Consider the following 222,245-nt stretch of genomic DNA (forward strand, 5'->3'; position numbering starts at 1 on the left):
GAGTCTGGGCAGTGAACGCCTCGTGTGCCTGATGACCTGCTGTTAGATCTTTAAAGCTGGAGGTGGTGGAGACCAAACCCAGAGCTGAAACAGAGGGAATCCTGGACCTTGATTGATCAGATAGGACTCTACATGAACGATCATGTTGCTGATTAAGCTGATAATACCTCGTTGTTGTGTTGTAAGGGAGAGGGGGGGTGTGGTGCTCTCTGTGGGAGATTTCAAAGTTCACCTCTCTAATGCTGATTATCCAAAACAAGTGATTAGTCATGGTGAATCCTGCGGCCCGAACACGTAAGGGTCGGGACGTCCTGGTGATAGAACAATGCAGAATCAGAGGGTGAACTGGTGTCTTATTTTTTAGGGACAAGGTTATCTACAAGATGGAGGTTATTCAGAGATCACATGCTGTGGAAGCTAAAACATTTCCACCCATTGTCTCCCCTGTCTGATAAAGAGACAGAACACACACACAGATTCATCCCTAACATCCCTAAAACATTAAACAATAACAGTGAATTCTGAATCTCACTGGATCACGAACAGACACCGAGTCACGTCTGTGCATTTGAAGCTTTTCGCGTGTCATTTAACACTGTTTTGGTTGAGGTTAGGGGTCAAAAAAATGGAGCGTGAAATGACACACAAAGAGAAAAAAAATGTGCTCTGATATCATGTGAAATGACTTGGTGTGTTATTCACTCATGACACAGTGAGACCAGGCTGACAAGTTTGGGAACGAGGGAACTGAGCTGGATTTACAGAAATAAGGTGTGAAATCAGTGAAGTTAGAGGTACTATAAGGTCACTGCTTCCCCCTGTCTTTGTGCTAAGCTAAGCTAAGCTAAGCTAAGCTACCAGAAAGTGAACAACTTTGCGCCATAACCTGGTTTATTACAGTGACACAGTCAGTCGAAGCAGACTCAGTAAAAGCTGAAGGTGAAGAGGAAGAGGGCGGAGCTAAAGAAGCTGAGACGCCGTTCAAGGTTTTTTGAGGTCAGCTCCAGATCGGCCGTGTTAAATCCAGGTGAAGGAAACAGGCCTGGGTGTTGTTTACGGTTACGTTTCCGAAGTAAGAGATTTGTGTCTGTGTGATCGTGGTGTAAAGGAAAACGAGGCCACTCCTGATGGCACCGGTCAAGCTGCTTCTTCTTCTTCTTTTTAGTTGTTACTAAAGGAGCTCAGCTTTGTTCAAGGATTCTCTGCAGTACTCTCTTCCTGTGGGGCATCCTGTGTTTGTACAGAGTGATCTGATGAGAGCAGGTCGCAGGGTTACACATTCAGACACCACATTAAAAACATTAAACCTTACAGGACTGAAAATAAAGGATGCAGATGAGGGTAAAGCAGCTTTAAATAAGAATTCTGATAATAATCTTAGTTGGTTCATGTCTGAGCCCTGAGCTGTGACGCCCCCTGGAGGAGACTGATCAACAGGCTGACAGGGGGGTCCTCAACCTGGCAACCAGGAAGTGTTCAAATTAATGGATTACAATCGATAGATCGATAGAGAGAGATCGAGAGACAGACGGACAGTGTTCCTGGTGGCAGCTGGAAGGACAGACCTCGTGCAGCGTTCAGGGACCAGGGATCAGCCTGCGAGTATCAAAACTCCTGCAGAGATGAAGTGTGTGTGATTGTTGATCACTGAGGTGAGTGTGAGCGCCTCGGACACCTGCTGAATCCTGTTCAGACCTGACGGGACGCTCAGTTAAAGGATCAGAGTTAGTGCAGGTTCACTGGTGTCTCTGAAGTCTCTGAATCCCACAGGCTGTCAACGTCGGCCTTGTGATGGCCTGGCGACTTGTCCAGGATGGAGGCGAACCCCGATTGGCTCCAGCTCACCATCAAAGGACACGTGGTAAAACTGAGTTATTACAACTCATCCTGAAGGGGGACATGGACGTGTGTCATGGAAATCCATCTCATAGATGTGGAGATATTTCACTCAGAACCTCAAACATCACATGGAAACTCAGGGGGAGTCATCGCTGCATATACATCATCTGGTCCACTTGATAGTTGTTGAGATATTGGACTAAAAACCATCACTTCACGAGGAGCCTGGGTTTCGCCTCCGGGTGCTGATGACATTGAAGGGCTGTTACCTAATCACAGGCCTCAGTCATGCCAGGCGTTTTCCGGCTGGTGGAAACATATAAAGATGTCTCTGTAAGACGATTAAAACTGAGGAACGTTCCCATCAAATGAAGCAGATGAATGGAGCTGGACCAGGCTCCTCATAACCACTGCTGATATTTAGCACCTCACACAGCTTTATTCATGGATTTGGTGAATTTGGGCGATGAAGAGGTCCTCTCTTACTCGGCCCACACATGATCGCTTCATCCATATTATGGGGCTGCGAGGCCGCGGAGCAGCGGCCCACCACAGCTCCTCATCTGACTGAGCTGTGAAATCTCTCGTCCTCGGGCCTTAAAAGTGAGACTTGTGCTCCTGCGTCGGCGGAGATCTTCCTCACATGTTTTCCTTCCTAAATGCTGATGGTGGCATTTCATAAAAAAGGAAGTATGATGCATGAGGCCTAAAGCTTCCCCATGGCATCATGTGTCTCCAGCGTGGTGTATGTATATGTGGCACTGGACTAAAATAATATGTCCACCTTTAACCTCTCCCTTTGTGTGGATTACACACTGATCCATATATGACAAACACCTCCTCTGTTTCTGAGGAGGAAAACACAGGCAGTGTTTTAGCTTTACTGAAACTAAAGGGCTATTTACACAGTTTAAAATGTCAGGAATCAGTTTGGGATCATTACACTTAAAGCTGAATGATCGTATTTGTTACCAAACGTCCATTAAACTGATCAATAAACACTGACAGCTCTCTGGGAAAGCAGCACACGCTGCACCCAGGGCGGAAAATCTCCAAACACTTTCTACTCAGGGAATTTTGGAAATATTCCAGGTTGGAAACTAGGAGTAAAATATTGTAGGACTGATGCTGGATAGATGAATAGAAAGCTGCTGAATCAGACTCTAACCTACAGTCTGTACGAACACCACGACAGCTAGCCTGAGAGATGGTGTTAGCATGCTAACATTTAGCATCTCTGATTTAGCAGCTAGCTAGCTACACATTTAGATGTTTTTTCTTGTTAAACTTTCATACCACAGATCAAATATATATATAAATGATCTGTGCAGTGATGGAGGGGAGAAATCCAACTGAATTTACATTAAACCTGGCTGTTTTAAACATTTTGCTGCAACATGTTTTTTTTTTTTTCAGCTACTGTTACAGGCTAACCTGCAACTCTGCAGTTTTCCAGTTTATTCCTGTTAATTCATGTTTATTCCCATGAAGAGTTTCCAGCTTTGAAAAGTCCCAGTATTTTGTAACCATTGCTTTACTCTGCAAATAACAGAAACTGGAGTTTTCAGAGACACTGGGCTGTGTGTTTGTTTTATCGTCATATAGACTGATGATGTATTAATGAACCAACACCTGAATAAAACCTGAACCTTCATGAAGGACGGTTCACTGCAGGACTGTTCCTAATAAATGAGGATCTGATGAGTTTCCTCCTCAGGTTTAGACTCAGACTCTGCAGCTGATCAAACAACAACAGGGTTTGATCACAGTTAAAAATCATATGTATCATGTTTTACTTAATTAAAGGATTTTAAATGAAATCACATCTACTTGTTTTTCTCTTTTATCCCTTTAATCTTCTAACAAACGCCTGGTTTGAGCACGCCCTCAGTTTAATGTAGAAACACCAGCTGTAAACTGCCTGAGGTAAAAAGAAAACAAAAGTGTGTGTTTCTTAAACTTTTAATACTTTTGTAAAAATCCACAGCTCCGCTTTCAGCTGAGGATAAAAAGACGTTTGAGTTCACTGTGTGAGGAAGTTGTTTCAAGACATTAATCAGATGGATCAGTGCTTTTACTCAATTAATGGATTTAAAAAGAAACAATATCCACTCATCACCTGATTCAGACCTGAAGAGTTTTAAAAAGTGAGAGGATTCGATATTTCACAAGAAAAAAAGATACTCGCTCGTAGAACAGCCTCATCTTTCCAGTTTTCATTGAAATCTAAGCAGTTTAACGTTTGTTTAAACCTTCACTCACATGACTTTTAATTTGAAAGAGTCTCAACTCACTTGATTTGTAAAATTCACAGTTCAGTTTCCAGCTGGAGATAAAAGATGTTATTGTTCAGAGAGGAGATGTGGTCTGACTCACACAGTAACGATACATCAGGGACAGTCTGAGGTTCAGGGTTTTGCCCGAGGGCACTCTGGCAGGCAGACTGAGGAGCCAGGATCGAACCGCCACACCCACATGTCCTTTACATTACATCTAATCATGTTACACACGTGTATACACTCTACACTTATCCAACATCTGGTATTCTCTCACTCATGCAGTTCTTTTGATCTGTAACACTGACCACTCTGTCCAGACGATGTAATCAGACGCACATGCGCTCTCTGAACAGCATGAAGCGTTAGTGATCTTGATGGCGTCTGCCTGCTCTCACCTCAATAATAATAAACAAGCAGCTTTCCTGGACACACTGCCACAGATCAGCCACTAAAACCAAGCAGAGTGAAGTTACCTTGACCTGGAGGAGGTCAGAGGAGGAGGAGTTTGTTCTGCCACCGTGTACACCAGCTCTCCATTCCTGCATGAGATAACAAAGAGAAAAAGCATGTACAGATACAAACAGCAGCTCCACAGCTGCGTGAACTCATGTCTTAGTGTTTGGACTCACAAACTGTAATGGCGCCATCTGTCCACTAGGTGTCAGTGTTTACGCTCTTAGTAGAAGAGAATCAGCGACACAGGTGGAAAACTAACATCTGGATGACAGAAAAACTGAACCATGAACTCATTAAAGTCGAGTTTTAAATCTGATTCACACTGAATTTAAGCTTTAATTTGTCGTCAAAAATGACCTCTGCAGGTTTTTGTAGCAGGTTGCACGTCTCATGTGCGGTAAACAAATGCTGCTCTGTACAGTCAGTTTTCACACTTGTATTTTTAATATATTATATTTATTTTTATCTTTATTTTTAGATATTTATTCATCATTTAAAAGGAACCAGGTGCACTGTCCGGTGTGGTTTTAAATGACAATAAAGTCTGAGTTTTAGATGTCTGCTTGTTAAAATTACAATCAATCAATCTGAGAGGTTGGTGCTTTTTCAGATAGAAGTCAAAATAAAAGATACACACATCTCTTCTCTCTGAAGAGAACTAACTCTGATAAACAGAACAAATTAAACAAAAGATCACGTCAAACATCCTATATTGACTTTTCTGTGTTTGAGCTGAGCTGAGAAAATCTGGTCAGTTTCTCACTGATCATCACAAATACATGTTCCTTTGTCTGTCCTCATTTAAAAGCAGTTAAACTACACACCAGGCTCTGTAAAAGGCACCTGTCCCGCCTCAGTGATGTGGGAGGAGCGTCCTGCAGTTGGAGCACGCTGTCGTACACAAAGTGCCAAACACCTGCATCTCCATTCATCAGTGAGTGGGTGAGAGCGGCACGCCTTCCTCCCTGCAACTCAACCAACTGGACTGCTGCTGTTTTCTGAGTCTGTCACAGCCGGTGCATGAAGACTGGACGAGCTGCTGAGTCTGGGGAGAAAACAGACTTTTAGAACGACATGGAGATTGAAAGCATGGTGGCAAACAGTGCTCTGATCAGAGCCAGGGAAGGTGAGAGCAGAGTTTTTTATGTTTTACTACAGAATTTCTGTCAGAAACTTAATGTCTGAGAGGCCGGAGGGAGAAAATGACATGTAACAGGATGTCAGAGGACACTTTAACATGGTGCATGTTGTTTTAGACCAAGAACAGGCTGAGATTTAGACTTTCATTTGCAGGTTTCCCTCACACACTTTCAGCACATAAGGCTCAGAGGTGTGGACGGTGTTTGTCTGGTTGTGGACGGTGATGAGGGCGCTGAAGGTTGAGGAATGATTAAACACTGATTCCTCTGCTCCTCTTGTTTCACTTTCCCTCTCATAGTCAATCATTTCTGCTTCAGTCAGTCGTGTTTATTCTGTGTGAATGTGCAGAAAGCTGCTCAGAGACACATCATTTCTCATTAAAGAGAAACCCTAAAACGTCCCTGAAGGCATCACACAGAAGGAATTTAGATGTAATCTTCAAAAGGCAGCGTGGACATTTCGAGTTTGAAAGTAAGTTGCAGAGTAATGTGGTCCCACAGGCTTTGCTTACCTGCTCCCAGAGCTATTAATAGTTCATTCACTGTAGTCGAGCAAACTATTGTCTGAAACCTGACGGGCCGGGCGCGCACGAACGCGTGCATGTTTGTGACACATCGCTGACAGACGTGTCAGTCTGAGGTACTGTCATCACTGAGGACACCAGTTTTAACAACATTACAACATAGAATAGTTTGGGTGATAATGTCCCGTCTGTCTGTCTGTCTGTCTGTCTGTCTGTCTGTCTGTCTGCAGGTGGAGGGGGTAAAGGCAGGAGCTGGAAGTGGAGAGAGATGCTCCGCTTCCCTCACATCAGTCAGTGTGAGGACCTGGCCATGAGCATAGGTGTGTGCACAGGTGTACGTCACACGTCATCACATTCTGTGTTTTGTTGTGTGATTTCTCACTGTGTGTGTGTGTGTGTGTGTGTGTGTTGTTGTTTTTCTCTCTGTCAGAGAGAGATTACTACAGTCTGTGTGTGAAGCAGCCCATTGGAAAGAAGCTGTTTCAGCTCTTCTGTCAGAGTCGTCCTGATCTGCAGAACTACATCTCCCTCCAGGACGCTTTGGTACAGTTGATTTAAAGGATTACAGTGACTTCAAAGGCAAAATGTGAAGAGTTTCAGGTCGACTATAAAGTCAAGATGCAGCAAACTGTAAAAAAACACACTGACTGTATCATATTAACCAAAGAAAGATGAATACAGGGCATCAAACGCTGCTAAAAGCTCAGTCAGACTGTAACACGATATGAGCAGGGCCCAACTTTTCTGACACCAAACGCACCATCCAGCACATTTCTGGAGTAACGAGGGAGGAAGAAGTAGAAGGAAACATTCTGTAAAATGGAATTTGCACGCAGTTTTCAAAACTCTGAATTTGACACTGCATAACAGCTGAGACAGACCTGTGCATTTCACAAGGTGTAGTCGAATCAACAACAAAGTACAAACTGTGTGGACGGAGGAAGGAAAACGTTAGAGAGCAGACTTAAGGAGGAGGTAGCGCTCGCTGAATGTTTGGCATAGTGACTAAATTCACGATTAACACGGCTCAGTGGTGGTGATGCAACGATCCTGAGATCAGGATGAAAACACTGATGCAGTCTCGTGCCGACACAGCACCACCCACACTACACAACTATTTTATTTTTATTTATTTAATAACAACCGTGGGTCAAAACCCGAGGTCAGACCTGAACCGTGGACCTGAAGAATCGTCGCCTTTACTCAGGAAGTGGTCGCTGCAGGACAACCTGTTTCTGTGCATGTGTATTTATTCCGTCTTTGTCTCCTTTAGGACACTTTTGAGACAAAGTGCGACGAGGAGAGGAGAGATTTTGGCATCCGCATCATTCAGAAATACCTCATGAGTCAGGTCTGACAGCCACAAAGTCTTTACCGCTTCCAGATGATCGTCGTGTGTGTGTGTGTGTGCGGATCTGTCTCCACACTTCTTTAACTTCATCCTCTTTGTGTCCTCAGTCCAATCAGTGCGTCCCCGTTGTGCTGCCACACGAACAGAGCTGCATCCAGAGTCTGGAGTTCGATCCCTGCGGGGACGTCTTCCATGACTGCAGGGAGTAAGTCCACACATCCATGTGCACATGTTGTCAGGGATTGATTCATGACTAACCTGTGTGTTTAATGGATTAGAGACCTGCATGAGTACCTGAGTGGAGAGCCCTTCCTGCAGTACCAGGACAGCATGTTTTTTGACCGTTTCCTGCAGTGGAAGATGGTGGAGAGGTCAGTAACAGTGGAGACTAAACACATACAGTAAAGCCTGACAGACGAGCGGCTGGTTTGTCTGCTTTTACTCGATACACTACATTTACATTCACTGCAGCTCCTATACAAAGATGAACTGAGAATGAAAACAAACTGTCTTTCTCTTCAAGGCAGCCCATCACCAAGCACGTGTTCAGACAGTACAGACTGCTGGGGAAAGGAGGGTTTGGAGAGGTAAGACTTCAAGGGTCACTTTCCTGGTATTTGTGGAGAGCAGAGGAATTTAATCATCACGTCTCACCACTGACATTTTACTGTCAACACCTTTTATAGCAGCGATTTCTTCATGAGGAAGTTGGTCCAGTTACAGATCGATATCTAAAAACCAGAGCAAATAAAACCAAAACCACCCACAGGGCCACATACCTGCAGCCTGATAATCATTTCATTTTACTCATTTTCCTGGTGTTTGGCCAAAACCGAGACAGACAGAAGGATATGAAGGAGTGACGACTTAGCTACCTGTACACCTGCATCAGCCTCATCAATGCTTCATGTCTTATCTGATTCATTTAGCTGCGAAACGAGCTGCAGGAAGCAGGAGAATATTTCTTACCAGACTCTCGTTAAACTGCTAAACAGATCAGTGAAAATTACTCTCAGCTTCTTTAACAGACGTCGCAAAACTCAGATATTTTGCTCAGGATCCACAAAATCCAAAGAATTATTTCAGCTTTTTCTTGCAACTGTCTAATAAAATGCCAAAAAATAACCTTAAAGGGTCATTCCACCAAATCCACAGGTCAAATTCAGTTTAATTGTAATAGTAAAGAGTCTGGATATCTTGTCCTCTGCTGCTTCGAATTTAATGTAAATAATAATTTCTCGTCCTCCAGGTGTGGGCCTGTCAGGTGCGAGCCACAGGGATGATGTACGCCTGCAAGAAGCTGGAGAAAACCCACGTGAAGAAGAGGCGAGGAGAGTCCATGGCTCTCAATGAGAAACAGATACTGGAGGGACTGGACAGTCGATTCGTGGTGAGATTATAACTGTTGTCCTTTAGTTTTCTGACTCTGTATGTAACTATAATATCCTTAGATCATACAGCTGCATTATAGTGTGATATATGAGCAAGTTATTGATGTTTATTTACATTTAATGTGCTCATAAATACAGACTCCAAATGTTTGTTAACCAGCTGCTAAAAATAGTCCCTAACAAACCATTTCCTCATATTTGAGTGGCATTTGTTAAACACATTAGTGCCCAGATCTTTAGGGAAGTTATTGAGCTATTTCTTTCTAAAGGATAAAAGAGTAAGATCCTTTTTGTTTGAGCAGAAACATCACTATATTTCAATACCAGACTCCATTGAGAAAAACAGGGATTTAACACAGGAGCTGCTGGAGTACCACTACCTCCATCTGTTAGTTTGTTTGTGTTACTGTGTGGTACTTTTACTTAAGAGAAGGATCTGAATGCTTCTTCTGCCAGTGAAAGTCACACAGTAAACACAAACACTCTAACAGATGGAGGCAGTGGTATTCCAGCAGCTCCTGTGTTCTGCTTGGTTAAATTCCTATTTTTCTCAATGGAGTCTGGTACTGATATACAGCAATGTTTTTGGTTAAAACTGAACTTAAACTGCACTCTCTCGTTCTCCATGAAGGTGAATCTTGCGTACGCTTACGAGACCAAGCACGCCCTCTGTATGGTCCTGACCATGATGAACGGCGGGGACTTGAGGTTTCACATTTATAACATCGGCGCGCCCGGCCTGGAGGAAGACCGAGTCCGTTTCTACGCCGCAGAGGTCTGCTGCGGTTTAATGCACCTGCACCAGGAGTCAATAGTATACAGGTCAGAGTATTCTCACATGAGCAGCGCATTAAGTCACATCTTTACTGTCCTGGTGAAGCTGAATCACATGCTGTGTTTGACTTTACAGGGACCTGAAACCTGAAAACATTCTGCTGGATGACAACGGTAAACACAGCCGCATCAACACTGTTTGTTTTAGTGATATAAATAGCTCTAAGGCAACAACTAATGCACTGGAATAACCTCATAACAGAGAACATTCCTCGCTGTGCAGTCAGAAAATGATGAAACATTTGACGTGTCTATTTTTAGCTCTGAATTCAGGCTGAATGATTGCCAGACAGATTGCACTCAGCCAATCAGATTCATTCTTCAAATGCATCTACCTGTTCTTGAGAAGGAAGCAGCGTTGATGGTATTTTGACATGGGTACAAACAAAGGCAGGTTGAGGAAGGGAGAGCCTGTGGGAATCAGGTGTGGTGTTATCTATTTTAAGAAACCTCTGCACCTGTTCTTTCGTTCTTGGTGGGGCATTTGGATACCTTAAACCACCTTTAATTTACATTCCTCTGTAATTACAAATTACTTGAATGTAACACAAACTTTTGTGTTTGTTCTAAGAACCGGCACCGACTCCTGCTTCACAGCCAGGAGGGAGGGATGTAGGGAGGTGATAGGGCAAAAGGGAAAGTGCGTCACAAGAGCAAAAAAAATCTCAACCATGAAACCTGTTCAGCTCAGTGGATTCTTTTCTATTTGTTCCCTCAAGGACACATCCGCATCTCTGACCTGGGCCTGGCCGTGAGGCTGTCTGAGAGCAGGATGGTGCGAGGCAGGGTGGGCACGCTGGGATACATGGGTACGTACAGCACAGAGGGTGACACCAGAACAGGAAATTCAAATCCTTCTGATAGTAGTGGAGATATTAAAGGATAACTCCATGTTTTTGGGTGTAAATGACTGATAGGGACAAAAATCTTTGGAGCTGCTGCAATGTAAACAAACAGGAGTCAGACTGTTATTATAACATTATGAGAGGATTCCTACAGAGACAGAGAGAGTAAGATCCTGTTCCTCGTTTAACTAGAAACATCTCTATATATCACTACCAGACTCCATTGACAAAAACAGACATTTTACTGGGAGCTGCTGGAATACCACTGCCTCCATCTGTTAGTGTGTCTGTGTTACTGTGTGGTACTTTTACTTATGTAAAGGATTTTAATGCTTCTTCCACCACTGAAAGTCACACAGTAACACAAACAACCTAACTAAGAGAGGCAACATTATTCCAGCAGCTCCTGTGTCCTGCTTGATAAAATTCCCGTTTTTGTCAATGGAGTCTGGTACTGACATACAGAGATGTTTCTGGTTAAACTAAAAGGATCTTACTCTTTCATAAGAAGCTCTAACTCCTCTCCACAACAGGCACACAGTCCTTATCGATCATTTACACCCAGAAACTCAAACCTCAACAGCAAATCATTAAAAAAATCACTACAGGCACCAGCTGCATCTGCCGATCATCCCTTCATCGTTCATTCACTCACTGACCCTGATTTCAGCTCCTGAGGTGATCAGCCACGAGCATTATGGGAAGACCGTGGACTGGTGGGGCCTCGGCTGTCTGATTTATGAAATGACTGCAGGGCAGCCCCCGTTCAGGTCCCGAGGAGAGCATCCCAGCACCTCCGACATGGAGAGACGGATCCTCACACAGCAGGAGGAGTATAATGACAAGTTTTGCCAGGAGGTGAAAGACCTCTGCTCCTTGGTGAGTTCTTCAGATCCACTCAGCAGACAGATTTAACGTCTCAAACCTCATTGAAGTACAAATGCATCTTTCTTTCCTTTGTAGCTGCTGACCAAGGAGCCGAGACAGAGGCTGGGCTGCTGGGGCGCCAACGGGAAAGAAGTTCAGTCTCACGCTTTCTTCAAAAAAATCAACTTCAGGATGCTGGAGGCCGGACTTGTTGAGCCGCCATTTAAACCTGATGCAAGTACCTAAATGATTTACCAGACTATGACACAAAATACTAAATAAAGTACACAAGTATTATTAGTGAGATGTACTTAAAATAAATGCATTCATCTGGTTCATTATTTTCTAATCATTTCTTTAAGTTTCTAAACAGGAAAAAAAACTAATTTGATGCTAATTACACAGAAATTAGAGACAAAGTTCTGGTTTTTCAGCAGAGAAACATCCTGTGGGAACTGTTTTATTTCAGCTTTAAACCTTGTTAATTAATAGTCAGAGATTAATTTGATAATTTCTCATGGATCAGGCAGGATAAGTAAGTAATAAAGAGTTTTTGGGTTTGAAAGAAATCTGTTTTTGCTGGTCTACATCCTCCAACCTGACTTGGTTTGTCTTTTTAGTTTTTTTTAACCGCTTTAGAAACTGTAAATTTGATGTGTGCTTCATGTCCAGCATTTTAATGTTGTAGCTGTTTGAGGAGGAGCTAATTTAAACTTTATACCGGCCTGTTTAGTCTACAATAATGTGTTGTAGTTTCAACATATCATGCAGAAGCTGCAGCTCTAAAATATGTGAAGTACCAGTGTGAGGTTGGTGATAAATGGTAGAAAAGAAGGTATAAAAACTGGATTTAGATTCTGTGTTGACTGTATGTTGTGGTTTGTTTTTCCTCCTCCAGCCCAGACAGGTGTACTGCAGCGATGTGCAGGACATCGAGGAGTTCTCTACGGTGAAGGGGGTCATTCTGGACCAAAAAGACAACAACTTCTACTCCAAGTTCAACACAGGCAGCGTCCCTATAACCTGGCAAAATGAGGTACGTTCATGTCCTGGTTTCATCTCGTTATCTGTCTGACACCGGCTCAAACTGCGTCTTCCTGTCTCCCCCTGCAGATTATAGAGATGGGATGTTTCAGGGAGCTAAATATTTTTGGCCCTTCTGGTTCCCGATCCCCGGACCTGGACTGGTCCCAGGCCCCCGACCCCCCCAGGCACCCAAAACGCAACCTGCTGCACCGAATTTTCCGCCAGACATGTAAGAACACGCTGCTGCTGCTGCTGCTGTTTCTCAAACCGTGTGCATTAGTTCTGTAAAAGCTGAATGTTTCTCTCCTCCGACAGCAAACTCCAGATCCGTCAGACGAAAGCAGACAGAGTTTGGTGTCCAACGACGGCTACCTGAAGCCAGGACTACTCAACGGTGCCCTCTGAGGACTGACGCAGCTCAGAGACGACTCTAAAGACTCTAAAAAAACAACCAGCATCCATCCACTGTAGCAACAAAGAACAATGGAAGCACCTCCACAAATCACAGCATAGCAGACGTCTCTTTGTTCTCCTGTCACTCAATGCTCCTGTATATACGCACTGGTTTCTTCATCGGTTGTCAAGTTGTTTAGTTTTACTGCTCTGTCAGTGACGCACATGCACCAACACTCAACTCCATCCATTTTAAAAACAACTTATATTAGCAGCTTTTTGTTAAGTACTTGAATTTTGATACAAACAGCACAGAAAATGAAGCTACTTCTTAGTTTCATTCATGAAACGTAAATAAGCCGCATTTTTAATGCAGTGGTTCCCTGTCAGGGTTTTATCCTGATTACAATATGTTACAAAATATTAAAGGAGCTATTTCTAAGTTTTGCTATCACTACATAGCTAATGTTAGCATTATCAGGGGTTTACTTACCAGTCTAGAAGAACAAACTTTCACATTCAGCATCAAACTTCATTCCTTTCATCGCCAGGAGCTGCATCCAGAGGTGGAGAGCAACGCCAATGTTTTTCTTCTTTTACTTCTACTGAAGTTAGCATGCTAACCAGCTAGCCCTGGCCTGTCTCATTACTTTCCGATAGCAACTCACTGCAGCGCCCAGTCTGCCCTGAAGAAGTAACTCTGCTCAGAAGACGTATTCCAACCTCTTGGGAAGCCACCATCAGCACCACCACCTGCTCCCGGCAAGAAACCAGATCTGGCGGTTGGGAAAACTTACAAATTGCCCCTTTAATACTGTCTTTTCTGACTGTTTTTGCTTTTTTCTTGTAAAAAAAAAAAAAAAACTGGATACTTTTACTCATCTGAAAATCCTTCAAATTAAACTTAACTTTTTTGTCTTGTATGAGAGTAAACTAAATATATTTGGGTTTTGGATTGTTGGGGGGACAAAACAAGACATTCAGAGATGCTACTTTGACAGATATGTTTCAATATTTTCTGACATTTTATACAGCAAACAATTTACAGATTAATTGGGAAAATAAATGAGAGATTAATCAATAATCAAAGTAACTGTTAGTTGCAGGCCTGCTTCACTTTAAAAGGTACACAAGCCAAAAGGGGAACATTTTACTTGAAGGATAACTCCATATTTCTTTTTTACTTTGGCCTTATTTTCCCATATATCAGTACCAGACTCCATTGACAAAATCAGTCATTTTACCGAGCAGACACACACAACAACACAAACAAACTAACAGATGGAGGCAGTGGTATTCCAGCAGCTCCTGTGTTCTGCTCAGTAAAATTCATGTTTTTGCCAATGGAGTCTGGTAGTGACATTTAACGATGTTTCTGGTTAAATTCTTTAATGTCAAACGTGTGAATCTGTCTTTGAATTCAAGATTTCATTAACGAGTTCAACTTTGTCCATGTAGCATTTTTTTTATTTAACCCAGAGTATAAAACAGTAAATAACTGACACACGTAAAACAAATAAAATTAGCAAAAAGACAGAATCAACTGTTGTCTACAGAACGACTGTGAGAAATGTTGACGTGGGTCTGTTTGGCCGCAGCTATACGCAGATGACACCCAAAAAAAATGTGTTATAACATCCAGGTAGGTCCAGTATACAGTATAACGGTTACTTCAAAATAAACATATTTCAGAGCAGAGCACCAGAAATAAGCTGATTCAGTTGTTAAATGTTCAGGGTGGAATGTCTGCTGACGGCAAATGATGATATGCAGCCATCCATTAAAAGCTTGGAGTAATCAGCTCGGGATAAATTTATTTTGTTTTTCACTTCCTGTTCTGGAAATGTTAAAATCGCAAGAGTTGAAATCAGCCGCGATTTCACGGTTTAACTTCAGCGTGTGGTGATTTAATTTTACTGTCTGAAGGAGGAGTAATGTTTTGACCGTGGGAGTGTGCGTACTGAATTCACGCCGCGCTCATCCCTCCCACGGAGGGCTGCGTCGTCCGTCCACCTCCGTCTCCACGTGGTACAGCATGTCGGCCAGGGTGTGTTCGGTCACGGCTAACCAGCCCATGTCGCTCATCTAAAGAGAGAGGAAACAAAAAAAACAACCACAGACGATTAGACAACAGCTCGGTGGATGTTAGCATCAGGTTTGTAAAGTCGTCTGGGAGAGGGGGTGAATCTCTCACCGGCTGGTACTTGATGTCCTTCGGCGGGTATTTGAAATGAGGCCCAAAATTGACTGAAACCTGAAAAGAGGCAGAGAAACTAGAGAATTAAAAAGGCTCAAAGGTCAGGAGCGTTAAAGAGAAACAAAAACAAACATGTACTGACCGTGCAGCTCTTGTAGAGCGAGATGGCCGGGAAGTATATGCCTTCAAACAGGTTTTCAAACGCAACACCATGGCTCACTCCGTTTTTATAGAATATCATCTGAAAAACAGGATCCACAAGTTAACAGCAGCCGACGGTGCCAGGTTTTCTACCTGGATTTTATTCTAGAGCGGTTTTCTAACCCTGCTGGGGCTCGTCGACTTCAGGCTCTTCTCTGCTTTGTCCACATAGTCCTTTCTCCTCAAAGTACAGGTAGCTCTTGAACTTAATCAGCGCCTGAAAACAGAGAAGATTGGAGCAAAGATGTGAGGATAGCCATCTGTGTGCAGCCAGTGCAGACAGCTCTCGTTATCTCCTGGGTGTTACCTTGTCCTTGTACGTATCAGGCAGAGCCTTGGCCGTCTCTGTGCCGTCAGGCAGCTCGATGAAGAAGCCCAGCGTGTCTCCCTGACCGTAGCCTGAGGAGTAATGCTTTCCTATGGACTGGTGGAAGCGTGTGCCCTTCTTGCTGCGCCACGAGTAGCTGAACTTGTCGTAACCCAGAGGTGCCTGCAGGTTTCCTGTGATAAAGAAAGGTGGAATTTATTCTAACAAAAGAAAGAATGAGCCTCTGCTGTTTGACACGCTGTTTGTTTGCAAAGCCTTCTTTATCCTTTCGAGTAAATAAACAAGTGTCTCAAGTTCAGGCAGCTGAATGTTTACAACAAACATCCAGGATTTGTATGAGAAAGAGCAGATGATAGTGTGTCTTCAGACAGGCTGCAGTCAGTTCATCACAAGTATCGAACATCTTAGATCAGATATTTTGATTTCTTGATCTAAATCAGGAAGAATTTTAGAGTGGATTTTATTTTGGGGAAAAGTATTTGAAAAAGTTAAACCTACATAAAGTCATTTGTTTCTTTTTGGCCACTTGGGAGCAGCAGCAATATCTAACGTTAACATGCTGAGGAAATGTCCCTTTATTTGGTATTCAGTGCAGAAATTCAGGATTTGTTTTGGCTCCAGTATCAAAAAGATTCAAACGTGCTTGGGTTAGTTCAGGGACCAGGATGTTACAGCAGGTTATAAAACGGGAAATGGGCAAAGCAGGAAGGAAATCTGACCCTGTGTCCTTTAATATTCAAATGATTTAATGCTGAATATAAACACGATCTCGCTCTACTCTTTGTAAACAGCCTGGTGATCGTGACTGGAGCTTATTATTCCTCAATATGAAGAGGTTTGTGTGAGTATGAAGCAGCACTGACCGAGAGGTTGAGACCAGCCGAGCCTGGCCGCGGTCTCTGGAGGCATGTCATCGACAGAAACCTCAAAGTACCAGGAGCCTTTGCGAATGCCGTGGGAGGCTCTGACCATGGAGTAACCCTTCTCCCCAGTCACTGTCAGGCGGTCGTCGGAGATCTTCAGCTGAGGCGCTGCAACGGGAACACGCAGCGGATATTTAAGACCTTTCCAGACTTTTTAAGGATTCCCTGTGCACGGTTAAAGCACTCTGTCGTACCTCTGTCGTGTAAGGCCAGCAGCACCCGCTCATACAGACAGGCCCGGTACAGATCACCAGGTATGGGTTTGCCAGCCCAGCAGTCCAGCTCCAGCTTTTCCGGGTCTGGGGCGTGGGGGTCTGGTTCTGCCAGGATGTAACGGTACCCGTCTTTATTAAAGGGGTGCTCCAGCGGGTAACCGTGAGGAGGGAGGCGCTGGGCTGAGAACAGGGGGTCACTGTGACGAGGGAGGAAGAGAAGCGCGAGTTTATTTTACATATTCATCAATTTAATCTTTTAAAATCCACCATCACACCCACATCGTTTGAAAGCTCCTGATTTTATCTGTGCAAAGCATTTTAAGGACGTCATATCACTGCACCAGATACATCGACACAAAGAACAAAGACGTCCATCTTTAGTCCAATAAACTTATCAAGGAGAAAAAATCCAAAAACTTCTCATCAATCAATCAGGGTTTTTATTTTTGTTCACAAACATGGTCACAGGTTACAGGATGACTGGTGATGCTCTACATACAAACAAATAAATAAAAATCTAAAATAAACTGATCCTGCTTTGTATCCAAAGACCAATCCTGTGTGAAGGCCTGCAAACTTAAAAAGGGATGAAAAAGTTGTCTCTCCCTTCGCTAGAAAAACTTCTCTCTTTCTATTTGCTGGCACTAAAACTACTCTGGCAACATTTAACGGCGCCTGCAGCCACAGAGAGGAGATTCCTCACATGCACCACTTTCACTGGGTCAAACAGAGTCTGTCAGTTCATTTAGGACGAGGTGATGCTGCTGTGGTTTAACATTCAAGTAATAACAACTGAAAACAGGGAGACTGCACAGGAGGACGAGCACAACAGAGTAGCTTTACAGGGCCCTAGTGCATAAAGTATAATACTGACTGACTGAGAGTGTGTGTGTGTGTGTGTGTGTGTGTGTGTGTGTGTGTGTGTGGACTGACGGCTGCTGTACCTGCGGGTTCTCTTCGTGGCGCCTGCAGCCGTTCCCTCCTGCTGCTGCTGCTGTTTACGTTTGGCTCCTCTTCCTTTTCCTGGACCAGGGGCCAAAGCACCTTCAAAGACACACACCACAGATTACACTGCTGAACACACACAAATACAGACACACACTCACACACAGGCAGTCAATGGCAAAGATAATATCCTGTACACTCAGTTTACTACCAGTTTATTAGGTACAGGTAGTTTTAACTTACGCAGTCTGATACACTCGTCCTGCAGGAAATCTTCCCTTCATGAAGGTTATTAAAGTTTTGTTGAGGAGTTAATTCAACTTGTGTTATAACCAGAAGTGTTTCTAATATTTTGTCCATCATATTTTTGTCAATAAAACTAGACTTAATATTAAAAATCACCTCTCACCTCTGACTGAAGTTTTTATATCTTATCTATAAGGTGCTAAAAAACCTGTCTCACACTTTACGTCTCACTCACAGGTTGTTTTTAACTAAAAATATGCTTCTATATCCTCACCAATAATGCCAAGACTGCCACTGAACACACACACATACACACAGAGACTTAAACACACACACAGTGAAAGCAGGTTATTAGGCGTTTGGTATACACAGGGAGACAGCAGGCACAAAAAAGGCAGGAATTAGTTCGCGTGGCGTTTTCCAAACACCATCAGCCTCTCATGATTCCTCTTCAGTGTGAAGCTGCTACACTGTTCTGCCAGTAAGAAAAACCAGAGCCAGACGCTGGCAGGTTTTCTTTCTTTCCTCCAGGAATTACACTGGTTAGACGGGAAATTAAATTGTGTATAAAGCACGAAAGAAGAGTCTGAAAACCATTTCTGTAGACCTTTGTTCAAGAAAGAAGTTTCAGACCTCAAAACAAAGCCCTGACGTCCAATAGCCACAAAATAACATAATTATTATATTTATTTTATTTGTAAACGCATATATATATATTATTTATTTATTTTTTAAGAAAGGCAGCTAGTTTAGATTCTTCAGATTCCACAAAACATTATGTTCATGTTACATATCCACTGAGACAGTCTTTGGTTATTAAACACTGACGAGCACAACTTCGTTAACGTCTGCACATGATAAAGATCCATTTAAGTCCTTACCAACTGCAACATCTACACCAGTGAAGTCTCAGGGATAATTTTACTTTAGTTTGGATCCTACATCCACCGAGGTTTGATTAAATTTGAACAAGAATTAAATAACAAAGACGTGAAACACACAGATGGAGGAAGAGGATGAGGCTAATGAGCATTGGATGAAAGCCAACGGCAAATCAAAAATGGCCCTCTGCCCTCTGTACCGCAGCGTAATGCATGTGAGAGCAGAGTGTCATTTCAGTGAGGAGCTTTTTAAAGGGATTTCAGAGCCCATTAGCAGCAAGCCAGAGACGAGGAAGATATGTTCACTGATCAAAAAAGGAGGGGGAGGGGGCAAAGCTTTTGGGAGGGAGGCACCAAACAGATGCAGAGAGCAGACAGGGAGGTTACAACTGGACGTGGATGAAGTTGCCCACAAGATGCTTATTGAGGATCAGTTTAGCTGGAGTTTGGTTTGTGGGTGGGGTGGGGGGGGGCTGAAGTCTGATTGGAACCTCAGGGCCAACTTCTATCCAGAGGGTTACAAGACACAAAAACACACTGATCGGCTCCAGATGCCAAAATACCACATAGTCACCTGAGAAAGCAGATCCACCTGGAACACAATGCACAGAGTCACCATGGTCATCACATTTAACAAGCTCTCACTGGTCTTTGTTTATGTGAGGGTGATTTCACACATTCACTGTCTGACTCAGTTCTATCAGACTGTGAGGTTTTGGTTTTTTGGACTGTTGTGAAGCTGTCAATCAAACTCAAAGAGTAAGATCCTTTTAGTTTAACCAGAAACATCTCTGTATATCACTACCAGACTCCACTGACGAAAACAGGAATTTTACGGAGCAGAACACAGGAGCTGCAGGAACACCACTGCCTCCATCTGTTAGAGTGTTTGTGTTAATGTGTGACTTTCACCGCGTTGAAGTAAAAGTACCACATAATAACACAAACTAACTAACAGATGGAGGCAGGAGTACTCCAGCAGCTTCAACGTACTGCGAGGTAAAAATACTGGTTTTGTCAATGGAGTCTGGTAGCAGTATATTGTGATGTTTCTGGTTAAAGAAAACGTCCCCTGACTCCCTGAAAAGAAGAGTTTTGGTCTGTTGCTAAGCAGACTCAAATCAAAGCAGTCCCACCACAGGATTTTATAAGAGCAGCTTGAAATCAAGTCAAACTACCACTAAATCCTTCTGCTGATCCTGAACTGATAAACAATGGACCTGATAAGAAGTTCAAACTGAAATGTGTTGCTGTCTCTGTCCTAGTCCTTATTTCTCCAGGAGAAAAAGGAACACATAAGAACACAAGGTACAGTAACTGTCAGTCACCAGAGTTGTATTTGTAATAATCCAGCGTGAACTTGAACCAGACCAGAAGTAAAAAGCAAAACAGAATATTTTTTTTTAATCTTTGGTCCAGACCTGATGAACCAAACTACAGGTGTAAAAGCACCCTCACACTTCTCTTCCCCTTGTCCTTTGTTGAAACAGAATGTGAAATAGTGCAACTCTAATCTGTGTTACAAGCAGAAACTATCATTTCTCTCTACTTTAGATTTGTATTGTGTTATATTCTGACCGTTGAGCCCACCGGCTGTGGGAGTAGCAGTGGTCTGTTTCTGTGTGTCATATGAGGGTCCAATGTTTCCCAGGTCCTACAGAGGAGGAACAGGAGATGAAGTTATACATTAGCTCATTCTTTGTATTGTGTATAAACAGCTGAGCAGTAAATACCTGGTCCAACAGGCCAAACTTGGGGTACTCCTCCTCTGGGTCTTTACTGCCGGGGTCAGGATGTTCCTTCACCAGAAAAACATCTCGCTCTTTACTCTGCAAAATAAACAAAACACAAAAATACTATTATAAAACTATCATTATACTGTAACAGATTTAATGCCAGGTTATTTCTGATCCTCTATCCCTTATCCCACTACACAGAGAAGTCCAACTACACTGGAGGAGGGCAACTTGCAAAGAATATTACCATTGTTTTCACAATGTTGTTGGGCCAGGTGAGCTTCCCCGGTCGCTGACGAGTTGTCATGCACTCCCAGTACTTGTCGATGAAGGGTATGATATCCTGCAACAAAGAGACAAATATTTTCATAAATGAAGAAGTATTTAATAATCATCACACTCAAAGTGTTTACAGTTTTTTAGAAGTTAGTATCTGCATGATTCCACCTGGTTCACTTTAAAAAAATAATCATTTTGATAAATATATCAAATAAATGTCCATCACTATGCAAGTGACATTCTGTTTACTGGGAAATTATTCACATTTTTAAGCTTAGAACCAAAACATTTTCAGCATTTCTTCTTAGAATATTCAAATTCTCAAAACTGTTATCGGTTCATTTCCTGTCAGGCAAATAACCAATTAATTAATCAATCATGTCAGTTTATTTGAAAAGCACCAGATCACATCCAGTGTGCACCAACACATCTGTGAACATGTAGTGCACCCACCTTGTCTTTGGAGAACATGGTCTTCGGGTGCTCTTCCTGTGTTCTGGATCTCCACGTCAGGTTTGCCAGGGCTGTGAGACACATCTCCTTCAGGTCTGAACACAAAAGGCAACATCAGTGTGTGAATGACTGAGAACAGTAAGGCTGATAATGCTAACTGTCAGCTGGAGCTTGTAGCACACAGAACACCTACTTGCTTGCTTCCTGAGGAAGTATGTGTTACCGCTGTGATGGCACACGTTGCAGTGAAACACATAATTGGTCATGAAGGGAAGACAGGTCCTGTAGGGAAAGAGAAGTCATGACAGCTGCTGATACAGACACACAAGCTGCTGATGTTTCACAGCATAACAAAGTTACTTGATGGAGAACACATACGCCGTGTCGATGCCAAATGTGTCTGCAGTGAACCACTTCATACACAGGGCACACTGCAGCTCCACCTCCCCCAGCTGCCTCCCACTCTCCTCATCTCCTGATCCAGTCAGAGCATCAGCAGCCTCGGAGCCTTCACCGGCCGTCTCCTGTCACACAGGAAAACAGCTGATTATTTCTACCAAAACCATGGAGTGTGTGAAGTGAAAAAAACAGGTCAGCTACACGCAAAAACAAAGACATGTAATAATGTCAAACTATGTTACCATTCCCTCTTTGCCATTTGAAGATTCAGTATCCATGCTGATGGGTAGCTCCCCAAATGCAGCATCCCTGAAAGTCCACAGAAAGATTATTCAGATGCTTAAATATTTAACCACATATATATCACAGTGTCCGAGGTGTCACACTTCTTGTCAAAGAGAACAATGAACACGGATTATCAAACTACACTGATCTTATATCATTTAAGAAATCACAAACTTCTTTAAGCAATTTTTCATTTTCTCAATTAATTGTTTGGTGTATAAAACAAAGGTAAAATAAGGAAAAATTTGGCATTTTAGCTTTTAAAAAATAACTATTATTTGATCATTTGAATAGCTGCAAATGAATCACTGAAGCTCTGAACCTGTTAATCTGTTCTCCCTAAACAAAAAGAGGTCATCTAATAGTATCCTTTCTAAACCAATCTCCATTTTAAAAATCGCCGTTTTTCCAGTTAATTAGTAGCTAACAACTGTAAAAACAGTTACGGTCAGCTGAGGTTGGTTTGTTTGGTTCTTTTTTCTTATCGTGAAATGCCAAACCTTAAATGCCAGAAAGAGACATATCTAATGCCAACTTGTTTGTGCTCTCCTGCCTTCCCGTTACTATTTCTTTGTGTCAAAAATACAACCTTGTTTGCTAAAACTGACATTTTTCAAACGGAGTCTGGCGTGAGGAGGTTGATGTAGAGGAGCGTATCAACACATAAAAGGTCTTAAGTCCTGTACAGACGTTATATGTTTGGCTGCAGACTGGATAACATTAAAATGTCAGATATGCTGGTGTAAAGATGTTTTCTCTGTACAAAGAGCAGCTAAACTGTAACGCTTGAGTCGGTGAGTCTGTGCATTGCTAACGTTAGCTAGCTAGCCAGTCTGCTTCTAACGGCTTTTATGGCTAAACTGAGCGTTTCAGCGGTTTATATTTTCACAGATAATCAGAGTCATTGCCTACACATTTGTGACGGTAAAACTGTCTTGCATGAATCAGACATACCCCTCTCCGGTCTCCGGTTCGGTTGTAGCAGCACTACCCGCCTCTCCTTCAGACGCCATGTTTTAAATCAATGAAAACAAAAAACATCGCGAGACAGGACCGGGCTGACACAACAGCTTCCGGTCGTGGTTCCACTGAGCAGCGACACCTCAGGTTGACAGGAGAACTGCACTTACTCTGTTATTTACAGTCAGCTGTGTGGCCAAGACTGAACATTAACATTTGACTAATATATACAAGCCTGAAGGTGAAAAATAAAATAAAATAAAATAAAATAAAATAAAATAAAATAAAATAAAATAAAATAAATACATGTATATATAGTTATGAAAAACACATGTTATGCACAAGCCAATAAATCTCAGGTTAATTCTCTACTGCCTCTACTGCTTTATAAAATGGAGGTAAACATATAATGCCATACAATATTAAAGGAAATAAAACAACATGTTGTCAGTAGAATATTATTAGAGGATGGACGTGAAGCTTTTAAGAAAATTTAATGTGTTCAGTCTCTTCAAAGTGACAGCTTACTGTGTGTGAAGAAGATATTCCTTTATGTTGGTAAATGTTAACAGTTGTGGAGTTTTCTGTGGTTGAATGAAGCTGAAGTGGAGATGAGGCTTGTGCTGGGGTTAGAGAAAATGATAATGTTTAGGTGTAATGGTGGAAGCCGGGTGCTGTGTGTGTGTGTGTGTGTGTGGATTTGTAGGAAAATCCTCTGGTAGTTTCCTCACAGAATGATGGATCTGTGGTTGGGATTTCGGAAGCTTCCAGAAAAAGAGCCTCCAGCGGTTCAGTTCTGGCTGAAACCTGCAAATGTAGACGAGTCCAGAGAATGAAAATCCACCTCAGACCGTGAATTTATCAAACTGCACGCTGTGTCACTGAGGTATGACTGCAGCTCAGAGCGCAGTGAGGTTTTAGTGTCAACAAATCCTCTGCCTGAGGATCTGATAACAGCTCATAGATATCTTTAAACTCACATTTAAAAGATTTAAAAGTGGATATTGTTACAATATTTTTTCATACAATCAGTTTTCAACATTCAGTCTCATTATTTAGAGCTCTCTGCTCACTGTGGACTCAACATGTGGATTTTGTTTTAATCAAATGATCCAGTCAAGTCTCAGTCTACAGGGGTTCAGCATTCTCCAGATGCTCTCTGCTCTGAATGTGGCCAGTTTATCTTTGATAGAACAGGAGGGAATAACGAAAACACGATGGGAGACGATATCTGGAGGCTGTGAATGTACAGATGGAGAAGGAGAGAGGAGCTCAGTGCATCATGGGAAGTCTCATTGAGATTGAGATCAGTTTAGCTTCTTTTTGCAGCATGTTCCTCGCTGCAGGTGCAGAATACACAAAGGACCTGTCCAATTTCTGTTAAGACATTTGAGACAGAAAGCAAAAAAAAAATTCAGTTTTAAATTCTATTTGTGGGTGACTGTAGAGAAGTGGCTGCAGAATTAGCTCCTGTTTGTTAAAATTAAAGTGTTGAAACTTCAACCCTAAACACCGAATTTGCTTGAAAAGGAACTAAATATAGATATAAATATAGACCGTTTTCAAATCCAGAGCGTCCATCATCATCCTCCTGACATTTACATCCAGCACCTGATGAGGTTTTTGGACGTGCAAATGTCTCCTTTACACTTTCCAGAGTGAGGGGACGTATAAAAAGCTTTGTGACGACGTGAGACCACCCCTCGTACTTCTCTGAAAGTCAAACGTTGTTCAGGCGTTTGTGGGGCCTTTTCAGGAGCAGTAAAGACGAGCCAAGCACAAAGACAAGTGTGCCGGCAGACGTCTCACAACAGAGCACAGGAATGTTCAGAGCCCCCCCGGCTGCTGCAATAAATGCCTTAAAGTTTTTGTCAGGGAGATAATAGTCGTGTTTTCTCCTCCTCTTTCCTCCTGCTGTGGAGACACATCTGTGACGTCAGGACACTGAATCACACCTTTGTTTCTGACTTCAGGAAACTTATTCTTCATTTTCTCTTCTTCTCTTCTCTTCATTTGTTTTTCCGGTTTGTGTTTGTCTGATCTTCCTCCTCATCCTCGCCCTCACTCTGTCTCATTTTCAAGACGTTCTTATCATTCTGCGTCTCATGCAACTTTATTAAATGGTCTTTAGGTTTTTCTCTGGTTTTGTCAACGACTGAGTCTCTGTCAGAACCAAATAAGTGCAAATTAACTACACTTTAGTCGAGCACTTAAACACAACTTTGAGCTACTTGTACTTTACTCGAGTATTTCCAGTTTATGCCACTTCATATTTCTACGTGTTGTTCTTTCTTCTCCACTACATTTATCTGACAGCTTTAGTTTCAGTGGAGATTTGACACAGTGGAGAAAATACCAAGCTTTAAAATACAACACTTTGTTAAAGGTTAAACCATTGGTTTCCAACTTTTCTGGCGTCAGATGTCTGAGTTGTTTAAATCTCCACTAAACTCTGATTTTTATTGTCCTGGTTTCCTTCCAATAAAAGTTCAAATGATCCAGTGTCTCAGCAGAAACCAAAGATTAGAGGAAAAGTCCAGTAATGTTCATCAGCCACATGTTGCAGTGGCTGAATCAAGTAGAAACAAAGCTGCTGCACGAGTCTCATGTCATGTTCAGATCTGACAGGCGGCTGCAGGATGTTTCCACTCAACACAGAAAACCAGGAAGATTCGGAGAACGTTCAGACATTTTTCCTCCTCAGTGATATCTCCAAACTTTCCCTCCTCATCTTCTTCTTCCTCCACCAGCCTCCCCTCCTGAGTCCTATCCATTTCCCCCCGTCCTGCTGAACAAAGCCCAGGGTCAGAGAGGGTCAGGCTCACTGGTGACATCTGCTAATTGTCCTGATGGGCCGGCCTCTCTGCTCCTGTTCAATACCACTGTCTCTGTAGGAGTCTGTAGCTGAGAGCACACCAGGCAGCTGCCACCTTTATGACTTACTGCACCTCCGTCAGATCATTTACCCCCCGAGCCCGGCCCCCTCCACCCTCCTTTACTGTGTGAGGGACGGTCATTGTGTGTAATAGGAAACTATAACCAGTAATGTGGATTTAAAGATGGGACGGTTACCTGTGTCATAGAGTCAATGAGGCTGTGGAGAAACGAGCAGAAACCGTTTAAAGACGTGTGTTTTATACGTGTATGATTTCAAGGTTGATGCCTGACAGTTTCACAGATGTCCTGTGTTCTTTATCAAAGCCATAAAACGACTGAGAGATGTTCTAGATTCAGTCTGACAGGTTTTAGAACTTTCTTAAAATATTTTGGCTGCTAGGCCGAGGTTTGTCCAGTGTGAGTGAAGAGGCCGATCGTCCAGATGCATCAGTAACATTAGTTTTCTTGAAGAAAAAGGTGCACGAGGGTGAAAAAAGTCAGATATCTCCTTTTTAAACTTTAGTTTTATTATTTTTCTTCACACCTGCTCCATGAACACCTCACAGTCCTCTGCTTCTCTTAGCTTTATCTCTGCTACAACTGCCTCAATGCAAACACCTACATATCAATTACACTTTGGACTGATTAGTTGTTATAAATGTAAGAAAGCAGAGCTTCCAGAGTTTCACCTTTTAACAGTTTAAAATCTCATATTCAGTTTCCAACAGAAAATTCTCACATTAGAAGAGTTGTCACTGATGAACAAACTCTAATTGTCTTTCCATTAATTAATAAACTAAATGACTCGTTCTGCACAGAATGAAAGTTTCTGTGTAACAGTGGCAGACAACTTTATCTGATTTTCCTTCTGTGACGTGAACGCAGCAGGACTGAGGCCTCCTCAGGGATCAGATGGTCAATAGCTCTCATAAAGTTGTTAGTGGCTTCTAATTAAACCTGAGTGCTTTGTGGAGACGCTGCGCTCAACAGCACAAATGGCGCTATGGAAACTGAGACACAGGAGAAAAGGCGCAAACTTTCCCTTTGATGAGTCCATCAATTAGCATCACAAGCGGCGTTCACGTGTCCTACCAGCGTAAAATCTGCACATTGGCAAATACTGACAAGTCAAAGCACAAAGAGGAACACGGAGGCAAAGAAAGGAGGCACATTTTAACCAGATGCCCGGCAATAAATAACAGACTCGGTGCCCCCACCAACCCCACCCCAGCTGAGAGGAGGGCATTTGCATATTGAAGTGGCGGCACGGGGGTCCAGCGGGGCCGGAGCGTGTCCGCGCAGGAAACACCGAGGCTCCAATTGTTCCAGCAAGACGCATGGCTTCGTTTGGGTAACGTTTTGAATGAAATGTAAATGTCATTTAAAGCGCCCCGGCGGCGTGTGCAGAGGCTGTGGGACGTATATAAACCCCCGGAGAGGACGGGCACCGACACACCGCCGCCTGCGTCCTGACCGGTCCACACACACACACTGACATGCAGCCAGGTGCAGCCAAGTTACCGCTGATCCACAGGACAGCTTTCTCTGTGGAGGACATTCTGGACCCGAGGAAATTTACAAGGAAAATTATCAGTGCTGATGCAGCAGCAACAGGTGAGGCCTCAGGAACCGCCCACACCTGATTGTGGATCCAAAGTTTCCGGATTCTTTATGAATTTAACTGATCTTCTCACTTTGTTTTATTTCAGAAGCTTCTACTAAAAGAGATGGGCCCGGAGAGAAGCAGCATCCTCCCGCAGGTGAGAGCTGCAGCCCGGAGGAGGCGGCTCCGTGTCCGGAGAAGCTCCGGGGGTCAAAGGCGAAGAGCCGGCGGATCCGCACCGCCTTCACCGCGGAGCAGCTGCAGATCCTGGAGCGCAGCTTCCGGAGGTGCCACTACCTGTCGGTGCTGGAGCGGCACACCATCGCCACGGCCCTGCGCCTCTCCGAGACCCAGGTCAAGATCTGGTTCCAGAACAGACGCACCAAGTGGAAGAAGGAGCGTGTGCAGGGGAGCGGGCCGGAGGAAGAAGCCGGCTTCAGCTCACACCCCGCCGCTGTCTGCTCCTCTCTGTGCTGCCCGCAGAGACCTCCGCTGCAGCTGTCTGCGCCGCTGCCGCTGCCGCTGCTTCCCTATCATCTGTACTACAGACTGCACTGACGACTGAGCACATGATGGACTCACATGGAGCATCTCCAGACGGAGCTGCTGCAAAATATGGCACTATACTAACAACACTGAGGAGAGCTGTGAAAGTGCCGAGTGTAGAAATGACAACAGATAAGAAATGTTAAATATTTTCTAATGTAATTATACAATAACTTATTTTGATAAACATTTTTTATTGAAGTTGGCTCCTTGTTTCGTTGTTTTCTGATAAAGTCTGTAGTAGGATTCCTACAGAGAGAGGAAGATCCTTTAGTTTAACCAGAAACATCACTGTATATCAATACCAGACTCCATTGAGAAAAACAGCAATTTAACCAAGCAGAACACAGGAGCTGCTGGAATACCACTGCCTCCATCTGTTAGTGTGTTTGCGTTGTTGTGCTTATGTAAAGGACTGATTAGTTCCTCCACCTCTGAAAGACACACAACAACACAAACACACTAACAGATGGAGGCAGTGGTATTCCAGCAGCTCCTGTGTTCTGCTTAGTTAAATTGCTGTTTTTCTCAATGGAGTCTGGTACTGATAAACAGTGATAGGATCTTGGGTAATAGGCACTATTTGGTTGTGTTTCAGGTCAGTGAGTGGGTCGACAGCTGGCTGCAGGGGGCGCTGCTGCTCAGCACAGTTACATTTTGTTGCTTTAACTGGTCAAAGATCAAGATTAGTGTCTGTGTGTGGTGTGTGGTGTGTGGTGTGTGTGTGTGGTGTGTGGACAGATGGTCTGCAGCGAACATCCTAACTGGTAAACTCCATCCAACACTTTCTTCGCCAAGTGAAACTCATTCTGTTCTCGAAGTATTTCAAACACACACTCACATGAAAGAGCTACTCTCTGCTTTAACCTTTGTTCTCGAAATCTTCTCTACACACAAACACACACTCCTGAGCACATCTGTATGTAATTTAGCACGCACTCTTATCCTCAGATGTCAGGAGAATGAGACAGATGAAGTGAAGTATTTAGTTTCGATAAATCATTTAAATAAAAAAAACCTGTCATTTGGAAAAACAAGGAAGGATTAACGTCAGGGGAAAATTCTTCATTTTGCATGAACTTTTTGCAAGGTGTTACAAAGTCTGAGGTTTCTTTACTCACTGAATAAATCTTCAAATATCTAAATTAAAGTTTAATAAGATGAAATATCGTGTTAGCACCAGCTGTTGATGGGATGTTTTTTTTCCTGGCGGGACGGTCAGAGGGAAACAGATCTGAAACCACCTCCATCAATGACGTATTAGAAACAGATGGAGGCAAAATAAAACAAAGTAGACGACCGGGAGATAGAGAAGGCTATTGTTACACACACACCACACACACTCACAGTTCAAGTCAATGAGTCATTAAGTAATGAGTCAATATCTGCTGGAAACCAATGATTTTTTCCATGTGCAGGATGAAACATGACTGATCTGGCCGACACACAGCGAAAGCTTTTCTGTCCTTTTCTGCAGGAATTAAGATACTAACAAGAGCTTCAATGGCTCCTTCACTACACAGTGAAAAGATCTTTAAGGTGCTTCTTTAAGACACACAGCGAAGCGTTCGTTAGTCTGGGAATCTAAATGTGCAAAACAAAAGTCAACTAGTCAACAGGACTGATCCCAGAACCAGGAAGTAAGTTAGCATGTTAGCATGTTAGCAGTTCCTGTTCCCTCGTCCCAAAGTCAGTGTGTTTCTGGTTAAATGTCTGAAATAAGGTCTGTGGTTTTAACACAAGCTCAGACATTTCAGTTTATCTCCGACATAAAACCCATCAATAAATCCCCCACTCCTGATGTTTGAAGCTTTTAGCGTGTCTTAAAAAAGGCAGTTGCTAACGAGTGGCTAACGGCTAACGAAAACCCATCTACTCACCAGTCCACCTTTACAGCCTCGTTGTGTTTCTACTGACGCTCTTTCAAACTCTCACTAACTTTCTAAGAAGAAAGGCTTTTGTAGAAGAGCTCAGAGCTAAATGAAATGACCAGTTGGAAGCTTAGTGGTGGAGACGTTGACGTCATGTGACCGTGGTGTAGTTGGTTTATAGCCTAACATTAGCTTCTTACTTCTGGAGGTTGGATTCAGGCTTCAAACATCAGGTCGACCAGTTTGGTTCAGAGTGAAATATCTCAACAACTACAAAATGCACTGGTGCAAAATTTGGTGCAAATATTCACAGATCCCAGATGATGAATCCTACAGACTTTGGTGATCTCCTGACTTTTCCTGTAGCGCCACCATGAGGTTGATATTTCTGCTTTTGGGCGAAACATTGGCCACTAGCATTTTAAAAATGTGTGGGAATCGAGTGTGTTTGAGGTGCTCTTTGGATAAAAATCCAAGAAAGTTTAGAACCAGCACTTTAAATGTTGGCATTGTATTTGTTATATATGTGTTATATCTTCATGTTCTTATTGAACTGAGTCGATTTTAAGACTCTATCATCTGCTGAAGGCCGATGATCAGGCAGAACAGAATGTCTCTGTGTTGACTTTATAATGTGACCCAGTTTGTTCACTCAGGAATAAATACTTCAACCCTCACATCTGCTAACAGTTTTTCAGACTGAGGTAATGCTTTGTGACCCCATTAGTGACCGCAATGTAGACCACAATCAGAAAGTGTTATATAATACAATTTCCTCATCTAGGTGCAGCAATGCTTTATAACATCACTCCAGACAGTTGAAGCCAAATCTTTTTGTTCAGATCAGATTGTTTAAACTTTTCCTTGCATGTTTTTCCGGCCCATTAGAGTGCGTTAAAGTCTAGTTAGAATCCAGATCTGACTACAGTGTTTGAGTTGTACTGTACCAGCATGTTATCAGAAAGGAAGTGAAGGAGCCAGGGTTTACATCTTTTCACTTTGGCCCGAACATCAGACCAGTCGGAGCCGTCACGATCTGGAAAAACTGTACAAATCTAGAGTATTAAAATGTTTACTATTGACATGCTAAAGCTGCACTGATCAATGTTAAATTCAATGATGATGTGGAATATGAAAGAAGCTCCTCATAGTGACAAACCCAGAGATACTTCTCTGATACTTCAGCCCTCAGCTCCACCATCATCAACCTCATCCCCAGCTGCAGCAGGCAGATGTTTTCACTCTAAAACCCTGTGCATACTACCTGCTCAGCACCAAACACAGTAGCTTGTTTTACACAGCTAAACAGCAGATAAACAGCCAGATATCTCCTCAGGAGGTGGCAGAGATGGAAACAAACATAACTCCAACTGAACGCTGATGCTGCTCTGTGTCGACTGGATGTTAACTTTCACCATAAAAACTTTTATGGCAGTGTTTCAGCTTCCTGAAGAGACCAAAAAACCCAACTAATGCAGCTTTAAATGATAGTGTCATCAGCTACTGGTCACACCAGGCCAAGTAAGGTTGCAGCTGCAAAACATTTGAATTGAGCAATGATGGGTTTTATTGCTTATGAATTTAACTTTTCACTCGTAGGAAAAAGACTGTTATTTCTTGTCACTTTAAGCTACTAAAATTTTGGCTGAGAGAACAGCAGCATTCATCTCTTTATTGCCTCATTCTCACTCCTCTTTTTCATTAGTGTCCAGTTTTTTCTATCCAGAAGAAATGTGGAGGCTCAGCTCTTTTTAAAAGCCTTTCTCTTTCCAAGTTATGTTTCCCGTCATTTAATTTCCTGACTGATTCCACATGAACTTCTCTGTGGCTGAACAGTCATTCTCTGCTCGTCTGGACCTTGTTCTGCAGACCAGAGTAAAATGTCTTTCTTTAATTCTCTTTCTTTCTTTCCTCCCTCCCGTGTAGGAATGTCACATGTGGCAGATGCTCCTCCCCTCTGCTCAGAGATGGGTGAGGGGAAAAGGGGGTGAAGGGCCATGAGGGAGAGATGTGACTGAGGAGTGTGTGGGAGAGGAGGAGGAGGGAGCAGAGGACGAAGCAGGGAGGTGTGTAGCTCTAGCTCTGCTGCTGAAAATCCACTCCAGACAGATGCATTTCCTCTGCTGCAGCACGGCTTTGAAACGTCCAGCTTCCTCAGCATTTTCCTCCTTTTCCACGCTGACTCTCCATCAGAGAGGAGGAAGCTTTCCAGACCTCCACCAGCTCATCCTTTTGTTCTCTCCAAGACGCAACCCCTTTCATGTCCTCTGAGACTTCTTAAGGAACTCAAAGCCTGGTGGCCCGAGACAGCTGAAGCTCTGCATCTGCAAGTCAGATGTTGGTTATTGTGAGTCCAAAGTTATTTTTACAGATAGTTTGAGATTCAGGGGGATTCCTTGAGTACGTCTGGTCTGCTTGAATCAAGTCAGCGTTGTGCTTTCATTGGAGAAATGAGGGCTGAGGTGCTGGTCGTCTGGGTCAGTTTGACCCTGTGCTGCGTCCTGGTCTGCGCTGGAGAAGATGTAAAGGAAGACAAAGTGTCCACTGGTCGGGTTCAGGTGAGAGAAACCCGAGGACTGGTCAAACACAGGAGACAGGAGGAGGCAGTGGGAGATGTTGAAATGGCAGACGAGCCTGCTGAGGTGGTGGAAGCAGAGAAGACAAAGCCAAAGAAGAAGAAAACACCTGAGGAAATTGAGGCAGGTAAGTAGGAACTTCTGCAAACACAAACACAGACAGCCAGTCACTGAGTCTGCTGTTAAACTGTCACTGAATTAAGCATTTACAAGCATGAATGTACGAGCCTGACTAAGATATTTCATGACCTTTCCTGGCTTCTGTTGCTCTCTGAGCTTTCAGCCACAGCTTGCAGCCAAGACACTGATGATACATAGACAGGAAAGGCTGCAATCAATCTCTGAGGAAGGAAAACACTTGGTGTGAACTCAAAAAACTTCTGTTATCTAGTGCACTGTGTCCAGCTTTCTCCCTGAACTCCTCTCAGACAATTTGCTTACCTCCATACAGTCACAAAAACTTGCACTTTCATTCCCAAACCAGATAGAAGACGAGTATAGAAAGGCAGAGGAGTTGGGGAGGTTTAGTTTTGTTGGAAATATCTCAGTGATTCAGGGATGACAGGGCAGAAACTCTGAGGTCTGACAGTTTCTTGGCCGACACCGTCCCTTAACATGACCCGCTTTCTCTGCCAGGAATACAACTTGTGTACACAACCGTAAAACTTTTAGGACCTTGTTTTGCCAAGCACGATGATCAGAAAATGAGCTTTCGCCATGAGAGTGGCGTCTGTGCCTCAATTATGTCTACAAGAAAGACACAGACAAGAGTCTGAGCAAACAGCAGAAATATTTCCACTACGATTTTCCATAAGCCAGCAGACGGGATTTACGAGAGGCCCACTTTCAGTAGCATTGAATGGAAATGGCACTGATGTTCTGAATGTTAACTTTCCGCTGCATGAAGCAAAACCACAAACCCAGATCTGGGTTGCATAAAAGGCCATAATTAACAAAACCTGAGACCCCAAACAATTTTTCATCTGTTTCAAGCTTTGTTTATCCAGGGGAGGCTTCGCTGAGTGTGCAAAAATCTTTATCAGCCCTATTGTACCATCATGTTTTTACATCCACACTCACAGTTTTTGGAGCCTATGAATGCTGCTATCTTCTGCTTACTTTGGTGTCTAGCCAAGGAATTTGGTATTGATCAACCCTGTGCATGGCCGGATTAACCTGTTAAGGGGCCCTGGGGGAAACTTTGCTCTTGGGCCCCTTAACCCCCCAAAACCCAATGTTCCCAGTAAGTGCAATGCACACAACAGATTGTGTACGGCAGCTTCATCTCATAACCAGAGCCCCAACAATCACAACAAGTTCTTCAACCTAAATAACACATTCAAACTTCCAACTTGGTCCTGACCCTTTTGCATCACTTTCTAGCACACTGGGTAGCCCGTTAGTGTCTCCAAGACGTTTGTTAAGGTGGATGGCAGGCATAAACAACACATAACTGTCACACCAGAGATCAGGTTTCACTCCAGAATCCTGTCTGTGGTCAGGCCCAGGCAACAAGCTCTTTGGTAAAAGGTTAGGGACAGATTGTGGTTTGGTTTGATACCAGAAAAGTTCACTTCAAAACCTCCATCATGAATTGGAAGTCTATTGGACTACTCTGCACGTTGAAAAAAGACACTAAAGGGGTATCTTGTATGTTCAAAAGAGACACCAGCTGGGTTCCAGCTATGTCTACTTTTTACCATCACATTTGGAGAAAAACTATTTGCAATAAAACCATAATTGTGTCTGAGAAAACAAAACAGGAAAAGCTTTGAGGTCAGAATTCAAAAGCCTTCTTTCACACTCACATTGTTGTATGATGTGATTGTAAGGGTAGAAAACAAGTCGAAAATGCCAGAAAAGGTTTCCAGCAGTAATGAAAAGTGGCCTCCCAGCACTCCCAGTGAGTGATGGATTGGCTGCGAGGGACTGTTGTGTTTAAGGACCGGTGGAACATCAGGAAATATGTCTGGGAGAGGAAAACAAGCAGCCCTCTGTGTCTGCATTGGAGTCTGATGATGGTTGTATAACAAGGGAGGATTAAAAACCAAACTCTGAAGCCCCTTTGAACATGTCCTCTCTGTAATATTCCATGTAGCTCGACGTGAAACCACCTATTTTATGCTTTAAAGTTTAGAAGCAGTTTCTCATCAGACACTTGAGAGGGTGTAATGCAACACCTCTGCATCACCTCATGTCTGGAAACAGTTTGACTCTGGAGGTCCAGAGGTTGACCTCATCCATCTGTTTATTTGTCTTCGTCCTTCATATCTTGAAAACTAAAAGCTGGATTTGAGCAACATTTGCTGTGCACATGTAAAAAAAGAGAGAGAGAGAGGTTGTTTCCAGAGTCTTTGGCAGACAAAGTTTTAGTTAACTGAACAACCGATAAATAGTTTGCTCTGGATGTTACTTAGAGATGTACCACCCACCTAATCATTAATGCAGACCAAGCAAAGAGGCCAAGGTGTTGACGTGACCTCCAAATGTCCCAGATCCCAATTTGACCAAGCTTGGTTAAGATGTTGCCAGGTTTAGCATGATCATGCCTTTGCAAAACCAAAACCTGTACTTATCGTCTGTATCTGGCAACCTGTGCTATAAGCCAGAGACGGTGCATAGAACCACTCAGCAGATGGATGGATGATAATACTCACATTTCTGTTTGTGCACAGATTTAAAAAAGTAGATGCAACTTGTTTTTGAACGTTGGCCCCAACAGGTTTTCTGTTTCCAGCCTTTATGCTAAGCTAGACCTAACAACTTTCCTCCTACTTCACCGTCCAATCGAACTCTATCTATTCTTACATAATGATTCTGTGATATTTACTGGAGAGTACTGTCAAAGGAGGAACTAGCTGAAGAGATTATTAGTCCCTGTGGCAAAGCTCTTCACTCTGACTGTTTTCTTGTTTGGTCTCAGACCAAAACAAACCTATGAGTTGGCTGAATCCTCCGTCAGGTCCAGGTCCTGCTGACTTTATGTGTCTAAGTTTCAGTTTTAAGTTGTTTTATTGCCATGATGTTTGCTGTAAATACATCTGCGCTGACAAACAGACAATAAAGAAAGACTGAAGAGAAACATTTGGCAGTAAAAGTTCATATAACTCAATGCAATAAAATGTTTAAAGAAGCTGCTTTATGTGCCATTCTCCCTTTCATTCATGTACACAAGCTATATACCGGTTTCAAATAACTGACTGTTTTCCCCATCTCTCCGAAGCCAAAGCAAAGAAAGCAGCAGAGAAGGAAGCCAAAGCAAAGAAGCAGAAGGCTCCTAAGCCCACCAAAAAGCCCAAACCCACCAAGAAACCCAAACCACCAAAACCCACAAAGAAGCCAAAGGCACCAAAAGCAACCAAGAAGCCAAAGACAACGACAACCACAATGCAGCCAGTCACCACACGTCCTTCTCTGGACGAGGAGGAGAAAAGACTGCTGATTGAACTGGGCTGGGACACAAGTACGTACACTTTAGATTCACAGTTTTAGGCAGGAAGGAAATCAGAGGTATTTTCCTCAGAAGAGGAAATCTTTTGACATTGATTTATGAATATTACACAACCTTTCTCTATCTGTTTTGGACTGATGGGACAGTGGGATTCCAGCCTTTTAACTCCTCCACTTCATCTTTACAGTGATTCGACCTGTGACCCCAATGGGGCCTGGAAGGGAAGAGCCTGTTGAGCCAGACCTGGGTAAGACTTTCAGGGGTCGCTCAACTGGTGTTTAGTGCTTGCTCGCAAAATAAACTTACAGTCATAAATGCTAGAAAAACAGAGACTCATGACATTAACATGCTAACAATCAAACAAATCCTGCAACAAATGCAGGCTCAAACTACAATTTAGCATTTACCACCGTTGCTGAATTTTTATTTGTGGCTGCTGTTCAGCAAAAGTTACATAAGCTCCCTTTAAATCCACAACATGCAGTAAATCAGGAAACATGCATCTTGTTAATATTTCATCGATCTACAGGTAAAGGTATAAAACAAATCCCGCCTCCTTGTCTCTTTCATGCCTGTAGACATTTCCAAGAAGCCGAAATCTCCAACAAAACCTCTCACTGACCTCGACGCTGACTACTGGGATGCCAGACGTAGGTTTCATCAACATCCTCTCGATCAGAGCCAAAAGGTTTATGAAGCTTTTTATGATGGAGCTTAGAGGTTCCAGTGGGTAACAAGGGCTGTGAATGATGGAGGATTTTATGTGGAGAAGAAAATGGAGTATCAATCGAAGCAAGATGCTGTTCTCCATTAAATAGATTTATTATTTAAATGCTTTCAACAAGCAAATAAAGACAGACTAAAAAATAAATACAGAAGTAAAGGAAGGGAATTTGCTTTTTCCTTCTATAATGACAACAAACCTCTCTGCTGCTGTGGAGTTTTTACTTTTTGCTTGATGGCAGAGATTTTTCTCATATGACAATTTCTGCAAGTTATTTGTAATCCAGATTTTAAAATACACAAAAACATGTGCTGTGCTTTTCACAGATGATGTGCCCGGTGGTTATCCAAATAAGAAACAAACCACAACTACTGAGGTCATCATGTACATACCAGGTAATCCTAATATTTCATTTTCTCATTCAGCGAGTTGGGAAGATAAACATAAGATGGAATTGTAAAGATGTATATGATGAATGTTTGGCTTCTTTTGAAGAGATGTGTCCAGAATATGAGTTAAATGGATTTGTAAGGTTTGGAAAGAATCTAATGAATGTGGGTGATTTTATGATTTATGCTACGATCATAGATCCAGACTGCATCCTCAGGATTGGAAGTGACTATTTAATACTGATTTTGTTTTTGAAAAATTGTATTTACTGTATATTTAAGAAATAATAAGAAATAATTTTGTCAGTTTCAAAGAAGAGATACTGAGGTACTTGATGTTTAATGGGAGATCACTCTTATGTGGATCATTATGTAATAGTGACCCACTTTTTACTCAGGGTTGGTGGATTGATGCCCAAAGTGTTCCTGTTCAGTATCGATACTTAATGTCAATAGGATCAATACCAAAGAAAATGGATCCATAACATTAGACCATTCAGGCCACATTAATACTCTTCTACACAGTGATTTATTTGAATTTTTATTTACCATTAAAACTGTCCTGAGTTTAAAAGCATGTGATTAAGTCGTTGTCAGAGAACAGTAAAAAGAAACGCTTCATGTTTGGCAAATTAATCAATAATAATTCAAATATTTTCAGCAGTTAATAATCAATATCAGTACTGATACCTAGATTAGTTGAACGATTCTGCAGAATTAATCCAAACTCCGAGATGAGGTTTGTTAAAATTAAAAAGCTGCTTTTAAGTAGCCTAACTGTTAAATACTTAAGAGGAGGATACATTTGTTCATTTATTTACTTCAAGTGTCTGTTTACTTTATTTCTAATTCTTTAGTTTTTATTGTGTAACTGTGTCCATACACCATCTGTACACCATCTGTCCATCATCTCATCTGTTTGCTTCTGTTTCAGAGGAAACCACCACCGTCCCATACATCGGTCCCTGGTATGAAGAATATGATTACGCTGACTGTACGTCTGCCACTGGGACTACTTCTTAACGATTTATCTTTATATTTTATTACATACAGTCTAATGCAGGTATTGATCATTGATGTGAAGTGTTTTCTGTGTCTGATTCTCCACAGTGGCCGCTAAGAAACAAGAAGAAGAGGAGGAGAGAGCTCGAAAGGAAAAGGCAGAAAAAGGTTTTTTATTCTCCTTTTTTCTCACCGTCAACAAATCCCATGAAAAGACCAAAACCAACAAGGAATGTCTTCTGCTAACGAATATCGAGTGTGTTGAATCCAAAGCCTGATATATCTTATTCCCCTGAGCCACAGAGCTCTATTGTTGCTCAAAAACCATGCTGACTCAATCCCACAAACACACTCAGCAGAAAACCAATGCTGTATCAGTCCGCAGCTGAAAATAGTCCCAAACTTTTTTTAGTGATACAGCATCATGACTCAGTCGATCGGTTGGTCGTTCTACCACAGACTGAAATGTTCCAACCACTATTTATTGGATGGTCTTGAAATAAAGTTCAGACATTCATGTTCCCCTCAGGATGTGCTGCAGTAACCTTGACTTCTCATCAGGTAAAATCTGAATTTGTGACCAAATGAAAGCTGCACAAAGAGTAAGAAACTAACATGTTGTTGGTTTTGGTCTTTGACTTTTCCTTTAGACAGAGGTTGAGGTAGGTAAAAAAAATTTCAAACAGCTGCTCTGTTCAGTGTCCTGTTGTGTCTTGTTATATAAAGCTCAGACACCAGCTGGGTGATGTTGTGATGATATCAAGCGGCAGGGGATGGAGGTTACACAGCAGATCAGCTTAATAACTGAGTCTTCTGCAACATCCTGGTCTCTGTATTTTCAGCTAAAATCTAACGAAATGATACAAAAATCTACTCCAGACATTTCCCCGTACGACCGACCTTGAAGGCATTAACTCAAACAGACTAAACTGACCCATATTTCAAACAGGAAACACATGGGGAATGTATGACTGTACGTTAAGGTGCACTGTACGAGCACATATGGAAATGTTTTGTGCTGGCTGCAGAGCGAGGTCCATGTGAAAACACGTTTTGACACATATTGTTTTCTCATTACGCGTCGAAAGCCGAGCGTCTGAGGAAGAAGTGGGAAGAAGAGGAAGAGGAGAGGCTGAGGCAGGTTTCAGTGCCTGCGGAACCAAAGAGTAAGAGGATTCTCATTTTCTTTACTTTTTAAAACAGGAAGAGTTAGATAAATATTGATGTCTTCATCTGTTAATCCACCAGGCCTTTTTAAAACACCAACATTGTCTTTCCGGACGTTTTTACAGCGTCTGTTTTCATTGAAATCAAAGAATGCTTTTGACAGACTCTTTAACGGCTGCAGTGCCAGATGTTTTGAATTAGTGTCTTTCTGGAACATTTGTCGAACAGATCCTGTTTATGTGCCTCTGTGTGTTTTGCTTTTCCTCTCAGAGTGTCCTCCGCTGGGCCTGGAGTCTCACCGGGTGGAGGACGACCAGCTGCTGGCTTCCTCTCAGTCTCACCATGGCTTCGCAGCTCAGAGGGGACGACTCAACATGCAGGTATATAGTACAGCTCGTCTTGAGGAAAAAAAATCGCGAGTTTTGGCTTGAAGCTTAGGTTTGTGGTCGTCCGCAGGGCTCTGATAATGAGGAGGATCTGTACGGCGGAGCGTGGTGCGCTGAGCCGGAGGAGACTTCCCACTGGTTCGAGGTCGATGCCCGAAGAGAGGTGGAGTTCACCGGAGTCATCACTCAGGGAAGGAACTCAGAGCAAAAGTGAGTCCTGCTAAAACTTCATCTCAACATTCATGTTCCCCAGAGGATAAAACCCACGGACAAATGATCCCGACTTTTTGTTTTTTGTAAAATGTCTCCACAACTGTTGGATGGATTTCCTCAAAACTTGGTGCAGGCGCTCATTTTGCCCTCAGGATAAATCGGCAAATAGTTTCGTTCATGCCTGATAACTTGTAAAAGTATATTAGTAAGCGATCAGATATATCAATGCTTTCAGAAAACTTTGACTTCGACAGAGTTTAGTTTGTCTGTTCTAGGCTACTGTAGAAACATGGCAAGTCACTATATAGATATGAAGGGCTCGTTCTCAACTAATGAAAACACATTTTTAGTTTCAATGTGACGGAGAACAACAAAACAAAGCTCTGTGATAAGTATCTGTGGGATATAGAGATATTAAAAAGTGCAGATTTTAACCATGAGTATTTTATTTTTTTGTTCACTTCCTAGTGAGGATTTTGTGTCCTCGTACCACGTGGCGTTCAGTAACGACAGCCGTGACTGGACCGTGCTTCACGACGGCTACGCTGAGTGGGTGAGTGGAAATTAAACAGTATGAATAATAACCACTGTTTGAGTCGTTACAGCTTTTCCATCACAGTTTATCCTCTCCTGCAGTTGTTCTATGGGAATGTGGACAAAGACACGCCGGTGATGAGTCAGTTTGCTGTACCCGTGGTGGCTCGTTACATCCGCATCCTGCCTCAGAGCTGGAACGGCAGCCTGTGTCTCCAGAGCCGAGGTCCTGGCCTGTCAACTGCCGAGTCAGTACCACACCTGAGCACACCTGTTCTCAGCAGTAAATCACACCTTTAAGATGCTTTGTAGCTAAGACGATTTGTTTTTTTGCTTGGTCACTGTCCAGTTTTGGTGTTTTTTTTTTTTTTTAAAGTTTAATGGACCTGAATGAGTCACAGAACTTTTCTCATTCCTTCTTCCACTGGAAGAAAAAACACAGCTTTCGCCAAACTTAGCTGGTTTCACCCAAGAATGATGACATACAATAGTCTGTTTCACAACCTGAACCTCATAACCTCAGAGTTAAAAAAAACATTCCCCAGCTTATTTAACAGCAGTAACACTAACATCATCTTTCAGGCAGCTATCGCAGCGAGAACGAAGTGAACCCATCAGATGACCTGGACTTCAGACACCACAACTACAAGGAGATGAGACAGGTTTGGTTTTTTACATCTGATAAACAGAAAACCAAAGCTAATGATCTGATAATATTACAGATGTGTTTACTGCTCCTGTCTCTCTCTCTCCTCCAGATGATGAAGGTGATAAACGAGGAGTGTCCCAACATCACCAGGATTTACAACATTGGTAAAAGCTCTCAGGGCCTGAAGATGTACGCCATGGAGATCTCTGACAACCCAGGGGAGCATGAGACAGGTACAAAGCTACTCAATCAACCAGAACAATGTTTCCTAATCAGTTATAATCTCACACACAGGCTTACAGGTTTGATCTCCTGCACATTTTCTGTCACAACAACCAATAAACCACCAGCTACTAAAAACCCACTGCATGGGATGCAGCTCCCACAAAAAGGAAGCTAATAAAATATTGCAGGAACGCGACAAAGTCTGGTTGAAGAGGAAGAAGGTTTGTCATTTTTAAGATAAAGAAACGCTCCACAGTCTCAACCAGGCTGTAAAATCTTACAGAATCTTCCAGACTAAACACAGAACATAGTCTGAACAGTGAGAGCTGCTGTGTTTGATGGACTTTGTGAAAATCTGGATTTTGTTTTGGCTCTCCTTTTACAAAAGAGGCCTGACAAAACTGCTTCTAGAAGGCACTTAAAATATCTGCATTATTTTTATTTTGTTGTATCTCTCTCTGAGCAGTGGACCTACTTTAAAATTGGTGGAATATCCCTTAAATCCTTCAAACATGTAGATTTTCATTAAATAAATTTGCCTGTGTCGTCGCTAGGTGAACCAGAATTTCGTTACACGGCTGGTCTCCACGGTAACGAGGCGCTGGGCCGAGAGCTCCTCCTCCTGCTGATGCAGTTCTTGTGCAAAGAGTACAACGACGAAAACCCCAGAGTGCGCCGCCTGGTGGACGGAGTGAGGATACACCTGGTGCCCTCGCTCAACCCCGACGCTTACGAACTGGCCTATGAGATGGTACGGAGAGCCTGGGTGTCACCACACAGTCGTTACTTTGACTGGAACATGAATTTCACAACTCCTCTATAGTATTCTTACCTCAGTTTTTTAATATTGAAATCTTAAATTAACCCCACACCAGTTGTTTAAGGAGCACTCAGTGAATTTACTACAAATATAAAACTAAGGGCATGGAGTTTGTAAGATGTGGGTCTTTACAAAGAAGGGATAACAAAACAAACCAAACCACTTCCTGAAGTGATCTTAAATCTTTAGTAACTGATGCTAAAATGCAAGAAGAGATCAAACATGGACCCTGTTTCTGTCTATCAGGGCTCAGAGATGGGGAACTGGGCACTGGGCCACTGGACTGAAGAAGGTTACGACATCTTTGAGAACTTCCCGGACCTCAACAGCATCTTGTGGGGAGCTGAGGAGAGAGGCTGGGTCCCCCGTATAATGCCCAATCATCACATTCCCCTCCCAGACAACTTCCTCAATGGCTCTGTGAGTTTGTTTACTTTCATCAAGGGCCAATTTATTACACTTTTAATCCTGAACAAAGTACTGACTTTCAAGCATTTCCCTGCTTCTTGCTGCCACAGCTTGCGGTTGAGACAAAAGCCATCATTGCCTGGATGGAGCGCAACCCATTCGTGCTGGGAGCTAATCTGCAAGGAGGAGAAAAACTGGTTGCATACCCTTTTGACATGCAACGACCACCAGTTTCAGTAAGCCTAATACTATCAGAACGATTACATTGCCTCAGAAACAGTATACCCATTTAATAATCCTGTATTCCCTTGTTTACATAAAGGTAACCGACAGCCGGCGTTGGAGGATTAATTCTGAAATGAACGAGGAGACGTGGGCCCGTATTCAGCGGCAGAACGAGGGAGCTCTGAGAGAGACGCCGGACGACGCCATGTTTCGATGGTTGGCGATGTCATATGCCCACAGCCATCTGACCATGACCGAGACCTACCGAGGCTCCTGCCATGGTGACGATATCACTGCAGGACAGGGCATCACCAACAGAGCCAGCTGGAAGCCGGTGGTGGGCAGTAAGTGTTGACAGAGCGGGAATCAAGGAAAGAGTAAAATAGATATGAAAAATTAACCTAGAATAATTAAATAAGAATAATAAAGGTTGACAGGACCACAAAGCGATGTAATGATGCATTCATCCATCCATTTTCTTCTGCTTATCCGGGGTTGAGTTGCAGTCACAGTCCAGATCTTATACGTCAGCAGTGCAAAGTCTAAAACAAATTTGCAAGCAATCAAATCATCTAAAAGCATCTGAGATCATTACTCTGGGCCCCTAGATATTTGGCATCCCAAGGTAGTCTACTTTGCCCAGTGGCATCCAGGGTGTATTTAACCACACAAGGTATCTTCAGAATCAACTACCAAGGTGTTCACGACTCCCATCGCCAAGACTTCTGTAGCCAGTCCAATTCAGTGGAAGTGAATGAATCCTTTAACAAACCTTTGCTTTAAAGCTCTCTTTTCCCCTTTCCAATAGGTATGAATGACTTCAGCTACCTGCACACCAACTGCTTCGAACTCTCCATCTTCTTGGGCTGTGACAAGTTTCCCCATGAAAGTGAGCTGCCTCTTGAGTGGGAGAACAACCGTGAGGCTCTGTTGTCCTTCATTGAACAAGTGAGAACCGGACAGATGAGTATGAGCGAAAAGCAAAAAGTTTGCAGTTTCCATCCCTGCAGTTAAAGATGCTGTGGTCCAACGGAGCCTATCAGGCTAAATTCTTGTTAAAGATACTGGAGCTTTTGATTGGAGTAGGATTTGATTTCTGACTCTGGCGCCATCTGGTGGAATGGCCTGAAAGCAGAACATTATTTTATGTCTCCAATCTGCTCTGATGTTTAAGACGTAATCTACTGTTTCCTGTGCAGGTAAATCGAGGAGTAAAGGGTGTAGTTAGAGATGTGGAGGGAAATCCACTGTCTAATGCCACCATATCTGTGGAGGGAATACGGCACGATGTCAGAACGGGTACGTTGGGCACGTGATTCAGCTTCCAGTTTTTTAATTTTAAAGGAAATCCAGAACCTAATCTAAAATTTGCGTCTCTCATTTCAGCTGTAGGTGGTGATTACTGGCGGCTGTTGAATCCCGGAGAGTACAGGGTAACGGCCAAAGCCGACGGCTACACCCCCCAGACCAGACTCTGCATGGTGGGCTACGACACGGGAGCCACTCCCTGCAGCTTCACCTTGGCAAAATCCAACTGGGACCGCATCAAACAAATCATGGCGCTGAACGGCAAGAGGCCCATCCGACTGGTCACCAAACCGAAAACGACCACGCCGAGCACGGTGGAGGTCAGCACCGTCCCAGAGATGGACGAGCACGCCAGAGCTCAGAGGATAGAGCGACTAAGGCGGCTCCGCATCATGCGACTACGCAGGTTGCGCCAGCAGAAATTAAGAGGTAGTCTTAGTACCACTCCTACTACTACTACAACGACAACAACCACCACCACGACAACAACAACCACAACAACGCCACCTGAAACCGAGAGGACAACCTCCTGGTACGACTCCTGGTTTCCTGTGGACAGTTGGTCAACCGAGAACCCGTTCGATAGCGTCATCTTCGACTCAGTGCCCACACAGGACTATCCTTTTGAATACACTATTGATTGATCACCACACAGTCTGAGCCCAAATTTATGCTAAACAAAGATCTTATTAACCACTTCATGATGCTGAAACATCACAGCTTAAAAAACACAAATTACACAGGTTGTTAATTATTTAGTTTTCTGAAAGAAACCTGGCGTTAAAGGCACGTCCAGAAGATAGATTTGTTTTTTGGGGGAAATTCTTTATAGAGAATTGATCTGGAATAGAAAGCCTCTGCTGAGCAGAGACTAGAGAGGCACAAGTTTAATTGGGTTTCTGTTCAGTACGTCACAACACAAACAGGACGTGTTTAGGTACTTTTCCATAAGAAATCTGTGTATATCTTTATATTTCTTTTATAGCTTTAAAGTGTGATTGCTGGCCTCACTTAAACTGATTTAATGTACTGCTGAATGCATTTAATTAAAATGAAGTTATTTTCTAAAAAACTGTAGTTCATCTTTTATTTCGTGTCTCAAATTATTTTTATTACGCGATGATTACAGCTCAAGGGCTTTACAATCTGTGCAGCATGTGAATCTTTCTCTCAACAAAAAACTTAAAAAACTAAGTGATTAATAATGGAAAATTGTAATAAAAAACAGGACAAAATAGAAGCAGGATTTTCAGAAAAGTAAAATAATAATGAGATGGAAAATATGTGGCTTTATCTCTGTCCAACAAGACCAAACACTTTTCTTTTTGTCCTTCAAAAACAGCTGCTAACAAAACAATCTCAAGTTATGGAATAAGTAAGGTCTGCTTAAATTCTTGTATAACATTAAAGCAATGTCACCTTGTACTGACACACCCTACAGTACACTATTACATCACTGCAGCAAGATTAGAGGTCTATAAAAACCAGATTTTCAGCTGCTGTTCAGGTTCCTTGTGAGTTTTTGACCTCTAGTGGTGTGATGGAGCAGTTTTTTAAATGAATGGGTTCCTGTTTTGTTTGTGTCCTGGTGGAGGATGCACTTCACAAGGGCAACAATCTGCCTGCAAAGAAAGTTGAAGAAGAAAACTGGAAGCAAGTAAACATGGAGGTAAATTGGTTGTCATCAGCAGGAAGCTCAAGCTTTGCTCAAAAGCTCCGGAACAAGCAGGTTAGGGGACCAAGTCAAGAGATGCTTCCATGATCAGGGATGAACTGTAAAGCTCAACATTTCAGCTAATGTGGATCAGAAAGTTTAGTTTAGACTGAATTATCAGCTGCTTTATCTTGTTTGAAGACGGAGCAACACACGAGTCCTGAATGCAAATCTGCAACTCTGCAGGTTAATCCATCTGAGTGGTTAAGGAGCTTTATTCAAATTGCATTCAGACCAGTTCTCCTAAATGAACTGCACTCAGTAAAATGTAATCTGAACTTAACAGGAAATAACTCAGACACACAGCTGACATCTTAAAGCCGACAGTTCCTCGTACCCGAAGAGCCTCAAATAGCAAAATGAGCTGAGGGCGAATACAGTTTCAACCCGACGGTTTCCTCGAGTGTTTTCTTTCCTGCTCTGACAATCAAAGAACGTATCGTGTATCATTTCACTTCATGAACAGCAACAAGTGCAGCCGTGTTCCTCATGCTCAGCTGCAGGAAGTGGACACAAATATCGCTGAGCTCCGTTCTACTGAGGGGAGCTATTGCATGGAAACATTTTAGAAAACTGTTGCTGCTGGGGCGAGCCGATAGCCGAATGGTTGGGCCTAAGTGCCCTGAGCAGCTGGTCCCCGGTTCGACTCCAGATCTAGCTTTACAGCGTGTCTCTTAAAGACCCTTGGAGGTGTTACGTATCTACATTTTAATTATTTTGACGGTGTAAACGCTCGGTCACACCAGACAGCTGCAGACTTTTCTCCAGTTCCATTCATAAACCATTCAGTCTGTGCATTCAGTGAAGGCTTGTGTTGCTCTGCACAACTTCCTGACAAGAAACAAATTCAGCAACTGCAAGATACTACACAGACACAATCCCATCTGAACACACAGAAAATATCTGTGACACAACACTGCTCTAAAAATAAAACTTACCCATCATGCAACAGGCTACTAAACCTCTGGAACAGCAACATGTCTTTTGCCAAGCAAAACACCCCTGCCTCCGTCTGTTCCTTCCATCGTTTACTTTGCTTATCACAAGGAATTCAATGAGGAAAAAGTGTCATCAATTTTCTTAACTCGCTCATCTTGTGGTTTTTCTCACACTCTGGTTTGTGTTTGAGGCGGTGGAACAGATTGGATGTGTTACCATCCTTTGTACGAACTGTGTTTTTTACAAACTTTCCATATTAAACTTGTTTAAACGTCTGATTTTCTGTAACCAAACAGGGAACTATGAAGTGGCTTTATATGTATTTTTCTTTAATTTGATTCTTGTGATAAATAGAAACTGTTTTTCTGCTGTGCTCAAAGATCAGTGATCCATTACAACTACAATATAAATACTCTTTTTTTTTTAAACAGAGAAATAGTTTTATTTTAATAAACAATGTTTCCAGAACAGATGATTTAGAAATTAGATAACAGGGATTCTGTGTTGCTCTTACAATCTCAGAGATAAACTGTAGGTTCGCTCTGATGTTCCTTGTATTTTCTTCTGTCCATGTAAGTCAGAGTGAATCCATTTTGTCCGCGTCCCGTTTAGCTCCTCCACCGAGTCCATACAGTTTATATTTGTCTCACCTGGTCTGACATGGAGACCAAACCGTCCTCCTGGTCAATGTCTCTGCACAGTTTAAACATCCAGGACCGATTCACGTTCATGAGTCCTGCAGCTGCAGCTACGACTGACCTGCTTTACCTTTTCTGTTTCTCCCCCCGGTGTATTTGAAGCTCTTCAGTGGGTTCCTCCCCTGGTCGTTCTTCTGCAAAGACAAAATGTATTATTATTATTATTTCATTGAAACCTGAGCTTTAAAGACTGAAACTAACGAACATTTCCGTCACCTTTTTATCTACTAATCATTTTCTCAATTATTCGATTAATCATGTGGCCTACAAACAGTCAACAAAGTAGTTCCCAGAGCCCATGATGATGTCTTCAAAAGTCTGTTTATCTGAATAAATCCCACAGACTGTGTCTTTCTGTCGGTCTGAACCGAGTCTCACCTTGAAACTGGTCTTGACAAGTCCTTGTGGTTTTGTTTTTTCCTTCCTCTTCCTCCTCCTCCTGCTGGACAGTGGGTTCACCACGCCCCTCAGCATCTCAGGAACTGGAGGAAATGATCATAGTTACTGACGATGGACGTCTTTGTGACCAGGATGTAATGTGTGTGTGTGTGTGTGTGTGTGTGTGTGTCTTACTGAGGTACTCTGGTACGTTCTTCAGGTGTGGTTTGACGACAGCAGGATGAAGGTCTTTGTCGTGTCGGAGCAGCTGCAGATCTCTGGGATTATCATCGAAATACGTCTGAGCGAGAGCAGAAACATCCAATCAGAAAACCTCCACACCTCCATCTTTATATTTACATATTTATATTCATGTATATTTGCAGCACTCACCTTGAGTTTCTCTGAATTGAGCAGCTCCTGTTTGACCTCTTTCAGTCTGGCCTCCCTCACCGCCTGCTTCGTCACTGAACGCATGGCGTCCTACACACAAAAACCATCGTCCTAAACTTTAGCATCCGCAGCGCTCTCTTCTTCCTTTTTTTGTTATTATTGCTCCATGTGTGGTGAGGACACTTACCCTGCACCTGTACCTGAAGCCTTCAATCTCTTCCATCTTAAACTCATACGGTTTCAGAACAGAATCTGAATTATCTAAAAACAAATGGAAACACAATCTTATTAAAAACAGATTCAAACGTGATTATTTCTGACAAAATCAGCAGGAAAGAAATGTGTTAATCTTTAAGGTATGGTCTGATAGTTTGGCACATAACTCCTCATTAATCCATGTTTCATTTTCACACTGAACATTTAACATTCAATTTAATGTTCAGAGCCATGCTAGCTGTTTCCCCTTGTTTCCAGTCTTTATGCTAAGCTAAGCTAACCAGCTACTGGCGGCAGCTTAAAACACAAACATGAGACTGAAACAATGATTTTCTCATTTAACTCTGCATGAAAGTAAATAAATATATTTATCCTTTACTGTTGGTACACTAAGAAGCAGAGCAGAGACACTTCTATCCCATTGTAAACAAAATAAAAACATGAAATAATGTTACATGAAACCAGTCATTTGACAGTTTTCCATTAAGAAGATGATTCAAATGTTACTAACATTCATGTGCATGATAAAAACAATAAACAATAAACCTCCTAAACAATAATAAATCAGAATAAGTCTGTGTTACCTCCAGTAAGAGCCTCCTCCACCTCTGACAGTAAAGCGAGCTCAGTGTGGGAGATGAAGGACAGAGCGGTGCCTGGGTTGTCTGCTCTCGCCGTTCTACAAAAACAAACAAAGTGAGCGTCTGGGTTTGTTGTGTTTTTATCATCAGCGCAGGAGAACAGAAACTCTTTACCTTCCAACTCGATGAATGTACGACTCCACAGTCGTGGGGAAATCAAAGTTGATGACATTGGCCACGTTTTGGAAGTCGACTCCTCTGGAGACTCCGTACTCTTTGTCCTTCGCCCTTTAAACACATCATTCAGAAACACGTAAACTTTGCTGATCTGCTGATGGGTCTTTTCATGTATATTTGCTTTTAAATTCCTAAAAGTTGAAAGGAAACAGTCACAAACTGAGGATTATAGTGTTTAATACATCAGCAGAGCACTTCTTGTAAAATCAAACTGGTCTGACTCACTTTCCTCCTCTCTCCATCGTCTTCTTCCCTTTGCCTGCAGTCGTCTGTGGCGCTGCAGTGGGATCAGCCAAACTGTGTTCGTCTGAGGCGATGATGTAGTCGTAGAACCCCTGGTTAAACTGGGTGATGATGTGACACCTGCGGCAGAGCGTGAAACGTGAACACGAGCAGGAAGAAAGGAAACCTGACGTGTTGAAAGCGTCGGTTTCAGTCTTCTCTCACCTGGACTGGACGGGCAGCTCAGAGTTGAGGACACAGGCGGGGATACCAAACTGTTCCAGGAACAGTTTGAGTCTGTAGCATCTGTCCACCGCTGCCACGAACACCAGCGTCTTCCCCTGAACCAGCCGCAGCTTCAGCAGCGTGTAGATGAGCAGGAACTTGTCCTCCTCCTCACACTTGATGCTGTACTGCTGCAGCTGGCTGCTGTCTGGGAGCTGAGAGCCCTGCAGCTTCAGGATCACCTGACACAACACACACAGGCGTTCAGACAGAAACCAGACAGACAGCGTACGGATGTTTCTTTCAGGCTGTGAGTGTGGAGGTGATCTTACAGGGTTGTGCAGCAGCAGCTCCTTTAAGGCCTGAACGTCCTCGGTGAGAGTCGCAGACATCAGGAACGACTGGTAGATCTTCGGCAAATGACTGGGACACAAAAAACACGACAGATTCATTTCAAAACAAACTCAGTCTCTACAAGCTCATTTACAGCCTCAGCTGAGGTCCACAGTGTTTGTTACCGCTGCTCTGTTTTATCTGTGTGTTCTCACCACAGCAGGTTCTTCAGATCCGCCTCAAACCCGAACGAGAAGAGCAGGTCGGCCTCGTCGACCACCAGCATCTCCAGGGACGAATGCAGCACCAGGTTCTGGGCGTTGAGGTGGGCCAGCACACGGGACGGCGTCCCCACAACCACGTCAGGCTTCTCCATTAAGATAGGTCTGTCCACACACGATATAACACGTCATCAGACAGTTTCACAGAGCGAAACCGAACTTTAACATCAACCACAGCCCCCGAGCAGACCGACCTCTGCGCAGACAGATCAGCCTTTCCAGAGATGTCGGCCACTCGGACATCCCTCGAGCAGAACGCCGTCAGCTGTCTCATCATGGCCTGAACCTGATGACCCAGCTCTTTGGTTGGAACCAGGATCAGAGCTCTCACATCCTGCTCACGAACGCTCTGAGGAAAAACACCAAACACAGAGGAGACGAGTAAGAGGAGGAACAGGACCGACGAAGAACAGCTCTGTGACGTGGTAAAAACCTGAGCTAAAGTCATTTCTGTTTCCTCACCTGTTTGGAGGCCAGGATGCGTTGTACGACAGGTACGGCGTAAGCAGCCGTCTTCCCTGATCCAGTCCGGGCCCGAGCCAGAAGGTCTTTCCCCTCCAGAGCCAAAGGGATGGCCTTCTCCTGGATCAAGGTGGGCTGGGACCAACCCAGATCTGCGACCGCCTGGATTGTGAAAATGCCAGGGAATGATTTCACAGAACAAAAACACAAAACAAACAGATACTACTGTCCACAAACTCTAAGAGTCTTCTAACCATCTGAAACACGATAAAACGACTTTTAACATCAAGTTTTTCCTCAACCAAACAAAGATGGCGGCCGGTTTTTATCCTTAAATCACAAGTTTGTTACATTAAATCCAAACTGTCTAACTGGCAGTTTAACCTACACGCTGGTGTATACATAAAATCAAAGAACTTTAGTTTCAGCATGTGTAGACGGAGTTTACCAAACAGCAGCCTGCTGACAAGTCACCGCAGCTGCGACTTGTTTCTGTTTTTACGTCGAGTTTTCTTTCGCTTCTCTTCGGTTTTTTTTCTTCACATTTTCTCCTGTCGTTTATTAAACATCTCTTCTTCGTGTCAGTCGCTTTCTTACCTTTAAAAGACGGTCGTCTAAGCCCATTTCATGAAACTGCAGCCTCTCAGCAGCCATCGCTCCACCGCACCACACTCACACGTGCGTCGCACGGTTTAGACGTCACGTTGCCTTCACGTACCTCCTCCCAGGCTCCGTCTTTTCCCCACCGACACGTTTCTCTTTCATGAGTTTAGATGTTTAATAAACACCTGTTATCCAGTTATATTGTTTAAAACTCAGACTATGACGATATATAAATTTATTTTGATTAATAAAGTCTTTTGGAAACAAACAAACAAACAAACAAATTAGTCTGATTTTAGGTTAATTTCCAACATTATTAACACAATTTTAAAGTTTTAAGTTAAAGATGTCACATTATACTTCAATGGTTGATTTTATTTACTAAGATATAACCAATATTTTTGCCTTTTCCTTCGTGATTTTACTTCATTTATAACCTCAGAGAAGAAATAATAATAAAAAGAATAAAGTCACATTTTAATATTTGTTACATTTTTTAGATAATTCCTCAGTTGACCTGCAGATGGCGACAAACACCTGCAGTAACCGACACACCAACGTCACATTCACCATCAGTAACTAATAAATATAAAAATAACCAGCCTCATCTGAGCAGAGCCAGACTGAAACAGGAGCTACAGAGGCTCTTTCTGCTGCAGGAGTGAACATCAGAATAAGTGTCGCTTTAAAACGGGAGCCATGTTAGTGTGGTCGTGAATGCGTCTTCCTGAGGACTTGTTGAGAAGATGGTGAGGCGGTGGATGGAGGTGAAGGTGTCTGGTGGATGCTCAGCAGCAGCAGCTGTCTCATCATCCCAACCATCCTCCCACAGCAAATAAATGAGTCAACATGGCCGCGGAGCAGCTCGTCCTGTAGCAGCACAGAACCACGGAATAAAACAATACACAGGTAAATAAAGAAATACACATGGAGGGAGGACAGAAACACAGGGTTTTAATGATGCTTGTAGCCTCAGACACAGACACAGACCCAGCCCTGTGTTCACCACAGTAAAGCTACAGGTAAATATTTGTTATGTAATCTTAACATTCAAATGATAAATCATCTTTTATTCTGTTTTATTTTATCCTAACCTTGTGTGTTGTTATTGTTCATTGCTTCATGGGACAAACTGGTCTGTTTGGTTTTTTATCCCTTCTCCAGATTAAATGGCGTTCATGTCCCGGTTCTCCCGGTCCCGGAGCAGCTCCAGGTCTCCGAGCCGGAAGGACTCAGAGCGGGCGTCCCCGAACCTGACCGTGTCCGAGCTGGAGAGGCTCCTGTGCACGGGGAAAACCGCCTGTAACCACGCAGACGAAGTGTGGCCGCGACTTTATATCGGAGATCAGTGAGTTTACACAACCTCCAACAACTGTCTGCTCCTGTTGTTACTGATGCATGACTCATGATGGTTTAATACAGACTGTACATTAATGTGCATTAGCGCGGATTGTTTTTTTCCATTTGACTTCCTGGAATCGGTGAATCTTTTATCCTAATAGGTTTCCACAGCAGCACTCAACACTCATCCTAATGTGCTTTACCACCCACTTGTACCTCATGTAGCACCACAGAGTCAGTCAGAGTTTCCTCTGGAGAGGTCGAAAAGAACCAAACTCTGAAGAGGTTCGAGCTACAGAATGTGTTGTCTGCACATCCACAAACTATCAGGGGATTATTTTAGATGCACTTTTTCTGACCACGATTAAACATCATAATAAACCTGTGTACAGCTTCATACCTGCAGAAAAAAACTGAACAAGATTAGAATTTCTGTGCAACCACAAAGTGAGAACTGAGAGTAGAAGTAAAAGGCAAGTACAAGGAACATAAAGTATAACACGAATAAATTAGTTTAGAAATATTGACAATAATAGAACAATATGTTGAGTATATAAAGAATATGTACTGACTGTTGTAAGAATAAGAAGCTGTGCAGATCGGGCCTGGTGCTGACTCATTATGGTTTTAAGTAAATAGAGAGAAAAAACGGTTATTGTAGCTCAGATTGAAGCTGAAAATAAGAAAACATAATGTTATTGTTTGGTTTATTTTAGTGGAAAGCAGATTATGAGCACGGCCTCGTGTTTACATGAAGGTGTGGGACCATAGTTTAGGTACAGTGGGACCTTGTACGTCTGTGTCTGTAGCATATTAATCACCCTGACACAGAGCAGTGAGAGTCACTTTGATGACGAGCTGTGAAAACCTCCTCTCTTCTGCAGAGATATCGCATCAGATCGGCGTGAGCTGGCCAAACTTGGCATCACGCACATCCTCAACTGTGCACAGAGTAAGTGGCGCGGTGGGGCCGAGTATTACGCCGGCATGAACATCACCTATCACGGCATCGAGGCTCACGACTCGCCGACCTTCGACATGAGCGTCAACTTCTACCCTGCTGCTGAGTTCATCCACAAAGCGCTGACAAGCGGAGGTCGGTCTGCGAACACATCAAGTATAATCCTTTAAAAGCCCCGAGCAGCAGAGGTGGTTTAAGTTCATGTTGTTCTCTATGTGCAGGTAAGGTGCTGGTCCACTGCACTGTGGGAGTGAGCCGCTCAGCCACTCTGGTTCTGGCCTACCTGATGATCAGACAGAACCTGACCCTGGTGGAGGCCATCAAGACGGTCAAAGACCACCGAGGCGTCATCCCCAACCGAGGCTTCCTCCGCCAGCTCAACGGCCTGGACGGCATCCTGAGGGAGAGCCGTAAGACGTCGCTACAGAGCTGAAAACACCCTCGACACACACACACAAACACACACAACCTAAGGTAGCAGCTAGTCTGGTTACAGTGAGGGAGGTAATGGGACCAAGTTAGGAGCAACCTGTGGGTTTCTGACACTGTGGCAGCAGGTGATTGGAGGGTTTGAGTCAGTATCTTCAGATTCATTCATTTTTATCACATCTGTTTAGTCCTGTAGCCTCTCCCAGTGAAGCTCACACAGAGGGTGGCCAGAGAACACCCTTAGCCCAATGAGTGGTTCATTAAAACCAGTGTTACTAATCACAAATTTGCCTTAAAGGACTTTACAATCTTTAGCAGTGAGCTCTGTCCTCAAGGTGCGGTCACACCAGCTTTTAAAACAGCAGCATTTCACAGCAAAATTAATTCATGTCAGTGGTTAAGACAGCCATGTTGACAGAGCTGATCTTTGAGGGAACAGAGAATCAGTGAGTCCAAAATGGAGGAAGCGATCGTAGCTTATTAGCAAGGTCACACAACACTGATTGAGCTTCTCAGCTCCAAATGAGTCTCTGTATTTTGTAGTATACCTGAGTTTTAAATCTGGTGTCTGTGACGACGTTCCTGCACTGGTGCATTGGTAGCGATGCATTTACATCAAACAGCAGCGATTGGTTTGTCAGAGCAGAAAAGGAATAATCGTAGCAACGCAGACAGAGAAGACTGCAGCAACTAGGAATAAAGAAACTCTGAGTTCAGAGGAAGGATTATAGTCTCAAGTCAGTGTTTGTGTAATTACTCTCATTGCCAGAAGGGGGAGACAAAGGTCCCACACTGCAGATTTAAGTTACGAACAATCCTACGAACACAATACCAAACAGAAAATTAAAGAGAACCTGAAAGAAGCTCAGGCAACTATTGTGATTGACGAGCATGTTCCCGACTGGCTAGCATGTTAGCCATTACCAGCGACTAGCTCTGCAAATTCCTGCTACGTCACCAAGCCTCTATGAGTTTTTGCAAAGACGTGATGATGAATTCAGCTGTACTGCTTTCTGGTGTGACCAGGCCTCCAATCACATGAGGAAAACTCCCCCAAAAAATGTTGTAAATGGGAAAATCTGAGAGGAGAAAAACAGAGGAGGGCTCACTCTTCCAGGACAGACATGTAAGATTTAAATGTCACATTTAGGGGTCATCAGTTTAGAAAAGTGGTTCCCAGCCTAGAGGTCGAGCCAGGTCTAAATTCCCACAAAAATAAAGCAACCAGGTCTTTGCTCACAGTTCAAAGACTCTTTGCAAGAAATTAGCTGTAAACGAAGAAGGTTGGGAACCATTTGTTTACAAGATAATTATTTATTCCCTCCACTTTTTAATCAAACTTCAGACCATTCCACTGAAAAGTATGTGGACGCAAAGCCTGAATGTCCAGAAAAGTTGAAAAATTAAAGCTTCCTGGACAACTTTTAACGTAATCAGAGATCACTGATACACTATAAAAAACATTAACAAGTCTTTTAGTCTCATCTCTGGTGCAGTTTTTCTAGAAATCCTCAGTACGTCTCAGATCCCTGCACTAGGATCAAAGTGATTCCAGTCTTGAAAGTATTACCACTGCTCCCTGGTGCCACCAGTAAAATCCAGTTAGTATTACTGAAGCTGAAACTATTGATGACTATCCCTTTGATTAATCGATTAATTATTTAATCAACAAATTAGATTACATTAGATCACATTAGAAGTTGGAACCACCAATTTCTATCAGTCGACTAATCAATTAATCAACTGTTTCAGCCCTAGCATTATTGCAGTGTTCTTAGCAGCCAGTCTGGATCAGTCAGTCAAGGACTGATGTGGCTCAGGGTTTGGGATTTGAAGGGGCCCTGTGCTTGTTTTTATATGGGGCCCTGAGGTGACCACACCTGGCCCTGACTGAACATGGGCTCTGCTGTCTTTTGTAATCAACATGGAGGTTAAACCCATGATATCGGCCCTCAGAAAGAAGACTCTCGCTCAGTGATTCTTCCCCGTAGTTTCAGTCTTTGCAGGTCTTCCCTCGACTTGCTTCTTTACATTCAGCAAGTGTCATTAAGTGCCCTGAACAACTCACAATCTAGTTGTAGCCCAGGTCTAAAACCAGCACAGTTATGTAGCCTGTTGATTATAGTATTACAGTATTGTCACAAGCTGTACACATATATTATCTGTGGTGAGTTACAGTATACAGTATAATGTGGTTTTTGTTTTCAATTGGGTGTTGAATAAGTTCAATGTACTGCTTCAATCCAGTGTATTTCAAATAACTGCAGTCCTTCTTGACTTTTTTATTGGATATCTTGTGTGTGATGATCTGAAATTCATCCAGTAGACTATAGAGTTGAGTCCATTCGGACAGGATTGAAGGGGGAGGACTTGTTCTACATAACATCATAACTTACTCAAATCTGAACACACTCACATCAAACACATATCAAATCATCCAGCGAGACATATACTTCATGAGGATGAAATCATCTCTGGTGTCCATCAAGAGTAAACGTCCATAAATCTGCTTAAAAATCATAGAAAAAAGACGCTTCAGAACTTGCCCGAGAATTGTCACATTTTTAAGTGACAAAAAAATCCAGTGATAGTTGTCTGTTCATCCATGGGTACATTGGAAACACGAGCTGCTAATAGCTAATTCAGCGTACTTTTAATGGGGACAACTTTCCAAATTGTAGACAATTGTAGGCTAGGCGAAAGCGAATTGTAGGCTGTAAGCGAATGCCAGTGCCTACCTGTAGCTGAGATAACAGAACATTTGATCTTTTGAGCTTTTTGTTAGTTTGTTCTGTTTTGTCTCCATCTGTCAGGTTAGCAAAAAGATTAGAGTACATTTTCACACCAAAGTCTTTTCCCACTCTCTGGATGGGATTAAAATCACCCCACCTCCCCTGAATAAATCCAGTCCGAATGGAGCTTTAGACTCAACATCGTACTCTTAACGAAGCTATTAAACTTCCAGTCTGGTGTATCACTTCAACCTTACAGTGACTGTTAGCTGTCCAGAGTAGTACTCTAAGTGATAGTCTAATATGCCAGCACATGAAGTATTTAGAGTAGACGTGCAGTGGGAGACAACACCACAAATGTGCCATTCGCAAAAAGCTACCAACTGCCCGGATGACAGGAGAGTGCACAGTGTTCAGTGCTGTATTGCAAAGTCTGCTCTTTGTCTTGGTGTTAAGTGAGGCTTGTGTTCTCATGCTAGTGAAAAACAATAGAAGATCCGATGCTGAATTTTAAACCAGCTTTTCAGAAAATCCTTGTGTGTGTTATTAATGATTACCTCAAGTATCATGTTAGAAACATATCTGTTGTGACTCGTGGTCTTTGTCTGTGCTGCTTCAACTCCACCATGATGAGGTGCAGGTGAGCGACTTCGCTCAAATGCAGAAAAAATGTACATAAAAAAGCTGAATTTGTGAATTTGTACAGTCTGTGGAGATTTAAAGGTATAGTTTGAAATCTTTGGATATAGTTACACGCTTTCCTGCCAAGAGTTAGATGACAAGATCAATACCCCTCTCATGTCTGCGCTGTAAGTATGGAGCTGGGAGGCAGTTAGCTTAGCTTAGCATAATAACTGGAAGCAGGGTTAAACAGCTAGCCTCACCCTGTCCTGCATCTTGTTTGTTTGATCTGTACACAAACAGAAATGTAAAGACATCAAGTTGTGGATTCATGGGGAATTACATGCACACGTTTTAAGTAATTTTTTGCAACATAAAAGCAGCTTCTCACTCTCAGCAATTGTCAGTTTTGTTGGCTGAAACTAATCTAGCAGATTTTATCAACTGTAGCTAATTAGCTAATTCATGCTAACTCTGTGAGTTTTCAGTGTTTCAGCTGAAATGTTTTAAAAACAATGAAGAAGCCTTTAAAAATGTTGAAAATGCATCTTATAGCTACATACATCAAATGTCAGAGACTACATTTGTATGTTCCAAGCAAAAAGTCAACATTTGAAGACAAAGGAACAGTATTTTCACTTACACTGCAGAATAGTCAGCTATAGTAAAGCATTATTGTGTAAACCATCACTCCCTGCTTCCAGTCTTGATGCTAAGCTAAGCGAAGCTAAGCTAATTACCTCCTGGCTCAATCCACAGGCATGAAAGTCATATATCAGCCATTTCGACTATCTTGGCTGGAAGGCAAACATTTCCCAAATTGTCAAACTGTTTCTTTTAAGTGTGTTTTGCCTTAGAAAGCAAAGCAGAGCAACAAACAATCCAGAAACGGTTATTGTGAGTTTAGGGGACAATTTGTTAGCATTGTGTGTTAAATTAATACCCATTTGTATCATAGCTGGCTACTTGGGGACCAAAAGATGACCCAAAGGGCCAAACCAGAACCCAACATCCACTATTTTCTTGAAATCCTGGATATTTCAAATTGGAACATTTTGTATAATATTTGAGTGAATTGTGAGGGTGTCAAGTCCAGAATCAGCCTGTCAAAAATCATCTTGTTACATTTTGTGTTAGGAAAACAGAGACTTCCTTTACTACAACTCTGTTAGACGATACCAAGATGTCCTGTTGACAGCAGATTCTGCCTTTCTTATAGCCTCCCTCAGTTCACTCAGTTAAAACACTGAAGAAACACTGAAAAACAAAGAAGTATCCGTGGAATATTTCTGGTCGGGGCCTCTCTACCCATTTTGATCTTTACCTTTGCTGTATTGGATCTGTATGTTTTGTATTTGTGGTTCTACTGTGCTGTGATTGGTCGTACGTTGGTCTCAATTCCTGTTTATATTCTCGTAATATCTTCGTTTTCTTAAAGAGACCTTTCTATAGGAAAACTTGAATTCTTTTGAATTTATTTACTATCACTCTCTTTGAAGGAGAAACTGGCAAAGGAGATGTTGATGCCTTAATCTGTGTACTTCAAGTTGGTTTTTAGACTTTTGTTTCTATGTTTTTATTGTGAATAACACTGAGCATTGATACATTTGTTTTGATAAATTCTGTACGGAGTCAGAAATAAAGAAAAAAACTCCTCTCAGAGCTATTGCACTGTGTTTTGTATTTAACAGGTATGTGAATCATCTATTAAACTTATTATATATTTCAACACTAGAGGGCATTACAGGCCAATTACATACAAATGATCACCATTTTAGTTATTACCTATGATGACCTCTAGTGGTGAAATGTATGAACTACAATAATAAAAAAATTAAACAATGTTGTTAGAACACATAAGAAATATTCACTTGTTTTGATTCCACTGGGGTTTATCAAATTCTATTGTCACTGAGAAAACAGATTAAAACTGATTTACATACAAAAATTAAGTAAATTAAAATAGTTTTTCTCTGAGAAAGACAGAATGAGAGGACACACACAAAGCCAGGCTTTCAAGTTGCTTTATTTACACCATCATCGTTATTTTATTCAGATTTTGTTAACAAATGGGGTCCTTAAAGGACAGATTAGAAGGTACAAAATATAACACAACAAATAAACACAGTAGACAAACACTTTTAGAGGAGAGTTTGGATTCATTGGGTTTTTTTCTACTGATTTTCCGCAGATATGCACCATCTTACAGATTAACTGGGATGTGGATGATAAAGGAGAACAGACTGAACTGAGTTATTTTAGTTCACCACACTCAGCAATAACAACCTTGGCTTTTGGAGTGCCGCTCTTTGTGCCGTGCTTCTCTATCGCCTTGACAACTTCAATGCCCTCCACAACGCTGCCAAACACCACGTGCTTCCCGTTCAGCCTGGAGGAGGTGAGGAGCCAATTAGTATGTGAGACCTGAAACCAGCCCAAACTGCCGACTACACCTGAATACATGAGATAAAGAGGACCTTACCAGTCAGTTGAGGCTGTGCAGATGAAGAACTGGGATCCGTTGGTGTTGGGCCCGGCGTTCGCCATGGACAGGGTCCCCATGCCGATGTGCTTCAGCTGGAAGTTCTCATCAGGAAACTTCTCTCCGTAGATGGATTTGCCTCCAGTTCCATTGTGGTTGGTGAAGTCTCCACCCTGTAAAACCAAGCTGACTCAGTCAAACCTGTTAGGTGAGGTTAAAGCAACATTATGTCAGTGTTTTATTTTAAAATAACAGCTTCAAACTCAGTTACGATATCCCTCTAACTGCGTGATAGTCAGCAGGTTCAACTGCTGGAATCAGACCCAGAGAGTTCAGAGTGATGCTGAACTGTAGATCAGTTAAACAGCCTTTAAAAACCAGTGTTCAGATGTTGCTGTTGTTCAGCAAAAGTTCCATAGTGTTGCTTTAAGTCTGAACTTGTGAAAACAAGAAGCATCCCTTTAACTGTACCTGGCACATGAACTTGGGGATGATGCGGTGAAAGGTGGAACCCTTGTAGCCGAAACCTTTCTCTCCGGTGCACAAAGCACGGAAGTTTTCTGAAAACAAAGAAACTGTCATTCCTCAAATATACTTAGACAAACCAAAACAGAAATAAATTAGCAGAGGTCTCAAACGCAAACCACCTGGGCTTGAATACTTTATTGCTTAATTTAAATCAATAAATTTAATCTTCTTCTGAAGCTGAACAGCTGATCTTTCTAAGATTACTTTGCATAAGCAGAGTAACAGTATTGAGGCTGTATTACACCTGTTTCCTTTTCTCCCTGCAGGTGAGGCAGGGTGCAGTCGTACTAAACCTTCTCTAAGGTTCAGAAAGAGACATTTTGGTGTCACTTACAGTGCAGGAAATCAGAGTTTTGTTTTGTTGTAGGAAAAGTCTTCATATTGACAAGTTACTGGTGTCCAAAATAAAAAGAGCCTGGATTTAAAGGCCTGGAGACGTCAAAGTATTTTTTATCAGAAAATCAAATATTCTTGATTAAATAAGCAACAATAAAAGTTAATGTTGATAAAACACATCAATGTATATTATCTATTAAAAGTTTAACATTCAAAAACTGAAGCTGGGAGCAAGAACAGCCCACAACTGTCACCAGATCCTGACTGAAATAATGCTAAACCCAGATACACACATGTGAAATAACCAAATCTGGCTGAAACGTTTTACACGACTTTTAACAAATTCTATATTCTATTAAAAGTGGGTGGAGATCATGGCTGGATCGTTTGAAACCTCTGCTTTAAACAAAATGCTAACCCAAGTGTCTTTTCACAGCTCTTGCTACAGAAACAGCAAACGTCTGTACACAAAGTCAGAATAACAACAACACCCGAACAAGGCAGCAAGTTAAAATCAACTAATTAAAAAATTAAATTCCAGAAATCTGAGATAAATCAAATAAAAAGACAATCTGAGCACAATCAGGACGTCCTCTCTGCTAACAGAGAAGATGTTACTGGCAACCTCATTTCCTTAGAAGCATCCTCCATAGACCTTTTTTTCTGCACCCACTGAGTATAAATGAGGTCAGAAGACTAACAATGGATATGTGGGACAGAATCTCAGGCAGCCAGTGATGCATCATGCAGGTTTTCTTGGCGGGAGTTACTGTCACTAACAAAATAAGGTGGAAATGACCAAATGCCAGGAGATTTCTCCTCCTTTTTCTTCCTCTTTTCCTTCTTATTATTATTCATAGCAGCAGTAGCACATCTCCTTGTATCCCTGTTTACACTGTTTAGCTCTTGGACCGGCTACTCAGGCTCTTTTGATCGATGCTTCTCCCGCTGCCTCACCCCATATTTAGAACACATTCTCAGCTGAGGATTAATGGAGACGCATAGTTTCCTCAACCAAACATAAATCCATGTTGGGCCCGAGCTGCAGCTCTGTGGTTAATGCTGCATGCAGTCAACTTTGAAGGATTTTCTCTCTCTTTTTTTTCTAGCTTACCTACCTGCAGTCTTTGGGACCACATCAGCCCTGAGCTGCAAAACACAGAGATTTACATGAGTGAACAATGCAACAGCAGAGGCAGGTGGTGCTTTAATGAACAGGCAGGGATGAAAGGGGAGATACACTGTGAGGTAAACCTTTGGAAACAGTGACAACAGCACAGCGTTGTGCGTCTTATCCTGATGTAACTCTATGTTTATGTTTGGCCTTGTAGCTCAGTGACAGAAAGAGCCAGCACAACAGATTTACCTGACGTCAAGTTTGGCTTTTTCCTGATGGCTCTATACACATCATCTATACACAGTGGCACTTAACGGCAACACTTCTTCCAGTTTATCTCTGCTCTGGGGAGGGTGGGGGGGTGGAAGGTCATTTTTATCTCAGCTGATATAACAATAAGCATGACTTCAGACCTGAAGCCCAAAAATTAGTACTAGTCTGTATCATCATGTATCATATATTTTAATAGTTATATGTTTATTGTATTTTATATATAGCTGTTCTCTCTTGTATACCTGTTTATTTATTTTTTTGCAACACTGCTGCTGATTTATTTCTGCACTATTCAAGCCAAGGCAATAGAATTTCATTCTGATAAAGTCTGTCTAAGTATCAATAGAAATATAATGTAGTATACAATTCTCAAATCATCTAAATTCAAGGTTCAGTTCACATCTCGTTTATTTATATTTTTTTGTTTTGATTTTGTGGCAATGGATGTGGAACTGTAGTCTCAGGGTTTTTATTCATCCTGAGCTAGTTAAACTAGCTTAGCTTTTTAGCACAGGTGTGACAAAGCACTGACCTCTGCTACATTTTATTGTATTTTGCATTTAATTTTTTGAATCCCACTCTTATTTGCACTAGATCGTACTTTATTTAATTCTATTCTGTATTTCATTGTATTTCAAAGCAGACATTTACCTATTTATTAATTTTATTCTTATTCTGCCCTTTCTCTTCCTGTTTTTATATCTTACTGCATATCAAAATATCAGACATTTTATTTTTGCATTTGATTTTTACATCCACAGATGTATGTAATGTTTTTTGGGGGTTGAGGGTCATGTGTTTCTATTTCTTCTTATGTGTCAGGGTGTGACTGTGTGTTGTTCTGTCACGAGCACACTGAGGCAAACTAAGTTGTATGGCAATAAAGAATCGAATCTTGAATCTGGATCATGATTGGACTGAAACAATCACGTGACACGTGATTAAAAAATTGTTACATTGTTAATACAGTGACAGTTGGTTGGGGGCGTATCGCGGTTCTGTCTTCCTGTATCGTGTTACAAGATTGTTTAGCAGTTTCTGTCTCAGTTTCAGAATCATTACATCACTACTTCATCACAATATATAACATTTCATATGTTTTTATAGTGGATGGTATCATATATCACTATACTTTGCTGACTTTCCAACAACAGAACTGCACTAATTTTCAACACTGGTTGTAGGTCCTGTATCATTATTACTGCAAAACCTTAGTTTCCCTCTAGAGATCAGTAAAGCATCGTCTCATCTTATCTTAAATGAAATGTGAGATCATAGTTAATATTGTCTATTATAATTTTTTCAAAGCTCAACATGAAAATCTCATTCCTAAAACACAAATATATTGAGTTTATGATGATATATGACGACGAGAAGCAAGAAATCCTCACATTTAAGAAGCTGAAATCAGATAAACCTGATCTTAAAATGATGAAAACAGTTGGTGATTAAGTTTCTATTCACGGATTAATCGATTATCGGACTAATCACCTCAACTCTAACTGTCTTCATCTGAGAAGATATATGAGATAAGCTGCATCTCTACTGATTTACAGCCCGACCTGCCCATTATAACTGCATTTGCTCTAACTAGCTGTAGTGGTGGTGGAGGTGCAGCTGCTGCTGCTGCTGCTGGGCGTTCCCATCAGAGCAGGAGCATTTCACAGGATCTGTGCAGGATTCATCTCCTCTTATCTGTATTTATGCAATTATCATCACACTCTATCAAGATGAAACAAAGATTCAGGTGTTAAGGAGCCAAAATGGAGCCTTAAAGCCGCATAAGAGAACTTGATGCTGTGCAACATGTCTGTTACAGCTCCAGCTCTTTTAATAATTCGTACAAATAGATGCAAAAGCCGAATTTACACCATTAATTAAGCATATTTGAAATAAAGTGAAGTGATGAATGTTAAAGTAAACAGTGAGAGATTTGTCTTACCTCCATTATAATCCTGCCAGCGTTGGCGCCATCAACAGTGATGTCAAAGAAAACTCTGGGGTTTCCCATGTTTATAAACGCGCTTGTGATCTGCTTATGATGTAAAAACCCGCACTTGAATGAATTCCTGACAACGCGTCAGATACACTGGAGCTATTTAGGTCTGTTTATATGGCTCTGAGCACTGCTGATGTCAAAGCCACCGACAGCCAATCAGAGCGCCGTCCTTCTAAAAAAAGGCTCGAGAATGGGCCAATAAGAACGGAGGTGGGCGGGGTTACGTGTGATGAGGTGTTGGTTGGTGGGAAGTTTCCAGGGCAACCTGCACGGGCGGAGCGGATCGGTTTCTGTACAGCACAGAGCAACAGAATTAAAGCACTCGGGTATTACGGTGTAAGAATTAAACTCACCCAAACCGAGGGGTGAGGCTCAACTGGATTCCAGTGGGAAAAAAGTGAGGTAGTTTATTTTAAATGGAAATATCAGATAAAATGCTCCACAGCAGTTAGAGGTTTGCTTTAAAGTTTATAGGACATTTACCAAATAAAATTCTAATACTTGACAGATGTGGTAACAATAAATAAGTATATTTACTTAGTGATGATGGAAGTACTTAGAAGTAAAAGTACTAACATTACAATATAAAAACACAAATGATCCCTGTGAGTGTTACATTATTAGAAAATAGATTATTATCATAATCATTAGTGCCAAAGTAGCATTTACTTTCACAGTTTTTCAGCTCATTTTAACTAGACTATAACATTTCAGGGGGGAAATACTGTAATCAAATGATTAGTTTGTGGTGGTGTTTGACTTTCAGTAGTGTAAGAAGTATTCAGATACTTTATATAAGTAAAGTACAGTACTAACAGATGGAGGCAGTGGTATTCCAGCAGCTCCTGTGTTCTGCTTGGTAAAATTCCTGTTTTTATCAATGGAGTCTGGTACTGATGTATAGTGAAGTTTCTGGTTAAACTAAAAGGATCTTACTCTTTAATAAAAAGGCTTAACTCTATAGGAATTCTATCAATAATGTTGTCAGACACTTACAGTAACAATTTGAGCCTGTCAGTGGCATAAACACTTTAGCAGATGTACTTTGACATGGACAACTGGCCACTGGATTAAATTAGAGCAGCTGTGGTTGGCTACATCGTTCTTGATCAATTCTGCACCGATTACAAAGTTTTTGTCTCTATCAATCATTTAAACCAAAAACATTGGAAAAGGGGTTAAAAAAAAAAAGCCAGAGTTATCTTTTAAAGCCACAATGACAGTAGCACTAAACTCAAAGTTTGTTGGTATTAGCCACCATTAGTATTAGCCACCATTAGCGGCTATAAGCTAATGGCGACACCAGACCAAGTAAGATTGAACTGAACTTAATAATTTCAATTTTTAATTTGTAAGTGGAAGATTCTTATTTCTTTTTCCACAAGCATACAGTCTCAATTTAATATCTCTTCGTCTCAGGAGCAAATAACATTAATTACAAATTGCTGGATCTGTGTTAACACTACAAATAATGTGCCATCTATAGCGGATATTTTTTAATCAGCCAGTTTCTGTTCATTAAATGTCACAGTTTCTATAAATATCTAAAGCTGGGTGAACAATCTGATGTCGTATCATGGTGTACAACATCTGCAGAGTCTTCCAAACAAACTCTTTTTGTCAAATAAAGTGATTTTTAATTCTGATTTTAACTTCCAGGAAAGGGACAACTTAACTGTCGGTACAATGATGATTATGATTAAAAAATAAATAGAAAATAATGGCAATTACAATGTGTTACAAAATATGTGGAATAGTTTACATATTAAAAAAACTTTTTTTCTAGAAATTTGCAGTTAAATAGTCTATAATTTCCAAATATAACATTATTGTGTTGCTCAAATTGGCAAATAACATTATTTGTCGTTGCCTTGTCGAGGCAATGTCGGACCGCGAAGAGTTCAGTCGGAAAATCATCCATAGAAAAAAACGTCAGCTTTTAAAAAGTGGTAGTAAGAATAATTTCAAACTTTAACTGCATTACTCAGCTGACTGTCTGATTTCTCTCATACATGCGTCATGTATGTATGTATGACCTCAAATTTTTACAATTGGTTTATAATTTTCTAACATACAGTATGTATACAGTGCCAACAATGATCCATTATCCAACTAATAACATTAAAATTACCATGATTAACAGTTCATTTGGTACACACACGTTCTCTAATGAAAACAGCTGATTATACAGTACATAAACCCGCGTGGTGATGGGTTATACATGTCAAACGATTTAAAAACATACAAATATCTTCCGAATGGCAGAAAATGCCACGACAACACAGCATTTACAGTATGCTTGAAACCCACAACCCCCTCCCAAAAGAGGCTAAAATCAACGGAGGAGAACGTGGGAGTTTGTATATATTTCACAGTGCTGAAGGATGTCGGAGACACAATGAACCTCAGCGTTCTCCCAACTTCATGTTTTAAAAATGTCTATTATACATCTAGGCCTGGCCTTTAAAGGCTGGGCTTGCTTTTTGTTTCCTGTGTGAGGCAGAGGACTCACTTGGATCTTTTTTTAAATTCCTTCATCTGTCTTTTTACTGCCCTTATCCTACATCAGTATTACATATTAAAGGATAAATCTGGTGATATTCTAGATTTGTCTTATCGAACAATAAATGGAGGAATCTCTGTCTGTCTTTCAATTTTCTCGACAACTATTCATCCAATCAAAGTGAAATTTAGCGGGTGTGTTGCTCAGGTCCCGAGTAAGTGCTGTGCTGACTGTGAAGTTTTGTGGAGGAGCGGTTCTCGAGAAATCCTCCAACATCACTTTTCTACGTTACTTGACGTAAACAGCGGAATTTCCTTCAAGGCTTTATCGTGTCTGTTTACTATGTGAGGAGCAGATCTCACTTAAATCTTTTGTATTCCTTCATCAGTCTTTTACTGCCCTTATCCTACATCATTATTATGTATTAGAGGATAAACCTGGTGACATTCTAGATATGTCTTACCAAGCTATAAATGGAGGAGTCTCTGTCTGTCTGTCTTTCGATTTTCTCGACAACCGCTCATCTGATTGCAGTCAAACTTGGTGGGTGTATTACTCAGGACCCGAGTAAGTGCTGTGTCAACTGTGAAGTTTTGTGGAGGAGCGGTTCTCGAGAAATCTTCAAACATTGTATTTCTACGTGTTTCTTGACATGAGCAAAAAGTTGGAACTACACTATTAGGGCAGTGTAGCACCTGGAGAATTTACAGCATCAACCCGCCGTCATTCAGACACTATTGGAGCAGAGCAGCCAACTCCAGCAGTAACAACTGAATGAGGACTACACTAGTTTTGCCCCAAATACTCATTGGAGCACCAAATGTGGATTAATCCACTGCTGAAAATAGTCCTCAACCAATGCACTATTTCCACCTCTTTGATAAAAATTACAGTTACTAGTTGTTTACTGAGCCTTTAAAAGAAACTAAATATTTGTGAGTTGTTTTTGAAGATTTACATCTTCAGAAGGAACCAACAGGCTTGCAGAGTCAGGAAGTGTTGTTGTTGTTGATTTTAGTCTTGTCATGCAATTTGTTGACAATAATAAAAACACAGAATATCATAAGCCTCATCCTTTAGTGCAGTGGTTCCCAAACTGGGGATTTTTATCAGGTAGGTGAGAGTACAGCACAGAAAGAAGGGCTGTTGAGTAATGAACCTAAAGAACTTAAAGAAGATCTCTAATGTGAATTACTATTTAAAAGAAACGAGAGAACCTGGCTAGCTGTTTCCCAGTTTATCTGCTAAGCTAAGCTAACTAGTGACTGGCTGTAGAGGACAGATAGAACTCTTGGCAGGAAATACCAAACAGCAGTTGTCACAGAGAAAGAGCCTGTAGTCTCCAAGGTCAAAGAGGGAGCGTCATGCTTGTCGTTTTCTTCAATATTCGCTGGGTTGTGCAACGTGAATTTGTCCCCGGGGTCAGACTGTCAACACTGAGTTCTACTGCATCGTTCGGAGGACATCCAGAGCAAACAACCTGAATTGTGGACCAGAGGGTGCACCATTAAGTTTCGTCGCTCCCCACCCGCCCTACTCCCGCGATTCGGCTCCTTGTGACTTCTTCCTCTTCTCCAAAATTAAATTCAAGCTGAAAGGTTGCTGTTTTGACAAAGTGATTAAGATGAATCACAAGTTGCAGATGTCGCTTGACGCACTGGGAGCTGTGTATCGCTGCGTTTCAAAGGCGATTGCTGCCAAATTTAAATCAGATCCAGTTTTTACTTATGGACGTAGTCTCTCGTATGTTTGGGTGTTTGAAACAGTAAAAGTTTGGGAACCACTGTATTAATGCGTCCACTAACTCCTCATAAACACATGCCAGGTTCCATCATCCTCCACTTCAATTATTATAATCTATAGATACAGATCCTTCAGCCTGTGATTTGTGCTATAGTTAAAATGCTGGTCTGCAGTCAGTGCCTACTGTTATAGTCTTCACATGTGGAGTGTTTTCCTCCTGTTTCCTCTGTGTTGAAAGAATCTCAAAGTAGAGCAGGACACTTCAAAATGACAAAGACACACAAAAACACAATCATACACACTCTCACACCTTAATACACACACACACACACACACAAATACGAGTAGTGGGTGCCAACGGAGACGGTGCAGTCTTCAACCGATGTGGGCCGGGCTACAGCAAACAGAGAAGCAGACGCTGGACTGGAAGATGATCCCAGAGGGTCATCAGTTGTTCTCAAACAGAGACAGCAGGTCATCACTGCTGTTGCTGGGAAGGTCGGGGGGGCCCAGGTAGGACAGCAGCTCGTCCGGGTTGGTCAGTTCGGGAAGAAGCTTGAGAACAGGCACAGACGGAAAAAAAGGAATGAATTTAACCAAACATTTTGAGTTGTAAAATTCTTGTTTTTCTTTGCTGTAATCTGAAGGTCAGAGCCTCTCATTACTGTAAAGAGACATAACTAACATATATAACGTATAAACAAATGAGAGGGCAGATATTTAAAGTTTTATCAGCAGATATTTCACCTCACTGGCTCAACGTATACGAACAAAATGAAACCAGGAACATTTAAAGGAGCATTCACAGGGTACGAGTTATGGGTATGTTCAGAGGAGGAACAGCCAATCAGAGATGAGGATTTCCCCGACATCTGCCAAATAGAGCTGTGAATTCTCTATTATTTCACATTTTTACCAACCCTGTAGGTTCATATTATGACACACACTTCGTAATTATTTTTATTTTGTGAGAAATAAGTCAGTTTGGTGGATGGCTTCTAAATACTACAATACCCATGAGCCTCTGCAGCCATTGCGATGGAGAGGACGTCAGTCAGATGACAAACGCAGCACCATAGTTGCTGAATTCATCCAAAATTGACCCAGTTTTCTCAACACTCGAAGTTAGCAGTAAATAAAACTGATTATTAAGCTCAGTGATTGGATGTTTCTTGTTGAAATGCACCATGGGAGTCATAGTAACTTTAAACACACAGGCTTTGACTTTTTATCAACAAACAAAATATTTTCTAACACAGCTGCTCTTTATACTGATGATTAAAACCAGGAGCTTTTTCATGCTGATGCAAAACATCCTGTCAGTCACACAGTAACTCTGCCTGTGGAAAAAAAATATGGAAATTTTACTCCTGGAACCAGCGGAGCCTGAAATAGCTCCTTCCACTTCACAACTCTATTGCTCATCCTTTAAAAATACTCAGTGTGTTATTTTGCAAAAAGCATGTGATTAAATCTGAGATATATTCAGTAGCAATTAATTAAGGAGACTGACTGAATTAGAAACAAAAAGACAAAGTGGGTAAAAAATCTGCAGCAGGAAGACGAGGAACATCAGAGAAGACATGAGCCTCAACATGAGAGAGGCTTCAGCAGAGAGAGGCCGTTTTTACGGTGTAACACGTTTGATAATTTGCTTTTATTCCTGAGTTTGTGAGGAGGAGTTTGGTCGTGATTCCTGAAGTCCTGTGTTCTCTCATCTAACCGAACACATGATCAACAGGTTTGCACTCACATCTAGTGCGTGATCGGCTCCCTCTCCTCCGGGTGCTCCCGGGCCTCCCAGACCGAAGGAGCCGTCGCTCTGCAGCCGGGAGTTCTGGGTATTGGAGTTCCGCTGCGGCAGCGGACTGCCGGCGTCACCAAGACTCTGGTTACCATGAACGCCTGAACCGTGCTGGTGCTGCTGCTGCAGGATGTTCTGGGAGTGTTCGATCCGTCCAGAGTGAGGCGGCTGACGGTGACGGAGCAGAGAAAGACACAGAGAAGAAGAAACACACAAAAACAACAGAGGAATCTTTATTTTAAGGCAACACTGGCTGCATTTCCACACTGTTTCACACCACATTCACCACAAGTAACACTGTGTGAATCCTCTTGGCTTTCTCTGAAGAGGCCGAGCACCAGAAGTGTGTGACATTAGAGGACGGGCACTTTGTTCCTTCTCTACAAACAGCTGTGTGCGACAGGTGGTATGTGGTTTAGTGGCTCGGTGCTGTTTGTGTGTGAGAGAATATCTTCTCCGTCAGTGCTGTCTACTTCAGGTTCAGATAAAGGCTCTCAACTTGAACTCACAAACCAGAAGGAAGAGACAGTCAGTGTTGCTTCACGCTGACACAGCAGGAGGCGTTTGGTGCATTTACAGGTTTTCTGCAGGCGTCGTATTTACCAGTTTTCACTTCAGAAATCATCGGTGGTGATTTTACCGACATGTGAAAGACATCATGTGCAGGACAACAGATTCAACAAAAATCTGTAATGATAAAAATGTTTTTATAGACTAAAGAAAGGCAGCGTTACTTCATGCTGACGTCACCTCACAGACGTATATTTTCATTTATTAAAAAGTAATTTTGTAAAACAGCTGCTCGCTGCAGTTGTAGAGGAAACAGTGTGTTTGCTGGGGACTATCTTCAGCGGCGGATTGATTGTGGCACAGGAAGCATGTCAGCCAGTGCAACAGTGTGTGTGTTTTTAATAGTTTTGGGACCTGACGGAGCTGTATGGCTCAGAGGAATCAGATAAATCAGGTGTTGGATACCTGCTGGGACACTCTGTCTGTTGTCGGTTTTCATGGGATTTGTTGACAATAAGAAAAATCCTTCAGTATTACCTTGTCTTTCCATCTCATTCAGGAAAATATGTGCCTCACTTTCAGTTACATAACAGACATTTTTAACGCTGGGGTTTGTATGTGAAGCGAGCTCACAGTGCCGAGCCCTCTGGCTGCGGTCTGTTCATACTCTACATGTCATTGATGCCTACTCAACCATTAAGGAAAACGTCCTGAGTGAAGAGAAGAGAAAAGACACCGAGGCCAGAGACTGCGTCAAGAAAAGAACAGGGATACGTCGCTGTGTGTTTGTTATGTAACATAAGGGAGGAGGGAGTGTGGTCTAATGTGTCCGACCTGGTCAGGCTGATAGGGGAGCGGAGGTGGAGGTCCAGGGGCGTACTCTCCTAGTGTCGGGGTGCCGGGGGTGTTGGGGAAGTCTGTGAATCCCGTTTGGCTGGAGAATCCCTGACTCCCTGCAGGAACACAACAACACACACATCACCTCCGGTCAGAGAATCAAACGGGTCAGTCAGTGTATACTGTTGTTTTTCCTCTTGTGTAACAGTGACCAGTGCATCCTGGGAGAGAGAGAGAGAGAGAGAGAGAGAGCGCCTCCAGCTGTGGAGTATCAGAGGACAAACAGTGGGGGAAGTGCTGGTTGACATATTATTCTGGGTCACCTCACGTCTAAGAGCAGGAGTGACTGTGTACAGAGGACAGATTATAGATGTTCAGTCAGTGCACAAGCTTTAGAAACATCTTCTATCATTAAAGCTCCTGCAAATCAAACATTTTCCTCTCTTACGTTAAATATTCATTACATAATAAATAATAATCTGAAGCACTTTAACTTCAGCGTTTGTGTGAACAAATCTCTTTTTTACAACTTGAACTTGAACCTAACACAAACTGAATGTCTGCACATTGTGACCTGAGGAGAAAATACAATCTAAAGTGGCACCTGGCTTCCTGCTCAGGTGTTTGAAATAAATCCTGTTTTATAAAAGGGAAGGTACTCAGCTTTTTAAACACGTGTCCACGATTTTATGAATTTCATCATGAAACAGACGTCTGAGCACTCCAGGCCTGAACAATTTAAAGCAAATATTTCTGACAATCGTTCAGAAGAGTTTAGACTGTTAATATTTAGGTGATGCTTTTTGTGTAAGTCACAGTGTGCACTTTTCTATGACGGTGTATCGAACAGAATTTACAAGAATAAAGAATAAAAACACCTGAACATTCTCTGAGGTTATAAAGTCAGAAATATTCTGAGGTTAAAGTTTACTTTAATAGTTTTTTCTTGGAATGTTTGGAAGAGAGTCAAGTGTCCATTCCTAAAAACTAAAGACCTCTGACCTCCTCAGTCCTGAATCTACCTGGTCTGTTGTAGTCGGGGGTGTTCCTGCCTCCTGCCGTCAGACTCTGGTAGGGCGAGGACGCCGGGCCCAGGGCAGCGATCATCTCCATGACGTTGGGCAGGACCATGTGACTCGGGCTGACGGTGCGGCAGCGTTTCAGGACCGGACCGTCGGGCTCCTCCTTTATGTGCAGGTCCGGTTTGACGGGCACCGGCCTCCACCCACACACCGGGTCTATGGTGATCTCCTCGTAGTCAGAACTGAGGACGGAGGAGACAGATGGGTTCTCCAATCAGATCAAGAAGTTACTGAGTGCTTCACTGGCATCAAAACTCCAACATGAACACTTACTTCTGGATGTAGACGAGAATACCGAGCATGTACTGATCGACCTCCAGCCCCTCCAGCAAAGCTGTTTTACTGCGAACAAGAAGAACAAGCTGCAGGTTAAACTTATTCTGAGACGAGAGGATCTGACTCTGAGAGGTGAATTCAGTCCTTGTTGAAGCACCTACTTGCACACAGGACATCTCCACGTCCCTCTTTCACAATTAAGTTGCAGATAGGACTCCAGGTCAAAACACTGCAGAGTAAAGACACAGGAGACGTTTGATTTTTTTAGGTGAGTGCAGGTGCAGGTGTTTGTGTTTGTGTGTGAGAGGCCTCACCTGTATGTGCCTGCAGTCGTGACCTCTGGCTGGCAGCTGGATTCGTCTGAACGTGATCGGGCATTTGAGAGAGACTTTGATCGCCGTCTGCTCCACGCCGTCCTCGCCGTTCAGGCCGGGAGTCCCGGGGATGGTGCCACTGCTGAAATTTCTCTTGACTGAAACAAAGAGACGATGAGAAGGAGAAACAGTTAGAGAGGTTTGAGTCGATACCTCGTTACCTTGTTAACAGCTCTTTCTGTTTGAGGTGGTTGTTGAGCTTTCTCTGCTAATTCATGACGTCCTCCTCTAACTGCAGTTTGACTGAGCAGCAGCGCCCTCTGCAGGCAGGAGCAGTAATTCATTCTGTTTGGCTCTGAGTCTGAGCAGTTCAGTGGTTTTCATGTGCAGAAAACAAAACCAAACAAGTGTGTATTACCCATAATCCCCTTCTGTTTCTGGAGCAGGAAGTAACAAACACACCAAACTCTATAATTCTAAATATTTAGATGACTCCAGCAGTTTAAGCTGCTGACTCTCACTCAGTTAGAAGGAGATTGTACCTGAGAAACCAGAGTTACACAGAGACACAACAGGTGTTCAGAGGAGCAGAGAGGGAATGAAGCTGAGATTTTAAGGTTAAATTATATTTACATAATGCTGCTTTAAGTCTCAGTTTAACACTGGGATGTATGAGTTTGGAGCCAGTCGTGGTCTGATGATAAATATTTACATGTTATTATATTTTTTCGTGGAAAAACACACAAATTATTTCTCAAAGCAGATCATTTCTTTATGTCTTCAAACATGATCATGAGACATCTTTAAGAGACGCCTCTGGTTTATTAGAGCACGTAGAGTTTTGAGAGAAACAGCAGAGGCTCCGTTCTCCCTGTTCAGTGGATGTAAACTAAGAAATGTGCTGGTATTTTAACTCACTCTTGGTGATGCAGTGCTCGGCCGGCAGCAGCCTCTTCTTCATCAAGCCCTGCAGGACGGACCTGACAGACGGCCGGTGGACCAGCTGCAACACGAACAGGTGGGACTGGGAGAAGGAGAAAAGAGGAGGAGGGGAAAATGTGTTTAACACGGCATTCGTTCAGTTTAATGGATCGTAGCGAAACCCGGAGATTCCAGGCTACTTACGCAACAGCAGGCTGTGACGGTGATCTGTACAGTGTTGCGTCCCGGCTGACACACCTGCTTCAGGTACAGGGGCTTGTGGGAGGTTTTATTGTCCCCTCTTTCAATGCACAGAGGAGTCGCATTGACACTCACCTGATACAGAGGAAAAAAGGGACGGCGTTAATTAACCAGCTGGAAAAGACCAAAGAAAACCACAGACAAGCTGGTGATGCTCACTTGTACAGACGCAGGCCAGTTAGTGTTCATCTGTCTGTCCTCATGGTGGTAACACTTAAACTGCAGCTCCAGGTCCGGCCTGCAGGGGGAGACGCAACACAACCATCAGGGAGAGACTGGGTGGGGTTATCAAACATTCCTCATTTGTTTTTCCTCATCTGGTGGTTTAAATGACTCAGGAAGAGAAACAGAGAGAGAGGTCCACACTGTTACAGAGAGGTGACGGCTGAAGTCTGGACTCTGGACTGAGGAAAATCCTGTTATTAAAGATCTTTTCTGAAGAACTGCTGTACTGTTGACTCCTTTGTGTCTCCCATCTAACTTAAAATGTGAGAGTATCCAGTTGTTGTGTTTAGGAAAAATCTGCCAAAACTGTGCTTCTGTTGGTGGATAAAAACTTTAAACTGGAAAAATGAACATCTGTGATAAAAGGAAAACACAAAGCTTTAGGTGTGAGGTTAATTTATGTTCAAAGTAACGACTTAAAGACGAACTAATGTGACGGGGCATCAGGGCCATTGTAGGTATAGAAAAGGGAGAATTTCTGAGATTGAAGTGGTAAATTTAGAAGAAAAACTTGAATATTCTCTGAGATTATAACGTTATAAATGTGTGAGAGGTAACTTAGAAATTCTCTGAGATGAAAGTCACAACTTTATGTGAAAGAAACTTAGAAAACTAGTGTTGAAGAAGAAAGAAGAGGAAAGCTTTTATTGTGTGCTACTCCCACACAGTGCCACAAAGACTTATAAAGTAAAATTTAAAAAATAATCTCACATTTAAATAATCAAAATAAACAGATAAATATGAAGGTGGACAAAAATCATTATTTTTAAAATCGATATTTTATTTTTTTGTCCATGTTTTGAATCTCTGACGTCGGCCTTGTCCACACAGGTATTTTTTAAGCTGGGGAAAATTCAGTATTTGTCTTCAATGCACTGCTGTTGTTGGTGTATGGGAACTGGTAATAACTTTGTTCAGGCTTCTAATTGACCAACGTGGCTTTACAGTTCGGGTTATAGCACCACCTTGGTCGTGCACCTGACAGAGCCTGACGTCGTGTTTTTGCAGTTTCATGTAGAAAGTTTTAATAAAAACACGTGCAGACGAGGCCATAGAAACAAAACAATCTAAATATAATGGCTGAACAAAGTGCTCCTACCTCATCATGAGTGTTTTATAGACGGAGTCTCGGAGCTGGAAGGCGTGGTTACTGACGGCCAGGTTGTGCTCCAGTCTGAACGGCTCTAACACGACGCCGTCTCGTACAGGGAACGTCAGGCGCAGGTCGTCACTGGGGTTTCCTTTAACAGCAAACACAGGTGTTATCTTCTTTACCCTCCTCTGCAGTTTAGAGGGTGCTCCCTGCAGGGCTGGGTCTCACCTGTGGAGGCCTGCTGGGCGTTGATGTTGGGCTTGGTGTCTGGTGGAAGGTAGGGGGGTTTTGTGTCCTGGCCTGGGGACAGGTAGGGAGGCATGGAGGTGCCAGGTGTCATCGGAGGGGTGGGATTCCCTCCCATCGGCGAGGTGGGATACCCGGGCATCACTCCGCCCCGACCTGGCTGAGATACGAGGAAGAGGACGAGTGTTTCGAGCGTCAACGCTCATTAAATGTTTAAGAATTTCTGTGCGTTCGGGGGGAGTTCATACATGACTTACCCCGTTGACTGCCGCCTGTGTGAAGGCATTGTATCCTCCTGCTCCTCCTGATGGCAGGCTGCCCTGACTGTTGAAAGGCTCTGACTGGAGACAGGAAACATGACACTCAGTGAATGATCTGTTTACCTGGACCCAAAAGAGCTCGACGGTGCTGCAGAAACTAGATCTGTTCGACCACAAAACACTCAGATATTAATATTGGTTAATATTGGTTATTGGCTCTGATCTGTGAGGAACTCATTACTTTATAATACTGTGGAGGGTTGGGCTGGCCTGCTCCAGGAGGGAACTGCCCTGGGTTGTGTGATCCAGATGTGTACTGTCCCATGAGGGGCATCCGGCTGGAGGGGTAAGAGGGCGAGGGGGCACATCTCTGCTGTGGACCGGGGGGGTACTGCAGAGGCTGGTTCGGGTACCCCGACATCCCGCCAGAGCCGTACTGCTGCACCGGGAAACCCTGGGGGGAAAAAACACATCATGTCACCCCCTCTTACCCCGCCAAAAAACAGGAAGTGACATCACAGCTGATGCGGACTGAAGATTGGACAGTACTAAACAGAACGACTTCTTCATTCGCAGAAACAGGAAACGTGTGTTTGAATTCGTCCGTCACGTGGCCGTGAGCAGGAACTGACGGAGGAGATGTGTTTTAGGAGGAAGTGAGGAAGTGTGACCTATGACATCATCAGCGGCTGTGAGTTATTCCTTTATTTTATCAGGTCGAATCGCCGCCTCGTGGTCGTTCGCCTCCAACAACCAGGTCACAATCTCTCCTCCTTTTCCTGAGTTATGGCGCCGAAAAATGAATGTTATGATGTCACAGTGAAGCTGACCTTTGACCTTTTGGATATAAATTGTTCTCATCACGTTTATCCTGTTAGAACAGAACAGAATAGAATAGAATAGAACAGAATAGAATAGAATAGAATAGGCTTTGTTGTCATTGTATAGTAGAATACAACAACGTTTGTGTAATAATTAGTGAGTTATGACCTAAAAAGGAGTTTTAAGAGGTCACAGTGACCTTTGACCTTTGACCTACGACCACCACTTAATGTTGAGACATAAACGATGATCCATTTATTTTCTGTTGACTGACTAATCGATTCATTAACAAATGTTTTAGCTTAAATCCTAACTGCTTGAGTAGTTAAAGCTACAAACTGAACAGAAATGTATGTAAAATCAGGAAGAAACAGACAAAGACAGAATAAAATTAACACCTTTATTTTTGTATTTTAGAATTATAAATGATATATTTCCATCACTAACCTCTGAATGAAAAGGCCGTTTGAGCCCCTGCTGTCCTCCGGGGTAGCCCCCGTGCTGCCCCATCTTCTGCGTCTGTGCGGGGTGAGAGGGATACAGGCTCCCGGCGGAGGGTGGAGGTCCAGGTCTGGAAGGGACCATCCCACCAGGGTTCATCCCCGGAGGGCCACGGGGCCCCGAGTGAGACAGGAACTGGGTGCTGTAAGAGGATGCTCCACCCATCTGGGAGGGAAAGGGAAGTACGACAGCGAGAAAACAAAGTGAGTAAAGGAGGGAGGCAAAGAGCAAACGGCGACTGAGAGAAAATGAGTTTACATTTAGTTTTATGAAGGAGGAGGCTACAGGAGTAAATATAAACAAAAAACTGCAGAAAACAAACATGTACATTGAGAGGTTTGGTGCCGTGTTGTGCAGCCTGTTTTCATCGGAGCTCTTTAATAAGAACAAACAGAGACGATGACAGATTTAGTTCTCAGCTTCCACATCATGTAAATATGAAGTCTATAGAGTAAATAGTCTGGTGTGAGACAGCAGTGTCAAATTATGTGACATCTCTGCTGTTAATTAGAAACATGTGTCATGAGAAAACTGCACCTCCTCCCACCGCCCTGCGACCAAACATCACAGCTCTGAGAGCAGAGATGGCGTGGAGTAAACTTCAAACACAGGGTTTTAAAAATGGTCTTAAAGAATATTAGATGACTTAAAGAATGCTTTAATAACTATTATATGAAATGTTTGTATGTGATCAGATCACATTTAATTATTTCTGAAACCTCATCTCTCCTCAGCTAATATAATAAATGTGTTTGATGTGAACTTTAGGAAGAAGAACAACGTACTGAACCCATAAACTTTTCCATGTGGTGTGTAAGTGTTGGGCCAGACTGTTGATCTTTTAGTTTCCATTGTAGAATAAGACTTTGGAGGTCTCTTAAATAATTTAGGAGCTGAGAACAAGTCCTAATTCTTTGCAATTTGGACATTCAAGACTCAAGTTTAAAAACACGATGTTAAACAAACAAATAAAAATGTGTTTTTAAAAACTTAATCTGCTGGAAAACTGTTGGACAGACTGCATCTGGACTGGATCCATTTTTTAGCCAAAAATAAGTAAATAAAAAGACTCTGCTGATTCAAAGACCACTGCCCTGTTTATATTTAAGTTAAATAAAGGAATTCATTCTGAAGGCACGAACCTGTGGATCCATCACTGCTCTGATGTGAAACACCTGCTCTAGTTCATCAGTTTACTGAATCATCTTTATCAGATGAAATAAATGATTCCACTGGAAGCTTTCCCAGTGTGCATCTCCCTCCCTCCTGTTTCACCACGTTTACCTGCCCATAGCTCAGCTCCTGGTTCTGCTTCTCCTGTATTGCTGCAACAGTTGCCGTGGCAGTGGCAGTTGCTGTGGCAGCGGCGGCGGCAACAGCGGCAGCAGCGGCCTGAGTAAAGTCTGAGGGAGGACGAACGCCGAGACCGGCGCCTCCGCTGTTACCAGAGTAACTGCAGGGAGAGGGGAAGACGAAGGAGATGAGTGGGCAGCGAACTTGATGAACTGAGAGTACGAGTGTGTGTGTGTGTGTGTGTGTGTGTGTGTGTGAGGGCTGTGTTCGTCACGAGCGTGAGTCAGAGCGGTGGGTGAGAGCAGCCACGCTGACATACGATGATGCAAAGTCCCACAGCGGCATCACGCATGATACAGCGCGAACACAAGACTGATCGATTATTTCTCACACATCAGTGTTCATTATTTTAACTGTATCATCTTTAACCTGCTGAGACCTGAGCATGTTTAACTTCTCCTGCTGTTTGGGATCAGTAAGACCTGATTAGAGTAAAAACTAAACCACGTCCTGGAGCAGGAAGGAGTGAAAATGAAGATAATGGGTTTATTTTACTGCAAAACAAGATAAAGTCATGAGTTTAAAACTGTTTATTTCAAAGCCTAAACATGGCTGTGAACAACACAACACATCTCACACTGTTGTGACTGTGATTTTGTTAACTCTAGTGTCAGGCTAACGCAGAGTCTCAGGAGGTTAAGTCAGAGTTCAGACGCTGTTTAAACCGTTTCTCCTGGACTACTACACTGCAGGTTATACATGTGGCAGATTTTTCACAATAAAACTTCCACTGAACTTCTTCCAAGCGACTAAGAACAAAGATAACTGTGTGCAGAGTGAGCTTCAGCAGAACTGGACACACAAACAAAGTGTAAACGGTTCAGTTCTGGAGCAGTGTTGGCCAACATGTTATTTCTGTTTTCAGTGACCCAGTCTACAGGTGGACTGATCGTCGGAGCGTACCTTCCACCGTAGGCTGAGGGGGGGTTGTAGGCGGCGCTGGGACGTCCGTACATGACCGGATGTCCGTAGCCTTTAGACACGGCGTCTCCATACGACTGTTGGCCCATGAACTGGGAGCCCATGCCGGCGCCCATCCCGGGGCTGCCGCCGGGCATCATGTGACTGCCAGAGCTCTCACCTGGACCCATGGGTGCACCGAACACCTACATGTGTGGAAAACAAGAGAGGAGGTGTTATCACAGTCACATATTATAATATTTCAGACATTTAATAAATACAGAAACGTCACTGCTGCAGTCCTGTTTCCTTATCCATAACTTCCTCGAACTTCCTTGGCACAGTTCGACTCTAATCAATATCTTTGAAGAAGATCGACGAGTATCTCAAATCTAATGTTCGGGTTTTATATTTCCAAACATCTCCAGAGACTTGCATATGTTTGCCCTTCACCTGGAAAGCTCTGCAGCAGATATTTCCAGATAAAAAAACAAAAGGTCGATAGATTGCTTTTACTCCTACACTCGAGTGTATCTCACGCTTCACTCAAAGTTGTGAGAATTACACTTAAAAATAAAGAAAAATGTATCGAGCAGCTCACTCCTACAAACAGAGAAGTGTAGCAGCGACCTTTCAGAGCAGATCTCAAGAGTTTATTTACGACTGCGTAACATCAGTCACCTCAAAGCCCTGAGAGATCTAACCAACGTCTGCCCCATTCATGATTCTCTCTTTAAAATAAATTCCATCTCCTGTAGCATATAACACATGAGGAATGACGTGGCATTCAACAGTAAAACAGGGATTAAATAACTGGAATCTGGCCAGAGAGAAACAAAAAAAAGAGAAACTGGAGCTTGGAGGAAAGTCTCCTGCTGATAGATGGGGTGCATCAGAGAAAACAAATAATCAAAGGGTGATTTACTACGACACTGGCAAGCTCAGACATAAAAAAAAGAAAAGATGAACGGATTTAAAACATATTTAATGCCAGCTTTCCTCTTCTTCTTCTTGTTCTTTGACCAGAAACATCACGATATATCAGTACCAGACTCCATTGACAAAAACAGTGATTTTACCGAGCAGAACACAGGAGCTGCATGGAATACCACTGCCTCCATCTGTTAGAGTGTGTTGTGTTAACTGTGTGACTTTCAGTGGTGGAAGAAGTACTCAGATACTTTACACAAGTAGAAGTATCACACAGTAACACAGACACAGTAACAGATGGAGGCAGCGGTATTCCATGCAGCTCCTGTGTTCTGCTCAGTAAAATTCCTGTTTTTGTCAATGGAGTCTGGTACTGACGGCAGTGAGTGAAATGAAGGGCCTTGATTTCATCCTCTGAAATAAAAACAAGCTTTTTATCTGCTGGTTTTGTTTAGTTACAGCAGGGGGAGGAGGAAGGAGAAAAAACAAATGTCCCAGAGTACGGTGAGTCATGTGTTACCTGGCTGTGTGTGGGATTGGTCACGCCCCACACTGTGGTTACTACAGAGAGAGATCCTGGGTGCTGATTGGTGCCTGGTTGCCAGGAGACTGGGTCATTTAGGAAGGGGCTGTCGCTGCTGCAGGAGGATACGAAGCTGAGTTACTGGGATGGTTGTGGAGAGGTTTGGTTAGAGAGAGAGCATTCATTCACATATCAGCAGCAATGTGGAGACAGAGTCGAGCACAAGGCTGTCAATTCATCATTTACCTTGGCGAGCTAAAGATTAACCTGAGCGTGGTTTATTAATCTGACAGCCGAGGTTACCCTCTGCTTCCTCCTTCTAAACCATTTCCTCAACAGGAAACTACCACACCAGCTTTACTGTACCACATTATTCGCAGGGTTACTGAAGCTGAAACCTTCACCACCACTGCCCCTTCTTTTAAACTCTCTGTGTAAAAGACTCTCAAGCTTCTGCCGCTGATGCTGGCAACACGTCCTCCTGCTTTCATGGCTTTGTGGAGGGAAACCGATCAGTCAACAGGCTTTGTGGCTGCACTCAATTAAAGGCTGTTTTGGCTCGAGTGAACCTAATCAAGATGCTTCCAAAAAAGGAACACTCGACAGCCGATCGCCTTGACAGTTTGTAATTAAGGATCTGAAGCCGACTGATCCCGTCTGATGGAATTCAATCATTGATTTTCTTTCTTTATTTGTAGATCAGTGTGAAGGGTCACTCATTGAATTAACTGATGTATTTCTTTCTCTGTCGAGTCAATGTGCCAACAGATTAAAACCTTAAATAAAACTGAACTCACAGAAAAACCCTTCTTCACTGTAAATAAGTTAAACAGACTTTACTTCTTGTGCATTTAAGGGTCACACATTTTAATTAAATTCCATTGGTTCAGTTCAATTTGAACATATTTTCTTAGCATGTGTGTTTTTGACTTTTAAATCTTGATCATTTCTCAGCGTTGCTGTGTGATCATCAGGTTTTTTCAGAATAAATAAAGCATAAAGCCAACAGCTAGCAGAACACAGACGACTGTCAGAGCACGTAATCATTTTCTCATTTTCTTTTCAGACAAAAATCTATAAGATATTACCTTCATCTCTCTACAGGCTGTTTAGGCTGAAATTAACGACCAGTGTCTACAGATGACAGGAGGCAGAAATTAGGTTGGATCACCCTCCGAGTCGATCAATATATACACACCTGAACATCGAGTCACAGCAGCAGGTCGTCTCTAACTTTCTCTGTCGTCGTTCGTTATAAATGTTGATACCTCAGATCACACAGCTGCAGTTGTTAACCTGTATTTACACTGATTTTGTCACATGACAATGTCGCGACCGTAACATAATGATTTTGTCGACTGTAATCAGAGCTGTGTTGATGTTTCGCCTCCTGTAACAACCTGCATGAGTCTCATGTTTCACCTGTAAGACTCATGTTTTCTGTCTTTATTTGTCATCTCTCTTCCACAGAGAAATCAAATCGACCTGGTGCTAGTTTAGTTAGAAACTCCTGGAGCTGCTGGAGAAGTGACGGGTTAAACCAGCATCTGGATTTAAAGTAAGTTTAAAAAAACCACCTTAAAAAAGCTGCGTGAAACATTTTTACATTCGTTCAGGTTTCACTGTATAAAGACGTCAATGAAAACGACCCCACACGAAACAGGAAACACAAGTGCGCAAATAGCCGGACAAGAGGTCGTGTTACATGAACTGAGCTCAACGCCGTGTGACGTCGATGCTAGCCCGCATTCCTGACACGTTACCTCGCAATGCAAACACGGTGTTTCTGCTGTTTACTGTGAGATCGTCCTGACAAAAGATGAAATAGTTGCAGCAGCGTTTTGGTTTAAACACGTCATCTGTCGCTCACGCTGGACTTCCTGGATCGCGTTTCACCTCCCCTCTCCGCCGGGGGCGTCTACAAAACCGTGATAGATGCACTGCTGGGCAGGTGAGGTGTCACCTGAGGACACTGAGCTTAATGTCACCACCGGCGTGAGTGTGTACCTTTGTGGCGTGGGAGGCAGGGAGGGTTTCATGGAGTTGAGGGGGTTCATCGGATGAACGGGGGGATCATTAGAGAGCCCCCACTGTCCTCAAGTGGCAGCCCTGAGAGAGAGAGGGAGGGGGGGAGGGAGGGAGGAAGACGCACACATAAGACGACAGTTACTCAAAGCTCATTTGCTGCACAGCAACAATTTATCATCACTATAGCCCACACTGTGTGCACAAAGACACAGTGCCCTCCCACTCAGAGCCACTCACTTTAATCTGTGTCTGTGAGTGTGTGTGTGTGGACTGTGCACATCAAAATGTTAGCCTATCACTGACGGCTGTAGCTCTGATACCTCTCAGAGGAGGGTGGGGGGTGGGGGGGTGCTGGGAGCTAAATTTAGCTTGCTGATTTCAAAAGGAATTTAAGAGAACAGAGATGTGAAGAGGCAGCCTCTCCTCTCAGCACACCGACGTACAGTCGCTCGCAAACGCTCGTCTTGTTCTTCGATTTGATTCATTTAATAATAACCTCCCCCCTCCTCCTCCTCCCCCCCTCCCCTCCCTGCATGTTTATCTGCCACTTTCCCTCCTTTCGATATACCAGATGTTTTCTCTATTTGCTACACATTCCTCATCGCCACTCCACCGCTGACTCTCCTCCCGCCTCCCCTCTAATGATTTTTCTTTATCTGACTGTTACCAACTGACATGCTAATTTTCCAACATCAGAGCCGTGCTTCAACATCCCCCCCTCCCCCCTTCCTCCTTCCTCATTTCTTCTCTCTTGGTTTCCTTTTTGCACTTTGCAGATTTGGGTCAGACACCCCACATCTTGTATGAAAGGAGGAGGATGAGGAGGAGGAGGGGGTTTGCTCAGATCACATGACTGCAATACCTGTGTTCCCTCCTATCAAAAGGCATCGTCAGCCTCCATGTAACTTCCATCACAGCTGAGCAGCTAAACCACACAAAAGGGGGAGGTGGATGGTGCTGGTGTCTGTCTCTAGCACAGTTTGTACCTGCAGAGGAATGATTGAGACACACTGTTCTCTCTTTGACCCCACAACTCTTCCTCTCCTCTCGTCGCTCCTGTTCTTCTTCCTCGTACCTCTCAGCCACGCTGCCATCACACATCAACTGAAACACCGCGGGCGTTCAATCAACCCTCAAGCTGACCCTCAACCCACGACTCCTACAGATACTATGCTGATTCTTTTTTTCTTTTGGTTCAGACTGATTTCAGCTCCGTGTGCAAAAGCAGACGAAACAGAAACAGAGAGGACGCTGCTTAAAGATTAAACATCGCCCACATTTAACTCTAATCTTCACAGTTAATTGTTTGATCAGCTCTAAATAATATAATGAAACTGTGAAGTTTAATGTGAAGAGGATGCAGTCAGATCAATATCTGCAGTAAGGCTGCGACTGATAAATATTTTCAGTAATGATTAATCTGCAAAAGTTTTCTCCACTCATTGAAATGTGAAATAATATCTAAGTGTTGTTTTGTTTTGTTTGACTCCAATAATTTATTATAATATCACACAAAGAAAAGGAGCAAATTTCACATTTGAGAACAATGTGATTCCTAAAACAGAGCTGCAGAGCTAAATAACACCATTAAACGTTTGTTTGCACTTAATGTGTATCAACCATTTTAGACTCAATTTGAAGAGGCTGCATCCAGTACAGATGCAACTAACAATTATTTTCTTGATTCTATGAAATGTGAAAAAAACAATCTAATAACAAAAACCTAATCTAATCAATCAATATAATAATCAATTTAATGTAATATAAGAAAAGGAGAAAAGTCTCAATTCTCCTCAAATGTTCTGTCAGCTTTTTTTAGTGCTTTGTACTTCAAAGTATCTGATTACTTCTTCCACCACTGAAAGTCACACAGTAACAGATGGAGGCAGTGGTATTCCAGCAGCTCCCAGTAAAATCCCTGTTTTTGTCAGTGGAGTCTGGTAGAGATATATAGAGATGTTTCTGGATCTTCCTCTTTAATAAAAAGCTCTGTCTCTGTAGGAATCCTGTCATAATGTTGTCTGACACTGAGAACAACAATCTGACTTTAGTGGACATGAGTTCTCTATAGTTTAAAGCAGCTGAGCGACATGTGGAGCCAAAAAAGCACCAATCAAATTCAATTAAACTGCTCATCAATTCAGCTCAAGACTAACAAGCTATCAGTGTTCAAGTATGGATAAATTGCTTGATGGAAAGAGAGGCTGGCAGCAAAGATGATTGAACACTCCCTCTGCTACTTAATCAAATAAAAAAAAAAACACCCTTTACATAATTTATTAACAGCCAGTCAGTCGCTCTCTTTTCCAACTCGAGCCGTCACATAGATGAATCGAGGTCCCTACTTCAGTGCCTCTTTTGTTTTGACAGCCACTTATCAATACTCAAGATCTCGAGCTTTAATCTTTTGTGGCATAATTCATTAGTCAATTAATTGATTAAATGATCTGACAGAAAATTAATCTGCAATAACTTTGATAATTCATTAATCGTTTAGGTTTTTGTATGAAGGAAAAAACATGACAAACTGCCACCATCTGCAGCTTGTTCACTGTGAGGATTTGCTGTTGCAAAGCCTGACAGTGGCGGTGTGAACAGTAAATGTCCGATATCGCCACTGGACACAGGGAATTATCGCAGATTGCTCGAATAACAGCTTTTTGCCTGCACATGTAAACAGCTGTGTTATAAAATGCTGGATTTAGCTGCACAACAGCTGTTAGCAAAGACACCAAGGTCAACAACGTTTATAATTTGTTATCCATGATGCATTCACCATTCATGGTCGAGGTAGTCGATAGTTGAGGCCGTTTGTCACATGATGACTGATAAGAACCAATCAGAAAGCAAGCATCATCGTTTCTGTCCGTCCAGACTAAAACACAACCCTGAAGTTTTCAAACTAAAACGGGGAGCAGTGTTTCTAAAAGTCTCCGTTTTAGAAGCTTGAAAACTCAAGCTGGACCTGAACACAAAAACTCAAAGATGGCTTCAGGCGTTTCGATCTCAGGTTCTACATAAAGCTACAGCGCATCCATCCAAGACCAACGAGTACGTCAGGCAGCAAATCAACAAAGGTTCGGCCATCGACCATCATTCAGGAGAAGTCAAAGGCAAGAACCTAAGAGGCCAGAAACACAAAGCCTGGTTTGACAACATTATAGAGCGGACCGGCCAAACCCTTAACGCACTGCTGCGAACTTCAGAGGACAGTGAACGGAGGAGATCCCTGACTGCCCTGTCCAAAACCTCTTTGGGTTTTGGACTGTTGATCGGACAAAACTCAACACTGGAACCTCAGGTTCTGGGATCTCTGGTGTTTAGATACTTTGTGGACCAATGCTTAATGAGTTAATCAAGAAAACGACTGGCAAACAAACCAATACTGGCAATTAATTACCCTAATATTTACAGTGGATATTAATGATCAGTCAATTATTGGAAAATGTGAGATTTACTTCTTACTTCTTTAGATTTTTCAGCAGAAATTACTTTCAAAAAGCCCATATTGGATAGTTTTGGCCTGAAAAATGGCTGAAACCATCAGTCAATTATCAAAATAGTTGCCAATTAAATTTCTGTCAATCGATTAATTGACCAATCATTAGCTGCTGAGGATTAATACTAGTACAACTTCTGGTCACAGTCATTGACCCTGCTCACTCTAATCAGACACCTGTAGCACACAGCATCCTCCACGCTGTTATTTACCAGAGTTTCTAGACATCTTCTGTTACTATGAAACAATCTCTCATTCCTCAGAATAATCGTATCTTGTCCTCCATTGTTGTGAAACGACATTTGCCGCTCGTGGCGACAACAACCGCTGCTCCGCTGTATTCAAGAGGCTATTAACTGGTAATCTCTCAGATCCCACTGAGACTCTTAATTAGAGCTTTACTGAAGACAGGTGCACGGCAGGTCACCAGTCAAGCTTGTGTATTGTGAGTAGCAGTGGCCTTCTCTGCTCATTTACTTATTCACTTTTCCAGACAGAGTTATGAACAGATATTAGCAGTTAAGCACTTAACTAACAATTAGTAATGAATGTCAAGAGGCGTATTCTTTCTGCAGCAGGAGAAGTGTTTAGTTCTTTGTCAAACACAGGCCAAGCTCTTTTCACTGATCGATTCAAGTCTGACTTTGGACTAATTACAGACATCACAGTGAGATCTAATTAACCATTAATGACAGTTTTTCACATCTTTAAAAACTTTGAATAAAACAATCAACTAGGAAAAGAATAGATTGACTATTAGCTGCAGCCCAACCGAATAAATAACAAGGTGAAAACATCCTACAGCCAAAAAACACTAAAAACATCTGGAGGCTTCAAACAGCAGCAGCTTCAACACTTCATCCTGCAGGTTCCAGTCTTTTTTTCTTATTAAAACAGACTTCTCATGTAAACACTGACCCACACTGACTCAGCCTGGCTTCAAGCCAAGACAACATGTTATTGTACCCATGATATATTCAGGAAGTCATGGCCAAAAGGGAAAAACATGCACCTCAGAAACACATTGCAACACACCAACAGTAACAACAACAAGAGCCTGTGCATGGTTTAAAAAAATAAAATAAAAAAACAAAAAAACATGCAACCTGCTCCAATCTGCACGCTCTCCCTTCCTGACAGGATTTTCTGTCATGATGTGATTATTGATCTGCTAATAGATGATAATCAGAACATACAGGAGTCATCTCTACCTGCTCCTTCCTCCTCCTGCAAACAAAACATGCTGCTCACATTTTGCAGCAGATCAGAACAAAGCATTTCAGCAGTGTGCTTTCTTTCTCTACATGACTCCAGCCTTCCTTTCTTTATCTCCCTCTCACCCTGGCACCAAAAAAAAAAAGAAAAAAGAAAATGCGAATAGCAGATGTTTTGTTTCACCTACCTGCCTCAAGCTGCTTCACAAACGCAGATGATAATGCTGAAGGCTGCGGCTCAACGGTCAAAAGCGAGGAATAATTGAGGAAGTTGTAATAAAAAAATACTCCTGTTTGTGGTGTGTGACAGCGTTAAGTTTGTATAACGTGTCGCTGTCTTGTTAGAGGCTGGTTAGACTGGAGACTGAGCTGTGGAGGGTCTTTAACACGCTGCTGCTGCTGCTGCGCCGCTGGCACCGTTAGCCACCAACGGCTACTTAGCTCACGTTAACTTTGTGTAACGTTAGCTCGCTTCGCGTTACATTAACTGACTAGTTACTTATCTACGCTGTAACGAGGGTGCCTAAGTAGGGAGTCGACAGCTGTAGCTCGGCGATAGCGACGGTTGTCGAGCGGTAGCTTACCTTTTTCCCCGCTGCCAGACGATGGAGCCGCTTGATTGTAGACAGTTAAGTTAGCTTAGCGACATTAGCTCGCTAGTGTCGCAGTCGGGCTAACGAGAAGACGAGGCTGCTTGATGACCGTGTTATCGAGCGGAGTTTGACCATTAATAGGATCTTTTATCCCGTTTTCTCTCTTATTTTCACATCCCAGACACATGAGGAGCAAATGCAGCATTTAACACGTTAGATTTACAGGCTTATTTATTGCAAGCGTCGGCGTATAGAACACAATTTAACTTATTATGAGGGTTAACTAAGAAAACCAGGCGAGTTAATTAGATTTAAATGCGCTTGTTGCAGTCTGTGCTTGAGCAGGCCATAACCTGGCAGCTCTGTACACCTCCCTCATTGCACAATGACCCGCTATAATATATTCATGAGATCACAGGGCTGATGTCTCCCACTGAGAAAGGCATTTTCCTGTCCCTCCTCCTGCAAGTCAGGCGGCTGACTGACTGACTGACTGACTGCAGACCAGAGCAGCAGATCACTTCAGAGGAGGAGGAGGAAGGAGGGGTAATCGGGCAATGACATCACCTGTGAATGATCACATGCGTGTGATCCGTGCATCCTGCAACACTGGAGTCATGCACCTGCAGCCACAGACGGATTATCAGACCATGATGGGCCCCTGGGCACAAATATGTGAAGGGCCCCCCCTGCATCATAAGAGCAACACACCCAGACTGAGACACAGAGTGCATCTTACTGTTGTTGTTTTGTGTTCCTCTGTACGTGTTTTGCATCTCTTTGTAGTTGTTTGTGTGTTTTTGCAGAACCAGTAAAGTGTTGTTGTTGTTTTGTGGCTCTGTTTGTTTAACGTCTCTCTATAGTTGTTTTGCATCTATTTGTGCTCGTTTTGCATTTCAAATAATCAGTCAGGTCTTAATAAAACAGCCTTTGTCCTGTGGATTTTTCTTCTGCGATCTTTGTGTGTATTAAAATTAAAGATACTGTGCTTGTTATCATGATTTCATTAGATTTAAGGCTTCGGTTCCTCTCTCTCTCTCTCTTCAGGATGGTTTGAACAATCAGGATTTTACTCATTTCTCCAACTTCAACATTATATTGAGTGATTATATGATCATATAGGTCATGTGTTTAGAAATCACTGTACTCCAAACAAAAACAGGAAAATATACTAAAATATGGAGCTCCTCTTCACTGCTGTGGGTCGTGTTAAGTCCACTGGCAGGAAAGTTTTGTAAAAGTTTTTCCATTTAAATTTGAGACGGTCTGTTTGGGAGCTGGACTTCAGGAAATGTGACCTCTGAGGTCAGATCCTGATTCTCAGAGAAAACCTGGTTGGATTTCTCTCCTCCTCCTCCTCTCTCTATCTGCTGATTAACTTCTGTTTCTATACCTGGATTAGATCTGATTTATCTGTGAAGCTCACGCTGCACCTAAAGGCACGGACAGTCGCGGCCTCGCAGCTCTGATACAGCGATTACATTGTGTGTAAGTGTGTTGGCATACAGCAACAAAAAGAGAAAATCTGTGGGTGGTGCAAGAAAACCCTAAAAATATCTCAGCGATCTGCAGGAAGAGTGGGTGAAAACTCCTAAATCAGGAACAGAAAGAGTCTGAGCTGCTAAAATAAATGTTTGCGAGCTGTCAGAGGGAGGGAGGGGGTTGCCCAAACTTTTGCATCCGACTGCGTAGCATCCATCAGACGTACAGAGAGGTGGTGTCTGTGTCACTTGAAGCCGGGCAGAGCTCCAGCAGCAGGGCCGCTGAGTGTTTTGGAGTCATTAGAGGTGTCTGCAGTATCTTGCCAGAGGGCAGTGCAGCGTGGAGAAAAAAAAAAGTCCAACCAGCTCTGTGTTTTTCAGACCTCTGTTGCCCTGGAAACAGGTGCTGAGATTTCCCATTTCTTCATTTTTCTCTACACTATCCATATCACTCCACCCCCCACACCACCACCACCACCTCTACACTCCACACACTGCTGCTGCTGCTGCTGCTTCCTCCCCCACGACCTGCCGCAGAGTACAATCACACACACATACACACAATTCCAATCTACTGCAGTCATTTCACAATGTCACAGGACGGAGAGGAGCTGACTGACTCCATCCTCCTCCACCACCTCCACAAAGCTGCACGCCGAACCCGGCTGAAGCGTTGACCCTGCTCCGAGTCTGAGCGCTGCAACCATCTGACCTCCAGAAAGACAGACAGACAGAGGAGGAGGAGGAGGAGGAGGAGGAGGAGGGTGGAGGAGACAAAGAGGGAAAGCTGCAACGCTACTGCTGCTTCAGACGGAGGCAAGGTTAAAGAGCGTGGACAGGAAAAAGTGCCATCGTCTCTAAAATTGTTCCTCTCGTCAGGTTAATTGTGTTGGTGGAGATGTGAGGTGGAGCAGATGGTTCGCCTCTTTCATAACTGTGACTCTTATCTTGAATATTCATGCCTCAAAGTGCAGAGAAGAGGAGGCACATGTGTCATACGTGAGAGGAAACATGGGTACACACAGGACACACACACTCACACACACACTTGTTTTTCTTTTCTTTAACACCGGCCTCCGTCTCCTCGCTCTTCACTTTCAGGCCTTTTTAAGTCATCCTTTTGTTTCTGCGGTGTTGTGTGTGCATTCCTTTGTAGTGACTTCTCTTTGGCAAGAGGCAGAACATTCCAGGGAAATGGCTGACCCAGAATAACACACACTCACACACACACACACACACACACACACAAACAGCCACACACACAGACAGACGCAGGATGACTGAGGTCCCTCCACCCTTTCGTTGCCCAAGCACAGGCACTTAAACGCTGCCGTTTCCCAACAGACACATGACCACGGTTTGTGCGGCAGGCACACACACGTACACACACAGCTGGAACACACACACACACACACACACACACACACGACCGTCATCGCAGGAACACATGACAGTGTTCGCCCTCCAGCTGCTCCACAACTCCACCATCAGGTCCTCCAACCAAACAATCCACTGACCTTCCTCTGCCTCGTGTACAGGGCTGCAAATCACCACTGATTAATGTGATTATTGATAGATTAACTGACTAATTGTTCCCAAGAACATGGCTGTAACAATTATCAGAGCTGCTTCCTGTTAATTTTCTGTCCATTAACTCATTATTTCAGCTTCATTTAAAAGCTGTAAGTAGAAATTCAAACTCGTTAAATTCGATTATTTCATCTAAAGCTTCTTTCTCCTTCTGCTTCGCTGCAGCTCAGAGGGAAATGGACCAGATTTTATCCCTGTGCACTTATTAAACAGCTGTATTTACTCTGCAGATTACAGATAGAGCACTGGGAGAGACAGTAGAATCAGTAGAGCTCATTCCTCCACCAAGGACAAACAGTCCTCCTCAGGTCTGTGTGGCTCTCACAGCAGACAAATAAAAGGAAGTAAGTCTGATAACATTAATGATTTACTCGTCATATCTGCCTCTTTAACTCTTTTACGAAGGTTAAAACACAACAACGTCGCACAAATTCAGAACAGAAACACCCGGACTGAACATGAGACAGTGAGAAATCTGCTGTGTGGTTTCTCAGGTGATCACTGCACCAGGTGTGGAGACCAGACAGAGTAAAAGTACCAATAAAACAGAGTAAAAATACTCCATTACACATAAAGGTCCTGCATTCAAAACCTTTAAAAGGTAAAGGAGTATTTTCATTATCTTCAGTACTTTTTACTTCTCTACTTTTAAGGTGAGGATTTGAATGCAGGTCTTTTACTTGTAATAGAGTATTAGCACAGAGTAGTACTCTTACTGAGTACTCTGTTTGCAGCTCCAGTTTCTGAGTCTCCTCCGACCGTCTGCTGCCTTCACCCTCACTCTGATCTCTGCAGAGTCTACACGTCGAGGTGCGCTGATCCGAACATCTGGAACAGCTGCTCTGCTGCTCCTCAGACAGAGAGAGTTACTCCAGTACTGTACTCGAGTATTTTCAGTTTGCGATGACTTTAGACTTCAACACATCAGAGGAATGAAACTTTAACTTCACTCATGTTAAAGTAAAAAGTCGAATATGATTTCCCTCTGAAGTTAGGTAGAGTACAAGTACAAATACTTAAATAAGTACCTCAAACTTGTATTTAAGTACAGTACTTGTGATGTAGAAGTAGCACTTAGTAGTGGGTGTAGAGGTGTACAATAGTGTGCACTCATTTTAGAGTTATTATCATTATTATTACAGGCAGCTATCATATTAGTAAAATGATATCAACACTAGATTTCTGGTGGTTTGGAGGAAACCAGGTGCAAACTAATCATCTGTGGCTCACTGCTGCCACCCTGTGTCCACACAGTGTGTGTGGATTCTGTGATTGCTAATTTTTATTGTTGTAAAAAAAATATATATATTATACTTACTATACTTATTTATTTTATATTGTTTAGTGGGAATTCACAGACTGAAAAGAGTTGAATTTTTTTATTTATTTTTTTTACTTTTCTCGCTCCACTTTATTAAAATTATTATTTATTATTATTATGTTTTTATCTTTATTATCAGAGCTCTCAGTGTTATTAACTGCACCTGCAGGAAACTGTAAAAACACGATGAGCTGGTTTAATGGAGCCTGTGATGATTCAATTAAAGAAATAAAGTGTAAAGGAAATAAGAAGAAGAATAAATAAAGTTTTGAAGCTCAGTGTAAACTCAGTAGAATCTCTTTAAGGCTGAATTACTGTGATGAAGCAGAAACTGAAGCTGGACGTTGTTTCCTGTGTGAATCAGTACTTTGTGAGTTCATGTGTAATGAGAGTTACTGCTGCTCCAACACGTTCACTTTCGTTTTCGCCTCAAAGTGAAAGTAAACTTCAGCGTCTGAGTCTCAGAGCTGCGTTTTCATCGATGAGCCCTGAAACCGACGATAAATCCATTAAACCTGAGGTGAAAGGTGAGTGAGTTACACCTCTGTGTGTGTGTGTGTGTGTGTGTGTGTGTGTGCTGATTTGATCTGTAATCACAGGAGTTACAGTGAGGGTGAGAGTCACTGTGGTTCAACACGCTGCTGTTTAATAATGTCAGAACAAACTGGTTCTCAGATCCTTTAGTGACAACACAGCGCGCAGTACTCTGCTTTAATTTGTATATAAATCCTTCACTAAAGTAAAAGTACCGCTACAGTAAAGTAAAAGTACTCTATTACAAGTAAAAGTCCTGCATGAAACATTCTACTGCAGCTTGCTGTTGTAGCTGCTGCAGGTGGAGCAGGGTTATTACAGAGTTCAGATTTTCACTTTCTGTTAAAACGTCAGAAACTAAAACGGTTGGAAACCACTGCTTTATCTTTAACACTGTGTTGTATCTTTAACAAATCTTTACCTTAAAAGTAACTAGTAACTAAAGCTGTCAGATAAATGTAGTGGAGTAGAAAGTAGAATATGGAACAACAAGAAACAGAAACTGAAACACTCAAGTAAAGTACAAGTACCTTAAACTTGTAGCCCACTGAAGTACATTACCTGAGTAAATGTACTAAGTTACTTTCCACTTCTTTGAAATGTATTATTATTATTGATGTGTTTAAATGTAGACAGCAGCTTGTTGAGGTGGAGTTACCCTGCACACCCACACTTTATTTCACCTGGTTAGACTTTTTCTGCAGGTCTGTCATATATTCATTTATTTTTGTAGAACAAATTACAGCTCGATAATTCTTAGAGCTGGTAAGTTGATCACGTTTTATCTGTAAAATCAAAGTAACTAATACCTGCTGCTGTAGAGGAGTAGAAGTACGTCAAACATGTACTTAAGGACAGTACTTTAGTGAGCGTACTGCAGTCTTGTCATGACACTGGTTTTAAGGAAGCTGCAGAGTTTGAGTTCTGCCAATGAAAAGGAAACTTTATCCAACTTGCATAAAACAATCATGACAAGTAAAAACAAATTGAAAATGTCTCTAGTAAAAATATTCATCAGGTTGTTTCTGTCTATAATTAAATCCCCTAAATCCTTATTTTCTTTCTTTTGTTCAAAAAAAGGTGAATCGACAAGTAAAAAGACAATTTAAATTTGTTTCTGCCAGAAAACTGTTTTATAAATATTTTCTAGAAGTGACAGAATGAAGAGAAGTTAAACTTGAGTTAAGAAAATAGAAACAACATCTGGTTTTCTGAAGTATCTAGTCCGACCTGTTCATTCTGCCTCACAGGAGCAGCATGAATGTTTTTGTATCAGTCATGGTGTTGAATTAAAAGCTGACAATAACATGCTTTGTTTCGCTGTAACTCACCATCGTGTCCTGTCTCCAAACCTCCAAGAAATGGTTGAGCGACCTAACCATCGCAATAACAGTTCCCAGATGAGAGAGGCCCTTCAACAAGGTGACCACAGAGAGGAACATAAACATGGTCTGGGCAGGAAGGACAGCTCAGGTGAGGTCAGATGCTCCTGCTCCTGCCCCTGCCCCCACTGCTGCCTCTCCCCAGGTAGAACAGGAGATAGACATGGCAGAAGTGGATCAGGAGACTGGGATGACAAAGGTAGATCAGGAGAAAGGGATGACAAAGGTAGATCAGGAGAAAGGGATGACAAAGGTAGACCAAGAGACTGGAGTGAACAGAGGGACCAGGGCTCGTTGTCCTGCTGTGAGCTGGACCATCTGAAGCGACTTCCACAGTGCCACAGCCGGCTGAATGAGCTGAAGGTCGGCGGGACGCACACTGTCCTCATAGATGTAAGAATACATCCTCTCACCTTTTCTCTGTCTCTGCTGGTGGAGAGTTAAGGAAGGTACAAGTTTTAGGTACTTGATTGTACTGTTTTTGTCCCAGGTGACTTATTTCAAACAGGCTGGAGGACTAATACCCTACGAAGGGAGAGACATATGGCACAGTAACTATGTGAAGATGCCATATTCATCAGCGAACGATATGACCGTCAAGACTGGACTCCTAAAGGTGTGTTTGTGGCATTTCGAATGACGTACGTTGATCTGCTGTAGATCTAAAGAGAAAAGTGGTAGAAATAGAAGCAAAACAAGTTAACGCTGGTGTTGCTTTCCACCGCTGGAGACAACTCTTGGAAGTTTGATACTGAACCCACAATGTTTCTTCTAGACTGGTCAGTGAAGAGCTGTTAATGCGAGGAAGAACTAAGATATAGCACTGTTAAAATATGTGATTCAGTTCATGCATATTAACAGGCAGCAAATCAATCATTCAGTGCTGATGGTGAAAAGTCAGAGAATCACTAAAGTTTTTCCAGTTTTTTCATGGCAATCTATTCAGTAGCTGTTGATATATTAACGACCAAGGTGGTGGACCATCAACACTGTGGCTAAAAATAAGAAGTATATATTTTAATTACATGTGGTATACCACCTATATGAACTTAAAGACAGTAAAAAGTTATTGAATTGATCTCTGTCCACAGCAAAGCTCTCAGACACAAAGGTGGGACGTGATCTCCAAGCACCTGAAAGCTCTGTCCAGTAAGAAAGAAGCGAACGTTGATGATGTGGAGGTACGTTGGCGACTGTCTCTGCACATTTTTACACTTTCATTGTCTAGTCTGTCTCTAATGGACATAAAATGTTCAACCTTACTCTTTCAACCTATCTTTAGGAAGTGATCATGAAATATAACCCGAAGTATAAAGATCAGTGGAAGTTTGATGCCCTCTCTGCGTCTGTTATGGTCAGTGTCCATTTGCTTACGTCAGATAATTGAATCGTCAGCTCTGTGACTGAATGTCTAATGATACGGAACAATCATATTTCCTTTCTAGCGTACCCCAAAAGAAGAAAACTACTTCTTCACACTGTTTCCAAAGATCGCTAAGTTGGCTTTAAAGCTGCCAAATGAAGTGAAGAAGGTATGACATTTGTTGCGTCAACTGATTCTGCATGTCACTTGTGTTGATGGTGATGGTGGTGATGGAGTGCGTCCATGTTTTCAGGCCATCCCGCTGCTTCGAAAGGGACACACTGCAGCCATCACTCTGTCACAAGTTCAGATATCCTGCCTGCTCGCCAACGCATTTTTCTGCACATTCCCTCATCGCAATGCATCCGGGGCCAAAACGGAGTACCACAGCTACCCCTCCATTAACTTCACCAGGTAACACAGTCCAGCAGTGACACACATCTGACTACAACCCCCTAAACACCCTCTCTAATATCTGAACTGTGTGTGAGTTAACTGTTAATTCTCATTCCGCATGTAGTCTGTTTGGAAACTGGTCAGAACGGAAGCAAGAAAAGCTGAGGGCCATCATGCATTACTTTAATGTGGTTACAGATGAGAGTAAGTTGCTGCTAAATCTCCTCTCCTTCCTGTTTGTGAGACATCTCGGAGAAAACCCGTGACTTTTGTTTACGTCTTTGCAGAGACGAAACCAAAAGGACTGGTGACATTCGAGAGGCGTTGCATGAGTGCCGCAGACTTTCCCAACTGGAGAAGGTAATCATTTATCTTATCTATTCATAAAGCACTTTTCAAAACTCAGAAGTGCCAAACAAAATGGGTTTGATCAGAGGTTTTCATACTGTACATACAGCTGGAGGTAAAAGGGAAAGTTGCCATTAGGTGTTGTGAAAACAAATAAACAAGTAAGTTATTGTGGTTGCAACTCATGGAGGTAATTAAGGTACTTTTATTTTGGGCGGCATCTTGATTTTATTTAATGGAAGATAGCAGTGTCAGACTTTGAAAATCCCTAGACAATTAAATAATAAAATGTATAAGTGGGAGCCAGTGTAAAGAGGAAAAGACTGGACTAGAGAGGTTTAGACTCCAACACCTGAGTTCTTTGCAGCCAGTAGCTGATTTATAGATTTTTGGCTCAGCTGAGTAAAGAGGCCGTTGGAATAATCAAGGGCAGAGGAGATAAAAGCAGGTAAAATGATCTGTGTGTGTGTTAAAATAAAATACCTTTTTAAAGAATATTTAATTTTCATATTAGAGAGGTACAACAGTGTGTCATTGGCATAAAGGTGAAGAGAGAAAAATCAAGATACTACAGTGAATAAGTCAAAACTTTGACCAGTTGGTGGTTCTATAGGGAAAGTAAAGGGATCACCAAATACTTTAGGATTCATCCTCTGAGGACAATGAATGTTTGTAGCAAATATCACCCTAAAATAGCTGCTAGCATGGCTAATGATGATGAATAATAATACACTGTTTTTTGGTAGCTCTGTGGAGATGCTGCAGAAACTGCACGTCACATCAAAGGGCAGAATCGAGACTGACGGTGAAGGGATGCTCCAGGTAAGAACTGACCCAAAGCAGCAATGATCCACTGCTGTTTCAGTCCTGAATAAACATTTAAATTATTTGTGTGTTTGTGTGTGGAGGTGGATTTTGCTTGCAGTTATATTGGCGGAGGTGTGCTGAGCTCTGGTCTGGTGCAGGAAGAAATCCTGTTCCTTATGAATCCAGAGCTGATCGTTTCCCGCCTTTTCACAGAGAAACTGGGGGACGAAGAGTGTCTGATCATTACAGGTAGGAATGAAATGATTAGTTGATTAATGGATTGGTCAGTTGACAGAAATTAATCAACAATCACCATTTTGATGCAGTAAAAAATGTCAAACATTCCAACTTGTCAAATGTGAGGAACTGTTTCTTTTCTATCAATATAAAGAGAGAATATTTGGGTTTTAGAGTTATCTTGGGTTCTTGGAGACTCTTGAGACTGCAGGATTAACTAATTAATTGGAACAAAGGGTTTTCATGGGACACCACTGTCACAGTCTGCTTTAATGTCCTTATTTCCCAGGCTCTCAGCAGTTCAGCTGCTACTCTGGTTTTGGTGACACCTTTGAGTGGTTAGGCCCTTACGAAGACTGCCTGGAAAGGTACGAGCAGGAGCTTCATGCATTGTAAATTTGAATGAATTTGGCTGTTTTTATTCACTTGATCGTGTCTTTATAGGGATGAGTGGCTTCGGAGGAAGAGGCAGATCTTAGCCATTGATGCTTTGCACTTCAAATACATGCAAGAGCAGTACAGTATGAGGAAGGTCGTACGGGAACTGAACAAAGTGAGGTTTGCCTTCGTCTTGGTATTTCTGTATTTTCTATTCTTCCTCTATGGTTTTCTTTTTTACATGGTTTTAATGTGTCTTTGAAGGCATACTGTGGATTTAAGGGACATGGGCACAATGAGCCAGACATTGCTACAGGCAAGTGGGGCTGTGGAGCCTTCAACGGAGACCCACAACTCAAAGGTAAACCTCTTAAATACTGAGTCTTTACCCATCAGTCCAGTGATTTATCACTGAGCCTTTTGATTCTATTTCCAGCTTTGATCCAGCTGATGGCAGCAGCAAAAGCCAAGAGAGGCCTGGCCTTCTTCACCTTTGACGATGAAAACCTGAAGCACAGCCTGCAGCAGATGTACCACCTGCTGGTCACTGAAGAAATTACAGTTGGTGAGATTTCTAATGTTGTTTATGCCTTTGTCTGTCCCATTCTTGTGAACGTGATATCTCAGTAATACCTCGAGGGAATTTCCTCAAATTTGGCACAAACGTTCACTTGGAGTCAAGGGTGAAGTGATTTGAGTTTGGTGGTCAAAGGTCAAAGGTCAAGGTCACTGTGACTTTACAAAACACAGCCATAACTCAAGAGTTCATGTGCTAAACATGACAAACGTCTAACAGGATAAAATTATGACATCTAATATTCAGAAGGTCAAAGGTCAGTGTCACTGTGTCAAAAACACTTTTCTGGCCATTATTCAACGCCATAACTCAGGAAGAAAAGAGGACATAATAACCATGCAAGACTGTAATTCTACTTCCTTAAGTTTCTCATCTGTGAATTATTAATTTTTCAAACTGCTCCTTCACAGGTAAACTGTACGGACTTCTGGAGGAGTACTGTGACGCTCAATGCAGACCCAGTGCCTCAAATGTCGATCTGTTTGAGTTCATCAGATACACCCTCAGACGGTCCAAGAGTCTGCTGTAAACACAGATTCACATTCATGTTGATGTCTGATTTTGCACAAAAATATAGCACTGATGTTTTTGTCACAGAAATGAAGGACCTACTTAATCATCTGCTTTTCTTTTTTTTTGTAAAGATCATTATTATTATTATTATTATTTTGCATTTTGCCTTCATTTGATTGTTGACAGTGGACAGGATGTGACATGTAACAAAGGTCGCTGGAATCAAACCGGGGATGTTAATTAATGACACAGGTTCAGTTTTAGAAGCAGAGGGACAAATAATGGGAGAAGTTTTTTCAAATTTTGGCTTCTGCTTTCAGAATTTGAGAAAATAAGCAATGCAGTGTAAATGGTTGATTTATTAATGCGCCAAAATTTGCTTAAAATGACATTTAAGTTCACTGACAGAGACGAAGCGCTGCAGTACTAAAACATCTTAAAGCTCAGTCTTACCTTGAAACCTTTTGGATTTAAGAGAGATTCACAAAGAGTTTACCAGCTTCAAGTAGCTCTGACTGTAAGTCTGTGAGGAATTCGAGGCAGTGCAGAATCAGCTCAGTTCACCTTGTTGCACCTGTATTTGGAAAAAAATCCAACAATTAATAACTTTTAAAAAGATGCAAATGACTCATCAACAGCATAAAAGCTGCTGTGACTCCCCCTCAGTTTGTTCAACAGCTCATTAAGTGGGAAGTAAAGACGTTGGATTATCCAGTAAAATCAGTTTAAACTTACCACATAAAAATCTGATGACAGAAGTAATTTGTTTACAAAAACAGTAAATTAACCAGTAGAACTAAAGAACAGTGTAACTGCAAAATGAGTTGGAGTTTAATAGTAGAGCACACCTGGCCTCAGGTGTAGTTCATGCAGCTTACAACCCTCCAATCAGCATCTGTAACACACAAGAAAAAAACAACAGGGACACCTAGTGGCCAGGAGGACTGAACCAGCTGCAGCACATCACTAACTGAGCAGGAAACTTACCGACTTCATCTGCCTTCCCTCAGACGAAAATACTTTGTGAATTTCTCTCTCACCAAAGACTCTGGAGTCTTAAAGTTAGGAAGACATCTTTAAAATACGACCTGAGTCTGTATTTACAGCTCTGTATTTTTCTGCTTTAGCTCTGAATGTTGTATCAAAGCTGAGAGGTAAATCTCGGGGCTAAACTCGCTGCTGCTCGTTAACCTTCCTGCTGTGAACTGTGATAATCGAAGTCAACCAACATGAGTATGTTATTGTTTTTATTGTGAGAGATTATAGTAAAACAGGATTTAAAAGCGCCTCAGCAGAGATACTGTCTGAGTTACACTACAGTGTTGATTCACAGCCGTAATAATCACTGTCAGACATGTTATTGTAAGTGTAAGACTATATATATGAAAATCAAAACGTCCGTTCAACAGGAAGTTTAACCTTTATTTGCTGAAAACAATAAAACATGGAACACCATATGAAAATAAATACATCCTTCAAATCTGAGGAGCTGAGGATTCTTGTCATGTCTTTACACAAGTCACTACCATTACTGGCAATTTATTTTTTTTCATTATTTGTATTAAAATGAAACAAGTAATCTGTTACATTTGGCACAGACGGAGACGTTTACAGTGATGAGGTGGGACGGTGAGTTGAACGCCGGAGGGAGGAATAAATAAAAATTAAAGCAGAATGTATGAAAAATTGAGAAAAATAAGGGAAAGAAACTGAAGAGAGGAGAGTTAATGTGAAATGTAAATGCAGGAAGAAACAGAGGCCTCTCCTCTGAAAACATGGAGGTAAAACCCCTCCGTCATTTTAAAGTCACTGCATGAATTCTGTCAAAATGTTTTGTTTCAAAATGTCATTTATTTTGTATTAAATCTTAATTAAATACCATTCAGAAATATTGTTTCAGGTTATGATGCATTGCAGCTTTGTCAGGTCTGATGTCATCACTGAAAATCCAGTTTAAAGGAACAGTTTGACATTTTTTAAGACTCTAATGTTTGTAGTGTTGAGTGTGAAGCTACAACCAGCAGCTGGTTAGCTTAGCTTAGCATAAAGGCTTGAAACAGATGGAAACAGCTAGCCTAGCTCTGTGCAAAGTTTACAAATATCCGCCCTCCCGCACCTTTAAAGCTCAAAAAAACCTCCTGTAAAACTATTAACTGTCATTTTTACACTGTGAGTTTTTGAGCAGATAAATCAATCAGATATAACTTGTTGATTATTGATCTTTAGCTGTGCTGTCTGATTTTATTCCTTTTGGACAGTCAGGCTAGCTGTTTCCAGTCTGATAAGAGGGTGTTATCGTGACTGTTTCTTTAAATATGTGTATCATTACTATGAAAATGATGAAATCATCAGATGAAATCAAATATTTGTGATTATTAACCGTGTTTTTGAAGGATTCTGGACATGCAGAGCATGTGGAAATGATTTTGTGATTGATAAAATAAAAACAAATAAAATGTCTTAAAAATGAGATTTTTTTATAAAGTCGTACATTCAATGCAGGTTCTCTCTTTTTTTTTGTTCTAGCGTCCGTCACTGTGAACATGAGGTCTTCTTGGTAACAGTGTTAAAGTCATTGTGCGTTTAGATTACACCTGTTATCAGGTCTGATATGTGAAGAGTCTGAGGAAAAAACACATCATTGCAAAATGTTGCAGGCAGAGAGAGGACTGATGTGTGGAGGGAGGAGGGAGGAGGGAGGTGTGGACGAGCTGTTAAACTTTTCCTGAGAACGCCTCCAGATCGAACGCCGTGTCCAGTAAACGCTGCAGCTCCATCAGGTGAGTCTGTTTGTTCCCGGTGGCCGGAGCTGCTGCAGGATCACGACCAGCGTACCTACAAACACACACACACACAGGTGAGCATGCACACACTCACAGCAGAGCCTCCCTTTGTACCAAGTTAAAGAGAGCGTACCAGACGGGGCGGGTGCGGCTGATGGTGGTGCGGATGCGGGGCTTGATGTAGTCATAGTAGCCCTGGTTCTTGTGCTCCTCCTGACACCAAACCAGATCAGCGTTCAGGTATCGATCGGTTTCTGCTTTCACCAGGTCGAAGGGGAACGGTGAGAGCTGAGGAGAGAGACGAGCTCCGGTGAGCAGCTGCAACATTTTCTCATCACAGAAAATCAAACAGTTGTTGTTACACGTCATTTTACACTTTTCTTACCACAGCTACATATCTGAAACAAAGATGGCGCCAGATCACTGGGTGAATGAGCCTTGATGAGACTCTGATGGTACCTGTTCGATGCGGACTACAGCTACAGCCTCGTCCATGCCTCTGTTCTTGCGTTCCCGGGTCAGTTCGTAGTAGATCTTCCCGGTGCAGAAAATGATTCTCTTCACCTTTTCTGGGCCGGAGGCTGCAGCTCCGTCGTCTGGGATGATTCGTTTGAAGTGTGTGCCTGGAGGATGGAAAACACACACACACACACACACACAACCTGTAAATGACAGAGAGAAACTACAGTTTATTTCCTCTTTGTATCTTTGATGTCGTCTCTCACCTGGCAGCATGTCATCAAAGCTGGACTTGGCCTCAGGGTGGCGCAACAACGACTTGGGTGTAAACACAATCAGCTAGAGACAGAGCAGAGAGCATGTTCAGTGACCTGAACCACGTTATCTCATGTGTGTGTGTGTTGAGTCACAGTTCACGGCGAGCGCCACTCACAGGCTTCCTGAACGGCTGCAGGATCTGTCTGCGGAGGACGTGGAAGTAGTTTGCAGGAGTCGAGCAGTTGACAACGATCCAGTTACAGTCGTAGAGCTGACGCACTGCAAAGTCCTCCGACAGTTTCTGACAAAGACGTAGAGGATGGAAGGAGGAGGATTCAGTGAGTTACAGTAGATGTGGGCTGCATCTTCATCCTTTTCAGCCTATATTTGTTTACATTCGATGCCACTAAAAGTTGCAGAATTAGCTATTAGCACTTCCTGTTTGCAGTGTACCAACTGACGTGCAGACAACTTTCACTGGTTTCATTTTATACTGAAGGAAACTTAAAAATGTGATGATTATCAGGCAAGTTCTGCAGTTATATGAAACACCTTCTTTCTATGATTTCTATGTGGATTTATCGACATTTATTTTGATGAATTTCTCCTGCGGCTGCCCCTCAGGAGTCAGTCCTCACAACATAAACCAAAGTATGAAGAAACAACTTCCCAGCAGCTCATATGTGATCACTGACACAGGCTGCAAAATAAAACACAGCAGAGTGTTTGTAGTCCTGTCTCAGCAGCGCCCTCTACTGGTGACAGACGGGGATTAAAAGCTTACAGCACCTGGTATTCCCAGGCGGTCTCCCATCCAAGTACTGACCAGGCCCGACCCTGCTTAGCTTCCGAGATCAGACGAGATCGGGCGTGTTCAGGGTGGTATGGCCGTAAGCGATTAGAGCTGCTACACTCCGGCTTTTTATACGTACTGCAACACTACTAACAGCTCGTTTACAGAAATGTTTTCTTACAAGTTCACCTTCTGACAAAAGGTAAAAAACCTCAGAGAATATTTTGACTGTTTACTTAAATTCTCATCCTAACTAATCTGAAACCTGAACTTTAGCCTGTAACCAACATGTTGACATTCCAGCTGCATCATGGAGACTCCTGTAAACAGCTTCTACTCAGACTGACATGACAAGAATCACCATGTTCAGAGGTTATGAAGCGACAGGAGAAAAATGTCCACGCTGCTTCTGCCCAGAGTGCATCATCTGTTCATCACATTTTCTGACACAAACTTACAGGGAAAACATCTGGGTCATCGTTGCACATCTGGAGAAACCTTTCAGGACGGGCCGACGAATGCTCTGGACCCTGAGGAAAACAGAAAACCAATCAGGAACTAATTGTGATAATTTGGTTGGAGATGAACACAGGAGGCGGATCAGGCGGATCAGTTTCCTACCATTCCCTCCATGCCGTGAGGAAGCAGCAGCACGATGCCGTTCTGTCTGACCCACTTGGCCTGGCCCGAGCTGATGAACTGGTCGATGATGCACTGAGCCGTGTTGTGGAAGTCTCCGAACTGGGCCTCCCACAGGACCAGCGCGTTGGGACTGGCCATGGCGAAGCCTAATTCAAAACCTGCACACAAAGAGGAGACAAACAGGTTCAGAGAGCGCCTGGTTCTGACGACAGCTGAGACATAAATGATGGTTCAAACGTGGGATCACTGACCTAGAACTCCATATTCAGACAGAGAGCTGTTGCAGACAGTGTACGGAGCCTGGTCAGGGGAGATGTAGTTCATGGGGATGCAGATCCTCTTATCCACGTTCTGGTCGTGGAGAACGTGGTGTCGGTGGCTGTGAAACAAACCAGAGAAGATGTGAAAGCATTACTGTGTGGTGGATCAGGTTTAAGTGAATTCCTCTTGTTTTGTGTATGTGTTGTACCTGAATGTGCCTCTCTCCACATCCTGTCCACTGAGACGCACATGGATCCCTTCTTTGAGCAGAGAACCAAAGGCCATATACTCCCCGAGAGCCCAGTCGCACACCCGCTGATTCACCATGTTGCCGCGACCCTTTAGGATCCGACTCAAACCTAAAACACGAACGCACAGGCAGATTTAAAAGAGTCTGAACAACAAGCTCAGAGGATATTTAGGTGGAACGAGGAGAGTACCTCCATGTATGGTGAAATCTTCAACAGGAACAGAGGCGGCGATGTTTCCGATGTGGCCGAGCTCCTCTTCGCTGATGCCAGTCGAAGGGCAGTTCATACTTTTAGGCTGACCCTCGAGGGTGAAAAAACCTGAACATACAAACAAAAACAAAGTCTTATTTCATTTGACCAACAGTTTAGTAACATAAAAAATAATAATACAAAGCAGTTAATTCTCATATTTGAAAATCTGGAACCAACAGATGATTTGGCTTTTTTTTCTTGAAAAATGATTAATCAATAATCCAAACAGAAGTTTTCTGTTGATGAAGGAATCGATTAGTCGACCCATGATTTCAGCTGTAATAAGTAGAAGTAAGTAAGAAAACAAGGCTTGTACCAGGCCAGGGTGAGTCCAGCCAGTGTTTGATGTGAAGGATCTTCTCGTCTTTGGAGCGAGCGTAGGCCTCCTCACAGATTTTGTCGTATCTCGCTACTTCCTCCTGAGAGAGACGGATATGAGTTGAGCAAGTTGGTAAGAACAAGAGTCTCTAGCCAAGCTAGCAGCTCTGTGAGGCTGCACCTTCAGCAGGCAAAAGTATGAAGCAACAACTTCTCGGCAGCAGCAGCGCCCTCTGCTGGTGACAGATGGGGATTAAAAGCTTACAGCACCTGGTATTCCCAGGCGGTCTCCCATCCAAGTACTGACCAGGCCCGACCCTGCTTAGCTTCCGAGATCAGACGAGATCGGGCGTGTTCAGGGTGGTATGGCCGTAAGCGATTAGAGCTGTTACACTCAGGCTTTTTATACGTACTGCAACACTACTAACAGCTCGTTTACAGAGATCAGGAGTTGGCTTCAAGTTTGAAAAATAATATATAATAAATATTCAGTCTACTTCCTGCTGCGATGGAAAAAGAGAGTGTTAACCTGGGACTGAAAACTGAGCAGGGTTTCTTCTCTAAAAAGCACCCTAGTTTGCACAGTTTTCCTTGTGTCAGACTTTTATATCCTCAGTTTCTCTCCTTGCAGCTGAGCATTCAGGTTGCTGAGATGCTTCATTATGTCACAAAGAGCCGAGTCGTCTGTTAGTGACAGACTTCTACTCACTGACAGTGAAACCTGTGCTTTTCCTCGCTCGTTCTGCAGAATCAATAACACTTTTTTCCTTCAGTGTAAAACCCTGCCATCCTCAGAGTGAGCGGGTCTCAAGGTGAATGTAGACACCAACACTTACTTCTAGGTCAGCTGATTTATAATTTGTATGTTTGATACCTCCAGCAGAGCGGGTTGGTTTACCTCATACTCTTGCATCGTGATGACTCCCTCAGCAATGACTTTCTCAGCAAACTTCTGCAGGACGCCTTTCTGCTTCTTGATCTGTTTGTACATCAGCGGCTGTGTGAACATCGGCTCGTCCATCTCATTATGGCCGTTACGTCTGTAACATACCTGGAGGTGAAGAGGTGACACACTGTAAACACATGGCAACAGACCCGTCAGACCTTTTAAACACTCTTCTTAAGTTTCTCCGACTCATCCAGGAGGCTGCACCTGCCACATTAACGTCTGGTGCATTAATCCATATCTGCACATTGTTAATGGATCAGATAATTGTAATTTGAAAAGGGCAGAGTTGTTCCCATGTTCCTTGGGTCCTAAGTCAAAGGGGGCCCAGTATTGGCATATGGCTCCCTATAATGGGCCCACACTTGAGGCAACAAATCAAATGGGGGAGGGCTGTTATGTTTATGTTTGAAAACTGGTTCCAATAAAAACTGGATAATATTTAGGAAATATTTTAACTTGAAATGAGTCAAATTTGTTAACAGAGTGTTGAACTGGGGAACATAGGAACATAGGAATTTAGGACCTTGGGACTTTAAGACCTTGGGAACATGGGTCCTGGGGGGCATAGGACTGTGGCAACTTGGGAACTTAAGATTCTGGCAACACTGAACCCTGGGAATTTAGGAGCCTGGGACCTTAGGACCATGGGAACTTGGGACTTTAGGACCTTGGGAACTTGGGACCCTGGTAACATAGAACCCTGGGAAAATAGGAAAATAGGAGCCTAGGAACTTAGACGTTTATTCATAGAGTGTTTTCTACAAACTTACCAGGTCTACGACCACATCTTTATGGAAGGTGTTCCTCCACTCAGCTGCCACGTTACACACATACATCACGGCCTCTGGGTCGTCTGCATTGACGTGAAAGATGGGAGCATTTACGACCCGAGCCACGTCTGTAGGGTAAGGAGATGATCGAGCCATCCTGGGATCTGTCGTGAAGCCAATCTAGGGGGTGAGAGGATTAATGTTTAGTGATTACTGCACCAATTCTAACCAAATCAACATCAAACCAGCAGAGTTCACAAACAGGATTGTAATGAGTGTGTACCTGGTTGTTGACCACCACATGTATGGTGCCGTGGGTGGTGTAAGACGGCAGATCAGACAGGTGGAACGTCTCGTACACGATGCCCTGGCCTGCAAATGCAGCATCACCGTGAAGCAGAATAGACATCACCTGCAAAACCATTCATCAGGTTAAAACACGTTTGGGAAACAACCACAGGGGATTTGACCATATAATATGTCGTATGTAATCTGATTACCCTCTTGCCCTCAGTGTCGCCACAGTAGAACTGCTCAGCTTTGGCTTTTCCCTGCACCACTGGGTCCACTGCTTCAAGGTGGGACGGGTTCGCCATGAGTGACAACGTGATGAGGCGGTCGCTGACCCGGTTCATCCTTTTGTGATACATCCCCAAATGATATTTCACATCACCAGAACCCTGAGAGCAAAAAAATAAATTAAGACTTACACAACAAAGCTAAGGGCAGTGGCTTCCTTTACTTTGTTTTTCTTACGGGTTAAACGGATGAGATGTAAGGTCTTTATGCTAAGCTAACCATTTCCAGGCTGTAGCTGTAAATACAGACAAAAAACTAGAATCAATTCTGTCATTCAAGGAAGCAAACAAGAGTAATTCCTAACATGAAGTATCCTTTTAAAGCTTTTGCGTCTGGGAAATCGCTGCACATATTTTCACATATTTCTAGAGTAATGGCCAAAAAGGTGACTGCAACCTTTGACCTTTGACCACCAAAATCGAATCAGTTCATCTTTGAGTTCAAGTGAATGTTTAATGCAAATCTGACGAAACTCGTTCCTGAGATACCACCTGCAGGAGAATGGTACTGACGGACAAGCTGAAAACACGTTTCTGGCCACAAAGGCATAAAATTATTAATTGATGACAAGAAACAAGAAAATACTTTAATAAAAATTGCTAATGTCTGCAGGTAATGTTCAAACCTCATCTGCAGCTTCTAGTTTGGAGTCAAACTGGCAGAAGATCTGTTCCAGTTCCTTCCGGATCACATTAGCGAGCACATTCAGCCGACCTCTGAAGAGAAAGCAACAGGAACAGTCAGGTATTTTAGAGTGTCATAAAAGATGAATAAATGTATGAACTCTGTGTACCTGTGAGGCATGCCCATGATCACGCTCTCCACTCCGCTCTGACTGGACTTGTCGATGATGGTCTTGAGGGCTGGGATGAGCGATTCACAACCTTCCAGACCGAAGCGTTTCTCAGACGACCACTTCCTCTGGAGAAACTCCTCAAACCTGTGGACAGGTGGTGCTGCTGCTTTAAACTGTGGCTCAGAACATCTAAACCCCACTCAACTCCCCCAACTCTCAAAAAAACAGAGTGCCCTCCAGCTGTACTGCATGCCTTTCCAGTTAATGACTAAGATGTGCTGAGGAATGTGAAGGTACACTGACAGACCTGGTGGATCGGATCATCCTGGCCAACAGAGTCCTCTTCTCCTCCAGACTGAACTGCATGATTCCTGGAGTCTCAAACTTCTGCCTGATCCACTGGCACTGCTCAACGTCATTAATGAACATAAACTCGACTCCGATATGTTGACAGTAGGCCATCTGGAAAAGAGAGGGAAGGCTCGGTATGTACAGATGTTCGAGTGGCCGAACAAAAAGAGTCTAAGCTCAGGTGTTGTGTCTGTTACATGAAGTATGTATTAACTTTAAATTTATTCTTAAAACAAAGTTTTAATTGTATAATTTTTTCCTATTTGTTATATTGTCTTCGTTCTTATGTCTGTTGGTTGGTTTGTTTGTCAGCAGGACTACACAGAAAGTACTGAACGGATTTGCACCAAACTTGGTGGAGGGATGAAGCATGGACCAGGTCCGAACTCATTAAAGTTAGGTGCAGATCTAGTTAAAGGGGCGGATTCAGGAACTGTTCTTAACATTGCCAGATTTTGGCGGAAATACGCACTCTGCTTTAGTATTAATTGTTGTTTCCTGCCCAACATTGTTTTTAATCCAGTTTTGTGAAGCACAGTGAGCTGCACTACCTCATTTAAAAGTACTGTACCTCAAGGCGGCGTATGATTTCCCTGAGAGGCAAAGAGCTCTCATTGCCACCGATGAAGGTGGTGGTAGGAAGCCGGAACACCTTGTCCAGGTCGGATTCAGCCAGCCCGTAGAAACCTGGTGCAAACATGTTGAAATGATGAAAAAAAAAAAAAAAACACGAGACAAGCACAGGCAGGCAACACAGGGGGAGGGAAGACCAGAACAGAAAAATATGAGAACATGACACTGACATATAATCATTACCAAGAAAGAAGAACAATAAAGGTTGCGTTGGGAAACACCACTGAATTTAAGACTTCCTGGAATTTGTGATCCCTGTGCTTATTTTCATTGTCTCTGTTTTAGCTTCCTGTGCAGCTGTCTAATCTGGCAGATTACATTTAGTCCAAAACACTGCAGACAGACCCCACAGGAGCAGAAACATAATTTATCGCAGCTCTGAACATCAGTCTTCTTCATTTTATTGATAAGATTAAAGGAATTTGGGCTACATTTAACGATTATTTTCATATCACATATTTTCTTGATTACTTGATTCATAATTTAGTCTAATAAAAGCAATCCAAAACCTTAAGACATTTTATTTAATATCATAAATTCCTAAGTGGTAAATTAATTAAAAAACTCATACACACCAGTAAACACACATTGCTGAGCAATTAAAAACTTTTTTTTCTCGTAAATTTTTTACACCCCTTTGCCAGTACTGTCATTTCTTTCTTTTCTCTTCTTTTTTTAAACTACAATGGCCCTAGCATTGTTTTGAGTTCTAAAATTGCAGGATACTACATTTCCCATTTCCCTGCCTCTCTGCCTGGTAATGACCATGCTGTCACAGAGTGAGTGGCACTCCTCATCAAGAGTAAGATGACCTTTATGTATAAACTCGGTCAAACACACCTTAATGGAACACTTTGTGATTTAGTTTTATCTCTATTTATATCTGTTAATTTCTCATGGGACTAAAACTCTCCTGTGGGCACTGCAGAGTGAAAACCAAACTGATTTCAATCTTAAAGTAGCTGAGCTTTCTTTACCCGGACCCTCAGGCTCCTAACTAACCTGCTAAACGAGATTAGACAAGTCCCGTGTCCTCCTTTAAAACCTGCCTGCATGGTTGTTGTGCAAACCCACAACAGAGGTCTTATCCTTTATTGTGCACTGTTACATTTCTATTTATACGACACACCATGACTGTAAGTTAGTGCAAAGAATAGTAGTAGATTTCCCTTTATGATAAAGCTCAGCAGTGCATTGAGAGGACACACAGAGAGGAGGACTGATGGGTTAGATCTGCTGGTTAAACAGCGTCTCTGTATCCTGAGGAGGAGCCGGCTGAGACATTATGGAGTAGCTTGTGTTTATCTAAAGCATGTGATGTTCTGGCTGCACCAAACACAGATAAGACAACATGGAGCAGGGTTGTATCTACGTCTGTGTTTGGACATCTCTGTCAGCAAATTAGTGCAGGGTGCTGTGCTGAGGACGGAGAGGGGGGGTTCAATCCAATACACCCGAGTCAGCTCTCTCCCTCGGTTACATAAGAGATCTTTCGACTTTCCTTCCTGCTCCCTGAACCGCCCCACACTTAAAAAAACACAGAAGCTGTTTTTTTCCACAATGCTTCAAAGAGAAGAGGCTGAATGATCCAGTGCCGTGCAATCTAATCACAGTAACGTTTTAATGAAGCGGGCACAGATAAACCTGAGTCCTGTTTGACCCCATCGGCTGCTGAGCAAAGGTTAACGGGAGCCAGCAAACACACACTCACCCTGCAGGTCACCTACAGCTACCACACACACCATTTATAAAGGGTTTGAAACTGTAATTAATGACTTTCATTAACGGCTAATAAACCATTTTCTTCTGCAGTAATAACCCACGGATGAGGACAACTTTGGGTTTGCCAGGTTGTGGACAACCCTCCTCCAGCATGACACCTCTGACAGGTTCAGATTGTTATTCTAAGTGTCTGACAACATTATGAGAGGATTCCTACAGAGACAGAGCTTTTTATTAAAGAGGATGATCCAGAAACATCTCTATATATCACTACCAGACTCCACTGACAAAAACAGGAATTTTACTGAGCAGAACACAGGAGCTGCTGGAATAATGCTGTTAGTTTGTTTGTGTTACTGTGTGGTACTTTGACTTATGTAAAGGATCTGAATACTTCCTCCACCACTGAAAGTCACACAGCAACACTAACTAACTAGTCAAATCACAGCAGTGGTATTCCAGCAGCTCCTGTGTCCTACAAGGTAAAATTACTGTTTTTGTCAATGGAGTCTTGCAGCAAAATAAAGCGATGTTTCTGGTTAAACAAAAAAGGATCTTACTCTTTAGTTATTATACTTATTATGGTGTTCTTAACATAATCCTAACATAATACAAATGCAGGGAGAATATACTGTGTCAGCCATGATGGTTTCCCCAAGAAGACATGAGAACTGACCCTCAAAGAGACACCAGGGACGACTCCACCTAAAGAGCTAATGAGAAACCAGAGGAGACTGGTTAATCGTCTGCACCAGGAACACCACAAACTGGAAGCTTGTAAAGCTTTTAAAGTTTTTAATATCAAAGTGTAGTTTCCCATTAAAAAGAACAGCGAGCGAAGCGTGAGGTCCGAGCGTCTCGTCCTACCTTCAGAGGTCAGACTACACAGAGAGCTCTGGAGAGACAAACACAAACACACAAACTGCAGGTCAAGTATCGCACACAGCTTCTCACATATTCTCTCAGACCCACCGACCTATTGTTTGACCCTTGTGACCCCCCCCGGACACTGGGACACAGCAGAACACAGTGACACCGAACAATAGCGCCATTAGCTGTGGAAACGTCCTATTACAGCTCATAACAATCACCTGTTTTTGAACTCGGAGGCCCGACCCTTTCATTAGGCACAATGACAGTTTGCTGCAGGCATGCATCACACACACACACACCAGCAAACACACACACACATGTACTTTCCAGTTTGTTTTAACTCTTTACACTTGGGCGACAAAACTGACAAGTCCATGTTTAGTTACCACGCGTTCCCACGTGTTGAGCCAGTCAATTAGGAAGAGCATAATAATTACACTCATTCTATTTCCCAAATGTTCCATCTGATGGGTATAAAAAGTCGTGTGTTAAGAGCCATAAAGCTTGTTATCTTATCTCCTCAGAAACCTTAACTTACTTCACAATATGTGCTGACAGGAACAACATGTTCAAGACCAAACAGGCACAAATAACACGATTAATGAATAACAATCTGGTGAGATACATTAAGATATGATTAAAAATGAACGAGACTCTGAGCCTGCGGCTCTGTTTGACAGCTAACTGCTAACATCAGCATGCTCCACTGCCTATCTACAGCCACAACTGCTCTGACACTAACAACCATAAGGCATGTTTTCTTATCTGCTTTCTCAGAAACCATAACTCACTATACAGTATGTGCTGATAAGAACAACAGGATCCACAGGAGACTAAATGTGACTGGTTAAATAAAGAAAACATACATAAATTCCATGTCTAATAAAGCTCATTATATATTGGACCTGATGGTTTTATTAGTGAGTAACATACAGAGGATTTATTAATAATTTAGATGAGTAGTAAAGGTCAATAAAAACAACTTGTTGGTTCCTAAATCCCTTCAGCTTCTTAGAAAGTCAAAAACCTTACTCCTTCTAATAAGTGATTAATGTATGTAAATCATTCACAAACCACTCCTGAATGACATTCATCTCTAAAGCAGAGGTCAAACTGCTCATGAGGTGACACAAATACATGAAATATGAACGTAAAACCCACCTTCAAACGCTTTTTTGTGTCTCTGTCAGCAACATTTTGAGGGTTGACCATAATTAGAGGACTTTAACTGACTGTTTTCATGATTAATTCCTAATTGTTTTGTCCATAAAACGTCAGAAAATAGTGACAAATATTCATTAAAATTCCCCAGAGTACGCTGGGCGTCCAACAAGCCAAAACCCAAACAGTCGGATTACTACAAAATGTAAGATTTGGAAAAGCAGCAGATCGTCACGTTTGAGAGGCTGTTTGAAAGAATCTTTGCCATTTGCTTTTAATTTTTCAGTTTCAGCTCGATGTTAAGCGTTCAGTTCCACTGTGCACCTGAACGTCTGTTTGGACTCCCTGGACCACTTCAGCTTCAGGTCGGCAGCCATGATGCCCAGAGAGTCCAGCCGAGTCACGTGGTGACCCCGGACCTACAGCGTTATCTATGCAAGGTGGGGTAAAGGTAAACAAAGAGGGTGGGAGGGCAGTGGTGGAGGGGAGATCACTCAAGATAAGGATGTGTGATGGGTGTGGTACATGGACAGAGGAAATAAAAAAGGGGAAGGACGCCAAATTAAAGGTGGAGGATGGAAGGGTGGGACAAACCAGAGAACATAAGGACAAAATGGATCCAACAGAGGAAGAAAACAGGAAGGAAAACATTAGTAAGCAGGTTTATTTTCCTCACCAACGTTCTGGAAACCAACGGTACACGGGGCATCGTCAAAGTCCACACAGCTGATGTCCAGCGGGTCCAGCTTCGCTATGTGATGCCCTCGTACCTGAACACGGGGCGACACAGTTTGGGGTGTGTTTTTGGTCTGTCGGTCCTTTTCTAAACTGCTGACCACTTCCTGTAAGGTTTCCTAACGTGTCTTCATGTATGTGAGCAGAGATCTAGACCCAGATGTGGGTCAAAGGTTGTAAACAAGCTGCCAGAGAGGAAGCACTAAGGACAGAGACTGCTTTGTTCTGCTGTCTGAGGCCAATGTCCATTTAACAGGCCGTCAGTTCATTAAACAAACTGATGAGATTTGTACTTGGACATTGACTCGGCTTCAGATTAGAGCGACTTGTACTTTACTGGAATATTTCTACTTTCTACTCCACTACATTTATTATGGAGAGGATTCCTACAGAGACTTTTTATTAAAGAGGAAGATCCTTTTAATTTAACCAGATACATCTCTATATATCACTACCAGACTCCATTGACAAAAACAGGGATTTTACCTAGGAGCTGCTGGAATACCACTGCCTCCATCTGTTAGTGTGTTTGTGTTACTGTGTGACTTTCAGTGGTGGAAGATGTTTTTAAATGCTTTACATGAAAACATTACCACACAATAACACAAACAAACTGCTCCAGGTATTCCAGCAGCTCCTGTGTTCTGCTCGGTAAAATTCCTGTTTTTGTCAGTGGAGTCTGGTACTGATATATAGTGATTTTGGGTTAAACAAAAAAGATCCTCTGTTTAATACAGGATGGAAGCCAACTCTGGTTTGTATCATCTAAAGGTCACCTCATCCTTTAATGGATACAGCTGAATATTTGTGTAATAACCCAAACCAGAATCACTTCCTGTAAACACAAACAGGTTGAAAACAGCCAGCTGGTGCATCTCTAACCTGACAGTGTATTTTTATAACAACTGCAGCCTCAATTTGAGTCATTATGTAGAGTGATGAGGTTTGTAAAATCCATTTTTACCTCCAGTAAACTGAGAAGACCATGTACTGTCTGTTTGTTCTTCCTCATCATTTAACTGTAAGATATCAGGAGAACAGGCCTTCTCTACATGTGTTTGTGGTTTACCTGGTATGCTCGTATGAGTGACTGCACCGCTAAATGATCCTCCACCAGCTTCTCCACGTTGGGCTGAGCCCCCACCAGTGCCTGGACACTGGCCAGTCCCTGAGAAGTCCCAGCGAAGGGTGGAGGGCTCTGGTAGGCCGCACCAGGCGGAGCCCCTGCGTTAGCATTACGGAAAAATATATCCCAGGACTGCAAGGAGAAGGGAGAGAAGACAACTTACTCCACATGTTTAAGAAGTAGTATCTTCAGCATGTCCTCTCAGCTCCTGCTAAAGTAATCCTGGGTCAACCAGGTCAGATGTTAATTCACTTAAATGTGCACAACAGGAATGCACGAACAAATACGACGACATTAACAAGACTAAGAGGCTGAAGTCATGCCAGCAGCTCTGTGAGGCTGTACAGCGATCTGAGTTAAATGCTACTGTTACCACGCCAAATTACTCGAAAAACGACTTAAATGACGAATCAATTATCAATAGTAATAGTTGCAGATTACTCTTGATCAACTAATTGATTAATCAACTCACTGTTTTGGCGCCAATTACCCATGCTAACAAGTACACAGTAATAACAATGCAGGTATAATGTTACTATGATCTTAGTCTTAGTTTAGCCTGTTAGCAGTAACATGTTTAGCACTGAGAACAGCTGATAGAACGTCATTCATTTTGCAGGTATTTTTTCATTTAAAAAAGCAGAGCTTCAGTCATTGGTCGACAAATCAATTGGCTGATTGACAACAAATTAATTAGCAACTATTTTCATAACTGAATTATCATTTTTGTAATTTTTCAAAGCAGAAATGCCAAACATGTAACGGACTCTCACTTCTCAGATGTATGGGCAAAACGAGACATTTGAGGCGTCACTTTTTCACTGTTTATTGATATTTTATAAACAAAGCAGTTTTTTGATCAACTGAGAAAAAAGTCAGAGGATCAATCAACAATGAAAATAAGAATTAGTTGTGGCTAAACCAAAGAAATGTGACCTGATAATGGCACTAGATGAAAAAGGTCATCTAGCGTCATCCAAGGTGGTTGTCAAGGTCAAAATGTCAAAAATGTGAACCTCATGATGGCGCTAGAGGAAAAGTCAGAGGATCACTAAAATCACTAGGGTTCCTCCTCTGGGGATCATGAATGTGTGTCCCAAGTTTCACTGAAATCCACCCAATAGTTGTTGAGATATTTCAAAGTGGAGGATGGATCTGAGAGCCAAGCTGCTGGCGTAGCTAAAAACACTCATACTCAAGTTTCTAACCACAGAGGAGAGTAACTGGCTTATTGCTGTGAGAGGCTTTTAAGATCAGTGTTGTCACAGCGTAAATACGGCTCCTTTACATCCGCCTCTGTTGGACTATCAGCTTACAGGTAGGGTGTGACATAACATCTTTACTACAACACTGTTACAGGTAAGGACAACAAAGGGCAGCACAAAAACTCATTACCAGCAAACAATGACCGCAGGACGTCTGCTATAAAAAGCTGTTTTTCTTGGTGAAATCTTTAAGATTCAGTTTCACTTTAATGTGTTTTCAGACACCTCTCTCCACTGTGAACGCCTGTGTTTAAGGGCTCCAGGTTAATCCACTTACTAATGTTTATCAGCTTACTGATTATTTCTGATCTCGTTCTACTTGGCTGACCAAGAGCAAAGTTTAAAGTTCTGGATAGGCCTGGCGACCTGGCTTTTACTCAGCCTTTCTTGTAATTTGGGAGATTTGTTTGCAAGTGCTGGTCTTAATTATAAGGCTGAATTTAAAGGAGCCATTCAGTGTTGTTTTGACTGATAATGTAATTAGGTCATTTCTGGAACTCAATGTTATTGCTGGAATGGAGTCAGTAATTTAAATCATCTTCAGGCTGGAGGCAACATTTACGAGTAGTAACTTTGTGCTAGAAATCTTGTAGCCACGGTATTAGAACAGTTTATTAATGGACACTTTCCATATTTAGAAATAAACTTGTTGGAAACTGATAAAATTACTGTTTAGAGGTAAATCTGTATCTGCCACTGATCCTTGCAAATCCAAAACCACACTTTGTCGGCTCTAGCTAGCTAACAGGACACATGAAAATCCAATGAGAAACGCTATCCCAGACTACACAAAGATCACTCTCACAGCTAGTCAAACAATTAGTCAATTAATCCATTAATTGATCCAAACAACTGATGCAGCTGTATTTTTGACGGCAGAACATTCACAGTGTGAATTTATTGTTGTGTTGTTTGCCATGCACTTCCTGACCTACTGCTCGCTGCTGCTGTGGTGCCCTACTATTCACACATGAACATGCAAACAAACACACACACGCACAGTATTGATAGTGTCTATTTGTGTAACCTTTACCCAACTAAATTTTGGACAGGTATCTGTTACTACTGAGAACTCATTTACATCTTTCAGGAAGAAGGTGAACTCAGAGAAAAGGGGAGCACATTCGCTGAAAACAAGTTCCATATTTCAACCATAAATAAAGCAGATATGACACTCAGGTAGGGGATGTACAATACCTTGTGCACATTCCTGGGATTCTCCAGCCATGCATAGTACATCTCCTCCACGTAGTTGGAGCTGGTGCCATTGAGAAACGGCTCAGCGGCCACAGATGTGTTCAAGCGCCTCGCGGGCTGAAACGTCCTTAAGCCCCCTTCGACCGCCAACGGCCTGGGCTGTGATAGGCTCTGGGCTGTCTGTGCAGCCGTTAAAGGCCGAAGCCTTGCAACTGTAGTCCTTAAGCGGTGCATGGCTGCCGTTCAGCCACAGCTCCTCACCCCCCTTCCTTCCCGAGAGAAGAATGCAGCAGCACTGTCCTGGACAAGGAGTTCCTCCAGGCTCCTCAGCAGCTGCTGCTGTTGGCCCTGCCTGGCTGAACTGGTGAGACGGGTTCCACAGATCCTGATCCTTATCTTCTGCTGACGGTCCACTGGATCCTGTTGAGGCTACATGTAAATATTGATAATCAGAAATACTCATCAGTACAAATTATCAAATCTCAAAGGATAAGGCTGTATCTTTGTTAATGTAAACAAATCCAACAGTAAGACCACAACTAACAATGTGTTAGAGCGTCTGATTTCTCTTCCCTGTCAGTCAACCTAAAGATGTACAGATAATCTACAGATAATTACTTTCACTTTTAAAAAGACTCTGTTAGTTCCTAAAACAGTCTTTCTTTTGCAAACATTACTCAAACAGGAGGAAATAGTGGATTTCTGCAGACTATGTTCAGAGGTGGATTAATCCACATTCAGTGCTCTACTGAGTATCTGGGGCAGCAGGACAGGACTTGTTAGTCAGATCAATTCATTGTTGGTTTTGGTCTTTTCATGGAAAAATAGTCAACACCACCAGACTTATTCTTCAGTGATGATAAATGGCATGAATACCTTCAGTGCTGTAACTTTATCTTAGTTCACAGTATCCAGATCAGATGATAAACTGCAGTACAGAAAGTACTGTACGTCCTAAATATAGCTAAACCACCATGTGTCTTGAAGGGGTCCCTCTCATAACCATAAACTCTGGGAACAGCTTACAGCTCTGCACACCCCAAACCAACCCAAACATAAACATACAAGTAGCTTCCATCACTGTAGTGGACATTCTGATCGACATGCATTTATTCCCTGGAGACTAGCCTTAGAGAAAGACCTGCAACAAGTCGTCGACTGATTGATAAGTCAGTCAACAGAAAATAATTTGCAAGTATTTCGATTAATTAGTCATTTCAGTCACTTTTCAAGCAAAACTGCCAAACATTTTTGGTTCAAGTTTCGGAAATGTGAGGATTTCTTGCATTTCCTTTTTTAAAATAAACAGAGTATCTTTTGGTTTCAGACTGTTGGTCAAACAAAAGAGATATGACAAGCTGGGAAAATAACACATATAATATTCACATTTGCGAAGATGGTAGCACAGAATTTCTGGCATTTTTGTTTTAATATTGGCTTTATCAACTATAAAAATTGTTGCCAATTCATTTTCTGTGATTTGACCGGTAAATCACTCAACCTCCCCACCCGTGGTGGGGGTCAGCAGGGGCCCCAACAACAAATGTTTGCCCCCAGGCCCTTTAAGAGTTGAATCCGGACATGGCCACAATCAATGTCTATCTTTACCTTGGTGACCAAGTCCGAACCGTAAAATGTGATGTTGAAGTGGTGGCGACTGCATTTTGTCACCAAAGTTTGAGCATCATGTCCCCACAACAGCAATAACACACTCAAACACCAAGCATTCCCCGCTCGAGCGCATTCGAACTGTTTTTTTAAAAAACTGTAGCGTCACGTGCGCGACGAGCATTCGATGAGTTAAAAGTCAAACGTCTTTCTCTCCTCAGTTGCTCGCTTAGCTAAAACTTTGACTGACGCTCGTTACCTTTTCCGCAGATAAGGACCCGGACCTCTCTCCGCCGTCAGCCTCCCGGACTATGGATGAGGAGCAGACTCAGCACTGTGTTGTCCTGTCCTGTCCTGAGCGCGAGCAGAATGCGGTGTGTGTGAAGTAAACTGCGGTGGGGCCGAGTCGCGCGCTCCTCGGGCACTGTCTAATCACTCCAGTGCTGATCTGCGTCACGTCGGCGGTGACGTCGGCACCAAAACAGTCCGGTTGCATCAGAAAACAGCGAAAGTACGAAAAAAAGGTAGTGAAACAGAAAAGTCAAACATGACATTTGAAAGGTGACAATGCAGTTAAACCGTCTCTGTCACATTCAGCGCTTTAAGAACACGTTGAAAACACATTAGAGTACAGCCTAATGGTGTTTTTAAACAGGGGAACGGTCTTAAAGCGTTAATGTAGTTGAATAACATAAAATCAACAGTAAAACTTTTATCTATGTAGCACTTATCCTACACAAAGTACACCGACAAAATACAAAAGAAAAAGTTTAAACAGCTGAAATATTTAAATACACTTTTAAAAAGGAGAGAAGTCAAATATTAAGAGTTGAAACAGTTCTATTCAATTTATTCAAAAGTTTGGGGGAGTTTGTTGGGGTTTAGAGGTGAGAGGAGTTCTACAATATGATACACCCCCTGCATTAGAAAATGAGCCGATATGACTTGTTACATTTTATTTAGTTAACTTTAGAAAATAGGGAAAAAATATATAATTATGGCATGTGCAAAAGTCTGGGCACCTGCAGTCAGCAGGTTACTTGAGTGTAAAACTATTGCTATAAAGTATCAAATATTTGAATATTTAGTTGGAGAAATAAAGAAGTGACGGCTTCCACGTGTTTTATTTTGATACATTTGTTCCCACAGAGGCTCCGGTATCTCTGTATCCTGCCGGCAGATATTCTCATGTTGATGTTATTGCCATTTAGTGTTTTGGAAACACATTTACTGGTGATGCTAATGAAGTCTTTGTGATACTAAAGACAGAGGACATTAACATACTCTACAGGAGGTCACTCACATTCACAGTCACAGTCTATTTGACCCGTCAGACCAGTTAGTCTGGATCTCTGAGCAGCAGAGCTGGAGCTCATATCCTTTAGGAAATACTGTGGTAAAGTACAAGTACCTCAAAATGATACTGTTTCCACTACTTCTAAAAAGACATTTGAATGACTCTAAACCTAGCGAATCTAAAATGAGTCCAACAGGCTCAGAGTCAAACACCCTGTAAGTACAGAGGCTGTGATTCAGTCTGATCTCCTGGACTCTGACTGTTTAGGTAAGAGACGATTTTTAAACAGTTGTACTTTTACTGCAGGTATTTATTATCTGGTCCAGTGCTAGATGTACTTCATTCATGGTCATAAACATTGACCTTTGTCCAGGCGCTGATTATGTAAAGGACAAGTTAATAACTTTCTCATCCACATAGTGTTCTCATACTGTGCTACCAGAAGGGAGAAGTACTCAGATTCTTTATCAAAGTAGAAACACAACAATGTAAAAATACTCCATTACAAGTGAAAGCCCTGTGTTCAGAGGCCTTATAGACAAAATACACTTAAATGTAAATGTAGTAAAATGCTTCAGCAACAAAGTGAAGTTCTGTTGCACACATTCACAAAAATAATCTTGGCTTTTAGGTAGAATATTAGAAGAGTTATTGACCTCTGTGAGGCCGGAGTGAAGATTTGGGGTTTATTTTAAGTGAAAAAGAGAACAAACTATTTGTATGATTATGTTTTTTAAGTATCTATACTGTCAGATAAATGTAGTGAAGTAAGAAGGACAGTATTCGCCTCTGGAGTCTGGTGAGGTGGAAACAGAAAGTAGCATAAAGTAGAAGCACTAGTAGCTGTTCATTTCCACCACTGTTTCTGTGATCATCATCTACTGATTCCCTTTATTGATTGCTGTTCCCCTGCTTGTAAGATAAGACTGAAGTGTGACTGGATCACAGCGTAAACAACCAATGAAATCACTGCGCTGATTAAACACAAACAGACAAACAAACAAACAAACAGCAGCGTTCTGTGGCGAGTGAGTGGAGATAAGAGAGAGGAGTGAGCTGCTCTCTGCATTGTCAGTTTATTGGTTCACACACTGATTACATCTGATCACATTTTAATATTTAGAAGACGTGGAACGCACACCAGAGGAATCATCATCATCATCATCATCATCAGTATAATAAATAAACAAATAAATAAATGAACAAGAACTCACCTCCTGATCACTCACCTGAACTGAGGCTCTGTTACATTAGTGTTACATTACACACTAATTAACTGGACATGGATTTGTTGCCAAAGGGGACAATGACTCTAAGTGACCAATAATCCTATTAAACTACTGATACTGTCAGAGGATACTGATGGTTTTGGCTTCACGCCGTCTGTGGGAGTTTCAGAGACAAATGATTAAAAAAAATAATAATAATAATCCACCAAACACGATCTGCAGAGTGTCTGATCATCAGAACAATTACCAGCCTGGACACCTGCAGTATTTTACCACTGCTTTGGCTCAACTTTAACACAAAAACCACCTTTAATGATCTGTAGCTCTGAACATGCTGTTAGTTAGTGTTAGATGTGTTTCGGGTTTCAGATGCTGTTTAGCCCTTGTTCCTGTGGAGTTTGAATAAAATCACTTGGACAAAATGTAAAGTAAAAACTCTTGATGCAGAGATTTTAGCTTTACCACAGGTTTCACTGGTTTTTCCTTCACTTATCAAAACCTTTTTTTTTTTTTAATTTAAAGATTTATTTTTCCAGTTCTAACATGTTTTATTTATCAGTCTCTTTTTTTAAAATTATATAATAATTTTCTGCACATTTATACACCACATTTTATTTAACATTAGCGCAGAATTGTTTTAATTTTGCACTTTTTGACTTTTTGTTTTGTAAGGTGCTATATGAATAGTTTATTTTATTGTATTATTATAACTAAACGTATCTGCATCACTGCATGCAAAACATGTCTTTGCAAACATTCACCTTATTTGAACATCTTAATACATCTTTATATTTTGAGCTGTCATATCTTCAGTGTCTGTCACAGTGGTTTAATATTTTATTGCACTTTAAAAATTAAATTATATAAATATCTCAGATGTCTCAAATGAAATTGATGCAGTGAAGATCATCGTCAGAGATTTACAGCGGAGCAGACTCAGACTCCAGATTACATTTAACAAAAAGAGCCAATTTACAGATTCCTAGAGCCTGAGCTGAGTTTTAGATTTGTTGTTTTTACCTGAACAACAGTCAAAACCCCCAAATATTCAGTTTACAACGAAATAAAAGAGAGAAGTCACTGATGTTCACACCTGAGAAGGTGGAACCAGCAACAGTTACTTAAACAGATTATTAAAATTGTCTCAGCTCTGATACTTTAGATTTTAAACTCTGTTGGAAAACTGAGCGAAAGCAACAGTAAAATACAGTAAACACTGATTTAATGAATGAACTGATCTGTTCCTGTCTGTACCACCTGAACTCACCACTGATCATGTTTGTTTACTGAACCTCTGTTGTTGGATGTTGGCGCCCTCTTGAGGACAGGTTCATGTACTCCACAGGGGTCTTAAAGTTCAGACCACTGAGGGCAGTGAGGAAACACCCTGAGTGTTTTTCTCTGGGAGGATTTAACTTTCTACTTAATGTAAGTGATTTTCCATTTTTAGGCCAATAAACACTTAGATTTTTAGGAAAATAATGCAGTGGCTTTTATTCTGAAAAGTTTCCTGAAATCGGAGCCACAGATTCAGCTGATAATTCTCTGTAGGGTTATCACAACCAGATTTCAGATTGTCATTTGATACTTTATTATGAAATTATTGATTATAGTCATTTTAAGGATTAAATATTCCTCTGTGGGTTGTTGATAACTCATTAAAATTCTTAGATATCCATGGTTTTCACAGGACTGAGAGGTTTACAGCTTTGCTTTTGGTGTTGGGTCAAACAATATTTCTAAAATCCGACATGTCCATGATCCCAGTTCCTCCTTTATCACTTTTAATATACAGTACAAAGCATCGCTTCCACTCTCTCCTTTAAAAGTGTGAAGTAAGAAGCTGCTGAGAATGATCTAAATGAAGAATCAAACCCCCTGATGTGAAGCCTGTCGGGTCTGTTGTTGATTCTAAAAGTTTTTGTCTCTGATACAGTAAAGAGCTGTTTTTTTAAATCTGATCCGAACGATTTCTTTAAAAAAGGCATTTTCTGTCACGATCCTCACCAGCATCCTCGTTTTATACTACACTATGATATGAACACAAAAATAGTTTATGCACTTACAAAGCCCAGAAAATAGAGGTGATAGGTTATAGCTCACCAGCAGTTCAGTCCGAAAAGAGAAAAATCAACAAAATGCACGATAACACCCAACTTACCAATGTATTAACTCGGAATATCATGCAATTAAATACCATCTACAGCGTTAATTGTAGTCAAGTCACCACGATGAAACTGGAAATTTACATAAACAGCGTGATACTAGGATTTCAACCATTTGTCATAATTTCAGCGGTTAACTTGCGATGTTCGGTACACAGAGAATCGATTAAGAACGACAGTAATATCTTAGCATGCTGCATGGTTTTTTCACTGTCTCACAGAGCGGCTCGGAGGGGTCCGGCGAACACACGGAGGCGTCTGGTTTGGGGTCAACTACACTCCAGAGAAAAGAGAGAGGGGAAAAAAACCTCCATTGAATAACAAAACCAAACGGATAATTAAATACACCCACTGGTCGCTCTGTCTCTGTGAGACACGTGGTATACTGTTTGTTCATTTCACACAGGCAGCCTTTTAGTCGTGCAGAAAAACAGCCACTGGTAATAAGAGTACAGGTAGGAGTCATGCTCGTCATATAAAAGAAGAAGAAGAAGAAGAGGAGGAAACCAGAAAGAATGACTAATAAATATACTGTACAGGTGAAAGAGCACAAGGATAGACTGCAGCCATGATAATACTAGAAGGAAGGAACAATAACTTTAAGTTTGAGAGGAAGTAAAAGGGGGAATCTTCAGCCACACCGGAGCCCAGAATAAAGAAGAGGAGGACAGGTGGTGTCCAGGTGTGTGGCAGCGTCAGACCGCTGGCTAGAGAGTTTCCTTTTCGTAGCCCTCTGCTGAGTGCTGTAGGTTTTGGTGATGGGAGCGTCGGTGTTACACTGTCTGTTGTCGAGGTTGTAGAGAGACAAGAGAGAGAGAAGAGCGAGGCGGGCGTGTGCAGAGCTCAGGAGGAAAAACCAGACTCTTCAGACTCCTTTAACTCACCCTCCGTCCACCTCCACCTCTCTCTCAGCGCTGATTCTCTCTCTTTGATTATCCACTTCTCTGCTCCTCGTGGCCTCATCAGTCTCACATACCTGGGAAAGAAAAGAGTTTTGGGTTTAGTTTTCATTTCCTCATCTTCTCATGTTGGACTGAGGGCAGGCTAGGATGCTGCAGTGACTCACTATCACCTCTTGAGGCACACAGTGGTATTACAAGAGGGGTTAGCTAGTTCGCATGCTAACTTCTCAATACACAGACGTCTTTGACCTAAATTTACATTCTGTTGATACTTTTACTTTTTTTATGTTTGAGACTAAAATACTTACATAGAACACCTTTAAAGAAAGAAAAGATTATTTCATGAGCTAAACATACGTACATATATACACTACTTAAAAGTTGTTCCAGGTATGTAAACTCAGAGTTCAGTCAGTCGTTGTTGTACCTCATCCCTGCAGCGGGGCAGCAGGAGCTCCTGAGCAGTGGAAGTGGACGTTTTGCCACCGGCTGTCCCTGCGGTGCCATACCCTGGTCTCTTCTGATTGGCTGGAGCGCGGGCGGCCCTGCCCGTCGACAAACTGCGTCAGGCGGATGTAGGCGATGCAGGCGGCGTCGTCCCCGATCATGTGCACGTGAGGGTTGAGGATGGTGGTGTGGATGGGTTTGCTGTTCTTGGAGAGGACTGACGGGGGAGAGAGGGGGAGGGATCCGAATTAAACTCAGCAACAACTCAGTCAGTCGATAAAAAAAACATTAACAGATTTAAATGTAGTCTTACGATTGTCAAAGTAAAATCTGTGGAAGTCCATTCCCTCCACCAGATTACCCAGCCCCTCAGGCTCAAACGAGGTCAGACCAGGGTCGCAGATCTTCCTGTAAAAACATGCTGGATGAGGTGCTTGTATGCTATCGCTACATAGTAACGTTAGCATTAGCAGCTGTTTACTGACCCGAAACTTTGTGAGTTTAGCATCAAACTCGAGCTGTCTCCAGCTGTGGAAAGCAACTCCAATGCTGACTCTTTCCTTCTTTCTATCACTTTTCTTCATCTGAGGTTAGCACGCTAACCAGCTAGCCTGAGCCCGTCCTGTCCCTAACACAACTTTGCAATAGTGAGACATTGTAGTGTCCAGTCTTAGCTCTGCTCAGAGGAAATAATCTAACTTCTTGTGTTGTAAACACAACGCTGGCTGAAGCTCGACGGCCGTTATCAGCACCACCAAGAAAAGCAGTGGTAGAAACAGAAGCAAAACAAGAGCTAACATTGCTGCTGCTTTCCACCCCTGGAGTCAGCTCTGGATGAGTAAAGGAATGAAGTTTGATGCTGAACTTGGTTTAGACTGACTGCTAATGCTAACGTTAGCTATGTAGCAATAGCAAAAACTTACATACAACACCTTTAAAATAAGGAAAACAGAGAAGAAAATGTTCTATGCTTCTGGCTTTGGTAATGTCTCAACACCACTTTGACATACTATGACGTTTATAGAAGCTCATTTCCAACAGGAAAAATAATGACAAGTCACTTAGCTTCTCACTTTGACTTCCTACTTTACAATTTGCGTCATTTTCCATGTTTTATTTTTTCCATTTCCTTACCCTCCTCTCTGTCACTCAATCTGCCGAGCATTATTCTTAATTGAGTGGTAGGTTAGAGGGAGAGAGTGGGAGAGGATAAAACAATGCCTATAATTACTCTTTAATCTTTTAATACAAAGACAAAACACATTTGCATGTCAATCAGGTTAATGGTTCTCTGTGACTGATGGGGGCTTTAAAACCACACTTTCCCTGCAGCTGATGAGTTTCCTGTTTGCAGATTTTCATGCAACAGTAAAGAAGAAGCGGTGGACTCACGCATAGGCCTCAAAGTCTCCATTGTTGACAGCTTCGATAAGCTGCTCTGTGATCTTTATGATCTCCTGTTTGCGAGCTGCAGAGATGAAACAAACGCAGAGGGAGGTGAGAACGATGCTGCACAAGACTCAGGTCATGACCGCGACTAAAAAAAGAAACTCAGTCACAAACACTAACAAACACACACAGCTGAGTTCAGACTCACCTAAGAGCTTGTTACTCATTGTTTAATCATCTCTCTTTCATCCGTGTCTCTGAGTGAAATCTCCTCCATGCTACTGCACACCTAAAAACTACTTCCATATAAGAAGTTGCGTTGCTTCCCTTCGTCCTCCCGCAGCAACACAAGCAATCCTCACCTACATGTCCCCCATTTTCAGACACATAACTGTCCCTTCCTGCTCCGTATCAGCCGCTACGTTGCTCTCCACCTCCATCCATCATCCATCATATCTGTCGTTTGCATGTGAGGCTGCTTGAGCTCATCACGCTATTCTTGTCCCAGCTCTTTAGATGAGATTTACTGTGTCCTTCTCCCCTCGCTTCCTCCCGACACTGAGAGGAAGGCTTAGCTCGCTCTGATTGTCTCCCTCTCTCTCTCTCTCTCTTTCCCTCCCTCCCTCCCTCCTCCCTCCCTCTCTCTGTGTAATTTTGTTGTTTATTTTCTTTTTCTGTATACACCCCCTCACTTTGAGTCTGCACATCACTTTACAGAAGTTAAAAAGTCTCTCCACTCAAATTTTCACTTAAAGGCCCAGTTCAGCCAAATTTAACAAACTATATCTTCATGTTTTCTCACTTATCTCTGAGTGCACAGGTAAAGTTGAGATTTACCTGAGTACAGTGGAAGTTAATGGAGTTTTGTTTGAGCTGCTAACAGTTTTAAATGATTATATTATACAAATTAAACAGCAAAGCAGAGACTGGTTCTTCATCATGAAGAATATGTGACTATGATCGATTAAAAACATTTTTCTCTGTTCGGTCATCATGTGTCTCCTTGTTGCTTTGAGTTCATTCTCCATCTCTTTCTGTTGTTTAATTGACTTTCCACCTTTTAACCGAGGCTCCTTCATGACCTCTTGGTCCTGTGAGACGGACAGAGCGACACGGAGCCTCCCTGTACCCGCCAACACACCACCAACATCCTAATCTGTCACACTCGTGTGCATAAATGTGAATTATATGAAGAATCAAGACGAAAAGTGGCTCTTGGACTGTCTCATGTCCCCGCCATGATCTCCTTCATCTACTGCTACGTTTCGTTCTCCAGTTACGTGTCTGCAGAGTTGTAGACAGTGTGTAGTGTGTGTAACTCACCTTTCACATCTTCATCCTCAATGGTTGTGTTGCTGCTGTCTGATGATTCCTGCAAAGTGCACGGACAAAAAAAAAAAAAGATTAAAACACACACTCAGATATGCATACAAACACAAAATATACACACTCATTGATGCATGCACACACAAACACAAAACCCTCAAATTTCTGCCACCAATTCTACAACTTGACTCCACGATTTTTTGCCAGAAATACAGAACACGACAGCTCGACGTGTGACTCAGTGGCACAACAGCACAATCCCGTCTGAGGATCGAGCCAAGTCAGCGAGGACGGACACAGCACACGACGTTTAGCCACCGTTACACACAGTTAACTGAACAGCAGGACAGGGTTAATCTGGCGGACGTCTTGCTGACATACATGGATCGCTCAGCCTGCAGCAGGACCACTGAGCTCCCATTCATCTGAACACAGAGGGGCAGTATAAGACAACCAAACACCTCTCAGCTTCTCAGCGTCTCTCACTCTCACTTCATCTCTCTCATGCATAAATACACAAACAGATGCACACGGAAAAACACTCAACGAAATACTCACATCCTGCAAAAAATAAACAAACAAAAAAAGGTTTTTCTAAATACAGCTTTACCCACACAGATAGAGAAAGGAGAGTGAAGACGAGAATGAAAAAAAGGTCAAGAAATCAAGAGATGGAGGGAGAGAGGAGGAGGAGGAGGAGGAGGAGGAGGAGGATGTACCTTGATCCCATCTACTGGATTATGGATAACAGTAGTCTGAGGCTCCTGGAGGAAGAATGGAGAGAAAGAGAAGAGAGAGAAAGGAAGGAGAGAAGAGAGTGGGTGGAGAGATGAATGGAGATAAAGAGAAGCAACAACGAGGGGAATGTTTTAATGGTGACAAAATGATTTCACTTTGAGAAATAAGAGGAGGTTTAACAGAGAGAAGAAGCAGAAAAAAAAGTTCTGAGTAAGGATTATAAACAGTTAATGGCAGCGGGTGATCGAGTCCCAAATGATCAATGTTAATGAGTGATTGTAATCGTCTCTCTACTACATCTAATAATCATCTTTTCTTCAATATGTGTCAGTTTTTAAAATTATTTTTAATGTCAATAAATCTCATGAAAAGCCCAAAACCAACAACAGAGTCTCAGTCCCACACACACCGTCCTGCTGCTCCAAAGACTCACTACAGCTCTACTCCACACTGTTTCCTCCCTCTGAACCATTGTTTGGTTTTGGTCTTTTCATAAAATTTACTGACAATAACAAAAATATAGAAGAACACAAACAACACACAAATCACACAGGTGTTGTCTTGTTGTTGTGTAAATATACACCTGTGAAATCTTACAGTCATGAAAAATAAAATACACAAACGTTTTAATCTCATACAGCAGCAGCAAAGTCTACAGGCTGTCCTCTGCTGTGAGTTTTTAATAAAGTCTGTCTTTGCTGTTGTTGTATATTTTTACATTTGGGAAAATGCACTTATCTGTTGTCTTGTTGAGACGTAAATGAGGATACTGAGCCTGGAGGTGGTTAGCTTAGCTTAGCATACAGACTGGTAAACAGGGGAAACAGCTAGCCTGATTCTCCTGAGCTTAGCTTTGTAATAGTCAGAACTGCCTCACGCTGTTGGACGACGGCAGCTAAAAAATACCAAAAGATGCGAGTCAGCTCTGGGTCTTCTCCACTGATGCATCAGATTATTGCCTTTTAATGGACCGACCTAAACAGAGGCACATTACCAAGGGACCTTTTAATGTCCAGGATGATCAAGAGTGTTAATTACAGCGGGTAAATCCCTCTTTAACTTCAAACATAAACCTGTCCTTTAACTCTGGGCAACACAGAGAATAAGTGCATTTCTCAAACTGTCACATTATTCCTCTAAAAGCTGCATCACAATGATCCAGCGTCCAAAATGACACACACCTCTCTCTCTCTCTTTCACACACACACACACACACACACACACTCTGCATTTTGACAGTGTTTGTGACGGACGGACGGACGGACGGACAGACACAGAGCTGCATACCAGTGCAGCAGAGGGGACGTTGCCTTTGGGACTGGTGACTATGCTGTTTCTCGTGCTGTTTGTCTGGGGCTGTGCAGGAAACACAAAGTGCTATATTAGTGCTCAGCAGCAGCAGCGATGGTGAGAGGTGCCATCTGCTGGTTGTAAAGTGGGTGGTACATCATACAAATACAAAAAAAACAGTGTAATACAGGTAAAAATAGCAGATAGGAGCAGAGTGCTGCGGAGATAGACACAGACACGCCACAGATCCAGAAAGGTTTCCCCCACGTTTCTGACTATTAATTCAACAAAAAGGTTTTCTACAACTCATCATGTTTCATTTCTATTTGCAGTAAAATCCAAATCAACCCCAGGCAGAGCTCGGACGTTCAGGAGTTTTTTCATTTTCCACTGGCTGCAGATGCCGTTTGGCAGATGGCAAATTAAACCAATGACAGCTGTGCACCTCTGCAACATCTGTCAGATATAAAGAAACAAGCATCACATCCATTTTCGTCAAACTACATGTGCTCTTCCAGACAGACATTAGTGTCCCTTAATGTGTCTTCAGCGGAGGATGATGATGAGGTCAAAAAGACTGTGAGGCTAAACAGGCCACACACACACACACACACACACACACACACACAGACAGTACGAATAGCCAACGACATGCTAAATGTACAGACACTCTGTTTATAAGGACTCACATGGACGTGACCAACAACTCCTCTGCTTCACTAACAGCCATGCACAAACACACAAATGCAGACGCGACGCAGCGGCTTCATGCTTGAAAACTATTAACCGTGTTTTCTGCTGGTTATTTTCCTCAGCAGGGCTGCCTGTAATTGATAACTGTGTTGGACTGACGACAAAAAATTAAATTAAAAAAAGACAGAAACAAAATAAAATGCTGGTCGTTTCGGGGCAAAGATGGAAAGAGTCGGAGAAAGAGGCGAGTTCAGAGATGATGTAGGAACATTTGAAAGGTATGTAAATGTTTGGTATTTTTGGGTGCAACTTTAATTGGATCTTAGAGGGTCACTGAGGTTATCAAACTGGAACATCTGAACAGAAATAACGCCTCTAAAGTGAGTCCATATCTGTCGACAAATGTGCCACTGAACATTCACACTCAGGTATGAAACTAATCAACTATTTAAAGAGCTCCTGGCATCAACAGGCAAACGCTAAAAGGAAAGTCGCATGACTCAGAAATGAAAACATATCCATAAAGACTGGGTTTAATAATTTACTGTAAAAGAGGATCTGACTTTTGAGAACAGTGTGGGCCCTAATCTACTACTTTATAGTCTTTTATTGATTAAACTGATCACTTTTTTTGATTGACCGACTGATCGAGTGGTGAGGGGATGATGTATTTCTGTAGTCCAACTCTGAAGTTAGCATCAGCCTGGTTCCCTCCACAAAAAGCCAATGGGATTTTTTCATTGTGTTTTGGATTATTCCAGAAAATAAACAGTGAGCAGCTAAAGTTTCTGATCCTTCAGGTTTAGTTGATCAGATAATCTTCACAGATGAACACCACTGTTCTGATGTTTGAAGCCTGAATCCAACCTCCAGAAGTAAAAAGCTCGTTAGCAACCGCCTTTTTTAAGCCACGTAAAAGCTTCAAACATCAGGAGTGGGGGACTAATCATTTCAGCACTTGACTTGTTTAGTATTTATATAAAGGTAATAACCAGGTTGAGATCCTTGGTTTTAATTTTGATTAACACAATCAAGACACATTAAAGAAACATTAAAGTTGTGCTCCTAGATGATGTGCTTACACCTCAGTGCCATTATATCTAATGAAACTAACCATCTCCATTAAATCTTTCACTGCAGCTCTAATGGGAAAACAGTTAGGAGACATTCCCGAGTAAAGCTGGGGGCTTATGGCAGTTTCTGTAGCTACTGAGGCACCCATCTGTGGCATTACACTGGCATTAGGGTCGCCCATTAGTGTCACTGAAAATCAAAGGGCAGAAATCACCCGGCGATTTTAAAGCATCGGATCTCCCCTTTGAAGGTATTTGCTGTGATGTTTATCCTGCCGGCGATCCAGCCAGAGGGATAAACAAGCATTCAGATGAAAAGTCAAATTTAAAATCCATCATCTGTGCAGCCTTCGCTGTGGTGTCCTTAGAGTGGTGTGTGAACAGACTCGATAAAATGACTCAGCTTCACCTACGTGTGAACTCTGCAGACCAATGATCTGATAACTGACCTGATACACTGTGGTGGCCTTGATGTGTTGAACTGCTAACAACAGAAGCCTCATTCAATACTCACTGATGACAGGAGAACAACCACAGTCTCCTACTGTCAACCAGTGGGAGTGGGACTCATTCACTTTCTCCTGCTGCTTTGTAAAACCCTGTCTGGATCAAATTAGTTCTCTTTTCTGAATCAAACTGTATTGTCTTCATATGTGGCACTGAAACACACTGGCTTCTATACAGATGTACAGTTATGGGTAAAAAGGAATGGAGGTATCAGTCGGTCACTGCACCACTTTGGTCAGACTGAAATATCTCAGGAGCTATGAGAAGGATTGCCATTAAATCAGATGTTCATGGTCCCAAGAGGATGAACCCTACTGACTGGTAAACCTGTGGCCTCTCCTCTAGCGCCACCAGCAGGTCAAACTATAGAATATCTTATGACAAACACAACACATTTGTTTTTGGCCTAAATATCTGATACTAATTCCTTCAAAAACTCCAGCCTGCTGTTGCATTTGTAATTGGGAAGACAGCTTAGTAATGTATGAATGTAATTACCAAGAGACAGGGTTGAGTTGAGGCTACTTTGGTTGCTGGCCAAACTCCAGTAACAACTAATGAACTCCAGACTGAGTCAGTGTGAAAGCTGATTATGGGTTTTACATTAACAGGGTGAGTTGATTCTAGAATTGTTCAGAAGTGATTTAGAAATAACTTGAGGTAAAGTCAGCGTCTAATTTCCTGAAAGATGCAGGAAAGATGAACTGGAAGCTCTTAACTGGCCTTGGACGAAGGCTTGAGTGTGAATTTTAAACCTCTTCAAAAAACTGGATGGGAGCAGTAGGATACAGTCTGCTGGGAACCACTGGGCGATGTAGAGGGATGAAACACTGCTCAGAAAACTTGGAGGAGCGACGGATGAAAGGAGAAAGTGACAGGACGGAGGAGAGAGTGAAGAGAAAGTGAGATTGGCGTTCTCCATCAAACCATGAAGGAGAGAGAAGAGGCAGCTTGGAGGACAGGGAGAGGACATGGGGAGAGCTCAAAACAACAGCAGGAAGAAACTAAAACTCCTGAATTTCACAAGAAATCCCCACCAGCTCTGAGTCCCTGAGTCGAGATGAAAAGATAATGAGACGGAGAAGTAAAGGCTATGGGATCGACCAGATGTAAAGACTTTCTCTTTGCTCTGTAAGCTCATTTGGAAGCAGGGCTGGACGACATGGAAGATATGGAAAACAATCTTAACACGATCAGTTCATGATATGAATCTATTTCTGTCAAGTTTAAAGGTTCCTTTTTACTCTTTAAGTGAGATGTGAAGATATGATGGCGCTGGAGAAAGTGGACACTACGGTCTGTTGTTGTGCAGGTTTCACACTGGTTGTTTTAAGGGACCACTAGCACCTGCTTGGGTCTAAAGGATCGACAAATATCTCCACGTGTCGACTTCATTGGACGTTTCTTTTCACATTTCCTCGTCTTTCGAGCTCGGTTATGTCCGTTGGACGTCTTCTTCACTACACTCGCTCTCAGTCTTTGTTACATTTTCTGCTGACCTGAGAGGTCACAGAGGACACTGAGTGGAAACAAAGGAATCTGAGGCACTTGTCTTCTGTAAATACGACTGTAAAAAGCAGGAAGGAGAACAAAGACAGAGAAATCATATCTTTTGTTGAACACACTGTTATCAGGGAGGAGCAGGTCATGGGGAGAGATCTATTCTCTGACCAGAGGCCAAAAGGTTTCTCCAAAAGTTGCTCAGTCAAACAAGATCAGAGACGCTGAACAATAACGGACAGCAGGAACAAATCAACCAAACCACCCAGACAGAGGGAAGCACAAGACTGAGCAATGCACTGCAGCGTATGGGTATTTATCTCTAATGAGGGTTTCTGTTAGGAGGGGGGAGGTGATTTATATTCCCACTAAACGAATCACTGTATCTTTCTGTTACAGGAACACAAACCACTACATCACATTTTCTGCAGTTTTAAGAGGAAGAAAAGGAAACGCTGCAGAGATGAATAATGATGTTTCATTTGGTAGGAAATGGAGGAAAATGGGTTTGCTCGACTTGCACATCAATTACATCTGAGAAACGTGGCCCTGTGAGTCCACCTTCATTTTCCTGAGTCACTGATTCAACAAAGATCATTTCAGATTTACATACAGAGAGCTAAGACAGGACCAGGAATGATTTTACTACAAATAATTAAAGCAACATCAATGGACTTTTTTGGCCTATTAATTCTTTGACATATTAATTGCCTGATCCAGTTATTATAGCTAATGTAGCAGCAAACTGTGGCCTATTTACACATCCAGCAGATACTCTCTCTCCTTTTAGCCCTGATTCAGTTTCTAACAAACCCTCAGGGAAATATGAAGCATTTTAGCTGCTAAATGCTCCACTTCCTTTACCGGCTAGTGGCCTGCAGCTGGGCCTGCAGCATACGTGTTGATTTATCAGAGGTTTTTTGCTGAAAAAGAGTTGTCTGCTGGATGAGAGCAGTGAGAATGAACCAAAACGGCAAATTTGCAAAACCAAAAGAATCTGAAAGACGCCAAAAAGCTGAGATTAACTCTGTTGGTTCTGATCTATTGTTAATTCAAAAATAACTGATTATTTGAGGTTCAAAAAGGAGCGTTCATGTTCCCAGGGTCCTAAGTTCATATTATATTCTGTTCACACACATTAACCATCCTGTTGGGAATGACTCCACTGCACTGCCATGTCTGAAAGCCTCATCTAGTCATACTGTACTCTCATGCTCCGATAAGCCCGTGCTTAATTAATGTCATGGCCTGATGATGGTGCTAAAGCAAAGGTCAATGGGTCACTGGAACGTTAAGACGTTAGGGTTCATCCTGTGAAGACCAGGAGCCAAAAAACAAGGGGCAGAAGGTGACATAGAGCGATCTGCTTCACTATAAATGGACTGGGAAACACAGATTAGTCGGCACTACACTCACCGAGCACTGACTGGGTGAGTTGCACATTAAAAAACGTGTATCCGTGTTTTAACCTGGATGTGTTTTGACCTGCAGCTCACAGAATCAGAGCTTATTGTGTAGTTCACTCAGTATAAAAGAGCAGTTCCCTACAATGAGACTGTAAGATGTGAATATGTGTGTAGATCATGACTTCAATAACAAAGCTACCAATGCTCTCCTCTGAGGATGATAAAACAGTCTACCACCATTATATAACAATTGATTTTATCTCTCTTTGATTGCCTTTGGCTATTGCACCTGCTTGGAAAGACAATAAAAAAAACATATTCACAGGAAATTGCTGGAAACTGAGACGAGTGTGGACGACAGAGAGAGAGAGAGAGGGAGAGGGAGAGGGTGCCTGTGCTGATGCAGGAATACTGAAATAGCTCCAGGGTTGTGTGCATTGGCGTGACGTCAGGGTGCACCAAGGAGGAGAAGCTGTGATTATGTAATGAGAGATTAATCATCTGGTGGGAAATAATCTGAGATTAGCATCAAGTCAGGGAGGGAGGGGAAGGGGGTGTAGAGTGCAGAGGAAGAGAGGGAGGAAGAGGAGAGGCTGAAGGAGGAAAAGGAGATGCAGGTTAATGAAAGAGAAGAGAGGCAGCGATCGGATGGTTTTCTATTTAACATAATTCATACACCTTCAACTCTGAAAGGTACGGAGCTCCCACAGTGCCAAAAAATGTAATGGTTTGTTTTATCGCGTGTGAATAAGATTCAAATATTATGCACACACAACATTATCTTGTGTGAAAAGGATGCATGTCTTCTGTGTATTAATTATCTTGTGTGGACAAAGCAGGTATCTTCTTCATTTATTATGTTGCACAAATAAGATCCATGTCTTTTTAGTTGTTTAAACAAGATCAGTATCATGTGTGCATAAAGTTATTATCTTATCTGTGCATAAAATATGATTTTGCGTGAAGAAGATAGAGATCTTGTTTGCATAAATAACATATAATCTGTCTGAACAATATCCACGTCTTGTGTACATGTGAGGAAACTGGATCCATACATTATTTGTGTACAAACAGGATCCCTAGCTCTTATGAAGCGAGATCCATATTTTGTGCATTTACTCTGTCAGTTATTTAAATGTGTGCACAAGTTTGAGACAACAACCTGGCACTTCTTATACTTCTCAAAAGTAGCTTGAACTGAGGAATTGTTAAAGGTGCTATATGTAAGTTTTTGTTATCGCTACATAGCCAACATTAGCATTAGCAGCTGTTTACTGACCAAGAGCTTCAGCCATCATTGTGTTTACATAATAAAACGTTGTGTTAATGCGACAAAAATTCAGACAAGAGGTCAGAAAATGACCTCTGAGCTGCTTTACTTCTTCATCCTCTCATGAGGCTACACTGACTCACTCTCATAAAGTGATATCACTAGACGTGACGAGATGGGGCTAGCTTGTTAGCATGCTAACTTTCTTAGAGGAAAATAATTGTAGAAACAGAAGCAAAACAAGTTGGTGTTGGTTTCCACTGCTGCAGACAGCTCTTGGAGAGGAAAGGGATGGAGTTTGACGTAGAACTAACAGCTGCTAATGCTAACGTTAGCTACATAGCGATAGCAAAAAACTTACATATACCACATTTAATTAACTTCACTTTAAAAAATGTATTTCTCTTATCTTGTGCACACTAGCTTTTGCAATGTAAAATATTCAGTACAGAACATCCTGCTCAGAAACTAATTTAACCAATTACCTATGCAGCGAACACTGAACTGCTCATCCAGAGTTTACACTGACTCATGCAAACGCACATGCATTACACCACAGCACACACACACATAGAGACACACACATTAAAATGCATTTGCGACAGCACAAAGTGCGAGTGCAACAAACCACCAACACTTGTGGAGCTGAGGAGGAGAAAGGAGCGAACAGAGGTGCACCGATAACGTCAGTCTGGTCTGAGTCACTGCAGATTCAGCGTCTGAGTGCTCTGTTCAGGAGATGAAAGAGTGCAGACACCAATACTTTAATGAGCTTTGCTTTGGCACGGTGAAATATTTTGGGTGAAAAATGTCTGCAGTGGAGTGATGCAACGCGCCAGCTGTGCCAAACTGAGGCGTCTGAGCGTGAAGAGGAGGAAACACAGCTCAGACAGTTAGAGGACAGAGAAGTTAGCAGAGGAAGTGAGAGGATTCAACCTTCAAAATAAAAGTATTTAAAGTCCCTGTACAGATGAATGTACGTCTACGGGTGTGCTTGTCAGTAATTGTTCTTGTTCTGTTTCAGCCGGGTCTCTCTAGAAAAACAGGTTTATTTTGTGTTTTAGTCTCGTAAGTTTATTTGAAGTTTCTGCAGATTTATCAGCTGCCAATCTCCTGTTCTACTACATCCCAAAGATGACTGGGGGAGGCCTCTGAAATTCACTTAACTCGCTGTAATGTCCATGAAACCAGTTTGAACTGTGGTCGTAAGGGGATGAACATGGTCAGCATCAATACTCAGATTAAGCTGTGGTATTCAAACCTTGATTCATTGGAGTTAAGTGTGCGGAGAAACGGGCTCCACACTGTTTTGGATCTATGGATTCATGCTGCTGATACCAAATTCTGAGCCTATCATCCACCGTCCAGATCCATCAGACCAGGCTGCGTGTTTCCAGTCTTCAACAGGCCAGTGCTGGTGAATCTGTGTCCACCACATCCTCAGATTTCTGTTCTTGTCTGACAGGACTGGGACCTGACGTGGTCTTCTGCTGCTGTAGTCCATCCACCTCAAGGTTGGAGGTGTTGTGGACCAACCAGTCTGACCATTCTCCGTCCACAGAACGGCTGCTCTCCGGATTGTTTTTTGTTTTTGGTTCCAGTCAGAGCAAAAACTCTGGAAACTGTTGATCCCTGGAGATCAGCAGTTTCAGAAACACTCAGATCAGCAACAACCGAGTCACTGAGGTCACATTTTCTCTCCAATCTGACGTTTGACGTAAACATTAACTGAAGCTCCTGATCTGTAGCTACATGACTGAACAAACAGGTGTACAGTTTGTTCATATTTTACTGTAAATATACAGTGATTAATATCTATATTATCAACGCAATTATTGTTGTATTGTTTTAAAACTACGACCAATCTTTTTGAACACTGATTCTGCAGTGATGGATGTTACCTGTGGTATTTCAGCAACTTTATTCACTTGTGTATTTAATCAGGGCTGCTGTATAACTCTTGTTATAGCTACCTTTTTTGGGGATTCCCATGAAAATCAATAATATTAGATTACTTGACAATCCAAAGGTGATTGAATAAAATCAAGACAATAATAAAGACAGAGGTATCGATGCATCTCTGAGCTACGACATGAAATAAATGTAAAAGGCAGGAAATGACAGACATTATGGTTACGCTGCACCTTTAAAGGTGAACACCACAGCGCTCGACAAAGTCAAATCACCCCCAATGTTTTGCATCCGCCTTTGATCGAAATATTTATGGAATAATAAAAGTAGTTCTGAAGGCAAAGGGCATCTGAACAGAGGAAGGACGGCCAAGGATGGAGAGAGGAAAACAGCGCAGATGAAAATGAAAGAGAGAGGAGAGACGGGCTAGCTTACCTTGACATCAGCCTTCTTGTTGAGGAGACTCTTGGCTGCTGCAGAGAGGCAGAACGACACACCCTCAGATGGCAGAGTACACATCATACACCTTCAGATGACCACAGCTCACACAAACACAGCTGCACGGTGATGCATGCATGCAGCGGCTACAAAAAACACCAAAATGTAAAAATCACCTGCTCATCAAAGCGTCTGAAATCTCAAAAAATGAACACACACAGAGTGACAATGCTTTTCTCTCCACATTTCCTCCCCCTTCACCACCCTTAAGGGAGGAAAAAAAAAAAAAAAAAAACACTGACCAGAACTCATCCCTCCCTCTAAAGAAAAAAAACCCTCCCTCTGTCTGTGCGTCCGTCCTGTAAAAAGACATTAAAACCCCAACGAATAAACACACACACACACATTTAAAAAAAAAAATCTCCCTCCAACTGGCACCTCCTAACCCTGATCCATTGCCCAAAGCATTAGATAAGCAGAGGGCATGAGGGGGGGAAAAAGTCTAACTAATTCTCCATATAATCCAAACACACTCCACACAGATGCACGCACAGGCACAGATCGAGAGGAGGAGGAAGGGGGGGCTGGATTAGGAATGAAAGCATGACGGGATGGAGATGCAGGTATGTGATAATGGGTTTGTTAATCTGAAGAGTGGGATGGATTAGTTGGAATCACCACAGAGTTCAATGATGGGCAGGAACCGTACACGACACCGTACTGTAGAGGTCAGAAAATAAACATGCATCCATTCATAATGTCAGAGGGAGTACAAACAGAAGTTCTGCTGATGTTAATCCTTCACTGGAGTAACACCGACCCCCCCCCGGGCAACTGTGTGATCCCCGACTTGAAAGCTACGCTGCACAACTGTTAGATTTTTTTGCATCAAAACATCTAAGCTGCTGCATGCACACCAAACTGTACACAGTGTGTCTGCAGGGCAGAGAAGCCCATGACAATCTGAACAGTAATACCCCCCCCCTCCCCAGATGAGAGATGAGGCTGCTTACCTTGGCAAACATTTGAGAAGCATTAGAGGAGGAGGAGGAGGAGGAGGAGGGGAAAGATTTAGGGAAGAGAGATTAAAACAAGCTGAGGGATAGAGGGAGTGTGTGATGTTGTGACTCTGGGAGATTTACGTTTTAATCATGTCTGCTGCGAGTTCAGGGAGAGGAAAAGGACGTGAAGTTTTAAGAGAGGAGAGGTCAAAAAAAAAAGAAAAGAAAAGAAAAAGCAGAGAAGAAGTTTAAATTACACAGGTGAGTTTACCTTGTTCCACGATGCCGGCGGTCGTTCCAGCCACGGCGCTGACGGCGGCAGGGGCTGTAGTCTGCCGACCCACTGAGACACACAGAGAGGAGGTGGTTAGATCGAGCTGAGGCAGGAAATGTTAATGTCAACAAATCCTGAGAGAAAACCAAAACCAAGAGAGTGTTAATCCGTCTCTACTCTCTCTGACTTCCCTCCTCTGGTTCCTACTGGAGACGCAAATCTTTAAAAACACTGTGGTTTTCAGCAGAAGTTACTCAAACAGGAGGAAATACAGAAAGTGTTCGGGAACTATTTTTAGCAGCGGATTAATCCACATTTGATGCTCGACTGATGCTGTGTTCACAGTGATGAAGGAAACTATCATCCAGTGCAACAGTGTGGTTCACTGATGTGTTTCTGGATCAATTATCAGGATCAGATTGATAAAATAAAACAGCATCTTTATAAAAGATTGATAAGTTTAACCTAAAATATTCATATTCACACTTTTTACAAAGTAATTCTGGGTTTGAATGAATATTTTCAGAGGAAATATACATTTTCAAATAGGCCTAGTTATTCAGAAACAGCAGATCATATCAAATATCCTTATTTAAACCAATAAAAGAACTGTACATCAGTTAAAAAGACTTTAAAGACTGCTTTAAAGTGTAAATTAAAAAGCTCAGATGTAGTTCTGTTTCTGCTTCGTCTATCACCAGCATCGAGCTCAGCCACAAGAATTCGTCAAACATGTTGTTACTGTTTGAGTCTGAGGCTACGAAGGCTCCGAAAACCAAGCAAATATCCTGCTCCCTCTAACACTGCCGCCCATCAACCTGCTGTGTGTTCATGTGTGTGTGTTTGTGTGTATATGTGTGAAGAGATGGCAGAAGACAGATGGGATGTCATCCTGTCCTCCTCTCTCTCTCTCTCTCTCGTCTTTTTATCACGCAGCACTCACCAGAGAAGTTCCTGGAGACGAGCATGGTGGTCAAAATGGCGCCCTGTCGGGGGGAAGAGAAGAAGACACGAGTGAAAAGAGTGTTTTGGACATGTGGCAGCCTGGTTAAAGTCTGAATTAAACACTGTCAGAGGTTAAATATGCAGAGAGAGACCTTCTAAAATCACTATAATAAGAACTATCTCTAATATTCTCTCACACTAACAAATAAAATGAAATTCGTAGGAAGTTGTTGAGGAGATTCTTCTAAGATCAGATGAGTCTTTAAAAATGATTTTTCCCCGACATGTGAGCTTATAGGAATTACACAAGAGTCCCGACTTAAAGGCACAGTATGTAATTTTAAAAATCTGTGTATTTCTGATGCAGTTTGGCGGCTAACGGCGGCTGCTGCTAACGTTAGCTCAGCTTTTTCTCCGATAACTTCAGATTCAGACGTCTGACGACTAAAATCCTTCATCAGTACTTAAGAACAACCATAATCTAAACAGTGTATCATAAAAATGAGGCTTAAAACTGGATAAAAAGTCCCATTTGACAAAATAAGTTCAAATCTCTCAGTGACTGAACCAGTGAGAAAACAAAAAAACACTCTTCCTCCTCCCTGTCACAACATTTCTACCTGTTCTCTCTGAATATTAACAATACAGAGCTGCCAAAGCTAAATGACAGATTATTTAATAATTAAGTTTTACTCAGGAACAAAATCACAACATCCCTCTGTGTGCATGAGCTGCCAAATATCTGTAAATGTCCTGTCACATTTTAATAAACAGATAACTGGTAAATGTGATCAGAGGAAGACGAAGAAACAACTTTATTTTGACCCATCGAGCGTTTTCACACCTTGAGTTTCCTCCTGGCGTTAAACTTCTTCAGGCACTCGACCGTCTCCTGTCTGTGCATCATAGAGGCCACTGTGGAGCGTTGCTGCGGGGAGACAAGAGAAAGAGATGCTGAAAATAAAACGTTAGAGGAGCAGCTCTGACAGTGACAGGTTTATGTGGGCAGGAGCTGTCGGAGAGAGAGAGTCGCTTCGCTGCAACGTGTTGATTCTCAGGCTCTTTTAGGTGACGACATTTCTGGCAAAAACCCCGGGCAAAATAGATTCAAGTTGGTTTTATAGTGTCCTGACAGCCCTCTACACACTCATTCTGTTTTATAATACAGTGTGTGATAGGACATGTGAAGCATATGAGCCGGCTGCTGGCAGAATACACTGATCAGCCCCGACATTAAACCAGTTAGCAGGTTTTAATGTGGCTTTTATCCAAAGTGAGAGACAACACTCGAGCTTCAGAGGAGGAGGAGGCTCTGAAGTTAGAACGAAATCTGTTCAATAAGACAAAGAGCAGGAGACGGAGAGAGGAGGTGCTCGGAGTCTGCTGAAGATAAGAGGGACGCTCCTGTAGGACAGCATTTGGGAACTGGTTCAACCGAACCAGAACAGCCTGGACTGACACCAACACCTGCTACGTTCAGTCACTGACAATTTAACACTGTTAATCACCTGGAGTTTGGTGAAGGACGAACATGAATCATAAAGAGCAGCCGGCTGAGAGACGTTTACTGCACAGAGATGTTCCAAATATAAAACATTACTTTGTGTTGTTTCCACGTTCACTTGGTGCTGTGTGTATTCTTAATATACAGCCCTGCATAAATACAAATTTAAATACACAAACATGTGCTCAGCATCATCTTCAGCCAGCGTTAAGAAGCTCTTACCAACATGTGCCTGCACTCACTCTGAAGCCTGAAGAAATGGAAGAGCCTTCATAGTGCGTTATAATTTCTGTTCAAAATCCAAAGATTACAGACAGAAGAAAGCAGGAAAAATTATTAAAAAGATAAATGTTCTAAGATCAAATGATATCTGGAAATGTAGCCCTGGAAGTTAGAGCATAAAGCACTTTGTGATTTTATTTTAGGAAGGAGCCACACTTATTTTAAGTGTCTTTTTCCACTTCTATGTACCCCAGACTTTCTCAGATAAACTTAACTGTACATATCAGGGTGTCCTGGGCGAACCTGTAAGCTGGTGATCCTGATATTTTGGTTGATGATGAGCAGATAGAAGTGCTTATCCCCGAGATAAGTTGCTCTTTTGCCCAAATCGTTCAAGATAAGCTGACCCAGTATCAGCAGATATCAGGGATCGCATGTTTGGAAACAGATGGTGCTCATATTTTGGCTTTTAGCTTTGGACAGATGTTCACAAACTTGCTGTTGGGGGATTTTAAAAAATGACAAATTGTTGGAGGAGATCTGATATACAGGGTGTGTATATGTATGTGTACATGTACTGTATGTACTTACGCAGACCCATGGGTGCTTCAGAGCCTCCTGGGCTGTGATTCTCTTGGCTGGGTTGATAGTCAGCATCTGGTTGATCAGATTTTTAGCCTCCGGAGTCACTGTGTCCCACTCTGGGGAGGGAAACTAAAGCACATACAAACCCATGCATGCCGCATTTATATCACACATACAAACATAATGTCCGGTTTAAATGCAGAGAAGTGGAGGGCGGTGATAACAGCTCACATCGTACGCTCCAGCTTTGATCTGCTGGTAGAGTTTGTGCTGGTCCTCGTCCCAGAACGGAGGGTATCCAACCAAAAGGATGTAGAGGATCACACCTACACACCCAAACACACAGACCTTTGTGTGAGTGACAAGAAGGAGAGCGAGGAGGCGGCAGCGGCAGCGACGGTGAGGAATAAATAAACAGACAAAGAGCTCACCACATGCCCAGATGTCTACGGGTTTACCGTACGCCTCCTTCCTCAGCACCTCTGGGGATAAGTAGCCGGGAGTCCCTGCAAAACCTGAACATGCAAACACAGATAAACACAATCCAGAGTCCAGTTCAGTCTAAGTATCGCTTCTACAGGTGGAACTTATTCACTGAGATGCTTACGGCAGACTCTAATGACTAGTTTCTGTTGATATCACAAAGTCTGCTGTGCTGTGGTTTCCATTCGATTCAATTCAGGAGCCAGCGATCGATATGAGGCAATATCATCTGCTGATTTAATAAAATCACTTCCATTAAAGACCCTAAAATATCATTTGACATTTATTTATTTAAATAAAAGGTCTGAGTACTTCTTCCTCCACCACTGATCAACAAGCAACAAGAAAGAGGGCAACATAAAACACAGATTTTAGCAGTGAATTTGAGATAAATATGTTTTTTTTCTGCAGTTGCATAATGAGAATTTAGTCAGAATCTGACGTCTTTAGTTGTCAGAGCTCAAAATTTTTATCCAGAAAAGCCCAAAATCACAGAGTGTGAAGGCGTCTTTAGTTAAATATGTTAATTAATGCAACACCACACCTGCGAAATAATGATGAATCATGGCCGAAATAAAATAAAAGAGTCCAAGAGAGAGAATCACTGCACTGAGTGTATTATGAAAATGTAGTTTAATGAACAGTCAGAGCTTTTAGCTTGCTGCAGTCCTCTTTATTTTGGCTCTGGGTCAAAGTAAAAAGTGCATTTACTGCATTTATTTCAATCTGTTGTGTTTGCTGTTGAGCACAAATGAGCCCAGGAGTCCGGCAGTGACACTGGACCAGGCAGGTGATCTCAGTTTAACACGATTAATTAGACTTTAGCTGAGAACTGGAACGACCAAAGAACATGAAACTGAAAACAAAAAGAACGAGAGAAGCGGCCTTTCAGTCAGATGATGAGAGGAAGAGGAGGCTCAAGGGCACGCAGAGAAAAACGATAAGATGACAGTATGGATCAACAGTCCTGTGGAAGCCTACACTTCTCTTCATCAAAGAGCTTTGCAGTCGTCAGTGTGACAGCTCTAAAGGCAACAGAGCCCGGCGTGATAAAGACGACGAAGAGGAGGAGGATGGAAATAAACCGGTAGGTGTTTAGTTTCCTGTAGCTTTACTTTAAAAGAGAAAACTGGACTTTTTTAGATTCTCTCAGGAGGAACCCTTTTACTTGTGATTAATACAGTGGTGGAGAAAGGACGTGTTTCTGTGGTCCAGTCCTGAAGTCAGCATCAGCCTGGTTCCTCCACAAAAAGCCAATGGGATTTTTTCATTGTGTTCTGGATTATTCCAGAAAATAAACTGTGACTGTAAATCCAATCTCCAGAAGTAAGAAGCTAATGTTAGGCTACAAACGAGCTACACCACGGTCACATGACGTCAACGTCTCCACCACTAAGCTTCCAACTGGTCATTTCATTTAGCTCTGAGCTCTTCTACAAAAGTTAGTGAGAGTTTGAAAGAGCGTGAGTAGAAACACAACGAGGCTGTAAAGGTGGACTGGTGAGTAGATGGGTTTTCATGTTAACGTCCCCGACAACCTCTGTAGTCTCATTTAGACACTCGTTAGCAACCGCCTTTTTTAAGACACGTAAAAGCTTCAAACATCAGGAGTGGGGGATTTACTGACCCATTTTATGTCGGAGAATAAAACCTGAAAATGTCTTGAGGGAACAGGAAGTGCTATCATGCTAACTTACACTCCTGCACCACTCTATTAAAAATGCACCTTTAAAGCAACACTACGTAACTTACTGAAGCTATCTTAAAGCTAACAGCTAATGCACAGAAGACAAAACTTACAAACACAAGTAAATAAAGCTCCAAGTATCCGCCTGTGTAAATGTGTGTGTGAGTAACGTACCAAACCAAGCTTGCTGGTCTCCTTGGACCTCGATGGCCAGTCCAAAGTCGGCCAGTTTCACTGCTGCGTTCTTACACTTGCTGGCCAGCAGCAGGTTCTCCGGCTGCACATACGACACAAACACCGAACACACATCACGTCAGTAAAACTCTCCCATCCTGTGAGTTTTTTAAACACATCCCATAATCACACCTTAAAAATCTGAGTGAAGACAGAAGCAACCAGCTGAAGAAGCTGATTTTATTTTGTGGAGTTGGTGGGAAAAGTTTGCCTTTGTTTGGGGTCATTTTGTGTCTTTTTGTGGCTGTTTCTGTCTCTTAGTGGCTGTTTTTTCTTTTGTGGTCATCTTGTGTTTTGTTTCTCCTTATGTATCTAAGGTCATTCTGCTTTTTTGTCTATTTGTAGTTGTCGTTTTGTTGACTTTCTAACTATAAATGTGACTTTAAACAGAGGTTCTAGTCCAGGGACCTGTGGCCTCTTACACTGATAAACCAATGACCTTTCACCTTATGACTCAGGTACGGAGCCAATGAGATTTCAAGATGACCTGGCCTTGGATTCAGGAGAAACTTTACCTTCCCTTTCTTGTGGTTTTCGCGAGTTTTAAAGGAAAGACAGACCACTGAGACGTAACCAGTTAAACCCAGATCAGAGGACTAAGAATAGCAACAGATGCAGCACACACACATTCATGGCAACACTCATACATATTCTAATACACACACACTCTGAGGCTGAGACAGACAGATGGGACTTAAAAAAAAATGTGTATAAGCCTTTTTTTGTTGTTTGTTTACTTGAGGAAGACGAAACACAGCTTGTCTTTTCGTGTCTTTCCTGCTCAGACGCTGATGTAACAGCAATCTGACAAACATCTACAGAGCACAGTTCACACAGGGACAACGGCTCTGTGCTGTAAAGGTAATGCCAATGGTGATCGATTTGTGGCTTTAGCCATTAATCATTCCACCACAGTGACACAGAAACAGCTGCGTGTTGAGCTCCAGCTGCAGGAGAGTCACTGTGTCACCCTCTGCTGGCTGATTTAAAAACTCAATTAGAGCAGACTTGACTTATGAACAGGAGGTGGAGCGTACTTAAAGGGGCTGAAATCTGCAGTAAAATATGTGACAAGGATAGATACTCTGCACCACACAGCACCCTCTGTATCTCTTATTATACTCCGATACAGTACAGTGAACAACTTATTGAATTATAACCTAAAGAGGCTCTGGTACAAGGTCAAAAGCCACTTAATCCTTCTTTATCAGATTTCATGCCAAATTTATTCCTGGCAGACGAGACTCTGGGTTTAAGGAGCAGCCTGTAAGTGGTGGTGGTGGTGGTGATATAGTTGCTGCAGAGAGCTTCAGCCATCAATGCTTCCAGAATACGTCCTCTGAGCTGCACCACTTCCTCAGTGAGTCACTATCGGAAAGTGACGAGACTGGCCACCCAGGCTGGGGCTAGCTGTTTAGCATGCTAACTTCAGTAGTATCAAAATCAATGAAACAGAAACAAAGATTTTTATCTTCTTTCTTGTCAAACCCTGGTGCCTACATTTACCCTTAATGTACCTGGACTGTCAGCAGGCCATTTGGAGATTCAGGTGTGTTATGCTAGTGGTGGCTAATGTAGCCTTGAGCTGTTAGCCTTTAGCGGAGATGAGAAGTTAGACAGGAAGATTAATATAAATCTCATGTCTGTATGCTAAAAAATAGAAGCTTGAGCTAGCAGGTAATTTGGATAAAGACTTGGAGCATGGGAAAAGTTAGCGCAGCACTGTTCTGGGACATCGACCAGCAGTCGTCAGATAGCTCAAAATGCTGTACATGTGTCTTCATGCTGGTGAAGTTGTTTTCTTAATTTGCTTATGTTTTGTTAAGTTTTTCAGCTGCAGTGTGTTGACGTGGGGGCAGTGGGGAGATTTATTTAATTGGAGAGTTTTTAGCCTCTTTTTTGATGTTGTCTCTTTTATAAAACCCAAGTATCGCACACAAACATATTGGACATAGGGAACATGATATTTTCTGCAGGGTCAAATATTGATCCTCCAAATATTAGGCATCATTCTCCTCCATGCCTTCAGGTTAGCAGATATAGGTCTGTATGTTTTAGCCCTGTTTCATAAACAACAAAAGAGAAAACAACAACATCTCAGTGTCTATTTTTTCCTGCAGTAATTTAATAAGCATCCTCTGGGGAAATCATCACACCACAACCTCAGACTTCTCCCATCTGGCCTCCTCCTCTGCGTGTCCAACCTTTAAGACACTTCTGTAGGGTAAAATAATTGTGGAGTTCCCCAAAGCGTCTCAGTGCAATAACATCAGATGATCTGAGGCCAGTATGGAGAAGGAATATTTATATATATGATCAAATAAGAATCAGAGTTGTTTTGCATCTTGGAAATGTTTCACAGACACTTCGTAGTAAAACTTTGATTTTAACCCCCTTGTTCAATTTTTATTGACACTTTATATTTAATTTGTCTTCAGTAGTTTTAAATGTAAATACATTTATAAACTGTTTGAAAACCTGCCTATGAAAGATTGAGGAGATTAATATATTTTATTAAAGCTTTATAAACATTGTAAAATCTGCTTATCGTTATTATTATTATTATTATTGTTGTTGTTGGAGTTTATGGATTATCATTAAATATGTTGGTTTGTGAAAATTTTACTGTGCGTTGAAAATCATTTCATTGTTGTGTTTTATTAACAAACTCTTATAACACTCCTTTTTAAAGTCAAATCTTAATAATTTTGTTAAAACTATTGAGAACATCAATACATGTTTATAATTATGTGTTTTAATCATTTATATATCTAAAAACTGTCTGTGTCTACTTACAATTACATTATAGTGTGTTATAACTGTTATTTTTGGTTGTATGCTGCTTGTAAAATGTTTTTTAACATTTATGCGTCACTTGGCTCATGTTGAGTCACTTGTGTTTATTTTTAGACAGTATTCTGAGCAACTAAAGAAGTTTTTGTTCATTACTTTTCCCCCTGGAAGTAACTAAAACTAGCTACAGCAAATTAAATGACATTTTGTCCAAAGGTTTAAAAACTGCTCAAAATAAATCAAACTATCCCAGTGAATCTCATTATTAAAGGTTTATGTTAGATATCTCAAGACTGCTTCACCTGTAACCACGCCCAGTGATGTCACGGTGTACTGACACACCTGGGAGTACACTGTGACATCAGTGAAGCAAGGTGAGAATTTAAAGGTTATCAGCTCCTGTTTCAGTTAAAAATACTTGGAAAACATTAATGCTATTAAAACAAACACGGTGCCTGAATCTAACTGCATGCACAGACAGTTTAAAGACACATAGATGCACACAAAAAGACACACACATGAACACACACATAATATGCAGGCATTGATAGATCAGGCGCACAACACATGCACAGACATGCTGGGTTTAAGTATACTTCACTGCACTTACCAGGCTCTAACAGTCAGACGCAGACAAATACAACTATAAATCCCTCCCATCACACACACACACACACACACACACACACACAAACACACACACAGACACACACACACCCCTGCAGGTGACTCACCTTGAGGTCTCTGTGTACCACCCCCATCTGATGGCAGTGGAGCACGGCCTCCAGGATCTGCTGGATGCAATGACTGCATGCAAACAGCAGGGGGAGCAGGTTAGTCTGAACACACACACACACACACACACACACACACACACACCCCTCCACCCCAACACCATCCAGCATCCATGCAGAGGCAGCCCCCTCTCAACACGGGCCACACACACACATGTAGTCAATGTATGATCTCTCACCGCACGCGCACAAAGAAAAGTGTGAACCTGTCTGTGAACTGTCGAGGGAGAAGGTGTGCAGTTTGCTATTTTCTGTATTCAGGAAAGGGCCAAACATTAGTCAGGCAGTGTAGGAGTGTGCTGCAGCTCCATGTGGGAGACGCTGTGTCTAACCTGCACATTTTCCTGTGTAATTTATTCAGCAGTAACACCGCCTTAGACGAAAAGATTCAGCCGGTTTCCAGGCATCTGAAGTAGACGCTGCTCCGCTGTTACTCCACTGAACTCTACTCTCTCACTTTCTCTCCCATGCTTTCTCACTCACTCTCTCTCTCTTTCTCTTGCTCGTCTGCTAAGGACCCACAGGAAATCGTTATTCTAGTTCAGACTGTCTAAAATAGTGCAACAAGAGTCCCAAAAGCAAAACCTGAAGACAGGCAGACACGCAAGAAGAGACAGACAAACAGACAGACAGACAGACAGACAGCAAGCACAGGCAAGTTGTTTTTAAATCACAGGCAAAAATTAGGAAACACAAGCTTTGTAGAGAAGGTGCAGGACAATGCAACACAATGAGACACACACACACCTTGAGGTCCCTGTGCACTATGTCATGTTGGTGGGTGTAAGACACACTGTCTAGAATCTGATGTATACAGTGACTGTGGAGACAAAACGACAGGGTGAGGAGCAGATAAAGGAGCGAACATGAGGAGGAGGAGGCATAAAGACAGTAATACAGAGGAGGAGAGGGAGAACATGTGACAGGACGATTAAAGGGTCAGTTCACCAGAATTAAAATAAAGACATATTTTCTGACTTATCCCTAACCTGACATGTAAATATTGTTGGTTTCGAGATATCTAATGGTGCGTTCCAGTTGTACTTTCCAGGTTCCTAATCGGAAGTTTCTCCTTGAGGTCGGATTTCCAACTCAGAACGTTGGAGAAACGCCACAAACCCGGAGATAAGAATTCAAGAGATCGTGAGACAAGAAACAGTAATCCAACATTATTCATCATGGATCAGGATTGATTATTGTTAATCATTCCAGAGAGGGACATTTAATCTTACTAGTACTACATAGTTTTGTGTGACGACCTAACAGCCTTACGAGTTACGACTACACTAGCAAGACGTGGGAAAAGTCAAGCGTCTGGAATAACATGCAGATTTGAAAAGATGAGAGTCAGATATGTCAAAGGAAACTGACAAATCACCTGAAAACTGTTGCTAACAGCTGATGTTAGTGCAACCTGCATGCTGACCAAGTATGACTCTGAAGATCTAAGCTTCATATATTGGTGGATTTTCCTCACTGAAGCTTCAAATCCCAAAAAAATGATACTCAGGACGGGACTGGTGTTTGGGCACAGCAGGGTTTTTGACTTAAATGTGACAGAGAGGGTCTGAAATGAAAATCCACTCCTTTGCCCTTGACTCTAAAATGCTAACGTCAGCATGCTACAATGCTTAAGCACCTGTTACGCTTCTTCAGGACGACTTGTTGGATGGATGGAAAGCTTCAGAAACCCCCTCGGCCTGCACCTGTCTGCTTTCTGAAGCTGGATAATCTGACATTCATGCCCACTTCAGGTCAGAGGAGGTGCAGAGGTGAGGAAGGAACCGGTGTTTGTCATTTTTCAAAGCTGAGAGCCCCGCAAACAAAACTCCAGGCAGAAAATTCAAAACCTGGACGCATTAAAAACCCAAACTATCCATCCGCGTGGCTGGACACGGTTACAGACGAGTGAGAAAATATGTTTCAGCGTAATTTGGGTGAACCGTCAGTTTAACAGGGTGGAGAGAGAGAGGGAGGGATCGAGCGAGTCTGTGTGCAGATGGAGTACAGAGAGGAAACTGTCAGCGAGATACTGTTGGACAGTAATCAAGCCATGCTAGTCACACACCCACACACAAACACATAAGAGTGACACACACACACACACACACACACAGACACACACATAATTTATGCAAAGAGAGCGAGGGAGAGTGAAGGCAGATGAGAGGGGAGGAAAGGAAATAATGGAGGGAATAAACAGGGATACTCCACAAACTGAGGCTCGTTTGCGTATGTGCCCTGACTGGAAATTCAACCCCATAAAAATGGTCTCTTTTGAAAGGTAACGCTCTGGATTATTCAACAAAGATTGAGTGCAGGAGATACTGAACTAAAGTTACAGAGGGACAAACGTGGAATAAACGTATGTTTTATTGAGGAAACAGTGTGGAAAAGGTCATTTAAGACGACAACAGGTGGAGAGATTTAAAACCAATATATTAAAAATCAGATGGAAACAAAAACAGTTTTCCCTCATTTTTCCTGCGTCTCTCCTTCTACCTCCTTTTAATGTTTCTGTCCCCTTCTCTTCTTCTCTCTCTCCCGCCTCCACAAACCGCCTCCACAGTCAAATTGATTTAAGTCTACCTCCTGAGGGTGAAGGGAGGGAGGGTGTGTGTGCATTTTGTGCATGTGTATGTTTCCCATCGGGATCGGGGTGGGTGGGGGGGCTCCTCGACCTCGATTTGCAATTCAGTTCACATACCGAAAAAAAAGAAAAAAGCTGCGTGGAGGTATTATCCATCAGAACCAGAGCCTGTTAACGCCAAAAACAATGTGTCAAAATCGTCTGTGTGTGCTAATGAGAGAGAGTCCAACTCTCAGAGCTGCTGGAGGACTGCAGAGGCTGGAGGACTGACACGTGGAGAGGTGGGAGGGGGGAGATGAAGAAGAAGAAGAAGAAGACAAGAGAGAGATGAGATTCATGGGTGTTTACCTGGCATCTGCTTCACTGTAGTACTCTCTGGCCACAATGTCCTCAAACAGCTCCCCTCCTGTCACCCTGAGAGACGCAAAGATGGAGGTTAAAACGCACTAAAAAGAAAAAATGATGTACATTTTTTCACTCATGCATCACACACACACTCACACACACACAGAGACAGGAGGGGGATGTCCTCATTAGGGGGAAACCCCGGCTGCAGGATTCACTCCGACTGGGTTGCCATGGAGACTGGCTCCAGTGCGGGGGAGTGTGGATGTATCTGTGTGTATATGTGTGTGTGTGCTGAAGTGGGAGCCGCAAGGGGGGAGGAAGGGGAGGGAGGAGGTGGTGGGGTTGGACTGTTATGTAATGGGGGGAACTGCCTTAGAAGCAGAGGAGGAGGAGGAGGAGGAGGAGGAGGAAGGGGGGGGGTAAAGAAGAAGAGAAGGAATGAAGAGAATGCGGATGTAAAGATGGAAAAAAAAAGAAAGTAAGCGCAGAGGAGACAGATTGAAGGGAAGGGAGTGGAAAATGAAGCACCAGGGGAGAGGGAGGAGGAGGATGAAGGATGGAGGAGGAGGAGGAGGGAGAGCAGCGCAGCATGGAAGAGAAAGAGAAGAAGAAAGAAGAGGAGCCAAAGGGGAGGAAGAGGAAGGAGGAAACGAAGCAACTCACAGGTCAAAGAGGAGATAGTGGAAGCCTTCCTCTGAAATACTGTCATGGAGACGAACTGGGGGGAGGTGAAGAGAGAGAGGGAGAGACAGAGACAGATAGAGAGAGAGAGAGGCATCAAAATCATCTGTTCGCTTTCTTTTATGAACGATCTATGGTTATCTTCTGTCATCCTACCTTCTTATTTTAAATTAAAGGTGCTATATGCACGTTTTTGCTATCGCTACATGACGTTAGCATTAGCATCTGGTTTTTTACCACTCTGGAACAAAGGTTTCAAGTTTAGCATCAAGAGCTGTCTCCAGCTATAGAAAACAACACCGATGTTTTATCTGTTTCTATCACTTCTTTTCCTCTACTGAAGTTAGCATGCTAACCAGCTAGCCCTATCCCATCTCATAATTTTAACTTTGCAGTAGTGAGTCACTGTAGCATCCAACATGAGAGGATCAAGAAGTAGTGATGCTCAGAGGACATATTCACACCTCTTGATAACTTGTTAACACAACAATGGCTGAAGCTCTTGATGAGTAAACAGCAGTTAATGCTAACACTGGCTACGTAGCAATAGCAAAAATTTACATATAGCAGCTTTAAGTCTGGAGACAGTGCTGATCAATCTAAGGTTATCTTCTGTCATCCTCGTACAGTAATTACAATAATGCACATATCTTATTATTTTAGTATTGAAGCATGTTTTTGCTATCACTACATAGCCAACGTTAGCATTAGCAGCTACTTACTTACCAATCTAGAGGAAACTTTGCATCAAACTTTATTCATTTATTTCATTTAGCTGTCTCCAGTATTTCGCTTATGTCTATCACTTCTTTTCTTCTACTGAAGTTAGCATGCTAGCTAGCCCCACCCCCCTACCACTTTGCAATAGTGAGTCACTATATACTACTACACACAATACTACTTCCTGCAGTGCAGTATTGTGTTAACAATAGGAAATGTAGGAAATGTTTGCATCAACTTTTAAGACCATTTACTTCCACTGCTGCAGGAAAGTTAGAAGTGAATCCATCATTTGTTCCCTGTTTTATATGATTTTTACATTATTTTTCAGTTTTCTCTGGCAGTTTACCGCTGACCTCTGTACCATGTAAGGTTATTTACTGGACTTGAGACATTTAAATCTCAATAAAAAACTAGAAACTAGAAAAATCTGAAATATTAAAAGCCTGTCCCTGTGTTTTTATGCCCACACCTTTCCATCAAACTGAAACAATACAGATAGAAATATATAATAATAGATGTAACAGATTGATACGATTATAATGACTGTAAAAGGATAGCTGTAGGTTATAACGTGTTCATGATGAAGACTTTCTCTTTTGTTCGTCTCACCGATGTTGGGGTGCTTGAGCAATCTGCAGATGCGAGCTTCTCTCTCCAGTTTCTGGTGGTCTACAAAACAGTCAAAGCAGGTTTTAATTACATCTCAGACTCAGACAAACAAGTGAAACATGAAGAAGCAGCTGATGTGATTAAAGTGACTTTACAAGAGGAGGCAGTCGCTGGTGATCACTTAACTTCACAAATGTGTCAGTAAAACATCAGGAAAATCACATTTTAGTTTGTAAGGACTGAAGTTGTTCTCAAGGTGAAGGAGTTAGAGACAAACACACACAAGACTTATGTACATATGTGGTCGCACACAAACACAGATGAGAACGGCCTGAGGGCTACACTCGTCCCAGATGCTGATTTAACCCTCAATCCAGAAAGAAGGGAAGAGAGGAGAGGAGAGGAGAGGAGAGGAGAGGAGAGAGGAAACAAGGGAGGTGAAAAGAGGAATGAGGAAGAGGAAGCAAGTGAAAGAGAGAGGAGACAGGAGTGAAGAGGAGGAAAAATTAGGAGAAGAAACAAGGAGAGAGGAAGGAGATAAGAGAGAGGAGGAGATAAGAGAGGGGAGGAGATGTAGCTGAGTCGATCAGAAGCAGAAATGATCCATGTATCTGCTTTTTATCTGAGGCAGCTCTGCAGCTCGTCCTGCCCTGCAGCTCCAACAAACACATCTGTGTCAATCCTGTCCAAACAAAGATGGACGAATGATCGTCCTCAAAGGCCACACAGCAGGAAGGAGAAGTGGAGATCAATGCTACTGTAGCCCCACCCATGATCTCATTCCTTTGCAGTAATTACACCATTGTTGCTATTTTTAGATGATTTCTGAGGCTGTTTTTTTAAAACAGTTTTTGATGATTATTATATTTGGAGAAAGAGACACAGGATGCTGCTCCACCACAGCTCGCCTGACAATTATATAATCTCTAAAACCTTACAAATAGCACTTTAAAGGGACTCTGTTTGCATTTCTGTCACAGCCAATCTGTAGTAGAGCGTGAAACCTGAGCACAAACTCACGGTTTTTACACTGTCCTCGTTATAATTTGCTCTAAAAATGTTGGTTTCCTTTCTCCAGTGCATCTGACTGAAACCATCATCTGCCTCCCTCCCGAGGAACAGACGTGAAGGCTTCACACACTGGAATCAAACAAGCGCTAAAATATGCTAATGCGAACTTTCAGATCTGGGACGTACACACAAACACATAACGATGAAAACCCCCATGATGCCTCTGCTTCTGCCTCCGACTGGAAACACAAGTCTGAGCATCGGTTTACGGGGTAAAACGTCTTCCTTTCTCTCACCTCTGGCCGAGAGTTTTTTGGTGTTGATGATTTTGGCGGCGTACTCTTGGCCTGTGCAGAGTTTGACACAGCGGCGCACCACTGAAAAGGCCCCCCTGGGAAACAAAAGACAGGAGACAGGAGACAGGAGGAGGAGGAGGAGACGGGTCAGCTGCCATATAAGCTTCGTCAGCATCAAAAGGGACGTCTCAGCTATCAGACTGACCTCGGCGTTGTCCTGAACCCCTCTCTGCATGCCTGATGTACATGAGTCTGGTGCTCTGTCAGAGTCTGTTTGCATTACTGACTGTATTTACATTTTGTTAGAAATCTGCTCCACTGAAATCCTCCTCTACCCTCCATCTTGTTGCCTTTGTCTTGTTATGTTGTGGTTGTAAAGTTGTGTTTTATTGAACTGCTTCAATTTTTTTTCTGCGTCAAGTAATTAACACACAGAAAACCAGGGCCGAGGTCGTATTACTCCATCACAGAGGAACCAACACTTATTTAAAAATGCTCTTAATCGTTCCCCGAAGCCCAAGTTAACAGTCAAAACTCCAAAGACTTTAAGGTTATTAACATATAAAGCTACAAAAACGAGCAAATCTTCACATTTCGAGAATCTGGTTTCTGTCTGCCTGGTGAAATCATGAAACTTTCATGTATAGTGGGGTCTCACCATGGTTTCCCCTTACCTTAACCTGAACCAAACCTTATCCACAACCACAACCTGAGATGCTTCACCTGAACTCCACCTTATCTTATTCCTAACCAGCTTTATCTGCTACGTCTAGCCATAACCTACACTACCTCTCTGCAGGTCGTGAGAAGTCTTATAAAGTACTGAATTCAGTTCCTGAAAAAAGGTCTTAGAGGGTCTTAGAAAAACAATTTAGGTTAATGTGAGAGTTTATTACACGATGAAGCCTCCCACTAAAGTTCAGTTCAATTCAAAACAGGCTGCTTCAAAAAACGATCTAAAAACAAACATTACAAAGTTAGACAGAGTTGAAAATACACAAGAATCACTGGTAAAACTGGCTAACAATATCAAACAGGACAACGGCAGATACTGTGTCACAAAATGTCTAAAATACAAACGAAAAACTGCTGCAAATGTTTCACCACCATCAGTTATATCAAAATAAAACACAATATTAGCACTAATACAATCTGTTCATCTCATTTTGTTTGTACCTGGTGGACGACAAAAGAAGCTAATTTGACTACAAGGCTATAAGCATTTCAGGGATAAGTTACTGTAAAGTGTGTTCTGGAGTTTTTAGGGCCTCGTTTGCTCATCAAACCCAACAGAGACAAACAGAAATAACCACCTCTGTCATTTCTCAGAGCTAATTTTATCTCACCTCAGCATTGTTACGCAATGAAACACTCACACTCTCCCCTCAGAGCCCCTGCCTCTTACGAGCTCTCCAACACGCATACATTATGAGGAGACCGGGTGAGTAAGCGTGACACTCGCTGACACTCCCGCCGTGTGGTGGAAAAGGCAGCAGAGCTTCGACATGACAGGTTATCTGCAGGGCAGGTGGGAGTCGGGAGGAGGGCTGGATATGGATCCAAAACCTGGATTAGCTGAGCTCAGAGTGAAACAAAGACCTAATCTAATCTTTTACAGGCTCGCTCTTTTCTTATTGGCAAAAAGTCGTGTATAAAACATTCAGGTAAATATAACACAGCAAATATGGAACATATGTTATAAAGCTTGAGTATTAGAAATTAGTTTAAGCTTATTTTTGACCTTTAAAAGTAACAATAATCAACTCGAGCTTTACAGGCATCTCCACTACGACTGAGCAAAATCCACTGGCTGTTAAAGTCAAACGTCATCATCTATGAGTTTGAAATATTCTCTTAAACTTTTCAGGCTAAGTTTTATGAAAAAATCAGATTCAATTACAAGATTAATGTTCAAAAATGTAGTCGACTGATTAACGAGTAACAGCGTCTTCGTCGTCGTATTGTGGTGATTCTGTGCGACAGGAAACACCCACTCTTAGTGAGCCTGTCAGGTCTGCGATCACAGGATCAGCTAACCAGCTTAACTTTTACCACAGGTGTGATCACTCAGTCCTGATTGGAGCAAAACAGTCACATGACACACACAGGTGGAACTGTGGGAGAGGGAGGTATGGCGGTTCCATCTTCTCATATCTCGGTTTCAGATGCGTTACACCTGTAATATTACTTTTAAATATTGTAATATTTTGCACTTGTATCATTAAAGTCAATCTGCAAAGTAACTAAAGTCATTAAATCAGTGTAGTGGAGTAAAAAGTACAATATCTACCTCTGAATTGTGATGGAGTAGAGGTATTAAGAAAATTTAAATATGTAAATGCAAGTATCTCAGAAATGTACTCGAGTATTTGAGTAAATGAACTTTTACTTTCCCCTGCTAATTATCGATTATCTGAATAGTTGCTGATTATTTGAGCCAGAGTTTGGACTCTCTAACACCTGACTGGCTCAGTATAAAATCCTCGAGTCTTTACATCTGCATCACACACACACACACACACACACACACACACACACACACATATACATAAACCCAGGGCGCACAACACAAGCAAAAACAGTAATAAAGCTGTGTTATCAGTGAGGGCAGCTGCTGCTACTCCAGCATGTCTATTGTCTTTAACTTATCACATCCCACACACACACACAGAGCTGGAGATCAGCGCCATCACAGAACAGCCTGTAAAATAAAACATCAACATCAGAGGTTCACAGCTGAAACCTTCCACAGCACTGAACTTGCTTCTTTTTTTCCCTCTCCGGGGCTGTGGAATAAATGTTCCTGTGAGGCAAACATTGCAGAGAGATCCTCTCTACCCACGCACAACCTGACAGAGACACTGAGTCCACTTTGCATCTACCCACTGTGGCACCCATAGCCTCTTCAGTCTCTCTCAATTTGTCTGCATCCTATTAGGGACCACACATCACCCCCCCCAGTCTCTCCATTTCCTCCTTTCATTTCATTTCCCTTTTTTTTTTCTTTAAATCACAAGACGAACCTCATTAGATTAACAGCAGATCAAGGGGGCAGCAGCATCATTCCCTGACTTCTCTCCAAAGCTGAGTGCCACTGTGATTAAAGCCAGCTGATGATGAGGGAGCTTAATTCCGACACATCAGCTTTTCCCTGATATTAGGCCTGTTTGTCCCTAATTAGCCTTTGGGCAAAGAGGGGGAGGAGGAGGAGGAGGTGGAGGAGGAAACAGGGGATGTGCCCAGAAGTGCTCCTGGGCTCCTGCAACCCCGTCTTCATGCAAAATCTAAACTATCTGATTTCTTGTCACAGCCTAGAAGAAGTGAGGAGCCATGCACTGAGGGATAAGACTTGGTTTTAGAGGCTGTTGGTGGGAGCAGGGGAGCTCCGGAGCAGCGTGCGTTTTGTTTTGAAGGGATGGAGGGAGCTGCATCCATCACCGCAGACCTCCATCCCTCCAGCTCTGCGCGCTCACAGGACGGGGGGTCAGGGGGCTGCATGCAGGAGACTCGGAACAGCGTTATAATGTAACAGCGGCTTACTTGCCAAGCTCCTCGTACAGCTGGTATTCATCCGTAAAACGTGTACAAGTAGTCGTTGCCATGATGCTGCCTCCTCCTCGGACGGGGTGCGGGTGCCGAGTCCGAAATGCACGGTGCGTCGCTGCGGACTGGAGGACCTCGGGCTCGAGTCTCCGCCCACCTCAGACCTCCGGACGGTTGAGTGGTTCAGCTGCAGCCCCGGCGCGCACACACAGAAACACACACACCGAACACACGCACGCGCCTGTACACACGCGGTCCCGGTGCTCGGCTCTCCCTCTCTCCGCTCCGGGGAGGACGGACTCTTTAAATACCACACAAAACCGTAATGTGAGCTCACCACATGACGTGTTCCCCCGGTGCGAGGAAAAAAAGAAAAAGAAATAAAGAACAAGTGAAATTAAAGGCTGAGAGCGCGCGCTGATTGAAGAGTGCGGAGGAGCTCTATTATAATCAATCATAAGATGAGGAGAAAGCCCGCAGCCGATAATGAAATTACTTCACCAAAACTTACTTGGGCGCAGTCTATTTTTAGGTGTTTCGTGAGGAAGCCCCCGGTGAATCGAAAATGCTAAATTCCTCTCGGTGCATTTCAGTAATTGCTCTGGAGTTTTTTGGCAGCCTGCAGCAGTCCCTCTTTATGTCCCCCCTTTTAACAAATAGAAAAGAAACAATAAACATAATAGATCCATTTGGGCAGGGCCGGATCAACCTGTCAGGAGCCCCCCGGACTAAAATGTACTGTTGGGCCCCTACAGACCTCAATAATACAGATATACATGACATATTGACATGGTGGCTTCAGCTTTGTGTGTGTGTTGAACAGCACAGGGACATAACACTGATCCAGTAACTGCTCTTCCTCACTCACCTTCATCACTTTCTCTCTTGATTTTTCTCGTCAGTTTCTTCATTTTGTCCTGTATCTCTTCCCGTCTTTCCGGATTCGTCTGTGTCAGTAAAGAGAGAAAACATGGGCTTAATAGATATCTGTCTACAAATGTTACCTTCCTATTGGAGCATTTATTTCCCAAAAAACTGAACTGGAATAAAAACATTTCAGCTTTCGCTGGAGATTCATCTCAGCAGTCTGACTGAATGTAAGCTAGCTCGCTAGCTAGCTATCGTTAGCTAACGTTCGGTTGCTAACACTAGCTAGCTAACGAAGTTAACACACTTAAATTAGCACAACCGCACATGAGATGATGGTCAGATGATGTCTGAGAGTTAATGTCAATAAAGTACAATTATAGCAATAAAGTGTAATTCTCTAGTTACCTGCATCAAGCTTCGGCCGATTCAGCTTCCGGTTTGTTGACCTAATCAAAGAACCGCCATGTTGAGTAAAGAGTTTGTATAACACAAGATAGTTCACTCCACCGACACACAGGTAGTGACGAAGCCGGTGATCAGAGGAAAACATCAATTATTTTGATGTTTTACAACATATTTGCAGCTCCACAGTACGGTTATTTTCAGAATATATTTTTTGTTATAGTACACCTGGTGGGTACGGACATGCTACAGGCCGGAACGACCCTCACTGGAACCGGGAAGGTCCCGACGCTCCCAACGGATTTCAAGAAAATCATAGAATGTGTGGTGTTAAAAGATATAAAACAAAACCGACCAGAATAAAATCCACACGTTTGGATACACTTACAGTCGACATAAAAATAAATAAATTCGTCAAATTTACCTCATATCGTGTTTTTAACAGCCGCTCAAGTAGAACGTCTACCTGTTGTCATGGTGACGGGTACTTCCTTGTTCCGGTAGAGAAGCAATGGCGTCCTTTAGCCTAATTTGGCTATACCCTCACCCTTCATTAGAAGTGAAATTAGCTTGGAGTGACACTTGGTGGTTAAGTGGTGGTGGGTGGGAGCCGGGAATCGAACCACCGACCTTCTGATTTAGTGAACGTCTGTGCCAACTCATCATTTCTGATCATAAAGTAATTGGTCATGATTGATGTTTACTTCTGAGGAGGTACAGTGCTTACATTAGGAATGTCAGTGTTACTCCACTCTACATTATCTCCATCTTCCTTTTTCCTCTCTTCCATTCAGTCCATTATCAACTCATTACTTCCATTTGCTGAGCGGAAAGATGGATGACTTCACATCAGACACCTCAGGGCTATACTGTACATCCGGCTGTATGTAGACAGGATGCAGAAGAAGATACCTGGAGTCAAAGCAGTTCAACAGGAAGACTCATTTCCCCTTTTACTTGGCCAAGAGTAAAGTTTCTCCAAGTAACAGTGAGAACAGCTGAGAACATTATTTGTTAAGATCCATTCTTAATAAGGAGTTCATTGGTTGTAATTAGTGGGTTTTTAATCATTAATAAATACTTTTTAGAGGTTTATTGCTTATGAAACATTTTTAAATCAGATGTACAGATGCTCTAAAGGACAAACTTCAGAGTGAAAGTGTGAACATTTATCCAAAGTGACTTACAGTATCTCTAAAGTGATTGATCACACATCTGATCAGAGGAGGAACAGCCAATCAGAGCTATAGATCAACCCCATCTTTTAAAAAAGATCCTTTCAGTTGGTTTGTTCTCCTTCAAGATCCTGCTTTATTATAAATGTATAAATGTAATCTTGAGGTTCATTTTATTTGTGTGAAATCTTTAAGTGTCCAACAGTCTGATGTATTTATAGTGTATAAAGACACAGTATAAACAGACTGGGAAACTGGCTCTTCATTATGCTGCTTCATCCAAAGTGTTAGCATCATTATTATTATCAGATAGAAAACAGAGGTGTGTTCTGCTGTTTCTGTCCTGCAGTCATCAAACGATGACTAACTGCTGACAGTTTGTGGGCTCTGGTGTGAAGAGTAAAAATGAAAATAAAAACTCAGTAGAGGCAGAAACACACAGGCACTGTAGAGTTATTAAATAAAGAGCAGGAACAGTGAACAAAGTAAACGTATTTATCAGATTTCACACTGTCAGAACATCAAATAAACCTTTGATATAAAGACAAGTCCTCGTCCTCGTCTGTGTTTCCTCCACACAAACAAACAGAAGCTTCAGCTCTGCTCTTACAGTTAACGACAAACCTGCGACAGCAGACCAGCAGGTAAATGTTGACTCGGTCTGTAAATAAACTCGGGTTCAGTTCATATTTGGCTGAGTTTTGGCTGCGCCTCAGAACTGCACGGCGCTGGGCGGGATGTCGAACATGGAGGGGTCGAACTGCTGCCCCTTGAAAGGCGAGCCCTCTGCGTCCCAGCCCTTCTTCAGCATCTCGTGCACTTTCTGTGGAGAGATGGACACAGGTTAAATATTCACACTAATACAGACCACAGTGCCATCTAGTGGTGAGTCGACTTTAACTTCCCCAGAGGGCCGAGATAAATCCAGTCTTTAATCATCATCTCTTATGCACAAAGAAAATGAATTCTGTTTAATAAACTATGAAACATTGCTGAAGGAGATTCGTCTCAGGTCAGCCTAAAAAAAGACGTTAAATAAACCTGATCAGACCACCAGTCCTTCTCACGACCACTGCAGAGATGAATGACTGAATATACACAGTTAATATACATCCCCCCTTATTTAGCTTTTACATGCCTCATATATAAACATGTAAGAAATAGTTTATACCACTCTAAAATGTGGTTAGAAAAGATCTGTTAGCAACTGTAGCTCGTGCTTTGAGATTCTAAAACACAGTTAAACACCTGTAATAATATAAAATACATCTTCATTAGCTTTTTACTTCTGGAGGTTGGATTTAGGCTTCAAACATCAGAACAGTGGTGTTCATCTGTGAAGATGATCTGATGCTCTCTGGTCATTCAGAACATCTGAGTTGTGTCCTCACCATCTCGTGACTCTGTGGTTTCCCCTGCAGCTTCTGATGGTAGTCGAATGTGAGTCTGTCCAGAACGGAGTGCTCCTCGTCGTCGACCGACGCCATGGTTCGCTCGCGGTTAATCTGGTTTATGTCGATCTCCTTCTCTCCTTTCAGCACCGCGTTCCACCAAACCTCTGAGGTCTTGTTGAGCGACAGCTGGAAGCCAAACGCAGGTTCAAGTTAAATTAAAAAGCCGGCTCGTTGAAGAATTAATTACTGTGGAGGAAGGTGACATGAGCGGCGTGTTTACTCACAACCACGCAGCGTCCGGGCTCCAGGCTCCACAGAGAGTCTTCAGTGTTGATCTTGTGAGTGAATTCTCCCTCCATCAGTGTTTTCTCCTCGGCTCCGTCCCTCACACACACTCGTACACTGCCAGTCTGCAGACTGACACTGACCTGAGGACAGCCGCAACACAACAGCAAAAACGACTGATGACTGAGCTGAGAGCAGTAGTCCTGAAATGTCAGGTGGTTTAATGACTGTGTTTACCTGTCTGCCCTTAACAACAGCCTTGGGCACGAACACGCGGACCTCCACGTCAGTGTAGTCCTGAGACCAGCTGTAGTTTTCCCTCACCGCCCCGTTGTAACTGTCAGGATCAGACTGAAATCTCTCCTGACTCCTGACACATGAACAGTCATTTTACATCTCTGCTGTTATTTACATGAACATGAGGCTTCAAGTGTCTAAAATCTGTAGAGACCCTCTGAACAGGTGAAGTAACTGAGTATAATTCTGAGGTATTTGTACTTTACTACATTTCAAAGGGAACTATTTCACTCCACAACATCTCTTCTGCTTCTTCTGGTTACTTTACAAAATATTATTTTACCTAATTAAACACACAATAAACTAAGAGGTACATTATCCAATATTTCACACAAAAGCAAAGATTAGAGATTTTTTTTCTTTCCTCACATTAATCATCTGATGACCTCTCACATTTATCTGGTGACCCTTGAAATGTGTTAGAATAAAATATAAACCTTTTATTACTTGTTTACATGCTGTTTATAAACATGCTCAAATTTAAGTTTTTGTCAGTGTGAAACTATATAAACATTTAAAAGTATTACAAATTTACAAAATATTGTGCAAATTCAGATATTACATGGAAAAATATAGAAGTTACTATCTAATTATACAAAACTTATACTGTATAGTTTGCTCATATGCTGTTGGTTTTCGTTTGCCATCTTTATGTTCTGCTTCATGTGCATTTCCTGACATGTACCAATGTTTAATGTCATTTTCACTAAGCTAACAAACTTTTGTTTACTCAGATTCACCAGTAGAAACAAGAGGCTTTGTTGGATAAACCACAGGATGTTACTCACTCGTCTGCTGACTTCGTGCTGGCTGCAGCCGCCTGGTCTCCCTGAGCCTGAGCCTGAGCCTGAGCCCTGCTGCTGTCAGGCTGAGAGCTGACGGAGGATTCTGAGGCTGCAGGAGCTGAAACGTTCCCGGCGTCCGGGGGGGAGCTCTCCATCTGCGCCGCCTCCGTGCTCTGCTCCTCCGTCTCCTCCTGAGGCTCGGCGACGACCTCCAGCTCCTGAGCCGCCGGAGGAACGCATCGACTCTCCTCTCTCTTCTGCATCTCGCTCAGCTGCCTCTCTCGGTCGTGCTCTGCCAGCTTCTCAAACAGCTTAAACGTCTGCGGAGGGAACATGAGATCAGAGCTTCAACCTCACTCGTGTCCAACTCATTTATTTCAATGAGACAGAGAAGAACAGAATCTCAGTGTAATAATACAGTCAACAACAGATGAATCAAGAACAAACTGCATAATTGATACAGAATATGAACTAAAAATGACAGATAAACACGACAGGTGTATATCAGGATCTGTCAGACAGCAGGTGAAGTCCATGCATAGGAAGCAGAAAAATGGGCAAGCATGAGAATCTGGGCGACTCTGACAGGGGCTCAGCCTGTGACGGTGAGACAACGATCTGTGAGACAGGAAACAAGTCTGATCCGTGGAGGCTCCACCTCATAACTAACAGGACTTAAAGGATCTGACGCCTGAAGGCACAGGACACCTTCAGAAGATCTGTGGAGTCCAGGTCTCGACAGGTCAGAGCTGTCTCAGCGGCACAAGGGGGACCTACACAGTTCCAGGCAGCTGGTTTTAATGTTGAATGTAAGATTCTCTACTTTCTAGACTTTAACTTAGTTCAATTCAAAATCCCTCCTTCAAGGAGCAAACACGTGTGCAAACAAAAGTACACACAATTAGTGCAAATATAACAACATTAAAAAGTCGAAATACACAAGAACCTGAACTTTACTTCTCTCACTCCACCACAGTTTACAGGCAAACATTCTACTTCTCACTTCTCTACGTTTATCTAGCAGCTTTAATTACAGGTTACTTCGCGGATTTAGATTATTAACACAAAAGATAAAGATCAAATAAGTTTAGACAGGCAGCGGGATGTAAACAGCTTGTTCCAGCTGTGAAATAAAAGTGATTTCACACGAACGCATCAATTAAAATCAATCTGAAATGGTCCGTTCTGCACAATGAGTACTTCAACGTACTGTTGCTAATACCTGTGTACTTGTACTTCAACAAAACTGTGAAGGCTGAGTTTTATTTGTAGCACTACACCTTTACTAGACCGACCACTTCTTCCCCCGCTGCAGATGATACGAACACAGATTCACAGACTGTCATTGTCTTGGTCTCCATAACTTCAGGCTACAATATTTATCCGACACAAACTTCACCTTTAGCACCATCTTCTCCGCCACACCGGGAGGGAAGCCCATCTTGTCGTTGGGACCGGACAGGAGGCGATAAAAGTCCGTTTTACGGTACAAAAACCCGAAATAGACCTGAAGAAAGTCCTGGATGTTTCCAACATGCTGCAGGATTCCCAGCAGAGCGTTGTCGTACATCTCTGTCATCTCCAGCGGCGACGCCATCGCGGCTTTTAACGTTCAAATCGACGGTTAAAGTATCTCTACCGACAGTTTAACGTACGAAAACGAACGCGTGTTTGTCAAGAAACATAAGTTAAAAATAAGTAAGTGGTACAACGTTTCTTGAAGCCTGTGTTCTTCCTTCCAGAACAATAACGATACTTCCGGTCCTGTATTTTCGAAATACGTGCACAACCGCCACAAATATACAAGTTCGACAAATTTAATGACACACAAGCCCCAAAAAACTAAGTATAACGACATAACATTACACCGTGTATATCTTTAACAGCACTAATAATTATTGTTAACAGTTTATTTAAAGCTAAAGAATTTTATTTTTCTCCTATCCGGTTGGTACATTGCACTAGTCGTCCGGTGGAAACAGATACCTGACTACCAGAATAAACAGTTCCCGTTTATAGGTACAGTTTTCATGAAAATTTACAATTTTGTCATTTTGACACGAGTTAAAATCGTCGTAGAGCTTTAGGAGTTTTAATCCCCTTTGAAAAGTTTGACGGCATCGGAAAATAAACTACATCAGAGATCGGTGTTAGCTCCTTTAGCATAGCGCGCTAACAAACATCCGGAAAACATGGCGGTGCCCTTGAGCAGCGCAGGCAGCGTGAGGCTACTGGTGAGAAAAATACAAGTTAAATGTGAAATACGTTTCTCTGAAATAGTGTATATATGTCATATATACTGCGGTTGATAGCGGTTAAACTGTGGTATATATTTTCTATCATAGTACAATATAAAACCTGTACAGTTTATCGCAGTCCGATATAACAGCACTGCTATATGTTCTACCTGGATGAAATGTATAATGTTCAGCCTTAATCCAACTACATGATCAGGTTATTTAGTGACGCGGTTGTACTGGACTTTACTGTGTTGAAGTGTGTTTATAATATTTTGCCTCCTATATGTGGAGAATGGACAAAACATTAGAAACAAACACTTATGATTGATTTAACAAATCAGAAACGTGTACACTGTACATATTGTATTTAGACATCCTCTGTGTTTTTTCCTACAGCTGCAAAGCTTTTCACAAACTTACATTTATTATACATAATGTTGGAAATATCTCTTTTTACTGACCCGTGTATAATCCTATAAAACCTTCTGTTCTCTTATTGTAGTAGAAGCTTTTTTACTCTCCTTATGTTTCCTCTGGTTTATCCACAGGCTGCTGTAGCCAGGGCCGGATCTTTGTGCAGCTCCTCTGGAAGCAGAGGCCTCCACGTTACTGCAGTTTGCTGCAAGGTGAGCGCTGAGCTCCACACATCATCACAGTCAACAGTCTGACTGTTTTAATGTGTCTCCTTTTAAGACTGCAGTGTCACATGTACTTATGGTTTGACTGAGGTGGGAAAACCAGGAACAATCATAATGGAACTATGAATAGAACCATACACATCAGATACTGTGGTACTGTGATCAGTAACTAACTCAGAATGTACTTGTGGTGGTGGGTTTTGTTTTCAGATTGAGGCTCATCACAGTCGTCAGTTTACTCGTCTTAAAGCCTTCAGATATTTCACGCTGTTCTGTTCTTTCTTCTTCCCCCGTCTCCAGAATCGAGCAGCTCGTATCCGAGTGGGGAAAGGAGACAAACCTGTGACCTACGAGCAGGCATTTCACCCTCATCACATCGCCCACCGCAAAGGATGGCTGTCACTGCACACCAGTGAGCATGAGCGGGCTGTTAATGAGCAGCCTAACGAGCAGTTTTAGATCAGTACAGATGAAATGATCTTTTATCCTGAAAAACATTGTGGCCAGTGCCAGTAATTCTCCTTCCCTCTTCTTCTAGGTAACCTCAAAGGAGAAGACGGAGCGGCTGATCGCACCGTTGAGGACACGTTCATCAGGAGATTCATGTTCGGCACCTTCCACGGCTGCCTGGCCAATGAGCTCGTGCTCAAAAGGCGCGGCAACCTGCTCGTCATATGCGCTATAATGGTCCAGAAGATCCACCCACAGAAGTTCTACTTCCTGATCGGCTACACAGAGACGATGCTGTCGTACTTCTACAAGTGTCCCGTCAAGATAGAGATTCAGACGGTGCCGGAGAAAGTTGTGTACAAGTACATCTGATGGAACTGTGTAGGGTTTAATACAGTGATCAATGTTTCCTGCACAGCTTCCTGCATTCCTGCTCACTGAGTGACGCCACTTCCTGTTTTCAGTTATTTAAACTTGCAACAATTAAAGAAAATAAAATCATCAGTGTGTCTTTGAAACGTTATGTTTGAAGTTGTTTAACAAATGTAGCAAACACAAGGTTTAATATAATATATTCATGTGAGTATATCAGCTCCAGTTCACTGTGTTTACACCTGCTCTCTGTTTCAGTTAAACCAGGCTTAGTTCAGTAGATGTGTTTAATAAAAGAGATTTAAATAAGTCTGACCACTCTGGAATCACATCACAGCTGGTTTACAATGCTCATTCTTAGATGGACATTTAAAATACACAAAATCCAACAGGAAAAATGTACAGAACAGAACAAAACACAAACAATAGTACAGTAAAACTTACAGACGAGCCTGGTCCTGGCTTCATCTCAGGCTGAACTGGTGTTAAAAATTAACCTGTCACACTGGAGCACAGTGTTTTCTTCCTGAGGTTTCCTTTTTACTGCAGGGCATTGAACACATCACATCATATACCTTTGGTTCTGTCTTTAAATGTCCCTTTAATGAAATTAAATTAACAGCCAGCTTTTCTAAAGCTAGTTATTACGTTTTTTCACCACAATAAGGCTGTTAAATCACTTACACAAAGTAGCAACAAAATCCATCAAGTCTTGTGTGTTTATTTATTTCATTATTATATTATTTAATTAATTTAGTTTAAGCTTAGTTTATAGGGGGACACTAATGACTGAGGCTGCTGTATAAATTGAAAATAAACTGTAATGTAGTAAAACAGCTGCAGTAATGTAAAATATTGATAGCAGAGGTTCTGACAGCTGATTAATACAGCAAATTAATAAAAAGATATTATTCCTGTTCATAAGTACATTATAATGTGTTTTAAACTGTTGATATAAATGCTGTAACATGCACAGCCTTTTACTCTCTCTTTCTTTCTTAGGAGATATCCACCAGACAGGTTCATTTAAATGCTTCTTTTGATTTATTTTTAATCAGTTTCATCACAGTGCAAATACAAATTCACATTTAAGGCACATGCACCTCGTCAGTGCAAATAACAAGGCACACAGGATTAAAGCGTTCATTTCAAATGTTACCACGCAAAGTTTCCCTTGATGAAAAACAAACACACACACAGCACTTTTTCCATCCCCCACACGGCTCTTTACAAATGTCCTCATTAATACCCAGTGTAAAATATTTTCACAACCAAAAAAAAATATCTGGATTAAAATTTTAAAACCGGCCTAATCTGAGAATTAACTGGACACAACAAACAGTGTCTGTTCATGAAAGAGTTTCTGTCTTCACTCCTTCACTCAAAGTGCTGCAGAAAAACAAAAGTTAACTCTAAAGGAACAGTTCGACAGTTTGGGAAATCGTGCACAGAGATAGATTAGGAGACTGACACAACTCTCATGTCTGCACAGATAGAGGCAACAGCTAATTAGCTTAGCTTAGCATAAAGACTGGAAACAGCAGCCTCTGTAACTCTGCAAACTCATTCCACACTCAAGTTTTTGTACAAATTTAACAAACAAGACATGTTGTGTAAAGCTTTAGAGGTGCCAGGCTAGCTGTGCTAAGCTAAACTCACCAGCTGTTTTAGGTAAATGAAACAAAAAGTGTGGTAAGAAAACAAAGAGGCATGTTTCCTAAAATGTTGGACTGTTCCTTTAAAGAGAAGATTGGATTAAAGAGAGCTGTGTGCACCAGCAAACCTTTGGTTGGACTATAAATCTCCACATCTGAAAAATACACGTTGTGCGTCTGTGATTGGTAAAGTGTTTGGATGGTACTGTAAACCCCAGACATTTTAAAGAACAGTAAGCTTATAGTGCAGTGTGTACACAGAAATACATTAACCAACATGGACTGACTGACAGTGGCACTCAGGATGAATGAGGCAAAGATTTTACTCTTAAAAGAAAATATAAAAACTCATGAAGGTGTGTTGTGTGATATGTGAGCACAGCTCAGAAAGAAAGGCCTTTTTCACAGCAGACATCTTGACTTGTTTTCGTAGAAAAGCACAGGTGCTACTAAATAGTGCTACTGAAGGAAAATAATTTGGGAAATACACTTACTTGCTTAAGTGGTCAGAGCTAGGCTAGCTGTTTGCCCCTGTTTCCAGGCTTTATGCTGAGCTAAGCTAATCAGTTCAGACATCTGACTCTCAGCAAGAAAGCAAACAAGCCTATTTCCCAAAACATCAAACTTTTCCTTTAACAGTGACCCTGTTCTCTTTAAATGTTCCAGTTTGCCTTGGCAGTGTGACAGTGAGCCAGCATGCACAACACCAGGACCCTGAAACTGAAGCAGCTAAAATGGATTTTCACACCTGTGCTCTTCCTGTAAAGACACATCAAAATGTCTGCAACTTTCATACTTGTGGTAAAAGTTGCCTCTGACCAGATTAACCAGCCTCACCTTCCACTGTGGGTGTTTAACAGCTTCCTGGAGCAGATAAACTCTCCGTGGTGCTGTGGTCTGTCATCTCTTTACTTGTAGTCGCGGCAGCTGTTGCCCACACAGGACTGGAGCTTGATGAGCCGCTGGTTCATCGCCTGCAGGACGGCTGGATCCACCTTCTTCACAATGTTCTCCAGCTGGTGGGGGTCTGACGTCAGGTTGTACACCTCCACAAACGACTGGGACACACACACACAAAAAAAAACAGTTTTCACAAAATGACTCATACATGTGTTTGTTAATAAAACCATGAAAAGAGTCTCTACCTCGCTGTCTGCGAACTCGCAGTACTGTAGGTTGTGTTCCTTGTCGAGGGTCCTGACGCAGGCGTAGGTGTTGTTGTAGGCATCTTCACACACACAGTCTGGGAAACATTGCTGCAGAAAATTACATTTCAAGTCAGTGCTGTGACAAAGACGTTTTGTCATCATTTTTTGTGTGTGTTCATTGTTTTACAGTATTATTGCTTCAATAGACACAGTTTAGACCAGCACTGTTAAATCTGGTCTCCCACAAAGCTCAGTCCTAGGACCTGTTCTGTTTTCTCTTTATATAAACAATATTGTTTCTACTGTACCTGGATGTAACATTTGTTTTTATGCTGATGACACCATTTTGTATTTTACAACAGAATCTGTCCAGCTCTGCTTTGGAGATTTAGAAGTCTTGATCATTGATCATTTTGAATCCATAAACTCAAACTTTTTAACCTCTGTTTGTACCTGTTTGAACTGATTTTCTTGTCTTCTTTTATCTTCTATCTTTATCAATGATTGTTGAGTTTCGATAAGAACAAAAAACCTGGAGATGGCAATGTCAAGTGACTCGGTCCACTTTGATCCAGACTGAAATATTTCACTGCACTTACAGACAGTCCAGGTCCCAGTTTGGGGCAAGCAGGATCAGTCGTTGGATGTCCTTCTCCGGTGTATTCAACCAGGAAAAATGGACGAGCGCTGCCGTTACGCAGAGAAGGAGCCTGAACAGAAAACCTTAGTTAATGTTTAGAAAATGAAAGCAGTGCATAAGAAAACATTTCAGTCAATTAAGAGAGAGGGCTGACCATCTGACTGAGGAAAGACTGTCCGTCCACATTCACAGAGGACAGGTTGACACCAGATATGTCCAGTATGGTCGGAGCCAGGTCGATGTTTAAAACTGGAGCCTGAAAAACACATTAAAAACCCTGAGAAACATAAATCAAATGAAGGATTACAGATAAAGACGCAGAGCAACAGATATCTTGTAACCTGTAGCGTCTGGTTTGGTTTGATCCCCGGACCACGGACCATGAGCGGGATCCTGATGTCGAATTCATACAGCTGCCTCTTATCGATGGGCAGAGAGAACTGACCTGGAACAGTGAGGACAGGTGATTACTGTACGACATCACTGAGAGGAGACGGGCTGTTCAGATCACCTGAGGGTCATCACAGAGCGCGCTCAGACCTGTGTGGTAGCCGTTGTCTGAGGTGTAGAAGATGTAGGTGTTGTCCAGTTCCTTTACGCTGTCGAGCTTCTTCACCAGCTTCTCCACCATGTCGTCCACAGACAGCAGGGTCTGCCACCTGCACAGGAGAGGATCATTTGGTTTTTTCTCTCTTCTTTTAATCTCCAGGAGGGCGTGTTTTCATGGAGGGCACTCATGAAACTGACAACTCAAAGGTTGTCGGGGGAGAGAGAGGAGAGTGGGTGTATTTTTTGGTTAAGTTTGGCTTTTGTTTGTTTTTTCTTTAGTTTATTGCATTTTTTTTTCAAGTACAACTGGAGCTAATGGAGTTAATGCTAATTAGCGACACCGGGGCTGCGGTCGAAAAGTCTCTTTCACTTTGAAAGAGGAGAAGAGCTTCAGTGCTTCCTTTTTTATCTCCTTCAGCAGACCACACTTAAGTACTCACATACGTAGCCTCATGTAAATGCTTTCAGTTTCTGCTAGCATCGTTCATGACAGTTTCCACTGAGGTCAAAGAAAAGTGGTTAGGAAAGGAGATCGGAGCTGCTGCCAGTGTTTGTCATTTTAATTTGTGAAAGCGACAGTTACAAATAAGAATGTTTTGCACAATGAGCCTTGTTAATCCTAATTAGCATCAGGGAATCGGTGCATTTCTGCCAACCTCAGCGTCTGAACTCAGAGTCAGTCGTAGACAATTTAAGCTCTGATATGCAGTGAAATGCTCACAGAGTAGTCTGTCTGCAGCACTAACACAGAGGTCAGTAAATAAAGGATTAGATTTTGATCTGCTTTGTTTTAGCGGAAAAATTACAAATCCTTTAAAAAATGCTCAGCTTGGTCCTGATACCGACTAACTCAACACACCTCCAGAAGAACTGACTCAGAAAGTAAAAACATTACAGCCTTTATAATATTCACTGCAACAGTAAATTAACACCTGGCTGAGGCCATCAGTGCTGCAAGGTGAGAAGTTATGCTGCGTTCAAGACAACTCCAAAGTCGAGATTTTCCAACCTCCTACTAGAAGAAGTGTAACTGAACACCACTCAAACTCCCACGTGTGTAATAAAAAATAAAAAGACTATAAGATGTACCTTTTCCTGTACGCATTATCCAGGAAGGTGAGCGAGCTGTTTGGCATGGGGTTGATGGGTTGACGCAGCAGCCAGTGTTTGTCCTGAAACACACAGACGAATAAAGATTCACTGGAAAAACTCTTCAAAAAGCAGCGATTTAACGACGGCAATGTTTGACATTGTCTTGTTTGCACCTTCCCCGGTTTGTCAAAGCTCCCGTCTCGAGGAGCTTTAACGTCGCTGAACTCCTTCTGGTACTGAGGCGCCGCCGTCCAGGGGGAGTGAGGAGCTGGAGGAGACAGCATCAGGAAGAAGGGATGCTGAGGGCTCCTGTCATCCAGGAAGTGAAGGGAGCGGTTTGTCTGCATCGCAAAAATAAATAAACCAGGACTGAATTTACCACAGCTGAACAGAAACATGGCAAACAGCAGCAGCTTTGTTTGACAGAAGCATCAGATATCAGGAAACACACACCAAATAATGTGTAAAAGGAAAGTGAAGTGAGTGAGCTGCAACAACAGCATCTGTGAGTCATTATCTCCACAGGATATGTAACTACAGCTGGTCAGTCGCTGCTGAGCACAGGCTATTAGGATAGTATTCTATTACTAGGTATCTTTGTTTTTTCAGCATTTAATTTGTCCTGAAATGTGAAATAAACTGCTAGAAATTGTTAGCTCAAAGCAGGACTGTGTGTAAATACAGCCTCACACTCTTCTTAAATCTGTTGCTGTGTTTCTTTACACTCCTAACATTACTGCAGCTCGTCACCAGCCGGCAGCGCAGGCAGAAAGGGGAAGTTCAGCTCTCATACTCTATATTTAAAGCAGAGTAGGTAAACATTGTGTCACCTGATAAGGACGACACGCAGCAGCTGAAACAGAGGACAAAACGAAAACACAAACAACCTTTTTTTTCTCTTTCATCGTCCGGTTGCTGATGATTAACTTCTCAGTCTGCTGACTGGCAGAGTGGACATTTTATTTCTATGACAGCAGCTGATTCAGACAGTTTGGAGGTGAACAGTCTTGCTCTTCCCATAAATTCTTACATAAATGTCCTTAAATCCTGCTGAGCACAGGCTCAGAACAAGCAGGAGTCATTGCACTCACGATGAGGTCTGTGAGGTAGTCCTTCTCATAACTGTCTCCGTGCTTTTCCTCTTTGCCGTTGACCGACAGTGTGTAGTTGTAGTACTGCGAGTTCCCCACCTGCAAATCACACAGTACAGGTTGTAACACCTGGAAAAATAGCAGCTGTGTGTCTGTGTGTGTTTGTGAGACTCACCAACGCATGCCACTGGTCCCAGCCAGGAGGAATATGGCCGACGTCTCCTGCGTCTTTCTTTCCATACTGACGCCAGAAGAGACAGTTAAATCATGTTTAGCACATCTTAGCTCAGCATGTTAGCATGTTAGCATGTTGCTGGAATGTGTGTAGAAAGTGTCATGACAATCAATCTGATAATTGTTGAGATATTTCAGTCTAAACCAAGTTTCCATGCCACAGCTAAAGAAAACCTGTTGGCAAACTGATTCAGATTCTCAGCTGTGAAGCCTGAAGTGTGTTTACTCAGAGCTGCAGGAAGTGGGAGTGCTGAGGGTGCTAAAACACCCCCGCCCCCCACAGCGAGCAGCTACAGAGTTTCAGAGAGTCTATAGCTGTAGAGTCAGTTGTCCAGTCCCTCTCACCTTTGATATAATTTTATTTCATTATCACAGTCTTTTCTGGTTGTCTCCTGTAATATGTTGTGCAGTGTCTCGCTGATAAACTCCACACAACATCAGCAGCTAAAGACACAGTCATGAGGTTTTAAAAGATACGAAGTGTTATATTTAAGTGATTCCACAACTGTGCACACTGTGTTCAGTATCTGGCTCTGAGAACAGTCAGGCAGTCGAGCACCTTCATCCAGACTGAAAAATCTCAACAATGTTTGGATGAATTCCCACAAAATTCATGGTCCACAGAGGATGAATCCTACTGCAAAGCTGCTGCAAATTAGTCTTGGATTGAGCTTCTTCTCAGATCAAAAGTCTGGGCCTGAAAATCTGTATAAAGGTTTAAGTGTTTGTGTTCAGACCTGGTTCAGATACTTCCCAGCGAAGAACGTCTGGTATTTCTGTTTGTTGAGGTAGATGGGGAAGGTGGCGCTTTCCGGACCTTTCTGCCACAGAGGGCTGGAGCAGTTCCCCGTCAGGGAGTTGTTCCTCACCTCGTGGTTGTGGGGGTACTGTCCCGTCAAGATGCTGCTCCTGCTGGGGCAGCACAGCGGCGTGACTGTAAACTTCACCAGGAGAAGGAAGCGAGAGCAGCGATAAGAGGAAGACGAGACGAGGAGATGGGGGAGGAGATGACGAAAGAAACAAAACAGCAGAGGAGGATGTGTAACTCATCAGTTTCCACATTTTAAAACATGCAATCATAGGTGACTTACTTTACCTTAAAGTATCAGAAGTAAAAGTACTCTTACTGCAGTAAAATCTCTCCTGTGACTGTTATTATATAATCAACATTTTATAGTTGTAGCTGTTTGAGATGAACATTTTTAAACAAATAAATAAACATAACGATGCAAAAAATAAAAGCAGCTTCTGATATTAAGTCAACATTATGAAATATATATGAAACCATGTGAGAAAGTTAGAAATGATTCTGCAAACAACTGACAGACATGTGACAATGGACCCAACTAGAGTCACAAGCCACACAGGCTGGGAAATCACTGGTTTAAACTTCACATTATATTCTTTGAGTTGATCATATGTTCTTTTTCAAAGGTAAAATCTTAATCTGAAAGGTAACCAGTTGGTATAGGAGAAGTATGACGTGGCAGAAAATGGAAGGTCCTTTAAAACTCCTACTTAAACACAGTACTAAATGTACTCACAGCATTCACAAATGTTGCTCCTGCATCTCCTATTAAGGCTTTTGTTTTCTTCATGGGCGTCTGTAGAACAGAAACAAGATCAGACAGACATGCAAAGTAAGATCAAAGCAGAAGTTTGGACAATGCAATTTCCTTATTACAGTTTGTAAATGAATTACTCTTTGACTGACAAATGCTGTCAGTCTACCACCATAAACTAGAGACATTATGAAACTGTTCCTGCTCCTGTGACTCCTGATTTCATACATTACACTTTGCTTATTTTAAGTTATGAACTCCCTCATTAAATGGATTGTTACTGTGTTGACCTCTGCCGTTTATTTAACAGCTGAAGCTCACAACTATTTTTCATTAGTTTTAGATTAGTCTGCAGTCGAGATCTGATTAGTCGATAAATTAATCTGCAGCTCTTCTGGTTTATTGTTTATATTGTAATATGATTCACTGTAATTGATTAAACCATTAGAAATAAAGCACAAGTTTCCATTTTCTGAAGTACGGAAACATGCAGTGCACTGTAAGAACCAGGATGTTGACTCTACACGATCAAAAAGTTGACTGTGGGACGATCTCACTCTCAACGGTCGCCATCTTGGCAAGGTACCGGAAGTGGAGGGACCACCGACGTATTTTCACAACTTCTGAAAATTGGCGGCCGAGAAAGACAGAAAAGTTTGGCACGAATTACGGAGTAATTTATGCGTAAACCAGACGATAAACACAATTAAGTAAAATGTTATTTTTTTAAAGTAAAGTGACCAAAGCAGCCAGAGTATATTTCGGCGGGCGACAATCGCTGTCGCATGTTATAATCGTCATTTCCGGTTAGTGCACAGTGGTCGTGTTTGATTGGAATTGAAGTATCCGACTTCAGCAAAAATTACATCATCATTATTTTAATAGATTTTTCGATGAAAATCAATAATATGTGTCATAATAAATGCAATATTATTTTTTTATTAAATATACTTAAGTAAAATATTGAATGCATTTTAACTTGTAACGAAAGTACTATTTCTACTTGCATAAAAGATCTTAATACTTTCCACAGAAAGCACACAAACAATATTAGATCCCAACTTTTAACCTTTTTAATGCCTCTTTATTAATGTTCTTATTTAATTCTATGTATTTTGCTGTTCTGTTACTTATACTCACTCTTTCTGTTCTTACAGTCTTTTGCATTATAAGTACTTTGAATTTCCTCGTGTATGAAATGTGCTATGAGGGCAGTAGACCTAGACTTAACTTCAAGCCTGTTTCTATATTTTATGGATGATAAGATGATAAAAGTCATAGAATAGATAAAACGACTTTAAACTTAGTTCTAAGTGACTATAAATACACTGAACACCCCTGCAGAAGTGTATTACAAAGCTAAGAGCTTGAAAAGTGCATTAAACGTGCGACTGTGTCACTGTAAACTCACAAGTGTCTTCAGGATCAATACAGGTGATTATTAATCAAGTGATTTCCAACTCACCATTCCCCCCAGCTGAACATCCTGGTCGTCGGCGAGGATGAGTATAATATTACTCGGTTTGGCACTTTCCGCACACCTGACGCAGCAGGTGAGCAGCGTGAGGAGTATGAGGGCTGCGGGGAGTCCTCTCTGCCTCTGCCGGCGACTCGTCTCTCCAGCTCCGCTCCTCAGACCCGCCGTCATCGGGCCTCCACAGACCCGAACCTGCCGCTCCATGAACAGACCCCTGCCCGTGTCTGAACCGAGGCTCGGTTTCGTTTCCTGGTCAGGGTGAGGATGTGTGCGTGAGTGTGTTCAGGCTGGTAAAACACACACTGTGAGTTTGAGGAAGTGGAGTCAAATGTTGGTGGTCATATGATCAGACTGAGAGTGGGAGGAGTGAGGACCGAGAACACGCTGTACAACACGAACTTTATGCAACTTCAATGAAAATACTCAAAATATGAGGAAGATATAGATATTAAATTACCATGGAGACTGTAATCTCATTCGATAATGATTTATTAAATAACAACAAACATATATAATATAATATAATATAATATAATATAATATAATATAATATAATATAATATAATATAATAATAGCCTTAGAATATAATACATATGTTCTAAGACTATATATAATATTACACTACATTATATGTATATAGACATTTATTAATGAAATTACAATATAAATATATTGTCTTTTTTTACATTATATTTTATCTACTTTAGAAAGTCAAGAGTATAACTAATGGATTGATGGATATTTTTAAAAAAATATTAAAAACTTAATTCCGTGATTTAATTTTTTTTTTTTTTTAAACAGAAACTCATAACATAGAAATGTTTTTTAATCAGGGTCTCATAAATTCTGTTATTAGAGAATGGTGAAAAAGAAACTTATTAGTGCTCTAACTATGCAATGAAAACACTGTTTCTAAATTTCCGTCAGTCGTATATACACATATCATATCTTTAATGTTTTCACACAGTATTTTCCATAAAGCAGCTTCAGAGTTACTGCAGTAAAACTCTGACATAAAGATATATTCTCTATATTTCAAGAGTTTTGACAACAATTTGAGTCCAAATCCAGCTATAAACATATGTTTCATGTAAATATATTTACACAACATGCCTGAAAATTTATGCACAATAAAATAAGGACACAGATGGCAGAGAAATGATTTAAAAATTTATGCAAAAATCTTTGCACCACAACATTGAAATAAAAATGATAGATTTGCTGTGAATTGTGATTAAATCAGGCTGATATGTTTCTGCTCCTTGAGTAAAATTTAAAGAACAACGTGAGTCTGTAACGATAAACTTACCACAGGTTCCTCTGAGCTGGAGAAGCTGTGACGTTCCAACAGTGTTTCTTGGTTCTCTAGAGAACACTGTGTGCTAGAAAATGTAAACTGTCCTTTTTTTTCTTTCTCTTTTTTTTAGTTTGAGGCTCATTTGACAGTAATTATCTCTCAGAGCAGCTTTATACAAAGAGAGATTTCTCGATATCTAATCAACCAAATCTGTGAGCACTTCCTTTCTGCCGGTGGGTCTGACATTAACAGGGCTGAGCTGTAAACCAGACTGAAGCTGTGTCCTAAATCACTTTATTTCCTAAAAATTGCTCTCTTTGTGGCCATTTTATGTCTCTTTGAGGATGCTTGGGTCACAGAGAGAACTCTGAAATCCGAAACAAAATTATGAGAAACTATATTAAAATTATGAGGTAATTAGTCAAAACCAGGAAACAAAAAGTCTAAATTGGGAAATTTTGACTTACCATATCACATTTTTACTCATAATTTTACCAAAAAAATTAAATTATGGGATAGTAAGTCAAAATGATAAAATAATACACCATGCTTTTTTTCTTTCTTTTTTAAGACTTTCCTGAAATAATGAGGAACTTTATTTTGAGAGAGTTTGTCATTATTCTGAAATATGTACCTCATTATTTTGAAATAATAAATTATTATTATTATTATTATTACAGTTACTTTTTTCCATCACACTGGCAGCAATGGGCTTCCATAGTGCGAAGTACTTGGGTCAACATTTGTTGGTTTTTGCTCTGTAAATAAATTAACCTGACTTGTTTTCTCCCAGGTTTTACTTAACATGTCTATATTTATTTTTACTTTTATCATGAGGAATATTTATATTTGTATTGGCAGAAATGGGCTTCCATACAGCGCAGCCTGGGCTCACATCGCACTGTTTCCAGTCGGAATTATTTTGGTGACGCGCTGGATTTTGTCGGCACCTGATGCACAGCTGCATCCGGCTGCAGTCTGACACAGAAGTTTGCTGCTTTTTCTGTCACTAACCTGCCTCAGAAAATGAAGTAAGTCACGGTGAACACTTTACAGAAGTCTGTCGTAACATTTAACGGTTAATAAATATATTTTTTACGCTAAAAATTAAGCTAGCAATACAGAAGTCCTCGGTGTTTAACAGGAGTGAGTGGGCTAATGTCAAAATTAGCCAAAACAATTAAAATATCTAGTTTCTGATACAAGACACGGACTTTACGTGTTTATAGGCTTTAACGGCAGCGTGTTGTCTGACTTTATTTCACCGCAGAGTGAAGCATGGTGCCATTAAAGCGGAGAAAAGTCGCTGGGAGTAATAAGACTGAAGCTGAGAGCAGTGGAGATAATGGAGCGAACAAGTTCCCTCAGGTCGTTTTATTCCTGCTGGAGAGAAAAATGGGAACGAGTCGAAGAGCTTTCCTCTCTCAGCTCGGTCGGAAGAAAGGATTTCAGGTGGAGGAGCTGTTCAGGTGAGATAAACTTTAATTAAAGTGTCACAGCAGCACAGAAACAGGACTGATATAAAACTGAGTGAAAACACAACAGAGGCGAGAGAAAACAAAAAGAAAGTCAGTAAATATTGATATTTACTGAAATGTAATATTGATTCCTGCTGTGTGTCTGAGCAGAAAGAAGTTTCCTTGATAATTTTCATATCTTTTACAGCCGATACCTGAATTCAACATCTCCCAGTCTCTGTGTTCAGATGGTTGGAGGACGGTTTTCACACAGACTTTTCCAGTTGATGCTGGATAAATGAATAGAAACAGAGTGGATGAACAGACGAACTCTCCTCAGTCAGCTGCTAAATCAAACTCTAACACAGTTCACAGCTGCAGCTAACAGTTATTTAAACTGATGAGAGTTTGCCCCGTTTATCGATTTGGTTTAGAGGATGTTAGAAAACAGGAACATTTCATTACGATGTCTTCAAACTGTCTAAAATCCAAACTTACACTGATGCACAGCACAGAAAAAACAGCGAATGTTTGACATTAACTCCTGGATAACGACGATTATTGAGCGAATTAATGATTGAAAATGTTTAATATTTGATCGAGTAACTCAACAATAAATCATCAGTACAGTGGCAGCCTGTGTTTTACATCACGTGTTGTGTTGTTTGTCGTCTCTTTGCAGTGAAAGCGTCACACACGTCATTTCTGAAAACAACTCTGGCGACGAGGTGAGGACGTGGCTGGACACGCAGGGCGGAGGTCGAGGCCGGACGCCGGTTCACCTCCTGGACATCAGCTGGTACACAGAGAGCATGAGAGCAGGACTTCCTGTTCAGATCCTGGACAGACACAAACTACAGGTGCGACTGATCAGTGAACTGAAGTAGGAAGAGTTTTCACCTCCAGCAGCTGGATAAATGCAGATGTTGTGGTTTAATCCCTGTGTGTGTTTCAGGAGCAGCAGGTTGAAGCGGAGGTTGTGACGTTTTCAGTACCAAGCTACGCCTGTCAGAGAAGAACCACTCTGGAAAACCACAACACCGTGCTCACCGTACGTCCCCCACATCTCACTCATTACACCTCCGTCAGAACCGAACATAACCGTACAAATGTTTCCTCCGTCTCAGGATGCTTTGTCGCTCCTGGCCGAGAACGCAGAGCTCAGCGATGAGGACGGACGAGGCGTCGCGTTTCGCCGGGCGGCCGCTGTGTTACGGTCTCTGCCCGAGCCCGTGACGGACATGAAGCAGCTGAGAGGGCTGCCCTGCCTTGGAGACCATTCGCTGAGGGTCATCAAGGTGAGTTCCCGGCTCTGTGACTCTGTTTGTCGCGCTCAGAGGAGAATCTGATGAACCACGTTTCATCCTCTGGTCTCGCAGGACATTTTGGAGGACGGAGCGTCGAGAGAGTTCGAGTCTACGAAGCAGTCTGAGCGGTTTAAAGCTTTAAAGGTACGTCAGCTGTGTAGATTTTATCTCCGACCACAGAGGTTTCAGCTGCTAACGGATTCTAGTAAGAGAGAAGTAAAGATAAAAAAAGTCCTGTTACACAAACATTTGTACAGTTTTTCCACACTTTTTAGTGAAACATGAATCATTTAATCTCCCCAAGGCTGAAAAGATATGAAAAAAGTATCTTCTATCTTTGAATCATCATTTGAATTTCACGTCTCTTAAACGTGGCTTCTTTTTCTTATCCACTTAAATCTTTATCTGGAAAAGATTAAACAGTGACAGCAACAAAAAAAGAAGAAGATAAAACTGATTTCCCTTCGTCCTGTTTATTTGCAGCTCTGCTCTGATTTCAGTTTTTCTCCCAGTTCTGCTTCTTGTAGCCTCTATGTTTTTTTTATTTTTATTTAATTATCATTCCTTCAATCCCTCATGATCACAGTTACCTTTTAGATAAATCACCACACAGCTCATAGGATCCTTATGTCCCTGTGTTTCCAGAGAATATTTGAGTGATCTGACTCAGCTGCTCTGACAGGGCGACAAGAAATTCTGATTTCTTTAGCTCCATCTAGTGGCACCTAGATATTTTTCATTGTGTCTCGAATCGATGGCGAAGCCTGAAAAACCCTCTGATGGTTCAGGACGAACAGTAAAACGTTACTCCTGTGTCTCAGGTTTTAACCGGCATCTTTGGAGTTGGATCAAGAACAGCAGACCGGTGGATCAGAGAGGGGATTCACACTCTTCAGCAGTTACGAGATTCAGGACAGTCACTCAATCGAGCGCAACAAGCAGGTGTGTGTCCTCTGCACTCGCTCGTGCTGTGTTCAGTGTAGTTTCTGTCTGAGATAAACAAACACCTCGTCGTCTTTCTTCAGGTCTGGAGCACTACGACGACCTGAACCGGCCGCTCACTGCGGCCGAGGCCGAGGCTGTCGGAGAGATCGTGGAGAGAGCCGTGGTTTCTGTTTTACCAGGAGCACAGATCACACTGACCGGAGGATTCAGGAGGTGAAAGAGGAAACATTCAGAGCTTCCTCTTCCTCTGTCTTTAAACTTTTACTAACAACATTTTTGCTGTTTTTCAGAGGAAAGCTGACCGGTCACGACGTCGACTTCCTGATAACTCACCCAGACGAAGGCAGAGAGGAGGGGCTGATGTCTAAGGTGGTGTCATGGCTGGAGTCTCAGGTAAATCCACTGCTTCAAAAACATTTCTATTTGACTTGTGTGGTTTCAAAATTCAAACGGACAGATCAGGCTGTTTTCATCTTTCAGGCGTCGGCGGCTTCATTTCCGACCGAGTTTTCACGTCTGTTTTCGTGACAGAACCTGACGATGGATCTTGTAATTTGTGCTCTCGTCACTGATCAGTCGTGTAGTGTGAAAACCACACGTGAACAGTCTCTGCCTGTCTCTCCAGGGTTTCCTGTTGTACCAGAAAACCACCAGGAACTCGTACCTGGAGTCTAAGGACGGTCCTGCTCGGCCCCCCGCCAACATGGACCGCTTCGAGAGGTGTTTCTCCATCTTCAAACTGACCATGGAGGAGAGACGAGGAACAGAACAGCCAGAAAACGGCGAGCGAAATCCAAATCCAGCGGAGGACACGCTCAGTGTTGGAGCCCGATCTGGTTCACAGACAGATGAAAATACACCTCCACAGAGTCAGGTCCCGGCTGACGAACGGAGACACCGTGTGTCCGGTGAAGATGGAGGTCAGGAGGAGGCAAAACCTGCTGCACACAAGCCGTGGAGAGCTGTGAGAGTGGATCTGGTGGTTTCTCCCATCAGCCAGTTTGCTTTTGCTCTTCTGGGCTGGACCGGATCCAAGGTGAACTTTTTATTAACTTACCTCCATCATTTTTTAAGACTCTTAACACAGACCCAGAGAGTTCAGAGAGATGCTGAACTGTAGATCAGTTAAAAAGACTTCATTTAACACCAGCGTTCATCTCTGATATCCAGGAAACTGACGGAAAGATCAAGAGTTTGAAACAGAGTCCAGTGTTTCTCCAGAAGGAGAAGGGGATCATGGGTATTATACGCTGTTTGGCTTTGTTTTCTGCACATGAAAACCACTGAACCGGTCGGACTCAGAGCCAGACAGATTAATAATTCCCACTCGTGGCTGCAGGGGGCGCTGCTGCTCAGCCGAGTTACATTCTGTTGCTTTAACTGATTTGATTTTTTCCACAGTTGTTTGAGAGAGAGCTGCGACGCTGGGCGGGACATGAGAAGGCCATGTCTCTGAGCAGCCATGCTCTGTATGATAACACACAGGTAAATACTTCTCAGTCAGTTTTTAGACATTTTATAGCTGCTCTGTCGTTCTGTTCAGTAAAGATTTTAAAGTCCATTTTCCCTCTTCTTTCTCTCACAGAGCAGGTATCTCCGAGCGACGTCAGAGGAGGAGATATTCGCTCATCTTGGTCTGGAGTTTATTCCACCGTCAGAGAGAAACGCCTGAAGAGACCGGACGATGCGCTGCTGCAGGACGGCCACGCAAGTACCACCTGAGGATTATAACCTGGAGAGAGGAGGGAGGTGGAGACAGACACAGGAGTTTATCAGACATTAAAAAACACTGCATGTTTCACCTCAGTCGCACCTGACAAAATAACAGAAACACCTCAGTCAGTTTAATCAAAAACTAAACATCATAACCTTCATGAAGGAGGATTTATTGCATGACAGACTGCATTAGCTTCACCGAGGTGTTCCTAATAAACTGACCACTGTATCCTCATTTCAAACCATGCTGCAAACTTCCGTCTACCTCTGTAACATGAACTCTTCGATCTGTTTTTGCACCGATTATTTGTTACAATTAAAGGTGTACGAATTAAAACCTTAAAGGGTCAATCTGATCTGACATTCTCTTCTGGTCTGAACCTCATGGTGGCGCTAGAGGAAAAGTCAGAGGATCACAAAAATCATGAGGATTCGTCCTCTGAGGGTCGTGACTGTTTCCACTAAATATCGTGGAAGTTTGTGCAGTAGCTCATGAGATATTTCAGTTTGGATTGAGAAGCTGTGCTTTGGAGATTAAACACACTTCCTGCAGGACTGATCCTAGAACCAGGAAGTCAGTTAGCATGCTAGCATGTTAGCTCTTCCTGTTGTCAGTGTGTTTCTGGTTAAATGTCTGAAATAAGGTCTGTGGTTTTAACACAAGCTCAAGACATTTTCAGGTTTTATTCTCCAACATAAAATGGGTCAGTAAATCCCCCACTCCTGATGTTTGAAGCTTTTACGTGTCTTAAAAAAGGCGGTTGCTAACGAGTGTCTAAATGAGACTACAGAGGTTGTCGGGGACGTTAACATGAAAACCCATCTACTCACCAGTCCACCTTTACAGCCTCGTTGTGTTTCTACTCACGCTCTTTCAAACTCTCACTAACTTTCTAAGAAGAAAGGCTTTTGTAGAAGAGCTCAGAGCTAAATGAAATGACCAGTTGGAAGCTTAGTGATGAAGACGTCCAAACTATCAGAATCTCAACTGTACGTTCTTTCATGGACGCCGGTGTGTTTTTCTGACAGCTGCACGTTTTAAAACAAAGATGTCAAACTTGTGTCTACGCTGCTGGAAACTTTGGACAAGATGGCGGAGAGGAAGAAACGCTCTAATATTTACAAAGAAATACGACGACAGCGCTAACCTCCGTGCTGGTGACAGCCGTGCACTTCACGGGCGATATCTCAGGAACGCCTCGAGGGAATTTCTTTAAGTTTGGTGCAAACGTTCAGAGGTCAAAGGTCAAGGTTGCTGCACTAACTGCAGCTGCACTGGTTCGTGGAGGCTTGATTCTAGCATGAGTAAGAGTCTTGTTCTTCCAGCTTCTCGACTCGCCCATCAGCCCCCCCGCCCCGTCAAATGATAAGTTAAGATAGGGTGAGCAGGAGAAGCAGAATCGATAACGCCATCTGTATCAGTTAAATCTTATCAGTTCACATGTGTGGACACAAACGAGCTGGTTTCTCCTGAACAGTTTCCGAGTGATGGGATTAAATCTGCAGGAGATCGTGTCAGAAAACAGACGTGGTAAAGAATCACACTGATCTAATCAAACATGGAGGCGTTTTAAATTTAAGAAAATAACTTCTTTAGTTTGTTTTTGACACAAGTTTTCTCTTCTAACTCACAGTGTGACATGTTTTCTCGTGTGTGGAAAAGGGAGAAGGTGTATTTCCTGACGTGCCCACCTGTGCACCACTGACCTGGTTTTTACAACGTCCTCGTCGACTTCTCTGAATATTCACTGAGAGGAAAACCACACGGCTGTGCAGAGCAGAGGGAACGTACTTCAGCACAGATCAAGGTACTTTTACTTCACTAGAGTACTTCCATATTATGCCACTGTACACTTGTACTTCACTACATTTATCCGGCAGCTGTAGGTACTTTTCAGATTAAGATTTTAGCAGCAGTTTCTGGTTGTTTCGGCGTCTGGCTCCTTGTAAAAAATGATTTCCTCTTTTAAACTCCCTCATGGTTTCTGTCAAACAAACTTAATGTGAGACAGGATGTTTAACTGCCTCAAGTACTTGTAATGGAGTATTTTTACATCGCTATTGGTACTTTACTCAAGTGCAGGATGTGCATTTGTTTTTTAATCCTGAAAAATCAGTCTGTTAGATTCTCGCCCGTCAGCTTTTAAAGAAGATAAGATGCTCATTTACAGTCGAAGCCTGTCAGAGGCTGCACACACATTTCCCATGAGTGTGTGTGTGTGTGTGTGTGTGTGTGTGTGTGAAGGCGTTTCCTTCACCTCTTCCTAACAGCCTCATTAACCTCTAAATACCAGTTTAACATCAAAGGCAGTGTCGGCGCTCACACCTCCGTCTCCTCTCTCACGTTCACTCTCTGTGACGTGTGCACACACTTCTTAGAATATCCTGACTTTTACTACAAAATGAAAAGACTTCATTCACAAATTTAAGACAGGTGAACCATATGAAGTGTAAACACAGTGCTGTCTGTGGTGCGTCTGGTCAGTCAGAGGGAAAACATCTTATTTTTACTTTCTAGTTTCTGAATCACTGTCGACACGTCTTTGTTTTTGACGCCGTATGTGTGAACCAAAAGTTTCTGTGGAGGCAGGAGACATGAGAGCAGCATCGTCCTGCGGCGAGGAGACTACGAGTCTGGGCGACTTGTGAGAACAGAGAGGGAAGAGGATGTAGTTTGAGTAAATGTAAATGAATGTAACTGTGGACGGAGCAGTTAGAGCTCCTGCTCTGCCCAGGGAAAATGTCCTTGTTGTGAAAATGCAGCTAATTTAAATTAATTGAAATCAAAACATTTCTTCAGGACACACATGAGCTTTCTGTGGAGAGTGGAGAAAGTATTCGGATACTTTACTTAAGTTAAAATGGTAGTAAGACTGCAAAAATACTTTATTACGAGTGAAAGTACAGCAGGATTTATAAAGTGTCTGCTGCAAGTGGAACTCTGTTTTCTTATCAGGAATTACTGGTTTAATCTTTAATAATAATATAATAATTTTATATAATAATAATTTTTATCATATCAACCTATAGATAAATGTATGTGAGTAAAAAGAACAACATTTCTCTCTCAGATGTAGTGGAGTAGAAATATAAACAAACATAAATTGAAATGTAAATTTACTTAGTTACTTTCCACCACTGCGAATCAATGCAGTCAAGTGTAACAACACAACTAAAAAAACTCTCAGCTCAGCTCTCCACAGATGATCAGAAACATCACTATATATTAATACCAGACTCCATTGACAAAAACAGGGATTTTACTGGAGCTGCTGGAATACCACTGCCTCCATCTGTTAGTGTGTCTGTGTTACTGTGTGACTTTCAGTGGTGGAAGAAGTAATCAGATACTTTACATAAGTAAAAGTACCACATAACAACACATACACACTAACAGATGGAGGCAGTGGTATTCCAGCAGCTCCCAGTAAAATCCCTGTTTTTGTCAATGGAGTCTGGTAGTGATATATAAGAGATGTTTCTGGATCTTCCTCTTTAATAAAAAGCTCTGTCTCTGTAGGAATCTTATCTATAATATCACTTAGAATAACAATCTGAGCCTGTGTCTTTGTTGCAGTTGAGGTTGGTCATTAGTTATTTTTGCATAATGACAGTAAAGCTCTCGAGGGATGTTCGCTGTTACCTGCTGTAAAACCTCAGGAACCCTCAGGTGTGCTGCAGCCTCCAGCTCCTAGATTTCAGCAGAAATTTAAATTCCACAATCTGAAACCCTCCCTCTCCTCTCCTGCTTCCCCTCCGTCTCCCCCGTTTGATGAGGGTGGAGGGGGTGGACAGGGGGTCGCAGCGCCTGCTCGTCCACCGGGACCAGTCCCGCTGGCCCCATCAAAGCCCAGGGAGCCTTTGATGAGGTTGATAGGGATCAATGGGACAGGGGAAGAGGCCTTAACTGACTGTGTTACAGACGGGGCGGGCAACTGCTGGAGACTGCCGGCAATGGAGATCAATGATTATTGGGCGTCATCACCGCCTTGATCTGCATAGAGGAATCAATTCAGCATCAGAATCAGTCACAGTTTAACTCGGGTTTTTCTTAATTCTTAAGAGTCTGGTGATTTTTTTTATATTTTATTCTTGTTTACGAATCATTTTCAGACCGAAAAGGGAAACAAAACTTTTAAATATCTCCAGTTTTGTGATTGATAATTGTATTATTAACATAATTAGTGAGGTCTAGGGAAAGTATTACTCTGGCAGAGGTGTGGTTTAGTGTTAAAATATTTTGTCCCCAACTTTATTTTGATATTTACCACAGTATTTACCTCTGAAGTCCATTTTACTGATAATAATTCTACTTTACTTAATTGCAGGAGTGTCACTTGTAGTTGAGTATTTTTTACATTGTTTTATTTGTACTTTTACTCAAGTACATGATCCCAGTACTTCTTCAGCTGCAAAATGTCACAATATGACTATAAACAAGTGGTAGAGGAAGTATTAAATACTCAGATACAGGTAAAAGTTCAGCACTGATTTTGCTGAAGTAAAGTGGAAGTACAATAGTGTAAAAATACTCTACTACAAGTAACAGACAAAGTAAAAATATAAGTATTATCCACAAAAATACTTAAAGAAATATTATTATTTATGTAATCTGTTAATTAGTGAATAGTGTTTTACTGTTGTTGGTAGAAAGAACAAAACTTTAAATTTAAATTACGATAAAATTAAAAATACTCAAGTAAACAGTAGAGTAGTACAGTACAGAGTAAATATGCTTAGTTACTTTCCATTACTGCAGATAAATAGTAGTTTAAATAGTTTCACTTTAACAGTAAATTTGCTTTAAGTTCCGGTGCAGTAAATAAAGTATTCAGATCCTTTACTTAAGTTTAAGTGGAGCGGTGTAAGAATTTAGATGGATAAAACATAAATAAATTAGTAGAAATATATAAATTAGATTAATAATAAAACTGTTTGAGTTGATAAATAATAAAAGATTAATCCTGGTGATATTTTATATGATAAATATGATGTTTTTCCACCTAGATGCCAAATGTGGATTCATCCGCTGCTGAAAATAGTCCCCAACAAATGCACTGTTTCCTCCTGTTTGAGTAACGTTTGGTAAAAACTACATGAGCAGCTGTTGTAGGAAATAATGAAGCTATAAATAAAAATGAAACTTTATATTATTTAACATTTATTTCAGATTTATGTGAGAGATTGTTTAGTAGTTAAGATATTAGCGTCTGTATGCAGAGATCTGAACACCAGGTCCATCTGTGTTGGGACATGTGTCTCCTGTCAGTGCCTTGGGAGGTTGGGTGAGGTTGGGGGAGTGTGTGTGGGGGGGTGGAGGTGTGTTTATGTCCATAACAGAGCAGCAAACAGGCCCATTAGAGATGAAAGAGTCTGAATGGAGCCAATCAAAGACGAACCCAGCAGGAGACTGTTACCCCACAGACAGCAGCAGCCTGGGACTGGGGCCGAGGAGGATGAATTACCTCCCCCCTCCCTCCCTCACCCCTCACCCCCCCACAGCAACATGGATAAGGAGCATTTACACACACACATCAGGATTACAATCAGTTTTATAGAGCTGGCGTGTCCAGGTGTGTGTTTCGAGTGAGACGACAGAGCAGATGTAAACAAAGAAAGATTTAAAGGGTCAGTGAGAGAAGCAGAAAGAAAGTAACTAAGTACATTTACTTGAGTATTTTTTGTAACTCAAAACTCAACTTTTCAGAGGTGGATATTTAATACTTTCTACATTTCTGATTTATAATTTAACAGCTTTAATTCCTCTGAAAAGGAGGAATTCAAAGTGTTTTATATAAAATAAAAAAGGCATCAAGACGAAATGTAAAAGACAATTTAAAAAAACAAATAGAAATTAAAAGTTAAAATTGAAAATAAAAAGTATATTCAGTACTTTTTGTACTTTTTGAATTTTAGGAGACAAGAATGTGAATATTATTATAATATTATAATATTCTGTGAATATTTGTGTACTTTTACTCGAGATTTAGTTGCAGGACTTTTACAGAGTATTACCACACTGTGGTATTAATACTTTTACTGAAAGAGTAAATACTGATGATGAAGAGACAGGAAATTATTTTCACTTTAACCTGAATAAAAGACAAACGAACACGTGCAGGAATAAAGACAGAGACTGGTTCAGTCCTGATCCTCCGTCTGTGGACAAGCATCAGAGCGTCCTCGTCCTCGTCCTCTCCATCCTCCTCTGCTCTTTGATGTGAGGACGCCGAGGCAGACGGAGGACACAACCGTCTGTAATCAGATACTTTACAAAGTAACTGTAACTACAGAGAGTACACCATCGGCCTCTGGAGTACATTTTACTCACAGTACTAATGTACTTTTACTTTGACAGGATTTTACTTGTAGTTGAGTATTAACGTTATTTTATTTCAGTACTTTTACTTAAGTAGTAATACACCAATGTAGAAATACTCTGTTAAAAGGAAAAGTTCTACACAAGTAAAAGTACCTAAGTATTGTCTGCACATGGCACTTTAAAGTATTAAAAGTACTTAATGTAGAAAAGTGCAGTAAATAAAGTATTCAGCTCCTTTACTTAAGTATAAGTGGAAGTACAATAGTGTAAAAATACTCAGCTAGAAGTAACTGACCTGCACAGTAAAAATATGTAAGTATTATCAGCAGAAATACTTAAAGTAAAAGTACTGAACGCAGAAATCTGATTATTATTTATGAAACCTATGAATGTGTTTTACTGAACACAACTTCAGATATAAAGATGGATTCAATTAAAAATACTAGAGTAAATTTACTCTGTTACTTTCTGTTACTGCAGATAAACACAGTAGTTTACCAACAGTAAATTCACTTGAAGTTCCAGAGACTGAGGAATATTTCAGGATACTGCAGTAATATGAAGTACTCAAAGTACCTGTATTACAATGTGAAAATGCTCCGTTACAAGTAAAAGTAAGAAGTACACTGAAAAGTATAAGTACACACAGCAAGTACAGGCAGTTAATGGTGTAATCTATTACATTACTTCACTCTGAGAGGGAGATCCTCGACTAAAGACGATGTGAAGGGGTTTTATTGGGGGGGGGGGGTCTGTCCTGTCTCGTGTCGTGGGGTGGTGTGTGTGTGTGGGGGGGGGGGGGGGGTATCAAAGCGCCGCGGCCTTTGAAGTCTCTGTGGATCCATAATGAGCCGTTAGCACCGCGGCTCTCCTCCTCTGCTCTGCCCGCTCAGACTGCGCGTCTGCAGGCGCAGAGGTCGCTCCGGATCCGCTCCTGGAGCTCGACCCGAGTCCCTCTCATTATCTTATCAATTGGAGGGGGGGGAGGGGGGGGCGTTTCGTGATTGACCCAATTAATCCTCCTCGCGCACCATTTGCACACAAACCAGCGCCAGTCTTCCTCCTTCCTCGGAGTCTCGGGGTCCGTCAGGGTCCCGGACTGTGCGGGATCTGGACTGGAGGTGACGTAATGAGCCACTTCACAGGTGGGATGATCCTCCTCAGGTCGTTATCAGGCCTTTAACCTGATCCCTAAATCCCCAGTTTAGTTTTGAAAGGAGACAACAGGATGATTTAAGGCGCCACAGATTAGACGATGCTCAAAGTAACGGAGTACATTTACTCAACTACTCTACCACAACACACTTTAGAGGTACCGGAGCTTTACCTGACTGATTTGACTTTTACTCCACTATAACACGAACAAGATGAAATGATCAAATACTGCAGTAAAACGTCCCGCAGTAACAGGACTTTGACTTGTAATAGAGTATTTTTACTTTGTGTTGTTGCTACTTGTATTTAAGCAGATGATCTGACTGTAGCATCATTAAAATACTGCTGACATGTTAATATATCAGTAATAATAATATCTAATAATCAGAGCACAGTCTTCCATCATAAGTATTTTTACTTTTCATATTTTAAATACTTTTAGCTGACAATACTTTTGTACTTACCTCAGAATTTTTAGATTTTTAAACTGTGATATTTATTTAAATAAAATATCTTGCTCTTTATTTGGATGATCAGATGCTCTGAAATATTTTTAAGCATTAAAATGTGTTTTCTTTCATTTTTAAAGTTTCTAACATTTGAAATCTTTTCTAATACCTCGACATGCTCCTGTATCACGTTAGTCCTGTAAAGTTACAGCAGAGGATCATAGATTCTCTGTGGTTACTGGTCTGAATTCATTGATGGATCAGTTCTTTTTAAATCCCGACAGTCTAATCAATTAAAAGAGATGAGACGAACTTAAACCTGATCATTGCTGAAGCTCAGCTGATTCGTATCAGTAACTTTCAGACGGGTCGTCTTTAATCTGGGGATCATCCCGGATTAGTTTGGTGCTGTTTTATTAAACCAATCACTGATCATTATGTTGGTTATTGATCCCTTTCACATGAAGCTTTAACTGTCGTTTTAAAAGCGATTGTAGTCTGAACTAATGATGAGCAGTTTAACACTTTGATTAATGACTGTTTGACTCACGGCTGCAGCTCAACTTTATTTTATTTTTAAACATTAATCTGCAGAAAACGATGAAAAATCCTCGTCACAGTTTCTCAAAGACGAAGGTGATTTTTATTCATGATTCAGTTCAGTTTGGTTTTAAAAATGTTAAAAATGAAGATTGTAATCTGCCAGAAAAACAAGTCGACGTGTTCAAATATCCAAACACGTCTATTCATTTATCAAAGTATAAAAATGACACAGGTGACTTTAAAAAAAGTTAAAATGTTTATGACTTAAAATCTTTTTATCGAGCAGTAAAATAAGAAAAAGCAGCAGGAACAAAATGTAAGAAATAAAACTAGAATACAGTTTGTTACATGTAAAGTATATGAATATGAATCATTTAATTTAACTTTATTTTTAAAGTTTTGTTACTTAAAATAAAACACATGAAGTCGTCCCAGTTATCATCCAAATACTGCACATTAATAAACTCAGGACACGTCCATGTATCTGTTTACAGAGTATTTAAATACTCATAAATAAATGTTATTTACTATTTTAGCTTTTAGGTGAATGATTAATTGTAAAGTACACAGTTAAAATACAACATGTTCCTCTGAAAGGTCAAGTAAAAGTATAAAGTAGCATTAAAAAGTACTGCAGAACTGTGCTTCAGTACTAAAGTAAAGTACTTAGTTACTTTTAAAATACAGTACATTGTATGATATGATACATTATTACAGTGGCTGCTTGATATATTTGAGAAGTAACTGTAGTGAAGTATGACGTAGCATCAAATGGAAATACTCGAGTACAAGTACAAGTACAGGTCTGTACTCTCAGCTCCACACATGTATTTACAGTGTGTGTGTGTGTGTGTGTGTGGTGGGGGGGGGGTCTATTATCTGTTTTGGAGGCAGGAAGGAGGGGAGGGTGGGGGGGTGGGGGTCCTTCCCAGACTCAGTGGAGCCACGTTGTAACAGCCTCATTGAGACTGAATGAGACGTCTTAATTACTCCAGTTGTGAAAACTGAGGGAGGGGGGAGGAGGGAGGGGGGAGGATGTGAGCTTTGATCTCTGGGGACTGAGGGAGTCTGGAGTGAGGTGGGATGCCCCCTATAAATACAGGACAGGGAGCGAGGGGACAGTTCAGACTCTCCCAGCCACCAGGACTGAGCAGCACCCTGAGGAAAACCAGCTCTGGACTCTGAAAGGATTTACCTGAGGAGGAGGTTTACCTGAGGACCAGGACCCGTCAGCGCTCCGCAGCCATGAGAGGACACTTCTCCATCGAGTGGATGGCCCAGAGCAGCCAGACCTCGGCACCAGAGACCGGATCGACCGGGTCTGGACCGGCGGACTGCGGGACGCACTCGGAGAGTCTGCCTGGTTTTTACTGCAGGCAGAGGTCAGAGAGTTTACCTGAGCAGGTAGACAGCAGGAGTCAGTACGGACTGAGCACTCTGCAGCACCAGACCTCTCACAGTAACCAAGGTGAGCGAGTACAGTACTTTTACTCAGTTACTTTGACTTCCTGTCCTGTAATGAGCCCGTGTCAGGTTACTTCATTCCTGTGCTGTTAGTTACCTCAAAGTACTCCTGACAACAGCTCCAAAGTAACTAAGTACTTTTAACCCAGTACTTATACCACCATATTGATTCCTTATGTGCATTAAACTGATGATATTTTGCTGAACTTTACCTTAAGTATCCGAGTACTTCCTCTACTTCTACTTTATAGTAATCTTGTGGTATTTAGTGGGGTTTATATTCATGGGATTTCCTGTGAGTATTTGGGACCTAAAGTGACTTTAAATTACTTGATTACTTTTCAGTGGTGGAATATATCCAAGTAAATTTAATCTAGTACTCGTGTTTAAGTAGAGTTTTGAGATACATGTGGGGGTGAAAGTAATCTATTACCATTACCTCTCCTTAGACCTGCAGTTACCTCATGTATTAATGACGTTACTCAGAGTAACTGAGTACTCCTGTAACGTAAAGATGTGAAGTTAATGTAACTTCCTGTGTTCAGTGTCAGAGGCCGGTTTCAGCAGCGGGACAGAGGAGGAGACGTCCGGCTACGAGAGCGAAGGGGGTCGCTCCCTCTCCCCCTCGGCCCCCCCGACTCCGCCTCCTCCGCCTCCCCCCCGTCCCCCCCCTCGGGCAGGAGACCCCGCACGGCGTTCACGGCGGAGCAGATCAGCAGCCTGGAGCGAGCCTTCAAGAGGAACGCTTACCTGGGAACACAGGACAAGGCCGAGCTCTGCAAGAAGCTCAACCTGTCCGACAAACAGGTAACAATCAATACCTGATCAATACCTGATCAATGTATCAGTGTCCTCTGAATTTTATTTTATATATGAAATAGTTAAAACTCTACAATTAAAGACACAAGGATTTAATTGAATTTAAACCTTTAATTAGATTTTTGGACCAAACATTTCATTTGATTTGATTTGATTTTTATTATTATATTTTTTATTATTATATTATTGCAGGGATGTTTGTGGGACTTTAACTCCGATATTTTTATTTATTTACTTATGATGTAATTTATTTATTCTTTTAAATATTTCATATTTATTAGATTTTTTGTTGATTTTCTCTTCTATATTTAATTGATTTGTTGTTCTTATTATTATCTTTATTAATGGTGGAACTTTTCCTAATGAAACTTTTCTTCTGCCTCAGATCAGGAACTGGTTTCAGAACAGGCGGATGAAGCTGAAGCGGACGGTGCAGGACGCCCTGGCTCACGCCTGCCAGGCCAACGTCGCCTCTCAGTTCCTACATTACCCCGAGCTGCAGGCCTACAGACCGGGACCCTACCCCAGGTACCACCCTGCAGCAGCAGGAGGAGGAGGAGGAGGAGGACAGGAGGCTCCACCCGCTGCTGCCTCCTACCTCCACCCACACAGCCTCCAGTACAGCTCCCCTCTGCCCAGCGTCCCCTCTCTGCCCCTGGACTCCTTCTACCAGTACGGCGGCCTCCCGGGCGTCGTGCTGCCGTCCACCTACCCGACGTACCCTCAGTATTACTGAGGATGATCCTGTAGCAGCTGCTGTGGAAAACCTCACTGAATCAAACAGGGTCGTGTGCAATATTGTGATTTACTGTATGTGTGTGTAACTGATGTATAGTTTGGATATATTTAAAATCTATGAAGTGTTTATTAGATTTTTGTTCTTATGTCGCTGTGAAATCAGATAAAATAAAGAATGTTATTAAAACTTTACATCTGTCATCTCATGTGTCTTAACTTCAAGTACAAAAAAAGTAACTAAGTACATTTACAGTAAAATATATAATAATACTGTAATGTAATGGATCTGAATACTTCCTCCACTATTGTTTTTCCACCTCATCTAACTTTAAGCATCAGAAAAACTTGTTTAATTAATGTTTATTTAATTTTAACCAGAAACATCACTATATATCACTACCAGACTCCATTAAAAAAAACAGGAATTTTACTGAGCAGAACACAGGAGCTGCTGGTCCACTGCTGCCTTGATCTGCTGCTTTGTTTGTGTTATTGTGTAGTGCTTTTACTTATTTAAAGTATCTGATTACTTCCTCCACCACCGGAAGTCACACAGTAACACAAACACACTAACAGATGGAGGCAGTGGTATTCCAGCAGCTCCTGGTAAAATCCCTGTTTTTGTCAATGGAGTCTGGTACTGATATATAGAGATGTTTCTGGTTAAACTAAAAGGACCTTACTCTTTAATAATACATTTTGCATCTTTGATTTTGAATGCAGAACTTTTACTTGTAATGGAGTATTTGTGGGCTCACAGTGTGAATTACTTCCTCTGACTTTTCTGAAAGAAAACACCTCTTTTTTTGTTAATTACAGAGAAGAAGACAGTCTTCCAGTGTTTCTGCATCTGTGTGTTTGTGAAATCCTGCTCTTGGAAAACAAACATACACTGGATCATTTTCATGTTGCACAATCACTCAGAAATCTTATTTTGAACTGTGTGCTTTTTCCATCTGCTGTTGCAGATCTGTACAAACACACCACAGAGAACACTGAGGTCATGTTCCTGTTTATTTTTCAGGGAATCTAGTTTGTTTAATGACACAAAGAGGAGTTTACAATATATTTTTAGACCAGCTAGTTGATTTATTGACTCAAATGTAACAAAACAAATATGTAAAATAACAAAAAATGATCATATATAGACATTAGATCCACAACATAAACCAGGGGGTTTATGTTTAAAAAACAAACCTTAAGCTGCAGAAACCAGATTCTTCAGATCTGTTTGATAAATGACACACAAAGTGAAATAAGCAGCTGCAGAAGCCTGTAGTTTATACTGCAGCTTTCATCTGTAAACTGACAGGTGCAGCTGGGAGGAAACTACAAAACCTGCAAACACACCTGAGCTGGAGGTAGGACTACACTGCCATCTGTAGGCAGAGCTGGGTAATGCAGTACACACCATCACCCACAGCTACAGCCAGTGATGGAGGAATCTGTGTCCTCCATTAAAAACTTAATTTAAGTCCTGAAGTATCAGGAACAAAATGTACTTAAAGTATTACAAGTTAAAACACTCTCATGTGTCATATTCATAAACTGATCTTATGTTTTTTATGTAACTACAGCTGTTAGAAAAGGAGGAACAAGTGCAGTTTGCCTCTGAAATGTAATGAATTAATATAAAGCAGCATAAAATTAATCTTTAAAAGAAACAACTTAAGTACGAGTACCTAAAACTGTACTTGTTTAGAGTAAAACTACTTCTAAAAGTGTAATCACTGTGTTTCCTGTTGGTTACAGTGCCTCTATAAATGGTTGATGTGCTGATTTAATGACTAGAGGGACAGGTTATGATGTGTATTAATATATATGTGTGTTGTATCATGTAGGTCAGTAGTTTTTAACTTTTTTAAGGCCACGCATTTCCACTCCACTCAGGTGACCCAGACTGTAGATTAACAAAGACTGTCTGAAACCCACTTTCAGGGATAAAATAAGATTTTCTGTAATCAGTGTACAAAATATTATGTATTATTATAGGTTTAACTACCCAGTGGTATATAAAGTAGCCTAAATAACCAAATAACTTTCTACAAGGCGAGCACTTTTACTTTTTAATACTTTACTTTGCTGATAATACTTAAATAAATACATACTCCCGGATTCTTTTCCACTGTAACTGTGTGGAGAAAAACAAGGTATGTCGACATCCTGAAGACAAAAAATAAAAACATAATTTTCAACATATTATGTCATAAAAACAACTAGATTTCACAACCGGTGGGAGTAGGTAAAAATAAGTTTGACAAGAAGTACGCAAACGGAACCTCAACCTGAACCAATCACTGATGAGGGATGTTACATGTGGGCGTGACTGACAAATTCCGCGGACCAATGGAAAAACCGTAACCGTGTGAACTCGTGAAAGTGGCAGTACGTTCGGACCAATCACAGCGCTCCCCGGAGTGCACTCGCGGCGAGCGTGAAAGGGGGCGCGCGCTGGCTGGGTACGCGCAGAAAGCAGCTACGCAGGAGAGAGGGGCAGAAGCCGAATGGTGGAGCTGAAGATGGCGGATGGCGACAGCGGGAGTGAGCGCGGTGGTAGCAGCGGGGGAGGAGGCGGAGGCGGCTTCCAGCACTTCCAGAGGGACCAGGAGACCCAGGAGCTGGCGTCCAAGCGCCTCGACATCCAGAACAAGCGCTTCTACCTGGACGTCAAGCAGAACAGCAAGGGCAGGTTCATCAAAATCGCCGAGGTAGGGGCCGGGGGCTCCAAAAGTCGTTTGACCCTCTCCCTGTCAGTGGCGGCGGAGTTCCGTGACTACCTCGGGGATTTCATCGAGCACTACGCCCAGCTGGGGCCTAGCAGTCCGGAGCAGATAGCCCAGGCTTCTGTGGGTGAGGACGGCGGGCCCAGGCGAGCGCTCAAGAGCGAGTTTCTCGTCCGGGAAAACCGCAAGTACTACCTGGACTTGAAGGAGAACCAGCGGGGGAGGTTCCTGCGGATCCGGCAGACCGTAAACCGTGGACCGGGCTTCGGAGTCGGGGGCCCCGTGGGCGGCATGCTGGCCGGCCAGACCATAGCCCTTCCGGCCCAGGGGTTAATAGAGTTTAGAGACGCCCTTGCCAAGCTCATAGATGATTACGGGGGAGACGACGATGAGCTGACCGGGGGCACGGCCGCCGGGGGCTACGGCGAGCTCCCCGAGGGCACCTCCATCATGGTGGACTCCAAGCGGTTCTTTTTCGACGTCGGCTCCAACAAATACGGGGTGTTCCTGCGCGTGAGCGAGGTGAAGCCCAGCTACAGGAACTCTATCACCATCCCGTTCAAAGCCTGGAGCAAATTCGGCGGAGCTTTCTGCCGATACGCCGAGGAGATGAAGGAGATCCAGGAGAGGCAGCGGGATAAAATGTACGAGCGGAGGGACGAGTCCGAGGGGGACGACGTGGACGACGACTGAGGGGAGAAAAGTTTAGTCCAGTTACACGACAGATCTGCAATATAGGGGTATTTTGCTAAAGATTAAAAAAAAGAAAGTGCATGACAAATCGTGCTGTTATAGCCTACTAAAGTAAAGTATCCGTGGCGTTAAAAAAGTACATGTGCAGGGAATTATTGGTGTATTATCCTAAAGTTTGTAGGGTTGAGGGTTGGAGTGGTTGTGTGCATCTCTGAAAGTGAAAAAAGTGGACTAAATGTGTAAATGAGATATATCTCATTGGCTGAAAAAAGAGTGCTTTATTGTTTAAAAAAAGAAGAAAGACAGAACCTATACTAAAACCAGCAAATTGGTTTTTATAACTAGAAATGAAGCCAATGAATGCTTTCCTATTTGCAGCATAGTTTCTATTTAAGAGTGAGGAGTCAACCTGTTTAAGATGTTTTCCTTGCTCACTTTTAAAGGAGAGAAGAACGAGCATCCATTGTATTCCTGTTCCGGTCCAGGTCTCTCCTCAGTGGGCTCAGTGTATGTGAGGGTGTGTGTGGGGTTCATGCAAGTCAGACAGATGAAGCTGAGAGGAATGTATAGAAAGCTGCTGTCACTCTGTGGGATGTGTTTTTTTGCGTTAAGAGATGGAGCTGAGCAGCAGCAGCAGCAGCAGGCCGATAACTGAAAAGATTACCCAAAATGTTAGAGGGGAAGTTACTGAGAGGATTATCTGTAAGCCCAAACAACAAGGGCCTCGTGGACTTAAATTAAAGCTTTTGACTCCAGAAGTCAATTACAGTGCGGATCAGCTCGGTTTTATGTTATACATACAATCTTGGCAATGTTTTCAAAGCATAAATCACATTGTTTTCAGCAACGTTCACATTCAGCGAGGAGCAGGAGGAGGAGGAGGAGGAGGAGCGGCCATGTTTCCTGACACCAGAGCATCTCTGGTGTTTGAGAAACCACCGCCAACACGTGGCGAGAGAGGACTGCCTTTATTTTGTGTTTCATTGTGTATGTGGGAGCCCACCCCACCTGGGACAACATACAGATATATGAATATATATTTATGGGACTTTAAACGATGCTCACTCGCCTCCCACGCGCCACAGCAAAAGGGTCCAAATGTCCGGGAGCATCAGATGCAAAGTGGAGCCTCTGCCCAGAACCGCAGAGTTTTCCCATCATCCTCTCTGTCGAGGTCGTGAGCTGGACGGGCGTCCGTCTCCTCCAGCCTCAGGGCCGTTTTCTGACGTAACTGACAACATCCTCCAACACGTGAAGACCCTGGACAGAAACGCATTGATGGATGTTTCCTTTTTTTGTTTTGTTTTTTCAAAAGAGAACTATATTGAAATGAGATTCTACTTATAGGAAAGATATTACCGAACAAACCAGCAAATCACATATTTTGAAATACTTATAAAGGAAAATGTATTGTGTAAAAAAGAATTTCAAGACTAAAAAAAAAGAAATAAAAAGAAAAGGTTAATTTCTTAAAACAAAGTTGTGACTCAAACCTCCAGATTATTTTTCATTTTGTTTTTCCTAGAGTGAAAGTATAACACTTCCTTAATTAAAACTACTTTAAATGCAATAACCAAACGTTGTGACTGTATATTTTTAAGGGTTTAAAGTTGGTTAATGTGTCTCGCTGCCTGATTTTCTCAGTGTGAAGAAGAAGGATTATTTTTATTTATTGGCCCAGAAAGTGTCAGAAAATTGTGAAAAGTGCTCGTCAAACGTTCCCAGAGGCCATTTGGTGCTCTGAATGTTGCTTGTTTTTTAAATTATTTCCATGATTTAATGATATAAAACAGAAATCATCACAATAGAAGCTGGAACCAGAGAACATCTGGTGTTTTTACATCTTTGTAAATCTAAATATCTGATCATTTCTGGCTGATATTCTGTCAGAAGTTGCGTGATGCACAGTGAAACCTTTACAGCAGGAAATCCAGTAAATATCAAATCCAGACCAGGATTATTGGGCTTTCACTTCAGTGTGAGGATTAAAATAAAAGAGTCCACAGATTCTGTCAGAGCTTCTCCTCATCAATCAATCGTTTGGTCAATAAAATGTCAGAAAGCAGTGGAAATCTCAGGTTCTTGAATGCAGCGATGATGTGTTCAGGTGTTTTATTTTCAACAGCTAAAAGACGTTCAGTTTATTATCAGAGGAGACACGTTTCAGAAGCTGGAACTGGAGGCTTTTTATTGTTCTTCCTTCAAAAAATCTCAAGCTCTGCAAATGTTTTCCTCCCTCTTAATGTGTAAATGTTGATGTTGATGAATTTATTTTTACTTTTGCTCAGAAATGAGATGAACCTAACTCCACCAAAATGTTGTAGCTCGTTGAGATGGAGCTAATTTTAACAGAATTTGGGGCTGAAACAAGAAGCTGATTGACAGGATTACTTGAATATTGAATGTTGAAATGATTAAGGCCAATAATCTCACAGTGGCTCTAAGAAACTGTGAATATCTGTTTTTAATCTTTATAATAATCTTTAGTTGCAGCCCTATCTGATTAACCAGCTGTAGTAAACTGTAGCTGACAGTAAACTCAACATTTGTGGGTTTTTTGACCAAACAAGCATCTGAATATGTTCCTTTAGTCTCATGTGATCCATGAAAACAGACAAATGGCACCATTTTCTGACATTTTAGACATTTAATCAAGTGTTATTATTATGATATTTTCTCCTGCTGTAGATTTTCTGTGCGTTAGTCACTTCAAAAATCAAACAAATGAGCAGAATATAAACTGAAACAGGTTTTTAGAGAACAAGGCTGCGAGGTCGGGGGATGGAGAGGCTGTAAAATTATAAATAATTAAGTTAATAAGCAAATTATGGCAATCTGAACAATATGTAGTGAAGCTGGAGATTTTGTGGGGCCTTCCCTGGTTGATAATCCAGCCTCGGATACAGCCTGGAATTTAAAAACACCACCTTCAGCTTTGGGAAAAATCCAAAGGTCACCATTTACAGAGGAAACATTTACTGATAAATGCAGGAAATAAGCAGCAGATTAAGCAGTAAAATGATGGACGTGGTCGTTGCGGTCGGGTTCGAGGAGCATGTGCTTTACAGTTGCTCTCTCCTCCCACACATCCACACAGCGTTTGGCGTGACGCAGCAGCTGTCTCTCTCGCTCTCTGTCTGTCGAGTTAATAAAGACCGAGCAGGAAACGACGACTCCACACAACAAGAGCTCGTTCTCAAGAATCCACAGAACCAGAGCGACACGGGCGGTTTAGTCGTGGTCACCTGACAACGTCCTCGTCCCTCAGTGAACTCATGAGATGGACGTGTGGAAATAAAAGTTGTTTTCTGACTCCATGTGAGGAGCAGAAAGGAGGTGAGGAAGGGGGAGACTTGAGGGTAATGCTGATTCCCTCGCCTCCCCCCTTCCTCATGCTGATCTGTTCTCCTGTTGTTGGAGCCTCCTTCTCCTCCTCCATGCCCCCGCTCACTGTAGGTTTGGCAGCTGTTAGGGAGGCCATGCGTCCGTCCTGCTGTAAGAGCCTGCTGCTGACAGGGCACGCCGGCTATTTTAATGTGGGAGGCCTCGTCAGACTTGACATTCCTGGTGCAGGAGTCAGCTGTGCCGTCAGGGACCTCGTTGCCCCGGGGACTCAGTCGTACAACGGTGCGATTGTGCAGAGATCTTGCTCACATGTGGGCTCACACAAGATCCTCCTGCAGAAACACACTCGGCTGTGTGCAGGCAGGTACGACGTGATGTGGCTATAACTGAGGTTTTGTTCGTAAACAGTGGTGAGTTGCCCCTTAGTTAGTCCATAATTGTTTCTGTGGTTTCCTACGAGCTCCAGCACACGGTTACAGCACAAAAAGTTGTTTAACCATTTGAGAATGACACAAATTGGTCCAGTTGTCGTCACTTATATGAACAGATTGACCAGACAGAAACCGGACATAAAATGGAATCAGTGAGTTATATTTTGAGGCTCATTTCTTAGCTGTTATTTGTTTACATTTTGGAAAATGAAGTAAGCCGAATTCACGATCAGCAGCTCCTCTTTGCTGTGCTCCTTTAGATTTACTGACATCTGTCACTTACTTATTTTAATGCTGAGGAAAACTTAAAAATATGACAATTCTCAGGCAAGTTCTGCAGCTGTAAGGAGCATCATTTAAAATAAAAATGAATACATAAAAGAATAAAGATAAAATGGGTAAATCAAGTAAAGTGTGTAATGTCTATAAACCACATTTAATCGAAAGCTGAGGAGAGGTTTTAAGTTTGTGTTTAAAGATTTCAACACTTTCCACAGGTAAACAGAGTACTGACTTTCAAACTGGTGTAATGTGTAATGTAATGATGCACCTCAGCCTTTGAAACCTAAAATCCATTTTTACCTGTTCAAGTAAAGAAACAGTATCCAGACTGGGTGGAAAATTACCCAACGTGGCAAAGATGAAAGGTTAAACATCTTAAACAACATTGTTCACATATTTTCAGATTCAACGTGACTTCCATTATCTCTGATGTACAATGCAAACATCCCTGAGAATAATCAGACTTTTAGCTTTTCATCATTTATTGATAGTTGTTTGTAAATCCGATGGTTTCCAGAATCACATATTCTGTTGAGATATGTAGCTGAAGTATCATCTTGGATTTTTGTTCTTATATTAGTGATGGAAATCAACTGGAATATTGACAATGTAAACATGCACCAAGTATTGTTCAGAGAGAGTTCGTACACCACTGCTGACTATCTCTGGTAGGACTCGTTGAGTTTTTGACCTACATATATCTGCATACATTTCACAATCCCAAGCCTCCCATGGCCTCCTCATTAGTGAATCTGTCCTGGCTTCTTTTCTTTCATGCCATGATGAATTAGGTTATGTCTCTTAATGGGCAAAGGATATGAAAAATAGGCAACATTTCCTCAAAGTGTCTTCCTCTCTGCTTTTTCCAAGTCCATGTATTGGTCCTGCTTGGCTTGAAAAACTGCTCTGGCACATATATCAGCTCCTTCCCAACCAGTTACCTCTTTGTTTTTGTGCTTTGTCGTCTCTTTTTTATGCTTAAGTTCTGCTTTTTGAGCTGCAACTTACATAAATAGCAACTGGAAATGACAAGTGACGTTTAAATAAAATTTACGTAAACGTTTTTTGAGTAACGGTTGTGGCCAGAGAACATTTTAAATCTACCTAATTAGTGTACAAAAAGTCGCAAGGTGATTCGTTAGCCTCGTATCACCAAATGACGTATGAATTTCCTGGAATCGTTTTTTTTTTAAATCACGGCGCATTTATTGGTTTTCATTTCATGTCACGTCATTTCAGTGTTCAATACTTATAACCTTAACCATAAACGGCCTTAAATGACGCGCGATAAGCTCGAAATTCATAGTAACGACATATGAAATGTTTCTAAAAGTAGCGTGTTATTTATCCCATGAAATCACGTACTTGTGTACAGCAATGCGCAGGCGCAAACGACGCACCAATGAATTCGCTCTAGTTTCAGACGTTCGATACGTTCCATACCGTTTTCCGGCAATTGACGTAACTCGATTGTCGTATGCTTCTGTCGGTACGCCAACTTTTCCACCTCAGCCAAGCATAAAAATGATCTTTTTCTAAATTCCCGTGTTTCCACTCAGGTTAGTCCTGCTGCTAACGTCAATTTTCACTCTGTATTTATAAAAATGTACAAATTAGTCACATAATAGCGAGTTATGAGCTTATTACCGTCAAAACTCAGTTTGGGGTATGAGCACGCTTCAGGTTCCCATAAAGCGTTGGGGGATGTAAATAGGAAGTTAAAGTTGCTAACGGAGTCAGGTAATTAAGCTGGGGGGTACAACTTGAACTTGTGTTTTTTTAGCACCGTGAAAATGTGCCGAATTAGCTGTTAGCAGTTCCCTTTTACAATGATACACATCAATATACAGGCAAATGTCATTAAATGACTTTGATACCGAAGAAAACTTAAAAACATCTTGATTCCTAGGGAAGTTCTGGAGTTCTGGAGCGCCTTTTTTCGGGATTTCCAAGCGGATTTATGGAGGTTTATTCCCGATGAACATTGGAGATGTTGACATCCTTTGGAAAGGTAAGTCACACTTTATCTAACAATATGTGTTTCATGTCTCTTTGTTGAGATTTGACTAAGTTTTAAAGGCTCTGTATTCCAGTAAATATTTGAAACCAAGCAAGAAAAGAAAACTCCATTAATCTCAGTACAATTTAAATCCATTACACTATTCAGTAAATTTGGCTTGACGTGAAATTATGTCCTTCCCTTTATGCAAACACTGCTGTAATGTAGCAGCCATTACGACTTGTTTATCTGCTGTTAATTATGGTGGCTGTCTGAATTTGACAGCTTTGTTGCAGTGCCATGGAAAGTTGGAAACCTGTAGTATTTCCTGCTCCAGCACACAGCTGAATTTAACAAGCCTCAGTCTGATGCAGTTGCTAAAATATCCAGGCAGATGCTAAAAGAATAATCACTTAAAATGTTTATTCAGACAAAATGTCCCAAGGTGGGACAGACGAGATCAGGTTGTCAGGTGTCAGGGAGTTCAGTTTTAAGAGTACGAACAATTCCTGTCATGTCCTTGGAAATTACAGTGCAGCCGAGCATGCTCTAACAGGTACTCCGCTAGCTCTTCCATTAATGAGGCCCTCTGCGAATATTTAAGCAGCATGTAATGTCGCACATTACAGTACAACTTCATTTTCCAGCGCTGAGGTGAGGGTCCAGCTCCTCGTGGTCCTTAATGAGAACACAGTGCTGCAGCTAAAGAGGACAAACCCTCCACGCTGCTTTCACTACATTTACATAAAGAGAGATGATATAAAAAGACTTGCAGCTCAGTATTGACAGATGTGGTCTGTGTGAGTATGAGGTGAACTATGTAACAGTGCAGTGACTCAGACTGATTTCCACAAGCATTTTGAAGCAACATCTTTATTCTATTTAGAGGATAACTCTGGTATTATTGAACCTGGGCCTTAATTCCACATGTCTTTGTGCATAAATGATTGATAGAGACAAAAATCCTAGAGAGAGAGACCTTTTTATTAAAGGGTAAGATCCTTTTTGTTTAACCAGAAACATCTCTACCAGACTCCACCGACAAAAACATGAATTTTACCGAGCAGAACACAGGAGCTGCTGGAACACCACTGCCTCCATCTGTTAGTGTGTTTGTGTGGTACTTTTACTTATTTAAAGTATTTCTTCTTCCACCACTGAAAGTCACACGATAACACAAACTAACTAACAGATGGAGGCAGTGGTATTCCAGCAGCTCCTGTGTTCTACTCGGTAAAATTCATGTTTTTGTCAATGGAGTCTGGTACTGATATGAAGCAATGTTTCTGATGGCAATATCACTCCGTCTACAAAGCATTTTAGCATCTTTTAGCTCAGTCAGAGAGACGCTGGTGAACGTGGTGTAGAATTAAGAGCCAGATGTTTCACTCAGGAGGGACTGGACTTAGATTCATCACATGGACACAAACATGACTACAAATGACTGATAATGTTGCTCTGTCACTGGCAGACACAGTTACACAAAGTTACTGTGTTTGTGCTAATAGAAAAACCAGCAACTTCACAGTAAATTACTGTAAAACCTCAAAACCAGTGTGCCTCATGATATCCACGTATTAAATCTGTCGCATGCAGACGCAGGTGGTTGGTAGGTGGAGTTGTTGTTTAGCCTACTTTTCACAAACACGAAACTATGTTATGCAACCACTGATTTTTTTGTACACAGTTCAATTCACAAATTATTCAAATCTATTTTTATGCATTTACACATTAGCATTTGTTTGTGTGTGTGTACTGCACCACACTGTTCAGCTGCAAACTGATCACAGTGTTACATCATAAATAAATAGGTCGGTTCCAGCGTCACATGAAGGGAGCAGGAGGCCACAAGTAAAACTACCAGTACACCAATGTAAAAATACTCAATTACAAGTAAAAATCCTGCATTACTTCTGAAATGTAGTAGAGTAGAGGAGAGAAGAAGCCCCCGCTGCTTTTTTGTGATGAAAAAAAGGCAAATCACTGGTTTAATCTTCAATGGCTCATCGTATTTTATAAACTTATCATGAGTTTTTAATGTAAAATCTTGTTTTTCAAGGTAACTAGTAACTCCAGCTGTCAGAAAAATGTAGTGATTTGATGATTTTTATCCAATATTGATCAATATCGGTTTTTATCACAATATCTCTGAGTGTGAAGAATGTCCTGATAATGACTGACGCCTAAAGAAACCAGTGGGTTCATCAGTTAAACTCTGAGAATCTAATTTATTAACAACAACAGAAAACAATTTACTCTGGGAACATGTTTTATCTGCTTTAACTAAACATTAAAATTAATTAACTTGTGTCAAAAAAATGTAAATAAAACAAAAATCTGGGACACAGATTTCTCTGGTAGGACCTTCTATGTAGAGGAGCAGATTAGTCAGTCAGCAGTTTGTGAAAAGTATTTCCTGTCTGGGAGTTTAATCAGTTTCCTGAAGACATTTTTCTCTGCTGAGCTCAGAGGCATCATGTCTTTAACTGAGAGAGAGGAAACTGTGTTTGTTATATTCACACTTCTTTTTGATCACTTTTGATGGACGGTGAGAGACGACAGGATAGATGTTAGTTTTGGTGCAGCTCTGTTAGCCGTTAGCTGTTAGCCCTGCTAGGACTTTTTGTGGATGGACAAATGTTATTTTAATCCTCTCTGTGAGGTCGCTGGGATGAAACCTTTTCAGCTGATTGTAAAGATTTGTTGGCAGTGGACGGCGACATGTTTCTCAGACCGTCTTACTTTCCTTTCTTGTGATCAGTTTCCACATCTTTCAGGAAATAGGCGTGTACTTTGACGTGCAGCTGCAGCCTGACTGGCTGTTGTCGCATTAATGCTGCAGTGTGACAGGTTGTTAGAATAAAATGCCCAAATTGAATAAAAATACCCCGAACTTATCGTCTTAATCGACGTAAATTTTATCACAAACCCAGATCGAGATCGTTTTATCGCCCAGGCCGAATATTGTAGTACCTCAAATCTGTACTTGTATAAATGTACTCAGTTACTCTCCACCCCTGTAACTGTCTCAGGAACCTGGTGCTCAGACATTCACAGTGCTACATTACAGCCCAGCACTGGAGGGGCAGTCATAATAGCAGCTCCACTTCTCCATTAAAGCTATAAGATACCCATAATCAGCGTCATCATTTTCAGTTTCAACGCCAGCAGAAACTCTCAACAGATCCATTATCACTCTGAAAAGTCTCCCTGTGCATTTCTACACTCTGAATTTATTCATCTCAGAGAAAGGATGGATGGAAAGCCTCATGTCCCCGGTGACCTCCCATCACCACTTTCATCCCACTCTCACCTCCCGGGCAGCGCAGCAGTAATGTGTGCAAGCATGCACATGCGAACAGTGGGACTAATGCAGCCTATGAGCAATGTAATACCTCACTAGGCAGCGTGCCAAACCGAGCCAGGATTACACCACATGCTCCCAGCAGTCCATTACTATCACGCTAGGATCGCTCCCATACAACCTCATTGACTTGTATGAGTGTTAGGATCAATGTGTCAGACCCTCACACAGCGGTGGAGGAAGTGTTCAGAGAATTTACTCAAGTGATAAAACAAAAAATGTAAAAGTACAGATAAAAGTCCTGCTTTTAAAGATTAAAAAATATTAAAATTTACATAAAAATACTGAAGAATGGCTCATTCCACAGTGCTATAGGTTACATTATCAGATTATTATTACTACTGTGAAACTGGGTGAGGTGTGGCTAATTTTAATTACGTCATGTCTATTTTTGCAAAAGCCCTGAAGTTATACAGATAATTCTGGTGATAATCAGCCTCTAAAATCCTTGTTTTCTTAGAGTTACCACCTCATGTTTGTATGCCTCCACCAACCTGTCGAACTGCAGTAAATCAGCGTTCAAATTCTTTGAATTATGGCCAAAAATGTGTAGTGACCTTTGACCTTTTACCACCAAAGTCGAATCAGTTCATGTTTGAGTCCAAGGTGAAAGTTTGTACCAGATTTTAAGAAATCCCCTCGAGGCGTTAGAGATATCCCACTCATGAGGCCAAGAACAAGAACAGGTTTTGTGAGGTCACAGTGAGTTTTGACCTTTGACCTCTGACTATGAAATTCAACTTTGTTCATCCTTGAGTCCGTGTGAACTTTTGTACAAAATTTGAGGAAGCTCCTTCAAGGTGAAGGTGCGATATTTCATTTAGTAAAACAGCACGGACGGACAAAAACAAAACACCTCCTTAATGAAGTAAAAATCACGTTTGTGGCTGCATGAAAAACACGGAAAATGATATAATTTCAGAAAATACTTGTAATTAATTGACTTGCATTGAAAAAACATAGGAATATATTTACTGTACTTGAGTATTTCCTCATATGTTTTGAGCAAATAAGGTGATAGGGCTCGATTTTTGCAGGTGAGAATACAGTTTATGGATTTATTCTGAGGTAAACTTACCTAATACCTCCATAAGCAAGAGGCAGTACTTCATGTATTACTGTGAGGTCAACACCTACAGTGTAGTGAAGATGGAAGGCTGCGTGGCTTGTGTTTTTTATTGCAATCGGGATGTAGTTTGTAGTTTTTCACATCGTGGACAAAAGGCAGCTTTCTTGATTTGACGTGTGTGAACAACTGGATCTCGATAACTCTTGGGTTTTTTCACACCTGTACTCAGAGCTGTGATCAGATTACCCAGAGGACCTGGTGTGAACAGGTCCTGTTAATAACTTTTCATAAAACCTAAAAGACCTTCAAATCCTGTGCTCTGAAATCTGAGAAATTCTTCTTCAAAGAGTCAGAGGCTGCAGATATGTCAGGAACTGCGACTCTGCTAAGCTAAGCTAATTTTTGTTTGTTTTTTTTTCTCCGTTATGACCAGACTTAGCTGCTGTTTTATTTATGTGCTGTAGCAAACTCAATATCTAAGATTTCTTAGCTTTGAAATAGATTTTTCAAAGACACGAAACATTAAAAAAAGGTAAATCAGCTGTGGCTAAAGCTATAGCACGAGCTAGCTCTAACTAGCCCCATTGGAGTCACTGCTGTTTGATTTTTACATGCTGTTATTTTTATTTTTTCACATAAATTACACATTTTAACTCAGATCTCAAACGGCCTTTTAGTGCAGCTGGTCGAGTGTTTTGTAAATTCAGTGCATCAGGAGCTGAGATCCAGAGGGGGAAAGGTGCATGTAGAGAGATGGAGAGTATCTGAGGAAATGATGGCAGGGTAGAAGTGAAGAGAAAAGAAAAGCGGGAGGTGCACGAGAGGAAGCCGTGCTGGTTACGAAGCAGAGAGAGAGGGACAGCAGCAGGCAGCGAGCCGACGTTACAGCGAGAGGAAGCATGATCCCGCTGTGAAGCCGGGCTGCTGGGGCTATATTTAGCTTCTGTTGCCATGTGCCGGGAATGTGCATGGCAGAGGGAGACACACACACACACACACGGACACACACATACTCAATCATAACCCCACACACAATAGGTTCACTGCTGGTCATGCACTCTTGCACACGTGAGTGTGTTCCCAGATCAATGAGGGATTCAGTTTAAGGTTTTTTCAGACATGACTTTCCTTTACTTCCTCACTGATTAGATGTGAGGTTGTGTGTGTGATATACGCTTGTGTCCATGTACACACACACACACACACACACACACAAACATAAACATGACTGTTCTGTCTGTCACACATGCCGACACGTGATTTTTTAACGTCTTACCCAACAACTAAAACTGGAGGAAGGGAGATTTTTCTGCATCAAAATCACAGCTGCTTTAATATGTCCCCCTCTGTGCTGCGTTGCTTCTTTAAACTTAAATGCACATCCCTCTGTAATCTGCTTTACGCATCCAGGATGTCGAGCAGCGCCGCAGAGCAGAGCTCAGCATCTCCCGTTCAGTCAAGAAATGGCCCGAGGTGTCGCCATGCAAACCCGCGCAGCCTGTACCAATGAGGAGAAGTCGGCTTCCTCCGAACCAGCTCTGATTGGCTGAGTTTCTTAAGTCCGCTATTGTGAAGGGTAAGAACAGATTGACATTTAATTTGGTGAGTGCTGTGAAATTCAGATTACAGGCTGTGTGTGTGTGTGTGTGTGTGTGTGTGTGTGTGGTGTGTGTGTATGTGTGTGTGTGTGTGTCCTGTATTTGGACTGAAATCAGAATCCAATCAGGAGAGGATGTAACTGAGTAAATTTACTCAAGTATTAATTTAAGGGATCGGTACTGGAGTATTTCCATGTCATGACACTTCACTGCATTTCAGAGGGAAATATTAGACTTTACACTTTATTGTTTCCTTTGGCTAGAGCTGAAATTATTCAGTGATTTACATAAATATTGATGTTTTTTAAAGGAAAAATTACAAAGGTTCACTCAGTCCAACTTAAACATGAATATTTGCTAGTTTTTGTGTTTTTCCTATAAATTTCAGAGCTGCTGAGGGCATTTTCATCACGTTTTACTCATTTTGTGTGTAATTTTATTTATTTTGCATTCATTTTTACTCATCTTTCATCTCTTTGTGGTCATTTTGTATCAGTCTCTACTCAATTTGCACCATTTTTTGCTCATTTTGCATCAATTTCTATGGATTTACATCCATTTTACTCATTTTGTATCTATTTTTACTTATTTTTCATCTCTCTGTTGGTGTTTGATTGACTCTCCACCACAGGTCTTGAACTTTAAGCTCAGCTCAACCAGTGATCCTGGTGACCTGAGAGTGGATCAATATGGGCTCAGTAATTCACTGATGTATGATGCCAAGTAGTCCAAGGCCTTAAAAGTAGTTAGAAGGAATTTTAATTCAGACCAGAATTTAACAGGATGCCAGTGAACAGACAAACCAACCTCTGGCTCCAGAGAGGGACTTCATGTTTTTTGTGTTACCTAAAGGCCACCGTAGGTTCTGCTACTCACTTGGAAAAGGAGGGGTGGTGAGAATGGTGTGTTCAGTCAGTTGCAATCATCCCCCTCACCACTAGATGGCGCTGAAACCTAATAACTAATGACTGCACTGAATGACTGACTTGACCCTGAAGTGTCTGGAAGAAGGATTACTGCCCAGGGACCTCAGACTACCAAAAATGCTAAAATGTCCATTTTACATTTTCTTCGCTGAACAATCAACAGATTATTAAAGAAAATAAAACTGTTAGATATATTAATAATTAGTAATGATTGTTGGATGCAGTTTTACAGAATAATAGGACCATGCTTGAGGTTTTCTCTGAGTTAATTACTTACTACTAAAAATTTTCACACAGATTAATGAAATGCAACAACTCAGTTTAGACCAACAAGAATTAAGACCAGAGGTCACTGAGGTCACAGTTTTTTAAATTTTTTTATTTAAACAAATGTATGATTAATCAAATTATGTAAATCCAAATAATATCTAGTAAACCTGGGGCTTTTGTGGTCATATTATTTAAAGCTGAAGAATGGTGTTTTCTGATGTATCCCATCTACAAATATCGTAAAACACTTGGCGTTTTAGTATTTTATAATCATTTAAATAGTTAAAGTGAGACATGACAAAGATGCACAGTGCTTGTCAAGAAGCACCCACAAAAGCTCTGTGTTTTAAAAAGCTTTAATGACTTTTTAAAAAAAGGTTTAATGAAACAGAAACAACAAAGAAGTATAGGAAACACAGTTTTTCTTCATATAACCAGGCATAGTCAGCAAATAACTTTTCAGCATCATTTTCGTAGAATAAAACAGAGTATCACTTAAAAATGAAACTAACATATTTAAAATAACGAGACAGATGAATAATAATGAACTAAATTTAACGGTCACTAATAATAAAAAACAAAATGAGAATACATTTTTAGGAATATCCTGTTACAACGCTCTCCCAGCAAAGAAGATACAGCTTACACAGCAGGTTTTTTGTGATTTACAATGAATTATTAGTTATCTATAGGTCACAGATTTCACAGTATTACTGCAGGTGATGGCCCTTTCTCGTGGTCAGGTACAATAAAGCATAACTCTGGGTACATTCAAATTGTACACCTCTCCTTCAGCTAATAAAAACAATATTTCTAGTTGATTTTGAACTTGGTGAGACGGTAGGCAGAGTCCACTCGACACATCTCCAGAGGCTCGTTTTCCTTCTCGTAGGCGGTGCTGATGAACCAACCGCGGTACTTCACAGACTCGAATGTGTGCAGACAGATTTCTGGTCCTTCTCTGTTGAAGAAGAGGAAACGCTTCATGTCTGGATCAGACCTCAAGTCCTCCTCGCTGCATTTCTGTCAAAAGAGATAAACAGGAAATGTCACATATTAACTCTTTAATATATGGAAGCTCATTTCTGCCAGAAAATAGGAAGTTAAAATCAGGAGGTGTAACTGTAAGTTTTGGAATAAAAATTAAAAATGAAAGTTTTGACAAAGTCAAAATTATTAGATAAAAACTCAAAAGTCAATTAACTGAACCAAAATCCTGAGACAAAAAGTCAAACTTCAATGTGCTAACGCTAAATCACAAGATAAAGTCAAGGATGTGAGATAAAAGTTGAAATTATGAGATAAAAACTGAATACCACAATGTAAAAAAGTAAAAGTTTTATCAGTAAAATGTGCTTCAAGTATCAAAAATTAAATTATGAATTAAGAAGCAGAATGGCCCCTGTGAACATTATATTATTAGTTATGATAATCAAATATCAGATGAATGTGTGAGCAGTAATATAATTGTGTAAAGAGTTTTATAATTACACTACAATAAATAATTATAAATGTCAGATTATCTAGTGGAGTTTAAGTATAAATCAGTATAAGATGGAAACACTCAAGTACAGTGCAAGTATACTATAGTATACTTAAACTGTACTTGAGTTTATATATATGGGTATATATATATTTATAGAGTCTTTCTGTGGTCACATGGATACATTTTTGGCCAGTCAGCATTTAAGAGTTGTTTTCAGGGTTCAGGTTATAATCAGGTTTTGAGTGTGTGAGTGTCCTCATAACTATAGGAAGTGTGTCTGTCATGTCAGGGGACAACTTTCAGACTAATTTGTTAACGTTAGTGACCTACAACAACGTGTGTGATTTTTACCTCCAGATTCAGCTCAGCCTTGTCGCCTGTCATCGAGCAGGAAATGTAGAAGTTGTGGTTTCTAATTGACAAAACGACAGTCTGACCGTCATTCGGAGAGATGTACTGCACCAGTTTGAAATTCACTAAAACAAAAAGAAAAAAAAACACAATTTAATTTAAATACACAACAGGAGTGTATTGGACGTCATTACATATAGTCTTTATGTAAACGTTCATTGTTGCGGTCGTGATCCTCTTACCTTTATGACTGCAGTTTCCTCCTTTCAGAGTGACGGCCTGCAGTTTTAGGTCTTCGGATGTGCAGATGATGTCTTTCTGCGAGTTGTCGGTCAGAGTGCACTCAAGACTGTTGATGCGTTCAAAGACAAATCTCCTCTCTCCCGTGGCGGAGATCTTGACCCCCTTGACGATTGTTTCTGTGGAGAGGAAGAACGAGATGTTAGATGTGAGCTCTCAGAAAAAAAGAAGTGCTAAGTGTAAATTCGACTTGTTGCATCTGTCGAGCCTCTGATACAGTCTCTTATTTTTATTATTATGCTTTCAGGTTGTCCGTCCATACTTTTCACATGAACGTGACATCCCATTAACACCTTGAGGGAATCTCATGAAATTTGGTACAAACATTCACTCGGACTTGGATTTGATTTTGGTGGCCATAGGTTACTCTGACCTGGTCTCTTGAACAAAATGTCTCAGTAAATCCCAATAAACATGAGATCTGTGAGTCATTTTTTGCCAAAATGAGTATTAAATAAGTTGCTGTAGCTCTGTTAGCCCTCACTTTCTAATGTGAAGATTAAAGCAGGGTAATGCTGCTGATTTCCAATTCACAACGTCCTTATTTGATTTGATTTCTGATGCAACTCGATTCAGTATCGATTACTTTGTTATTTCAGTCACAATACCAAACTTTGCTTGAATATGACAGAGATTCTCAGAGAACTAATGCTGTAAATCGTAGAAGGAATCCTTTAACCTGGTGAATTATTAAACAATGTTAATGTTTACATTGAGAATTGACCCCAAAGCACATTAATGTACTTTTTATTCAGTGTCACAGATAATTTCCACAGTATTTCACCTCAGTTTGCTGGACTGGACTTCTAGTTCCTTAAATCATTACAAATGTAAATGGGATTTTAAATTAGGTTTTCCTACTTCTTTAACAGACCCCAGATGTTCACTTTGGCTCTTTATCATGTTTAAAGGAGAGTGTAATGATGTGCAGCATCAGCATGTGTCTTGTCTTTACCCACCGTCTACCACGCTGTCCATGATCGCTCTGCAGATTTCACTGTTACTGAGCTCCTGGCCGTTCAGAGTCTGTGAGTTTTTCATCCTGTTCACCGCAAGCAGCAGGGTAGCGACACCCTGCATGGTTCTTGGGTTGTGGGAAACCACCAATTCCAGTCCTTCCTCAAGTTTGATGGTCTCATCTTGAACACTCTGCACACAGAACAAAGAAACATATAGAAACCACACGTGACATCATATTGCAGGTGTTGATCTCAGTCAGACAGAGCTGATGGTGCTAAAGTTTGTGGTGACGCTTCAAGAATTGATTGCAAAAATAAGAAAAAATGCAAAAAGCAGCTAAAGATTGTGTTCTTGAATAGCTGGGCTGTATGGAGAACTTTTTTGTTCATGTTCAAACCTTTTCCTGGACTGTGACTCTTCAGATTTCAACACAATGTAGTTCTCTATTTTTATCTCTGCTCATGAATTCAATAAAAACAAGGTGGAGAACAACAGTCTAAACATTTGTTGCTCCACAATGACACGTTCCTCATTAAGGTCAAGGAAACTTTTGGCACCATGGTTGAATGATGGGAACAATGGTGGTCATGATTAAAAGAAACAGATATCATGATAAAAAACAGGACACAATGGTTGTCACCTGTGCCAAAGTACAGCAATTTGTTCCTGGCTCTCTAGCTGCACATTATTTCCTCCTTTGCTGCCTTGTAAACATATATTGAGTAAAGGAAGTAAGTCACATGGTGTTCTCAGGCATTGAGTCCACAAAGAGAGGAGGTTGGTGTGGTCAGATGGGTCGACACAGTGACTTTGACATCATAGTCAACTTTTTGTTTCCTGTTTGTAAGTGCTGGTTTCTTTAAACCACGATCATCATTGTTCCCTCCATCGTGGCATCAGATCAGAAAATGCTTGGGTGTTGTTCTAGATGACAGTTACGAATTATGCATTTTGTGGTTTTAATTTGGAGACGACTGGTTGAATCTGGGAATTTACTGAAACAACTAACGAGTCTTTAAATGTCCCACATGAGAGCTTGAAATGTTTGGGGTTTTTTGTGATATATTATGTCAATGCAAAGATTAAAAAAGATAGAGGGGTAAAAAAATAACAGGGTGACATTGGTATGATACAAGCAACACAGCTAGTCCTGTCCATATCCTTCAAAAACTTATTTAATACTTAATTTGTTGTTCTAAATAATAATTCATCTTACCTTCTTGTCGAAGCTGTAGGGTTTAAATACTCTGTCATCAGATCCGAAGGAACTGAAACACACACACACACACATAAAGATAAGTATTAAAAATACCATTCAAATTCAAACATTACATTTGACCCGATAAGTAACGTTAATGTTAACGTTAACGTTAACTAAGTAACACTTTAACAAGTTCCATTGTTGGCTTTGGCTCGATTCAGTGCTATTTCTTACTGTGATGCCTGTCCATTTTGTTTTGTAAGGAAAAGATGCTATGAGTGAGAAGTGAAACACGGTGCCAGACAGACTGGAAGCTGTTCCCTTTTTGGAGTTAGTGTAACGCTGTGTGTAGATGACTTTCAGGCACTTCTGCTTCTAAGTTGAATGGTAGATAAATGGTTGAATGGTAGATAAACAGCTAATGAAGTACATCACTTCAACACATCTGCTCTACACTCCCCTGACACATCAAGTATAGTCTGAAATCCCATAGTTGTATGTTTTTAACCTGTAATCTTGATGTTTCCAATAGAAAGAGAGGTTTAAAGGTTAAGGTTAAAAATACTTTAAGGATGGAATATCTTAAACTTACCTGTCCAGAGCTTGAGACAAATCAAATTCGTACATTGCCATAATATAAGATACAAAATTACGATAAAGTCTGAAGAGTTAAGTGACTGAATTTCTCCGTCACTAGTTTAGTGTCTGTTGCAGTCGGTCGACCCGTCTACTTGCCGTGCTGCAGGTTGACTGAGCTCCTCAGCTTCGCACTTCTCCTTTTATATTCTGCAGCTGCCTCTCAGCTTCCTTATTGTTGTCACCTCACACGTGCACTTTCTCTCTTGGTGACATCAGAAACTAGTATAACCAGTTTTTACGTGTGTAGATGGAAAGTGTCTCAAACCACGCTTGTTATTTAGCACCAGTCACTTCTTGGTGATGGAAATTATACTTAATGTGGAACCAATTCAGAGATGAGTATATCAGCCTTTGTCTTGGCTCCTGTAAAATGAGACATTTGCTTCTGTAGTAATTCTGCAGTACTTTTGTTTTTATTCCATTTTCTTAAACAGGACATAATAACAGAACAAATGTTATAGACCTTTTGCTGAGAACCACCAGTCTTTCTGTTATTATCCTCCCATGTTGCACATGTAGTTTAGTCATAAACTACATGATCTTTACTGTGTGAAAGTAAAGATCATGTAGTTTGATCTTTACTGTGTGAAAGCTAGAAAGTTAGCCAAACTGATTTGTTTTTAAAATGAGAAACATGTTAAGAGTCAGGGGCTTGGTCTAGCATTTGGGAGGACATGATGTTTTGTTTCTGATGCAGAAAATAAATATTTTCATAAATACTTTTTAAATAATTTGTCCAATTTTCAGGATTCGGTGGCACTGAAAGGCAGATGAGTTGAATATTTGGATCAGTTCTTATCACTTAAACCAAACAATCAATGGTTTTAATTGTCATTTATGAACCAATTACCAGACAGGTCTTAGGGGGCTTTCACACCATCCTTGTTTGGTCCAGAACCAAAATAGTAGGTTTGAAAGGTCTGATGTCCAGACCAAAATTTGGTTTGAATCAAAATAATAGGTGTGAAATGTGTGAAAGGTTTGTTGGACCAATGTCTGGACCAAAGAACCAAAAGACAAGGTCTTGGTTCAGGTCAAACTGAACCATGTTTTGGTTAATTTGCAGTGTGAAGACATTTCTGTGACTTTCAGTGGTGGTAGAAGTATTCAGATTCTTTATATCAGTAAAAGTAGTTTTTGTGAATGGAGTCTGGTAGTGATATATAGTGATATTTCTGGTCGAACAAAAAGGATCTTACTGTTTAACAAAAGGTCTGTCTCTGTAGGAATCCTATCATAATGTCAGACACTTATAATCAGTAGTCTGTGGCAGCTCAAAAACATGTAAAATAAGGCCCATGTTCCAAAATACTAGCTATCTTTAATGACTCATTTAGATTTTTAAATACAATCAGACATTTTACATTTGGCTGCAGGTCCAGTTTGTTAGACTTCTTTTCTACTGGGCTATCATGGCTGCATGTGATTTTATGTGGTTTTATTATGTATTATGCGTCTTCCAGTAATATGAAGTCATTTGACCTAGAAGAACACCTTCCTCCGCCTCCAGTTTCTAACCACTGACATGAGGAGGGGGTGTTGGGGAGTAGCGTTAGGGCAATGATTGTGGGGGTGTAGGTTAGATAGAAGCATGTCAAGATGATGCCACCATGGAGGAAAAAGCTAATGGTTTCAGGCTGAGGCAGTGCTCGGTCAGAACATGAGATAACATCGCTGCAGATCCAGCAGTGAGTTATTCAAGGGGTTGGGGCTTTGAGAGGTTTTGGTGTCACCAGTTTCCCCTAACGTAGCAAGTTGACACAAATGTGGGCAAACGAAGGCACGAGTGTTAGCTAGGGAAACCTCAAATGTGTTTGAGGTGTGAGGATGAAAGGGGTAAAGGCTGAAAGGGCTGTAACATGAAAACTGACAAACATAATCTCAGAGGTTTCAAACATCAGTTTCAGTGTTCTAGAAAGAACACAAAACCGTAATCCCAGTTGTCAGATTTCTGATTCGGAATTTGAAAAAAAAAAAAACCTGTAGAGTGTTGTTATCAACTGGTATTGCTAACAATGGCTAGCAATAACAGTGGCTAGTCTGCGATATGTTTGAATCGGTTCATGTTCATGGCTTTAATGTTAAGTTTTTTCTAACAGTTAAATTTGAACGGCTTTTAAGAACATTCTGAATGTCTGCATTAAAATCTAATGTTAACAAGTGAGGTGTTCTTGAGGTGGAGTGCACATATGTTTTAAACTTTTATTTACTCCATCTGTCCATTTTTTTCCGACGTCTCAACTTGGAATGCCATCAACTTGTAGGTGACAGTTAGAGGATCACTAATGATTGTACCAAAGTCCTTGTTCTGTAACTGAGGGTTAAGGTTAGGGCCAGTCTGTTTGTACAATCCTGGAACCGCTGGTTCTTCTGTCAGGAGGGTTAGGGTAAAGGTTAGGATTAGTCATTCCTCTTGAGGTTACACACAGAGACAGCACGTGTTGCAATCATGATTGGAAGTGACATGACACAGAAGAAGAGCTCCGGGTTAACCAGTTTAGGGTCTTGAGGTTAAGAAAAGAGAAACCAGCCGTCACATTTTATGATCGACCTGATGGAACTCATAAAGCTTGGCCATAAAAAAAAACAAATTGTTAATGTTCAGGCATGATGCTTGGCCATTTTACCTCCACATAGTGGCTGAGTATAGTATAATATATTAATTTAACAATCTGAATCTTTAGCACAGATTCTTTTGGTTCGGTATTGATCTGGTTCGCACTCATATCTACTGCTTCAGGAAACCATCAAACTGTTGCACTCCAAGTCAGATGTTGACCAGAGCTCTCACTTTGTCTCTTCTTCTTTGTCTATATATTAACTAACTTCCAGACTTCAAAATGGAGGCGTTACAACCTTTAACTGTGCTGGGATTTTTTTTGCTGAGGTTGGAGGGAATGACAGTGGCTATATCTAAAAGTATATAAGGCTATGAGCGATATGATGCAATAGCTTGGGAAAATCTTTGCACTTGCACTTTGAATGTGCCCCCACCTCTGCATTTTAACAACCACAAATGTGGGGGGATTTTGGTGTAATTTCCATTACAGGAAATTACCACAGACAGACAGACCTGAATACTACAGATTGGTATTATAAATATAATTATCGTAAAGGAGGTGTTTTCATTTTGTTGGACCCTAGACCAGTTTTGGGCAAATGTGGAAAGTGAAGTTAAATGTGTAAAAAACGTCAAAATGTAAAACTTTTTTTTCTACCAGGACATGAATTATAGACTAGAAAGAAGTATTATAATGTAGTGGCCTGGTTGTCTGTTTGGCAAGAAAGTGGCCACGGGTGCATATGCTGCAGCGCTGTGGCAGGAAGTGTGTTGGTGTTTGACATGACACAGTTGTTGCTGAATTGCACATGAGCTCATGCTTTTCATTTCCCCTGCAAACCTACATCTACACCTTATTCTCACCTGCAGTAACATGAACTGAATCTGAGGGAAGCAAAAACAATCTATGAACACTGACACGTTATCACCTTCATAATAGAGGTAATCAGCTACCAAACAAGAATGCACAAGACAACCTGAAAACAAAATCCATGACTGTCGCTAATGTGGAGGCATAGCAAAGGTACAAAAGTGTTTCTGGCAAAATGTAGCCTACTTAATGAATCCAAAGTTCTCATTATCCAGAATCTCTGAGTCCTAAATAATGCAACCCCAAACGTTCCTGAAATTTAGTTTTTTTAGAATAAATCTCACGTGTGCAAGAAAATATATTATATGCACAGGTTATTACCTTAATAAAATAAGGGCTAAAGTCAACATTTTTCAGGACTTCAGGACCTTTTCAGACCTCATGTAGATCGCAGCAGAGCTCTGGCCACTCATGGCTCACTCTATGACATCTGTGTAAAATACTAAGTATAGCTGTCAAACAAATGCAGTGGAGTAAAAAGTATATTTCCCTCTGAAATGTAGCAGAGCAGATGTATGAAGTACCATACATTGAATAAATAACTACAGAATGTACTTAAGTATAGTACTAAAGTGACTTTCTGAAAACCACAATGTTGTTCTCTTTTTTGTGTGTGTGTGGGGTGGGGGGGTGCGGGGGTCCTCCTCAGCCCACTAATGTTTTCTCTCTCTTGTGCTCTGCAGATCATTCCCCCTTCAGAGGACACCTGATCAGCCTGGTATGGAGCTTTGGTTCACTGTACTACAAGCCAAAGGTGAAGGTAAACATCAGGCTCCTTCTGCTCTAGTTCTCATTCTAGTTCTGGTTCTAGTTCAGATCCTAGTTCTGAAAGCAAACTGCTAAACAAATACTGACTGAGGAAGTTTTTACAAGCCAGAGCAACTTTAATTTTCAGATATGTCTCATAATAGTTTGTCATTGAATCTGAGTATTCAGATTGAGAAGTTTTAATTAATATCAGTCAGTTTCTACAATGTAATTGTATAGTATGTATGTCATCAAAAATGTGCGAAAAACATCATAGTATAGTAAGGTGTCAAAAACCATCAAAAATGTCATAGTATAGTATGCGTCAAAAACATCAAAAATGTCATAGTATAGTATGGCCTTAAAAATGTCACAGAAATGTCATAGTATAGTATGGCATCAAAAAATGTCATAGTATAGTAAAACATGAAAAATGGTCAAAAAATGTCATAGTATAGTATGGCATCAAAAACCATCAAAAAATGTCATAGTATAGTATGGCCTTAAAAATGGTCAAAAAAGTCATAGTATAGTAAAACATGAAAAATGGTCAAAAAATGTCATAGTATAGTATGGCGTCAAAAACCATCAAAAAATGTCATAGTATAGTAAAACATGAAAAATGCTCAAAAAATGTCATAGTATAGTATGCTTAAAAATGGTCAAAAATGTCATAGTATAGTATGAAATGGCCATGTCAAAAATGGTCCAAAAAATGTCATAGTATAGTAAAACATGAAAAA

General features: G+C 41.8%; 18 protein-coding genes, 2 long non-coding RNA genes and 2 other non-coding genes across 30 annotated transcripts; 11 read left to right on the forward strand and 11 right to left on the reverse strand.

The window, feature by feature from the left end:
• Positions 1-5,479: 5,479 nt before the first annotated feature.
• grk5 (G protein-coupled receptor kinase 5) lies at positions 5,480-13,867 on the forward strand. The gene is made up of 15 exons (XM_051072740.1): positions 5,480-5,700; positions 6,468-6,557; positions 6,668-6,780; positions 7,511-7,588; positions 7,696-7,793; positions 7,867-7,959; positions 8,112-8,175; positions 8,838-8,978; positions 9,611-9,801; positions 9,890-9,927; positions 10,533-10,622; positions 11,329-11,537; positions 11,622-11,759; positions 12,424-12,561; positions 12,639-13,867. Exons 1-15 carry the CDS (start codon positions 5,649-5,651, stop codon positions 12,837-12,839), a joined length of 1,734 nt encoding a protein of 577 aa, XP_050928697.1. The 5' UTR covers positions 5,480-5,648; the 3' UTR covers positions 12,840-13,867.
• A 522-nt stretch (positions 13,868-14,389) lies between these two features.
• On the reverse strand, positions 14,390-23,073 carry ash2l (ash2 like, histone lysine methyltransferase complex subunit). Its single transcript, XM_018694332.2, is given in 18 exon segments — positions 14,390-15,029; positions 15,139-15,198; positions 15,284-15,382; positions 15,466-15,519; positions 15,521-15,559; positions 15,650-15,843; positions 16,534-16,701; positions 16,788-17,005; positions 17,753-17,852; positions 19,455-19,472; positions 20,459-20,534; positions 20,614-20,709; positions 20,864-20,959; positions 21,349-21,443; positions 21,542-21,630; positions 21,727-21,872; positions 21,990-22,056; positions 22,987-23,073. Coding segments are annotated over 18 exon segments (1,782 nt in total). The 5' UTR covers positions 23,046-23,073; the 3' UTR covers positions 14,390-14,921.
• Positions 23,074-26,377: 3,304 nt separating this feature from the next.
• pnx (posterior neuron-specific homeobox) lies at positions 26,378-28,334 on the forward strand. Its single transcript, XM_018694321.2, has 2 exons — positions 26,378-27,483; positions 27,579-28,334. Exons 1-2 carry the CDS (start codon positions 27,366-27,368, stop codon positions 28,028-28,030), a joined length of 570 nt encoding a protein of 189 aa, XP_018549837.1. The 5' UTR covers positions 26,378-27,365; the 3' UTR covers positions 28,031-28,334.
• A 3,289-nt stretch (positions 28,335-31,623) lies between these two features.
• aebp1a (AE binding protein 1a) lies at positions 31,624-45,038 on the forward strand. Its single transcript, XM_018694300.2, is given in 22 exon segments — positions 31,624-32,592; positions 35,689-35,928; positions 36,104-36,163; positions 36,495-36,566; positions 36,967-37,035; positions 37,964-38,023; positions 38,140-38,199; positions 39,120-39,197; positions 39,469-39,578; positions 39,655-39,794; positions 40,266-40,350; positions 40,434-40,547; positions 40,549-40,579; positions 40,914-40,993; positions 41,090-41,213; positions 41,760-41,956; positions 42,272-42,445; positions 42,544-42,669; positions 42,756-43,002; positions 43,467-43,606; positions 43,858-43,957; positions 44,045-45,038. Coding segments are annotated over 22 exon segments (3,126 nt in total). The 5' UTR covers positions 31,624-32,339; the 3' UTR covers positions 44,611-45,038.
• Positions 45,039-47,034: 1,996 nt separating this feature from the next.
• ddx56 (DEAD (Asp-Glu-Ala-Asp) box helicase 56) lies at positions 47,035-51,362 on the reverse strand. Its single transcript, XM_018694311.2, has 14 exons — positions 51,243-51,362; positions 50,646-50,807; positions 50,378-50,532; positions 50,118-50,288; positions 49,902-49,992; positions 49,570-49,811; positions 49,348-49,485; positions 49,060-49,173; positions 48,889-48,983; positions 48,276-48,349; positions 48,089-48,178; positions 47,891-47,996; positions 47,696-47,799; positions 47,035-47,451 (listed from the first exon to the last, which is right to left on the reverse strand). Exons 1-14 carry the CDS (start codon positions 51,297-51,299, stop codon positions 47,368-47,370), a joined length of 1,683 nt encoding a protein of 560 aa, XP_018549827.1. The 5' UTR covers positions 51,300-51,362; the 3' UTR covers positions 47,035-47,367.
• A 453-nt stretch (positions 51,363-51,815) lies between these two features.
• Positions 51,816-58,992, forward strand: LOC108895451 (dual specificity protein phosphatase 26). The gene is made up of 4 exons (XM_018694290.1): positions 51,816-52,157; positions 52,413-52,596; positions 53,474-53,685; positions 53,772-58,992. Exons 2-4 carry the CDS (start codon positions 52,418-52,420, stop codon positions 53,981-53,983), a joined length of 603 nt encoding a protein of 200 aa, XP_018549806.1. The 5' UTR covers positions 51,816-52,157; positions 52,413-52,417; the 3' UTR covers positions 53,984-58,992.
• A 348-nt stretch (positions 58,993-59,340) lies between these two features.
• On the reverse strand, positions 59,341-64,186 carry ppiab (peptidylprolyl isomerase Ab (cyclophilin A)). Its single transcript, XM_018694277.1, has 5 exons — positions 64,011-64,186; positions 61,797-61,827; positions 60,286-60,374; positions 59,815-59,987; positions 59,341-59,721 (listed from the first exon to the last, which is right to left on the reverse strand). The coding sequence occupies exons 1-5, from the start codon at positions 64,077-64,079 to the stop codon at positions 59,586-59,588; spliced, it is 498 nt and encodes a 165-aa protein (XP_018549793.1). The 5' UTR covers positions 64,080-64,186; the 3' UTR covers positions 59,341-59,585.
• Positions 64,187-64,285: 99 nt separating this feature from the next.
• On the forward strand, positions 64,286-68,605 carry LOC127142781 (uncharacterized). Its single transcript, XR_007813836.1, has 2 exons — positions 64,286-66,777; positions 67,131-68,605. It is a non-coding gene; the product is annotated as an uncharacterized LOC127142781 (long non-coding RNA).
• On the reverse strand, positions 65,682-88,984 carry zmiz2 (zinc finger, MIZ-type containing 2). Of its 3 annotated transcripts, XR_007813835.1 has the most exons (21): positions 88,497-88,984; positions 83,179-83,280; positions 81,169-81,286; positions 79,722-79,924; positions 78,750-78,918; positions 77,412-77,630; positions 76,384-76,596; positions 76,140-76,223; positions 75,865-76,042; positions 75,643-75,784; positions 74,478-74,556; positions 74,262-74,393; positions 74,055-74,160; positions 73,137-73,294; positions 72,984-73,051; positions 72,820-72,888; positions 72,487-72,728; positions 71,462-71,580; positions 70,067-70,285; positions 67,444-68,868; positions 65,682-67,325 (listed from the first exon to the last, which is right to left on the reverse strand). XR_007813835.1 is itself a non-coding variant. In XM_018694240.2 (20 exons), exons 2-20 carry the CDS (start codon positions 83,226-83,228, stop codon positions 68,761-68,763), a joined length of 2,676 nt encoding a protein of 891 aa, XP_018549756.1. In that variant the 5' UTR covers positions 83,229-83,280; positions 88,497-88,984; the 3' UTR covers positions 65,682-68,760. The 3 variants fall into 3 exon arrangements, 2 of the variants coding, with proteins under 2 accessions (XP_018549756.1, XP_018549765.1); XM_018694240.2 differs by having other exon boundaries at positions 65,682-68,868; XM_018694249.2 differs by lacking the exon at positions 88,497-88,984 and adding an exon at positions 88,101-88,295 and having other exon boundaries at positions 65,682-68,868.
• A 4,274-nt stretch (positions 88,985-93,258) lies between these two features.
• On the forward strand, positions 93,259-100,917 carry pargl (poly (ADP-ribose) glycohydrolase, like). The gene is made up of 16 exons (XM_018694223.2): positions 93,259-93,424; positions 94,791-95,206; positions 95,304-95,429; positions 95,905-95,994; positions 96,096-96,167; positions 96,259-96,345; positions 96,430-96,590; positions 96,697-96,776; positions 96,860-96,932; positions 97,667-97,742; positions 97,829-97,976; positions 98,254-98,332; positions 98,409-98,517; positions 98,607-98,703; positions 98,779-98,907; positions 99,330-100,917. The coding sequence occupies exons 1-16, from the start codon at positions 93,283-93,285 to the stop codon at positions 99,446-99,448; spliced, it is 2,004 nt and encodes a 667-aa protein (XP_018549739.2). The 5' UTR covers positions 93,259-93,282; the 3' UTR covers positions 99,449-100,917.
• Positions 100,834-118,035, reverse strand: ogdhb (oxoglutarate dehydrogenase b). Its single transcript, XM_018694178.2, has 22 exons — positions 117,607-118,035; positions 115,088-115,276; positions 113,960-114,053; positions 109,466-109,581; positions 108,851-109,005; positions 108,541-108,687; positions 108,373-108,463; positions 107,669-107,848; positions 107,452-107,580; positions 107,169-107,348; positions 106,348-106,500; positions 105,448-105,550; positions 105,069-105,197; positions 104,837-104,987; positions 104,619-104,746; positions 104,347-104,525; positions 104,184-104,255; positions 103,108-103,233; positions 102,941-103,013; positions 102,675-102,838; positions 102,349-102,503; positions 100,834-102,267 (listed from the first exon to the last, which is right to left on the reverse strand). Exons 1-22 carry the CDS (start codon positions 117,838-117,840, stop codon positions 102,147-102,149), a joined length of 3,069 nt encoding a protein of 1,022 aa, XP_018549694.1. The 5' UTR covers positions 117,841-118,035; the 3' UTR covers positions 100,834-102,146.
• LOC127142820 (5S ribosomal RNA) lies at positions 103,710-103,828 on the reverse strand. Its single transcript, XR_007813897.1, has one exon. It is a non-coding gene; the product is annotated as a 5S ribosomal RNA (ribosomal RNA).
• On the reverse strand, positions 105,708-105,826 carry LOC127142828 (5S ribosomal RNA). The gene has a single exon (XR_007813905.1). It is a non-coding gene; the product is annotated as a 5S ribosomal RNA (ribosomal RNA).
• Positions 118,036-121,563: 3,528 nt separating the features above from the next.
• LOC108895334 (calcium/calmodulin-dependent protein kinase type II subunit beta) lies at positions 121,564-159,761 on the reverse strand. 6 transcript variants are annotated; one of them, XM_018694086.2, is made up of 21 exons: positions 159,116-159,761; positions 155,576-155,670; positions 154,269-154,328; positions 152,919-152,973; positions 152,256-152,321; positions 149,258-149,330; positions 145,671-145,773; positions 143,758-143,841; positions 143,558-143,652; positions 143,333-143,455; positions 141,860-141,943; positions 141,014-141,056; positions 140,068-140,139; positions 138,793-138,827; positions 129,995-130,063; positions 128,689-128,733; positions 127,967-128,015; positions 126,647-126,722; positions 125,568-125,662; positions 125,235-125,471; positions 121,564-124,881 (listed from the first exon to the last, which is right to left on the reverse strand). In XM_018694086.2, exons 1-20 carry the CDS (start codon positions 159,175-159,177, stop codon positions 125,236-125,238), a joined length of 1,620 nt encoding a protein of 539 aa, XP_018549602.1. In that variant the 5' UTR covers positions 159,178-159,761; the 3' UTR covers positions 121,564-124,881; position 125,235. The 6 variants fall into 6 exon arrangements, with proteins under 6 accessions (XP_018549602.1, XP_018549592.1, XP_018549616.1 ...); XM_018694076.2 differs by having other exon boundaries at positions 138,793-138,830; XM_018694100.2 differs by lacking the exon at positions 128,689-128,733.
• A 2,285-nt stretch (positions 159,762-162,046) lies between these two features.
• On the reverse strand, positions 162,047-166,094 carry nudcd3 (NudC domain containing 3). 2 transcript variants are annotated; one of them, XM_018694152.2, is made up of 6 exons: positions 165,726-166,094; positions 164,330-164,646; positions 163,482-163,611; positions 163,244-163,387; positions 162,957-163,145; positions 162,047-162,388 (listed from the first exon to the last, which is right to left on the reverse strand). In XM_018694152.2, exons 1-6 carry the CDS (start codon positions 165,921-165,923, stop codon positions 162,278-162,280), a joined length of 1,089 nt encoding a protein of 362 aa, XP_018549668.1. In that variant the 5' UTR covers positions 165,924-166,094; the 3' UTR covers positions 162,047-162,277. The 2 variants fall into 2 exon arrangements, with proteins under 2 accessions (XP_018549668.1, XP_018549659.1); XM_018694143.2 differs by having other exon boundaries at positions 163,482-163,614; positions 165,726-166,093.
• Positions 166,095-166,396: 302 nt separating this feature from the next.
• mrps24 (mitochondrial ribosomal protein S24) lies at positions 166,397-168,155 on the forward strand. Its single transcript, XM_018694165.2, has 4 exons — positions 166,397-166,560; positions 167,115-167,192; positions 167,505-167,616; positions 167,743-168,155. Exons 1-4 carry the CDS (start codon positions 166,519-166,521, stop codon positions 168,024-168,026), a joined length of 516 nt encoding a protein of 171 aa, XP_018549681.1. The 5' UTR covers positions 166,397-166,518; the 3' UTR covers positions 168,027-168,155.
• An 892-nt stretch (positions 168,156-169,047) lies between these two features.
• gnsb (glucosamine (N-acetyl)-6-sulfatase (Sanfilippo disease IIID), b) lies at positions 169,048-177,806 on the reverse strand. The gene is made up of 13 exons (XM_018694131.2): positions 177,463-177,806; positions 175,980-176,039; positions 175,173-175,376; positions 174,377-174,442; positions 174,202-174,300; positions 173,284-173,451; positions 173,108-173,190; positions 172,010-172,128; positions 171,811-171,914; positions 171,624-171,725; positions 171,429-171,539; positions 170,827-170,937; positions 169,048-170,739 (listed from the first exon to the last, which is right to left on the reverse strand). Exons 1-13 carry the CDS (start codon positions 177,676-177,678, stop codon positions 170,590-170,592), a joined length of 1,593 nt encoding a protein of 530 aa, XP_018549647.1. The 5' UTR covers positions 177,679-177,806; the 3' UTR covers positions 169,048-170,589.
• A 1,882-nt stretch (positions 177,807-179,688) lies between these two features.
• Positions 179,689-184,548, forward strand: polm (polymerase (DNA directed), mu). Its single transcript, XM_018694059.2, has 12 exons — positions 179,689-179,803; positions 180,043-180,241; positions 180,912-181,089; positions 181,185-181,280; positions 181,357-181,527; positions 181,609-181,680; positions 182,358-182,478; positions 182,562-182,694; positions 182,772-182,874; positions 183,107-183,517; positions 183,883-183,966; positions 184,067-184,548. The coding sequence occupies exons 2-12, from the start codon at positions 180,051-180,053 to the stop codon at positions 184,151-184,153; spliced, it is 1,647 nt and encodes a 548-aa protein (XP_018549575.1). The 5' UTR covers positions 179,689-179,803; positions 180,043-180,050; the 3' UTR covers positions 184,154-184,548.
• A 9,043-nt stretch (positions 184,549-193,591) lies between these two features.
• On the forward strand, positions 193,592-195,879 carry ved (ventrally expressed dharma/bozozok antagonist). The gene is given in 4 exon segments (XM_018694050.2): positions 193,592-194,134; positions 194,676-194,759; positions 194,762-194,937; positions 195,335-195,879. Coding segments are annotated over 4 exon segments (834 nt in total). The 5' UTR covers positions 193,592-193,911; the 3' UTR covers positions 195,686-195,879.
• Positions 195,880-198,138: 2,259 nt separating this feature from the next.
• On the forward strand, positions 198,139-200,681 carry purbb (purine-rich element binding protein Bb). The gene has a single exon (XM_018694026.2). It carries the CDS (start codon positions 198,192-198,194, stop codon positions 199,101-199,103), a length of 912 nt encoding a protein of 303 aa, XP_018549542.1. The 5' UTR covers positions 198,139-198,191; the 3' UTR covers positions 199,104-200,681.
• A 3,930-nt stretch (positions 200,682-204,611) lies between these two features.
• LOC127142782 (uncharacterized) lies at positions 204,612-221,516 on the forward strand. The gene is made up of 4 exons (XR_007813837.1): positions 204,612-204,720; positions 205,071-205,172; positions 211,004-211,169; positions 221,439-221,516. It is a non-coding gene; the product is annotated as an uncharacterized LOC127142782 (long non-coding RNA).
• il1b (interleukin 1, beta) lies at positions 212,728-217,453 on the reverse strand. Its single transcript, XM_018694035.2, has 6 exons — positions 217,278-217,453; positions 216,701-216,752; positions 215,484-215,673; positions 214,467-214,643; positions 214,225-214,349; positions 212,728-213,410 (listed from the first exon to the last, which is right to left on the reverse strand). Exons 1-6 carry the CDS (start codon positions 217,316-217,318, stop codon positions 213,201-213,203), a joined length of 795 nt encoding a protein of 264 aa, XP_018549551.1. The 5' UTR covers positions 217,319-217,453; the 3' UTR covers positions 212,728-213,200.
• Positions 221,517-222,245: the final 729 nt, after the last annotated feature.

The sequence above is a fragment of the Lates calcarifer genome, linkage group LG9, assembly GCF_001640805.2.
Source record: "Lates calcarifer isolate ASB-BC8 linkage group LG9, TLL_Latcal_v3, whole genome shotgun sequence".
In the NCBI taxonomy this organism is placed as follows: domain Eukaryota; kingdom Metazoa; phylum Chordata; class Actinopteri; family Centropomidae; genus Lates; species Lates calcarifer.

What these genes read in the sequence shown, in the direction of transcription:
- grk5 (XM_051072740.1), top strand. Translation starts at nt 5,649, where the DNA reads ATGGAGATTGAAAGCATGGTGGCAAACAGTGCTCTGATCAGAGCCAGG. An exon ending in AGAAATACCTCATGAGTCAG is followed by an intron (nt 7,589 to 7,695) that starts GTCTGACAGCCA and finishes TTGTGTCCTCAG; the next exon opens with TCCAATCAGTGCGTCCCCGT. An exon ending in CAGGAGTCAATAGTATACAG is followed by an intron (nt 9,802 to 9,889) that starts GTCAGAGTATTC and finishes TTGACTTTACAG; the next exon opens with GGACCTGAAACCTGAAAACA.
- pnx (XM_018694321.2), top strand. Translation starts at nt 27,366, where the DNA reads ATGCAGCCAGGTGCAGCCAAGTTACCGCTGATCCACAGGACAGCTTTC. An exon ending in TGCTGATGCAGCAGCAACAG is followed by an intron (nt 27,484 to 27,578) that starts GTGAGGCCTCAG and finishes GTTTTATTTCAG; the next exon opens with AAGCTTCTACTAAAAGAGAT.
- ddx56 (XM_018694311.2), bottom strand. Translation starts at nt 51,299, where the DNA reads ATGGCTGCTGAGAGGCTGCAGTTTCATGAAATGGGCTTAGACGACCGT. An exon ending in GATCTGAAGAACCTGCTGTG is followed by an intron (nt 49,993 to 50,117) that starts GTGAGAACACAC and finishes TTTGTGTCCCAG; the next exon opens with TCATTTGCCGAAGATCTACC. An exon ending in GAACGTACCAGAGTACCTCA is followed by an intron (nt 47,800 to 47,890) that starts GTAAGACACACA and finishes CATTTCCTCCAG; the next exon opens with TTCCTGAGATGCTGAGGGGC.
- LOC108895451 (XM_018694290.1), top strand. Translation starts at nt 52,418, where the DNA reads ATGGCGTTCATGTCCCGGTTCTCCCGGTCCCGGAGCAGCTCCAGGTCT. An exon ending in CGACTTTATATCGGAGATCA is followed by an intron (nt 52,597 to 53,473) that starts GTGAGTTTACAC and finishes TCTCTTCTGCAG; the next exon opens with AGATATCGCATCAGATCGGC. An exon ending in CAAAGCGCTGACAAGCGGAG is followed by an intron (nt 53,686 to 53,771) that starts GTCGGTCTGCGA and finishes CTCTATGTGCAG; the next exon opens with GTAAGGTGCTGGTCCACTGC.
- ppiab (XM_018694277.1), bottom strand. Translation starts at nt 64,079, where the DNA reads ATGGGAAACCCCAGAGTTTTCTTTGACATCACTGTTGATGGCGCCAAC. An exon ending in CTGGCAGGATTATAATGGAG is followed by an intron (nt 61,828 to 64,010) that starts GTAAGACAAATC and finishes TGTGTTTTGCAG; the next exon opens with CTCAGGGCTGATGTGGTCCC. An exon ending in TGTGGTCCCAAAGACTGCAG is followed by an intron (nt 60,375 to 61,796) that starts GTAGGTAAGCTA and finishes CTTTGTTTTCAG; the next exon opens with AAAACTTCCGTGCTTTGTGC.
- zmiz2 (XM_018694240.2), bottom strand. Translation starts at nt 83,228, where the DNA reads ATGAACCCCCTCAACTCCATGAAACCCTCCCTGCCTCCCACGCCACAA. An exon ending in CGCCCAGCAGGCCTCCACAG is followed by an intron (nt 75,785 to 75,864) that starts GTGAGACCCAGC and finishes TTGCTGTTAAAG; the next exon opens with GAAACCCCAGTGACGACCTG. An exon ending in ACTGGCCTGCGTCTGTACAA is followed by an intron (nt 74,394 to 74,477) that starts GTGAGCATCACC and finishes CCTCTGTATCAG; the next exon opens with GTGAGTGTCAATGCGACTCC.
- pargl (XM_018694223.2), top strand. Translation starts at nt 93,283, where the DNA reads ATGAGAGTTACTGCTGCTCCAACACGTTCACTTTCGTTTTCGCCTCAA. An exon ending in TGCCAAATGAAGTGAAGAAG is followed by an intron (nt 96,346 to 96,429) that starts GTATGACATTTG and finishes CCATGTTTTCAG; the next exon opens with GCCATCCCGCTGCTTCGAAA. An exon ending in ACGGTGAAGGGATGCTCCAG is followed by an intron (nt 97,743 to 97,828) that starts GTAAGAACTGAC and finishes TTGTGTGTGGAG; the next exon opens with GTGGATTTTGCTTGCAGTTA.
- ogdhb (XM_018694178.2), bottom strand. Translation starts at nt 117,840, where the DNA reads ATGCACCGCTTAAGGACTACAGTTGCAAGGCTTCGGCCTTTAACGGCT. An exon ending in ATGTGGTGGTCAACAACCAG is followed by an intron (nt 107,349 to 107,451) that starts GTACACACTCAT and finishes CTCACCCCCTAG; the next exon opens with ATTGGCTTCACGACAGATCC. An exon ending in GTGGAGAGAGGCACATTCAG is followed by an intron (nt 104,747 to 104,836) that starts GTACAACACATA and finishes TTTGTTTCACAG; the next exon opens with CCACCGACACCACGTTCTCC.
- LOC108895334 (XM_018694076.2), bottom strand. Translation starts at nt 159,177, where the DNA reads ATGGCAACGACTACTTGTACACGTTTTACGGATGAATACCAGCTGTAC. An exon ending in GCTCAAGCACCCCAACATCG is followed by an intron (nt 152,974 to 154,268) that starts GTGAGACGAACA and finishes ACCTCCCCCCAG; the next exon opens with TTCGTCTCCATGACAGTATT. An exon ending in TCAAAGCTGGAGCGTACGAT is followed by an intron (nt 143,456 to 143,557) that starts GTGAGCTGTTAT and finishes TATGTGCTTTAG; the next exon opens with TTTCCCTCCCCAGAGTGGGA.
- nudcd3 (XM_018694143.2), bottom strand. Translation starts at nt 165,923, where the DNA reads ATGGCGTCGCCGCTGGAGATGACAGAGATGTACGACAACGCTCTGCTG. An exon ending in CGGAGAAGATGGTGCTAAAG is followed by an intron (nt 164,647 to 165,725) that starts GTGAAGTTTGTG and finishes TTCCCTCCGCAG; the next exon opens with ACGTTTAAGCTGTTTGAGAA. An exon ending in AGCCCGGACGCTGCGTGGTT is followed by an intron (nt 163,146 to 163,243) that starts GTGAGTAAACAC and finishes TTTGGCTTCCAG; the next exon opens with CTGTCGCTCAACAAGACCTC.
- mrps24 (XM_018694165.2), top strand. Translation starts at nt 166,519, where the DNA reads ATGGCGGTGCCCTTGAGCAGCGCAGGCAGCGTGAGGCTACTG. An exon ending in TTACTGCAGTTTGCTGCAAG is followed by an intron (nt 167,193 to 167,504) that starts GTGAGCGCTGAG and finishes CCCCGTCTCCAG; the next exon opens with AATCGAGCAGCTCGTATCCG. An exon ending in ATGGCTGTCACTGCACACCA is followed by an intron (nt 167,617 to 167,742) that starts GTGAGCATGAGC and finishes CTCTTCTTCTAG; the next exon opens with GTAACCTCAAAGGAGAAGAC.
- gnsb (XM_018694131.2), bottom strand. Translation starts at nt 177,678, where the DNA reads ATGGAGCGGCAGGTTCGGGTCTGTGGAGGCCCGATGACGGCGGGTCTG. An exon ending in GAGCAACATTTGTGAATGCT is followed by an intron (nt 175,377 to 175,979) that starts GTGAGTACATTT and finishes CTCCTGGTGAAG; the next exon opens with TTTACAGTCACGCCGCTGTG. An exon ending in ACTACCTCACAGACCTCATC is followed by an intron (nt 173,452 to 174,201) that starts GTGAGTGCAATG and finishes TTTGCGATGCAG; the next exon opens with ACAAACCGCTCCCTTCACTT.
- polm (XM_018694059.2), top strand. Translation starts at nt 180,051, where the DNA reads ATGGTGCCATTAAAGCGGAGAAAAGTCGCTGGGAGTAATAAGACTGAA. An exon ending in ACCACAACACCGTGCTCACC is followed by an intron (nt 181,281 to 181,356) that starts GTACGTCCCCCA and finishes CCTCCGTCTCAG; the next exon opens with GATGCTTTGTCGCTCCTGGC. An exon ending in AGCGGTTTAAAGCTTTAAAG is followed by an intron (nt 181,681 to 182,357) that starts GTACGTCAGCTG and finishes CCTGTGTCTCAG; the next exon opens with GTTTTAACCGGCATCTTTGG.
- purbb (XM_018694026.2), top strand. Translation starts at nt 198,192, where the DNA reads ATGGTGGAGCTGAAGATGGCGGATGGCGACAGCGGGAGTGAGCGCGGT.
- il1b (XM_018694035.2), bottom strand. Translation starts at nt 217,318, where the DNA reads ATGGCAATGTACGAATTTGATTTGTCTCAAGCTCTGGACAG. An exon ending in TTGTCTCAAGCTCTGGACAG is followed by an intron (nt 216,753 to 217,277) that starts GTAAGTTTAAGA and finishes TGTGTGTTTCAG; the next exon opens with TTCCTTCGGATCTGATGACA. An exon ending in AGGCTGAGCTGAATCTGGAG is followed by an intron (nt 213,411 to 214,224) that starts GTAAAAATCACA and finishes CTCTTTTGACAG; the next exon opens with AAATGCAGCGAGGAGGACTT.